At 42.0% G+C, this 219,630-nt stretch overlaps 2 protein-coding genes across 2 annotated transcripts; both read right to left on the minus strand.

Moving 5' to 3' along the window:
- Nucleotides 1-83,392: 83,392 nt before the first annotated feature.
- On the minus strand, nt 83,393-141,871 carry KLKB1 (kallikrein B1). The gene is made up of 16 exons (XM_075860158.1): nt 141,809-141,871; nt 141,636-141,694; nt 140,769-140,928; nt 140,066-140,172; nt 134,991-135,150; nt 134,633-134,742; nt 128,415-128,574; nt 121,342-121,451; nt 121,102-121,255; nt 120,845-120,957; nt 119,833-120,007; nt 99,458-99,633; nt 97,913-98,008; nt 90,801-90,940; nt 89,147-89,301; nt 83,393-83,930 (listed from the first exon to the last, which is right to left on the minus strand). The coding sequence occupies exons 1-16, from the start codon at nt 141,850-141,852 to the stop codon at nt 83,921-83,923; spliced, it is 1,929 nt and encodes a 642-aa protein (XP_075716273.1). The 5' UTR covers nt 141,853-141,871; the 3' UTR covers nt 83,393-83,920.
- Nucleotides 141,872-155,452: 13,581 nt separating this feature from the next.
- On the minus strand, nt 155,453-215,300 carry LOC142736273 (cytochrome P450 4V2-like). The gene is made up of 11 exons (XM_075849633.1): nt 215,212-215,300; nt 209,865-209,977; nt 204,856-204,941; nt 194,705-194,895; nt 192,021-192,090; nt 191,546-191,672; nt 180,837-181,028; nt 179,248-179,350; nt 162,344-162,478; nt 162,074-162,253; nt 155,453-155,631 (listed from the first exon to the last, which is right to left on the minus strand). Exons 2-11 carry the CDS (start codon nt 209,961-209,963, stop codon nt 155,456-155,458), a joined length of 1,359 nt encoding a protein of 452 aa, XP_075705748.1. The 5' UTR covers nt 209,964-209,977; nt 215,212-215,300; the 3' UTR covers nt 155,453-155,455.
- Between the last annotated feature and the right edge of the window lie 4,330 nt (nt 215,301-219,630).

The raw sequence follows: 219,630 nt of genomic DNA on the forward strand, positions 1-219,630 counted from the left end.
TAACAAGACCAATTAGCAAAGTTATTCTGTGAACAATTTACACTGCATTAAACCTACTGAAAAATAAATAGGAGCTTTGTCTGGTGGTCGTGTAATTGAGCTGGAAAGTACATATTATATAAGGTCAATTATATGCTCTATACTACACCGTGTTCCAAATTATTATGCACATTGGATTTAAGTGTCATAAACATTTAATTATTAGTTTTTCAATTAAACTCATGGATGGTATTGTGTCTTAGGGCTCTTTGGATCATTGTAATCAATCTCAGACACCTGTGATAATTAGTTTGCCAGGTGTGCCCAATCAAAGATAAACTATCTTAGAAGGACGTTCCACATTATTAAGCAGGCCACAGGTTTCAAGCCATATGGCAAAGAAAAAGGATCTCTCTGCTGCCGAAAATCGGCAATAGTGCAATACCTTGGACAAGGTATGAAAACATTGGAAATTTCAAGAAAACTTAAGCGTGATCATCGTACTGTGAAAAGATTTGTGGCTGATTCAGAGCACAGACGGGTTCGTTCAGGTAAAGGCATAATGAGGAAGGTTTCTGCCAGACAAATTAATAGGATTAGGAGAGCAGCTGCTAAAATGCCATTGTAAAGCGGCAAACAGGTATTTGAAGCCGCTGGTGCCTCTGGAGTCCCGCAAACCTCAAGGTGTAGGATCCTCCAGAGGTTTGCAAGTGTGCATAAAGCTATTATTCGGCCACCCCTAAACAATGCTCACAAGCAGAAACGGTTGTAGTGGGCTCAGAAATACATGAAGACTAATTTTCAAACCGTGTTGTTTACTGATGAGTGCTGTGCAACCCTGGATGGTCCAGATGGATGGAGTAGTGCATGGTTGGTGAATGGCCACCATGTCCCAACAAGGCTGCGACGTCAGCAAGGAGGTGGTGGAGTCCTGTTTTGGGCTGGAATCATGGGGAGAGAGCTGGTAGGCCCCTTTAGGGTCCCTGATGGTGTGAAAATGACCTCTGCAAAGTACGTAGAGTTTATGACTGACCACTTTCTTCCGTGGTACAAAAAGAAGAACCGTGCCTTCCGTAGCAAAATTATCTTCATGCATGACAATGCACCATCTCATGCTGCAAAGAATACCTCTGTGTCATTGGCTGCTATGGGCATAAAAGGAGAGAAACTCATGGTGTGGTCCCCATGTTCCCCTGACATCAACCCTATTGAGAACCTTTGGAGCAACCTCAAGCAAAATATCTTTGAGGGTGGGAGGCAGTTCACATCAAAACAGAAGCTCTGGAGGCTATTCTGACATCCTGCAAAGATATTCAAGCAGAAACTGTCCAAATACTCACAAATTCAATGGATGCAAGAATTGTGAAGGTGATATCAAATAAGGGTCCTATGTTAATATGTAACTTGGCCTGTTACATTTTTTTGGATTGAAAGAGCTTTTGATTTCTGTAAATATGACCTCCTGATGCTGAAAATTTAACAAATGACCATTTTAGGTCTCTTTACAACCTTTAAAATGTTTTGATCTCTGTTGTGTATAATAATTTGAAACAGTGCATTTTGAGTTTTTTACTTCTAAAAAAAAATCTGTTATAATTAGGAGATTTGTTCAATAAAATTTGCATTATACTCCAACGGTTGATGGCTTGAAGATTATACTGTTTGTCATTTGCATCGACTATTTAGGAAAATCAGCGAAAAATAACATTTGCATAATAATTTGGAACGCGGTGTAGATCTATGGAAAATTTGAAAAATAACGCTAAAAAGAGTCAATGTCCTTTTAAGAAACTTCTGACATGTCATAGTCTCAGGGCCCAGACCTCCAAAGAAGCTAGCCACCTAATAGGCAGCAGTGCTCAGCTGTGCACTGTGTCTTCCTCTGTGCCAATTGGCTTCACCAAAGTGTTATCCATGTACGGCCTCTAAACTTTCTATTAGCCTGTACAGCACTCTCCGAGAAGAGTTGAAGACTTAGGATCGGAACTGGAAGGGCACAGTGCTCAATATAGCACCTCTGCCTTTTGTTCTGTGGGGTTTCAGCAGCCAGCCCCCCATCAAAATTTCTGACATGCCTCTAGGTAAAATACAGTTACCCTTAATTTTTAAAACGATGAGCATTTATAATTACAGTCCTACTTTTTTCATAATACACTTTAAACAAAATTCTATCTGGAAATATTGCAAATACTAGTCATTTTTTTAAAATTGAAACTAGATTTATTATCAATTACCGATTATAAGCAAACATACTGTTTAATGTGACACAGCGAGAGACAGAACAACAGTACAATAAGCCAATGTTCACACAGGGTGGATACGCTGCGTAAAAGCACACATCCTATCTGCCCTGGTCGCCGCAGGAAATCACAGCCTAAAAACTGCACCAAATTGTGGTGCAGTTTTTCGGCCAGAATGTCTGCTGGGAAATCCTGCAATGAAAAAAAAATGTATATACAGTACTTACCATGGCTGCGCTTCCTTACAACGTCCTCAGGTTCTGAAGTCCTGGGATGACGTTTCATTCCTGTGATTGGCTGCAGCGGTCACATGGGGTGGAATGTCATCCCAGGAGGCTTACCTGGACAGAAGAAGCACAGAATTCTGGGTTGCAATTTTTTTCTGGCGGAATCGCAGCTTTTACGCCGCAAAAATCACAACATTTACTATTTGTTGCGGGTTTTTCCTCCCCTTAGAATTAAATGGGGAAAACCTGCAACAAAAAAGCAGTGATTACGCAAATACAACTGACATGCTGAGGATTCAAAAAAACGCACTGCAGTTCAGCATTTTTCCACTTATCATTTACGCAGCATGTGGATGAGATTTGTTTAAATCTCACCCACTCTGCCGCTACTGTATTATGCTGCAGATTTTCCGCAAGGAAATCCGTTGCGGAAGAACTGCAGTATTTACTCGACCTACATATCACTTACACTACATATTTTGTAGCACAAGAGACAAGAGCATAACATAAAGTACAAGAAATAAACCTACACTATACATTACACACTGCATTACACCAACATTCAATATAAAGCTTCACCAATCAATCAGAAAAGTAGAAGACCTGCAAAATGGGAATGGGTATGAGAAGGAATGGGTAGGGGGAATTCACAGGCTTGAAGGTTTACTGAAAGGGAAGGAGAGAAGTATTAATAGACTCATGCTAGATTAACAGAAATTACATGGCACTTGGTGGGTCCACAGCAAGTCTTCAGTTTTCACAGCCCCTCTTGAACATTATGGTGAAGTCTGAGTTGTATGCACTGGAAATTGTCAACGTGCACATGTCGGCTCTGTAGTGTCAGCAAGATGACAACATGGTGACATGGTGACACTAGAGTGCGGCACATTTACATCAATGCTTAAATCAGGGACTTTGCCATAATCACCAGGAGTCACGGTGGAACATTTTCATGTGTGTGTATCTAGATATTTATGTATGTATGTTGAACTTATGCTTTATAAACAATTGACTACAGATAAAAAGCATAATGCTGTATATTTATTTCCCTATTCTCCTGTTAGCTGCTTCATTATGAAAGAAAAACATTGACATTTACCTAGTTATTATGCCTTAAACTATGGGTGCAGAATGGTTGGTGGCTCTTTGCAATAAATGCCACCAGGAGCAGGCAAAAAAATCAGCCATTAGGAAATAACATCCTAAAAGAATTTTGCAATGAGACGCGTGTGTTTTACTGGAGTTATGCATTTAATATACAGTAGTAATGTGTACAGTATTTTAAGTGTTGTGCCTTAATATATTCTGTTCTTTTTCTGTAATTTACATGAAAAATGAAAGACATTATAGCGCATATCAGAACGTAACAGAAACATATCAAACGTTGTATAATTGCTACTCTGTGGCTGTGTTTAATATGTTACAATGTGTTTATTACTTCTTTTATCATTTTTAGAATTAAACACTCTATCATAAAAGACAGAGATTTTAGTATTTCACAGCCAACACTCAACACATAGTTCTAAAAATATGTATCTGTCAAAACGATTTAACTGAAGAATGACAGCAATAGTCACATGCCGCAGTACAGGCATTTGCAGATTCACCACTAATTTACAGTATACACATGCACTTGTTATATATTGCAATAACAATATAGGGGAATTTCAGTGTAGATGAAACAGCCCATCAGGGGCGTAACTAGGAAAGACAGGGCCTCATAGCAAACTTTTGAATGCAACCCCCTCTTTTGGGTGCCACTCACATCCCCCCTTGTAGATAGTCCCTCCTGTAGATAGTTCCCCCCTGTAGATTGTGCCATACATTCCCCTTTAGGTTGTGCCATACAGCCCCCTATAGATTATGTCATACAGCCCCCCTATAGATTGTGTCATACAACACCCCTGTAGATTGTGCCATACAGCACCCCCTGTAGACAGTGCCCCCACATCCCCTTTGTAGATAGTGCCATACAGCCCCCCTGCTGTAGAAAGCACCCATATTAGACAGTTCCCCCATCTCCCCTTTGTATATAGTGCCATACAGTGCCCCCACCTCCCACTTATAGATAGTGCCATACATCCACCCTTGTAAATAGTGCCCCCAACTCCCTGTTGCAGTTAGTGCCATACAGCTTCCCCTGTAGATAGTGCCATACAGCCCCCTCTGTAGATAGTGCCCCCACCTACCCCCTGTAGATAGGGCCCCCATGTTCCCCTTGTACATAGTGCCATACAGCCCCCAACTGCGTAGATAAAGCCCCCCATCTCCCCCTTGTAGATAGCACCCCCCAAACAAATATAACAAAATAATTATACTCACCTAGGCCCCATTCCTGCGTCTACCAGAGCTGCTCCACAGCATCCTCACCGCTGACTGGATCCTTGTGTACGCTGGCTTGTCCTCCTAGGCTTCCTGTCAGAGTGACTGTCACGTCACAATGACAGTTAAAACACATTACACTACGTAGGTAGTGTTCTGTGTTCTAGCAGCGATCAGAGCTGCAAGTCTAAATGTCCCCTAGTGGGACAAGTAAAAAAAAAAAAGATAATAAAAATGTTTTCAAAAAAGTGTAAAAATAAAAGTTATAAGTTACATAAACAAACACTGCTTTTTTTCCTATAATAAGTCTTTTATTATAGGAAAAAAATTAATACGTTAAAAAAAGTACACTTATTTGGTATCACCACGTTCGTAACAGCCCCAACTATAAAACTATAATATTATTTTTCCCACACGGTGAACGCCGCAAAAGATATAAGTAAAAAATCAAAGCCAAAATATACAATAAAAAGTGATCAACAAGTCACATGTACCCCAAAATGATACCAATACAAACTACAACCCATCCCGCAAAAAAAACAAGCCCTTACACAGCTTTTTTGACTGAAAAAGAAAAAAAAGTATGGCTTTTAGAATATGGTGACACAAAAAAGAAATTTTATAAATAAGTACTTTTATTGTGCAAACGCTGCAAAACATAGAAAAAGTAAATAGTTATTAGTGAAAAAAAAATTTTCTCTAAAGTAATGTAAAAAAATAAAAACCAAAATACACAAAATTGGTATCGCTGCGTCTGTAAAAGTCAGAACTATTACAATATACCATTATTTAACTCGCACGGTGAACGCCGTGAAAAATAAAGATTTTAAAACGGCAAAATCACAGTTTTTTTGGTCACCTTGGCTCTAACAAAAGATTTAATAAAAAGTGCTCAAAAAGTTGTATGTACCAAAAAAATGGTACCAATAAAAACGACAGCTCGTCCCGCAAAAAATAAGCCCCCACACCGCTCTTGACAGAAAAAAAAAAAAAGTTATGGCTCTTGGAAAGCAGGGAGGGAAAAACGAAAAAGCAAAAAATGGTTCAGTCCAGAAAGGGTTAATTACTTTCTAATGAAAAAACATTTATGATCACATATGGGGTATAGCCGTACTCGGGAGAAATTTGTAAGGGGTGGTTCTTCAATAATCAGTTATTATGGTAGGGGTACCCCCTGAGGAAGCTAGACTGGTGAAACGCGCGTCGGGGCGCTACCATTTCAGGCTGCAGTGTGGGGCCACCTCAATATTCATCCTTATGGGTAAGCCTACCATAATACCTCTTATATCTCAATCTGGCAGTTTTTGCCTGACTATGACACTCTTGTCTTGATCTATCCTTACTATTATGGTGTAATCTGCTATGCAATCCTTTGAATTTGGGCACTCTGGAACACACAGCTATATGCTGAACCTTGTGTTTCCCGTAACCATTGTACCTGTGTTGTTACTATTAGGCTGCAGATACGCCTCTATTTATATGACTTAGATGTTTGACTTTTGGTCAATGTTAGGCATACATAAATTGCCAGGGAATTGTTTGATGGGTAGGACATCCTAAAACTTTATTTGTTTGAAGTCACCACACTGTCTCTTTTTTCAGATCCCTTTGAATTTTATATATGTATTATTTTGTGTTGTATGTCCGAATAAAACTTGTAATTTTTTACTATATTTGTTAGCGTAATGACTTCTTTTTCTCTAAGTTTCCCATGATGCAATGAAGTTTGCTATGTTATTAGTATACAATGGAGGTGCTCAGACACTTGCCAGTGGCACCTAACTTGTGACTTAACCTGTTGAGTCCTTATATTTAAAAAATACTTGAAAAGAAACGTCTAAACTAAAACTTGTGGCCTAATGTTAAAAAAATGTACATCTAGTGAAACACAATTTATACCAAGGGAACATATCACTTGTTGATAAAATTAAAATGTAGTGTTTGACTCTTCAAGTTTGATGGGGAAGTGTTTGCTAGTTGTCAGTAGAAATGAGCAAATGTAAAGTTTTACCAATTTGTTCATTAGTTCGCTTTAGCCAATTTGTAGAATCCATTGGAGAAAAGATTTGCCAGGTCTGAGGCTGTTCGTACACATAGTTCTTCACAAGCCGCACGGCCAGAACCCACATTTCAAAACCGCAACAATAGACGCCACACTGTCGCTACGTGTACAGACAACTTTAAGGCCGGGGCTACACATATTGTATCACAACTGATTAATTTTAACTATTGAGCTGCAGTCCACTGGAATATTTTGAGTTGTATGCAATCTTGTAAACTGTAGTTATCACTTAAAGGGGTATTCCGGAACTAAAAAATTACATTTATTTAAATAAAACAATGAAAATGATATAACTTTACAATGTACTTACGTTTCATCAGATGGCTGTAGCGTCGTATATCCTCCTCCGTCACCGCCCCCTTAGTGAAGCAAAATCTGCACTTCCTGTGCAGACCCGTCCATTTAGTCTTCTGCCTTGCTTCCGGTTTCCGGCTTTCACACTGTACGGTTACGTCACAAATGACGTAACCGTACCACGTGCTTCTTTATCTCAGAGCATGCGTGGTTAACACACTCCACCGCGCATGCTCTGTGAAATTATAACCCCTTATAAATTACCGACGGAACACGAAGTTGCGGGAATAACGGCCGTTTCGGCCGTCTTCCCGACAGGTGCAGGAGCTGTGACAGCTGCTGTCTCGTACAGCAGCTGCCGCAGCTCCTACAGCGGGGACCGATCGCTGTGTCCCCGCTGTCTAACCCCTTAAAAGCCGCGTTCAATAGAGATCGCGGCTTTTTAGGGGTTAAGTTACCATCGCCGGCCTGCTACACGATAGCGGCCGGCGATGGTTACTATGGCAACCGGACACCAAACAATGGCGTCCGGCTATGCCATCGACGGAAGCCTAATGGGTCCTGACAAAGTCAGGACCCACTATGCTTGCTGTCAGTGAATAGCTGACAGTTCTAATACACTGCACTACGCATGTAGTGCAGAGTATTAGAATAGCGATCAGGGCCTCCTGCCCTCAAGTCCCCTAGTGGGACAAAGTAATAAAGTTAAAAAAAAAGATGTGTAAAAATAAGAAAATAAAAGTTAAAAAAAATCCCCTTTTTTTCCCTTATCAGTCCTTTTTTATTAATAAAAATATATAAATAAATAAAATAAAAAATAATTGGTATCGCCGCGTCCGTAACGGCCTGAACTACAAAATTATTTCGTTATTTATCCCGCACGGTGAACGCCGTAAAAGAAAATAATAATAAACCGTACCACAATCACAATTGTTTGGTCACTTCACCTCCCAAAAAATTTATTAAAAATAGATCAAAAAGTCGCATGTACCGAAAAATGGTCCTGATCGAAACTACAGTTCGTTACGCAAAAACTAAGTCCTCGCACGGCTTTATTGATGGAAAAATAATAAAGTTCTGGCTCTTAGAATAAGGTAACACAAAAAGTGAATGATTGTTTACAAAACGTATTTTATTGTGCAAACGCCATAAGACATAAAAGAACTATAAACATCTGGTGTCACCGTAAGGCCGAGTTTACACGAGCGTGTGCATTTTGTGCAAGCAAAAAGCGCGGCGTTTTGCGTGCGCAAAAGGCAATTAACAGCTCCGTGTGTCAGCCCTTTATGATGCGCGGCTGCCTGGTTTTCGCGCAGCCGCCATCATTATGACACTCCGTTTGGATGTTTGTAAACAGAAAAGCACGTAGTGCTTTTCTGTTTTCATTCATCCTTTACAGTGCTGTTGCTTGAATCACGCGCGTCCCACGGAATTGCTTCCGTGCGACATGCGTGGTTTTCACACACCCATTGACTTCAATGGGTGCGTGATGTGCGAACAGCGCACAAATATAGGACGTCGTGCGTTTCACGCAGCGGACATACGCTGCGTGAAAATCACGCCCACCTGGCTGCACGGCCCCATAGACTAACATAGGTCCCTGCGACGCGCGTTGCACGGACGTATAACACGCTCGTGTAAATGAGCTCTAATCGTATCGCCCCGCAGAATAAAGTGAATATGTCATTTATAGCGCACGGTGACGCTGTAACAAAAAAAATAATAGAATAAAAAAACAATAGTAGAATTGCTGTTTTTTTAGTCACCGCGCCACTTAAAAATAGAATAAAAACTGATCAAAAAGCCGCGTGCACCCCAAGAAAACTACAATGGATTCCTCAAGGGGTCTAGTTTCCAAAATGGGGGCACCTTTTGGGGGTTTCCACTGTTTTGGTACCAGAAGACCTCTTCAAACCGTTTAACCCCTTAATGACCGGGCCATTTTGCACGTTAATGACCAAGGATTATGTTTTGTTTTTTCACGGTCGCATTCCAAGAGTCGTAACTTTTTTTTTATTCCGTCGACATCGCCGTATAAGGGCTTGTTTTTTGCGGGTCGAGTTGTATTTTGTAATTGTACCATTTTTAGATGCTTATAATATATTGATTAACTTTTATTAACTTTATTTTAGGAGAGAATTGAAAATAAGCAGCTATTCCAGCATTGATTTTCACGTTATAAATTTACGCCGTTTACTATGCAGCGTAAATAACATGTTAACTTTATTCTATGGCTCGGCACGGTTACGGGGATACCAAATATGTAAAGGTTTTATCTGTTTTCCTACGTTTGCACAATAAAAACCCTTTTAGAAAAAAATTACTTGTTTTTGCATCGCCGCATTCCAAGAGCCGTAACGGTTTTATTTTTCCGTCTATGTGGCCGTATGTGGGCTTGATTTTTGCGGGACAATGTGTAGTTTTCATTAGTACTAATTTGGGGTACATAGGACTTAGATTAATTTTTATTTAATTTTTTATGGTGGGAATGGGAGAAAAGAGCGAATTTTGCCGTTGTTTTTTTGGACGCCGTTCATCCAGCGGTTTAATTAATGTGTTAATTTTATTGTTCAAGTGGTTACGATCGCGGGGATACCATATATGTGTATGTGTGATTTGTTTTGACAATTTTACTTTAAAAAAAACACTTTTTGGGCAAAAAAAGTAGTTTTATTTGATTTTCACTGTAATTTTTTTTTTTGTTTTTTCACCAACTTTATTTAACGGATTGACATTTTTTTTTTAGTCCCACCCGGGGACTTCACTATGCGATGTGCCGATCGCATATATAATGCTTTGGTATACTTCGTATACCAAAGCATTATTGCCTGTCAGTATAAAACAGAGGGAGCTCCCTCCCTCTGTCAAACACATTAGATGTATTGACAGCGGCATTTAATGGGTTAAACTGCCGGAATCGGAGCGCGCTTCGATTCCGGCAGTTGCAGCAGGAGCCAGGCTGTGTATAACAGCCGTGCTCCTTCCGCTGATCGTGTGGGTACACTGGCAGTACCCGCGCCATCACAGGACGGATATATCCCTCCTCCTGCAGCTGCAGAGGACTGATATATCCGCCCTTCGGCGTTAAGAGGTTAAAAACGCAGATATCCAGTGATTTCAGCTTGTGCTATCAGTAATAGAATGAGAGCACCAAAATGAAGACTGAGATTGCAGAAGTTAGTAGAGCTGGGTGTAGTAGGCGGAGCAAGTGCACTGCTGCATGCACATTGCATGCTGGGACTAGAGCAGTGCATGCAGGGAGGAGAAACACAGGAAGAGAAGAGGAATGAACTTACTGAGCAAAACAAACCTCTCAAGGTAAACAATAGGGAGTAGTGTTACTAAAACCATTTATTATCAGGAAAAAGATAGTCAGAATGCACTAATATATTAATAGAGCAACATTGCATTGATTTAAAAAAAAAAAAAAAGGATTGGAAAACCCCTTTAATAGTTAAAATCAATCAGTTGCAGTAAAAAAAAAAGTGTACACAGGGAGATGTGCTGCCGACTTGATAGAAATGTAAGAGTACGAGCAATCAAAGTAGTAATCGCTCATCCCCAAACATAGCTCCTAGTGAAAGGAGCAAACGAGCGCCGATCTATAAACTGTCACGTTGACCGATACTCGTTAACCCAGCCCACGTCGGGGCATGTAAAAGGAACCTTGGGGAATAATAGGCTAATTAAATTCCCACATTGTATTCTATGGACTGGTAAATCGGCGGATCAAGTTAAATTATTCTTTCCTCTCTAGCTGTAAGGGTAACTGCAAGTTTTACAAGTCAACTAGAGGCCAACAAAGAAACACAGTCAAAACCAAAGTCTCCACATTTTATATTAAGGCACCTGAGAAAGTGAAGCCAAGCAGTAGGAAATGTGACCTTTGTTCAGAATATAAAAGTGGATATCTGAATTAGGTAAAGGTCATCTGAAGAAAATGTGAAAGGCTGGAGCTTGAAGAAAGAAAACCATTCCATGTGCTTGGTCTACAGAATTAATAACATCCAGGAATTATTCTCCTATCTCTTTCTACGAAAAGTTCACTGTTGTGTGTGCTGAAAATCTAAAAGGAATGTTATAGTCATTCACCATAAATTGGCTACAGTCACAAAAGTAATTTGCCCAATTTAACCCATAACAACAGCTAGTTCCTTAGATTATGCCTGAAAGCAGAGGATGAAATGGTGACTCTCCATTACAATGTACCATGTTTGCTCCATAATTTCCAATGCAGACAATGTAGGTGACTATCAAACATCTCTATTGTAATAACTATTTTATCTTTATGCACTTATTTACTGAGAGTTGACCTACTCAGCAAAGATGAAAGACTTCACTTTTTTTCTTGGCCAATGTTATAAATCTAAAATTGGAATGGGGTGATGCAGCACTCCCTGTTCAGGTGACCCCTCCAACATGTCCCATGTGGATAAGACACAGGAATGTAAACATTTGAATGTGCAATACCATAACCCAGGCCTATAGAAGCGAAGTACTGTATGTGGCTAAATTATTGATGTAACCTCTAGTCTGGGGACTATAAATACATGTTCACAGTTGTATTGCCTTTACACAGTGGTTCCCAAATCTCTTCAGGTTAAATCAGCTAGAGACTCCGACCCCTCTGAGGAACCCAACCCATTGACCTTGTAGACGACATATCACCAGACTACAGTGGTTATCCATAATGTTGTCACAGCTGCAGGTCACAATTGGCCACTGTGGCCATGTAATGTCATACAATTATGGACAAAACACATTGTCATATAAAAGGGGGAATTAGACATTGACTATAGACAGAGAATGGCGGTACTGGAAAACATTGTGGCACATTTACTAATACCGTACACCAGTATGTAATTGCTGTGTAGCGTCCGACGTCTTTCCAAAGAGGAAAAAGGCACAGCTACTAAAGTACACCAGGCTATGCCTGGCACTGTTTACTAGCTTTTCTCTATAGGAATAATTGGTATAAAACTTTTATATATCAGTCGCATTTCAGTTAATTAGTATTCATTTAGTTACTGTCATGCATTTTTTTATAGGTACTGTATTGCCTTTTGATAACAACTCTGTGTTGTGATGGGTTGAGGCGTTATTAAAAGACATGAGCCGCCTCCTCTTGCTGGAAATTGTCCAGCGTGCTGGTGTATGCTTGTATGGAACAACCCCTGCTTGCGTTTAAATATTAAAGAATATTCTGCCGCTGCGGCCACACAGAGGATGTAGCTCTTTAGTGTTCTTATACTTACTGTAGGACCCTATTTTTGGAACCGCTATAACCCATCACTAAAGATGAGCGAACTTATCAAAAGTTTGGTTCGGCTAGTTCGCCGAATTTCACTAAAAAGTTTGATTCGGACCGAACTAGTTTGGACCGAACCTGTCATTTCCGTGCGCCGCGCATGGTACTGTCCAGGGTGCTGATAGAGTTAATGGGCTGCACTAACTCTTTCAGCAACCTTGACAGTACATGCACGGCGCGCGGAAAATAAAATTTTAATGTAATAATAAAAAAAAAATAATACGTTCATACTTACTTTCCTCCTGTCCGGCCTCCAGCGATGACGTTCCATCCATGTCGCCGCTGCAGCCAATCACAGGCTGTAGTGGCGGTCACACACGTCAGGATGACGTCAGAAGGCCGGCCTCCAGGGATGACGCTTCATCCCACGTGACCGCCTCTGCAGCCAATCACAGGCTGCAGCGCACTCTACACTACACTACATTACAAATATTCATGGGAACGTCTTAGGTGAGTTTATTTATGTATGTATGCTTGCATGTATGTATGTTTGTTGTCATGTATGTATGTTGTCATGTATGTATGTATGTGTATATGTGCATGTATGTATGTTTGCATGTATGTATGTTGGCATGTATGTATGTATGTATGTATGTTGTCATGTATGTATGTATGTATATATGTGCATGTATGTTTGCATGTATGTTGGCATGTATGTATATATTTGCATGTATATATTTGCATGTATGTATGTATGTTTGCATGTATGTATGTGTGTATGTATGTTTGCATGTATGTATGGATGTATGTATGTATGTATGTATGTTGGCATGTATGTATGTATGTATGTATGTATATATGTGCATGTATGTTTGCATGTATGTTGGCATGTATGTATATATGTGCATGTTTGTATGTATATTTGCATGTATATATTTGCATGTATATATTTGCATGTATGTTTGCATGTATGTATGTTTGTATGTATGTTTGCATGTATGTATGTATGTATGTATGTATGTATGTTGGCATGTATGTATGTATGTATGTATGTATATATGTGCATGTATGTTTGCATGTATGTTGGCATGTATGTATATATGTGCATGTTTGTATGTATATTTGCATGTATATATTTGCATTTATATATTTGCATGCATGTTTGCATGTATGTATGTTGTCATGTATGTATGTTGTCATGTATGTATGTGTATATGTGCATGTATGTTGTCATGTATGTATGTTGTCATGTATGTATGTTGGCATGTATGTTGTCATGTATGTATGTATGTTGTCATGTATGTATGTATATATGTGCATGTATGTTGGCATGTATGTATATATGTGCATGCATGTATGTATATTTGCATGTATATATTTGCATGTATGTATGTATGTTTGCATGTATGTATGTTTGTATGTATGTTTGCATGTATGTATGTATGTTTGCATGTATGTATGTTGGCATGTATGTATGTTGGCATGTATGTATGTATGTTGGCATGTATGTATGTATATATGTGCATGTATGTTTGCATGTATGTTGGCTTGTATGTATATATGTGCATGTTTGTATATTTGCATGTATATATTTGCATGTATGCATTTGCATGTATGTATGTATGTATGTATGTATGTATGTTTGTATGTATGTTTGCATATATGTATGTTGGCATGTATGTATGTTGGCATGTATGTATGTTGTCATGTATGTATGTATATATGTGCATGTATGTTTGCATGTATGTTGGCATGTATGTATATATGTGCATGTTTGTATGTATATTTGCATGTATATATTTGCATGTATGTATGTATGTTTGCATGTATTTATGTTTGTATGTATGTTTGCATGTATGTATGTTTGCATGTATGTATGTTGGCATGTATGTATGTTGGCATGTATGTATGTATATATGTGCATGTATGTATGTTTGCATGTTTTTATTTTTGCATGTATGTTTGCATGTATGTTTATATATATATATATATGTGCATGTATGTAATTATGTTTGCATGTATTTATGTTTGCATGTATATTTGTGCATGCTTGTATATATGTATGTATCTTTGCATGTTTGTATGTATGTATGTTTTCATGTGTGTGTGTATGCATGTATGTATGTATGTATGTATGATAGTTTGCATGTATGTATGTATATATGTGTGTATGTTTGCATGTATGTGTATTTCCATGTATATATGTGCATGCTTGTATATATGTATGTATGTTTGTTTGTATATATGTATGTATGTATGTTTGCATGTATGTTTGTTTGTTTGTATATATGTCTGTATGGCCATGTATGATACTGTCTGCTGGCGCCCTGTATCTAAGTCAACTTCGCGGCAGGCTTCTATACATGGTATAACTGTCAGTATCACACATTAAACTGAATCTAAGCCTACGACATGTTTTATTTCATTTTTTTTTTATTTATTTTTTTACAGGTTTGGTGTTTGGACTACGTCGGTTTCGAGGACTACTTAGATGACGGTTTTTTTTTCTACAATAAAATGGTTAATGAGGGTTGTGTTGGGGGTGCTTTATTTCAATAAAATATTTTATCTATATCTTTGTCTTTTTCTTTTCAAATTTTATTACTACCACTTTAGTAATGGCCGCTGTCTGAGTGACAAAATCCATTACTAAGGCGAGGCTTAGTGTTAGCCAGTGCAGAGGCTAACACTAACCACCATTATTACCCCGGTACCCACCACCACCAGGGGTGCCGGGAAGAGCCAGGTACGATCCAGCACCCGACCATCTGTCGTGATGGTCGGGCTCTGGGGCGGCCGCAGGCTGGTATTATGAGGCTGGGAAGGGCCAAAAACAGTGGACCTTCCCACCCTTGTAATGCTAGGCTGCTGCTGCTGTGTTGTATCTGGCTGGTTATAAAAGTGGGGGGGACCCCACGTCATTTTTTAAAATTGTTTATTTATTATTATTTATTTTTTTTAAAGACATGGGGTTCCACCCAATTTATCATAACCAGCCACATACAACACAGTGTTATTAGCCTGGGAATGGACAAAACCAGTGGCCCTTCCCACCCATGTAATGCCAGACTGCTGCGGCCTTGTATATGGCTGGTTATTAAAAATGTGGGGGACCCGTCTATTGTTAAATTTGTTCAATTTAAAAAAAAAACGACATGGGGGTCCCCCCCATTTTTATAACCAGCCCGATACAACACAGCAGCAGCAGCCTAGCATTACAAGGGTGGGAAGGTCCACTGTTTTTGGCCCTTCCCAGCCTCATAATACCAGCCTACGGCCGCCCCAGTTCCCGACCATCACAACAGATGGTCGGGTACTGGATCGTACCAAGCTCTTCCCGGCACCCCTGGTGGTGGTGGGTACCGGGGTAATAATGGGTGGTTAGTGCTAGCCTCTGCACCGGCTAACACTAAGTACCGCCTTAATAATGGACGCTGTCAATCAGCCAACTGCCATTATCTAGGCACTAATAAAGTTTAAAAAAAAAACAAAGACAATTCTTTTTTATTGAAATAAGAAATCCCCAACAAAACCCTCGTTAACCATTTTATTAAAATTTGAAAAAACGTAGATCTATGCAGTAGTCCAACGAATCAAAGATGTAGTCCAATCGGTACATCAAAATCTGCAACAACATAAAAAAACAGTTATCAATGTGAACAATACCAATACTTCTACTCACCTACACACATATATACACGCACACACAAACAAACAAACATACACAAACACACACATATATACACAAACACAACAAGATATACACACACACATAAACAGACAAACACACACACACACACACACACACACACACATATACACAAACTCACACATATACAAACAAAAACACACACATATCCAAACACACACATATACACGAACACACACATATACACAAACACACACACACATATACACAAACACATATACACAGTTATACACAAACACAACAAGATATACACAAACACACACACATATACACGAACTAACACATATACACAAACACATATACAAACAAAAACACACATACCCAAATGCACACATATACCCAAACACACACATATACACAAACACACACATATACACAAACACACACATATACACAAACACATATACACAAACACACCCATATATACACAAACACACACACATAAACACACACCCATATACACACATATACACAAACATACACATATACAAAAACACACACACAAACAAACATCTAAACACAAACATATACACAAATACACACATATATACACAAACATATACACAAACACATATACACAAACACACCCATATATACACAAATACACATAAACACACACACATATAAAAACAAAAACAGACAAAGACACATACCCAAACACACATATATACACAAACACACACATACACAAACACACACACTGTTTCTTTTAAATGCTGCTGGGAAACCCGCTCGATCCACTATATAAGGCTGCGTTACAGTGCAGCATTTAAAAGAAACAGGATCCTGACCTGTCCTGTGAACTCTACTCTTACCATTACGTGGTGACTTGCCAATCATGTGAAGGTGTTCTTGAGGACAGGAATGGAGGAGAGGTAACAGACTGAGCTACGTAATGGTAAGAGCAGAGTTCACAGCAGCACAGAATCTGCACGCTCCTCTCCTGAAATATTCTGTGCTGCTGTAAACTCTGCTCTTACCATTACGTAGCTCAGTCTGTTACCTCTCCTCCACTCCTGTCCTCAAGAACACCTTCACATGATTGGCAAGTCACCACCCCGCACAAGTTCCGCACGCTCATCTCCTGAAATACTCTGTGCTGCTGTGAACTCTGCTCTTACCATTACGTGGTGACTTGCCAATCATGTGAAGGTGTTATTGAGGACAGGAGTGGAGGAGAGGTAACAGACTGAGAGCTACGTAATGGTAAGAGCAGAGTTCACAGCAGCACTGAATCTGCACGCTCCTCTCCTGAAATACTCTGTGCTGCTGTGAACTCTGTTCTTACCATTACGTAGCTCAGTCTGTTACCTCTCCTCCACTCCTGTCCTCAATAACACCTTCACATGATTGGCAAGTCACCACCGCGCACAAGATCAGCACGCTCATCTCCTGAAATACTCTGTGCTGCTGTGAACTCTGCTCTTACCATTACGTGGTGACTTGCCAATCATGTGAAGGTGTTATTGAGGACAGGAGTGGAGGAGAGGTAACAGACTGAGAGCTACGTAATGGTAAGAGCAGAGTTCACAGCAGCACTGAATCTGCACGCTCATCTCCTGAAATACTGTGTGCTGCCTTAAACTCTGTGGACAGGTCAGGATCCTGTTTCTTTTAAATGCTGCACTGTAGCGCAGCTTTATATAGTGGATCGAGCGGGTTCCCTAGCAGAATTTAAAATAAACAGGATCCTGACCTGTCCACATAGTTTAAGGCAGCACAGAGTATTTCAGGAGATGAGCACGGCCGGCCACGGGCAGCCGGTCGTTTTTCCGAGCCGTGCTCCTATTATGCACACGACCGTAAAAACACCTGTTATTGCGGGTCGTAATTACGACCCGCAATAACGGGCTCATAGACTTCTGTTACCTACGGGTACCTTCCCGTTTTCTCACGGGAAGGTGCCCGTGCCGTTAAAAAAATAGAACATGTTCTATTTCTCTATTTTACGGGCCGTGCTGCTATACTTTATAATGACAACACGGCTCGCAAAAGCGGCCGGCTGCCCGTGGCTGGCCGTGCCCGGCCGTGCTCGTAATTACGAGTCGTAATTACGAGCACGGCCCGCAAAATAAAAAAATAGAACATATTCTATTTTTCTATTTTACGGGCCGTGCTGCTATACTTTATAATGACAGCACGGCTCGCAAAAGCGGGCGGCTGCCCGTGGCCGGCGGTGCCCGGCCGTGCTCGTAATTACAAATCGTAATTACGAGCACGGCCCGTAAAATAAAAAAATAGAACATGTTCTATCTTTTTAATGGCACGGGCACCTTCCCGTGAGAAAACCGGAAGGTACCCGTGGCTAACAGAAGTCTATGGGCCCGCTATTTCGGGTCGTAATTACGACCCGTAATAACGGGTGTTTTTACGGTCGTGTGCATGAGGCCCCGTAATGACGGGTGGCTACATGTGTGCACCCGTCATTACGGCAGCGTTGCTAGGCGACGTCAGTAAATAGTCACTGTCCAGGGTGCTGAAAGAGTTAACTGATCGGCAGTAACTCTTTCAGCACCCTGGACAGTGACTACCGATCACAATATAGAGTAACCTGTAAAAAAAAACACGTTCATACTTACCGAGAACTTTCTGCTTCCTCCAGTCCGGTCTCCTGGCCGTTGCCTTGGTGACACGTCCCTCTCGACATCCGGCCCGACATTCCTTGATGACGATGCAGCCCATGTGAGCGCTGCAGCCAATCACAGGCTGCAGAGACTTCTGCAGCCAATCACAGACTGCAGAGGCCTCTGCAGCCAATCACAGGCTGCCGCGTCAGAAAAGAAGGTCGGACTGGAGGAAGAAGAGGGACTCGTCACCAAGACAACGACCGGGTACGTATGAAATTATTTTTATTTTATTTTTAATCAGCAGCCTCTTTTCTCTATCAGTGATTGATAGAGACAAGTGGCTGCCGATCTTTATAATATTTTTGACCGGGTTCGGTCAAAACAGGTTCGGCCGAACCCGGTGAAGTTCGGATTCGCTGCGAACCGAACTTTTCCGGAAGTTCGGACCGAAACCGGGTTCGGTTGTCGCGGTTCGCTCATCTCTACCCATCACAACACAGAGGAGTTACCAAAAGATGGGCCATTCACTGAATATATGAATATTAATCAGCTTCCTTTGTGCGGCTGCAGGTGTCCAACATTACCACAAACCAGTCCATTGAAATCCAGGTAAGGAATCAACGCTCTAATGAATGTTGCTAATAATCTTTGTTTTTGGATTCGGCCCCACTTCTCGGGCATGCAGAGGGGTAATTTTAAGCACTTGGGCCCCAATGCAAAATCCAACTATCACATTTCATTTGTAATACAGGTGCCTTCTTATGTGGCAGAGGGGCCTTTGAGCTCCTCAGGCCCCAGGGCCTGGGTGCAACTGTTACCTTTGCACACCCTACAGCTATGGCTCTGCGGACATTGATTCAGGGACGCTTTAACCATAGGGCAAACTTTGCACCTGCATCGGGCCCTCTGGCAGCGGATACAGTTTCAACTATGTCCGCATCCTCAGGACATGGATAAAGTTGAAAACTATGGTGGAGCAGCAAGCCATTGGCCAATCTCTATAGTAGACCAGCTGTCTGGGCTAGGGGCAGGCGGCGCAATGACTTCACTGCATCGTGCAGCCTGCCTTGGACCTACAAGCATGTGGCCCACTCTACTGGGCTCCTAGCGGTCCGGTGGAGGCCAGAAGAGCACGGGCTGCTGAAATGGGGCACTTTTTCTGTGTGGGGCACTATTACCATCTGGGGCACTACAACTAAGTGCACTATTGTTTTCAGAGGCACTATTTATCTGGCACTATTATTTTTGGGTAACTATAGTTGACACCAATTTTTCTGTTGCTGGACTTTTTAATTTGTTCTGATATCTACGAAATACAGTATTTGGTGGCACTGTGCAATAAAGCAAGTGCCGTAAAGGGGGAAAATGGGGCAGCAACAGGTACAACACTGGGGTTAGCAGCACAATTGGTAGTTTGTGTAGAGGTTAGAGAATAGGTGGGGAGTGTGCTGGAAAAGCAAGGAGCTGAAGATGTCTGAGCTGCATACTATGCAAAGATGAGTCGCGGTTGGAAGAAGTCTTCATGGCGATTTGGGCCTGATAAAGAAGAAAATCAAAGAAGACATCAACTGTGGGTCAAAACGTTTCACATTAATGTGTCAAAAAATAGTCTCTAAAAAACTATACATTTAGGACCAGAATTATTTGGACAGTGACGCAATCTTCATGATTTGGGCTCTGCATGCCACCACATTGGATGTGAAATAAAACAACTGAGATGCAATTGAAGTGTAGACTTTCAGGTTTAATTCAAGAGGTTGAACAAATATATCCTGTGAAACGTTTAGGATTTGCAACCACACAGCCTTCTCATTTCAGGGGCTCAAAAGTAATTAGACAAATTAACATTACCATAAATAAAATGTTTTGTTTTTTTTAGTGCTTTGTAGGGAATCCTTTGCAGGCAATGACTGCCTGAATTCTGGAACTCATGGACATCACCAAACGCTGGGTTTCCTCCATTGTGCTGCTTTGCCCGGCCTTTACTGCAGCATCTTCAGTTGTTGCTTGTTTGTGGCTTTCTGCCTTAAGTTTTGTCTTAAGCAAGTAAAATGCAGCTCGATCGGGTTGAGATCTGGAGATTGACATCGCCATTGCAGAATATTCCACTTCTTTGTGTTAAAAAAACTCCTGGGTTGCTTTCGCAGTATGTTTTGGGTCATGGTCCATCTGTACTGTGAAGTGATGTACAATCAACCTTGCTGTATTTGGTTGATTCTGAGCAGAAACTATATCCCTGAACACTTCAGAATTCATCCGGCTGCTTCTGTCTTAAGTCACATCATCAATAAACACTAGTGACCCAGTGCCTTTGGCAGACATGCATGCCCATGCCATCACGCTGCCTCCACCATGTTTTACAGGGGATGTGGTGTGTTTTGAATCATGAGCCATTCCAAGCCTTCTCCATACTTTCTTTCTCCCATCATTCTGGTACAGGCTGATCTTAGTTTCATGCTGTTCCAGAACCGGGCTGGCTTCTTTACATGTTGTTTGGCAAAGTCTAATCTTGCCTTTCGATTTTTGAGGCTAATTAATGGTTTGCACCTTGTGGTGAACCCTCTGTATTTGCTCTCATGACGTCTTCTCTTTATGGTAGACTTAGATACTGATACCATGCACAGAAGAGAAAAATGAGTTTATAGCCAGATTATATATAAAAAGTAGAATTTATTTAACACATATGACAAACAAGGTTTAAAAATTGAACAAAAGGACAATGTGGGCTATAAGTCATGTATAGACCCAAAGGTGGAAGGCTACCCTCTTTAATGGTTAGTGAACCATATATATATATATATATATATATATATATATATATATATATATATATATATGTTCAGTAAGTAATAGAACAGAAAAAGGGAGGAAAACGATGGAATAAAGTGCTAGTGCATCAAAATACCATTAGAATTAAATAGCCTTACCCATCACAGCAAGAGAGAAAGGTAGTAGTCAATGCTCGTGCCTTCACATGAAACCAAACGCGCGTTTCACAAAAGGTGCTTCCTCAGGGGGGGATGTGTGTATATGTCCTGAAAATATTTTCCCTCATATAGTGTGTTACACTTAGAGTAGCGCAGTGTGATGAATAGTGGCGAATCCCCAATGATACGGCTGGAAACTAGGCCTTTCGATTTTTGAGGCTGATTAATGGATTGCACCTTGTGGTGAACCCTCTGGTATTTGCTCTCATGATGTCTTCTCTTTATGGTAGACTTAGATACTGATACACCTACTTCCAGGACAGCGTTCTTCACTTGGGTAGATGTTGTGATGGGGTTTTTCTTCACCATGGAAAGGATTCTGCGATCATCCACCACTGTTGTCTTCCGTGGACGTCCAGGCCTTATGGAGTTCACGAGATCACCAGAGCGCTCTTTTTTTCAAAAATGTACCAACCTGTTGATTTGGCCACTCCTAACATTTGTGCAATCTCTCTGATGGATTTCTTCATTTTTTTCAGCCTAACGATGGTCTTTTTCACTTGCATTGAGAGCTCTTTTGACCTCATGATGTGGGTTCACAGCAACAGCTTCCAAATGCAAATGCCACACCTGGAATCAAATCCAGACCTTTTACCTGCTTAATTGATGATGGATTAATACATATTAAAGAGCTGTAATTCCTAAACCCTTCCTCAAATTAGGATGTGAATACCCTCAAATTAAAGCTGAGAGTCTGCACTTTAAGCCCATATTGATTATATAACTGTATATTCAATGTTTTGGTAAACAGCTAAAATGCCAAAACTTGTGTTACTGTCCAAATAATTCTGGACCTAACTGCAATTGTTCATATGATGTTTAATTGACTATGAAGGAGACAATTAACAATGTTCGGAGGGGGTTGGGTGCCCTCATGAAACTTTTGCACTGGGTGCACCAATGTGTTGAAACAGCCCTGCATGGATTTTTAGAAAAGTACAAGTCAGTATTGCAGGAATCTGCTAGTGAATCAAAGACACTAAGCTAAATGTTGTCTGGACTCCAGGGTTTGAATTCTCCAAATAGTTGGTGAACTGAATTTTGAAAAAGTTTGCTCATCTCTATGCTTGTATTATGGAAGAAAATAAATCAACTCCCTACAAATCATTAAGCCTAAATACGGCAAAATTCAATAAGTAGATGTACTTTTTTACCTTTGATGTATTTTTTCCCTACATGTACTGTAGCATTCCCCAGATTTGTAAAAAGAGCAGTTAATCACACAAAGAAGATTCAGTGTCACTTTAATTTTAGTTAGGAAAATTGACCAAACATGTCCCATGTCTCAGTGAGATGATTATATATCATACAAATTATTACAGTAAGCATTCCCATAATTGAATCTAGAAAAGAGTACACTACAGATTAAAGAAATGCTGCAATTCAGAAGAAATTCAATTTGCCAGATAAAAGGTTGTAAAATGACTGCAGATCCACTGTAATACATGAAATAATCTTACATGTATGAGAGCAACAAAATGATTGTTATGGAATATCATCGGCAGTAATCAGTTGTTAAAAAATATAAAATTCCTGAATAAAGTTTAATTTTAAGTATTGATATCTGTGGAATGCTGCCACCTGCTGGTGAAACAGAATATTGCTCATTAATTTTTTGTTTTATATACACACTGTATTGTAGTTGTAGTGATAATTTCTGTAGGCTTTACAAATGTACTTAAAGGGGTTGTCCAATACTAAACAACTGATGACCTATCCACCAGATAGCTCATCAGTATTTTATCGGTGCTGGTCCGACACCTGGTCCCCGCACCGTTAAGCCGCTCCGGCTGCCTCAGGGTACCGGCTGTTATGACCCATTATGCGATGTATGGAGCCGGAAGCAGTTGGCTCCGTACATAGCATAGCAGCCGTGCTGCCGAACTGCAGCTCTGCTCCTATTCATTTGAATAGGAGCAGAGCTGCAGTACTGCAGTACACAGCTAAGCCGCCATTCAGTGTCCTGAGCGAACTGCTTCCGGCATGTACGTCCGATACTCGGAGGTTGCCAGAGTGGCTTAACGGTGTGGGGTCCGGGTGTGGGGACAAGTGGATAGGTCATCAGTTGTCCAGTAGTGGACAACACCTTTAAGCAACATAGATTTTATTTGTATAAAGCAAATAAGATAAATCCAGTAAATAATATGAATTGTGCAATTTTAATACATTATATGGACAAAAGAACTGGAACACAACTCTTAATCATCATTATATTCCGGTGTTTCATTCAGTCCTATTGCCATAGGTGTATAAAATCCAGTAACATCAGTGTCTGACCTCACAAATGCTCTTCTTGATTATTGGGCAAAAATTCCTAGACACTCTCCAAAATCTTGTAGAAAGCCTTCCCAGAGGAGTGGAAGCAGTTTTAGCTGAAAAAAGGGGGGGACCAACTCCATATTACCGCCTATGGATGTAAAATGGGATGTCATAAAACTACTGTAGGCGTAATGTGTAGATGTCTCAATACCTTTGACCATATAGGGTATAAAAGATGACTGATTCTAAAGAAGCCCATGCTTTACACATTATGTTCACACGCAGTGAGAAAAAACATCTGAAAATATGGAGCTTTTTTCAGGCGAAAACAGCTCCTGAAATTCAGACTTTTTTTTAACAACTCTCGTTTTTCGCGGCGTTTTTTACGGCCATTTTTGGAGCTGTTTTTCAATGGAGTCAATGAAAAACACCTACAAAAACGTCCCAAGAAGTGTCCTGCACTTCTTTTGACGAGCCGTAATTTTACGCGCCGTATTTTGACAGCGACGCGTAAAATAAAGGCTCGTGGGAACAGAACATGGTAAATCCCATTGAAAGCAATGGACAGATGTTTGTAGGCGTAATGGGCCGTCTTTTCTGGCGTAATTCGAGGCGTAAAACGCCCAAATTACGTCTGAAACCACTGCGTGTGAACATACCCTAATTCTTTTCTTTCCTTTTTCGTTCTCTTGTTGGTTATATGACCTATAATTTATATGTCCATAGTCATCTAAAACATGAGACCCCCACGTGAACCCCATATCGGTCACGTGGGATGATGATGTGCTGACCCCGTTGCACCTAGTAGTCACTTGAGTCTATCACGTGCCAACACAACGGAAGAGGGGTACGATCTTGGCCACATGAGCATGTGTCGGCACGTAATCAGTGCAACTATAACTACATAAACTCCGGCGTTCCATGACCTGCCTAAGTAGAGTCGTGTGTTAACGAACCTTCCCTTACCCCATCCTATCCCCCCACCCCCACCTTTAGGAAAGACACGTGACACCGAGGTTGGATGTGAAATGGCCACAGCAGCCGTTTATTAATTTTACAGTTTTATAAAAACAATTTAAATCCGAAACCTTCGGATAACTAGTTAGGAATCCACCCGAGAATTCCTTCTAATAATTCACATGACCCAACATGGGTCAGAAACGTAAATAACAATTTAACGTTAACATTAACCCGAGCAGAGGAAGTCCTTGAAGCCCTTTCAGATATTCCCTTTTTTTTAAGAACACACCGAGTTAGCCATCTGCAAACCACTAATTACCTCCAGCCGTAAACCAGCTCGGAAGCACCGTTCACCTCTGCAGATGGCTCCAACCACTAGAAGTCCACTTCAAGGGGATAACACCCGATGAAGCCCTCAAGTGATATACCGACCACTAGAAGTCCACTTCAAAGGGATAACACGCGATGAAGCCTTCAAGTGATATACCTTCCACCAGAAGACCACTTCAAAGGGATAACACCCGATGAAGTCTTCAACCATGTACCTTTTTTGGGGGACGCATACCCCCGATGCGACCCCCCCACCATTTTGCACTGACTGGCCTCAAGGACTCCCCCCGCCACAGCGAAACAGGCCTTGACCACCTTAAGCCTGTGAGTTCCTCCACACCACCACCGCCCTTTCTATGCCTTCTGCTATCGCCAAGCTCCAAAGATCAATGCCAACCTCGGTCAGATGAACCCCGTCACTCCTCCAGAAATTCCCCACTCCTGACTCCAAATCCCTGTGCCTCACGCAAATGCCCCCGTTTTTCGCCACAAAACGGGACACCGCCCGATTAACCTTAATGCGAGCCTTATTGACTCTCTCCACAGATCTAGCCAACCGCCAATGTTTTCTTGGGACTATGTCCATACTACACCAACCTGGGATAAGAAACCCACAAACACAACATATCGTGTTTGATATCCCGCACCAACTCACGAAAGGGGCGGACTCCTAAGTCATTCCCACCCACGTGCAACACTAAGACCTCCGGAACCCTATCAAGCCGGGCATATGTCTTGAATTCCGCCAACACCCTGCTCCAAGACATACCTCTAAATCCCAGCCAATGCACAACCGCATCCTGTCGCGGAATGCGCAACTGGCGACCGTCCGGGCGGACGTCTGCCCTCAAAGCCCCCCAGTGCACGTAAGAATGACCCAGCAACCACACCAAACACGGAGGCGAATCTGAAACGGAAAAAACAATTAGACACCACCATATAACATTTCTTAAGCGTTAACAACAAACCTCATAACATATGGGGGCGGACATAGGACTTAAATCTGTTGGACTCCCAACGACCAATACGCCGCACCCCCTCATCATCCAACCCCCAGCGACCCGCTTCTGTTGCTGCGCCAATCCTGAAGGAATGAGATGAATATGAGCCTACCGCGACACCAACCGCCGTCAAACATTTTTTAAATACAGCTCCAAACTGAAACCTGGACAAAAACGACCCGTCCACATGACGTAACAAAGGCAAATCTGGAGACCCCCCTTTTGGCTTAAAACCCTGCATGCACTCTACTGGGCACATAACCGACCCCGGGAGGGCGAACAAAACTATCAGCTTACCCTTCCCCAATTGATCAGTTTTCGACCGACGCAACCATACCTCCAGGCGATCTGCGAATAGGTTCACCTCCCCAGATCTCAGCCCCCCTGCCTGCTTGGTACTTGGCGACACCAACTCACCTATCCTAAATGCCCCAAAGAACGCTAACGAAAAAGCTAACCGAAACAAACCCATTTCGTCTGAAGAACGACAGACCGATGCTAATGAACCGCACAACGCGCTAAGCAAAGCAAACGACACAGGCCTTCTACTATCCGCCTCCACCCTACCTCGGCGCAACCCCTTCAAAGCCTGCAACAACAGAAATTCCTTCGATACATCCTGAAAACCTCGCAACTTAAAACCAAACGCCACCGCAGATATGAACCGGTTCACCTTCGCCACTGAAAACCCCACCTCCCAGGCGTCCCCTAACCAGTACAAAAGTGCCACCAACCTGTCTCTATCCGTATTGACGTCACCCAACTCTCTTACCCACTCCTCCCACTCCCTCCAACAAGCAGCATAAGCACTCCACGTCGTGCGCGCCAAAGACCTTTGTAACAGTTGTTCTACGGGACCGAGACCAGATCCCAAAGATGTTCCGGACAAGCCAAACCGAGACGTTCCGCTCCCGGTGCCAATTGCCGAAACCGGTCCCACTGCGAGCGAGAAAGAGCATCAGCGATACAATTCCGTACTCCCGGCACATGTACCGCCACCACCCACGCGTTCAACGACAAACACACCAACACTAAATGTCGCAACAATTGAACTACCGGAGGAGAGGACGCCGTGATGTTATTAATGGGCAGCACCACCCCCATGTTGTCGCAGTAAAAACAAACCTTCTTATCCCTGAGCCTGTCCCCCCAAATGGTAGCCGCCACCACGATGGGAAACAGCTCGAGCAGGGCCAGATTCCGCGTGAGTCCACTGGACACCCAACTAGCCGGCCATTGACCTGCGCACCACGGACCTCCCCCGTAAGCTCCAAAACCGCCCGCCCCAGCCGCATCCGTAAAAATATTCAAATCGCTCGTATCCTGCGCTGGGGCCATCCATAGCGAGCGACCATTGTACTGGCCCAAGAAGTCATCCCAAACCTGAAGATCAGCTCGGTGCTCCTCCTTGACCTGCACAAAATGATGCGGCGCACGCACTCCCGCCGTTGCCGCCGCCAACCTTCTACCAAACACCCTCCCCATCGGCATAATCCGGCAGGCGAAATTCAACTTCCCCAGCAGCGACTGAAGCTCCCGCAGCGTCATTTTCTTCAGTCTACAAGCCCGCCGTACCTCCAGCCTCAAAGCACCCAACTTATCCGCAGGGAGACGACACTCCATTGCCACCGAGTCTATTTCAATTCCCAAAAAAAAATCGTCGCTACCGGGCCCTCCGTTTTTTCTGGCGCCAAAGGGATCCCAAAATCCCTCGCCACCTTCTGCAGTGCATAAAGCAAATTACCGCAAACTGGCGAACCCCCCGGGCCAACGCACAAAAAATCATCCAAGTAATGGATCAACGAGTCGACCCCGGATACTCCCCTCGTTACCCACTCCACGAAGCTACTAAACGCCTCGAAGTATGCACAAGAAAGGGAACACCCCATCGGAAGGCACCGATCCACGTAAAAAGCCTCATTCCAAAAACAACCCAACAGCCGTTGGCTTTCTGGATGAACTGGCAACAACCTGAACGCCGCCTCGATGTCGGTTTTTGCTAGCAGCGCACCTGGACCCGCAGCCCGCACTAAACCCACCGCCTTATCGAATGAGGTATAGACTACGGAGCACAACTCGTGATCAATCCCGTCATTTACGGACGAACCCTTGGGATACGATAAGTGTTGAATCAAACGAAATTTTCCGGGCTCGCGCTTAGGAACAATACCCAACGGGGACACAACTAAATCTTTTACAGGCGACTCAACAAACGGCCCCGACATGCGACCCAACGAAACTTCTTTTAACAATTTTTCCGACACGACTTTGGCATGCAAGTAAGCCGATTTTAAATTCCTCTGCGTAACCGGAACCTCATAAGGAGGCGGAGGAATAACAAAACCAACACGAAACCCTTCGTAAAGCAACTTAGCCGCCGCCCTATCCGGATACTCATTTAGATAAGGGGCCATCTTTTCCACCCTCACCGGTGACACCCCCTTGACCAGCCGCGGAGGACTGGTTCCCTGACCTCTTTTTTCGCAGACATTTTGCCGCCCCGTGTGATGCACCATTACACTCGGAACACACGTGCTTGAACTTGCACGTGGCCCCGAACTTACACTGGCCTTCATTAAATTGCCAGCAAAAACCCGCCTTTCCCCCGCCGCCTTGTCCAACCTGACTAGACTGGCCTCCCTGGCCGGCGCTCCCGGGAAAGGACTGCCTAACCGGAGCCGTAACCCGTAACCAGAGAGCAATATCCTTCTGGTCCCACCGAATCGCCGGCCGAACCGCTTTCCGCTGACGGAATTGCTCATCGTATCGCAGCCACGCCTGACCCCCATACGCCCTATGAGCCTCCCCAATGGCATCAAAATAACAAAACAACGCCGAACAATTTTCCGGCGCCTTTTCCCCTATCACACTAGCCAATATGGCGAACGCCTGCGACCAATTAACGAACGTCTGCGGGATAAGCCTATACCGCCGCCGTTCCTCCTCGTCCTTTTTACTCTCGTCCCGCTTGCTCTTATCCAAATTAAATTTAGCGAGCGGCAAGAGAGAAAAATCTCAACATATTCGTCCTTCCAGATCCGCTCGCGCACCTCCTGCTTTAAATGCGCCCCCAACGGACCTTCGAAACAAACGTACACCTCCCCCCGCGCACGGTCATCAATACGCACCCGATCGCCATCCTTTTGTGCCTCGGTCTGTACCGACACCGCGACCGCCTCCCTAACCGCCAGCACGGGCCGCGCCTGTAACAATCCCACGTCCCTGGGGCCCTCCCACACTACCGCCGGGGACACTTCCGTGACTACCGGCGCCGCCGCCCTATCTAGGCGCCCGACCAGCTCCCTCAAGCAACCCACTAAATCTGCCAGACCCGCGCCATCGCGCCCGCCCGCGCCACTACCGGCCACCGATGCGACGCTAGCAGCCCCCCCGCCGACACCCGACATAAAAATCGCAGGATATGACAATGATGGAGTTACACACTCACCGGGCCGCACAGGCGCTGTGTTCCCGTCAGCCGGACCATCCTGACCTCGACGATACGCGTCCAGTTCACCTTCCTCCAGCTCATCTCTCGCAGACGACTGGCCATCCCACCGACATCTTTGGATCGGAGATGATGAAGCGCTGACCGATGGGCCGGCAACCTGCCGCCCGACCGATGGAACCCAGACTTCCGACCGGACCTGTTGCCTCAACGTCGCTGCAGATCTAGGCGTCCGTCTCGATGATCCTGAAGAAGCCTGCCCCCTGGCCGGAACATCACCAGGCGGGGCGGCCATACCTTGTCCTCCAAATCTTCCATCTGATGGGGGAGGGGTGACCGGGAGCCCGGCCTGCGACTCCCTGCTCACCGCCGGACCCCGTCGCGGCCTGGGATTCCTGCCAGGACGCAGGGCCTGGGAAGGGGCGGTCCCCCCAGCTGCCTGGCCTGCAGCGTCCGAGATCGGGCTCCCTCTGCGACGCCGTGTCCGCGGGACTGCCTCAGGACTGAGGCGCTCTGGAGGTCGAGACCGCCGGGAGGGACGGGTCGACCCGGCCTGCGTCGCCGTCACCCTCGGCAACGCTCTCTGCCTGCTCCGGACAGGAGCAGCTGTTGCCGACTCCCCCCCCCGCCGCCATGCTAGGAAGGGGGCCGGGGGAGGGGAGCCTGTCTCCTGCAACAGACCCCGAACGCCGGGCCTGGCGTGGCAACACGGCGTCCGGGATCCTCGCTAATGCAGCCACGGTCTCCTCCAGCCATCCGGGACCGTGGTGCACAGCAGCTGCACGCAGCTGCTCTAATAAAACTGCCTCCGACATACTTTACGAGCGCGGACAACGGGGAGCTTGTCTTCACTGTGCTACTCCTCCCGCTGCTTCCGGCTCAATGCCGAAAACAGCGGGAAGCGCAGCAACGGCCCCCCGACTCCTCCCTGACCCCCCCCCCCTCCGACTCCCTCCAACTCTCCCTCAACTTGTTAACCCTTTCCCTACCAGGGAGATCATGGAGGCTTCCCCTTAAGCCCTGCAGGCTCCGTCCAGCCCCTTCTGGAGGGCATGGTAAAAAGAGGGAACGGCACAAGAATGAAATTACAACTGTATTAGGAAGTGTATTATATTTAAACATTTGGTCCAGATGGGGGATCATTTTTGCTGCTCGGATAAGGCAACTGATAATCTGTCAATCTTCACATTTCGCTGTATTGCTGAATGGATTTACACACTTGTATTTAATGCATGCACATTAGGCCCCATTCACATTGCGTTGGTGCTATCCGCCAGGCGTATACGTTTTAAAACACTAAAAAAGTATTGAAACTTATAGCTCTGCGTACACATAGACTATAATGGGTCAAACGTAGACCAAAATAGAATCCGCTTGGTCTGTTTGTCATGGTTTACGTTGGGATACTGTTTTTTGAAAGCACTGAAAAGTGTAGTGTGCTATGCTGTTCTGTACTTCAAAAAAACCTATACGCGACGTAATGTTTTCTTTTAGCATTGATCTCAAAGGACGACGTATGCAAACGTAATGCTATATGTTTGTATCCGTTTACATACAGTACATCTATCCACTTTTTTTTCAGTGGTCACTTTAAAATAAAAAAAAAACATATACTTTTTTTTAGGTAAAAAACGGACAGAAACTTATACCGACGTATGAGTATATGCTAAACGTACACGCTATAAAAAAACACATATGTAAACAGAAAATAATACATGTTTGTATACGTTTTCAATGATCCACGTTTTTATAAAAAAACATATACGCCCGGCGGATAGCACAAACACGATGTGAATGGGGCCTTACCTGTATTATGTCGAACATTCATTTTCTATGGCTCAAAAATGGGCATGAGACATATTTGAGACGATTTCTATCATTGTCATAGTAGGCAGTTAGTAGGTAGCGTGCACGGCACGGAGTCTGTACGGAGGCCCACAGAGGCCCTGCTTTGAGCAGGCCTAGATTTGCGCTAAAATTTGCATCATTTTTGCACTATCCTTTTTGCATAATAAATGTATCTAGGGGAGAATAACTCCGTAATACGACATCTGAAAGAAGAATTTCCATAGGCCTCTGTATGGGATCGGAGGCATAGCGCAGGTGGGTAGGGGGGGGCAGGCGGGGCATGTGCCCCGGGTGCAACTTAGAGGGGGCGCCAGCGCCACCTCCTCCTGCACTATAATTGTACCTGTGTCTATAGGACACAGGTACAATTAGAAGCAATGAATGACCGGGCACGTTTCGTGCCCGACTATTCAGCGCTTTTGTACCAGTGAAGCGACTAGTACCTTTTGTACCAGTGAAGCTTCCGTCGATGAAAGGCGCTGATTGACAGGGAAAGTCATCCTGCCCAGCCAATCAGCGCCTTTCATAGACGCTTCGTTCATCCCCCAGGAGACCTGCGCAGAAGAGAGCAGGTCTCCATTGCTGCCGGCCGGCGTGGGAACGGGATTAAGGTGAGTTTGAATAGTTTTTGTTTTTTTTACTTGTAATAAAAAAGTGTGTGGCTGTATCTACAGGGGGGCTTTATCTACAAGGGGGACCTTATCTACGGAGGGGGGACTTTGTCTACACGGGGGTGGCCTTTATCTACAAGGGGGACTTTATCTAGGGGGGCTTTATCTACACGCGGGGGGCTTTATCTACGGGTGGGTGTCTATCTACAGGGGGGGCTATATACTGGGGTGGGCTATCTATGGAGCACCATATACAGGAGTGGGCTATATCTACAGGGGAGCTATATACAGGGGTGGGTGATCTATGGAGCACTATATACAGGGGTGGGCTATATCTACAGGGGCGCTATATAGTATATAGCCCCCCTGTAGATATAGCCCACCCCTGTATATAGTGCTCCATAGATCGCCCACCCCTGTATATAGTCCCCCTGTTGATATAGCCCAGCCCTGTATAAGGTGCTCCATAGATCGCCCACCCCTGTATATAGTCCCCCTGTTGATATAGCCCACCCCTGTATATAGATTCACCGCCTGAAAGAACGATTAAAAGAACACTTTATTAATTGATTGTATAAAACATGGCTCAAAAAGGCCAATTTATCCAGAAACAGGCCAAAGCAAGTAGTCAGCGAGGGAAAAGCGTCAAGGGGTGTTAGTAAATATTTTACACCCAGAAACAGCTATCCCTAATTGTATTATAGATATTCACTGAACCCTTGCCAAAAATGTCTCTAACTCATCCTACGCGTTTCAGTATCACCAAGCAGCGTGATATGTCATCAGGGATTTATAGAAACATTCATTAAAAAGCCGGATAGCACTGTTTTTGTGCTGATTGAGCCTCCTGGCGTGTGTACGACTCGGATGTAATGGCCATTACATCCGAGTCGTACACGCGCCAGGAGGCTCAATCAGCACAAAAACAGTGCTATCCGGCTTTTTAATAAATGTTTCTATAAATCCCTGATGACGTATCACGCTGCTTGGTGATACTGAAATGCGTAGGATTAGTTAGAGAAATTTTTGGCAAGGGTTCAGTGAATATCTATAATACAATTAAGGATAGCGGTCTCTGGGTGTAAAATATTTACTATCACCCCTTGACGCTTTTCCCTCTCTGACTACTTGCTTTGGCCTGTTTCTGGATAAATTGGCCTTTTTGAGCCATGTTTTATACAATCAATTAATAAAGTGTTCTTTTAATCGTTCTTTCAGGCGGTGAATCTATATATAATAGTTTAATTGAACGACATTCTTTATCAGTTATACAGTGAATAACTCACCCCTGTATATAGTATCCCACAAATAGCTCCCCCTATAGTGCTCCACAGAAAGCCCATCCCTGTATATAGCCCCCCTGTACATATAGTCCACCCCTGTATATAGTGCTCCACAGATAGCCCACCCCTGTATATAGTATATACAGGGGTGGGCTATCTGTGGAGCACTATATACAGGGGTGGACTATCTAGTGGAGCACTATATACAGGAGTGGACTATATGTATAGGGGGCTATATACAGGGGTGGGCTACCTGTGAAACACTATATACAGTGGTGGACTATATGTGGAGCACTATATACAGGGGTGGGCTATATCTACAGTATCTACAGGGGGCTATATACAGGGTTGGGCTATACGTGGAGCACTATATACAGGGCTGGGCTATATCTACAGGGGGCTATATACAGGGGTGGCCTATCTGTAGAGCACTATAGGGGGAGTTATTTGTGGGACACTATATACAGGGGTGGGATCTATGGGGGCACTATCTACAGGGGGCTCTATGGGGGCACTATCTACAGGGGGCTCTATGGCAGACACTATCTACAGGGGGCACAGTGTGTGTGTGTGTGTGTGTGTGTGTGTGTGTGTGTGTGTGTGTGTGTGTGGGACACGGTGTATGGTGCTATTATAATTAGAGGTGCAGTGTATGGCGCTATAATATTTAGGGGCGTAGTGTGTGGTATAATGATAACTTTATCTTTGTTTATAGGTGTAGAAATATTTGAAAAGTGAGAAGCTGAAGACATCTGAGCGGCAAACTGCAGAAATGGGCTGTGACCGGGAGAAGTCATCATAGAGGTCTGGACCGGATAGAGAAAAAGAACTAGAATCTGAGACGTCACCGGTGAGTCACTTAATGTAAATGTTTATTCTGCCTCTAATCAGTAATGTAGTCACTGTATGATCTGCAGCGAGATGATGTGTGGTATGATTATGATAGAATTTATTTTTTGTGAAACACCAACTCCCAGCATATCCTTACCATTGTTCGGACCATGCTGAGAGCTGTAGTTTTACGCCGTACAAACCTGTACAGCAGGGGTTGCACTAAATTGAGCTGTATTTTTGCTGGTGCTGTATATATGAACTGAGCTTGGTTCTGAGGCTGTATGTATGTACTGAGCTTGGTTCTGTTGTTGTGTATAGAACTATATTGCTTGTAAAATGTACAAATGTTTTTATGCTTGCGTTACATAAAAAGAAATGTGGAAAAGAAATGACACGTCATTGATTGGTAGAGAAAACAAACACGGCGAGGGGGAAGGAGATGTTGGGAAAGAGGTTGGGGGGGCGCCAAACTGAATCTTTTCCCCGGGTGCTGGAGAACCTAGCTACGCCTCTGCATAGCGAGATACAATAGGGCAACGGACATAATCACCTTTGCTTGTATATTTCTATGGTTTTAAACGGCCAGTATATGGCAGAAATCAAACATGCCCTTTAATTCATCATGCTTTATTATTGCAGGCGGTTTATAGCAATGTAATAGGGTGAGTAGGTAAAAAGCATGTCCAATCATACAAAACAGCCTCTCATTTTTTTTAATGTGAGATATAGATGGAGCAGAGTTGAATTTGTGCTTGCCTTCTTTTGTGTAGTATAATAACTAACTGAATGAAAACAGTGGTTTTTCCTGCACTCCTTTGGAAAACCACAGAAAACACATTGTAAAACAATAGCATATTCTGGCAAATGCCAAACTCAGCTCTACCACATCGACACAAGTATTAATCATTCTCGCAAATGTACAGAAGTAGATTATGTATTGTAAATCAATAATTCCTTTGCTCATCTTTAGGTTTCTATAATGGCTTACTTGCCTACACTTCCGGAATTTCTAGAAGATTGCGGAAAAAGGAGGAGACGTCCCCCACCTCCTCTCACTTTCCCCCCTTCATGCAGTCCTCTTAATTCCTGGGTTCTGCCACAGACAACGTCTTTACGTCCAGCGTTAGTAAATTGGATGTGGCAGCGCACTAGAGAGAATAGGATTACAAGCTGCAGAATCTGAGATGTGAGTATCTGCATAGTCTGGTCCAGGGTCTGTATTTAGGGGATCTGGTCTGGGGTCTGCATTTGTCTAGGGTGTCTAATCTGGGGTCTGTTTTTTTGTAAAGTGTTTGGTGTGTGGTCTGTATTTGTTTAGGGGGACTGGTTTAGGGTCAGTATTTGGGGGGTCTGGTCTCGGGTCTGCATTTGTTTAGGGTGTCTGGTGTGTGGTCTGTATTTTTTAGGGGGACTGGTTTGGGTTCTGTATTTGTTTACAGGGTCTGGTCAGGGGTTTCTACTTTTGTCGGTATGTTCTGGGGTATTTATTTAGGGGGTCTGGGGTCTCTATAATTTTAGGGCGCTCTGGTCTGGTGTCTGTATTACTTTAGGAGGTCTGGTGTCTCTATTTAGAGGGTCTGGTCTGGGGTCTGTATTATTAGGGTGTCTAATCTGGGGTCTGTATTTTTTAAAGTGTCTGGTGTGTGGTCTGTATTTGTTTAGGGGGACTGGTTTGGGGTCAGTATTTGGGGGGTCTGGTCTCGGGTCTGCATTTGTTTAGGGTGTCTGGTGTGTGGTCTGTATTTGTTTAGGGGGACTGGTTTGGGTTCTGTATTTGTTTACGAGGTCTGGTCAGGGGTTTCTACTTTTGTCGATATGTTCTGGGGTATTTATTTAGGGGTCTGGGTCTCTATAATTTTAGGGTGCTCTAGTCTGGTGTCTGTATTACTTTAGGAGGTCTGGTGTCTCTGTTTAGAGGGTCTGGTCTGGGGTCTGTATTAGTTTAGGGGTGGCTGGGGTCTGTATTTAGAGGGTCTGGGGGTCTGTATTTGTTTAGGGGGCTGGTCTGAGGTCTGTATTAGTTTAGGGGGCTGGGTTCTGTATTTAGAGGGTCTGGGGTTTGTATTTGTTTAGGGAGCCTAGTCTATTTCATAACAGTTTTGGAAGCTACATATTTGCTTTATTCCCATCTGAAATCCTACTCGTTAACAGACAAATTGATGTCAGGTTTACTTTACTATTATCGTTTTATAAGAATTGTTTACTTGCACTTTGTTAGTATTTGGTGGCATTGCCTTTTATTTGCTTTACTTGAATCAAATTCTTGGGTTAGCTTTTCACAAGATTCTCAAAAAACTTTACAGGAATTTTTGCCCATGCCTCTTGACAGAACTGATATAAGTCATTCAGGTTTGCTGCAGAACTGCAACTCTGCTCTTATTCACTTGAATATATATTGTGACTGGAGCCATCTGCTTCCTGGACGGACATTTGGTGACCAGAGGCAGCTGGAGCAGTTGATCGGTGCGGGGTCCAGGTGTCGGACCACCACCGATCAATTACTAATGAGTTATCCTGTGGAGAGGTCATCAGTATGAAAAACCGGTCTGTGCCTCAACAACCCCTTTAAGCCACTTTGTCACTGCTTTTGAGGAATCCTTAGGATCAGTTTTCTACTGGAAGACCCAGTTACGACCAAGTTCCAACTTTGCTGATGCCTTATTGTATTTCTAAATAATCCTCCTTCCTCATGATGTCATCTCTTTTCTGAAATGCACCTGTCCCTTGTCCTGCAAAACATCCCACAACATGAGGCTGCCATCTCTATGCTTCACAGTTGGGATAGTGTTTTTGGGATTAAAACTCTCCCACCTTTTCCTCCATACTGAATGCTGATCTTTATGACCAAACAATTTAATTATTGTTTCATCTGACCACAGAAAACTCAGTGACAAGATTTTTGTCCTGGTGATCACCACCTGCACAGTTCGGTCTGGCTTTTTTTATGCCAGTCTTGAAGTATGGGCTTCCTTTTTGCACAACAGTCTTTCAGTCCATGGAGACATGGTGGTTTTAGATCCTTTGGCACCTGAAGCCTCCAACTCCTTCCCCATTTAATTTGTTACGTTTTTGGGTTCAGTTGAACCAGGGAGTTAATTTGTGCCTCCTCCCTGAACAATGCAGTGTCTGTGTCGGGCCAATTTTTTATATTTCCATACAACTGTTTATTCAGATGGTGGTAGTACCTTCAGTTGTTTGGAATTTCATCCTGACCTCTTGAGCTGTTGTCAGAATGCTTGTTGACATTTGCAATAATCACTGTTCACAGAGGGGGGAGAAGGTGAGCAATGCGATCGTATATTTAATTGTAATCCTGCCTGTAATGATAATGAGATGACTGCTAAAATGTGATCTCTACTGAACAAAAAGTGTTAGCCTATTGTGAAAATGTTTAACATAAAAAAAGTAATATTATCTGTCATTATTTGACAATAGATCCCCTTTTAGCTAGCCATTGGAAAGCAGGGGACGAAACATTTCAGATTTATAGCAGCATATAGGCAGACAATAGCAGTAGAGGACTATAAAGGTATAGGACCTTAGGTTTCGTTTCACAAGTTTCTCAAATGTTCCTAATCAGAGGCTACAAACTTTTCCTTTGTTAGAATCAACTGATACTAGTTTTCAGGACAATATCACATCTGCTAAGGAGAAATTAAGAGATATTTAGGACCCCGTTCCCACGTAGTGTATATATTGCAGTTTCGGCGCAAATTCCACATGGAGAATCTGCAACAAAACACAGGAGATGGCCAGGATCAAACACATGCAGTTTTTGTCTGAGCTTTTTGAGTTAAACATAGGAGTGGACACAAAAAAAGGACATGCATCAGTCCTACCTTTAGGATTCACTTCTGGCTTTGGTTAAAAAAAAACTGAGCCAAAAACCTCATCAAAACTATGTCTGAGATTAGTGAATTCAAGTTCTAAAAGAACAGGCTCTCTAATTTCCCAAGATATATACATATTTTTTTACATTCAGGGATCTCCTGAAAACATGTTCCCTTGGGGCCCCGCACAACCAAAAGCTCTCGCTTTTGCTGTCTTTTGGGAAATCCCTTACAATGGTCCACAGAACACGGGTTGGGAAACAGTGACAATAACATCTAGATTTCAGACTTAGAGGTAAGCCTGGCTCTGTTGGATAACTGAGTCTCACAAAATCTTCCCCCAATCTTTTACTCCCATCTCTCAGCATCCTTAGGCAAGAGAAAGATTAGAAAATGTTGAAGACGAATGTAGGTTGAGAATGTGGGGACTGGGGGCTTTAATATGGATGCCACTACTATATAATCACTACTATATGACTGGAAGTATTACATAGACACTGCTATGGGGCTATCTATATGTGCGTTGGCACTATTATTTGGCTCTTTGTGCACTAGTATGTGGACAATGTTATATGAGGCAACACAGTTTAAGTTTTATTTTGCTATGTGGGTTTACTTTGTGGGCACTGAAGTGGCACAGTTGTTACTTGATGCTGCCTGGCAAAAATGTTTGGTAGTTAGAATTGCTGACAGGAGACTGCATTAGGCCAGTTTCTCATGGGTCGGATACGCTGAGTAAAAATCAACTGACCTGGAACCCGCAGTACATTCTGTCCGAAAAATTGCACCACATTGTGGTGAGGTTTTTCTAACTGAATTTTTGCTGTGGAAGAAAGAGCTCATACTTACCCCCTCTGTTTTCTCTGCGTATAGTCCGGCCTCCTACGATGACGTTGCAGGCTATGTGACGCTGCAGCCTGTGATTGGCTGCAGCAGTCACATGGGATGAAACGTCATCCCAGGAGGCCAGACTGCAGGACAAAGGAGAGAGTTCTGGGTAAGTATGATTTTTTTTTCCGGATTTTCCGCAAAAGTTGCAACACTTGGCTTTCTGTTGCCGGTTTTGTATCCCCATTGAATTCAATGGGGAATAGCCCCAACATAAAAGCAACAAAAACTCAGCATACATTGACATGCTGCGGAATTAAATTCCGCACCGCAGGGGAATTTATTAACGTTTACATTGCGGTTTTTTTCCGCAGCGGGTGCATGAGATTTTCTAAATCTCATCTACTTTTCTGCTACTGTAAATGCTGCGGAACTTCCGCACACATTTCCGTTGCGGAAATTCTGCAGCGTTTACGCTTTGTGGGAACCTGGCCTTAGGGTGCATATAGGAGACCTTTCTGGCCATGCAGTAAAAATCGCATTAAGGGTAAATTCATCGTAAATACTGCAGATTTTTCGCAAAAGATATTGTTTTGGAAAATCTGCAGCATAATACAGTAGCAGCAAAGTTGTGAACAAATCTCATTTGGACTTTTTGAAACGGGACCACAGCTTTTCTCTCGATTACCCTTTGCTTACTGATTTGGACTTTCTGCTCCCGGCTGGTTTTAACGTCTGCCATCCCTGATATCCACTAGCTTTGTGATTTGGACTTTCTGTTTACCCTCGGGCTGTCTTGTTTTCTGGTCTGGTATTGCCTGCATTGGACCTCTTATCCAACACCGAACTCTGTTAAAACAACCTGGCTTCTATGCTGCAAAGTCCAACCTACCTTGAAGTGGGCTCTTGCGAAAACCATAGAGTAACCTTGGATTCTGTTGATCAGAGTTGAGACGGATTTGGGGTTGCGGATTTATTTGCACGCTCATTCCTAACAGTCTCCAGTAGTCTTTGGGGAATCGCTCACCTAGTAATTATATAAACGTCCACCCTGGGAATTGCTCAACTGGTGTTTCCATAACAGTGGGCTTTCCCAATTGAATGTAATGGGAGGTAAAACCCACAACAAATTGCAGATGTTGCGCTTTTTGCAGTGAAAAAGCAGCGATTCTGCCACAAATAAATGCAACTCAGAAAAAAACAAAAAACCCTTATACTTACTCAGAATTCGGTGTTTTTTTCGTCCAGGTTGGCCTCCTGGGAAGATGTTTCATCCCATGTGACTGCTGCTGCAAATCACAGCCAAAAACAGAAAAGTGAAACCAGGAAGTGCTTGCATAGGAGAACCACAGACGGGCAAAATGGATGACACACGGAAACCACACTGACGCCACGGGCCATTTTTTCAGGGTGCAAATCAGACATGCTTGTGTGAATAAGGTCTCAGGGTGCACTCTCACTCTGCAGCTGCCATATGAAGACTAAGCCACGCCCATAACCGGTGGCCAATGGCAGCAAGATTTTGCCAGCAGTACCACAGTGATACCGGCAAAACCACGAAGCCATTGTTTACCGCGTGTGGGCGTGTTCTCATCTGTGTGCGGCCTATTCAACGTAAGAGAATAGGCTAGGCTAGGCTCACACATCGCGGTCAAAATGCATTTTTAAATGCAATCATGAAAAAACTGTGCCAACATTTTTGAAAACTTCCGTGCTAACTACAAAATTGCATCAAATCGCATTAAAAACATATGCGTTTTTGCTGTGCAGTATTGGCCAAGAGGCAAAAAACACAGCAAAACCACACTGTGTGAATACACCCTCAAGCTGAATTTACACTCCGTGGTCAAAATAAGTTTTTGCATGACCGCGCTAATACCGTGCCGTTATGTCATGGTCGCGGCACAAAAACACAGCCTGAGGATGTATTCACAGAGTGCGGCTTTGCCACACGACTGAAAACTGCACTGTTATAAAAATACATGTTTTTAACACGATTTGCCGTAGTTTTGTAGTTCGAATGGAAACCGTGGCAAATCATGATAAATATATATACAATTGATGTATTTTTCTTACTAGACATATACTCAGCTGTATGGCAAAAACGTATAGAACATGTAGGGTGATATGTCTGCCTATTGCCTTTCATAGAACAATGAATAATGTTGCAGCCTGCGCTATTCCACACAATTCAACAAAGATCTCAAACAATCTTTTTCTTGTGGAGAGAGGATAATTCCTGCAGTCATGGAACCATTGGAAACAGTGGCGTAGCTATAGGGGTCGCAGCCGGCGCTAACTGTAGAATAGATTTTTTAAACCTTTACTTGCTGTGACGCCGGCACTAGGCAGGGCCCTCACGTGACGTCACGATCACATGGTACACTCAGTGTACCATGTGACATCACGTGAGGGGCATTCCAGGCATTCAGGAAGAGAACGCAGCGTGGTGCGGACAGAGGAAGAGAGCCTGGATGCATGGCCGGCCTTAGCTATGTTCGACCAGTGCGGTCGCACAGGGCACCAGCCGCCACACTGCAAGAGGGGCGCCAGCGGGTGTGTGTATCCCCGTGCCGTTGCAACTACCAGCGAGGTATCTCCCTGCCAGTGGCGTAACTACCGCGGTAGCAGCAGTAGCGGCTGCTACGGGGCCCGGGGCTTGAGGGGGCCCGTGCCGCCAGCCGACACGCTCTCCCAAATGCCCGGTGGCGCCGCTAGCAACAGTTATGGCTGCTACAGGGGTAGCACCGCTACTGTGGGGCCCGCGCCACCGAGCCTTACACAGGCACTCTCATGCCTGTAGGTGTCGCTAGCACCGGAGGGGGCCCCGGTGCTAGCGGCAGCCAAATACATGTATTAGCACTGAATGGCCAGGCATGTGCCTGACCATCCAGTGCCTTACAATGACACTGATTGGCTAGCGGCGCGATGACATCATTGCGCCGCTTCCATGCTTGGAAGGTGCTGATTGGCGTGGCAAGTCATTCTGCCCCGCCAATCAGCGTCATTGAAGGACGCTCATTCAGCTCCTGCAGACATGCTCAGAAGAGAGCATGTCTGCATCGCCAGTGAACAGCGTGGGAACCGGAGAATGTGAGTATGTCAGCTTTATATATTTTTTTCCTCATAAAAATGTGAATGGCATTATCTATAGTGGGGGGGTCTATCTACAGGGGGGGGGGTCGTCTTTATGTGGGCTATTATATATAGGGGTGTCTATATGTGGGGCAGTAGCTACAGGGGTGTCTATATGTGGGGCAGTAGCTACAGGGGGGTCTATATGTGGGGGTGTGGGCCACTATATACAGGGGGGTCTATATGTGGGCCACTATATACAGGGGGGGTCTATATGTGGGGCACTAGCTACAGGGGAGGTCTGTATGTGGGGATGTGTGCCACTATCTACAGGGCGGTCTATATGTGGGACAGTATATGTGAGACACTATACAGGGGTGGGCTATATGTAGAGCACTATCTATAGGGGAGCTATTTTTTAGGGTACTTTCTATAGGGGTGGGCTATGTGTGGGACACTATATACAGGGGTGGGTTACCTGTGGGGCACTAGCAACAGGGTGGCTATATGTAGTGCACAGTCTACAGGGGTGGGCTATATGTGGGACAATATCTACAGAGGTGGGCTATACGTGGAGCACTAACTATAGGGGAAGCTATATGTAGGGCAGCACGGTGGCTCAGTGGTTAGCACTATTGCCTTGCAGCTCTGGAGTCCATGTGTGGGCACTATCTACAGGGGCTTCTATGTAGGTCACTATCTACAGGGGGCACTATCTACAGGGGGCACGGTGTGTGTGTGTGTGTGTGTGTGTGTGTGTGTGTGTGTGTGTGTGTGTGTGTGTGACAGTTATATTTAGAGGTGTTGAGAATTGTAACTTTGTTTACAGGTGCAGAAATGTTTTAAAAGTGAGAAGCTGAAGACATCTTAACGGAAAACTGCAGAAATAGGTCATGGCCGGGAGAAATCCATCATAGATGTCTGAACCGGAGGGAGAAGAAAAGAACTAGAATCTGAGACGTCACCGGTGAGTCACTTAATGTAAATGTTTATTCTGCCTCTAATCAGTATTATAGTCACTGTATGATCTGCAGCGAGATGATGGGTGGTATGATTTTTTTTTGTGAAACCGCATCTCCCAGCATATCCTTATCATTGTTTCGGCCATGCTGGGAGCTGTAGTTTTACGCTGTACAAACCTATGCGCAGTGGCGTAACTACCGCTATAGCAGCCGTAGCGACTTCTACGGGGCCTGCAGCATGAGGGGGCCCGTGCCACCCGCCGGCACGGCCCCTCCCATGGCCGCAGGCTCCGCTAGCAGCCGCTATGGCTGCTACAGCGCGACGCCACTGAAGGGGTTGTTCCTACAAAAGACATGCATCCCCTAACCACAGGATAGGGGATACATGTGGGATCGCTGGGACGCCCAGCGATGAGGAGAACGGGGGACCGAAAGTCCCCCCTAAGTTCTCCATGACAAACCTCGGACTTCCGTAGTCTGTCTGCAGCTCCATGGAAATGACTTGCGCACCGGTCGTGCTTGTGCGCATGCGTGACCAGCGCTCCTTTCATTTTTATTGAACTGCGCAGACGCCGGAAGTCCGAGGTTAGTCATGGAGAACTTCGGGGGACTTTCAGTCCCCCGTTCTCCTTATCGCTGCCAGCGATCACACATGTACCCCCTATCCTGTGGATAGGGGATGCATGTCTTTTGTAGGACAAACTATAGGCCGTTGTTTTTTTTTGGGGGGGGGGTCTGTATGGCGTAATCTACAGAGGGGGCTGTATGGCGTTATCTACAGAGGGGGCTGTATGGCGTTATCTACAGGGGGCTGTGTATGGTGCTATCTATAGGGGGGCGCTGTGTGGTGGAATCTATAGGGAGGCACTATCTACAAGGGGGGGGGGTTGTGTGATACCCAGCAGAGGGGGGGGGGCCCAGTCAAAAGTTTGCTATGGGCCCAGTCTTTCCTAGTTACGCCCCTGCTCCCTGCTCTGCTGTCTACTAGCACCACTGTAGCTCCCTGAAGGAGCGGAATCACTGTGTGGTCGGGGATTCCGCTCCTGGAGCGCTGCTTGATGTTTCTGTCCATATATGGACAGTGACATCAGGGAAAGCTCCTGAAGCAGAATCCCCGGTCACAGCATTGCAGACATGGACACAGACGACAGGAGCTTCTCCTGGAGTGGAATCGACGGTCATAGCATCTGCAACGCTGTGGACGGGGATTCCGCCTCAGGAGTTTTCCCTGATGTCACTGTCCATATATGGACAGAGGCATCAAGCAGCGCGGGGATTCCGCTCCTTCAGGGAGCTACAGTGGCGCTATCTTTACTGGAAGGGGAGTTTGCTATCTACAGGGAGGCTGTGGGCTGTGTGGCACTACCTACAAAGGACAACTGTGCAGGAGCACACAAAATACCCAGCTTTCCCGGGTATCAAAAAAAAGTGTGGAAATAAACTAAGATATAACTTTTATTGAATCTAGCTGAAAGGATTAATCCTTTACTCAGACTAAATAAAAGTTATATCTTAGTTTATTTCCACACATTTATTTGATAGCTGGGAAAGCTGGGTATTTTGTGTGCTCCTGCACAGTTGTCCTTTTTTTAATGTCTATTGCCCGCCAGCTATCAGGGTCATTTTGTAGTCCTTGCACTACCTACAAGGGGGCTGTGGGCTGTGTGGCACTACCAACCAGGGGGCTGTGGGCTGTGTGGCACTACCAACCAGGGGGCTTTGGGGCACTACCAACCAGGGTGCTGTGGGGCACTACCAGCCAGTGGGCTGTGTGGCACTACCAACCAGGGGGCTGTGGGGCACTACCAACCAGGGGGCTGTGGGGCACTACCAACCAGTGGGCTGTGTGGCACTCCCTACCAGGGGGCTGTGGGCTGTGTGGCACTCTCTACCAGGGATCTTTGCGACACTTCCTACCAGGGGGCTGTGCGGCACTCCCTACAGTGGGCTGTGCGGCACTCCCTACAGGGGGCTGTGCGGCACTCCTTACATGGGGCTATGTGGCACTCCCTACAGGGGGCTGTGTGGCCCTCCGTACAGGGGGCTGTGTGGTGCACTCTACAAGGGGGCTGTGTGGCGCTATCTACAAGGGGGCTGTGTGGCTATCTACAAGGGGGCTTTGTGGCGCTACCTACAAGGGGGCTGTCTGGCGCTACCCACAAGGGGGCTGTGTGGTGCTACCTACAAGGGGCTGTGTGGTGCTACCTACAAGGGGCTAGGTGGTGCTACCCACAAGGGGGCTGTGTGGCGCTACCCACAAGGGGCTGTGTGGCGCTACCTACAAGGGGGCTGTCTGGCGCAACCTACAAGGGGCTGTGTGGCGCTACCTACAAGGGGCTGTGTGGCGCTAAATACAGGGGGAATCTGTGAGTGGGGGGCTGATGGTCATTTTTTAGAGAATACCTGCGGCGCCCGTTTGGAGCGTTTTTTCCTGCGTCTTTTGCATTTGCTTCAACAGCTTAAGAAAAAACACAAAAAAAAGGTCACGCAACGCTGTCAGTTGCTGAAGGAATTTTGAGGCAGATTTTTTTTGCCTTACAAAAAACGTGTGTGAACATGCCCTACAAGTGGAGTGCTTGTTCTTAGCCGTTTTTTGTCTTTCTCAAAACAATTTTCGTAGGGGGCCCTGAGGAAATTTTGTTTTTCCAGTGCTGCCTCGAGTCCGAAAAGGTTGGGAAACTCTGTACTAGGCTACAGGGTCCCGTCATGGAGCAGCTCAGTTCGTCATGGGAACGGGGCCTAGGTGAGTACAATTTTTTTTTTGTTTGGGGGCACTGTTTACAAGGGGGAGGTGCGGGGACTGTATGGCACGATCTAAAAGGGGGAGGTGGGGGACTGTATGGCACTGTCTACAAGGGGGAGGTGGGGGATTGTATGGCTATGTCTATAAGTTGGAGGTGGGGGGCTGTATGGCACGATCTACAAAAAGGAGGTTGGGAATTATGGCACTGTCTACAGGGAGGCTCGATGGCAAAATCTACAGGGGGACACTATACTGTGTGGGGGCCACTAAGCGGACATTATACTGTGTAGGGGTACTACAGATGGCATAATACTGTGGGCACAATTAGAGGACAAAATACTGTGTCCTTGAAGGGGTTGTAATATATTATATTAGGAAATATTATTATTATTATTATTATTATTATACTGTATGGGGGCACTAAAGGTGCATTACAATTTTTTTATGGGGCTTTTTTTTTTAATGATGGGGTGGGGCGCCGAAAGATCATTTCGCACAGGGAGCCATCTATCCTAGGGCCGGCCCTGCCTGGATGCACTGGATGTTGGAGCCGATCATCCGACTCCTCAGAAAACAAGACCTGGTGAGGAGGCCCGTAGTGTAGTGTAATGTAATGTGATGTGATGTGTAGTGTAGTGTAATGTAATGTATTGAATCGTGCTGTCTGTGTTTGCGGTGGAGAGAGGACAGCACAATACAATATATTACAAACTGTGGGTCACGACTCCCTGGGGGCGTCGTGTGAAGACCTGCGGGGGGTCGTGAGCCACTAAACGAGTTTCCTGTTCCAACTATATCTTTGTCGTCAGGACACAGATGCAATTGAATTCAATGCTGGAGCAAGGAGCTGACGGCCCCTTGCTCCAGAATTCACTGTGCCGTGAGCCATGAACGCCGCAGCCAGGCGCGATGTAATGACGTCATCGCACCTGGCTGCACCGAGTCACTCATAGCACAGTGGATGAGAAAGATCTCCACCCGTCGGGCGAACAGGGCTAGTTAAGTAGTTTTCTATTCGGAACATATGGGGCATTATACTGGGTATGGGAGGGTGGCTTTCTGCTATGGGGAAGCATTATACAGGGGGCTGTCTGCTATGGGGGTGCATTATACTGTGGGGACAGCTATGGAGGTACATTATACTGTGGGGGTGCATTATACAGGGGGGCTGTCTGCTATAGGGGAGCATTATACAGGGGGGCTGTCTGCTATGGGGTGCATTATACTGTGGGGGGAGCTATGGAGGTGAATTATACTGTGGGGGGAGGAATATACAGGGGGCTGTCTGCTATGGGAGTGCATTATATTGTGGGGGCAGCTATGGGGGAGCATTATACTTTGTGGGTGTAGCTATGGCTGGCATTATACTGTGTGGGGGCAGCTATGGCTGGCATTACACTGTGTGGGGGCAGCTATAGCTCGCATTATACTCTGAGGGCAGCTATGGCTGGCATTATACTCTGTGGGGGCAGCTATGGCTGGCATTATACTGTGTGGAGGCAGCTATGGCTGGCATTATACTGTGTGGAGGCAGCTATGGCTGGCATTATACTGTGTGGGGGCAGCTATGGTTGGCATTATACTGTGTCGGGGTAGCTATGGCTGGCATTATACTGTGTGGGGGCAGCTATGGCTGGCATTACATTGTGTGGAGGCAGCTATGGCTGGCATTATACTGTGTGGAGGCAGCTATGGCTGGCATTATACTGTGTGGGGGCAGCTATAGATCGCATTATACTCTGAGGGCAGCTATGGCTGGCATTATACTCTGTGGGGGCAGCTATGGCTGGCATTATACTGTGTGGAGGCAGCTATGGCTGGCATTATACTGTGTGGAGGCAGCTATGGCTGGCATTATACTGTGTGGAGGCAGCTATGGCTGGCATTATACTCTGTGGGGGCAGCTATGGCTCGCATTATACTGTGTGGGGGCAGCTATGAGGGACATTATACTGTGTGGGGGCAGCTATGTGTGGCATTATACTCTGTGGGGGCAGCTATGTGGGACATTCTACTGTGTGGGGGCTTATAGGTCTGCCACAGTGTGTCCTCCCAGTACTCGGGCCTCTACATTTTTATCTTCAGATTTTTTTATTTTTCAATAAAAAAATATATTATTTACTACTATGAGATGTCATTCCTATTATGATTATTATTATTATTATTATTATAATCATTCCCCAAATAAGATTTTGGTCCTGCCGTTGGACAAGGCGACTGCATATAGGCGTGAGCAGGTTCTGCTTGGGGAGGGGTAGGGGGGCCCAAGTTGAATTCTTGCACCAGGGCCCATCAGCCTTTAGCTACGCCCCTGATTGCAAACACGTATATCAATGTTTGCAAATGTTTTTCTACCAAAAAAAAGAGATGACACACAAGTTCTAGTTATAATTTTGAATTTATTTCTAATACCTATTATATTTCTAATACAATTATCACTAGTTTTACTCTACAGCCCTATTTATAATATTACTTTATACTATTACTAGTTATAAGGTCCCTATCCCTAAAGATGTTGATCCAGAAGAAGGCAAAAACCCCTGAACATTTTCAGCCAATCTATGTCACAGGGGGAAAATTCCTTTTTGACCCCGGGAAAAGGCGATCAGTCAAACCTGGATCAAGCCTAATTATCTTATTAACAGTTATCTAACTAATATTACAGCACTAATTTAATTAGTGCTACATTTCTTATTAATTTTATTAATGATTAGACTATAACTATTCTACCTTTGCATCAATTAATAATATCACTATTAATAAGACTATTACTATTATAACACTGTTATTACCTTATTCTTTATTATGATGTTGTCCATATACCTATATCTTATAAAGAGTTATCTAATATTACAGTACTCATTTAATTACTACTACAATTACTATTAATTTAGTAACTAGTTTTTTTTATCCTTTAGTTACTGATAATATTAGACTGTAACTATTACTATTATGACACTATTATTACTATTATACTATATTATGATGATGTCCCTATGCCTATACTGTTGATCCAAAAGAAGGCGAAAAACCCAGGACACTTTCAGCCAATTTGTGTCACAGGGGGAAAATTCCTTCTTGACCACGAGAAAAGGCGATCAGTCCGAGGACCCTGGATCAAACACCCTACTTTTATTAACATCTATCTAATTATTATTATTATTATTATTATTATTATTATTATTATTATTATTAATAATATCATCATATTTCTATAACTACTGCTTGTATCACATTAATATTATATATTTTTTTTTACTAAACTATTATCCTTTTTATGACTAATATGACTATTACACTATTTCATTTATGCTATTGCAACTAATTATTCACTTTATACTATTTTCATACTTTTATACTATTTATATGAATACTATTTTAGCTGAGAGGTTTCAGAAGGATTGTCCATATGAGGTTCCTCTTTCCTCTCATATGCTGGTCCACGTATTGGCGGATGGTACTCTGCCTTATCCTGCTTCTTCTTGTGATGTTCTTCATTTTGATGGTCTTCACTCGCACTCTCCTTTTCTCTCTTCTTGTCTTACTGTTTTCTTCAGTGCTTTCCTTCTCTTCTTCCAGGTCATTGCACAGTTCTTTCATCATCATTGATCTGTCTTGCCGTTCTGTTTCCTCCATCGCTGGTCTAGGCTGTTCTTCATCTTTTAGTAAATATTGTGTCTGGGCTTCTGGGTTGGTCAGCATGAGGCGCTAATAAGACAATAGATTAAGTTATTTGTGTTCTCAGACATTCCCATAAACCCTTCTATATGGATGTAACTTCAACAAATCTTTCAAAAAGGTATAAAATTAGATAATATTCTTATTAACCTCCATCTTGTAGAGGGGTGAAGGCAGAAGCTTGATAAAGTAGGCCAGTCTTCTTAGCTTTTCCCCCGGGGTGATGTTCATATAAGCTGAAAAGAATACAACCAGATAATGGGACCAATCACAAAACCCAGTGTTAGAAATACACAAACAAATCATCAATAGACGTAGGAAATAGAAGCAATGCCGGGACTACAGACACATTTTTTTTACTTTAGTAAGCTTTATTTAATTTTTTTTGTCACACTTTTTAAACATTTTACTTTGGATTATTCTTTTTTTTATTATAATCACATCAGCTCCTCCGAAATTATGCTCACAGAAATTGTTAAAGAAAGTTTATTAGAAACGTGTACAACTTTTCATTATGCATGAAAGACCTTTATTTCCTGAATCCATAATAGCCCCTTAATATGGAACTGAGCTTGGGGTCACCTGTAACCAGTAAAGCAGTAGAGATCCGTCTGATAACATAGAATACAGAGAATGGTCAGTCATCACAATGTAAACAATTCCAGCTGGTCCAACGCTGGCTGAATGTCCAGTCCACATGGTCTCTGCTGCAGTCTTCACTCTGACCAAAAGTCCTCCTGAGTAGTATCCAAATCCTATAAAACAGTCAACACATGAGAAACCATAAAGTGAAAAGGTAACCTGTATGCTGCACACTTTACTGAGTACAATGTGCTACCCAAGATGCCATCTATAGAGTTATTCTTCTATATTGTTATCATAGCCCTTTACCAATGAGTCCACTGGTGTAAAGGGGAATTGTACACTCAGCAAATGTGTTGTTTCCCTTGTCACCTATTATATTAACAACTGCTGGGGATTCACTCCTCAGACCCACACTATTCTCCCAAACAATGGCGGTCTCTGACCGTGCTAAAAAACAACAGTGCTGAACATGAGAGCCTATTCCAAAATGTCTTTAGAGGGTTCTTCAGCTCCAAAGTGACCCCATGAATCAGCGCCTGGGCCCCAGTGCAAAATCTGTAACGTCTCCTCACCTGACATGTGCTATTTATAATACTGGTGTCTCCATACGAGGCCCTCAGAGGGAACATTGGGCGTCCTCCGGCCCCGGGTGTGACTGCCCCCTCCACACCCACTATAGCTACACCCCTGATTCTCACCAGTGATGGAGGTGAGGTGGAGAATGGCAGCACTACTGCAACTACACAAAACTTCTCACACAGCATCCATTCAAATACAAGATGTGACAAGTGGAGAAGTCATTGAGTAACAGCGGCAGCTGCACCCACAAACATTTTATCTTATCATATCAGGTTTTAGGTAAATAATGAATATTTTGGAGAATCTGTTCATTATGAAAAGTTTAGACCAAAAACAAAAACAAAAAAGAAAACAAATATTGGACATAAACCAGCACACTCCAGGTGTGATTTTTATATAAAGGTACAAATTTATTCATAAAAATTTAAGTCAAGTCGATTTGCCATATCGATACATAGTATAGTCGATAGACAGATATAGCCAACATAAAATTAGATCCCTAAAACATATTATCCGGAAAACTGATCACAAAAGGGTTAGGCGGGATTCACACGACAGGGTTTCCCGGCCGGGTGCCGGCCATTCATAAATCGGCCGGCACCCGGCTGCATTAGGAATAATAGACCCCTAATGGGGCTATTCACACGACCGATTTTTTGACGGCCGGAAAAACCGGCCATCAAAAAATGGGACATGCCCTATTTTCGGCCGAGTGCCCGGTCGCCCGGCTCCCATAGAAGTCTATGGGGCCGGGTAATACACGGCCATCACCGGAATGTGTCCTGAGTGTTGGCCGGGTCTACCGTCGCTTGCGCACTCTCTCTCCTCCTCCTCACAGTGCAGAGTGCATGTGAGGAGGAGGAGGAGGGTCTTTTTTTGCTCCCTGTAGGAGTCGGAATCCCCAATCCCCGGCCGGGGATTGGGGATTCCGCTACAGGAGAAGTGCGTGACTACACTGTCCATATATGGACACAGCGAAGTCACTCACTTCTGCAGCGGAATCCCCGACTCTATGGCCGGGGATGCCGCTACAGTTACATCTTATTGTTTCTCACTAATATATAGCGTTCACTCCAATTAGGTAAAGTTAATATTCATCTGGTCCCAATCGCATTTGGCGACGTAAGTGTTTATATCACAAAACACCTGTATATCCATATATATGTATAAACATAATCGGCACTTAGTCTTGTTTCACAATTTCATATACATTTTCATCACAGATACTTCTTTATGCAACTTAATTGGGTTTTATATGTTGCGTAAATTCAGAAACCACCTAATGAGTTACATATATTTTCTTTAGATTTATAGGATTTCCAACAATAAAACATTTTCGTAACCACAATTTGTTTCCATTTGGTAAGATATTTGTAAAATACAATCGTACACAAACAAAAATATAGGATATAATATCCCTCACAAAATACGACTATCATTTTTATATGTAAAAAAGGATACTCCAGAAAGAAAAAAACTAACCAAAAAACAAACAACAAAAAACAAAAAGCAAAAAACAACAAACAAGAAACAAACAATAAAAACTAAATAAAATAAAATAAAGAAAAATAAAAGGAATTAAGGAAAAATAAAATAAAAATTAAATAAAATTAAATAAAATTTATTAAGATAAAATAAGAACAAATGAAATTATAACAGTAAAATCAAACCATAAATGGATAAATAATAAAATAAAAATAAAATAAAACAAATATGACATACTGTCCGCCGACCAAGGCAGAATGCAAAATCCCCAATAACAATCTAAGGGGTACAAGGCAGGTTAGATTGGGTAAATCCAGGTCGACCCAAATAGCCCAGAGTGCGGCAGTGACCCCCACCATCCCCCCGAGGCGACAGGGAGTCAGCCAGGGTCAAGCTTAAGCAATCCCAGGCCAGGTCCCCATCAACCCCAAAGGAAGAGAGGGCATGAGCCAAAGCCCCACAACCAAACAGAAGGGAACGACCATGGGATCATCCCAAATACAACCCGCAAACATAAGTAAAAATAGGTATATAAGTTATCTGTCTTGCGAAATAGGTGTTATCACATAGAGGCTAACCAGTGATGTTTATTGTATGTAGGCTGGACCAGAGTGGAGGGGAGGGGGGGGGGAGTTTTCATAGGGGACTATATCACTCTAATGGTCTAATGAGTTGTGAAGTCAATTTTTAAAGGAAGGTTTAGACACCGGTATGCAGTCGTCAAACCTATAAAGCCCAAAAAAAGGACAACATTTAAAGGAACATATTGAATTTAATTTCATTATTGAGACCACCTGGGGCCAATGTGCCCAGTGTGTATATCCACATGGTCTCCTTTTGTAATAGTATCTTGTTCCTATCTGCTCCCCTCCTATCACCAAACAGTGAGTAGATCCCCATATATTTTAAGCCAGAAGGCGATTGCTGGTGATAGACTTTGAAATGCACCGCCAAGGGGTTCTTCATTTCACCTTTTCTTATATCAGACACGTGTTCACTTATACGTATCTGGAGTTCCCGGATGGTTTTCCCTATATACATCTTATTGCAGGGACAGATGATACAATATACCACCATACAGGATCGACAGTTTATGAAGGTTTGTACTGGAAATTCTTTTTCCCCTTTGGCATCTCTAATCCTATCAGTTTTAAGGGCATATTTGCAGTAAGAGCAACTCCCCCATTTAAACATGCCTTTTGGTCGGTCTTTGATCCAGGCCTGATGTTCCTTGGTTTTCCTACTAAACTCCAAACGAACCAGCATATCTCCAAGATTTGGGGCTCTTTTAGAAACCATACACGGTGATAGACCAACCAAGTTCTTAATTTTAGGGTTAAGCGTCAAGTGTGACCAATTTTTTAGCATAAGGTTGCGCAAGATCTCCCAATGTGAACCATACCTTGATATAAAACGTACCCTATCATCTTTTGAAGTGACTTTTTTCTGTTTCTTTTCCAGGATTTCATTTCTATTTAGTCAAAGGGAGCGATTATATCCCCGTTTTATTACCTTTCCAGAGTAGGCCCCCGATTGAAATCTCTCCGATAATTCTACAGCTTCAGTGTTAAACTTTTCCAATTTTGAGCAATTCTTTCTTATTCTAATAAATTCTCCCACCGGGATTCCCCTAATTTGAGATGGGGAATGATGACTATTTGCTGAAAGGATAGTGTTTCCCGCCGTGGGTTTACGATAAGTAGATGTTACAAGTCTGCCGTTCTCCTTATGCATGTTTAGATCCAGGAATTCTATGGATACCGCACTGTGAGTACATGTCAGTGAGATATTGAGAGAATTCTCATTTAATTCTTTCAGGAATGATTCCAATTCCAAGACCGACCCTGTCCAGCAGACCAAGATGTCATCCATATATCTGTGCCAACAGGCAACAAATTTCTTGAAAGATGGGTTTTGGTACACAATATGTTCCTCCCACCAGCCCAGGTGCAGGCAGGCCTAGGAGGGGGCACAAGATGACCCCATTACCATACCTTGCACCTGGCGGTAGTATTTACCATCAAAGGAGAAGCAATTATAGTTGAGTATAAACTCCAACATATCAATCACAAATTCATTCTGATGCGCCCAATCCAAACCCCGACCTTCCAATAATGAAGCCGAGGCTTTCAAGCCACATACATGTGGAATAGATGTAAATAAAGATTCCACATCTAAACCCACAAGTAGAAAGTCACAGTCAAGATGTAGTTTATCAATTTTACGTAGGAGATCCCCAGTGTGCAAGACAAAGGACGGCAATTCACGAACAAATGGTTTCAACTTTTCATCCACATACTTCCCAAGGTGGTCAGTGGGGCCATCAATCCCGGAGACTATTGGGCGTCCCGGGGGATGGTCCCTATTCTTGTGCACCTTGGGAAGCATGTCGATTGTGGACATGCGTGTTTCCTTCACCAACAAAAAATTATATTCATGCCGGTTTATCAGGCCTTCCTCCAGTGCAAAAATCAACTTCCTGTTTAACGCACAAGATATATTCTCCATTGGGTTGTCCTTTAAACAGACATAGCAATTAGAGTCTAATTGTCTTTTGACCTCGCTAACATAGTATTCCTCCCTGAGAAGGACAACATTACCACCCTTATCACTTGGTTTGATGACCACACTCTCAAGTTTTCGTAATTCCATGAGTGCCATTCTTTCTTCTTTATTCAAGTTGTCCATACCCTGGAAGGAAGACCAGTCAACGAGGTCCAAATCTCTATGCATGGCTTCCATGAATGTCTGTGTATATCTGTTTAAACTGACATTTGGCATTGTACTTCTTTTTTGGCGAAGTTTAGTAAATTCTGGGAAAGGTTCCCTCCTAGCAAGTTCCTCTTGTGGATTGATATCACTAAGTCCACCCTCCTTATATAAATCCTCTAAGTCAAGTAGGAACATATAGTCTCCCTGAGTCAAGGTCTTGGTCATGTCCAATTGAGTATCTGATGTCACATGTTCATTTGATTACTCCTTTTTTACCTCTCTGTCCTCATGCCACAGTCTCAAAAGGATCTCTCTCATAAATAGATGAAGATCCTTATATATCTCAAATCATTATGAAAAGTTAACCCCTTTAGGACACAGCCTGTTTTGGCCTTGTGGACACAGATGATTTTTTCAAATCTGACATATGTCACTTTATGTAATATTAACTCCGGAATGCTTTTGCCTATCCAAGCGATTCTGAGATTGTTTTCTCGTGACATATTGTACTTTATGTTAGTTAAAAAATGTGGTCGATAAATTCATTATTTATTTGTGAAAAACTTAAAATTTTAGCAAAAATTAGCATTTTTCTAAATTTAAATGTATTTGCTTGTAAAACAGATAGTAATACCACACAAAATAGTTACTAGTTAACATCCCCCATATGTCTACTTTATGTTTGCATAATTTTTTTCACGTTCTTTTATTTTTCTATGACGTTACAAGGCTTAGAACTTTAGCAGCAATTTCTCATATTTTCAAGAAAATTTCAATAGGCCATTTTTTCAGGGACCAGTTCAGTTCTGAAGTGGCTTTGAGGCCCTTCTATATTAGAAAGTCCCCATAAATCACACAATTTTGACAACTGAACCCCTCAAGATATTCAAAACCACATTCAGAAAGTATTTTAACCCTTTAGGCGTTTTACAGGAATTAAGGCAATGTAGAGGTGAAATTTACAAATTTAATTTTTTTTGCCGAAATTCATTTGTAATAAAAAAAAATCTGTAACACAGAAGGTTTTACCAGAGAAACGCAACTCAATATGTATTGCCCAGATTCTGCAGTTTTTAAAAATATCCAACATGTGGCCCTAGTTTCCTAATGGACTTAAACACAGGCCTCAGAAGCAAAGGAGCACCTAGTGGATTTTGGGGCCTCCTTTTTTTAGGAATATATTTTAGGCACCATGTCAGGTTTGAAGAGGTCTTGTGGTACCTAAACAGTTGAAACCCCCAAAAAGTGACACCATCTTGGAAACTACACCCCTCAAGGCATTTTTCTAGGGGTATAGTTAGCATTTTCACCACACAGTTTTTTTGCAGAATTTAGTAAAATTAGTTTGTGAAGATGAAAATCACCATTTTTTCTGTGGAAACATAGAATTTTTTCATTTTTGCATGGAATAAAGGAGAAAAAGCACACCAACATTTGTAAAGCAATTTCTCCCGATTACGGCAATAGTCCATATGTGGTAATAAACTGCTGTTTGGACCCACAGCAGGGCTCAGGAGGGAAGGAGTGCCTTTTGGATTTTGGAGCGCAGATTTTGCTGGATTGGTTTTCAGTGCCATGTCGGGTTTGCAACGCCCCGGATGGACCAAAACAGTGGAAACGACCCAAAAGTGACCCTATTTTGGAAACTACACCCCTCAAGGAATTTTTCTAGGGGTATAGTGAGCACTTTGACCACACAGGATCTTTTTTAGAGCTAAGGTGACCAAAAAGCAGAGATTTTGGCGCTTTAAATTCTTTATTTCTTACAGCATTCACCGTGTGGCATAAATTAAATTTTACTTTATTCTGCCGGTCGGTACGATTCGTTTTTTTAAAGTTTTGCAGCGTTTGCACAATAAAATTACGTTTCTATAAAATAATTTATTTTCTGAGATACCCTATTCTGAGCCGTAACTTTTTTTTTTTTTCGTCAAAAAAGCTGTGTAAGGGCTTGTTTTTTGCGGGACGGGTTGTAGTTTTTATTGGTACTATTTTGGGGTAAATGCGACTTTTTGATCACTTTTTATTCTATACCTTGGAAGGGGTGGTGACCAAAAAACGGCGATGCTGACATAGTTTTCCGCTTATTTTGTTTGCAGCGTTCACCATGCGAAAAAAAGAACATTACAGTTTCATCGATTGGGTCGTTACAAACACGGTGATACCAAATATGTGTACTTTTTTTTAACGTTTTCATTTTTTCCCTATAATAAATGACTTATTATAGGAAAACAAAAACTTTTATTTTTACACTTTTATAAAACTTTTTGTTACTTTCTACACTTAATTTTTTTGTTTATTAACTTTTTTTTTACTTTTTACACTTTTTTTTTACCTGCAGCTCTGATCGCTGCTAGAATACATTACACTACCTAGGTAGTGTAACGTATTCCAACTGTCAGTGTGACGTTACAGTCACTGCTGGTCTTCTTAGGCTTCCATACATGGCAGACCCGGAGGCCGTTGTCTGGCCCCCGGGTGCCATCACAAGCATCAGCAGCCCCCACAATTGCATGGGGGCTGCTGATGTGCTACAAATCCCCTAAATGTGGTGATCGCTATCGAGCACCACATTTATCGGGTTAATTGCCAATAATCAGCGACGATGAGCCGCTGATCGGCAACACTGGAGTGTCAGCTGTTGCGGACAGCTGATCTCCCAGTTCCCGATGCTCACCTTGTCGCGGACAGCATGCATCGGGAACGACACAGTGACTTTCTGTCACTCTGACAGGGAGCCTATCAGGACCAGCCGAAGGACCAGCCATTTTTTGGCTTCCGTTTGCCATGCTAACTATCAGCAAACCCCGCGATTTCGGACCGCTGGCCAGCAAGTTTGGAGTGTCAGCTGTCGGCGACATGTATGAATATGTGTGGGGAGATAAATCAGCCGTCATTTATATTATATTCCGGGATCTTACCTGAGAAATCGCAGTAGTTGCAGTCGTCTGTCTTCACTCTCAGCTGAGATATAACAGACTGACGACAACTGTCTTTTTTTTTTGTTTCAAATTCAAGTCCAGTAATCATATTGGCTGTTGATCAGTGCAGTTACCATGGTGACAGAAGCTGCATCATATTTAAAGGGACATGACCCTCTTATTGAATACATTTTACTTTATGTTTCTTATAATACTAGGACATGAACCTGTAGAGATAATGTGTGGAGCCATGCTTATATATCTCTTCATATTTCTACATAGAGTCATTTATGCAAGATACCTAACTAATGAGTTAGCAAATGTATGTATGACCCCTTCCCGACATTTGTCGTATGGATAGGTCATGGAAAGCTAGTGTTTCCTGCATTTTGCCATATTCATACGACAAATGGTGGACACCGGCTCAGAAGCTGAGTCGGTGCCACCATCCCAGGGTGTCGGCTGCGTGTTATAGCTGACACCCTGGGGTAATGGCGAGGACCGAAGTTTGCTCCTATCCCCGCCATTAACCCCTAAAATGCAGAGGTCAAAAGAAATCGCTGCATTTAAGGTGTTTGCAGCTCATCGGCAGCCCAGCAATGAAATTGAGCCGGCGTCATCAGCAGTGAAGGTCAGCTGTATGTTACAGCTGACATCCACCTGTAATGGCAGGAACCGGAGCTATCTCCAATTCCTGCCATTAACCCCTTATATGCAGCGATCAAAAGCAATCGCTGCATCTTAGAGGTTGGCAGCAGATCGGCAGCCCTGCATGCTATAGCAGAGCTGTCAACTGCTGCTATGGCAACAGGAGGCCATACAATGGCCTAATCGGCTTGCTGTCACTGAATGACTGACAGATCTAATACATTACACTACATAGGTAGTTGAACCTTCAAGTCCCCTAGTGGGGCTAAAGATAAGTGTAAAACAAAGTGTAAAAAAAGTGAAAAAAAAAGTTATAAAAAATATAATACAATTTTCAAGTCATAAAATGAAATGTTAAATACTTTTGTGTCAATCGGCCTTTTTCCCTTATCAAGTCCTTTATTATTGAAAAAAAACAACATAACCATACATATTTGGTATCACCGCGTCCGTAACGGCATGAACTATAAAAATATTATGTTATTTATTCCACACGGTGAAAATTTTGTGTTTTTTTTTTGTGACTTTGCCCTACATAAATTGGAATAAAAAGTGATCAAAAAGTTGCATGTACCCAAAAATGGTACCTCTAAAAACTATACCTCGTCTTGCAAAAAACAAGCCCTCATACAGCTCTGCGACTAAAAAATGTAAAAGTTATGATTCTTACAACATGGCGACAGAAAAAATACATTCTTTTTAAAAAAGTAATTTTATTGTGCGAAAAGTTGTAAAACATAAAAAAGTGCTATAAATATGGTATTGCCAGAATCGTACTAACCCGCAGAATAAAGTTAACATGTAATTTATAAAACATAGTGAACAGCGTAAAAAAAAACGTAAAAAAACTATGCCAGAATTACTGGTTTTTGGTCACTTTGCATCCCAAAAACAAGGATAAAAAGTGATCAAAAAGTTGCATGTACCCCAAAATGGTACCAATAATAACTACAGTGCGTCCCGCAAAAAACAGCCCTCATGCCACAACGTCTATGAAAAAATAAATTAGTTAAGGCTCCAATAAGTCAGGAAAGAAAAATCTGCAGTTGTGTAGGCCCAAGGGGAACATTTCTTCTGTTTCAAAAGGCGATTTATCAAGGCCAAAAAATTAGGGAACCAGGAAGGTTAGGACCCAAAAATATCTAACTAGGTATTTCAAACACTCAGTGAATTTAAAAATATCTGTTGGAAGCAAGGGTGCCTGTATTATACCAGGAAAACACTTTCCCAGCAAAATTCCCCAATTTGCAAAGGTGCGGAGTGTGGACCAAAAGGGGGATAAGAAAGGACTATTTATTAGTGCGACACTGGCCTGTGCATAAAGGATTGCTTCACAGCATAACACACATCTATGTATTATTTTACCCCATTATTATACCACCTGACTATGCCCCTGATGTACTCTGCCCAGCTTACATGTGCCCCCACATTATAAACTAAAATACCAGAAAAACTCCAAACAAAACTACTACCAAGCAATCCCCTCTCCAAAAGCCAAATGGTGCTCCCTCCCTTCAGAGCCCTACAGTGTGCCCAAACAGCAGTTTACTTCCACATATATGGCATCATCATACGCGGGAGAACCCTTTTAACAATTTTTGGGGTGTGTGTCTCCAGTTGCACAAGCTGGGCACGACATATTTGCCACTGAAATGTCATATCTAGGGAAAAATTGAAATTTTTATTTTGCACCATCCGCAGCGCAATCATTATGGAAAAGACCTGTGGGGTGAATATGCTCACTACACCCCTTAATAAATTCCTTGAGGGGTGTCGGTTCCAAAATGGGTTCACTTTTCAGGGGTTTCTTTTATTATTTCACATCAGAGCCCTGCAATTGTGAACCAATACTTTGTAAACCGCCAAATTGGGCCTCAACTTCATATGGTACTTTTTCACTCCTGAGCCCTGTTGAATGTCCAGGCAAAAGATTAGGGCCACATGTAGGGTGTTTCTAAAACCGGGAAACACAGCATCATTTTTAGAGAGCTGTCTTGTTATGGTGGTACAAGCTGGGCATTGTTATGGTGGTACAATATATGGACAGTGATGACAGGCAGAGCACTAGAGTGACGTCAAGGGCTCCTCCAGCAAAGGAATCCCTGGCCAACGCGTTGGCAGCGCTCTGGCAGGGTATTCCATTCCTAGGTTTAGCCCCAATGTAGCTATCTACAGGGTATGTGTGTGTGTGTGTGTGTGTGTGTGTGTGTGTGTGTGTGTGTGTGTGGCACTATCTACTGTGTCATTATCTACAGAGGGCACTGTGGCATTCTCTAGGGGGGTGTATGGCATTATCTACAGAGGGCACTGTGGCATTGTCTACAGAGGGCACTGTGGCATTATCTACAGGTCGGTGTGTGGGAGTATCTACAGAGCGCACTGTTGAAGTATCTACAGAGGGCACTGTGGCATTACCTACAGAGGGCACTGTGGCACTATCTACAGAGGGCAATGTGGCTCTATCTACAGAGGGCATTGTGGCAGTATCTACAGAGGGCAATGTGGCACTATCTCCAGAGGGCATTGTGGCATTATCTCCAGAGGGCACTGTGGCATTATCTATGGGGGTGGCAGTATCTACAGAGGGCACTGTGGCATTATCTACTGAGAGCACTGTGGCATTATCTATGGGTGGGTGTGTGGCAGTATCTACAGATGGCGCTGTGGCATTATCTACAGACGGCACTGTGGCATTATCTACAGAGGGCACTGTGGCACTATCTAAAAAGGGGCTGCCCAATCTTGACATTCTTGTGTCTCCGAAACGCTGCCAGCTGAGCAGCCAGACTGCATTTAGTGACATCTAGGCCCTGTTCACACAGAGTTTTTTTGCAGGCAGAAAATTCTGCCTAGAAAAATCAGCTCCGTTTTTTTTTAAGTGGTTTTTCACCACAGGCGTTTTTTTCTTGTTGCCTTTTTTGCCTCGTTTTTTACCTCTTTCTTCAACATGCCAAGGAAAAAAACGTGAGTGGTTTTTGCATGAAAAGCGTCAAAAAAAACTTGCCAAAAAACGCTGCGGCTGCTCGTGGCGTTTTTTTCCTTCTCCCATTGATTTTATATAGGGAATGTTGCTTCTTTTTCCCGCATGCTTTTTATTCAGCTCGCTGGAAAAAAACGTCCCCACCTCCCATTGAAATCAATGGGAGGCAATTTCTGCCATTTTATGGCACGGTTTCCGCGGCAAAAACCGCATCAGAAAACTCAGTGTGAACAGGGCCTTAAACTGAAAAACTGGATTGTTTTAATAAGCACGTAAAGTAAACTCACAAATTTCATGAAAATTTAAACCGAACGATATTATTATAGTAATGTAGTATTGTTATAGTAATGTAGTATTATTATCATATTTCAAATAACTAATTTATAAACAAATAATTTTTGTATTGTATCAAAATTGAAAGTAATGCAGCCCATCAACTTCAAAATTAAAAAAAAACAAAAACAGAGCCCCTAAATACAGACCCCAGTCCCCTTAAACTAATACAGACACTAGACCAGACCACCTACCTTCAGACCCCATACCACCTAAATACAGACCCCATACCCCTTAAACTAATACAGACCCCCAGACCCCCTAAATACAGACCCCTTAAACTAACAGACCCCAGACCAGACCCCCTAAATACAGACCCCCAGACCCCTTAAACTAATACAGACCCCAGACCAGACCCCCTAAATACAGACCCCAGACCACTTAAATACAGACCCCGTAAATACAGACCCCTTAAAGGGAATGTGCCGCTAGAATTTTATTTTTTTTCAGTTAAACAATTATTATTTACGTGATTACACATTGTTTTAATTTTTTAAATTTTTTTCACAACTCAGGAAATATTATAAATTAGATTCTAATTTATAACATTTCCATGTGCTGGCCACTAGAGGGAGCAGTTCCCAAAATTGCAACATGGTCGATGTGGTAAAACAACCTCATTGATTTATGCTGCAAATTTGGGGTGGACACACTCTCTCTAGTGTTCTCACACAATCCCCACTCCCTTCTTCTGGCTAGTGCCAGGAGAAGGAGGGGTTTGAATCTTCAAACCTCCTACACTGTGTGCCGCCATTTTCTGAGCGACTGCACAGTGTAGGAGGATTAAATACAGGGCTCAGCAGACAGTATCACACGAACATACACGAACATAATACACACATCACATACACTAACATAAATTACCTTCTCCTGCCGCCGCCACCTCTGCTCCTATTCCTTGCGCCTTCGCTTCCTTGAAAATAAGGCCGGAAGCCACGGCCGGAAGTCGTCATCTTACTGTCCGTCAGCGGCTTCCGGTCCACATGAAAATGGCGCCGGATTTCGCTCTGCGAACGAGCTTCATTTTGGTCTGTGTGGCATGCGCCGTTCCCACCCAGACGGCGTACGCTTCAGAGAATGAAACGGCTCCTGTTCGCATTCTCTATGGGGTTGTATATGCCGTATTGCAGCTCTGTATGTGTCGTTAATCGACACATGCGGAGATGAAAAAAAAATGGCAGCCCCCATAGAGAAGTAAAAGTAAGAACAAAGTAAAAAGTAGAACATGAGAACACAAATAAATAAAATTTATGTTAATATCATATTAAAAGCAATATGATAAAAAAAATAAAAATTCATGACACCTTCCCTTTAAAGAAATCCATCCCATTATACTTACCTAGCATCTCACCTCACAGTCTTCTCTCTTGCTGCTGTTCTAGGACCTGCAGGTCCTTAAGCAGTAACAAGAACTGCAGACATAAGGTCATGTGACCGTTATGTCTGCAGGTTCTTTTGCAGGACATACACAATGCCGTTTTGTTGCGGTTGTTGCAGCGATGCGCAGCAAAATTTTAGCAAAAATGCGACAAAACTGCATTGTACTTTGGGTGACCTTGGGCCCCCTTGAAGCCTCGGGCCCCGGGCGCCCGCCCAAAATGCCCAATGATGATCTGTCAATGTCTAGGGGTATACTGAGCAATTTGACCCCACAGGCTTTTTGCTAGATGTACTGGAATTACAGTAGGCCGTGAAAATCAAATCTACAATTTTTTTCTCATAAAGGGAAGTTTTCGCTCTAATGACCACTGGACTACTCTACCGGTAAAAGCATTTGCTGGCAATGGATAAACGGACACAGCCAATTAGTGGGTAGATGGTCAAAGGCAGGTAGCAGGTAACCGGACACTGGTAAACAGCAGGTAACTGGATACAGGCTGGTACCGGATTAATGGATGCAGGCTGGTACTAGATTACTGGATGCAGGCTGGTACCGGATTACTGGATGCAGGCTGGTACCGGATTACAGGATACAGGCTGGTTATGGACAATTGAATACAGGCTAAAAATTGGTAGCAATAGCAGACAGGATTAAGTGCACACAGGAACCTTTGCTGGATAACTCTAGGTTGTTCCAATATTGCTCAGGCAGAGTGTGTCTCAAGGACCGTATCCAGAGAGTTGTGGTCAATGATTCCTACTCTGAATGGTCCCCAGTTATAAGTGGTGTACCCCAGGGTTCAGTGCTGGGACCACTATTATTCAACTTATTTATTAATGATATAGAGGATGGGATTAATAGCACTATTTCTATTTTTGCAGATGACACCAAGCTATGCAATATAGTTCAGACTATGGAAGATGTTTGTGAATTGCAGGCAGATTTAAACAAACTAAGTGTTTGGGCGTCCACTTGGCAGATGAAGTTTAATGTAGATAAATGTAAAGTTATGCATCTGGGTACGAAAAACCTGCAAGCATCATATGTCCTAGGGGGAGCTATACTGGGGGAGTCAATTGTTGAGAAGGATCTGGGTGTACTTGTAAATCGTAAACTAAATTTCAGCATGCAGTGTCAATCAGCTGCTTCAAAGGCCAGCAAAATATTGTCGTGTATCAAAAGAGGCATGGACTCGCGGGACAGGGATGTAATATTACCACTTTACAAAGCATTAGTGAGGCCTCATCTAGAATATGCAGTCCAGTTCTGGGCTCCAGTTCATAGAAAGGATGCCCTGGAGTTGGAAAAAATACAAAGAAGAGCAACGAAGCTAATAAGGGGCATGGAGAATCTAAGTCATGAGGAAAGATTAAAAGAACTAAACCTATTTAGCCTTGAGAAAAGACGACTAAGGGGGGACATGATTAACTTATATAAATATATGAATGGCGCATACAAAAAATATGGTGAAATCCTGTTCCATGTAAAACCCCCTCAAAAAACAAGGGGGCACTCCCTCCGTCTGGAGAAAAAAAGGTTCAACCTGCAGAGGCGACAAGCCTTCTTTACTGTGAGAACTGTGAATCTATGGAATAGCCTACCGCAGGAGCTGGTCGCAGCAGGGACAGTAGATGGCTTTAAAAAAGGCTTAGATAATTTCCTAGAACAAAAAAATATTAACTGCTATGTGTAGAAATTTTTTACTTCCCCTTTCCCATCCCACTTCCCCTTTCCCATCCCTTGGTTGAACTTGATGGACATGTGTCTTTTTTCAACCGTACAAACTATGTAACTATGTAACTATGTAACTATGTAACTATGTGTCCAGTGAAGCAGACTAATATACCTGGCGATTGATAGGGATAGACTGGGGATTTTTTGGTGTGCGTGCTGGCCCTATAGGCAGACCCAGCAACACCAGCAGCATAATGTGCACGTGGACAGCAGTGTGGAGATTCAGGATTCGTATGGTGTGTACTAAATGTATGATGACCATTGTGCTGGATGGGAGCAGTAGTACGCCAATGAGCACAGAGCACCAGCATTACAGTGCCACCCCCCCCCTTACTCCCCCTCTTCTCTGGTCCAGAGTGGAGAAGGGCTAGAGCATTGACACTTCATGATCAGAGTCTTCCCAATAAACTTCCTCAGAGTCAAGGATGTCCTCAGAGTAGTCAGGACCAATATCTTCCCAATCCGCTTCCTCAGAGTGTGAAATGTCCTCAGACTCAACTTTGGATCCCCAGGAAGCAGGAAAGACTTGAGGAGTAGGTTTGCGCACCTCTCTGACATCTCTCTTCATAAGAGGAGTGCTACAGGTGAAGGGAGGAAGATCAGGAACAGGCAAAAAAAGACAGGGGACTAGCAGGCTTGGATCCAGTAGAATTATTTTTGGTATCAGGAACAAAGACTGACACAACATCAAGAACCTCCTTTGACAGGTTTCTGCTGGGCACTGGGTAAAAGTTCTCATCTGGAGGCATCTCCTTAACCAGCAGTGGCACCACAGCACCAAAATGAGAGGAAACCGTGAAACATTGGGGCTTTAGCAACAAATCAGCAGACTCGGCAGACTAAGGGGGTAGACTGGTCCATTTCTGTGGAACAGAAGACATAGATGCAGAATGAACTTTGTTGAGACATCTGAATAGACAGTGAAGTCACCACTGGAGAATTTGTCCTGAGAGCCAATCAATATATTCAGGAGTGCATACCAAGCCAGGGTAACCCCAAGAGCAGAGGATAGACAGAATCAGGTAGGACGTACAGGGAGATCTTATCCGAACGCGAAGTCCCTACTAGGAGTTCTAGGGGTGTCGTAAAAAATTTACCTAGTTCAGGGAGAAGTCATTCATTGATAAAGGCCCCTAGCATAGGTTTGTGCAAATGCATAGTAGGTATCTGGTGATGAGCAACTAGAGCCTGGTCTATGAGATTTCCATCAGAACTTGAGTCCAGGAAAACTTTTACAGGAACATGGGTTTTACCAGGCTAGCAGGCTAGCAGGAAGGGTTTGGAGGGGATCTTCTCCGTCCTAGAGTTAAGACCCCAACAATTCCCGACTACTGGGGACCCGTCTTAAAGATGCTCTGTCACCAGATTATAAGTGCCCTATCTCCTACATAATCTGATCGGTGCTGTAATGTAGATAACAGCAGTGGTTTTTATTTTGAAAAGCGATAATTTTTTTAGCAAGTTATGAGCAATTTTAGATTTATGCTAATTCATTTCTTAAAGACCAACTGGGCGTGTTTTTACTTTTGACCAAGTGGGTGTTGTAAAGAAGTGTATGAGGCTGACAAATCAGTGACCAATCAGCCTCATACATTTCTCATTGTTCCAGCCCAGCTTCTTTCACTGCACAATCACACTGTGCTGTGGATCATGAAACTTGATCAGCCGCAATTTCGGAGACTAAGTCAGAATCAACAGAGGATATGATTATACCTGGGGCAAAACACAAGCAGGATCTTCCTCCGAAGGAGGGCTGGCAATGAAGCTACGCAACAGTGCATCAGCTTTAATATTTTTAGACCCAGCCCTATAGGTGACCACAAAGTTGAATCTAGTAAAGAACAACGCCCATCGAGCTTGTCTCGTGTTTAGCCTCCGGGCAGATTCTAGGAAAACCACATTCTTGTGGTTGGTAAGGACAGTTACCTTGTGCCTAGCCCCCTCCAAGAAGTGGTGCCACTCTTCAAATGCCCATTTAATGGAAAAGAGTTTGCGGTTGCCCACATCATAGTTACTCTCTGTGGGCGAGAACTTCCTGGAGAAGTAGGCACAGGGGCGGAGATGGGTGAGGGACCTGGTACCCTGGGAAAAGACAGCACCCACTCCCACCTCGGAGGCGTCAACCTCCACGATGAATGGCTCCATTTGGTTAGGCTGAATCAGCACTGGGGCAGAGATAAAGCACTTCTTAAGGATCTCAAAAGCTGGACCGCCTCCGGAGGCCAGTGGAGGAGATCAGTACCTTTGCGAGTAAGATCCGTAAGAGGCTTAGCGATGACCGAGAAGTTAGCAATAAATCTCCTGTAATAATTAGCAAACCCCAGGAAGCACTGTAACGTCTTCAGGGAGGCAGGTTGGACCCATTCAGCCACAGCCTGAACCTTGGCAGGGTCCATGCGGAATTCATGACGAGTGAGGATTTGACCCAAAAATGGTATCTCCTGCACCCCAAACACACATTTTTCAGATTTAGCAAAGAGTTTGTTTTCCCAAAGGGCCTGGAACACCTTCCGGACATGCTCAATGTGGGAGGACCAGTCCTTGGAAAACACAAGTATGTCATCAAGGTACACTACAACAAATACCCCCAGATAGTCTCTTAAAATCTCATTTATGAAATTCTGGATGACCACGGGATTATTACAAAACCCAAAGGGCATGACAAGGTATTCGAAATGACCTTCGGGCATGTTAAACACAGTCTTCTACTCATCCCCTTCTCTGATTCGGATAAGGTTATAAGCCCCCCGAAGATCAAACTTAGAGAACCATTGGGCCCCCTGAACCTGATTGAAGAGATCAGGAAACAAAGGAAGGGGATACTGGTTCCATACAGTGACCTTATTCAAGTTTCGTTAATCGATGCACGGCCTAAGACCACCATCCTTCTTCCCTACGAAGAAGAAGCCAGCACCTACCGGAGAAGTAGAGGGGCGAATGTAACCCTTGGCCAGGCTTTCCTGGATATATTCTCTCATGGCCTCACGTTCGGGACAAGAGAGATTAAAAATCCTACCCTTAGGGAGCTTAGCTCCTGGTACCAAATCGATTGTGCAATCGTATTCTCTATGAGGAGGTAACACTTCGGAGGCCTTTTTAGAAAAAACATCAGCAAAGTCCTGAATAAACTCAGGTAGAGTGTTTACCTCCCCAGGGAGAGAAATAAAATTAACAGAAAAACAGGACGTCATGCATTCATTACCCCATTTGGTAAGATCCCCAGTATTCCAGTTAAACGTGGGATTATGCATCTGCAACCAGGGAAGGCCTAAAACCAAGTCAGACGATAATCCCTGCATCACCAGTACAGAGCACTGCTCCAAATGAATGGAGCCAACAATGAGTTCAACAACAGGGGTATGCTGCGTAAAATAACCATTAGCAAGTGGAGTGGAGTCGATACCCACTACCGGGACAGGTTTAGGCAAATCAATCAATGGCATAGCTAGAGACATAGCAAATTCCACAGACATAATATTAGCAGAAGACGCTGAATCCACGAAGTCACTGCCGGTGGCAGACCTACCCTCAAAAGAAACCTGAAAGGGAAGCAAGATCTTATTAGGTTTCATATTTACGGGAAATACCTGTGCGCCCAAGCGACCTCCCCGATGGTCACTTAGGCGCGGAAGTTTTCCGGCTGCTTATTCTTACGCCTTGGACAGTTGTTCACTTGATGCTTGTCATCCCCACAGTAGAAGCAGAGACCATTCTTCCTGCGGAGCTCTCTACTTTGTTGGGGAGACACGGAGGCCCCGAGTTCCATTGGTTCATCCGAGATTCCCGTGGAAGAACAAAGCAACGGAACCTCGGGAGCCATCATGGGGGAGCCAGAGCAGAAGGCGCAAAAACTTTCAAGTCGTTGTTCCCTGAGACGTCGGTCAAGACGTACCGCTAAAGCCATAACCTGATCTAGAGAGTCAGAAGAGGGATAGCTACCTAATAGGTCTTTCAGGGCATTCGACCGACCCAATCTAAACTGGCACCTCAAGGCAGGGTCATTCCACCGAGAAGCTACGCACCACTTCCTAAAGTCAGAACAGTACTCCTCAACGGGTCTCTTACCGTGACGTAAGGTCACCAGCTGACTCTCGGCAAAGGCAGTCTTGTCAGTCTCGTCATAGATGAGCCCGAGAGCAGAAAAAAAAGTCAACAGAGGAAAGTTCAGGGGCGTCAGGAGTCAAGGAGAAGACCCATTCTTGGGGGCCGTCCTGGAGTCGGGACATAATTATACCCACTCTCTGGCTCTCAGAGCCTGAGGAGTGGGGTCTTAATCGGAAATAGAGCCTACAACTCTCCCAAAAAGAGAAAAAAGTCTTCCGGTTCCCTGAGAACCGGTCAGGCAACTTGAGGTGGGGTTCAAGAGGTGAGGTGGAGGGCACTACCTGGTTAGCATCACGCTGGTTGCACCTCTGAGCCAGGGCTTGGACCTGTATTGAGAGACCCTGCATTTGCTGAGCCAGGGTCTCAAGGGGGTCCATAGTTGTGTTGGAACCAGGGTAGAAAAGGTATATGGGCCTGTGATTATGTAATGTCTGGGTAGGGAGACAGACAGGTGAGCCCTAATCTACCCGCCACTCAGTCCCTGCCTTGCACGGCCCGTCCTAGGCGACGGCGTACAGCTGGGCGACGGTCCCTATGCTCAATCAGTGCACGACAGACAAACAGACAAGGGTACACAGAAGCTAAGGAAAATGGAGCATTTTCCCACGGCAACACCGCGAGCAACAAGAGCAGTGAACGAGCCGAATCAAACCAGGAGTGTACGAGGTACCATATGCAGAGCAGGAGAGTAGTCAGTAAAGCCAGGGTCAATTTTAAGCAGAGGTCAATAGTACTAGCAGGAACAGCAGAGCCAGGAAACCTGACAGAATCACAGGCAAAGGAAGAGCAGGAAATGAAGGTATAAATAGACCGAGGGTGGGAGCTAGCTCCGTCTGGCCAGGCTGTGATAGGTTCTCCCACTCCTCAGCCTACCAGCCTGAGTGGTAGCAGATCGAGTCACTCTATCAGACCTAGGAGCAGATGCAGACTGATTAACCACGGGCGTCGACACAGAAGCTGTGTCTGGCAGATCCTTTAAAATGCTATCTTTAGAACGCTGCTATAATGCTTTGGCATACTTAATATACCAAAGTATTATTGCCTGTCAGTGTAAACCTGACAGGCAATCTGTTAGAACGTGCCAGACTAGGCATATGCTTGGGGCAGACCTGGGGCTTTAATCAGGCCCCCGGCTGCCATGACACCCCATCGGAGGCCCTCAATTGCATTCGCGGGCCGCCGATGGGTGAGAGAGGGAGCTCCCTCCTTCTGTAAACAAGTTAAATGCCACGGTTGCTATTGACTACAGCATTTAACAGATTATGTGGCCGCGATCAAAATAAACTTTGATCGCGGTCGTTGGAGCGGAAGCCCCGGCCCAAACCTGCATGGGACACCCATGCAGGGCTTAGACTGGGCCGCCGTGAAAAGGCGATGGCCTAGCCTAAGGCCCCTTAGTGACCACCGTGAAAAGGCGTATGGGTGGTCACTAAGCGGTTAGCAAAGGTGTGATCTATTCACACAATGCTCCCAGTCTAAGGAAGACAGGCATTGCCAGCCTGTGGGAGTCAGAAGTTCTGGTAAGAACACGTTTGTTGTAAGGTGCTGGGCCGAAGGCCTTTCACCCTGATAGCTAGGGAAGCTGTATGTTTAGTTAGAGGCTGGACGGCCTAGGGTTTATTATGAACTGTTATGTAAAACTACCTCTCATGTATGAAGACAATAAAGCTGGTTGTGGCCAGTTTTAAACCGAAGCCACTGTCTTGAAGTGGAAAAAGTGTGACAACCATCTTGACCCGGGAGATGGCGATCCTGTGAGCTAACTTACCCCCAGTTGTCACAAAATATATATGTATATATATATATATATATATATATATACATACATACACACACACACACACGCACGCACGCACACACACACACACACACATTTATGTGTGTGTATATGTGTATATATGTATATATGTATATATATATATATATATATATATATACACACAAATTTGTGTGTGTGTGTGTGTGTGTGTGTGTGTGTGTGTGTGTGTTATTGTTTAAATTATGTATATTTATTCCCCAGCCCAGAAATGATTAAAGGGTACCTCCAACAGAGCTGGACTGGGACTTAAAATCAGCCCTGGCATTTTTAAGCATACAGCACCACCGCAGGCCATACGCAGCCAACAGTTGGGCTGGAGAATGTGGGACCACCTTTCAGCTATACAAGACATGGGGAGATTTATTAAAACAGGTCTAAATGAAGGAGGAATTGTCCTAATAGCTCCAACCCCAACGAATCCAATGCTCTTCCACAAGAATAATGAACATGCTCATTATTCTAGTGGATTTTTCTTTGCGTAGCGGAAAAAAATTCAAGCAGTCTTCTTTCCACTGCATGTGAATGGGGTATAAAATAGCCCTCTTACTTGTAATGGATGCAGAATGTTAGTGTATTTGAAAGGGATTTAGGTGTGGAATCAGGGACTTAATCCCAATCAAATCTTGATTGCGTGATCATGGCCTAATACGGACGTATAAAGATTGCAAATTATACCATTATACAATGCTAAAATATCACCATACTGTAACTAAATAGTATGATTTATATTTTACATTCAGCCATATACACAAGCACTCACATGCTGGACACATAACGCACAGATGCAACCCACAAGCTGGACACATGCTGCATTTGTGCCACTCACACCTAAGACACATGCTCACGCACACCACTCACACCTAAGACTCATGCGCATGCACACCACTCACATCTAGGACACATGCGCACGTACACCACTCACATCTAGGACACATGCGCACGCACAATTCTTACACCTAGAACACATCCCCCACTCACACCTAGGATATATGCCGCACATGCACCACTCACACCTAGGATATATCCACCACTCTCCCAACTCACACCTAAGAAAAATGCTGCACGTTGTCTTACCCACACCAAGGACACATGTTGAACACGCACTACTCACACCCGGTACAGATGCCGCACACACCACTCACATACTAGACACATACCACTCACACACTCGACACATACCAGACACTAGACACATACCGCATGCACTACTTAGAATAGACACATACTGCACACACCACACAAATGCTAAACACATACCTCACATAACATTTACACAACAACACACACGCAAATGCAACTAATACATTAGAAGAGGACACAAAACTCACACAAATGCATACATGTGCTCAGGGGGCAGTGAAAAGAACAAGCCCATCACTGATGCTGGTTTGTACATGCAGACTGGGCAGGTACTGATTCTCCTTATCCTCTGCGGTGCCCGAGACATGCGCTAATGAGCAAGGCATTAGTGCAGAAAACAAGTCTAGAGCCGATTAGCTGTGGCTCAGCCAACAAGTTCTATACTTCATTTCTGCAGTGCTCCTTCCCATCATTGAAGAGTAGACCGCAATAAATCTCGGAAAGATGTGGGTTTAAACACCAGGAGGCAGTAGTTGGTGCTTGTGTTCACCACTGTCCGCAGGGCCGATTCTAGCTTTTCTTATGCCTGAGGCAAAAATTGAAATCGCACCCCCCCCCCAGATTTTGATTGACATCCCCCTGGCTGTTCAACATCACTAGCAGCCTCCTCCAACTCTTGCGAATGTGTCGTTACCTTGTACTGGCATGCGCAGTGCAGCCGGGCAGAGTACATCTTGCTGCACGGTGTGTGCTCAAGTAGTACAAGGCAATGGCACATCCGAGAAAGTTGGAGGAGACTGGTCGTGATGTATAACATAAAATTGGGTTTGGAGGCAGGACTCTGACTCTTCAGGATAGCGGCATCGCCCGATGACCCTTTAATGAGTAATTAGCATATAGCGTGCGCTGGTTTAAAAGGTGATTTAATAAATTTTTCTTCATCTGAAAACAACTTACAAGGGAAAATGTGGAAATACAATACCAGAACCAAGCTCAGTACATATATTCAGCACCAGAACGAAGCTCAGTACATATAAACCGCACCAGAATAAAGCTCAGTACATAAGTACAGCATCAGAACCAAGCTCAGTATATATATACAACATCAGAACCAAGCTCAGTACATATGTACAGCATCAGAGCCAAGCTCAGTACATATATACAGCACCAGAACCAAACTCAGTACACAAATACAGCACCAGCACAAATACAGCTCAATTTAGTCCAACCCCTGCCGTATAGGTTGGTACAGCGTAAAACTACAACTCCCTGCATGGACCGAACAATGGTAAGTATATGCTGGGAGTTGCTGTTTCACAAAAAATATATCATACCACCCATCATCTCGCTGCAGATCATACAGTGACTACAGTGCTGATGAGAGGCAGAATAAACATTTACATTAAGTGACTCACCGGTGGCTATCTCAGATTCTAGTTGTTATTTTTCTCTTTTCCTCTCAATCCGGTCCAGACCTTTATGACAACTTCTCCCGGCCACGGCCCATTTCTGCAGTTTGCCGCTCACTATTCAAACATTTCTGCACCTATAAACAAAGATAAAATTCTCATGGTGACACACACTGTAAATGTGACACACCCCCCCTAAATATAATAGTTCCATACACTGCACCTCTAATTATAACAGTACCATACACTGTGTCCCCGATTATAATAGCACCATACACTGTGTCCCACACACATACACACACACATACAGTGCTCCCTGTAGATAGTGCCCCATAGAGCCCCCCTGTAGATTGTGCCCCATATATAGCCCCCCTGTAGATGGTGCCCCACATATATCACCCCCTGTATATAGTGCCCACATACAGCCCCCCTGTAGATAGTGTCCCACATATAGCCTCCCCTGTATATAGTGCCCCACATATAGCCTCCCTGTATATAGTGCCCCACTGTAATGATGGGGGTAGGGAAACGGACAAGTGAGCCCTAATCTACCCGCCACTCTGTACCTGCCTACTTGCAACGACCCGCCCTAGGCGACGGGGTACAACTGGGCGGCGGTCCCTACGCTCAGTAAGTGCACGAGACAAACAGACAAGGGTATACAAAGCTAAGGGAAATGGGGCAGTTGCCCACGGCAACACCGTGAGCAACAAGAGTGGTGAATGAGCCGAGTCAAACCAGGAGTTAACGAGGTACCAAACACAGAGCAGGAGAGTAGTCAGAAAGCCAGGGTCAGTATGGAGCAGGATCAAATAGTCAGGAGCTGTAGCTGGGCCAGGAAACCACACGAGAAGAACCACAAGCAAAGGAGGAACAGGAAAGGCAGGTATAAATAGACAGAGGGCGGGAGCTAGCTCCGTCCGGCCAGGCTGTGATAGGCTCTCCCACTCTTAAGCCTGCCATCCTGAGTGGTGGAAGATGGAGTCAGTCTCAGAGGCATAGACTCAGATGCGGACTGATTACCTATGGGCGTATACACAGAAGTTGTGCCTGGCAGATCCTTTACACCCACATATATCCCCCGCTTACTGTCCCACATATAGCCTCCCCCATAGACTGTTCCCCACATATAGCCTTGTATATAGTGTCCCACATATAGCCCCCTTGTATATGGTGTTCCACATATAGCCCCCCTGCCCCGGTACATGGTATCTTACATATAGCCCCTGTTTAGTGACCCACATATAGCCTCCCCTATAGAATGTGTCCACATATAGTTCTCCCTGTATATAGTGCCCCACATACAGCCCCCGCTTAGTGCCCCACATATAGCCTCCCCTGTAGATAGTGTCCCACATATTGCCTCCCCTGTAGATAACTCCCCACATAAAGCCTCCCCTGTAGTTTGTGTCTCACATATAGCTCCCCCTGTATATAGTGCCCCACATATAGCCCCCCTTAGTGTCCCACATATATCCTCCCCTGTAGACTCTGCCCCACACATAGCCTCCTCTGTAGTGTCCCACATATAGCTCCCCCACTGTAGATAATGCCACTCACACTTTTTAGTGGAAAAAAAAAACCTTTACATACTCACCTTGATTCCGTTCCCATGCCGTCCTGTGTTAATGCAGGCCTGCTCTCTTCTGAGCAGGCCATCTGCGGCTGAACGACGGCGCTGATTGGTAGGGCAGAATGACTTGCTCCGTGAATTAGCGCCTTTCAAAAACTGATGCAGCGCGATGATGTCATCGCGCCGCTCGCGACGTTGAAAAGCGCTGATTGGCAGGGCAGGATGACTTGCCCCGCCAATCACTGCCTTTCAACAATGGAAGCGGTGCGAATCGTGTCACTACCATCGTTTAAAGGCGCTGATTTACAGGGCAAGTCACTCTGCCCTGCCAATAAGCATCATTGTAAGGCAGGTACAATTAGTGCAGGAGGGGGTGGCGGAGGCTGGTTTCAGTGGCGCTGCCGTCCACTCAGAGAGGAAGCAGGCCGTCGGCACTAATTGTATGGGCGGCCAGCAGGCGGCCCACTGTTCACCAGCCCATCTGGCATTTGGCAGTATTGTTTCAACCATATGATGGTCAAAGCCTCTCCAGCATATTCTAGATCTGCCTTCTGATTCTTACATTGTCAGGTTTAAACTTTAAGAGGGGGACGAGAAGACCAGCAACATTAAAGGTACCCTTTAACATATTTAGGCCTCATGTATTGATATTACAGCTTTGTCCATTCAAATGAATGGTAGGAGGCTGCAAAACCAAGCACAGCCACTACTAAAAATACGGCGTTATGCAGGACGAATCAATGTATAAAATGAAGAGGCAGCAGTGCTTGCCCGAGCATCGCTGCCCCTTCAAAAATCTGGAGGTCGGGGGTGCCGAGAGTCAGACCTCACTAATCTAATATTGATAGCCTATCCTGAGGATAGGCCATCAATTTTGAAAACATGGGTAACCGCTTTAAATATTTGTTACGATATTCCTAAACCTGTAAGGGTAAGGGTACACTTAGCGGCCTAGTTGTATTTTTTTTTTACACAATTGGGAAGGAAAGTGTGTCTTTGTGAAGAGTACCTATCCCCACATTCACCCTATCTATTTCATTTTAGAAGACGTTATCCCACAAAAAAATAAATAATTATTAAAAATGCTATTTTTTTTTTACATAAATCAAATATATATGGTGAATGTGGTACTCTTTAACTTTTACATGGAGCTGGTGAATATTCATGCTCAAGGCGGGCCCATTCAAAACGTTGTAATGAGGCCAGTATTTTTTAGTTATTCCTCTGGGATTACTGGATGCAGGCTGGCAGCGGATTACTGGATGCAGGCTGGCAGCCGATTACTGGATGCAGGCTGGTAGCGGATTACTGGATGGAGGCTGGTACCGGATTACTTGATGCAGACTGGTACCGGATTACTGGATGCAGGCTGATACCGGATTACTGGATGCAGGCTGGCAGCCGATTACTGGATGCAGGCTGGTAGCGGATTACTGGATGGAGGCTGGTACCGGATTACTTGATGCAGACTGGTACCGGATTACTGGATGCAGGCTGATACCGGATTACTGGATGCAGGCTGGTACCCGATTACTGGATGCAGGCTGGTACCGGATTACTCGTTGCAGGTTGGTACCAGATTACTGGATTCAGACTGCTACTGGATAGGAATAGCAGACAGGACACAGACTGGTAACGGACAACTGGATACAGGCTGATAACTGGTAGCAATAGCAGACGTGATCAGCTGCACACAGGATCCTTTGCTGGATATCTCTAGGTTGTTCCAATATTGGTCAGTCAGGGTGTGTCCAGGGAAGGAGACTAATATACCTGGTGATTAACATGGATAGGCTGGGGATAGATTTGGGTGTCCAGCTGGCCTTATAGGATGCAGGAAGTGAGAGTGCGCCAGCCCTATAGACAGACCCAACACCAGAAACAAAAGGAAGTGCATGTGAAAAGCAGTGTGGAGCTCCAGGAACCGTACAGCGTGTACTCAGTAGCGGAGCAAGGGGGCAGGGGCGGTGGCTCTGAGTTGGTGGGGCCCACTGAGATGGTGGCTCCCGCCGCTCCTCTGCTCTCACCATACCTGCATGGCCTTTCTGAATTATTTAAGCTAGCAGACGTGCCGCACACTAGGCACGTCTGCTACAGCGTGCTTCTGAGGCTGCCCGCCAGGATCAGAAAAAGCCTGCATATGAGGAGACGTTGAGCAAGCACTCCTCCCGAAAGGATTCAGTTATGATAGGGTTTACATACAGGAATAATGACAGGCTGGTATATACAGGTATGATGGGGGTTATATACAGTGATGATGGCTGGTATATATAGAGGAATGATAGCTGTTGTATACAGGAATGATGAGGATTATATACAGGGATAATGGGGATTATATACAGGGATGATGGAAATTATATAAAGGGATGATGGGGATTATATACATGGATGATGGGGATTATATAAATGGATGATGGGGGTTATATAAAGTGATGATGGCTGGTTTATACAGGAATGATGGCTGGGATGACCTGGGTTATATACACAGGGATAATATGGGTTATATACAGGGATGATAGCTGCAGCAGCTATCATCCATGTATATAACCCCCATCATCCCTGTTCACAACCCCCTATCATCCCTGTATATATCAGCCATCATTCTTGTATATACCAGCCATCTTCCCTGTATATACCAGACATCATCCCTGTATATACCAGACATCATCCCTATATAACCCCCATCATCCCTGTATATACCAGAAATCAGCCCCGTATGTAACCCCCATCATCCCGCAATATACTAGCCATCATCCCTGTATATAACCCCCATCATCCCTGTATATATCAGCCATCATCTGTTAGGAAACGTCTGTCTCTTTAAGATTTCCATGACTGCTAATCTAGCGTCCAGGCGGTTCTGGCTTTAGTTGTTGAGCCTATTCCAGTTCTCTGTCTTTCTTCCTATCAGATTGAAGGGTGAAGTATTTAAATCTGGGTTAGTTCTGTTTTCTTTGCTTGTGATTTTCCTGGCTTCCATGTGTTTGATCAAGCTAGTGCCACTCACAATGCCCTCTGTAGATAGTATCACTTACTATGCTTCCTGTAGATTGTGCCACTCACAATGCCCCCGGTGGATAGTTCCACTAACAATAATCCCCCTATCCTGTGGATAGGTCATCAGCATAAAAAGGCCCCAAATTTTGCCAACCCCTTTAAAGTCTTTAGCAAATTATTTTAAAAGTCTACATACAAATCGTTTTTGTCTGTGGTGTTTTGGTGGCGTTTTTGGGGTTTGTGGCGATGTTGAAAATGTAGTATGCTCTGAGTATGAAGTTTGTTTTGGCATCTTTCCTGTAGGCTTCTCTATATAACTTGAAAAACACCACCAAAAATGCTTTTTTACAAGCATTTAAAAAAAAAATAGTGTGTGTGTGAAGGGGAGCTTAGGATATATTCACATGCGGCAGATTTGTTGTAGGAATTTTTGTGACTTTTCCATACATGTGATTAAGGTTGCAAAATTTTCATTCACAGAAATTTCTCCAAATATATCTGTCGTGTGTTAACTTTTATGAGGCTTCATTCACACTGCTTTATTGCCATGTGAGAATCATATATTTTCCTTGAAAAACTGGATCAGATTCTGTGAGGGGATAAAAGTGAAGCTTTTCCACAAATAACCTGTTGAAAAGGTCTACATGTTTTCCACTAAAGAATTCAATAAAATGTGAATAAAGCCTTATGCCTATCTTAAAAAATAAACACAAAAAAACAATGGTTTAACATTTGTTGTCAATGTTGTCATGGAGGTTTCTCAAGAACATAATATCAGTGAATTGCTGTATTTTGTGGCACTGTTATTTGGGGAGGAGAAGTAGAAGACCGGTGTAGAAAAGGGGAACGGCGCTAGTGAAGGAGTTTAAAGTCTTGTTTGCAAATACAGTGTCTTTAAGGATAGTGGTGCAGCTAGGACCTTCACCACTAATACAACACAAATCCCAGCATTTTTGTTTGTTTGATATATTTTTTTGCTTTTAAAATTATGTTTTCCATACACTTGCATCTAGATGCTCAAAAAGCAGCACTAAAATTCCATGTGTCACCCCTGCCTAAATTAGCAGAGTACCCAAGGACAAATACAGCTCAGCTGCTGATATAGGGCGTATTCAGACTCGTTGGCTAGGGCAGCACCAGCTGTAAGTACAGCCCTGGGGGGGGGGTCAATTATACTGCATGGGGGCGCTGAGGGCTCTATGTCATTACACTGCATGTAGGGGTTCTATGGGATTATGCTGCATACCAGCTCAATCATGTATCTGGGATTGCACAAGTGTGTGCAGTCCCAGCCAGTGGCGGATTATCATTAGGGCGTTTCGGGCGGTCGCCCGGGGCCCAAGACTGCCAGGGGGCCCAAGGAGCCTATGACCGCCCGAACCCCCTCATGCCCAGTGGCGTCGCTAGCACCGGAGGGAGCCCCGGTGCCAGGACCGCACCTGTCAGGCGAGGGGAGCTTTGCTTCTACTTAGCAGCCGTGGTCTGTGCTGCTTTAGAAGCTCCCCCTCCAGCCCCCCTTCCCTGCTCTAAACATCTCTGCTGCTAGCTGTCGGGACATGGGGGAGGGGAGACTGTCGGCGGGCTCTGTGCTGTGAGCAGGAGAAGAGCTGCAGTGAAGACATAAAAGGTAAGTGCATGTATGTTTAATGTCCATATTCATGTATGTTTAATGTCCATATTCATGTATGTTTAATGTCCATATTCATGTATGTTTAATGTCCATATTCATGTGTTTACAAGGTGTACTTTGTGTATAATGTGCATACTCGTGTATAATGTGCCTACTTAGTGTATAATGTGCATACTCGTGTGTACTTTGTGTACTGTGCATACTTTGTGTATAATGTGCCTACTTTGTGTACTTTGTGCATAATGTGTGTACTTTGTGTACTGTGCGTACTTTGTGCATAATGTGCGTACTTTGTGCATAATGTGCGTACTTTGTGCATAATGTGGTACTTTGTGTACTGTGCATACTTTGTGCATAATGTGCGTACTTTGTGCATAATGTGCGTACTTTGTGCATAATGTGCGTACTTTGTGCATAATGTGCCTACTTTGTGCATAATGTGCGTACTTTGTGCATAATGTGGTACTTTGTGTACTGTGCATACTTTGTGCATAATGTGCGTACTTTGTGTACTTTGTGCATAATGTGCGTACTTTGTGCATAATGTGCCTACTTTGTGCATAATGTGCCTACTTTGTGTACTTTGTGCATAATGTGCGTACTTTGTGCATAATGTGCATACTTTGTGTACTTTGTGCATAATGTGCGTACTTTGTGCATAATGTCCTTACTTTGTGCATAATGTGCGTACTTTGTGCATAATATGGTACTTTGTGTACTGTGCGTACTTTGTGCATAATGTGCCTACTTTGTGTACTTTGTGCATAATGTGGTACTTTGGGTACTTTGTGCATAATGTGCGTACTTTGTGCATAATGTGCCTACTTTGTGTACTTTGTGCATAATGTGCGTACTTTGTGCATAATGTGCATAATGTGCGTACTTTGTGCATAATGTGCGTACTTTGTGCATAATGTGCGTACTTTGTGCATAATGTGCGTACTTTGTGCATAATGTGCGTACTTTGTGTACTTTGTGCATAATGTGTGTACTTTGTGCATAATTTGCGTACTTTGTGCATAATGTGGTACTTTGTGTACTGTGCGTACTTTGTGCATAATGTGCATAATGTGCGTACTTTGTGCATAATGTGCCTACTTTGTGTACTGTGTGTACTTTGTGCATAATGTGCGTACTTTGTGCATAATGTGCGTACTTTGTGCATAATGTGCGTACTGTGTGTACTTTGTGCATAATGTGCCTACTTTGTGTACTAGTGTTTAGGTAGTGTTAGCAATAGTTACGGCGCGGCAGGGTGGTGGTGGAGAAGGGGGGCCCAAGTTTGGGTAACAGCCCAGGGCCCATGGTCTTCTTAATCCGCCACTGGTCCCAGCATAATAAAACAACACAACCAGCCGCCGTCTGTTAACAATTTAAGGCCCAATTATTTCTGCCGTCTTTTATACAGTAGGCGGAGATGAACGGGTTGAGGTTGGGCCATTAATCATGGGCCACTGCTGTGTGCTTGCCCCCCAGGCTAAAATTTGCCAGCCAGCCCCTGGCAATGTCCATGTTGGCAGTTATTTTAATTATTTGGACTTTCTTTTCCCCTTTTGAAAAAAATGTTGATCTCTAAGGCCAGAGCTACATTGAGACTCTATGTAGTACTAGTGATTGATTTTAACTCTTGAGTGACAGCTGCAGTCCACAAGATTGCAAGCAACTCAATGTATTCTTTTGGACTGCATTGGTAGCTTAATAGTTAAAATCAATCAATATATCTGCAAATGTGTAGGTGTAGCCCTGGCTTTAAACCTTTTTAACCAAATATCAATCTACAGTTTGGTCTATCATAACTTGTTATGATCCAATTCTTTAACGGAACATATATATAAAATATCATGTTTCTTTTTATTACAGACACTTTCTTCACCTCTTCCCTAAGGTACAGCTAAGGCATTCTTATATTTCCCTTCACTTGCGCCAACACCTTAGAAATCCCCTGCAGCTATTCCTATGAAGAAAGGTTTTGTATTCCTTGCCACCCTCCATTGTTTTCTAGAGAATACTGTATTATTCTCTCATGGTTATACTAAAATACTTGTCAGCCCAGAAGTGTTTTCTTGATACTGCATGAGTTCATTGATCTTCAGATAATTATAACAAGCTAATGACAGCTCCAAAACTGTGAATAATCTCCAGTTATGACCCAGATTTCATCAGATCAGTATATTTTGCTTAATTAGTTGATTCATTAATATTATCGAATGAAGATTATCAGGTTACTATTGATGTTAACTAATTATCACTATAAAAAATTGTATGATTGTAAAATTGTACCAGGAATGAATGAAACACAGTTTACAGGTCTTTAATAAATGTAGATGGGATTTTCTACAAAACATCAGAATAACCACATCTGTGAGGTCCACCGTTCATTGTGTGCGATAGAAAGTCTCATCTGATCAAAAGACAATGCAGCATATTTTATGTTACAATCACATAATGGTAATGGTTATACCTTAAATCCATTCATCTGGGACATTACCGGTAAAATAGTATATTTAAAATAAAATTTACATCAAAGTTATAAGCAATACTGCATGAAGTTTCTAATATATAAAGGAAAATGGATGGACAATTGGATAAGGCTCTATTACTAAATATATGTCATAGATTATAAGTTGCTAAGTCACTAAGTTGTTTTTTGAAACAAGTCACAATAATATATAACTTAACCATTATTTTATTCCTTCTGTAGAATGAATTGTAAAACATTGCAAACATTAGATTGTGGTCTTTTTGTGGAATCTGTATGGTAAGAATTAACTTAAGAGAACACTGGTGATTTATCAGTAATTTATTAAATTGATAATTATCTCTTTTTATTAGTGCAAACTGATACACTTTTACAGAAATTTGCCCCATAGACATGGGCTAGTTTTTGAATATACAGTAACCCAGCCTAAAGACTCCTCCAACCAGTATACAGACCCTGCCTCCACCTAACATATCTAGAGCTGCTTACTCCTTACCTTGACCACTTCTATCTATTCTATACCCTCTATTTCCTTTTCCCCTATAAGTTCCTGTGTTCCATGTGTCTTGTAAACAATTGTTTCATTTGTCTGTACCATACTGACTGCTGTAATTGTCACAATGTGACACACCAATATTTTGCTAAAGCTCTAAGGAAGCTGTTGGCAGTATATAAATAATAAATAGGTTATATCGATAAAAATATATTGCAAAAAAGAGACTCCGGTGTGGATGAGCCCTTACTTAGCAATACTTCATATTTATATGCATTCATAAAGTATTTATTTTATGATTCTTATTGTATTTTTAAATTAAAATTTAATTTTTATCGACAGCATATATATATATATATATATATATATATATATATACATTTTTAGTGTTTAAGATGCTGTCAATAATGTTGTATACCAACTATAAATTTACTTTGATGGCCCTCTTGGTTTTCAGTTTATAGCTGGGTATATATTAATGGTTTGAACTGTTTTGGAGTCTCTACCATCCTGTGAAAGTACGGTATATAAAAACACAATTTTGTCATATTCAAACTAATTTTATTTCTAAATTGTTTTATTAACATTACATGTGCAAACTTTTCCACAGGAATTTTCCTGGCTATAAGGCATAACAGTGCATCAAAGCTACAATCCTGACAGTAATGTCGTATTCAAACGAGTGTGTGTCAAATCGGCTGTTTTTCACAGCCCATTTGCACCCATGCGGATCCCGTTTTCACGGATCCCTCATAGACTTGAGTTTATTGAGGGATCCGTGAAAACGGACAAAAATAGGACATGTCCTATCTTTTAATGGACCGTTCACACGGTACGTTAAAACAACAGCCGTGTGAACAGCCCCATAAAAATACATGCAATACAATACACGGGTGTTAACATTTTTTTATTTCAACGCTCGTCTGAATAAGGCATGAAAAATGTGTTATATTCCAATTTCTTGTTTCTTGTATTTCCTTGCTTTGTCTTTCATCTACATCGTTTATACCCAAATGGCTAATGATAAAGGGTGCCAACAAACTGAATTTAGTTATTAGCAGTCTTGTCACCTATTAAATGGCTGCATAATGTGATTTATTTAAATCAAAACTAATATTTTAGGAGTTAAACTTTAGAATATAGGGTTTTATTTGCTTTTCTGTTAAATATTATATCAATAGAGATTTACATTATTAATAAAAGCATACAACAAAAATGAATTTATTACATAGAGCATACCCTGCAACTGCCCTGTCCCCCCTTACATATTGGCCATTGGACCTCTCTCTATTTCCAACAGAAAACATTAACGGGGATTAGGAGTTAGGTGGCCTGAAGATCAGGTCATAGTGGTGAGTCCCTAGTATATGTGGGTATAAAGCCATGAACCAGCACCAGGAGAATATTTCAATTTTAACTTTATCAGAAAAATAGAACTTGTTGATATGTCACTAACAGACAGATTCATTACATGTAAGCTATTATTTTCCGACTGATACAAATTAACTAACAAACCAACCACAAATTTTGGACTGAATACGGAAATGGACTGCCATTGAAGCTTGTTTCCAGCATGTTATTGCCATTGTTGCGATGTGTAGAATGAGTAAAGGATTCAGAAGTGTAAAATTCCTGTCCTGGTAAAGTTTTTCTTTAAATAATACTGTAAAAGAAATAGCATTTTAGTTATACCACCATTATACAGCACTGCAGAAAATTTTAGTGCTTTAGATGTACAATTATTATTATCAGGTTTTTGACCATTTTTTTTATAATTAGTAGCATGAGTAAGAACCTGATATTTTTTGAGTCAGTACTAATCGGACGTGACTTTTAAAGGCGTATCCCCATCTTCCCATCTTGGACATTTATGGCATATCCACAGGCTATGCCATAAATGTCCGATAAATGCGGGTCACACCTTTGGGACCCACACCTTTCACTAGAACGGGGCCCCATTACCCTCATTCTACCTTCTCCCGCTGTCACAGGGCTCTGGCCAATGAGTTAGAAGGTGACAAGGAGTATGAAAACAGCCAAGCTTTCTTGAGCTACTCGGTTTCAGCAGTTTCCATAGAATTTCTAAAGATAGGTGTGGGTCCCCTCTGTCGGGTATTTATGGCATATCCTGTGGAGATGGGAATATGCCTTTAAGTTCATAGAAACAACAGATATAGTTGAGGTTATGTATGATAACTAGTACAGAAGAAGAGATGTTGTCCATGGGAAAAATTAAATAAGCTACACTTCTAAAATGGCAATTGGAATCTGAATAGTTTCTATTTTTTCACTCTAAAATTACCCCAACTGTACAGTATGTTGAAAAGATAAAAACAACCTTATGATAAGAAATAGACTTTCTATATATAACAAATACACTCCTAAACTTTGAAATTGCAACACCAAGAAGTGCAACCTGTAAGGTTATGTAAATTGAGTAAGGAGGGGGGTCACTAAAAACTGCTGTGAGAGGCATAAAAGCCAGCTTGGAAGCAAAGTTTTTTTTAGCCACATGAATTATAAAAAATCGGATCAAATGGTGTGGGATAATCGTGTGATGCCTCCTGTTCGTCGAAGTGCCAGTTATCGTCACTTGTTGCAAACTGAGAGGGAAAGAATCCTTGAACTGAGAGATCTTGGTTTATCACTTCAGAACGTTGCAGCGCGTGTAGGCAGAGATGTCAGTACTGTTCAAAGTTGCGTGTTGCAGAGGTTGGGAGAACAATAATGAATGGGAATTACAGCAAGAGGTGAGTGGAGGTGAACCTCTGCACAGACGGATCATCTGATTGGAAGAATAGCGCATAGTGATCCATTCTGTACTGCAAGTAAAATTGTACGTCACATCCCAAGCCTAGGGAGGCAACCTACTTTTAAGAATAGTTTTTGGGGACATTTTAGATGGATATGGCTCCATAAAGACAACCAAAGTCCTTCCATTAATAGCTATATCAAAGTGATCCAATAAACAGTGCCAGCACAATGCTCGGCCAAATTAGTGCCAGTACAGTGCCCTCCATAAATAGTGCCAGAAAACTGTCCCCATAAACAATAGTGCCAGCAAAATGACCTACAGTGAACTAAATAAGTATTTGATCCCTTGCTGATTTTGTAAGTTTGCCCACTGTCAAAGACAAGAACAGTCTAGAATTTTTAGGCTAGGTTAATTTTACCAGTGAGAGATAGATTATATATATAAAAAAAAGAAAATCACATTGTCAAAATTATATATATTTATTTGCATTGTGCACAGAGAAATAAGTATTTGATCCCCTACCAACCATTAAGAGTTCAGCCTCCTCCAGACCAGTTACACGCTCCAAATCAACTTGGTGCCTGCATTAAAGACAGCTGTCTTACATGGTCACCTGTATAAAAGACTCCTGTCCACAGACTCAATTAATCAGTCTGACTCTAACCTCTACAACATGGGCAAGACCAAAGAGCTTTCTAAGGATGTCAGGGACAAGATCATAGACCTGCACTAGGCTGGAATGGGCTACAAAACCATAAGTAAGATGCTGGGTGAGAAGGAGACAACTGTTGGTGCATAGTAAGAAAATGGAAGACATACAAAATGACTGTCAATCGACATCGATCTATGGGTCCATGCAAAATCTCACCTTGTGGGGTATCCTTGATCCTGAGGAAGGTGAGAGCTCAGCCAAAAACTACACGGGGGGAACTTGTTAATGATCTCAAGTCAGCTGGGACCACAGTCACCAAGAAAACCATTGGTAACACATTACGCCGTAATGGATTCAAATCCTGCAGTGCCCGCAAGGTCCCCCTGCTCAAGAAGGCACATGTACAGGCCCGTCTGAAGTTTGCAAATGAACATCTGGATGATTCTGAGAGTGATTGGGAGAAGGTGCTGTGGTCAGATGAGACTAAAATTGAGCTCTTTGGCATTAACTCAACTCGCCGTGTTTGGAGGAAGAGAAATGCTGCCTATGACCCAAAGAACACCGTCCCCACTGTCAAGCATGGAGGTGGAAACATTATGTTTTGGGGGTGTTTCTCTGCTAAGGGCACAGGACTACTTCACCGCATCAATGGGAGAATGGATGGAGCCATGTACCGTCAAATGCTGAGTGACAACCTCCTTCCCTCCACCAGGACATTAAAAATGGCTCGTGGCTGGGTCTTCCAGCACGACAATGACCCGAAACATACAGCCAAGGCAACAAAGGAGTGGCTCAAAAAAGAGCACATTAAGGTCATGGAGTGACCTAGCCAGTCTCCAGACCTTAATCCCATCGAAAACTTATGGAGGGAGCTGAAGATCCGAGTTGCCAAGCGACAGCCTCGAAATCTTAATGATTTACAGATGATCTGCAAAGAGGAGTGGGCCAAAATTCCATCTAACATGTGTGCAAACCTCATCATCAACTACAAAAAACGTCTGACTGCTGTGCTTGCCAACAAGGGTTTTGCCCCCAAGTATTAAGTCTTGTTTGCCAAAGGGATCAAATACTTATTTCTCTGTGCACAATGCAAATACATATATATAATTTTGACTATGTGATTTTCTTTTTTTTTTTCTATATATATATAATCTATCTCTCACTGGTAAAATTAACCTAGCCTAAAAATTCTAGACAGTTCATGTCTTTGACAGTGGGCAAACTTACAAAATCAGCAAGGGATCAAATACTTATTTCCTTCACTGTACATAAAAAGTGCAAGCAGAACCGCAATGGAGGTCATTACTGAATGCAATTCTAGCAAAGCAAAATAATAAAAAAAAGCCACAAATAAGAAAGACCTGAAAAAAAAATAAAGGAAGAAAGGACAATTCAAGAGTTCATATCTACTTGTGAATCTTTGACTATAATTGGAGCCTTGCCACATGGTAATTTTTTGATGATTAGTGCAATGGCTAAAGGTCCTTTTACATGTGCCAATTATCCGGCAACGAGCATTTATATGAACTCTCGTTCCCGATAATTGCCCTGTGTAAACAGGGCAATGATCAGCCGATGATCGAGCAAACACTGGTTTATCGGCTGATCGTATTGTTTATGCAACATGAAATATTATCGTTGTCGGCAGCACACATCCCTGTGTGAACAGGGAGGTGTGCAGCCGACATGATAGAAATCATGGGCGTAACTACCAGGGTAGCAAGCTTAGCAGCTGCTATGGGGCCCAACAACTAAGGGGAACCATCAACTATTATTCAGTTCTATGAGAGTTACCGAAACAGCTTAGCTCAGCTGTTTCCGTAATTCCTGACCATGTAATCAGTAAGTGGCCGGTAGGCAGCGTGAGCACAAAAAGCTAGAACGGGGTTTAGGGGGCCCTGTTCTAGAGATAGGTGCGGGTCGCAGACATGGGACCCGCATCTATCTGACATTTATGACATATCCTGTGGATATGTCATAAATTTCCCTCATGGGAAAACCCCTTTAATAAAAGTTCAAAAATCAATAAATGATATGTACCGCAAAATGGTGCAATTAAAAAATACAACTTGTCCCACAAAAAAGTCCTTATACAGCTATGTCGACAGAAAAATAAAAAAGTTATAGCTCTATGAATGCGACTATGGAAATACTTAAAAAATTGCTAGGTGATTAAGGTTTAGGCCGGGTTCCCATGTAGCGTATACGCTGCCGAATTTCCTCAACGGAATTCTGTACGGAAATTCTGCGGCATTTACAGTAGCAGCAAAGTGGAAGAGATTTAGAAAATCTCATGCCCATGCTGCGGAAAAAGAACCGCAGCGTAAACTTTAATAAATTGGTTCGGAATTTAATTCTGCAGCTTGTCAATTTATGCTGCGTTTTTGTTGATTTTCTGTTGCAGGTTTTCCCCATTGAATGCAATGGGGATGCAAAACCCACAACAGAAAGCCAAGTGTTGCGACTTTTGTAGTGATTACGCCACAAAAATCTCAAATCCGGGAAAAAAACAAATCATGCCTACCCAGAACGCCCTCCTTCTTCCTGCAGTCCGGCCTCCTGGAATGACGTTTCATCACAATCCAATCACAGGCTGCAGCAGTCACATGGCCTGCAATGTCATCGTAGGAGGCCGGACTACGCGCAGAGAAGATGGGGAGGGTAAGTATGAGCGCATTCTAACACAGCGGAAATTCCGTTAAAAAAACTGCGGACTCCTGGTCGGACACGCTGCGTGATATTTATGCAGCATTTTTAGACCCATGGGTACCCGGCCTTCGGTGTTAAGGGGTTAAGCCATGAGGGTTTTTGTATAAGTTAATACAGAAAGGGCTTCATGTATCAAAATACTTTCAAAGAAAATGGGTTGTTCATCAAGAGTTCAGCATTTATTTATCAAATGTAGTATGGAAAATGGGGTTTAACCTCTTATACTTTGTTATTAAGACAGGATTTGATACATGAGAAAAAAAAAGTGGTTAACATTGAACAGACTTTACTGTGAGGTGTCATTAAATTATATTATGCTGTATACACTTTACTAGATTAAAGGGTTACTAAACATTTGACAAAATTCTGACATGTCATAGTTACATGTCAGAAGTTTTGACTGGTAGCGGTCCGAGCACTGAGACCCCCACCAATCGCTAAAATGAAGTGGCAGAAGTGCCCATGTGAGCGCTCAGCTACTTAGTTTCTGTTCGGCTTTTTCCGGAAAGCCGATGTATCGGAGTACGGGCTCATAGACTTTCTATTGAGCCCGTACTCTGATACATTGATTTGCGGAAAAAGCCGAACAGACACGAAGCAGCTGAGCGCTCACGAGAGCACTTCTGCCACTTCGTTTTAGCGATTGGTGGGGTTCTCAGTGCTCGGACCCCCACCAATCAAAACTTCTGACATGTAACTATGGCATGTCAGAAGTTTGTCAAACATTTAGTTATTCTTTAAACGTCTCACATGTTTGTCTTACATGTCTGTGCGTTTTACAATCCAGTCTGTAAATTCTGTGACTTTAGTGTAAACTCCGGGCTTGTCAGGACGAGCGCAGCCATCACCCCAGCTTGTAATTCCAATTAAATACCATGTCTTGTCGACTACACAAGCAAGAGGACCACCAGAATCCCCCTTAAATGAAAATATAATAAAACATATATTAGTGTGTCAGTCTGTGAACAGTATTATTTGTAACATGTAACCAGCTTCAAATGACGACCATACATTATGAGTTGAATGTGTCGTACAATGGGTACAATATGGTATAAAAAATGAAGCCTGTATACCTGTCATGGGGCTGAACAACCAATTAACAAAAGCGCCAGATCCGTTGCATGACGGACACCAACTTTGCTTGACAGAACCAATTGACTTTAATGGGTTTTGTCGGGTTTCCGTCATGGTGTCGGTTATTTTGCCAGGCAAAATAGCGCTGCTAATTTATTAGGCAAAAACAACAGAATCTGTGACGGAGGCTGCTCAATGAGACCTCCGATGCAGATGTGTGCAAAGCCTTAGCCCGTGGCATATTCAGCGGACAAATCTCTGTGGTCAGTGGGGAACCTCGTAATCTTTGTAGATCCAGTAGAGGAAGGCAGGGAGCGGGCATGTAACATTCCCTGCTGTACAGTGACTGTAGTGCAAAATGATATTGCCTGGTGTCTGCTGCGTGTGGTATGAAAAAATATATATTTCCTGCGTCTAGTGGGAAAAGATGAGATTCATTTATATAAAATGTCATGGTGTAGGTTACATTCCCTAGTGTTCAAAGGAAAAGGTCGCCTCTGGTACACCCAGACATAATGCCTCTTGACTCCTGCAATCTTTGCCAATATCAATAACCCTACCTGAAACTCTCTCCCGAATCTTCTATATGTTAATAAAAAATTCCAAAGATAAAAAGCAAGCTTCAAGGTTGAGCAACAAGTCTACCAAGAGCTGAATACAGTCAAATCTTTTGGAACTACTTTCTTTTTATTTATAACTGTCCAATGTCATCTATCACCACCATACATTTTTGAATAATACAACCAGGTTTAATGATAATGATGATGATGATAATAATAATAATAATAAGGATTCCAATACAAGATGACAACAAGCCAGGTTAAAGGGGTTGTCCTGTTAAAAAATAAATAAACATTTTTTGTGTTTCCTATTAGGGCATACTGAGTTAATAGAGGAGGTCTTCTGTTCAGGATCCTCATCTGTTGGCCAGAGTGGTGAGTAGTTACAAAAAGCGTCTCTCACCCTAGAGGACCTGTCCTGTCCTGCATTACACAGACAACCCCTTGATTTGACTGGGCACTGTATAATACTTTATTTCCCCTGTGGTGGCGCTGCAGGGAAATTATACACTTACTCCCAGGTTTCCCCACAGATTACAGCTGATTGCTGGGGTTTCCAGCAGGAGAAAACTTTGTGATTGACTCATTATCAAGGGAATCTTCTAACAAGTAGGGATTGCCCAAAGTGGACAACCCCTTTAATGGTGAACCCTTGGAATTCACCTGTTTAATACCCTCAGTTTCTTACCACACATACTCAAGACAATACATGTGAGGACAGTGCCCTTATTATTATCAAATAAAACTGAATCTCTCAATGTTGTATTCATATAGTTCACTTACCTTGCATGAATCAATCTGGCCATGTTTATATCCGGCACATAAGACCTTATTGCTTATCATTTGTGTTGAATAACTTCGTTGACATTCTGTGCTATACTTTAGAGGTACCTCAGCCTTCTGGAGCACATTTGAAGTAGATCCTTGAATTACATGGAAACATATTATACTAAAATTTTTCATATTAGTTTGGTCCTGTTTATGGTCAAGAGGGTGTGAAGCTGATGAATTCAATAGTCTTTTCTGATTACATCTTAACAATTACTTGTTCTGTGCTCATCTTCTGTGGTAAGACAGACTATTGTTTCTTATTTTTAAGGACTGATTAACCCTTTCCCGCCACAGCAATTTTTTGGATTTTCACTTTTTTTTCCCCACCTTCCAAAAGCCATAACTCTTTTATTTTTCCATCAATATTTCCGTATGAGGGCTTGTCTTTTGCAAGAAGAGTTGTATATTTTCACAGAATCATATTTGTACCATATAATATAGTGGGAAACGAGAAAAATATATATGTGGGGTGGAATAGGAAAAAAACAGCGATTCCTCAACCTTTTGGGTGGTTTTGTTTTTACGGCGTTCACCGTACGGTAAAAACGGCATGTTAACATTATTCTGCGGGTCAATACGATTACAGTGATACTAAATTTATATAGTTTTCTTTATGTTTTACTACTTTTATAAGGAAAAAACTGATTGTTAAATATAAAATTTGAGTTTTGTCGCCACATTTGAGCCATAACGTTTTTATTTTTCTGTCGATTTAGCCGTTTGAGGGCTTATTTATTGTGGGGCGAGCTGTAGTTTATAAAGGTACTATTTTGGGGCATGTGAGACTTTTTGATCACTTTTTATTAAATTTTTTGTGGGAGAAGAAGGGACCAAAAAACAGCAATTCTGATGTTTTTAATTTTTTATTTTTTACGGCGTTCACCGTGCGGACTAAATAATTATATGTTGTAATAGTTCAGACTCTTACGGACGCAGCGATGCCAGTTATGTTAGCTTTTTAATTTTTTTACATTGTGCTTGAGGGAAAATGGGAAAAGGGGGGTTTTTTGAGGTTTGTTTTTTTTTTTTTTATTTGTTAACAAAACTTTTTTTTACTTGTCCCCCTAGGGGACTTTAACCAGCGATCGTTAGATCGCTTGCACGATATACTGCAATACTAATGTATTGCAGTATATTGCGATTCTGACTGTCTCCCATGAAGCACTGCCGGAGGCAGAGCTTCATAGGAGTAAAAAGATGGCGGACCTGGGGGACTTCGTCAGGCCCCCAGGCAGCCATGCCAACCAACAGCTCCCCCCGATCTCGCTGCGGGGGTGCCGTTGGGACATTACAGGGGACCACCCCCCTGTTTTTAGTAATTTAAATGGCGCAATCTCTATTGAAAGCGGCATTTAACGGGTTAAACAAGCGGGATCGCGCTCGAACGGGATCCCGCTCGTTACCCGGAAGTGTTTTACAGCCGACACACTCCGCTCCATATTCCCCCACCCGGCGTGCGCGTATATATACAGCGGATGTCGGGAAGGGGTTAATGACGGGACCCATTCTGCAGGGCTGGAGATGGCAAATGTGGTGCTAATGTTTAACCCCTTAGTGACTAAGCCTGTTTTGGCCTTAAGGACCAGACCATTTTTTTCAAATCTGACATGTATCACTTGAAGTGGCAATAACTTTGAAATGCTTTTCTTTTTCAAGTGATTCTAAAATTGTTTTCTCGTGACACATTGGACTTTCAGTTAGTGGTCAAATTTGGTAGACACATTCAGTGTTTATTTATGAAAAATACAAAAAGTTTGCAAAAAAATTGCAAAAATTAGCTTTTATTTTTATTTTAATGTATCTGCTTGTAAGACAGATAGTAATACCACACAAAATAGCTACTATTTCACATTTCCCATATGTCTACTTTATGTTTGCATTGTTTTTTGAACGTGCTTTTATTTTTCTAGGACATTACAAGGCTTAGAACTTTAGCAGCAATTTCTCGCATTTCCAAGAAAATTTTCAAAAGCCTTATTTTAGGGACCGGTTTAGTTCTGAACTGGTTTTGAGGGCCTTATATACTATAAACCCCCTATAAATAACCCCATTTTAAAAACTGAACCCCTCAAAGTATTCAAAACAGCATTTAGAAAGTTTCTTAACCCTTTAGGCGATTCACAAGAATTAAAGCAAATTAAAGGTGAAATTTACAAATGTCTTTTTTTTTTGCAGAAAATCAGTTTTGATCCATTCTTTTTCTGTAACACAGAAGGTTTTACCAGAGAAACGCAACTCAATATTTACTGCCCAAATTCTGCAGTTTTTAGAAAATATCCCACATGTGGCCCTAGCGTGCTACTGAACGGAAACACGGGCCTCAGAAGCAAAGGAGCACCTAGAGGATTTTGGGGCCTTATTTTTATTAGAATATATTTTAGGCACCATGTCAGGTTTGAAGAGGTCTTGTGGGGCCAAAACAAAGAAAACACCTAAAAAAAAGACATAATTTGGCAAACTATACCCCTCAAGCAATTTATCAAGGGGTATAGTGGGCATTTTGACCCCACGGGTATTTTGCTGAATTTAGTGTAATTATGCTCTGAAAATGAAAATCTAAGTTTTTTCTAATAAAATTTGGTTTTAGCTCAGATTTTTCCATTTTCATAATAGATAAAGGAGAACCCCAACATTTGTAAAGCAACCCATTCTGAGTACGGCAATACCCCATATATGGTAATAAACGGCTGTTTGGACCCACGGCAGGGCTCCGAAGGGAATGTGCGCCGTTTCGCTTTTGGAGCTCAAATTTTGCTTGATTGTTTTTCAGGTGCCATGTTTCCCCATCGTTTCATAATGGAAGTTTCTGTAACTTTTTCATATGCTTTGTCCATATGCAAAGCCCATGAGAGGCCAAAACAGTGGAAACCCCCAAAAGTGACCGCATTTGGGAAACTACACCACTCAAGGAATCTATCTAGAGGTATAATTAGCATTTAGACCCCACAGGTATTTTGCAGAATTTATTGGAATTAGGCCGTGAAAATGAAAATCTACATTTTGTTTCACTAAATTGTAGAATGTCTTCATTTTCACAACGGATACTGGAGAAAAAGCACCCCAACATTTGTAAAGCAATTTCTCCCGATTACAGAAACACCCCACATGTGGTCATAAACTGCTATTTGGACACCCAGCAAAGCTCTAAAGAGAAGGAGCGCTATTTGGCATGCAGATTTTGCTGTATTGGTTTGTGGCCACCATGTCGCATATGCAAAACTCCTGAGGTACCAGAGTACAGTGCAAGCCCCAAGAAGTGACCCCATTTTGGAAACTGCACCCCTCAAGGCATTTACAATTTTCCTGGACAAATGAGCATGCGCACCATGCGCATTTGAAGTCTATTTTGGTGATTTTCACAGCATTGGCCTACAATTGCAGGGCTCGGAAGTCAAATAGTAAAACAAACCCAAGTAGTGACCCCCATATTGGAAACTGCACCCCTTAGGGCATTTTAAGGGGTGTAGTAAGCATTTTGACCCCACAGACTATTCTACATTAGAAATTAGTGACCAGCGGATGGTAAAAAGCGAAAATTAAAATTTTCCACTGATGTTCCAATTTAGTGCACAATATGTTGTTGTGCCCAGTTTGTGCCACTGAAGACATAAACTGTTAAGCCTGTTCTCCCGGGTATGGCACTGACATATCAGTGGACGTAAACTGGTGTTTGGGCACACTGTAGGGTTCAGAACGGAGGGAGCGACATTTGGCTTTTGGAGCGTGGATTTTGCTTGGAAGTTGTTCTGTTAGGGGTTTTGCTGGTATTTCAGTTTATAATGTGAGGGCATATGTAAGCCGTGCGGGTTACATCATGGCATAATAAGAGGGTATAATAATGGGGTAAATAAATAATAATTCATAGATCTGTAGCCGGTCTTGCACTGATAAATGGTGCCCAATCTTATCCGCTTTTGGAACACTCTGTATATTTTTCGTCGCCATATTCTGAGAGCCATAACTTTTTTATTTTTGCATTGACGAGTGTATAAGCATTTGTTTTTTGCAGGACGGGATGTAATTGTTATTAGTACTATTTTGGGGTACGTGCGACTTTTTGATCACTTTTTATTCTATACTTTAGAAGGGATGGTGACTAAAAAGTAGCGATTCTAGCATTGTTTTTTATTTTAATTTTTTTGCGGTCTTCCCCGTGCGGGAAAAATAACATTATAGTTTTATAGTTTGGGTTGTTATGAACGCGGTAATACCAAATATGTATACTTTTTTAACATTTCAAATTTTTTTTTCTTATAATAAAAGACTTATTATAGGAAAAAAGACAGTTTTTAATTTTTTAACTTTTAAATATTTTTATTACTTTTTTTTGTCCCACTAGGGGACTTGAACACCTGCACCTCTCATCTTTATTCTTATACATTGCACTACCCACGTAATGCAAAGCATTAGAGCTATTAGGCTCCGCCTCCGGGCAGGGCCTAATAGGCTTTCGTTTGTGGCAGATCAGGAAGCCACTATTGGCCTCCGGTTCCCATAGTAACGATCAGTATCCGTGCGACCACATCGCAGCGATGCCATTCTCCTGGAAACAACTAAGATGCTGCGATCCCTTTTGATCACGGCATCTAAGGTGTTAATGGCAGGGAGTGGAGCTAGCTCCGTTCCCTGCCATTACAGCAGGATGTCAGCTGTTACATACAGCTGACATCCTTCGGCTGATGGCGCAGGCTCAGCTTCTGAGACCGCCGCCATCTTTCATCTGTGGCCGGAAGCCTTTTAAGCTCCCCCTCCTAGCGGGGCCTAATAGGCCACCGTACTTGGCAGACAGGGGGCCATTGTTAGGCCTTCTATTGCCAACAGCCGATCGGCTAGCATGGCTACCCAGCTCTTTTAGCCGGGTAAACAAGCTGCAATACTGTGATTGGTCAGTCACTACTGACTGACCAATACCAGCGATCACTGACGGCGCCGCGCAGCAATTGTTCCCCCGACGAGTCACAGTGACGGCTGTCTGTGACAGCCGATGTCACTGTTCTGTCACCATGTGTTTTGACATGGCGACAGAAAAGCACCATGACTTAACTGTACTTCATGGTGCCTTAATGCAGTGCAAACCATGACGTACAATTGTGTCATGGTGCGTTAAGGGGTTAAAAAAGGGTCATAGGCTGAGCCAGGAAACTATAGACATCCCATTGAAGATAAAATTTTGAAATATCATTATCGGTTTATGAGGGATCGCACTCATCAAACCAATTTGATCAGCTTTTATGAGGAGATAAGTATTAGACTGGACCTAAGTAAGGCTGTATATGCTGTAAAGAAAAAAAAAAAAAATACAAATAAAAAAAAAAAAAAATATATATATATATATATATATTTCTTTTAACGACAATACGGTATATACAAAATGAGAAAGCTAGGACTTGGGAGAAATGTGTTTAATTGGGTTCATAACTGATTTAAAGAGGCTCTGTCACCAGATTTTGCAACCCCTATATGCTATTGCAGCAGATAGGCGCTGCAATGTAGATTACAGTAACGTTTTTATTTTAAAAAAACGAGCATTTTTGGCCAAGTTATGACCATTTTTGTATTTATGCAAATGAGGCTTGCAAAAGTCCAAGTGGGCGTGTTTAAAAGTAAAAGTCCAAGTGGGCGTGTATTATGTGCGTACATCGGGGTGTTTTTACTTCTTTTACTAGCTGGGCGTTCTGACGAGAAGTATCATCCACTTCTCTTCAGAACGCCCAGCTTCTGGCAGATCACGCTGTGACATCACTTTCCCAGGTCCTGCATCGTGTCAGACGAGGGAGGACACATCGGCACCAGAGGCTACAGTTGATTCTGCAGCAGCATCGGCGTTTGCAGGTAAGTCGATGTAGCTACTTACCTGCAAACGCCGATGCTGCTGCAGAATCAACTGTAGCCTCTGGTGCCGATGTGTCCTCGCTCGTCTGACACGATGCAGGACCTGGGGAAGTGACGTTACAGCGTGATCTGCCATAAGCTGGGCGTTCTGAAGAGAAGTGGATGATACTTCTCGTCAGAACGCCCAGCTAGTAAAAGAAGTAAAAACGCCCCGATGTACGCACATAATACACGCCCACTTGGACTTTTACTTTTAAACACGCCCACTTGGACTTTTGCAAGCCTCATTTGCATAAATACAAAAATCATCATAACTTGGCCAAAAATGCTCGTTTTTTAAAAATAAAAACGTTACTGTAATCTACATTGCAGCGCCGATCTGCTGCAATAGCAGATAGGGGTTTCAAAATCTGGTGACAGAGCCTCTTTAAGGATCAAAAAGAGAGGGCACTCACTATTTGGTCACCATTACGTAGAGGGTTCCTCTTTTTAATATGTTAATAATTATGAGCTGCAGTACCAGCCACAGCCATACGCGTGAATACAGCACTGTGCTTAGATAAACAATGAAGGGGCTGCCTCGCTCCAGCAGCACTGTTCCCGAGTCTAAGCTGTGCACACTGTAAATGATAAAGTTAAAAATCCAAACTCTGCAGACAGGTAGAGCTGTGATAGGGTTCGTTGAGCCTCATTAGAATGCTGCTTTAACTCTTTATTTTCCAGAATGCACACCTTACAGGAAGCACTGTTCAGGCAGACCCCCACTGATCGAACAATGATGGTCTATCCTTAGCTTTTTAATGCAAACAGCAATCCTTGAACCACTAGGCCCCCTTGACTCCAGGGCCTCCCAATATGAATGTGATTCTTCCAACCCAACTAATTTTAGCGGGTTTCACTGATAAAGTCCATGTGGATAAGCTTTGAATTAACAAAATATGAATAACCCACAATCCCTAATATCAACATCAAATTGCAACAGATACCATATTACAAAGTGACAGCACCATAACTACTCTATTTGTTTAAAATCCTTTAAAGGGAACAGACTACAAATAGGCTCTGTGTGGACATAAGCAAATGTATGGACAATTGTAGATACTCACTAACTAACTGGGGAAGTGTTTTCATAAAACCCAAACAATGTGATAATGACAACCACTGATCATACAGTATGCAAGAGGGTATAATACTAAATTATAGAAATGTAACAGATTGCAACATTACATTACCAGATTCATTGGTGTATCCCCATCCTGTAATCCAACATGTGCTGGGTAGTACAAAAGAGTCTTGAAGTGGCGGTAGACAGACCGCTTGTTGATTATCTAGAATAAATCAATAGTGGATTATACAGTTAGGTCCAGAATTATTTGGATAGTGACACAAGTTTTGGCATTTTAGCTGTTTACCAAAACATATTGAATATACAGTTATATAATCAATATAGGCTTAAAGTGCAGACTCACATCCTAATTTGAGGAAGTGTTTAGGAATTACAGCTCTTTAATATGTAGCTCCCTCTTTTTCAAGGGACCAAAAGGTAATTGGACAATTATCTCAAAAGCTATTTAATGTGCTGCATGGGCTATGCCCTCATTAATCCATCATCAATTAAGCAGGTAAAAGGTCTGGAGTTGATTCCAGGTGTGGCATTTGCATTTGGAAGCTGTTGCTGTGAACCCACAACATGAAGTCAAAGGAGCTCTCAATGCAATTGAAATACACAATAGTTAGGCTGAAAAAAATGAAGAAATCCATCACAGAGATAGCACAAATGTTAGGAGTGGCCAATTTAACAGTTTGGTACATTCTTGAAAAAAAAAAAAAAGAGTGCACTGGTGATCTCGTGAACTCCAAAAGGCCTGGACGTCCACGGCAGACAACAGTCGTGGATGATCGCAGAATTCTTTCAATGGTAAAGAAAAACACCTTCACTAAGTGAAGAACACCCGCCTGGAAGTAGGTGTTTCAGTATCTAAGTCTACCATAAAGAGACGACTTCATGAGAAAATACAGAGGGTTCACCACAAGGTGCAAACCATTAATCAGCCTCAAAAATAGAAAAGCCAGATTAGACTTTGCCAAACAACATCTAAAGACGCCAGCCCAGTTCTGGAACAGCATGAAACTAAGATCAACCTGTACCTGAACGATGGGAGGAAGAAAGTATGGAGAAGGCTTAGAACAGCTCATGATCCAAAGCACATCACATCCCCTGTAAAACATGGTGGAGGCAGTGTGATGGCATGGGCATGCATGGCTGCCAAAGGCACTGGGTCACTAGTATTTATAGATGATGTGACTGAAGTCAGAAGCAGCCGGATGAATTCTGAAGTGTTCAGGGATATACTTTCTGCTCAGATTCAACCGAATGCAGCAAGGTTGATCGGACGTCGCTTCACAGTACAGATGGACAATGACCCAAAACATACTGCAAAAGCAACCCAGGAGTTTTTTAAGGTAAAGAAGTGGAATATTCTGCAATGGCCAAGTCAATTACCAGATCTCAACCCGATCGAGCATGCGTTTAACTTGCTTAAGACAAAACTTAAGGCAGAAAGACCCACAAACAAGCAACAACTGAAGACCACTGCAGTAAAGGCCTGGCAAAGCATCACAAAAAGAGGAAACCCAGCGTTTGGTGATGTCCATGGGTTCCAGACTTCAGGCAGTCATTGCCTGCAAAAGATTCTCTACAAAGTATTATTTATCAATGTGTTTTACATTTTGGTTCTGGTTGAATAAGTCTATCTTATATTATTTCATGTACTTACCATTGTATGCAATGGGTGTTTTTAGTTTTAGTAAAGCAATGTCATTGCCACCTTCTGCTAAAGTATAAGCAGGATGAACTATAATTTGTTCAACATCTAAACCTGGTGTAGTCGGAGTGATTTCTGACTGGTTCACAAATCCAGCAAAGATGCTCCAAAATCTAGGCAGAGGCCATCTAGACAAAATACAAAGGTTAGCTATTAAGTTTACTTTTTTAAAACATATGTCATAAGAAAAATGTGCAGAACTTCAGTATGATCACTTGATATAAAAGTGTCAACTTACCACTGATATAGGCCATGCAACAGGGATCAAGAAATATAATAGAAACAGACCAGTCTTTAATGCCTTCGCGTCCACTATATGTATATATATTCTAACTGCGGATGCCCCATGTAGCTAGGATAGACAGTGATGTGAAAAAGTATTTCTTCTATTTTTGCTAATATGTCTCATTTAAATAGTTCAGATTATCCAACTAATTTGAACACCTTCCCGTAGTAAACAACTTTCAGATTTTAATTTAGATTTTTCCTACCCACCTTCCAAAAGCCATAACTTTTTTAATTTTTCCGTCGACATGTTAACTTTATTCTGCGGGTCAATATGATTACGGCGATACCAAATATATATAGTTTTTTCTATATTTTACTGCTTTTACAGGTAAAAAACAAAGTGTAAAAAATTACATTTATTTTGTGTTGTCAAATTTACGAGAGCCATAACTTTTTTATTTTTCCGTCGATTAAGTGGTATGAGGGCTAAGGCTGGGTTCACACGACCTATTTTCAGACGTAAACGAGGCATATTATGCCTCGTTTTACGTCTGAAAATACGGCTACAATACGTCGGCAAACATCTGCCACCTGTCATTTACGCGTCGTCGTTTGACAGCTGTCAAACGACGACGCGTAAATTTACTGCCTCGGCAAAGAAGTGCAAGACACTTCTTTGCAACGTAATTTGAGCCGTTCTTCATTGAAGTCAATTAAGAGCAGCTCAAGATTACGGGCGTCAAAGACGCCTCGCATAATGCGAGGAGGAGCTTTTACGTCTGAAACGACGCAGCTGTTTTCTCCTGAAAACAGTGTCTTTTCAGACGTAAAAGACAGTTCTCGTGTGCACATACCCTTATTTTTTGCGGGATAAGCTGTAGTTTTTAATGATACAATTTTGGGGTACATGCAATGTTCTGATCACTTTTTATTCCATTTTTTGTGGGAGGAGGTGACCAAAAAATAGCGATTCTGACGTTTACAATTTTTTTTTACGGCGTACACCGTGCGGGTTAAATAATGATATATTGTAATAGTTCAGACTTTCACGGATGCGGCAATACCAATGTTGATTATTTCTTTATTTTTTTTACTATGTTCTAGGGGGAAAATGGGAAAAGGTTTTTTTTTTAACTTTTAATTTAAATATTTTTTTTACATAAAAAAAAAATCTTTATTTTACAAATTTTTACTTTTTTTATTAGTCCCCCAAGGAGACTTCAACCAGCAAACATTGGATCGCTTGCACAATATATTGCAATACTAATATATTGCAGTATATCACCTTTCTGACAGACTTCTATTAAGCCCTGCCAGAGGCAGAGCTTAATAGGAGCACAAAGATGGCGGACCTGGGGGCCTTCATTAGGCCCCCAGGCAGCCATAGCAACCATCGCCACCCTGTGATTGCATTGCGGGGGGCACGATGCTGCTAGAGGGGGTCGCCCCCCTCTTTCTAACGATTTAAATGCCGTGGTCGCTATTGACCGTGGCATTTAACGGGTCAAATGAGCGGGATCGCGCTCATTACTGTGAAGTGTCTGCTGTAACATACAGCCGACACCCACATCGTATGGAGCGGGTTTACTCCGTGAGCCCGTTCCATACTTCCCATACCCGGCTATGACATATGATAAGATAAAGACAATACGAGTAAACACAAAATGCAGCTTTTTAATGATCATTACATTTATTGAAGATAAAGATTTATTAAACACCAATATCACCCATGTAAAAAAGTAAAACCTAAGACCAGGTTCCCATGGACGGATACACTGCATAAAAGCCACGCAGCGTATCCGACCTGGAACCCGCAGTACATTCTGTCCGAGTCGACGCAGCCGTCTACCAGAAAATTTTCGAGCACTTCATGCTTCCCTCTGCTGACAAGCTTTATGGAGATGCTCATTTCATTTTCCTGCAGGACTTGGCACCTGCCCACATTGCCAAAAGTACCAATACCTGGTGTGCTTGATTGGCCAGCAAACTGGCCTGTCCTAAACCCCATAGAGAATCTATGGGGTATTGTCAAGAGGAAGATGGAGAGACACCAGACCCAACAATGCAGACGAGCTGAAGGCCGCTATCAAAGCAACCTGGGCTTCCATAACACCTCATCAGTGCCACAGGCTGATCACCTCCATGCCACGCCGCATTGATGCAGGAATTCATGCAAAAGGAGCCCCGACCAAGTATTAAGGGCATATACTGTACATGCTTTTCAGTAGACCAACATTTCAGTATTAAAAATCATTTTTGAAATTGGGCTTATATAATATTCTAATTTTCTGAGAGACTAAATTCTGGGTTTTCATTAACTGTTCGCCATAATCATCAAGATTAAAAGGAAAATGCTGGAAATAGATTACTCTGTGTGTAATGAATCTATGTAATAAATGAGTTTAACTTTTTTAATTGAATTACTGGAATAAATTAACTGTTTGATGATATTCTAATTCATTGAGAAGGACTAGTGCGTGTATGTATATATATATATATATATATATATATATATATATATATATATATGTGTGTGTGTAATATCCTGAAAAAGGGGGAGGCAGTCTCTGCAGGTGGAATATGAATTATCTCTCTGCATAATTCGGCATCCTGTTTGATAATTCACAATGTAATTTAATACAGAGAATATAAACAAATTGAACATCCATCACACATTCAAGTGTGACAAATATGCAAAAATTGAAGAAATTGGGAAGGGAGCAAATACTTTTTCACTGCACTGTATACTGTAGATGTACATCCACCAATTCAATAGCATATTGCACTGAAATGATCAGCTGCCACAAAAAGCGCTAAACACAGCACTGAAAGTAAGCATGTATACCAACTAAGGCTTGTTCTTGAGCATTGCTGCTAAAAGGTTTACATGTTGAAAGTTAAAGAGGCTCTGTCACCAGATTTTGCAACCCCTATCTGCTATTGCAGCAGATCGGCGCTGCAATGTAGATTACAGTAACGTTTTTATTTTTAAAAAACGAGCATTTTTGGCCAAGTTATGACCATTTTCGTATTTATGCAAATGAGGCTTGCAAAAGTACAACTGGGCGTGTTGAAAAGTAAAAGTACAACTGGGCGTGTATTATGTGCGTACATCGGGGCGTGTTTACTACTTTTACTAGCTCGGCATTGTGTATAGAAGTATCATCCACTTCTCTTCACAACGCCCAGCTTCTGGCAGTGCAGACACAGCCGTGTTCTCAAGAGATCACGCTGTGTCGTCACTCACAGGTCCTGCATCGTGTCAGACGAGCGAGGACACATCGGCACCAGAGGCTACAGATGATTCTGCAGCAGCATCGGCGTTTGCAGGTAAGTCGATGTAGCTACTTACCTACAAATGCTGATGCTGCTGCAGAATCAACTGTAGCCTCTGGTGCCGACACGATGCAGGACCTGTGAGTGACGTCACAGATCTGCACTGCCAGAAGCTGGGCGTTCTGAAGAGAAGTGGATGATACTTCTCATCAGAACGCCCAGCTAGTAAAAGTAGTAAACACGCCCCGATGTACGCACATAACACACGCCCAGTTGTACTTTTACTTTTCAACACGCCCAGTTGTACTTTTGCAAGCCTCATTTGCATAAATACAAAAATGGTCATAACTTGGCCAAAAATGCTCGTTTTTTAAAAATAAAAACGTTACTGTAATCTACACTGCAGCACCTATCTGCTGCAATAGCAGATAGGGGTTGCAAAATCTGGTGACAGAGCCTCTTTAAAGGGATTTTTTTCAGAAGAGACATTTGTGACAAGACAGACATTTCATGGGTTCCACGCAGGTTGGACAACCTTTGATCCCAAAAACAAGGGAACCCACAATCGGCTTCCGCTATTCCCTTACATTTCACTGTAGAACTGACCTTCACTTCTACATAAGATGGAACCTGCTCAAATATGAGGATCCTTAACAATTTGACTAATAGCATATCTGACTGATTGTTATAAAACTCCTGTAACCCCCACCTGCTCCAAGACATACAGTATATCCATACTTGAGCACTCATCCACCCGCAGAGGGCATCTGTAATTTATATCTGCCTTTCTCACTAATGACCTAGGTTAGAAAAAAAACTCTGATCCCAGATGTTTAACTCCTTAAAGGGGTTTTCCCATGAGGGACATTTATGACATATCCACAGGAAATAAAGGATTTTTGAAGCAGCACTAATCCCGAGTATGATGCGGTGCACGCTGTCAAGCCAGGCAAACCCACTCCGGCACGATGTAAATTCAAAAAAGTAGTAGGACAACAGCACACGTCTCAAATCATCAAAGTGGTTTTATTGTCGAGACATCTACAAACGACAGGCTTGTCGAGACATCCACAAACGACAGGCATATCCACAGGAAATGTCATAAATGTCAAATAGATGCAGGTCTAACCACTGGGACCCGCACCTATCTCTAGAACGGGGCCCCTAAACCCAGTTTTAGCTTTTTGTGCTCACGCTGACTCCAGGCAACTTCCTAATTACATAATCGGGACATGGTCGGGAGTTACAGAAACAGCGTAACTCGTTGAGCTACGCTGTTTCTGTAACTCCCATAGTAGTGAATGGCAGCTGCCAGGCATTTCCTCTGCAGAAGATGAATGGTCACCCTTGTAATATAATGACAGCTCGAGCCTATCAGAATGGGAGCCACTTGTTTAGAGAGCTCCTCTATGATATCCATATGCCCTATGATGTCCATATGCCCTATTAGGTCACATGGACTGATGACAAAACCTTTACAAAATCATACAATAACGTTGTTAGTTCATGTGCACAGTGAACAGAGTAGAAAAAATATGGTTCAAACTTTGCATTCTCTTAAAAATTAATTAACCATTTAGGACCATTTTTTGTTTTTTGTTTTTTCACTCCCTGTGTAAAGGATTTACCAGACACAGCTTCTGTGTCGACGCCCGTGATTAATCAGTCTGCATCTGCTCTTAGGTCTGATAGAGTGACTCGATCTGCTACCAATCAGGCTGGTAGGCTGAGGAGTGGGAGAACCTATCACAGCCTGGCCAGACGAAGCTAGCTCCCGCCCTCGGTCTATTTATACCTTCATTTCCTGCTTTTCCTTGCCTGTGATGCTGTCCTGTTTCCTGGCTCTGCTGTTCCTGCTTGTACTATTGACCTCTGCTTCAATTTGACCCTGGCTTTACTGACTACTCTGCGTTTGGTACCTTGTATACTCCTGGTTTGACTCGGCTCGTTCACTACTCTTGTTGCTCATGGTGTTGCCGTGGGCAACTGCCCCATTTCCCTTAGCTTCTGTGTACCCTTGTCTGTTTGTCTGTCGTGCACTTATTGAGCGTAGGGACTGTTGTACGCCGTCGCCTAGGACGGGCCATGCAAGTAGGCAGGGACTGAGTGGTGGGTAGATTAGGGCTCACCTCTCTGTCTCCCTACCCCGACATTACACCCTGCCTTCCAAGAGCCATATACTGTTTTGTTTTTTTTAATTTATCAATGGAGTGGTGTGAAGGTTTATTTTTTTTGCGAGGGGAGTTGTAGTTTCTATTGGCACTATTTAATCTCCATATAATGTACTTGAAAACTGAAAAAAATATATTTGTGGCATGGAATTGGACAAGAAGGAATTATACTTACAGTAGTCTTCTTTCCTAATGTCCAAGCAGCACAGAAACAAATGGGTTAATTCCCCACTACTGGTAGGAGAGGTGCCAAGAAACCAAAATGATTAATTAGACTACAAATAGGACATACACTCCACCTCTTCCCTTGTGTCTTAAAAAGAATACTGTATATATACAGATAAAGAAATGTATTGGGAGGGATACAACACTGTGCTGCTTGGACTATAGGAAAGAAGAATAGCGTAAGCATAATTCCTTCTTTCCTGGTCATCCAACGCAGCAGCACAGAAACAAATGGGATATAGCAAGATTACACGGGTGGGCAAGATGAAGACAGAACTGATCGACTGAAGGCTGCTTCCTCTGAAGCCCCAATGTCCAGTCTATAGTGCTTTATAAAGGTGTTTGCGTGAAACCATGAAGCCGCTGCACAGATACTTTCTTCTGGAAACCTTCCTCTCTTCGTCCATGAAGAAGCCATTGCTCTGGTTGAATGGGCACGAACTCGTTCCAAAGGAGATTCCCCTGTTAATTTGTAACATAAGTTAATGGTCTCCCTTAGCCATCTGGCTAACATAGCTTTAGAAGCCTTAAATCCTTTCTTCCTTGGAAGAAACATGATAAAAAAAAATCTCCACCTTCCTAAAGGACATAGTCCTTTGAATGTATAACTGTAGAGCTCCACCCACATCTAGAGTGTGCAGGTCTTGAACTAAGGCATCCGAGTCCTCTGTTGTAAAAGATGGGAAACATATCTCCTGGTTGATTTTCGTTAGTGACGACACTTTAAGGCGAAAGGCTGTTAGTGTTCTCATATCCACTCTCTCTGGAAGGAAAGATATGTAAAGTTCCTTATATGCTAAGGCTTGGAAGTCGCTTACCCTTCTAGCTGACGTCACAGCAACCAGAAATAAAACCTTGAAGGTTACAATTTTCATATCCAGCATCTGCAAAGGCTCGAAAGGGAACTTTGTAAGAGCCCTCAAAATCAGCGGGAGGTTCCAGTTAGGGTAAGGTTCTAGGACCCTTGGTCTGAGCCTCCTTGTAGCATACATGAATGTTTTCACCAAAGGTTATCTCACCCAAGACTTCCCTGACCAGGCTGATAGGGTGCAAATCTGTACTGCTAGGGTGCTGGGTTTAAGTCCCTTATCAAACCCGGCATAGAGAAATTACAAGATGTCTTTAACTGAGATCTCACTCCCTGCTTCCCCTTGCGCCACCAACCATCTTTTAAAGGTTCCAATCACCCTTCTGTAGATCTTTGAAGTTGCACGTCCTCTAGATTGCATCAAAGTTTCTATAACTGAAGAAGGTAGACCGAGCTCGGTTAGCATGGGCCTGTCAATTTCCAGGCTGTCAGTCTGAGGATCTTGACATTCTAACAAAACAGGCTGTCCTGTAACAGAATATCTGGGCAATGCGGCAATTCCAAGTAGTTTCCATTGGCCATCTGGAGTACCCTTGGAAGGCACACTCGTTTGGGCCAAAAGGGTAGGATCACTATTATTGTTGACTTGTCCTCCCGAATCTTTGACAATACTCTCATTATCATCGGAATTGGAGGAAAAATGTATGCCAACCTGAAAGTCCATCTGATTGAAAAGGGGTCGAGTGCGAGTGGCCTGTTGTGATGAAACCGGGAGGAGAACTCTGGACACTTTATGTTGGCACGGGTAGCCATCAAATCGATCACTCAATTTCCCATTCTCCAGACTATGTGGTTGAAGACCTCTGGGTTCAGTTCCAATTCTCCTAGAATGGCTTGATGACGACTGAGTCTGTCTGCCCAGACATTGTTCCACCTCTGATGTGTACTGCCACTAGATCTGGAAAACGGTCCTCTGTCCATCTCATAATTCGAGCTGTTTCTCTCATTAATAGTGAGGACCTGGTCCCCCCTTGTCTGTTCAGATAACTGACTGTTACCGTATTGTCCGACTGGACCGTTACAGCTCTGCCTTTTAGTAAGGACTGGAAATGTATTAGAGCATTTGAGACCGCCATCAACTCCATGAGATTGGATGATAACCCTGTTATTGGAGGGTTGAATGCCCCTGCATCCTCTGACCTAGTACGTGGGCTCCCCATCCAGCCCCAGAGGCATCCGTCATCAAAATCATCCACCTCTGTGACTTTATTGATTTTCTATTTATTGGCCTTAACTACCATTTCAGAGCTTCTCTGGTTCTGGCAGGGATAACTATGAACTCTTCCAAAGTCTTCATGGATCTGTTCCATTGGCATAGAAGGTTCTGTCCCTCATGTGCCCTCTGGCTCATGAGACCGCTTCTATGGCAGAGGCCATAAGACCTAGGTTTCTCAGAACTTTGCAGAAGGATACAACATTGCCTTAGATCTTCTATCTGGGTTACTAAGTTCTCAAGCCTCTCCTCTGAGAGAGCAATCCGCATCTCCCTGGAATTCAGGGGGAACCCTTAAAACAGGCACCTCTGTGCTGGGATTAAGTTTGACTTCTTTTGATTTATAAGCCAACCTGTAATGGTCACGGACCACAGCCTTCCCTTACCTGCAGACTGCAGACCTCCTCTCTGTGGCCAACGTCTACTTCCCCAGAGACGTCAGTGCATCTGGCCACTATGTCCTGCAATGGCCGCAATGGGGCCAGCGCGCATATTTAATTAATTAATTACTTTCCAGACCACCCTGGAGTATAAAAAGGGCCCTGTCCTTCCACTCCTTGCCTGAACTTTGTTGTAGTTTTCCCATGTTCGTATTGCAAATGGTCCCTTAGTTATTTTCCTGCTTGCAGTGTTCCCGTGCACTGCTACCTGCATCCTGTATCCCATGCCGTGTCTTGCTCCCGACCCTTTTTAGTATTGGAGCCGTGTTGTGCCGCCTGCTGTTATAGACCACTCCTGGATATCACCCGCCACGTCTGGCGCAACCTGCCAAGCCTGCTGGTATACACCACGTCTGGCGTCATCTGCTACTCCTGATACCATCCGCCACATCTGGCGCAAGCGCCCACATCTAGCACCATCTGTGCCAGAGCCCCTGCCACCATCTGGACTATCTCAGGTACCTTTGTGCTACAAACTTGTGTAGACTTTTGCATAGACTGTGACTTGGCTAGCTGCCTCTCCACTATGGCGGAGCGGCCTAGTGGGTCCACATACCCCCAGATCGTGACACAACCTAAGCTGACCAAATATATCATCACTACCTGCAGCTGATTCTGAAGCTGACTGATCGACCTGGCTATCAGTAACAAGTCCTCCAAATATGGCACAATCATGATTCCTCTCTCTCTCTCTCTTAGATTCATCATCATGGCTGCTACCACTTTCGTAAAAATCCAAGGGGCTGAAGACAGTCCAACAAAAGACAAGTAAACTGGTAGTGTTTCATTTCCCCCTCTACTAGAACGACCACTCTTAGAAACCCTATGCAAGATGTTTCTATGGGGATGTGTAGATATTCATCCATGAGGTCCAAAGCGACCATAAAGACTCCCTCTTCCAGCAGAGCCATGGCAGATCTTACAGTCTCCATATGAAACTACGTGTTTTTTTTACAAAAGTGTTCAAGTACCTAAGATCTAAAATGACCCTAAATCTTCCATGTAGTTTTGGATCCAGGAATAACGGAGAGTAGATACCTTTGCCTCTTGAGAGTTTAGGAATTTTTTCTAACACCCCCCTGTGGAGAAATATTCTGATAGAGTCTATGAGAACGTCCTTTGCTTGGGGATGTGGAGGTAAGGAAGTGACCTATCTTGGCAGTGAAAGGGACTGAAAATCTATCCTGTAGCATTTTGAGATGACCCGTACGATCCAGAGATCTAAGCTTTGATCCTGCCAGACCTTGGCAAACTGCTGAAGTCTTCCTCGAACTGGTGGCAATCTGGCATCAGAAATTGTAGGAGGAAGAGGAGGATGGATTAGATCTGCCTCTTCCACGAGATCTGTAAGAACTTCCCGATTGGAAAGCCAAGTCTCTTTCTTCAAAGCAAAATCTCTCCCTGAAATTTCTAACCCCAGCCGCCGAGATGGAACATCTGCGTGGAAATCCTCTTCCGGATCTTTGAAAGAAAGGGAGGGATTTTCCTTTCTTATCTGAGAGTTTCTCCATCAGCTCATCTAATTCTTCACCAAAAAGCCTTCCTGTTTTATACTACATAGCGCATAATGTATTCTTGGATTTCGCAGCAGCAGGAGCGAATGTATGGCCTTGCCACACCTCCAAAACAACGAGGCGCGGTTGGCGCGTCACAGAGCAAGCAGGAGAGAGACTGAGGCCCCACCCCCAAAGCCTCTGCTCAGAGTGGTGCCTCACTCTCCCGGCCGCAAACCCCTGAAAAAATAGGGCCGTAATGGAGAAGCGGAGGTACTACAATACCTAAAGAGTCCCCCAACTGAAAGACCCCTGACAAACTTAAATACAGGAATACTTAGAAAAAAGAAAACTAGGATCCCAAAAACAGCACAGGGATCCCAGCAGGAGCACCTATCCAGCAGCAGTAGGAAAAAAAAGACACAAAGGAAGAGGTGGATTGTATGTCCTATTTGTAGTGTAGTTAATAATTTTGGTTTCTTGGCACTTGTCCTACCAGTAGTTGGGAATTAACCCATTTGTTTCTGTGCTGCTGCGTTGGACGACCAGGAAAAACTGATTCATCCACTGTTTTCTGGGTTCCTTTTTTACAGGTTTTCACAATATGGTAAAAAAGACAATTTATCCTTAGTCTGCGACTCAATACGATTACGGTGATACCAAAATGATATAGGTTTTTTATGTTTTACTAATTTTGCAAAGAAAAAACTATTTGTGGTTAAACGGCCAGGATCAGATTGATCTCTGTTCCTGGCCGTTAGTGCGAAGTGACACCTGCAGCGTATGGAACGGGCTCAGTGTGTGAGCACACTTCATACTTCAATCCCAGCGCCAGGAAGTGCAGTTACGTCCAGGTGCATGATGTGGTTAATGTCAATTAAATGATAGTTTATATAGATTTCAAATTCACTGGATGCTTGAAAGACCCTTTCATTTATTATTCATTTGTGAGCAACTGTGACTGGCCCAAACGTATTGTCTTTGACTGCCTGTGTTTGAATTTGTACTAATTAAACATACCAGTCAGAAAGTGGGGAGGCAAAAAGATGGAAACATTCCTTGTGCCCAATGGCTGTGGTGTTAAAGGAACACTAAACCTAGAAATAAACAATAAAATAAATAATAAAAGTAAACAGGAGATAAACTGATCACACTGTTTGTCAGCCTGTAGGATCATTTGCATGTTCCTGAAACAAACCGTCTTGTAGAAATCCTGCAGAAAACACATTAGTTAATTTCCTGATGATCTTTTCCATTTCCAGGCGTTGAACAACTGGTGGGGCAGTGCATAGCCTAGAGGGTGAGGCATAACAATCTGTGTGTCCTACTGCAGACATAGCAGATGGGGAGGCTCTTACTGCTGTCAGTTGTCTTATTGCCAGACACAGGATTATCAGGAGAAGGGGTGGCTGATCTCTTGGACGTAGGTTTCTTTCTTTATTTTCAGTATTAATTGCAATATGAAATAAAGTAGGATCAAAGAAAAAGAGGTGGATTAAGGAGGAATTGCTAAGATTTTTCTTACTTTTTGTGCATTTTCTATATTTAGTGTTCTTTTACGGGGTTAAACCTAAGTGTGCAATTTTACTGTTTGAGATTATCCAAACTTTTGTTTATTCACTGTTAAATGCAACCATTACAAGCAAAGGCAAATTTAGCTGCACTGTGATTCTAAATGGCTAAAGTTTGTCTATAACTGAGTTTATTTGAAGTACTAACGTTGACCCTATAGAAAACCCTAAAGCGTTTGGTTTAAATAAAGTCAATTGAAGAAGAGAGAAAGATCAGTGCAAACCACATGAGATTAAATTATCTTCTGTAAATTTATTGAAAAGAATTGGTTCATGGGTCAAAAATGTCACGTAAAAATAAAGAATTAGGATGAACAGAGACTGTACATTTTAGATCCATATCTCCAGGTAGAAATCAAAGGTAACAAAAAAGAAAGAAAAAATACATATACCAAAGGACTATGCTCCTAGAAATAGACAGGAAAAAGTCTATTTGTCAATTTTTGTCCCTAAAATAATATATAGGTTTCTATAAAATAGTGCAAAATATGCTCGATGTCCTGTTAGGCACTGTCCAACCCATGATTGCTAGGTCTAGGTATATGTTATTTATAGTGAATGAAACTGGTTCAGATAGTGTTTGTGTCTGACAAAATTGGGAAGGTTTGTGAATTGAGTCAATTTAAAGTGACCTACCAGAAAATCATTGTGCAAAACTTTTTAATAATGTACCTGCAGAAATGTAATTGCTTTAATTGGGTTTTGTGACCGGGTTCGTGGAATAATCTGTCTCGGAGACAGCAGAGGCTGGCGTGAACCCACTTTGTCACCAATAAATTTGACGTAGGGCTAACCGAGGAGCGGAGTCTAAGGGAACCCCTGGTATTCACACTTTAACACCTATAGAGTGATCTGGACTTAGCTGTAGGGAAACCCCTGGTCGCTACACCCAGTCTAAGTGACCAATGTAACAGGTGAAGTGCAAGTAAGCATGGTCAGTGCATAAGGTTCATAACTGGTTGCAAGCAAGTGGTTAGGGCAGATGGCACAGGTTCGTCATGGGTCACTTAGCAATAGGTCAGGGCAAGAGGCAGGCAAGGATGGTCAAAGGTACGGGCTGAGGTCAAAACACAGGAATTCAAAAGATGAAACTATTAGAAGTACACTAGGAACACAGGTAACACTAGTAAGAACCAAATTACTCTGGCAAAGAGCATAGGAAGGTGAGTACCTTAAACACCCAGGAAAAGCTGGGTGAAACAATTCAGCACGCTGGCCCTTTAAGAGAGCAAGAGCCAGCGCACATGCCCACTAGGACTCAGGGCACTGGGAACGACGCCGATAGCATGGGAGACTGCCGGACACAGACCTCAGAGAAGTGGAGCGGCGCTGGGCAGGAGAAAGAGGTCAACGAGAGCAGCTAAGTGAAACACGGTGGCAGGGAGCGGCCATTACGGGTTTTCTAGGAATATAACATTATTGCCTAACCTTAAGATAGGCCATCAACGTTTGTTCGGGCCGTTAATGTTTGATGAGTTTGGCGAACGCCATGTCCCTTTCTATGTTTACTTATTTGCAGAGGCTCATCCATACAGGAAACTGTGCCTGGTACTGCAGCTCCCTCCCTTCAGTGTGCTGAATGTTATAGTCCAGGAGAACCCTTTGAAGTCACAGGCCCAAAGGTGGAGGCTGCACTACAGAGAGATTGTGAAGACATTATTTCCTGTAGTGTTTATTGTCAGGTGCAGGGTTGTCACTTTGTGTGCATTCAAATCACCGAATACAATATCTACTTTCCACCTGGCTTGAATAGTGGCAAATATGTGTGAACGTGTGTGGTGTTGGATATATTTAGGGATTTAATTCCACACAAGGTCTCCATGACAACACTGCGCTTCACAGAAGTCAGAAGGGGTCATGTTGTCATCAGAATCTCCCAGTAGTGCAGCTCAAGTTTTGGGCCTGTAACTTCAAATAATAATTTCTGAGCATAAAAGTAACATACTATATAAAGAGTTTTTCACTTTTTAATGTAGACTAAAGGGCCTTTTTTATTTTTCTTCTGTATGGTTTCCATTTAACTGTACGGACTATGAAAACAATTTCATTTTAGGTGAAAAATTATGTGCTGATCAGTCTCATAATAAGTCTCTTTATACATTCCTCCTAACTGTACCGAATCCAGTGGGACAGTCCTGGAATTCGGGAGCTGTCCCAGGAATCCTGCCTATGTTTGGCTGTGGCAGGTACTTGTTCCAAAACTGGAATCAACAACATCCTGCTGAATGCCACTGTCCCCGGTATTAGTCCTAAATCTAAGGGATCTCCCCAAACTGATTTGTGAGCACTAAGGGGCCAGACAACTGGTGTGCTAAAAGTGATCGTGTAACTTCTGGTTATGACAGGATGCTGTGAAGGATCATGGAAATTGTAGTTCTACACTTCTCTTCATTGGGAAATGAGAGGAAATCGGCAGCAAACAGTTGAGGAGGACAAAAGGGATCACAAGTTAGGAACACTTATGCAGCTCGCTATACACCTCATATGCTAATTTCTGTCAGCCAAGTAGGGAACCTGTTGTTAAAAACTTTAATACCTTCCCTATAACACTGAATACACCTTGCTGCCAGCGTTCTAATTCCTGGCTTTTTCTAAGGCAAGAGGCCAGGCAGCGCTGTGCTCGCACTCACCTACAAGACTTAGGTAAATAAATAATCGTCCTCTACCTCGGCTTGCTCAGCTCACGTACCTGTTGTCCTCCATTGATTCCTTTTGGAAACTACAACTCCCATAATGCCCCGAAAGCTGCACAACTTCTGGGCATGCTGGGAGTTGTAGTTTTCTTAAAATCTTGTGTACTTTTTGGGGGGTGGAGTTATAGGTGTGGCTTAACAGAAATTGCTGTGGTGATTTATGCCTCTTTCTATTCTTTAAAAGTTGGGAGGTACGTTTATAAGATTTGGAGCTCCAAATTTCCTGTTTTGTTTTCAACAAACATAGGGTTAAATAATAAAATATTACTTCCAGCAGCCACCACTTCTGGGAGTTTAGAAGCTTATGGATTTATTACTTACAGATTTATTATTGTATGAATCTGTATGCAGACGTTGATAGCTGAAGGTGCTCTTTTACGTATTTCACAAACTTCTCCTAGGTTTCTTCACAAACTAATATGTATTAAGCACGTCAATAAATCTAGACCTTCATAATAAAGACAAAAGGATGACTTATCCACAATTAGGTAAGTGTTCTCATTAAAGTGGTGGGTTAATGTCTATCAGGGAGAACACTAGGAAAAAGCCAGTATTCAGGGGTAAATGCATCCTTTTATATGTATATAGTGCACAGTAGCGAAGCACTTGTCAAATACTATTGTATGTATTAGGCTCTATACACATCTGCGCTAGGATTTTCTGTTATTCTGTTCCATCATAAGAACAGAATAACAATAAAAGCAGAAACATTTGGTCCATCACAATGACGCCCCAACAGAAGCCATTGACTTTATTGGCTTCTGTCGGGTTTCCATCATGGTGTCCGTCAATTTTCTGGACAAAAGAGCGCTGCATGCTGCGCTATTTTGTCCTGCAAAAATGACAGAATCTGACGGAGCCTCCAACACAGATGTGAACCCAGCCTTATACACCGTGTTCCAAATTATTATGCAAATTGGAGTTAAGTGTCATAAACATTTAATTAAACTCATGGATGGTATTGTGTTTTAGGGCTCTTTGGATCATTGTAATTAATCTCAGACAGCTGTGATAATTAGTTTGCCAGGTGTGCCCAATCAAAGGAAAACTACTTAAGAAGGAAGTTCCACATTATTAAGCAGGCCACAGGTTTTAAGCAATATGGGAACGAAAAAGGATCTCTTTGCTGCCGAAAAGCGTGAAATAGTGCAATACCTTGGACAAGGTATGAAAACATTGGATATTTCAAGAAAACTTAAGCGTGATCATCGTACTGTGGAAAGCTTTGTGGCTGATTCAGAGCACAGAAGGGTTAGTTCAGATAAAGGCAAAATGAGGAAGGTTTCTGCGAGACAAATTAATAGGATTAGGAGAGCAGCTGCTAAATGCCATTGCAAAGCAGCAAACAGGTATTTGAAGCCGCTGGTGCCTCTGGAGTCCCGCGAACCTCAAGGTGTAGGATCCTCCAGAGGTTTGCAAGTGTGCATAAAGCTATTATTTGCCACCCCCTAAACAATGCTCACAAGCAGAAACGATTGCAGTGGGCTCAGAAATACATGAAGACTAATTTTCAAACCGTGTTGTTTACTGATGAGTGCCGTGCAACCCTGGATGGTCCAGATGGATGGAATAGTGGATGGTTGGTGAATGGCCACCATGTCCCAACAAGGCTGCGACGTCAGCAAGGAGGTGGCGGAGTCATGTTTTGGGCTCGAATCATGGGGAGAGAGCTGGTAGGCCCCTTTAGGGTCCCTGACGGTGTGAAAATAACCTCTGCAAAGTACGTAGAGTTTATGACTGACCACTTTCTTCCGTGGTACATAAAGAAGAACCGTGCCTTCCGTAGCAAAATTATCTTCATACATGACAATGCACCATCTCATGCTGCAAAGAATACCTCTGTGTCATTGGCTGCTATGGGCATAAAAGGAGAGAAACTCATGGTGTGGCCCCCATGTTCCCCTTACCTCAACCCTATTGAGAACCTTTGGAGCATCCTCAAGCAAAATATCTATGAGGGTGGGAGGCAGTTCACATCAAAACAGAAGCTCTGGGAGGCTATTCTGACATCCTGCAAAGATATTCAAGCAGAAACTGTCCAAATACTCACAAATTCAATGGATGCAAGAATTGTGAAGGTGATATCAAAGAAGGGGTCCTATGTTAACATGTAACTTGGCCTGTTACGTTTTTTTGATTGAAAGAGCTTTTGATTTCTGTAAATATGACCTCCTGATGCTGCAAATTCAACAAATTACCATTTTAGTTCTCTTTACAACCTTTAAAATGTTTTGATCTCTGTTGTGCATAATAATTTGAAACAGTGCATTTTGAGTTTTTTACTTCTAAAAAAAAATCTGTTATTAGGAGATTTGTTCAATAAAATTTGCATTATACTCCAACGGTTGATGGCTTGAATATTATACTTACTGTCATTTGCATCGACTATTTAGGAAAATCAGCGAAAAATAACATTTGCATAATAATTTGGAATTATTGTGTCTGATGAACATTATAGTGTACTATTGGAAAGACACTAGTATTTTATAGCTTGAACTTAGTCATTTGAACTAAACTTCGGACTAAATATTCTGTGACACTCAAGTACCCAAAAAGATCAGACTTTGAGATTATCCTTATAGGGGTAGTCCCATCAGGACAATTCCTGTCCATACACCCTATTATGGTATCTGGATCTGATGGCATTTATCATAAGGGGGTCCCCCGACTCAGGGAAAATGTGTGGCTGGCCACAGCTTACCCTGACACTAAAAGCTGACCACCGGAGTTAAGAGAAGTTGCACCCGGCTTCTTTTTTAAAAGGGGTTTTCTTCATGAGACAACCCCTTTTAATATGGTAAAGGTGATTTAATTAGTGTTACTGCATTTGTAACTGCCACAGGTATTCCCTTTAATGAAGATCATTATCAAAATAGCCTTATGGGGTGGCAAAATGATCTTTGCAGCGCTGGAATCCTCCATCAGTCAGTTTGATATAGTAAGATTAAATTGCGAGCCCAATTGCTGACAAGCACTGATGTGAATATACAGTGAAGGAAATAAGTATTTGATGCCTTGCTGATTTTGTAAGTTTGCCCACTGTCAAAGTCATGAACAGTCTAGAATTTTTAGGCTTGGTTAATTTTACCAGTGAGAGATAGATTATATTTTTAAAAAAAAACAGAAAATCACATTGTCAAAATTATATATATTTATTTGCATTGTGCACAGAGAAATAAGTATTTGATCCCCTACCAACCATTAAGAGTTCAGCCTCCTCCAGACCAGTTACACACTCCAAATCAACTTGGTGCCTGCATTAAGGACAGCTGTCTTACATGGTCACCTGTATAAAAGACTCCTGTCCACAGACTCAATTAATCAGTCTGACTCTAACCTCTACAACATGGGCAAGACCAAAGAGCTTTCTAAGGATGTCAGGGACAAGATCATAGACCTGCACAAGGCTGGAATGGGCTACAAAACCATAAGTAAGACGCTGGGTGAGAAGGAGACAACTGTTGGTGCAATAGTAAGAAAATGGAAGACATACAAAATGACTGTCAATCGACATCGATCTGGGGCTCCATGCAAAATCTCACCTCGTGGGGTATCCTTGATCCTGAGGAAGGTGAGAGCTCAGCCGAAAACTACACGGGGGGAACTTGTTAATGATCTCAAGGCAGCTGGGACCACAGTCACAAAGAAAACCATTGGTAACACATTACGCCGTAATGGATTAAAATCCTGCAGTGCCTGTCTGAAGTTTGCAAATTAACATCTGGATGATTCTGAGAGTGATTGGGAGAAGGTGCTGTGGTCAGATGAGACTAAAATTGAGCTCTTTGGCATTAACTCAACTCGCCGTGTTTGGAGGAAGAGCAATGCTGCCTATGACCCAAACAACACCGTCCCCACTGTCAAGCATGGAGGTGGAAACATTATGTTTTGGGGGTGTTTCTCTGCTAAGGGCACAGGACTACTTCACCGCATCAATGGGAGAATGGATGGAGCCATGTACCGTCAAATCCTGAGTGACAACCTCCTTCCCTCCACCAGGACATTAAAAATGGCTTGTGGCTGGGTCTTCCAGCACGACAATGACACGAAACATACAGCCAAGGCAACAAAGGAGTGGCTCAAAAAGAAGCACATTAAGGTCATGGAGTGGCCTAGCCAGTTTCCAGACCTTAATCCCATCGAAAACTTATGGTGGGAGCTGAAGATCCGAGTTGCCAAGCGACAGCCTCGAAATCTTAATGATTTACAGATGATCTGCAAAGAGGAGTGGGCCAAAATTCCATCTAACATGTGTGCAAACCTCATCACCAACTACAAAAAATGTCTGACTGCTGTGCTTGCCAACAAGGGTTTTGCCACCAAGTATTAAGTCTTGTTTGCCAAAGGGATCAAATACTTATTTCTCTGTGCACAATGCAAATAAATATATATAATTGTGACAATGTGATTTTCTGTTTTTTTTTATATATAATCTATCTCTCACTGGTAAAATTAACCTAGCCTAAAAATTCTAGACTGTTCATGTCTTTGACAGTGGGCAAACTTACAAAATCAGCAAGGGATCAAATACTTATTTCCTTCACTGTATACAGTCTGTGTACATTCTGAGCAGAATATGTTAAAGCAGCTTACATAATCAGAATTACATTAGATGAATAAAATACATAAACTTCAGTCTTAAAGGGGTTTTCCAGCCAGTAAAAATTCATGGCTTATCCTCGGGATAGGCCATCAATAGCTGATAGGTCGGGGTCCAACTCCTGGGAGCCCCACCGATCAGCTGCTTTGAAGAGGGTGCAGCGCTCGTACGACCGCTGCTTCCCCTTCATTTCTATGTGCTCACTGTGAATCTTTGACACGCATTTAGCGGCGATTCACAAATATTGCGTAGGGGCGGAACTAAAGGATCATGGGCCCCGGTGCAAGAATTCAGCTTGGGCCCCCCTAACCCTCCCCAACACCACCAGACACCTGCAGGCGCCTATGCCCAGCTGCCTTGTTCAACAGCCCCCATGGATGCCCCAACAGTATAATGCCCCCCATAGCTGCCTCCACAGTATAATGCCCCCACACAGTATAATCCTTCCCATAGCTGCCCCCATACAGTATAATGCCCCCCCATATCAGCCCCCTACAGTATAATGCCCCCCATATGAGCTCCCCATACAGTATAATGCCCCCACCATATCAGCCCTCATACAGTATAATGCCCCACCATATCAGCCCCTATACCGTATAATGCCCCCATATCACCCCCCCATACAGTATAAAGCACCCACCATATCAGCCCCCCATACAATATAATGCCCCCACCATATCAGCCCCTCATACAGTATAATGCCCCAACCCCGCAGTATCGGCCCCCCCCATACAGTATAATACCCCCACCATGTCAGCCACAGTATAATGCCGCCCCTTCAAAACAGCAGATCGCCGGGTGTCCCGGGAGTCGGACCCCCACACATCAGCTATTGATGGCCTATCCTGAAAATAGACCATCAATTTTTACTGGCTGGAAAACCCCTTTAAGAGTGGGTGTGGGAAACACTGACATAGTTAAATACTATGTATAATAGCAGAATAACAGGGATAAATATACCATACAGTATGAAAATAGAGTTGACATTGTATCCTCTGAAGGACCAATAACAGTATCTCAGTTCCTGCCTATAAAATTAGAAAAGCTTCCAGTTGTAGTAATATCCCCAAACCACAACCTTGACAGCCCCCCCAACACTACATAAAAATAAAATATCATAATTTATAGTTTACCGCAAACTATAAACATAATTTTGTTTATAGGTCTAAAAATCTGCAATAATTAATTTTAAAATATTATCTTTATTTCCCTTACAAAGCTGCTTCCCTTCAGATTGAGTTCAATAAAACTTAGTCTGCCTACTACTGCCAAATGTATAGTTCCCATTACACTCAATAAAACTGTAATATTTATTGCTGCATAAACTATACGATCAGCCGATGAATGAGCGTTTTCTCGTTCATCGGCTAATTGTTGCCCTATTTACACAGCGCAATAATCGTGAAAGATGTGAAGGGTGATTTTTCTCTGTAACAAAAAGAAATGGTGCTCCAATCCCTATAAATGTTTATGAAATTAACACAAACAGAATTTTGAAAATAAAAATAAAGTGATGTTCATAGTTGGAGGTATACTTCAGGGTACTTACTGGAAAACACAGTGAGCAGCCGTGACTATCCATTGGTTGCTGATAATGGATCCACCACACACATGCCTATAGGAGGATAATTTAAGATGAAGGCTCACTTGCCATGGCCATTCGCCAAGAATGCTATTACTGCCACCGACAATTCTGCTTGCCTGATCAACAGGGTTACCACATCCTGAAAGAGAGTAGCAGAAAGTTCTGAGCCTTCGTTTTGTTTGCTTTTTTTGAGAATCACGTATGGTGCATGAATAACCCAATGTACAGTATGCCTGCGAGAAGAATGTCTTTCCCCTTCAATGTTTAAATATATTTTACATGAAACAGCAGAAAACGTCAGTCCAGACCTCAATCTATGTACATCAAGCCTTTATCAAGTACAACAAGTGCAGACCTGGTAATTAGATATACCGTAGGATGATTATTCGGCCAATAGAATTTTTTAAAGGGGTTTTTCCGGGATTCAAGTGAATTTTGGAAAATCTCTTTACTATACCCTTTGTAGAATATTTTTTTTTCTTTCAAATATACTTCCAGTCTTGTAAAATACAACTTCACCTATCACCACTCCTTTGTTCAGAATGCGGAGAAGTGACTTGATATTCATGGTGATATCACATCCCACGACCATGGCAGCCAATCCTGTCGATGACAGCTGCCAATCATGACATGGCCTTATGGACACAATTTCACAGTGCTGTGATTAGCTACCATGGTCACCTGACGTGAAGCACTATAGACTACACATCACTACCCAGCATTCTAATCAGGTGACTGGTTTTAAGGCGGTCTTAATCTAAAGTCGTAAATTAAGGCAAAAGAATATTTAGATGTAGACTGCAGCCCGGGTGAAGAAAAAATGGCCTACTCTAACTTACAGCAGATTTAATGCAGTAATATATGGCTGAAAACATAAATATTATATGTAAAACTGCACATAACATAAGGTGAGACTTCAGATCACATATAGAACTGTATAGCTTTCACACCATTTCATGGAATATACTCACTTTACCTCCAACTGTTCTAGTTTTACACGCTCTTAAGGAAAACCCTGAAATTCCTCCTTTCCCATGTTCGATAGAAGATGGCAAGCCATTAGATGACATCCTCAAGTGGCATTTACACCTTAAAGAAAAAAGTTACATTGATATGATGCTATCCATTCATACAGATGCTGTTATAAAATATTTCCATTACTATTAAATATTTAAAATTGTGGTACTATGGATACTGTAATAAAATAAACAGATGAAGCCTTTATAAGCTTACTTGTTTCGGTTACAATCAAGTGGTCTGTAGGTAAAGAACTGGCAACGGATGTTGTTTGTGCAAAGTTGCTGACAATCTTTCTCACCGTTAACTTCTCCCACTTGAAGCTCAGTGCCAAGAAAGATTATATCATTAAGGACAGGCAATGGGCATACTACGGAGAGGAAAAAATATAAGATTAATTCAAAATATCCACTATAGTCCTATAATTGTATGTCTTTTTTATTTATTTATTTTTACCTGAAAGGGTCGTTTTACAGGACAGGAGGCTAAATCCTGATACAACATTGTCTTTGTACAGTACAACATCTGGCTTTGACCACTTTGATGTCTTTAAATAACAGCGGTTTCTAAAGCAACATGAATAAATGCATTAATACAGGTTTTGCATTCATACATTATACAGCATATCCCATAGTGCAGACAAGTAATCTTTAAAGAACTGTCCACAGACCTTAGCTGTTACATTTATAATTTCTTTTTATGGGAAGACAAAAAGGTTGGTTTATTCTTTATTGTTATGGTGCCTTTAAATCAGCCTTATAAATGCAAAATCTCGATAATCCAAACATTTAATGAATAGAAAAAGCTATATATGATAACTAAATGCAGTGGAGCCGAAAGTGCCTGGAAAGTCCCATTGACATCATTCATGAAAAGCAAAGTTAAATGATAATATAGGTTTATCAAACAGTTCCATAACAGCTGTATAAGTCCTCATGCAGTGAGGTCCCCCTAGTAGTGACTCCAGGCAAACAAAATGTTAGCATGTGACTAAATGACCTGTGTAAAAGAGCTCTGAATTTTTTTTTACCTTTTTAGATCAAATAAAGGTACATTTTCCGGTCTTAAACTACCTCCACTGAACCTTGCTCCACCCCAATGCCCAAGGAATATGAGGTGTTAACCAGGGGCACCAATCATTCATATCTTAACAGGCAGTATGTATAATGTGGTAATGTGGGGAGAGGAATTTTGCCATCTCCATCATGAAGACCAACATGCTTGGAAAATTAAACATCCGACGTTTGCCCCTGACATGGCTCTACATGGTTAAAAGCAGAATAAACCTCATGTGTGAAAGATAAAGACGACAAGAAGTGGTGCAGTAACCAATATCAACCAAATAAAATTCCAGTTTTCATTTTTTTTCAGTACACATTATAATAATGAAAGAATAATCTGATTACTTGCTTTTTCATATATGAGGTCCACTGGTCCAGTGTTCAGTGATGCTCTCTTTACTCGAATAAAATAGCGGCACCCACAGAATTATATCAATAGGGGGTTCATAAGCAAGGACACACATGAGATCTGCAGGGCTGGCCTTAGGATAGATTGCGCCCCATGCAAAATGTTCTTTTGGCGCCCCACCCCATCATAAAAAGAATGCCCAATAAAAAAGTATAATGCCCCCCACAGTATAATGCCCTTTTTAGTGCCCCCACACAGTATAATGCCCTTTATAGTGTCCCCCACACAGTATAATGTCCCCTAAGTGCTGCACACAGTATATTGCCCACTATAGTGCCCCTACACAGTATAATATCCCCTTAGTGGCCCCCACACAGTATAATTCCCCTTAGTGCCCCCACCCACAGTATAATGTATAATTCACTATCCGTGTCCGGTGTCCTTCCCAAATCAGTGTCCAAGACGACTGCACTATCCGTGTCCAGTGTCCGAGAAAACTTCACTATCCGTGTCCGTTCCAAGTCCAGTGTCCGAGACAACTGCACTATTCGTGTCCAGTGTCCCTGCGAAGTCCAGTATCCGTGACAACTGCCCTTTCTGTGTCCGTCATCCTGCCAAGTTCAATGTCCGAGACGATTGCACTATCCGTGTCCAGTGTCCATGTCAAGTCAAGTCAAGTGTCCGAGACGACTTCTGTGTTCAAGTCCATTAATCTGGCACAATCCTGCTTGTGATAGTCCGGTACAAGCCAGTTTCTGATAGTCTGGCACAAGCATGCTTCCGTTAGTCCGTTTGCAAGCCAGCTTTCTGATAGTCCGGCACAAGCCTGCTTTCGATAGTCTGGCACAAGCCAGCTACCCAGGTACTCTCGTCATAGTGTCTGTCATTGACTTTCCGTTTGACCAACTGCTACTCCGCTACGGCAGAGCAGTCCAGTGGGTCCCCATACCCCACAGCTGTGACAAGATCACATTACATTCAGTACCGTTATAACAAAACCTCCGGAAAAGTGTCACAAAACCAACTATCAATGCCTCCCTCAACAGCTCCCCCTAGTGGTGGATGCAGGCAGCCAGCTTATTGTTTTTTAAATGTATGTTTATGCAGGTAGTTTGGAGCTCTGCAACAGAATAAAGATATAATGAAAAAAATAGATCCGGAGTACTAAAATATAACTTTTACTAGTATGAATAAAATAGGTATAAACAGATATATAAACAATAGGAGGAACGCATTTGCCAATACTGCATACATATACTTAATTGTTTCCCATCGTTTCAAATTGTTGTCAACAATATTTTTGTATTGACAGCAGATAAAGATCAGTCCGCCTTTATAAGGTTTCCCAATTTAGAATGGTTCTTTTGGTCACATATGGAGGAAAGGAATGTTGGGACACATGTCCTCCTACCCCGTTTCTGTCGGTAAATAGTCCTCCACATCAAAGTGTCCAGAAATAATGTTATGTCCTCTCCTGGATGGTGAAAGAGCGACAGGTGGGTCTCCCTACGCGTTTCTTGCTGACCAGGCAATTCCTCAGGGGAGATAGGTCAGTGAAGCATGGATGTCCAAGATTGGAACTTGCTGCTTGAAATATGGCTGTCGATTCATATGGAGAGGAATGCTCTATAATTCAGAGCATGTTGAATCAATGGAGCAGTAAATTTCAGTTTCTGCTCAGCTGTCGTTGCACGAGGGAAAAACTCATTAGTTTGAGCAGGTTTGCAGTGACAAAAGGGAGTCCATTAGTTAAAACACCCTTGCAGTGGCAAGTGATGTAACCTTCCTGGTAGGAGGCAAACACAGAACGCCTATCCCTGGCGTGTACCGTCAGTGTAATGAGGGATTCCCTGCCTTTTATACTTGACTACTTCCTATTAGCCCGCCCTACCCAAACACACCCCTCTGTGACGTACCAAGGGGGGGTGTGTGTGTAATGTGACAGATCAATCCTCTCAGCGACCGCAAGCCCGCCGGGCATGGTAAACATGCCACAGTTTTGCGAGCGGCCGTGCAGAGGACAATCTCCACAGCTGAGCTCCAGAGAACTCTCATGTGTCTGCATGCTGGGATGTTAGAACAACTCCCGTCTGCGATCGAGATGCAGACAGGAGATGTGAGTCAGGGAGAACTAGATGTCCGTCCCTGCTAATGACGTGACAGCCAACTATTGGCTGTGACGTACCTCAGACTAACTCTCATATATCAGGTCCGTGCTGCCTGTCAGGCGTCACGGATCTGTGTTTAGAGAGAATGTGCAGGGTTGAGTAGTATAGCTGGAGTGACGTGGGAGGGAGAGGGGGAAGTGTTTAGAGCAAAACAAATGCTGTGTGTATGGGACCATGGTGCCAAAGACGCAGCATAGCTACTAACCTAAATCAAGAGGCTTTGTTAGTTTAGGGTAATCCCTATATAAATAGTCATGTGACTGGCAATATGTTGGATATTTATAAGGCAAAATGAAGTCAAATATTTTAAAGCTAATTTAGAGGTTTAGAAAATTATTTATATTTTCTCAAAGATGCTATCAGGAAGTATTTGATGATTTAAGGATTAAGTGTGAACTGAGTTCAAATAAAACATCCAAAATCTAGTTGCTCATTTAAACCATTGGGTACCATTGTACATAGTTTAAAAATCCATTTGTATTCTCTTTGTAATAGACTTCTGTCCAAATCACCACCCCTTATGGATGGTCGTAGTTGTTCAATGACAATAAATTTTAGACAGTTTGGATCTCCTTTGTGTTTTAAATGTACGTGACGGGAAACTGGTTTATCTCTTTTATGGCGCACATCACCTATATGTTCTAAAATTCTCTTTTTAAATTCTCTTGTAGTTTTTCCAATATAGTCTCGAGGGCATGGGCAGGTGATTTTGTACACAACATTATTAGTGCTACAGTTCGAGAAGTTTTTTATCGGGTAGTGGATACCTGGGTGTGCACTGCTGAACATTTTCGCAGTTTGTATAAATGTGCATGCTCTACAGTGCCCACATCTAAAGGATCCATTAATTTTACGATCTAGCCAACATCCTTCTTTTTTGGTGGTTTCAAGGTGGCTGTGCATTAGTTGGTCCCCGATGCTTTTGCCCTTGCGATAGGTGACTTGTGCCTTAGATGTCACTATCCCCTTCAGATCCGTATCTAGCTGGAGAATTCTCCAATGTTTGTCTAGTATATTTCTAATCACATGGTTTGCCATGTCAAAGGTACCTATTAGTCGTATGGGTTGCTGTGTAGTTTCTTTCTTCTTGGGTATAAGTAATTCCTCTCTTTTCAAGGAGTGCGCATATTGGAATGATTCCCTTAAAATTCTGGATGGATAATCTCTCTCCATGAATCTTGCCTTTAGGTCTCTGGCCTTCACTTTGAAATCGAATGGATCAGAGCAATTTCTTCTGAGACGAAGATATTGGCCTTTGGGTATACCCTTTTTGAGGGGTAAAGGATGGTAACTTTCCCACCTCAAAAGGCTATTAGTGGCTGTCGGTTTTCTATAGATGGAGGTTTTAATTTTACCATCATTGTCTATGGAGATGTGTACATCCAAGAAGGGTAAAGAATTCTCATTAGATTCAAAAGTGAATCTCATTCCAATATGATTCTGATTTATGGACTGAACAAATTCCCTGAAGACATCAGGGGAGTCAGTCCACAAAACAAAAATATCGTCTATGAAACGCGCCCACATTGAAATTGGAAGGTTCTGTAAACAATGTTCATCAGTGAATATGATGGTTTCTTCCCACCAACCCAGGAACAGGTTGGCATATGTAGGTGCACATGAGTTGCCCATAGCCGTGCCCCTGAGTTGGTGGTACATTCGTCCATTAAATAAAAAATAGTTTTTTGTTAGAACAAACTCCAACAATTTCAATGTGAGCGCGTTGTGGTCCCTATGATGTATTCCTCTAGTGTCCAGAAAGTGATGTACAGCCCTGAGTCCCATTTCATGAGGAATGGATGAATACAGGGCTTCCACATCTATGCTACACAGCACAGTACCAGACTCAATGGGTAAGCCGTCAATTTTGGAGAGCAAGTCCATTGTGTCTCTCGTATAAGAGGGTAGTGTTTCTACAAATCCTCTTAAGACCTTGTCTATATAGACCCCCACATTCTGTGTCAACCCCGAGATACCAGAGACAATGGGACGTCCCTTGAGGGGGCTGGTACCCTTGTGTATCTTGGGTAGAGCATAGAATGTGGGGGTCCTAGGCTTTTCAATCATCATGAATTTGAATTCATGCTCACTGATGAGGTTGTTCTTCATTGCGTCATTTAAAATTTTAAAGAGCTCTTTTTTGAATTTGGGTGTAGGGTCTTCTGTTAGAATCTCGTAACTGGTAGGATCATTTAAAATGTTATCACACATTTCAATATATTTACTTTTGTCAAGAATAACTACGTTGCCCCCTTTGTCTGATGATTTGATTATTATATTCTCATCTTTAGCTAGAGCAACCAATGCATTGTTGTCATTCCTTGTTAAGTTAGTGAACTTTTTTTGTATATTAATCTTCATTAGGTCATTTATAACTAGATCTTGGAATACGTCAATAACCGACGTCTCCCCTATCGGGGGCATTTTTTGACTTTTGAGTTTACAATTTGTGAAGGGGCCTAATCCTCGTTGTTTTTCATTGGAGGCCAATAGATTTGCTAGATCTCTCGCGTGTGGCAATTCCTCCAGTGTGATTCCTAGATCCAGACATTCTTTTTTATCTTTTATAGTGTATAGCTTATGCCATTTTAATTTTCTGGTGAACAAATTGATGTCTTTCACCCAGTTGAAAATGTCAAATCCGGTTGTTGGTACGAAGGATAAGCCTCTAGTGAGAACGGAGGTTTCAATATCAGAAAGTTTCCTTTTGGATAAATTAATGACCGTAAGCTCTTTTTTGTTTATTTGCGGCTGTTTAATTTGTTGCGTAGCTGATAGGGTGTTCTTGTTTCTTCCCTGTCTAAAAAAGAAGAAATTTCTGTATTGAATCCAGGATTTTGATTGGCTCCTGCAAAGTTGGAGATACCGGAATATTGTGCAGAGTCCCATCGTTTTTGGGGGTTTCTTTCTCTTTGAGAGTATCTACCCCTTCCAAATCTGGTGGGATTTCTTCCTCTATTATTTCTGGACCAGTTCTGATAGTTTGATTCCTGGTCTGTGTGGTCCGTATCAGATGAAGATATATCAGTGTCAATTTTTGATCTTCCTTTTTTTACTTCGAATGTATATATTTTGTTATCTTTGAAGTCTTGTAGGTCTCGAACGAACTGATTGTGTTTTCTTTCTGTGAGATTAGATTGAAATTTCTCAAAGGTATTTTGCAGGATCAATTCCTTTGCAGTATATTCCTGTTCGGATTTAAATTTGAGGACAATTTCGATTTGTTCCTTTAGATTTTTCGTAGTAATGTCCAGAATACGTTTTTCTTCATCCAGAAGGATCTGTATAAGTTTCAGAGAGCTGTTGGTTGCTTCTGTTTCCCATTTATACATTAGTTCCGGAGTCTGGAGTCTTGCTGCAGGTGTAATTAAGATTCTCAGACCTCTCGGGACAATGTTACTCTTTAAATAATTTTCAAATGACTGGACTTCACACCAGGAGTTAGCTTGTTCTTTATAGCATTTTAATAATTCTGAAAATGCTGATTTCAGAGATGGTGTGGACTTCCTCTGAGAGAACTCTTTCTCTGAAAAAACATCCTTTGCCTGATGCAACCATGCCTCTGTATTAATAGCATTCGTGATGAAATTTGCCATATCCTTATATAAATTCAGAAAATATGTATATTTCGTGGTGTTATATATCCCCCACCTGGATAATGGTTAATTCACTTCTCCGTAGTAATAGAATAATGAAAAAAATAGATCCGGAGTACTAAAATATAACTTTTACTAGTATGATTAAAATAGGTATAAACAGATATATAACAGAATAAAGATATATTAAGAAATTAATTGGCACATAAAGTTAGACCTAAAAACTCCATAATGATAGGAAGTGGAGATTCACTTAAAGGTAAATTTTTCTGTCAATAAAATGGTTCAAATATCCAAAGCTTATGGTATTGTTTGTCTTGCATCATTGTTTGTTCTTCATTATAATGCCACTAACCTTTGATTTGGTTCCGACCAGTCCTTTGTTACATAGGTAAAAAATAAACAGTTTGGGTAGAATGTACAAATCTTCTGACACATATTCACATTAGGTGCAATAATACTTGTGAGATTTTCCCCAGAGAATTCCATTTCCTGAAAGATATCTCTTCGGCAATCTACAAAATAAATTGAGACAAACACACATGTAGCAAATACATTTACAAAGATAGTGACATTTCTGTCACATTAGCTATCTTCCTTGAGAAGACCATTTTTGACTGTAGTTTTGGATGGATGTATCAAAGAGGTTCCATTCGATCTATTTTACGGCATTTTTTTTTTCATTTGCAGTAGCATATAGACATGAATATATTTACATTATTTTTCTGCCAAATTCCCTTTTTACAAGCATCTCTGTGATGCATCTTTTAGTGGCCTGATCCCTGCAGAATCCCATTGAAAATCTGAGAAGATTCAATGCAATTAGCACTTATTTCTTAATATCTAGTTTTAATATCTAGTTTTAGAATGTGAATATATAATAATAAAATAATAATAATAATAATACTAAAAATAATATTAATAATAATGTTAATAATAATAATAATAGTAATAACCCCTTCAGTACTGAGCCTGTTTTGGCCTTCAGGACGAAGACGATTTTTCAACTCTGACATGTGTCACTTTATGTGGTAATAACTCTGGAATGCTTTTACCTATCCCAGTGATTCTTAGATTGTTTTCTCGTGACATATTGTACTTTATGTTAGTGAAAAAATTTGGTCGATAAATTCAATATTTATTTGTAAAAAACACCAAGATTTGGAGAAAATGTGCAAAAATTAGCATTTTTCTAAATTTAAATGTATCTACTTGTAAAACAGATAGTAATACCAAACAAAATAGTTACTAGTTAACATCCCCCATATGTCTACTTTATGTTTGCATCGTTTTTTGAACATTCTTTTATTTTCTAGGACGTTACAAGACTTAGAACTTTAGCAGCGATTTCTCATATTTTTAAAAAAATTTCAAAAGGCGATTTTTACATGGACCAGTTCAGTTCTGAAGTGGCTTTGGGGGCCGTATATATTAGAAAGTCCTCATAAATCACCCCATTTTGAAAACTGCACCCCTCAAAATATTCAAAACAGCATTCAAAAAGTGTTTTAAACCTTTAGGCGTTTCACAGGAATTAAAGCAAAGTAGAGGTGAAATTTACAAATTTCATTTTTTTTGGCCAAAATTCATTTGTAATAAAAAAAATTCTATACCACAGAAAGTTTTACCCGAGAAATGTTACTAATTATTTATTGCCCAGATTCTGCAGTTTTTAAGAAATATCCCACATGTGACCCTAGTGCGCTAATTTACTGAAATACAGGCCTCAGAAGCAAAGGAGAACCTGGTGAATTTTGGGGCCTCCTTTTTTTTACAATATATTTTAGGTACCATGTAAGGTTTGAAGTGGTCTTGTGGGGCCAAAACAATAAAGACCCCCAAAAGTGACCTCATTTTGGAAACTACACCCTTCAGGGAATTTATCTAGGGGTATAGTTAGCCTTTTGAACCCACAGTTTCTTTGCTAAATTTATTTGAATTAGTATGTGAAGATGAAAATCTTCTTTTTTTTCTGAAAAACGTAGAGTTTTTTAATTTTTTTCAAGGAATAAAAGAGAAAAAACACCCCAACATATGTAAAGCAATTTCTCCCGATTATAGCAATATCCCATATGTGGTAATAAACTGCTGTTTGGACCCACAGCAGGACTCGGAAGAGAAGGAGCATCATTTGGATTTTGACATTCTGATTTTGCTGGAACAGTTTTCAGTGCCGTGTCCCGTTTGCAATGCACTGGAGGGAACAAAATAATGGAAACTCCCGAAAAGTGACCCCATTTTGGAAACTACACTCATCAAGGAATTTTTCTATGGGGTAAAGTTAGAATTTTGACCCCACAGTTGTTTTGATGAATTCATTGGAATTATTCTGTAAAGGTAAAAATCTACTTTTTTTCTGAAAAAAGGTAGCCATTTTTAATTTTTACAAGGAATAAAAAAGAAAAAGCACACCAACATTTGTAAAACAATTTCTCCCGATTACGGAAATATGCCATATGTGGTAATAAACTGCTGTTTGGACTCACAACAGGGCAAAGAAGGGAAGGAGCGCTATTTGGCTTTTGGAGCTCAAATTTAGCTGAAATGGTTTTTGGGTGCCATGTCGCATTTGAAAGCCCCTGAGAGGCCAAAACAGTGGAAACCCCCCAAAAGTGACCCCCCCATTTTGGAAATTACACCACTTAAAGAATCTATCTAGGGTTATAGTGAGCATTTAGACCCCACAAGTCTTTTGCAGGATTTATTAGAATTAGACCATGAAAATGTATATCAACATTTCTTCCACTAAAATGTTGAATATTTTAAATTTCACAAAGGATAAAGGAGAAAAAAGCCACCCAACATTTGTAAAGCTATTTCTCCCGAGTACGGAAATACCCCACATGTGGCCATAAATGGTTTTTCATTATAAAAGTAATTAACCCTTTCCGGACTGAACCATTTTTTTCCTTTTTAGTTTTGCCCTCCCCGCTTTCCAAGAGCCATCATTTTTTTTTTTTCCATCACTAGAGTGGTGTGAGGGCTTATTTATTGAGGGACGAGCGGTCGTTTTTATTGGTACCATTTTTGGTACATACAACTTTTCGAGCACTTTTTGTTACATTTTTTGGTAGAGCCAAGGTGACCAAAAAAACAGCGATTTTGCCGTTTTAAATTCTTTATTTTTCACGTGAGACACTCCATACATCACCCCCTACACTATAACATGCTATGTCGTGGTGCGCAAAGGGGTTAATGTGCAGTGGATGGTGCAGAGTGAAAATTACAATTTTCCACTGATATGCCATTTTAGTGCACTACATGTTATGCCCAGTTTGTGCCACTGAAGACAAATACCTCATAAAATGGCGATGCCATATCAGTGAACGTAGACTGCTGTTTGGGCACGCTGTAGGGCTCAGAAGGGAGGGAGCGGCATTTGGCGCGCAGATTTAGCTTGTTAGTTCTGTTTGGCGTTTTACTGGTATTTCAGTTTATAATGTGGGGGCATATGTAATCTGCGCGGAGAACTTCAGGGCATAATAAGAGGGTATAATAATGGGGTAAATAAACAATAATCCGCAGATATGTGGCCGGTGTCGCACTGATAAATGGCACCCAATCTTATCTGCTTTTGGAACACTGCACATTTAGCATCGCTATATTCTTAGAGCCAGAACTTTTTTATTTTTTCTCCACCGGAGCTGTGTGAGACCTAATTCTTTGCGGGACAATCTGTAGTTTTCATTGGTACCATTTTGGCTTATCAGAAATTTTTTTGATTACTTTTTATTCCATTTTTTGGCAAGCAAGGTGACAAAAAACCATCAATTCTGACAATGTCTTTTATTCTTTTTTTTTATGGCGTTCACCCTGGGCTATAAATGCCAATTTTACTTTATTCTGTGGGTCGATACAATTACGGCGATACCATATGTATATAATTTTTTTATGTTTTGCAGCGTTTGTGCAATAAAATCACTTATTTATAAAATAAATGATTTTTTGTGTCACCATATTCTGAGAGCGATAACTTTTTTATTTTTCAGTCAAAAAAGCTGTGTAAGGGCTTGTTTTTTGCGGGACGGGATGCAGTTTGTATTGGTACCATTTTGGCGTACTTTTTAATCACTTTTTATTGTATATTTTGGGAGGGGTGGCGACAAAAAAAATTGTGATTCTGGCATTGTTTTTCATTTTTTTTTTTTTGCGGTGTTTATCGTGTGGGAAAAATAAGATCACAGTTTTATAGTTGGGGTTGTTACGAACGCGGTGATACCAAATATGTGTACTTTTTTTAACGGGTTAATTTTTTTCCTATAATAAAAGTCTTATTATAGGAAAAAAGCATTCTTTGTTTATGTCACTTATAACTTTTATTTTTACAGTTTTTAAAAACATTTTTATTTATTTTTTTAACTTCTTTTACTTGTCCTACTAGGGGACATTTAGACTTGCAGCTCTGATCGCTGCTAGAACACATTACACTACCTACGTAGTGTAATGTGTTCTAACTGTCATTGTGACGTGACAGTCACACTGACAGGAAGCCTCAGAGGACAAATGCATGTGGGGGGCTGCCGATCTGCTCTAAACCTCTTCAATGTGGTGATCGCAATCGACCACCGCATCGAAGGGGTTAATTGCCGATTTCTGATCGGCAACGGGAAGAGCAGGGCAGACACCCTGCACAGTTAACCGCCGCTGTGGTGTAGAGCTGCGCGGCGGTTAACTGTTAAAGCGCGGACGTAACTGCACGCCCATGTACGCCAAGGTGCAGGAAGGGGTTAATAATAATAATAATAATAACAAAATAATAAGATAAGGCTAAATTCCAATTTGCATTTAAAACTGTTACATTTTAACTAAAATTCCTGCAATGACTGCAATATTTGTATTATTTCTGATGCCTGTATTAAATAGAGGAGAATAATGAATTACAAGCTCTATCGAGAATATTTTCAACATCTCTCCTGTGATGAACATCTCCCTGTTTGTTACACGATAACAATGAGGAGAGTCTCTTATAAATCTACCTTTGTTTGAGGTCATGCCTGGAATGGTAATAATACAACCAAAATAAAGGCTGAATCCCAGTGCGTAATTGCTCCTTTCCTACCACACTCAATACCTACATAAGAGTGTTTCAAGAGGGAAGGTCTTTTCAAACTTTACGATTACTGCATTTTTCAAACCTTTGTATGTTTCTACAAAACAGTTCAACCAATTAAGGTTTATTTTGGTCTAAATATTTCTTTCAATAGTCCAGAAACCTTAATATGGTCTTTTCATTGCAGAATAAGGGTCCATGCACATGGTATTGCCACGTGTATGGGTGCAGTACAGCAGCACATGGAGTAACAAAGGTCAATAGCATTACTAGTGTGCCCCGGATGCCCGTTGCTCCTTATCCTGTGCAAGAGCTATTTTTAACTGTATTCATATCCTCAAAACGCAGATACAGTTAACTACACTTTCGTTCCGCCTTAGAGATGGTAAATCTCTTGCTGCAGGCAGTGCAGGTGATAAGCCAGAACAGGAATGTAGCCTTTATTGCTGGATGAGACATAGTGACTGTCTGAGGCACTATCCCACGAATATGCCATAAATATTTAAAGAGGCTCTGTCACCAGATTTTGCAACCCCTATCTCCTATTGCAGCAGATCGGCGCTGCAATGGAGATAAGAGTAACGTTTTTTTTTTTTTTTTTAAACGAGCATTTTTGGCCAAGTTATGACCATTTTTATATTTATGTAAATGAGGCTTTCTAAAGTACAACTGGGCGTGTTTAAAGTTAAAGTACAACTGGGCGTGTATTGTGCTTGTTACATCTGGGCGTTTTTACTTCTTTTACTAGCTGGGCGTTGTGTATAGAAGTATCATCCACTTCTCTTCACAACGCCCAGCTTCTGGCAATGCAAAGACACAGCATGTTCTCGAGAGATCACGCTGTGACGCCACTCACTTCCTGCCCCAGGTCCTGCATCGTGTCGGACCAGCGAGGACACATCGGCACCAGAGGCTACATTTGATTCTGCAGCAGCATCAGCGTTTGCAGGTAAGTAGCTACATCGATGCCGCTGACATCTATGCGTGCATGCTTCCGTGTTGTGCAGTAGAATATCTGCTGCTGAAGATATATCGCTGGCATCCTGGCCAGACTGACAGTCCCCTGATGATAAGTATAGAAACGCGTAGGGTCGGGTGAAGTGAGGGAATTTTGCGTAGGGGGCAGTGGCATTGTTGTGCATCTGTACATTGGGAGAATCTGGTGCGGTTAACGCAGGCTCCTGTGTGAACGAGGGTCCAAACCACTGCTTTACCAATGTTATACGCTGATTCCATATTTTGATATCTCTGTTTACATACCCAGTCATTAAGGGTTCGCAAACGAACTAGGACTGGGAGTATTCTGTTTAATACGTTTTTAAATACATGGTTGGGCTTTTCACAGTGGTGATTGTACCCCTGTTTTTAGATAGCTATGAAATAAAAATTATACATTTTACTCATTTATCACTTCAGTGAATTTTCAAATGTTCATATTTGTGGGAGCACAATATATATCGTTAAAATACAGTGAATTACTAAAGATAAGATTGCCCACATTATATGTTATATCAAGTATTCACCTAATGAAGACTTTCCACAGGACTTTAATGAGAATCCGCATATGACATTGGAAAGTGTCCTTATCTTTGTTGGCATTCCTTTGCCAGAGTATTTGAAGTAACACATGTTCCTGGAGAAATAATGGCATCAGGAATTATAACTAAAATTAGTAAAAAAATGTCAACACATTAATAATACGAACAATGCAAATGCAATTTATTATTACTCTATAAGGTAAACTAGTATCCACCAACCATGGAGGCAGACAGTTTTTTTGGGCTTACGGCAATATTCCTGATCCTATAACTAATTTATATAATAAAACCTAGAGATATTACTGTAACATGAAATGTCTGTAGCCTCAGCCATGTCACTCACCGGAGTTGAGCGTTGTGGAATTTCTCCGTAACATAGGTAAAGAATTGGCAATGTTCATTATTGGTGCAGCGTTCTCTGCATTCCTCCACACTGGTCACTCTGGAAATGTTATACGTTGTGCCAATCATCTCAAGTCCAGGAAAAATCGTATCCCTGCAGGCTATAGCAATTGAGACAACGATGTAGTTAGCAGATAAATAGCTATATTCCCGATTTTAATAGATGCATTAATAATTTGTATTGTGCATAGGTGCAAGTACAATAAAATTCACGTATACTAAATTCTTCCCAATTTAGAAGGCATAAAATTAGACTCAGCTCAGGCAGGATTGATGGCGACTGCCATTCTTGTCGCAAAAAGAGCCACGGGCGCCCCTCCCTGATGCAGAGGTTGATCTCTTAATAAGGCCTTGTAGGCTGTAACATGACTGGCTGATTCTTGCTGTTCGTGGCCGGCTCCTGCATGCACCCACCAGTACTCACACGAATGGACATCAGAGTAGGGGGACTGCTGCCTACAACCCACAGCTTGCTCTTCAGGGCCTCTACTACAGGCCCAACAATCATCACCGTCATCTCCAGCTGCTTTCTTCATAGTACATATCTCTCCTCAGCAGCTCTTAGTATGCAAGCCCAGATCACTCCAACTTCCACCCAACACTGAACAGTGCTTGGCGGACTCACCGCCATTTATTAGAATAAGCGCTACCGCCAGCGTAATGACATAACGTAAGTGTTCCACCTCCGTCATGCTGCAAAGAGCAGCTGCCGAAGCAAAATATGCTGTTTGTCCTGGCACCATTAATTTAAGTTGCAAGCTAGCCAATTGCCATGCCTCATGCAAGTAAGCCCCAACGTTGCATTGCACAACAAAAGCATAACATAACAAACATAAATATTCTCACTTCATACCCCCTAACTTTCTCAGCCCCAAGCATGTCTACATCACCTAAGCTCAGAATACATACACATGTATACAACATAAATATTATAGGCAGGATGGCCACCGACCAGTCTTCATTTGGATACTTCATCTGGGGGAAAACAGTAGACAACAGCAAACAATAACACATTGTTAAAGGCAGGGCCGGCTCCAGGTTTATGTGCGCCAAGGCCGGACTGGCCATCTGGCAGTTCTGGCAAATGCCAGATGGGCCGGTGAACAGTGGTCTGCCTGCTGGCCGATCAAACAATTAGCCACAGAATTCCTCCCAGGTAGTGCAACACAGCCCCCACCTCCCAGGTATTGCCACACAGCCCCCCCACCTAGGTAGTGCCACACAGCCCCCACCTCCCAGGTAGTGCCACACAGCTCCCTCCTCCCAGGTAGTGCCACACAGCCCACCTCCCTGGTAGTGCCACAGAGCCACCCTCTGTGATAGTACCACACAGCCTCCCTCCCTGTAGGTAGCACATTTGGGGTTTCCTCTAGGAGTGGAATCCCCAGCCAGAGCATTGCCGATGCTCTGGCTGGGGAGTTCGCTTCAGGAGGAACCCCTGACGTCATTGTCCATATATGGACAGAGTTGTCAGGGGCAACCCCAGAACCATAGTCCCGGGCAGAGCACTACTAGCACCCTGCCTGGGACTCCTGCTCTGCTCCTGACATCACTGTCCATATACGGCTAGTGATGTCAGAGGCAACCCCAGAGCCAAAGTCCCGGGCACAGCACTACTAGCCACTCCGCATGCGATATATGTACAGTGATGTCAGGGACTTCCCCAAAGACGGAGTCCCGGAGCAGAGCCGCTTGTAGCGCTCTGCCTGGGACTCCTTCTCTCCCTCTGACATCACTGTCCATATATGGACAGTGATGTTAGGGGCTTCCACAGAGACGGAGTCCTGGAGCAGAGCCGCTATCGCTCTGTCTGGGACTCCTTCTCTCCTCCTGACCTCACTGTCCATATATGGACAGTGATCCTGTGACGACGGCAGCGACAGCACCCGGCGACCAAGTGAGCCCCCCCAAGGGTAATTGCCCGGGTTCGCAAGGTGCTGACACTGGCCCTGACTGTCCATATATGGACAGTGACATTGGCAGCAGTTCTGGAGTCCCCGGGCAGAGCATCAGCTGATACTCGGCCCGGGGACTCCAGCACTGCTCCTGACGTCCCTGTCCATATATGGTCAGTGACTTCAGGGGCTTCCTATCGCTGGAGTTCCCAGGCAGAGCATCAGCTGATGCTCTGCCTAGGGACTCCAGCACTGCTCCCGATGTCACTGTCCATATATGGACAGTAACAGTGACTTTTGCACCAGTGCTGAAGTCCCCAGTCACAGCATCAGCTGATGCTCTACTCGAGAACTCCATTTATAGGAAACCCCTGAAGTCACCAACCAAATATGGACAGTGATGTCGGGAGCAGTGCTGGAGCCCCGAGCAATACGCTAGCTGATGCTGAGCTCAGGGACTCCAGCAATAGGCAATGTGACAGCCCCTTGCGGTCATGCACTTGATAACACGCCAACACGAATAGCACAAGAAGCAAACCCTCAGTCATGTGGGGCCGTGTCAGCACTTCATCCATATTAGAAGAGCTACAGGACTTCCAGGAACAATTCTCTGGGTTTGAACTGCACGATTTAGTACCGAATTTTAAATTAAAGTACATTAGTAAGTTACTTCTTTTCACATAAAAATATTACTGCAATGACTTTTTTGGTCCCCGGATAACCCCTTTCATTGCAAACAAATGGATTCCGTTCTCCAAACCTTTCTATAAATGACTGCTGGTTTGATCATGCTGGATTGGGATACTAATAATGTGATATAATACATGATCACTGGTTCACAAAGACAGGGATATTTAGTAGGTTTAGTAGTGGCATTGTTAAAGGGAAGCTGTCACCAGCATTTCACCTATTAAACCAGCAATACCCGGTGGTAGTGGGTGAAAAATCATTTCTATATAACCTATAATTGTCTTCTTAGTCGGCTCTGTAGCTTTAGTATTCCGTTTTTTAGTGTTCCCACACCGTATGCTAATGAGCATAAAAGAGTCAAGTCTTCGTTTGAAAAGAGTCATATCTTCATTCCTCAAGTCTTTCCGAGTTGACCCCGCCTCCTTACTTGTGATTGACAGCTCCTCGCCTTCCCCCAGCACACAAAATCCCACGCTTGTCCATTGATGTCCCCTTCTGGTGTGTGCGCACAAAGAGACACCGGATTACGATAAAAGGCGAGAAATGTTTGCAGACCATTATTTACAGTGGAAGGAGGAGTTTAGGAGAGGGGATAACGGCAATGAACTTCTAATAGCAGCGGCCAGTGAGGGATATGTAAAGTTCAATAGGTGAAATGCTGGTGACAGGTTCCCTTTAAGTAATGAATGATCAATTATTTACATAGGAATTAAAGTATCATATTAATCATTAACTCTGTTAAACATACAAGTTAATGGATGTATATGATCTAATCGATGGCTAAGCGAGTATACATATGAGGGATGCATCTACAACAATATTATACACAGCCATGCAGAGCTGTAATCTTTAGCCCAGTTTAGTGAAATATAGAATGTAAAGTACTATAAAATATTTTAATAGAACGCTTCTTTTTGCAAATTGTTCAATGATGTTTATATGCATTAAAGTGTAACTAAACATTTGACAAACTTCTGACATGTCATAGTGGCATGTCAGAAGTTTTGATTGTTGGGGGTCTGAGCACTGAGACCCCACCAATCGCTAAAACAAAGCTGTAGAAGCGCATGTGTGAGCGCTCAGCCACTTTGTGTCTGTTCTGCTTTTTCCGGAAATCAATCTATCTGAGTATGGGCTCAATAGAAAGTCTATGAGTCTGTACTCTGATACATCGCCTTTCCGGAAAAAGCCGAACAGAATTGAAGCGGCCGAGAGTTTACACGAGCGCTTCTGCGGCTTCGTTTTAGCGATTGGTGGGGTCTCAGTGCTCAGACCCCCAACAATCAAAACTTCTGACATGCCACTATGACATTGTCAGAAGTTTGTCAAATGTTTAGTTACAATTGAATGCATATAAACATCGTTGAAGAATTTTCAAAAAGAAGCGTTCTATTAAAATATTTTATAGTACTTTACATACTATATTTCACTAAACTGGGCTAAAGATTACAGCTCTGCATGGCTGTGTATAATCGTTAATCGTTAGCGATTGGTGGGGGTCTCAGTGCTCGGAACCCCAACAATCAAAACTTCTGACATGCCACTATGATATGTCAGAAGTTTGTCAAATGTTTAGTTACTCTTTAATAAAATGTGACATACAGTGCTTTCACTCCTAATACCTTGAGAAAAAATGGTGTAGTGACAATCTAGTTTTTCACATTCTTTTCTGCATGGTTAATCAAATATACAGGTCCACAATCATACATTTCTCTATGGAAGCCTCACCAGATGGGTGTTTCTAAGTGTGGTTTCACATGTGGCAGATTTTGTTGCAGAAATTTCTCTGACGGAAATCAGTTCTATTCATCTGGATGAAACATGGAGAAGCCATTCACCTGCTGCAGAAACAAACCCATTTAGATGAATAGAACTGATTCCCTGTCACAGAAATTTCTGCAACAAAATCTGCCACGCATTTGAACTTACCCTAAGGTTCCTTTTGAAGCATGTAACAGGTTGTCACAGAACACAGAAGAACTAACTGGGCAATAATGGAGGTTAAATGTCTGCAATTTATTCCACTTTCCAGTCAGTAGTTTCAGGCCTTATAAACCAACTACAGTTGTGTCCACCCTAACTTTTGCTTGAATTTGATTAAGGATTCCAAATTGTCATTAAACAAATTCAATAGAATATCGTGACATGCTAGCAAAACCCTTATCAGGTTGCAAATCACGACACAACCACTGGGTGGCCACACATAGGCACACATAGCATCTCGTGAAAGAGCATTGCAGAATCATGTTGTTGGGGTTTTTTATAAGCTGGTCATCTCGCTCCACATATCTCAGGATATGTAGCGATAAGAGGAAAGGTAAGAAAGGACACAACTGTAGGTGGCAGCTGATAGGTTCCCTTTAAGTTAGACTAATAAAGTGTTAAATGTTGCTAACAAGAAAGTTCCTAGTAGGAAATGATAAGTTCTCACCAGTTATTTTCTTTGTGCAATGTTTTAAGGAATGTCCTGAAATGCTTCCTGGCATCGACACTTTTTGTAATGTTAATGTTGCACTGTCCTTCAGCAAGCAGGCAAACCTGGGGAATGCACATGTCACAAATTATAGCAGATCTACAGGCTCCATGTTGTTCCACATTTGATAAAAACAAACAAAAGTCTATTGCTTATGCACCCGTGCCTCTCTTCTGTTTCCTCATTGTGCTATGGAGTGGGCAAATAGACTTTGGCCAACAGAGCATGCTGGGATTTGTAGTTTCACAACTGCTGGAAAGCCAAAGGTTGGGAATTTTCATACTGCCATTTAGCCCTTATGGTAGATTGAAATCATACCATCATCTATTAGCCTGACTACAAATAAACATCATGGCTGAATTTAAATATTCTGATCCTAACATTAGATTGATTCTGACAGATCCTAACATTAGATAGATTTTGACAGATCCTAACATTAGATAGATTCTAACATCCCCTCCCACCCACCCCACCCCGAAGAAACCACTTCTTCATTAATATGAGAAGGTAACAAATCTACTTTTATTGAATATAACAATATTACAATTCCTATCTTTATTGTGTATAAACTTACTAGATAATAACTTTTTTTGAGTTAAATGTAAGAAAAGGAAACATTCAAAATAAAAACAACTACAGTCTATCTAGCATGTTGTCTTACCTTTCCTGATCATTTGGCCAGCTTGCCGATAGGTAAGAAAACATCAAGCAGCGTGGGCTGAAGGTACAAACCATTTGACAATATTCAACATCTGGAGAAAATACAGTTCCAATGTTTCCTCCTTGAAGGAGCACATCCTGTTCTAGTCCAGGTATACAATCTAGAAAAAAAAGAATACATGAACATATTATTGTATATTTGTATAGGTTAGAATTAAAGAAATGGCAGCCACTGGTACAACGTTACCTATTAATGTTATAATCAAGTGTGTACATACCATAGCATACATAAACATGCTAACCATACAATAGAGGCAGCCCATGTGGCTGCTATAGGGCCCCTTGGACGAGAGGGCCCAGTCAAGCATGGGTGAATCTATTATATTGAAGGGGGTAGGAACCTGTGCGGGCGTCCCATCTGTACAGACCCCAGTGGTGTCTGGAGTATCTACCTACTCTGCCATGGGCTACTGTACTGAAATATTAGCAAATAAAAGTGTGTGATATTAACCCAAGGATCCTAAAAATCTTTGCTATGGTGCACTCTCACCAATATGTATGCTCACCAATCCTTGTGTATGTGTCTCATGCATAAAAATTGAAAGAAGTTTTCCAGGATTTTGAATTGATATCCTTAGAAAAAGTCATCAATGTGTGATCAGTGGGGTCCCAACGCTGGGACCCCCAACAATAAGCAGAATGAATGGGCAGTGCCATTTACTAGAGTGCTGTAGAACTTTCTCTGCAGTACAGTCACAGAAACACAACCATCCATCCCGCTGTGTCTGGTAATGATGAATTATATTGTTAGACATTAGTTAATATTCACTGTAATATCATTCATTACTTAACAGAAATGTTACTTTACCTCCACAAACCAAATCAAACAGCAGAAAAAGACTCGCCGCAGTGAAATAAAATGTCATCCTGTAGTAAGGAATAATAAATGCATTAACCCTTTACAAACAATCATCAATAGTTATATTATATTACTCATTAAAGACAATTACTTTAGTTCTTCATTCCAAGCAGTTCAAGTACCTGATTTGGGCAGATTCTTTGTTCCCAGGCTGTGACTGAGGCATCTCAATAGATTCCCAAGCTTTTCATTTTGAAAAAGGGACATGTTTACATTGCATTGCAAAATTGTGTGTTTTGGCAATGTTTAACTATCATGAAGTTCAATTCTTGGTTTTGCAATAGGACTCGTCACGAAAGAATAACTCTATATAGCATTTGAGAATTGTAAAAGAGGGTCTATTTTGTCCTGTTCCATGTATAGTGAAATAATCACAAACCTCAGCTGCCGATGAAAACAACTAAAATAAGAAACACCATACGATTTATATTAATGCCCCTTAAGTGTATTTTAAAAATGAAAAACATCTTATTCCTGTACTAATTTATCAAGGGTTAAATTGATAAGCCAACTTGGTAGCAGGTAGCAAAGTGTTCTTGTGGGGGCACAGGTACAGAAGCGTAGATGTCAGGTAGTTAACGTTTCTAGAGATTTCATAACACAATTAAAGAGAACCTGTCACCTGCCCAAAAAACTGCAGCTGATATCTCAGTTAGTTTACAGGTGCCTCACAGATTCTGCCGCTTTTTATTTTTTTCTTCTAGCCCCTACCATTGCTGAAGTATCAGTGGCGTAAGTTTTGGTGCCCGATATGCAAATAAGGCCTTTGACAGTCAAGTGGGTGGGTAACACCTGTCACTTGTTAAGGGGTAACCTCCCACTTGACAGTTAAATGCCTCATTTGCATATCGGACACCAGAACTAACGGCCCCGATATCTCAGGAACGGTGGGTCTAGAAGAAAAAGATAAAAAGTATCAGAATCTGTGAGGTGCCTGCAATCTAAGGCCTTGTTCACACAGCACTAAAAAAAAACGATGTGTAAATGTGTTAAACGCTAGCGTTTTTGTAAAGCGCTCTTTATAATACAAGCGTTTTTGGCGCATTTTATTAGCGAGTAATTAAGACTCCCATTGACTATAGGAATTGGGAGTGTTTTTGGCGCGTTTGCGGCACGTTTTACATGCCAGGAATTGACCTGACGCTTCTTTTCTTACACAACGCATTTTTTTAAACATGCACCTGTAAAGAAAACGTATCGTATGCACTACAATGCGCTGTCCCATTGATGTCAATGGGAAGCTTAAAGCATGCATTTTTGATGCGTTTTTCGACGCGTAAAACCGTCAAAACATGTCGAACACACACCGTGTGAACAAGGTCTAACTGAGATGTCAACTGCAGTTTTTTGGGCAGATGACAGGTCTTCTTTACGTGCATTTTTTTATTAAGCATTTTCTGATAGCCTTGTTTAAGAGGGTTGTCCCTATTAGGGAATATGAACATCATAAAGGGCAGTGCCGCTCCCTGGACCCTCCTTTATGAGACAGGATGAAGAGATGCTCTGTAAGAGCGCCTTCCATTCTGGCAGACTCCAGCTGTTCATGCATTACATGGGTGGCCAGTCATTTTAATAGCTGCCATGTAATATTACATTTCTGGCTGGCCAGACAAGGCTTTTCCCCACAAAATCCGCTGCCTGCCCAGACTGCCGAGAGCCGGATTTGTGGCAATCAGCTGATGTCGCGGCTGCAATCTGACAGGGTTATCTCTGATTGGTTTCAACAACAACTGCTATGTTTAGCTTAAAGGGGTTGTCTCATCAATGATCCAATATTTATAGAGTACATATTTTCAGACTCAGAGCTCCATTTCCCCTGCTTTCTTTCGCACAGTTATAAAATTAAAGAGGATCTGTCAGCTCTCCTGATATATCTCTTTTAGTAAATACAGTACTTGTATTTCCCATAAAATAACAATGTGGGAGCACCTTATCTTAGAACTTTGCATTGTGCCAGTCTGTTATTCCTCCTGGAAATTTATGAATAAATTGACAACTGTTGTTGTCATTGTCAGCACTGATTGGACAGTCTCACGGTGTGTAGGGACATGCCCCACTTACAACAGGTATGGTCACACCCATTTGTCAATTTACAGGAGAGGAACAACAAACTCAAGCAAAGATGCTCAATAATTTTTATTTGATAGAGAATAAAAGTATTTACTAAAACAGACTTATTTGGACAGCTGACAGGTACTCTTTAAATTAGAATATGCTGGCTACACGCAGTCGCTACTAGAGGGATTTCACTCCATAACAATTTGGACAGCTCACATTGAACTTAATGTATAAATCTATAGGAAGTGTGCTTCCCCGTGGGCAGAAATAATTGTATAATTCAATTCAATGTTGGGAGGCAGCACAGCAGCCCCTTATATGACTAGACCCCTGAGGGCTATACCATCTGTTTGGAGTAGAGATCAGGGTCCCAGCTGTTGGCCTCCAAAAAATGTAAGCTTCTGACATGATGTCAAAATGACAAATACCAATATTATTAAACCAGGAGAATCTCTTGAAAATATCACTGCTGAAACACAGTCTGATACACAATCTTAACAAAATATCCAAAGCTGTTGTAGATAAATCTGGTGAATCATCATAAAAAGAGCAAAGATTATTTGATACCTCAGGAGAAAATCTGTGATAATGTGCAGTTCACTTACATGAGGTGTCAAACTTTATTACTTCTTCTTTGCCCATTTTACACCAGGGTACTGATCATCTTCTATACTTTATAATGGTTGTCACTAATTACACTTGAAGTTTATTTATATGGTACTGAGCGTCTTGTTCCTAGAAATATCCTGGCCCAGTGACAACAAGAAAATACTTTATATGATTCTTTAGGGAACGACTTACAGTTTGGTGTTTTTGATATTCTCAAAAGGAACAGAAGTCCTAAATAAACCCCTTGGTGCATCACATACAGTGAAGGGAATAAGTATTTGATCCCTTGCTGATTTTGTAAGTTTGCCCACTGTCAAAGACATGAACAGTCTAGAATTTTTAGGCTAGGTTAATTTTACCAGTGAGAGATAGATTATATTTAAAAAAAAAACAGAAAATCACATTGTCAAAATTATATATATTCATTTGCATTGTGCACAGAGAAATAAGTATTTGATCCCCTACCAACCATTAAGAGTTCAGCCTCCTCCAGACCAGTTACACGCTCCAAATCAACTTGGTGCCTGCATTAAAGACAGCTGTCTTACATGGTCACCTGTATAAAAGACTCCTGTCCACAGACTCAATTAATCAGTCTGACTCTAACCTCTACAACATGGGCAAGACCAAAGAGCTTTCTAAGGATGTCAGGGACAAGATCATAGACCTGCACAAGGCTGGAATGGGCTACAAAACCATAAGTAAGACGCTGGTTGAGAAGGAGACAACTGTTGGTGCAATAGTAAGAAAATGGAAGACATACAAAATGACTGTCAATCGACATCGATCTGGGGCTCCATGCAAAATCTCACCTCGTGGGATATCCTTGATCCTGAGGAAGGTGAGAGCTCAGCCGAAAACTACACGTGGGGAAATTGTTAATGATCTCAAGGCAGCTGGGACCACAGTCACCAAGAAAACCATTGGTAACACATTACGCCGTAATGGATTAAAATCCTGCAGTGCCCGCAAGGTCCCCCTGCTCAAGAAGGCACATGTACAGGCCCGTCTGAAGTTTGCAAATGAACATCTGGATGATTCTGAGAGTGATTGGGAGAAGGTGCTGTGGTCAGATGAGACTAAAATTGAGCTCTTTGGCATTAACTCAACTCGCCATGTTTGGAGGAAGAGAAATGCTGCCTATGACCCAAAGAACACCGTCCCCACTGTCAAGCATGGAGGTGGAAACATTATGTTTTGGGGGTGTTTCTCTGCTAAGGGCACAGGACTACTTCACCGCATCAATGGGAGAATAGATGGAGCCATGTACCGTCAAATCCTGAGTGACAACCTCCTTCCCTCCACCAGGACATTAAAAATGGCTCGTGGCTGGATCTTCCAGCACGACAATGACCCGAAACATACAGCCAAGGCAACAAAGGAGTGGCTCAAAAAGAAGCACATTAAGGTCATGGAGTGGCCTAGCCAGTCTCCAGACCTTAATCCCATCGAAAACTTATGGCGGGAGCTGAAGATCCGAGTTGCCAAGCGACAGCCTCGAAATCTTAATGATTTACAGATGATCTGCAAAGAGGAGTGGGCCAAAATTCTATCTAACATGTGTGCAAATCTCATCATCAACTACAAAAAACGTCTGACTGCTGTGCTTGCCAACAAGGGTTTTGCCACCAAGTATTAAGTCTTGTTTGCCAAAGGGATCAAATTCTCTGTGCACAATGCAAATAAATATATATAATTGTGACAATGTGATTTTCTGTTTTTTTTTATATATAATCTATCTCTCACTGGTAAAATTAACCTAGCCTAAAAATTCTAGACTGTTCATGTCTTTGACAGTGGGCAAACTTACAAAATCAGCAAGGGATCAAATACTTTTTTTCCTTCACTGTACATGCAAGACATAGAAATGCAGCCATTCGCGTATTCCGCTGTGCATGTACGTGATTGTGATCGTGCGGCACAGCTTCAGCGCGAGAACCTGCCTGTGAATAACAGCTGGGCTCCCGCTGCAATGGATAGGATTGGAGAACCTCAATAGCGACCGCGGCATTTAAGTGGTTTACAGAGGGAAGGAGCTCCCTCTGTCAACAATCGGCGGCCCACAATCATCCACCACCGATGGGTTGCCATGGCAGCCGGGAGCCTAACAAAGGCCCACAGGCCTGCCCTGGTTATATGCTTATTAGGCGGGGCCAGAGGCATGGCCTAATAGATTGCCTGCCAGTTTTACACTGACAGGCAATAATGCTTTGGTATACTGAGTATACCAAAGCATTAAATCTGGATCAGATATGAATACATTGAAGTGGGACCAGTTGGAGTGTTTACAGGAGGAATAACAGGAATGGCACAATTCAGAGTTCTAAGTAAAGATGCTCCAGAATTGTAATTTTAAGGGGAATACATGTATTCATTAAAATAGACAGGAGAGCTGACAACCCGTCTTTAATCTGTAGCCTCCCAAACAAAAGAGATTACAAGAGCTTTAGACGGATACTGATTATGTGTGCATTGATTTTAGCATTATATTATATTATATTATTAGAAAGTAATTGGTTTCAATGCTCCCATATTTGGTGACATCATGACAGTATAAAAATAGATGGATAACAACATGGATATTACATCATACAAGTAGTTGTCTTTATTCCTAGGCTTCTATAGTGCAGATGTAATAATAGTGTTTGTCTCTGCCCTTTGGCTTTATTATTTTGGTTCTATTAATTTGATTTCATAATCATCCCTAAGCAAAGTTCAAATTCTCATTATTTGTCTTTATTCCTTGGCTGTGTTTTAATGATGATGTCACAATAGCGTTTGTCATTCTTCCTAGACATTATTGTATCATGATTATCTTTACTCTTAGGTTGTGTTCTACTTTTTTTTATGATGTCACAACACTGTTTTTCTTTATTTCTAGGCAGAGTTCAACTGTGATGAAGTTCTCTTTATTTCAAGGCTGTGTTCTATTTTGTTGATGTCACAATAATGTTTTTCAGTTTTCCTAGAGAGTTCTATTTCTGGGATAAAAAAAAATGGTGTTTCTCTATATAATCCTTAGCATAGTTCAATAATGCTGTTATTCCCTCCTAGGCAGAGCTCCATTTTGACTATGTCACAATAGTGGTTGTCCTTACTCCTATGCTGTGTTCCATTGGGATGATGTTACAAAAGTGTTTATCTTTACTCTAAGGCATAATGCACACGGCCGTGCCTGCAATCACGGCCCGCGATTATGAGCATAGGCGGCCGCGGACAGCCACTTGCGTTTTCGGCCCGTGCTCCCATACAAAGTATGGGAGCAAGGCCCGTAAAAAAAAAAGGAACGGACATGTTCCATAATTTGACACTTCTACGGCCCGGACACCTTCCCGCACATATACATGAAAGTCTCCGTGGTCAATAGAAGTGAATGGCTCCATAATTCCGGATTGTAATTACAATCCACAATTACGGATGAGTTTTACGGTCGTGTGCATGGGGCCTTAGGCAAAGTTTAATAGTGGTGGTATCTATGGTTCTATTTTGATGATGCCACAATACTGTTTGTCTTTTATGTTTTGCTCTTTTCCATTATGATGATGTCATAATAGTTTTATTTTGATGATGTGAGAAAACAGTTTTTTTTTAAAATCTGTTTAATTTGTTGGTTATAATCTAATATGATGATGTCACAATCATGTTTGTCTTAATTCCTAGATTAAGCTCCACTGTGATGGGTGTTTTCCTTTTTTTGGGGTGTACACAGGATCTTCTCAAGGAGGATATAAAAATTAATAACGTTTTGATAACTTTGGCTTTCTTACTAGTTTATTCAAAACAACCTCTACAGTTGGGCTTCATTTCTATAAATAATTAACGGAGCTTTCCCATTATGTCTGCAATGACTAAACTATATGGCCAAAAGTATGTGGACACCAGATCATCACATCTATATAAGCCTATTGAACATCCCATTCTAAACCCAAGGGCTCTAATATGGAGTGTTGCCCCCGTTTTTTGCTGCTTTAACAGTATTTTCTCTTTTGGGAAAGCTTTCCACAAAATTTTGGCGTGTGCCCAAGAAGCCAAAAGAGCAATGTGGGGTCAGGCACTGATGTTGGAAGAGAAGGTCTGGATCACAATAAGCATTCCTAATAATTTCATAAGTGTTCAATTGGTTAGAGGTCACGGCTCCGTGCAGGCAACACGATTTAATCCACACTAAACTGGACTAACCATGTCCTTATGGACCTTGCTTTGTGCACAGTCATGCTGGAACAGGAAAGGGCCTTCCCCAAACTATTGCCACAAAGTTGGAAGAATACAACTGTGTAAAATATATTTGTATGTTGTAGAATTTACCCCTTGGTGCCGCAGCTAGTTTTCGTTTTTCCAATTTCGTGTTTTTCATCTCAGCTTTTCAAGACCCATAAGTAACTTTTTTTTGTCTGGCAAAATAGCCACATTTTGTTTGCGCAACTAGTTGTATTTCTTTAATGGAACCCTTTAGGGCTTGTCCACACGTTGCAGAATTTCTACGTTTTTCCGTCTGGAATTGAGGATATAAAAATCGCAGCAGAATACAGTAGCAGCAAAGTGGAAGAGATTTAACAAATCTCATCCAGACGCTGCGTAAATACTGAGCGGAAAAAAAACTCCGAAATTGACCTGCGGTGTGGAAATTTATTCCGCAGCATGTCATTTGTATTTGCGTAAACGCTGCTTATTTGTTGCAGGAATTTCCCATTGAATTCACGGAAACTGAAATACGGAAGTGTATACGTGTACACACGGGAAGCACAATCACAATCACGGACACACGGATCCATGAAAAACGGCCGTAAAAACGGTGATGGAAGTGTGCATGAGGCCTTAGGCTATGGGGCTCCCGTAATTACAGGTGGCTACTTGTGTGCACCTGTAATTACGGGAGCGTTGCTAGGCGACGTCAGGGGATAGTCACTGTCCAGGGTGCTGAAAGAGTTAACTGATCAGCAGTAACTCTTTCAGCACCCGGGACAGTGACTAGCGCTGGAGTTAATAGTATTAAAAGTTAACTTACCTGCTTCTTCCTCCAGTCCGGACTCCCGGGATGACGTTTCATTCCATGTGACCGCTGCAGCCAATCACAGGCCAATCACAGGCTGCACCGGTCACATGGACTGCTTTTAAACCAATGAAAAATCGGGCTTCAAACAAACTTTCCAAAATATATATTAGATCACATAAGGCATAATATTGATCAAAATATTTCAAATACTTGTGGCTGGCATGAAGGCTGTCAACTGTCTCAGAGGGTGAACACTTCGATGCACATTTCGCACCCTTCGTCAGGAGTTCATGAGGAAATTCATGACTACCATAGACGTATCACTGTATAGGCTGTGGGCTTTACATGGGGATTTGGGATTGAGGTTGATTATACGCTCTCCCTGCATTATTGTAAGCCTCTTGCAGATTATACAATCGTAGTACTTACATAGTTTGTATGGTTAAAAAAAGACACATGTCCATCAAGTTCAACCAGGGGATGGGAAAGGGGAAGTAAAAAATTTCTACACATAGGAGCTAATATTTTTTTGTTCTAGGAAATTATCTAAGCCTTTTTTAAAGCCATCTACTGTCCCTGCTGTGACCAGCTCCTGTGGTAGTATATTCCATAAATTCACCGTTCTCACAGTAAAGAAGGCTTGTCGCCTCTGCAGGTTGAACCTTTCTTTTTCCAGACGGAGGGAGTGCCCCCTTGTTTTTTGAGGGGGTTTTACATGGAACAGGATTTCACCATATTTTTTTGTATGTGCCATTCATATATTTATATAAGTTAATCATGTACCCCTTAGTCGTCTTTTTTCAAGGATAAATAGGTTTCGTTCTTTTAATCTTTCCTCATAACTTAGATTCTCCATGCCCCTTATTAGCTTCGTTGCTCTTCTTTGTATTTTTTCTAACTCCAGGGTATCCTTTCTATGAACTGGAGCCCAGAACTGGACTGCATATTCTAGATGAGGCCTCACTAATGCTTTGTAAAGTTGTAATATTACATCCCTGTCCCGCAAGTCCATGCCTCTTTTAATACACGACTATATCTTGCTGGCCTTTGAAGCAGCTGTTTGACATTGCATGCTGTAATTTAGTTTATGATTTACAAGTACACCCAGATCCTTCTCAACAAGTGACTCCCCCAGTGTAGCTCCCCCTAGGACATATGATGCATGCAGGTTGTTCGTACCCAGGTGCATAACTTTTGCATTTATCTACATTAAACCTCATTGGCCAAGTGGACGCCAAAACACTCAGTTTGTTTAATTCCGCTTGCAATTCACAAACATCTTTCGTAGTCTGAACTATATTACATAGCTTGGTGTCATCTGCAAAAATAGAAATAGTGCTATTAATCCCATCCTCTATATCATTAATAAATAAGTTGAATAATAGTGGTCCCAGCACTGAACCCTGGGGTACACCACTTATAACCGGTGACCATTCAGAGTAGGAATCATTGACCACAACTCTCTGGATACGGTCCTTGAGCCAATTCTCAATCCAATTACAAACTATACTTTCTAAACCTATAGTCCTTAATTTACCCATAAGACGTCTATGGGGGACAGTGTCAAATGCCTTTGCAAAGTCCAAAAACACTATATCCACACCGGCCCCTCTGTCTAGGCTTCTGCTCACCTCTTCATAAAAACAAATCAGGTTGGTTTGACAGCTTCTGTCCTTAGTAAAACTGTGCTGGCTGTCACATATAATACTATTTATTGTCACATAATTAGTATATAGTCCCTCAATAGCCCCTCAAACATTTTCCCCACAATGGATGTTAAGCTTACTGGTCTATAATTACCCGGGGAAGACCTAGAGCCCTTTTTGAAAATAGGCACCACATTTGCCCTGCGCCAGTCTCTTGGCACTATACCAGTCACTAGAGAATCTCTGAATATTATGAAGAGGGGGACTGAAATAACAGAACTAAGCTCTTTAAGAACTCTAGGGTGTAACCCATCTGGTCCCGGGGCCTTGTGCACATTTATTTTATTTTATTTAGATTGTACCATATCTACATTCATCCAATTCAGTATATCAACTGATATATTAACAGCACTGGCACCGGTTACATCAGCTGCTCTTTCTTCTGTTGTATATACTGAGCTAAATAACCCATTTAGTAACTCTGCCTACTCTTGATCCCCTGTGACCAACTCTCCATTACCATTTATATACTTTTTGGGGATTTGTTTTTCTATCCTTGGCCACCTGCCTTTCATTTTGTACTTTTGCTAATTTTATAAAATTTTTACAGATTTTATTAAGCTCTTTATAATTTAAAAAGGCTACAGATGTACCCTCAGATTTCTATTTTTCAAATGCCCTTTTTTTGTCATGTATTGCCCTTTTTACAGAAGGTGTAAGCCATGTGGGGTTTAATTTTAGTCGTTTATACCTGTTACCTATAGCTGTAGGAATAAATTTTGCACTATAATTACCCAAAGTAGATTTGAAAATCTCCCATTTATCATTTGTACCATTATTTGACATTAGTTCTTCCCAGTCTATATCCTGAATTGCAGCCCTCATCCTGGGGAAATGGGCCTTCTTAAAATGAAGTGTTTTTTCCCTCCCAGCCTGTGTTTGTTTTTTACTGTATATATAAAATGTAACTATATTGTGATCACTGTTACCAAGGTTTTCACGAACATTGACATTCCCAACATGCTCTGCATTATTAGAAATGACCAGATCCAACAGATCTTCACTTCTAGTCGGGTCTTCCACAAACTGGCCCATAAAATTTTCCTGCAACAGGTTGAGGAAATGTCTCCCTTTTGCCGTTGAAGCCGAACCATGACGCCAATAGATATCCCGGTAATTAAAATCTCCCATTATCACTACAGTACCAGCCTGTGGAGTCCGCTCCATCTGTTTATATAGCTGACCTTCCATCACCTCAGTTATATTGGGGGGTCTATAAATTACACCAAAAGTAATTGTTTCAGTGTTTACCTCCCTTTCTAGTTCCACCCACAAGGTTTCAATCTCCTCACAATCTTCACCCACTATTGTCTCTTTCACACTCGCCTTCATATCACTTCTCACATACAGACATACACCACCGCCTTTCCTATTTGCCCTGTCTTTCCAAAAAAGTGTTAAACCCTGTAGATTTACAGCCCAGTCATGAGAAGAGTCTAGCCATGTTTCAGCAACACCAACTATATCTATATGTTCCTCCAGTACCAAGGCCTCCAGCTCCCCCATTTTGCTTGCGAGACTTCTGGCATTTGTGAACATACACTTTAACTTACCTTTCAGTTTTTCACTTTCAGTATCAGAAATGTGATTATTTGACATTATTTGGGCATTTTTATTTTCATTTTCATTGCTGTTTTGTAACAAAAGGAACTCCCTATCCTGTTGTCTAGTCCTCTCCCCACAGTCTGTTTCTCCCCGCACCAATATAGTCTGACCCCTCTCTAACCTGACTAACCCTTTATTTTCCACATTGACCTCCCTCCTAAGCCCAACTTGAATAACTCATGATATGTATGATTACAATTATTGATATTAAAGATGGAAAAATCAGTCATTAAATTTTAAGGGGTAATTAATTGTTTACGTATGTAAAATGCTAAGCAACTGCTCAGGTTCACATTTCACTTGGTCTTTTTGATATCTAACACAAGTGTTGCAAATGTGCAGTAACAAGGAACTTTAAATGGGAGAAAATATATATATTTTTTTACAGATCTGTAGATAACAGGTTTTATTACATTATTGATTGAATGCCATTAAATATGGTGATTTATTAAAATTGGATGTTGATTCACTATGAGAGTGATAGGGGGTTCTTCAAATATTTGTTGCTTTAAATGTGAGTTCTATCTCCAAACGTTAATTTTTTTTCTTTACATTTTAAGGAATAGGTTTTCCTTACTATCAGCTTTTTATGTGTAATGTTTATACTATTAATACTAGCATCATATGTAGCCAAAGCCAAATAAATCAGGGTATTGAATGTCTCTCTATTCTCTCTGTCATTTGTAGTGCTAGTTTAAGATGCACTAAAATAAAAGGTTAAAAATAATTTTTCACATCACTGATAAAGGTCATACTTCAATATCCAAGGCAGATTTAAATACCACATCTTGATCAACTGCTAATAAAGTAGCATGATGTTGGATGCAAACCACTCAATACCAAATGGTCAAAAAAGCAGCACAGATGCACTGTGCATGAGCCGCAAACACACACGCACCTACACATGTAACATTGTGACTGGTATCCCTAACTTGTAATACCAAGCAGCCATCTACTAATATGTTAGCATTTGTTTTGGAAGTGGTATTTAAACCTGATTTGCATAATGAAGCATGACCCCATTTAGCATTTTAAAAGGCCACTGAAGTAGATAAGGTTAGAAAGGTCATATATCAATACTGACATAGTTAATGACATGTTAATTAGTGCTATATGCTATAATTCACTATATGGCAGTTACAGAAATCACCAATGACATCACAATCTACACTGTAAATTTAAACATTCATTTCTTTGGTTTTTATGGTTTCATGACAGTTCTCCCCACTGAACTATACACCTCCAAAGCTCCACAAGAACTTCAGAATGCATTACACATATTTGATGTTTTGTACGTGAAATGTACACAGCCAGTGTAAATAAAGAACACCAAGAACAACAACATTTATAAAACCAAATATGAAAAAAATCTAGATATTTAACAGGTAAAGGACTGGGCTATTTTGATCCTTCAGGACCAGACACCGTTTAGTCCTTTTTAACACTCGTTAGTTAAACAGCTCTAACTTTTTTATTTGTTGGGCTAGCAACGTTATTTTTGCGTTGTTTTTTCCGTAGACAATGCAGGTTTCTTTTTTTTTATAATTTTTATACACATCCTTTTTGCTATTTTAGATTTTTTTAGGCTTAAAGTTTGAAAAGAATAGTAAAAAAATAAGCTTTTTTACTTTTTAGCTATTTGTTTCTGGTAATAACATAGTTTTAACCTAAAATAGACCTTTCATTTGAGATCATCATTGTCTACCGTAAATTTTAATATATTACATGTCTATTTTATGGTAATTGGCTCAGGGCTAGCGTTCCGACAATGATTGGCGGGGGAAAGTTTTTTTTGGGGTGGGTATTTTATGTGTATTATATAATTTTTTTTGCACTTTACTTTTATTTTTTTATTACTATGGTCTGTCCCTCAAAGGTCAGAGAAGACCAATGGGGGACTTTATTTTTTCTTTCTTTCTTTTTTACACCATGTTTTTCCACTGTAACTGGGGCTGCACAGCCCCAGTTACCGGGGAATTCAGCCCTCTTATAGTGACTATTGTCACAAATAGGGATGTGCTGGGTCTAGTAAGACCCAGCAGCAGCCTGCCACTAATGGCACCCGGCGATAACGTGACCAATAGAGGCAGCGGCTCTATTCATATACACAGTGCTCATTGAGCGCTGTGTGCAAGAGATCAGAGAAGATAGAAGTAGTGAAAGCTGCTTCTATCTTCTCCTCAAAGCCCCAGGCAGTAACTGACTGCCGGAGACCCGACATTCAGCTGCCCGATCGCTCGGGCAGCAAGCTAAAACCCGCGCCGTAAATAGTCTATGGCTCGGGTTTTAAGGACCCGGACGTAAATACACAGGCAGCTGTCGGGAACCGGTTAAAGGGAAAGCTGTCATTCGGGATAAGCTGTTCGCAACCTTTCCAGCTCCTGAAAATGGACACAGTTGTGGCCGGCCACACATGGCCACTACAGGGATAGGCAACCATGAAATATGCGGCTGTGCTGAGCCTGCCAAAATGGAAGCGGCTCTTTCTTAGTTGTTTTTCATTCTGGCTTTGGATTCTCATTTTATAATCTTTTCTGTGATGGTTGATAAAAACAGAATACATTGGAAGTGAAATATAATATAGGATCTGATATATGTGATATCAATAAAGTATGATTTCATAATTAATTTTTTCGGAATTTGGACTATGATCTGAAGGAAATATTGTGATTTTTAACCAGAACATCTTCAGAGACTGAACCAAAAGAAGCCAAAATCCAGTACATTTCCGATAAGCTTTAATAATGCCCCAAAATACAGCAACAAATTCACATAGTTTTCTTGAGTGAACTGGTTTCTCATTCACTTAAAAATTGTCTTCTGTCTTTAAGCTGAATCCATATACCTTCTTGAGGACGAAGGATGAGCTCTCCTACAAGCCCCAATTCCTCACGTTTTTGGTTCGCTTCAATCCAGAAATTACGTAATATAGTAGATAGAACAACTTTTTCTTCCATTAAAGCAAAACGTTGACCTAGACCGTTTATTAGAGGAATAAGCATATAAAAATAAATATATTAAAGCAATAAAATTTAAGTAATGTGTGCATGCTAGTCCTTAAATGTAAAGCTTTTGTCCTTTCTTAAAGGAGTTTTTCCAGATTAAACAATTATTACCTATCCACAATATAGGTGAGAACTGTCTGATCGCTGGGAGTCCCACCACTTGTGTTAACAAGAATGAGGGCCCTGTTCCTTCTCACTGCTCGACCACAGTGTGGAGGACATTGATGGAGCAGCAGATGTTTCTGCCATGCCCACAGACATTGAATGGAGCGGCGGGCGCATTCTTGACCACCCCTACATTCATGCTCTTCCTCACTGCGGTTGACCGGTAAGGAAGAACAGGGGTTTGGGATCCGCGTTCTCACAATTGGTGGGGGTCCCATCGGTGGGGCCTTCAGCCATTAGAGAATAATCACCTATTCTGTGAATAGATGATAATTTAAGATTCTGTGACAACCCCTTTCAGGGCCTTTTACACAGGGGAATAATCTCTCGGACTGTCGTTAGTTCGATCAAACGCTTCCAATTATAGTCCAGTGTAAACATGTGCAATGAGTGAACTATCAGCGATAATTCGCTCAATTATTGTCATTGCATCTTTTATGTTCATTCAAAAATTTCTGTGTGACGGCAGTACATTCATTCATGTAAAGAGGCAACTGCCTGATATTTGTAATGCAAACCGCATGAAATGAGGAAAAACAAACAATCGCAGTTAGGAAAAAAACACTTGATTATTGTAACAAAATGCATGTCTTGGGAACGTTAATGATTTGCTAATCTAGGCAATCGCAGTACGTATCTGTCCCCCCATCGGCACCCCAACAACGCGGGGGCCTAACAACCGGGGACCTAGCAACTGCCTATTAGAAGCCTAATGCCTAAAAGATTGCCTGTCAGTTTTACACTGACAGGCAATATTTCTTTGGTATAATAAGCATACCCAAGCATTATATCTGTGATCAGAAGATCGCAAATTGAAGTCCCCTAGTGGGATAAAAAAAATGGAAAGTAAATAACGTTTAAAAAAAAAAAAAAAAAAGATCACCGCAAAAATTAAAATAAAACTTTTTTCCATAAAAAGTAGTTCTATTTAGTAAAAGTGTAACACATTAATTATACCACCGGCATCCAAAAAAAAAAGCCTTTTTTTTCCATTCCCATCCCCCTCAAAAAATAAGATAAAAGCTAATAAATAAGTCCCATGTACCCCAAAATAGTAACAATGAAAACTACACCTTGTCCCACAAATATAACAAGCCCACATATGGCTACATCAACAAAAAATAAAAAAAACTTACGGCTCTTGGATTGCGGCGATGCAAAAACAAGTATTTTTTGTTTTAAAGGATTTTTATTGTGCAAATGTAAAAAAACATAAAACCTAAACATATTTGGTATCCCCTTAATCGAGCCATTCCATAGAATAAAGGTAACATGTTATTTACACTGCGTAGCGAACAACGTAAATTTATTACGTGAAAAACAATGCTTCAATATCTGTTTATTTTCAATTCCCTCCTAAAATAAAGTTAATAAAAGTTAATCAATATATCCAAAAATGGAGCAAAATATAACACGTCCCACAAAAAACAAGCCCTTATACGACTATGTCGACGAAATAATAAAAAAGTTATGGCTCTTGGAATGCAACATTGAAAAAAACAAAAAATAATCCTTGGTCATTAAGGCCAAAAAAGGCCTGGTTGTTAAGGGGTTTGTACGGGATTACAAAAACATGGCTGCTTATTTCTAAAAACAGCACCAGGCCAGTTAACAAGTTGTGTGTGGTACTGCAGCTCAGCCCCATTCACTCAATAGAGCTGATTTACAATACCAGAAACAACCTAGCGACAGCTGTAGTCAGTGGCGTAACTACCGCTGTAGCAGCCATAGCGGCTGCTACGGGGCCCGTGGCATGAGGGGGCACGTGTCGCCCGCCGGCACGGGCCCCCACCATGGCCGGAGGCTCCGCTAGCTGCCGCTATGGCTACTGCAGCGCAACGCCATTGAACACTATGGCAGAGCAGGGAGGTATCTCCCCGCTCTGCCATTAAAGAGGTTGCTCCTACAAAAGACATGTATCCCCTATCCACAGGATAGGGGATACATGTGGGATCGCTGGCAGCGATAGGGAGAACGGGGGACCGAAAGTCCCCTGAAGTTCTCCTTGAGAAACCTCGGACTTCCGGGGTCTGTGTCGGCAGCTCCGTAGAAATGACTGGAGCGCCGGTCGTGCTTGTGCGCATGCGTGACCAGCACTCCTTTCATTTTTATTGAGCTGCGCAGACTCCGGAAGTCAGAGGTTAGTCATGGAGAACTTCGGGGGACTTTCGGTCCCCCGTTCTCCTTATCGCTGGGCGTCCCAGCGATCACACATGTATCCCCTATTCTGTGGATAGGGGATACATGTCTTTTGTAGGACCCACTATAGGTCAGATTTTTTTGGGTGTTGAAGCTGTATGGCGTTACCTATAGGGGGGCTGTATAGCATTACCTACAGTGGGGCTGTATAGCGTTACCTACAGGGGGGCTGTATAGCGTTACCTACAGGGGGCTGTGTGGCGTTACCTACAGGGGGGCTGTGTGGCGTTACCTACAGGGGGGCTGTGTGGCGTTACCTACAGGGGGGCTGTATGGCGCTATCTACAGGGGGACTGTATAGCGTTACCTACAGGGGGGCTGTATGGCGTTACCTACAGGGGGGCTGTATGGCGTTACCTACAGGGGGGGCTCTATGGCGCTATCTACAGGGGGGCTGTATGGCGTTATCTACAGGGGGATGTATGGCGTTATCTACAGGGGGATGTATGGAGTTATCTACAGGGGGATGTATGGCATTATCTACAGGGGGCTGTATGGCGTTATCTACAGGGGGGCTGTATGGCGTTATCTACAGGGGGGCTGTATGGCATTATCTACAGGGGGGGCTGTAAAAAAGGCACTATCTACAAGGGGGGTTGTGTGACACCAAGGGGAGGGGGGGCCCCAGTCAAAAGTTTGCTATGGGGCCCAGTCTTTCCTAGTTACGTCCTTGGCTGTGGTGATGTTTCTGGAAGAAAGCAGCAATGTTTTTCTAATCCTGGACCACACCTTTAAGTGTAGAATGCACGTACAGATATACTTAATTTTATAAACAAAATAACCATTTAAATCAAACTCTCTTACTTTTACAGGACCTAATAATCATAATATCTGTGCGTCCAGTTTGTACTTGGTCACATACTGATACTTACAGTATTTACAAGACTGTTCACTTGCAATCTGAAAAATTCTCAGCAATTCCACCACAACCCACACAAACGGCAACATGGAATTACAAGTTTATAGTATTGCACACAACAGCTTCCATTAGTACTTGCCTTCTCTCACTGTCAGCCCCCACAATGTACGTAACATAATAATCACTATGTATTACAGTATATCTCTTAAATCTGGGTAGGTCTCCTTCCCAGGCATACATAACAGAGTACGACACAGTGGAAATGTTAACCGCTCTGAGCATATTTCTACGTTTTTTTATCTTCAGCTAAAAAATGGAAGATTCTGTATGGAGTTATAGAATGGTTTCTACATTGTGATAGCAAGTAGCAAGTGGCTGCTATTTCTATTACATATATTTTTCATGAGTATTTTCCTTTCCCTACACTGGAGTAAGCTGAAAGGTGCACATAATCATCCTGCAACTAAACACTGCCTAGGGTAAGAGGGTGACAAAGATAAAATTGATGCTGGAAATAATATATCATATAATCTAACTAAAATACAATATAAGATAGTCCTCCGATTTTATTGAACTTTGCTCAAGGACTACCAGTTTGGATTTCTTAAAGTGTGTCAATTACAAAATTATGTGAAGATCATTTGATTTTTTTAAGTGAAAATACAGAGTCCTATCAATCTAGATTTGTATCCCAGTTTTAGTACAGCCCATTCCAAAAGCAACAACCGTCTCACTGCAATTCCATAATTATAAACTAAAAAGTCAAGGCTTCAAAATCTCGTTTCAGAGGACCCTTTATCATTAAAAGAAAATGATTTTCTGACAGACGCCATCACAATAAACCCTTTGCTCATTTAATTGGAATAGTACATGGACCACAAATTGAGCTTGTATTGTGCTGATGACCCCAGTACTAGATTTACATGTAAAATAATTTATCACTCATGTCATTGGAAGTAATTTATTATATTTTGGAAGTAGGGATGAAGGAAAAGAGTTGTGGTTCCTATTAGAAATTGAAAACAATAAATTTTATTAATATATTTAATTTAAAATATTTCTAAAATGTTTCTATATATTTCTCAATGTAGGTCAATTATTCAACAGTGCAGAGGACCCCTTGTCCTGCACTTGAAGAACAGAATTTGTCTTTTATGCTACTATCATACAACAATAAAGTTGGACTTGGTTATTAGCTGAGGTAAGTATAAATCTAATCCCATAGGCATATTGTATGCACTGTGTGAATCAGTGTTAGCTGTCAATCATTAAACATTGTATCAGTTTTGTATGCACTGACATTTGCAATGTTTTCTATTTGTAAATAGACTTTGTATCAAATTCTATTGCTGTGCACTAGATGTATTACTATGGGCTTGCTATTTTGTAAATATTAGTTATGCATTGTATCTATTCCTTATGTGCTGTAAATTAACAGGTACTTTATCTATTTCTTTTGTGCTTTGCACTGATTGTTATAAACCTGCTATTTCATTGATATTGTCAGTTGTTTGAAGTTCTCTTATATTTGTTGCATTCATAGCATTCTCTATAGTGCTCACTCATACAAGTTACCGCACTGTTACTACTTCTGTCAGAGGAAGCCAGCGTGATATAACAAAATGTGGACTGCTGAAAAATTGTATAATAGACAATGATATAAATAAAAAAAATAAAATTAAATAAAAAATATATATAAAAAAATAAAAATAAAAATATTTAAATACCAGCTTTGACTGTTGCAAGTTATCCTAATAATATGATCCAACAGCTAATGCTGATATATGCAACAAATATAAGAGAACTTCAAACAACTGACAATATCAATGAAATAGCAGGTTTATAACAATCAGTGCAAAGCACAAAAGAAATAGATAAAGTACCTGTTAATTTACAGCACATAAGGAATAGATACAATGCATAACTAATATTTACAAAATAGCAAGCCCATAGTAATACATCTAGTGCACAGCAATAGAATTTGATACAAAGTCTATTTACAAATAGAAAACATTGCAAATGTCAGTGCATACAAAACTGATACAATGTTTAATGATTGAAATCTAACACTGATTCACACAGAGCATACAATATGCCTATGGGATTAGATTTATACTTACCTCAGCTAATAACCAAGTCCAACTTTATTGTTGTATGATAGTAGCATAAAAGACAAATTCTGTTCTTCAAGTGCAGGACAAGGGGTCCTCTGCACTGTTGAATAATTGACCTACATTGAGAAATATATAGAAACATTTTAGAAATATTTTAAATTAAATATATTAATAAAATTTATTATAGGAACCACAACTCTTTTCCTTTCTCCCTACTTCCAAAATATAATAAATTACATTATTTGGTGGTGTACACCTTGTGGTTCCCCATAACTCACTTTGTATATATAAATAAGTGAGGTGATCAGCAAAATCTCTATTTTGACTGTCATTGGAAGTAGTAGCAGCAGTGGAGTAGACGTCCATTCGTGTTTACCTTTCTTGTTTTCTGGTTCTTGTTCCCTCCAATGGGAACTGTTTTTGGATATCCAACGGTCTTCTGTCTCACACGATGACAAGAGCGAGAAAAGGATAATTTTTTTGTTGCTCACTGCAAAATCCTAAATCCTATGCTCAGGTCATTGGGGAACATAGCTCACTCCCATTTTTTCCCATTATCGGCATCTACTGGATCCTTCTTGTCTTTTGCTTCTGACCCATCAATTGGTTTCTTGTTGTTTTTTTTCTCTAGGTTTACTGAAAAAGTATTGTCTTTCTTAGTTCTCCTGCTGCATATTAACAAACTGGTTAGCTCAGCATCTGTAGGATGAGTATAGGCTACCGAGGAAGAGCCAACACTTTTGATTTCGTTTTTGCGTCCTAGTGGTAGCATATACCCCATGATCTTCTATGTCTTCCAATGAACTCGATAAAAAAAAGGATTATACGGTGAGTAACAAAAAGATAAAAAATTCCCTGCAGTTGCTGTTGCGTATTTCTCAAGTGATCGAGACTTACACGGTACCGTAATAATGTTATTTTACCTCTACAATCCTTGGATGGAGCATAATACTCACATTATGAAAGACACCCACAGAATGGGAAACGGGTTGACTACTCACATTGTTGACCTTTCTACTTTGTTAATATATACTTATCATACTTCATTATTAAAACTAACCTACTGTCACTTACCAATACAGTTTCGGAGTCCTGCAGAGAAAGGAACATATGCATATGGGTTGCGACCATTTGTAGCTTCAGGAAAAAACCTCTCTGGCCTAAATTCTTCTGGTTCTGGAAAGTATTCTGGATCTCGATGTAATGCAAAGGGAACAATTAACACATTCACTCCTTTAGGGACCTTGAAACCCCCTGAAACAAATAGACAATTGCTAAATTAAATGTGACTATCCATTTTGTTGTAGTTTAACAATGATGGACAATATGATATAAGACTCCTACTAATAGTGCAGTCTTCACAAATAGTGCGGGCGTAGAATGGAACAGAAGGAAAGAGTCGTAGGGCCTCCTTGATCACTGCTTCCATATATCGTAGTTTCTTAAGATCTTCCATTGTGACTGGCCGATCAGATTCACCTAATGGGATAAAACATATATTAACTAAGAAATTGGTTTGTAAACTTATAAGATAACATTTAAATATCTAGAATATAAGGGTTTGACTAGTCATTTTAGGTGAAACATTTATGTATATCTTATAGCGCCCTTTCTAAGCTATTTTGGTCTAATAAGAGCTGGATTTTCAAAATTGAATAACAAAGACAAAATGTAATACTGCAAAACAATGTGGATTCATACGGCTTTCCAGATATATGAGAAAGTAGTTGAACATCACTAATGTAATAGCTCTTATTAGCAAGATTACTTAAAGACATTATGCATGTCATGGAAAATGTCAATTTTAATTTAAAAAAAAATTCGCTATATCTAGGTATATGATGTTCACTTAGATGTTCACTAATATATTGGATATTCATAGGTTCAGGAGATTAGGGATATGATATGGGAATTTGCTCAACGCATACAAGTGATCCCAACGCCGAGAGAAAGAATTTAGATTGAAGTAACGAATTTGACTATTACTATTTCCTCCTACCTCCCCCTCTTTTTTCCATGATCTATGAGATAGCTATGACCTTTACATATTGTGCTCCCATATATTTTTAATTAAGAAACAATTGAACTGGAGTGGATATTTATTTCATATTAGCTATGATGCTGTACGACATATGATGAATACTTCCCTATAACTTTAGAATTGGCCTTGATGGTAAGAAGGAGTTTTGTTTTTTTGTTGTAAGATCTAGATGTCAGGGTAGAAATATATATTCCCACTCTTGAATAGTTACAAGCATCTTTGAACACACAGTTACAGATATGGAGTGCTGAGTTAAACAATAGCACGCCCCTCCTATTCGGATTCTATTCAGATTCTATTGGTGGAGTATGGTCATGTGACCCAGTTGCCTGGTTACAGTATCTCTCGGTGTAACATACTTTGGTTTGGATATATACATAATATGATCGGTTTGGTTGATGGAACATTAGATCGAGGGCTGAGTTGGGAATCGGAGGCTAATATATGGATCTTCCTGCTTGATAAGCTTTAGGATATTGCCAATAACATTACGGCAACATTAGGCATGGGAATCATTAAGGGACATGCGCGGTACTACTCGTGGAGGTGACCCTGTGAGCTGTGCTTCGATGAGCGATTCCCTTTCCTTTCTCCAGCTTTTATAAGTAGGATTGGGAATATGTAATTGTAAGTTTGTTGTGATACACATATCCTATGAAACACTGATACATTTTTTTTACGGAGGGTAGATTGATAACTTATGTAACAACCACTAAGTGATAAGACACCTGTGTAATTACTTGTGGGAGGTATTATCATTGCAATTGGTGCAATTGTACCATATGATTGTAAAGGATCTGCCAGGCACTACTTCTGTGGATACTCCCAGGATTAATCAATCGACACCTGAGGCCGGACCTCTTAGACTGACTCCGGCTCCCACCAATCAGGGTGGCAGGCTCAGGAGTGGGAGAGCCTATCGCGGCCTGGTCAGTCGGAGTTAGCTCCGCCCCCTGTCCATTTATACCTGCCGTTTTCTCTTCCTCATTGCTTGTGATTCTTCCTGGTTTCCTGGCCCTGCTACAGCCTTGCTCCAGCCTGCTACTGCCTTGCTTCAGCCTTGCTACAGCTTCCGCTTATCCTGCTTCGCTCTGACCCCGGCTTGCTTCCTGCTCCTTGCTCTGCGTTCGTATACTTCGTGACATCCTGATTCTTTCTGGCTCGTTGACCACTCTGGTTTCCTCACGGTGTTCCGTGGGCTACTGCCCCTTCCCTTGCTTGTTCCCTGTTTGTATTCCCTTGCACTTAGTCAGCGTAGGGACCGCCGCCCAGTTGTACCCCGTCGCCTAGGGCGGGTCGTTGCAAGTAAGCAGGGACAGGGCAGTGGGTAGATTAGGGCTCACTTATCCCCTTCCCCTTCTTCCGGCCATAACATAATCACAAGCCTATACCTAGTCTACCCTTTCTCCTACTCTATCATGGACCCCCTTGAGACCCTGACCCAGCAGATGCAGGGCCTCTCCCTACAGGTCCAGGCCCTGGCTCAGAGGGTCAACCAGCCTGACGCTGCCATAGTAGTACCCCTCGCCTCACCTCTAGAACCTGACCTCAAGTTACCTGACCGGTTCTCAGGGGACCGTAAGACTTTTCTCTCCTTTCGGGAGAGTTGCAGACTTTACTTCCGTCTAAAACCTCACTCCTCAGGTTCCGAGAACCAGCGGGTGGGAATCATTATATCCCGACTCCAGGAAGGGCCCCAAGAGTGGGCCTTCTCCTTGGCTCCTGACGCCCCTGAACTTTCCTCCGTTGATCGTTTTTTCTCTGCCCTCGGACTCATTTACGACGAGACTGACAGGACTGCCTTGGCCGAGAGTCAGCTGGTGACCTTACGTCAGGGTAGGAGACCTGTTGAGGAATACTGTTCTGACTTTAGAAAGTGGTGCGTAGCTTCTCGGTGGAATGACCCTGCCCTAAGGTGCCAGTTTAGGTTAGGCTTATCTAACGCCCTGAAGGATCTGCTTGTTAGCTACCCCTCTTCTGACTCCCTAGACCAGGTTATGGCCTTAGCAGTACGACTTGACCGACGTCTCAGGGAACGACAGCTTGAACGTTTCAGTGTTTTCCCCTCTGACTTCCCTTCGATTCCCCCCGAGGTCCCGTCTCCTCGCTCTTCCACGGAAGACTCGGAGGTACCTATGCAACTCGGGGCCTCCGTGTCCCCCCGACAACATAGAGAGTTCCGCAGGAAGAATGGTCTCTGCTTCTATTGTGGGGATGACAAGCATCAACTGAACACCTGTCCCAGGCGCAAGAATAAGCAGCCGGAAAACTTCCGCGCCTAAGTGATCATCGGGGTATTTCCCGTTAACATGAAACGCAATAACATTTTGCTTCCCTTTCAGGTCTCGTTTGGTGGTCGGTCTGCCACCGGCAGTGCCTTCGTGGATTCAGGGTCATCTGCTAATATCATGTCTGTGGAATTTGCTATGTCTCTAAAAATGCCTTTTATTGATTTGCCTAATCCTGTCCCGGTAGTGGGTATCGACTCCACTCCTCTTGCTAATGGTTATTTTACTCAGCATACTCCTGTTTTTGAACTCCTTGTTGGCTCCATGCATTTGGAGCAGTGCTCTGTACTGTTGATGCAGGGATTATCGTCCGATCTGGTATTAGGTCTTCCCTGGTTGCAGTTGCATAATGCCACGTTTGATTGGAATACTGGGGATCTCACCAAATGGGGTAGTGAATGCCTGACGTCATGTCTTTCGGTTAACTCTATTTCTCCCCGTGAGGAGGTAAACACGCTACCTGAGTTTGTTCAGGACTTCGCTGATGTTTTCTCTAAGGAGGCCTCCGAGGTGTTGCCTCCTCATAGAGATTACGATTGCGCTATCGATTTGGTACCAGGTGCTAAGCTTCCTAAGGGTAGGATATTTAATCTTTCATGTCCTGAACGTGAAGCCATGAGGGAATATATCCAAGAATGCCTGGCCAAGGGTTACATTCGCCCCTCTACTTCTCCTGTAGGTGCTGGCTTCTTCTTCGTGGGGAAGAAGGATGGTGGTCTTAGGCCGTGCATTGACTATCGTAACCTGAATAAGGTCACTGTAAGGAACCAGTATCCCCTTCCTTTGATTCCGGATCTTTTTAATCACGTTCAGGGGGCCCAATGGTTCTCTAAGTTTGATCTACGGGGGCGTATAACCTTATCCGCATCAAAGAGGGGGATGAGTGGAAGACTGCGTTCAACACGCCCGAAGGTCATTTCGAATACCTGGTCATGCCCTTTGGGTTGTGTAATGCCCCTGCTGTCTTCCAGAATTTTATTAATGAAATTCTGAGAGATTACCTGGGAATTTTTCTTGTAGTGTACCTTGATGACATACTGGTGTTTTCCAAGGACTGGTCCTCCCACGTGGAGCATGTCAGGAAGGTGCTCCAGGTCCTCCAGGAAAATAATCTGTTTGCGAAAACCGAAAAATGTGTGTTTGGGGTACAGGAGATACCATTTTTGGGTCAAATCCTCACTCCTCATGAATTCCGCATGGACCCTGCCAAGGTTCAGGCTGTGGCGGAATGGGTCCAACCTGCCTCCCTGAAGGCGCTACAGTGTTTTTTGGGGTTTGCTAACTATTACAGGAGATTTATTGCCAACTTCCCGGTCGTCGCTAAGCCTCTTACGGACCTTACTCGCAAGGGTGCTGATGTCCTCCACTGGCCTCCTAAGGCCGTCCAGGCTTTTGAGACCCTCAAGAAGTGCTTTATCTCGGCCCCAGTGCTGGTTCAGCCCAACCAAAGGGAGCCATTTATCGTGGAGGTTGACGCGTCCGAGGTGGGAGTGGGGGCTGTCTTGTCCCAGGGTACCAGGTCCCTCACCCATCTCCGCCCCTGTGCTTACTTCTCCAGGAAGTTTTCGCCCACGGAGAGTAACTATGATATTGGCAACAGCGAACTTTTAGCCATTAAATGGGCTTTTGAGGAGTGGTGTCACTTCCTGGAGGGGGCCAGACACCAGGTAACGGTCCTTACTGACCACAAGAATCTGTTTTTCCTAGAATCTGCCCGGAGGCTTAATCCGAGACAAGCTCGATGGGCGCTATTTTTTACCAGATTTAACTTTTTGGTTACCTATAGGGCTGGGTCCAAAAATATTAAGGCTGATGCACTGTCGCGTAGTTTCATGGCCAATCCTCCTTCGGAGAAGGATCCTGCTTGTATTTTACCCCCTGGTATAATCGTTTCTGCCACTGATTCTGATTTAGTCTCTGATATTGCGGCTGATCAAGGTTCAGCTCACCTCATTACCAGAAACTATTGGTGGCCTGGGTTGCCTAAAGACGTTAGGGCCTACGTCGCCGCTTGTGAGGTTTGTGCTAGGTCTAAGACCCCCAGGTCCCGACCTGCAGGCTTACTACGTTCTTTGCCCATTCCCCAGAGACCTTGGACCCATATCTCCATGGATTTTATCACCGATTTGCCTCCATCTCAAGGCAAGTCGGTGGTGTGGGTGGTAGTAGACCGCTTCAGCAAGATGTGCCACTTTGTGCCCCTTAAGAAACTACCTAACGCCATGACGTTAGCTTCTTTGTTTGTAAAACACATTCTGCGTCTCCATGGGGTCCCAGTCAATATCGTTTCTGACAGAGGGGTACAATTTGTTTCATTATTTTGGAGAGCCTTTTGTAAAAAGTTGGAGATTGATCTGTCCTTCTCCTCCGCCTTCCATCCCGAAACTAATGGCCAAACGGAGAGGACTAATCAATCCCTGGAACAATATTTAAGGTGTTTCATCTCTGACTGTCAATTTGATTGGGTCTCATTCATTCCCCTCGCCGAATTTTCCCTGAATAACCGGGTCAGTAACTCGTCAGGGGTCTCCCCGCTTTTCTGTAATTTCGGGTTTAATCCACGGTTCTCCTCCGTTTCTCCTGGTAGTTCCAATAATCCCGAGGTAGAGGTCGTTCATCGGGAACTGTGCACAGTCTGGGCCCAGGTTCAGAAGAACCTAGAGGCGTCCCAGAGCGTACAAAAAATTCAGGCTGATAGAAGACGTTCTGCTAACCCCCGGTTTGTCGTCGGGGATCTGGTGTGGTTGTCGTCTAGGAACTTGCGCCTTAAGGTCCCGTCCAAGAAGTTTGCTCCCCGATTTATTGGGCCTTATAAGGTCATTGAAGTCCTCAACCCTGTATCCTTCCGTCTGGAGCTGCCCCCATCCTTTCGCATACACGACGTCTTTCATGCCTCCCTCCTTAAACGCTGCTCCCCGTCCTGGTCCCCCTCGAGGAAACCTCCTGTTCCCATTCTCACCCCTGAGGGGGTGGAATTCGAGGTGGCCAAGATTGTGGACAGTAGGATGATCCAGGGCTCCCTCCAGTACCTGGTCCATTGGAGAGGATACGGGCCGGAGGAGAGGACTTGGGTACCTGCTCGAGATGTTCACGCTAGGGTATTGGTCAGGAGGTTCCACCTTCTCTTCCCCACTAAACCAGGTCCTCTTAGTAAGGGTCCGGTGGCCCCTCATAAAAGGGGGGGTACTGTAAAGGATCTGCCAGGCACTACTTCTGTGGATACTCCCAGGATTAATCAATCGACACCTGAGGCCGGACCTCTTAGACTGACTCCGGCTCCCACCAATCAGGGTGGCAGGCTCAGGAGTGGGAGAGCCTATCGCGGCCTGGTCAGTCGGAGTTAGCTCCGCCCCCTGTCCATTTATACCTGCCGTTTTCTCTTCCTCATTGCTTGTGATTCTTCCTGGTTTCCTGGCCCTGCTACAGCCTTGCTCCAGCCTGCTACTGCCTTGCTTCAGCCTTGCTACAGCTTCCGCTTATCCTGCTTCGCTCTGACCCCGGCTTGCTTCCTGCTCCTTGCTCTGCGTTCGTATACTTCGTGACATCCTGATTCTTTCTGGCTCGTTGACCACTCTGGTTTCCTCACGGTGTTCCGTGGGCTACTGCCCCTTCCCTTGCTTGTTCCCTGTTTGTATTCCCTTGCACTTAGTCAGCGTAGGGACCGCCGCCCAGTTGTACCCCGTCGCCTAGGGCGGGTTGTTGCAAGTAGGCAGGGACAGGGCGGTGGGTAGATTAGGGCTCACTTATCCCCTTCCCCTTCTTCCGGCCATAACAGTGATATTTTGTACTTAACTATTTAAGATGATGTTTTCAGACTTTGTATTAGGCTTGAGAAAGACCCTTTGTGTATTACGGGTCAAAACATTGCCATTCTTTATGTGATTCTTGACAAATAAAGAATATTTTTCTACACCGGGAAACGTGTGCTGCTATTCCACTATCTCTACTTTGAGGATTATGCATGTCATGTCACCAATATTTTTAGTTGTTTGTCCTTTTGCCTTTTTTTTTTGGTTTTATAATTACTCTCAGAATGTAAATGTCATACGCTTGATGTGAATGTCAGCTATTACAACTATATGCTACTTTATTAACTTTGTACCTAAATTACATAGCAATCAATGAAATGTTGACTTACAAGTTAGAATGCCAAAGCACTAAACACTGCAGTTTTCAGGGTGATTTTTTTTTAAACTCTTTGGCGCACTGTGATGTAAATGAATTTCATGGGTTGCCGTGCCTTAAGTCTCCACGAGGTACACTTACTTCAGGATGATCACAAGGGCACAGAAGCTGTGCCAGTGCTATCAACAGCGGGAGCTCTGCTATGATTGACAGCTGGGTTCCTGCTGTATAAGCTGGGATCAGAGAAACTTCTGATCCTGGCCGTTTTACCCCTTAGATGCCACTGTCAATAGCTACCACAGCATCTAAAGAGCTTGACAGAGGCAGGGTGAATAAGTACCCGGCGATGCGATTGAAGAGTGCTTATGGGTTACCATGACAGTCATAAGCCTTAGTCCCACTTCACAAAGTGTTTTTTGGCACTGATGTTAACTCGAAAACCGCGTCGAAATCAGCGACAAAAAACAGCCAAAACTACCTTCCATTTGATTTCAATGGGAGGTGAAGGTGCGTTTTTTTTTCCTGAGCGGCTTTTAAACTAAAAACCGACATGTCCTTTCTTGCTACGGTTCGACCTCTGACCTCCTATTGAAATCAATAGGTGGAAGAAAAAGCATTTCTCGCCCGCGGCTATTGAGCAAAAAAACTATAAATGATTCAAGAAAGTACAGGCAGGTCAAAATCTGCCTCAAAATTCCTGAAGTAGTTTTAAGGCACATTTTTTCGACCTGCAAAGAGGCATGACCTAATAGATTGCCTGTCATACACTGACACGCAGTAATGCTTTAGAATACTAAGCAGAATTGATCAAACAAAGTTTAATAAAAAACATAATAAAAAAACATTTAAAATTAATTACTAATATGCTACGGCCCTTGGAATGCGGTGACACAATGATGACTTTGATTTCCATAAAACTTGCTTAAAAAAAAGGATAAAAAAAAAATATATATAAATTTGGTATTGCAGAATTCCCACCGAGATGTAGAAGAGAGGTAATGCTTTATTTATAGTAAACAACCTATACATTTTGCTTAAAAAAGAAAAGCAAATTCCTCCAGTCCCCCCTTATAAAAAAAAAAGAATAAAAGTTACTCAATAACTTATATGCACTTCAAAATGGTGGCAAAAAAACTACAATTGAATAACTACCTATTACATTTTATGAACAACCATTTTTTGTTTTTGCGCAATAATCACAATGAAGACTTTGCTTTCATCTGTTTTTGTGAACACTTAATAAACTCTTATTGAATATAAAAACTACAATTCATCACACAAAAACCAAGCCATCGTATAGCTACTTCGACGGCGGTTTTTCCACAGCATTGAAGTGATAAGACAAAGTAGGATGACATTATTTCTTACCCATCTACTTTCATTTTTTCCCTAAGAAAGCTTGGCATTTGTATTTGTGTTACAAGTTTACAAACATTGTATAAATCGAATGATTACGAATATCTATTTAGAGTTCCACATAAACTGACGAAGATATTCATAATAAACGTATTCTCTATGTAATTTTTCACGTCTTAGAACTTGCTCCATAGATCATACATTGGTATATCTCTGCCCATCTATCATACTTAGCTACAATATGTCTTTCCTCGTATATCATACTTTGTTGTATATCTTTCCATAAATCATACTTTGCTGTATCCCTTGATGTTTAGGATAAAATGTCAGAAATATTTTATAAGGAAGAACTCAAAGAATCATTTATTTTTTACTCTATAGTTTTATTTCATGGAAAACACATTTTATTAAGCATATGTGAAACATTTTAATTCAAGGCTGAGAAAATTCAATTTAATCAACTATTTCTATTTGTAAAGAACAGGGAAATTGAGCAGTACAGTGAATGCATGTCCAAATCCCACCAGGGTGATGTGTTACAAAGAAATTCTTTGATGTTTTAGAAATTCAATATACATCATTCTTGCACTTCTGGGGATGACATTTTACATTGTATTCTTTTTTGTATTTACTTTTATTCGATTATGGAGTAACACAGAGAATAAAATGCATCTGCTTGCCTTATATATCGAGTCCTTTTTCTTCTCACCTTTATTTCATTTGATCATTAAAAAGAAAATACAGAATACAATATACAATCTGAATAGGCATGACCAACGCCTTCAGGAAGGATCCCGCATGAGTTTCCCAGCCTCTTTAGAATACTACAATATACCTACAGATGTAGCTGTCTTTATCTTGACTTTAACACATTAAATACACAGTGGCAAGATCCTTTAACTTAACTTTTTCAAGCTAAAGATGGCTACATCTGTAATTGCACCCTTTATTAGTGCGCTCATATAGAAACTATTTATCTTGTCTTCTCTCCTTCACCCAATATTCAGAGCAGCATGTCGTTTCGTGCTGTGGTTTCCGCCCCTGACCTCCCATTGAAATCAATGGGAGGCAGAAAAGCCCTTTCTGAGTGTTTTTGCTGCGTTTTTTGCCCAGTGCCCTTGCATTAGCTTCAATGGCCATGGGCGAAAACATATCCCACCAGTAAACTGACCTACTAGAACACATACTGGAAGACGACTAGAAATAGTCTGCTTTTGTTAACATTATTGGGTTATTAGCTTCTTGAGAGAAGAGAAGAAAAAAATAGAAAAAACAAATCAATATAATGGTTAACTCATACGGGGTCCTACTTCACAATAATGATGTACTATATCTTTTTATAAATACCCAAAAGACTTTCCATATATTATGCCCGACATCCCACCCCTACATACACACCATCAACTGGCTATGGGGAAAGAAAGAGAAAAAAAAAACCTGATCAAATTGTGCCGTTCCATTCGTTTCCCTCTCCAAATATTGTGACCATGCTTCCCAATACAATCTTAATTTAGCACCTCTTTTTATTAATAACCAATTCAGAGCTCATAGTACTTTTCACAGACTTTTTCCACTCTTTATGGAGAGTATATTCCTCTGGCTATAATAAGCCGAGATACAAAAAACAGTATACAAAGAATTGGTAATGTCACTGTATCCTTTTTTACTGTATGTCATTAAGATCCCCAATATTCAACATGCAAATTGGTCGTTGAAATCCACTTTGTATATAGCTTTCACTATGTTAATATATAATTTTAATATTTTCTCAACTTAGTGCAAAAACACTATTCCTGCTCTAAATCAGCATTCTCCTTTGAAGACTTCTTACATGTCTAAGTCCTTTTTCCCCATTTTGAAAAGTTCCATAGGGGTTAAAAACGGAGAGATATTTTGACAGACAATCATGACTGCTGTGCCTGATTTGATGTTATAAAGGGTCCGTATATATTCCTCAAAGCCGACAGTAATTTGAACACCAGTCAACAAAGAAGGGGAGTCCATTGCTTCTGACAAACACGGTCTATCTGCAGAGGGCTTCCATGACAGGTGTAATATAATCTATTCATCACTAAAAATTATATTACTTTCTGCAAACTAGCCGTAAGATATTTAGAACTAGAGTAAAAAATATTTCTCCAATATTGTTTGACTATTACCCCAATAGCCTTTTCCCATCTGACTTTTGTATGATAATAATTTTAACTTTCTACAGATAATAATATACAATAAATCTGTGACAACTTAGCCTTCATATTTACACATATATGGTAATAATTATTTGTGCTATATTAGATAATTAATTTACTAAAAATTGTCCTCTGTTCCAAAGGAATTCCTAGAACTTTTTATTTGTAGATATCTCAAGGGACATATCAAATCTGAAGTGACTTTACTGAAATCTTAACACTTTCTAAGCTATCTCCCATGTGATACCTTAGGGTCGGTTCACACCTGCGCTCGTCATTCCATTGTTCTGCTCCATCAGAGAAGCAGAACAAGGGAATAACCGGAAACACCAGTTCCATTGCACCATGGACACTATCGACAGCTTAATGGGTTCCGTCGGCTTTCCATCGGGATGTCCGTAGATTTACCGGAAACAATAATGCAGAATGCTACGCATTTGCTTCCGGTATTTTCGGCAAAACCTGCGATGGGTGCACCTAACAGGGCTTCCAACGTAGATGTGAACTAGGTCTAATTCAACCTTTATTCACCGAGTGTTACGGTCTGTGGGTATGTGGACCAACTAGGCCGTAGCGGGGAGGCAGCTAGCCAAACAACAGAGCACCCAAGAAATACAAAGTCCCGCACTAGGGTACCTGAATAGTCCAGACAGTGGCCGAGGCTTTAGCATGGATGGAGGCGGGTGCAGCAGGTTATGCCAGACGTGGCAGATGACAGCAGGTGCAGCAGGTTGCGCCTGAGGTGGCGGATAACACTGAATGTGGCAGATCACACTGGACGTGGCAGAAGACACTGGACGTGGTCGATAACAGCAGTTGCAGTGGGACACGACTCCAGCACTAACAGACTCGGGAACAAGAACACAGTACGGGATACAGGTAACGGCACGGTAACAACAGGAACAGGATAACACTAAGGGGCCATTTGCAAGACTGACATAGGAATACCAACAATGCTCAGGCAATAAGCAAAAGGGCAGGGCCCTTCTTATAGTCCAGGGGAATCATGGGCTAATTGATGATAATTCCCATGTGCACGCGCTGGGCCTTTAAGGCCAGGCAGGAGCATGCGCGCGCACCCTAAGAGACACAGTGGACCGGAGCGGAAGAGAGCGCTGGCATCTCCTGGGAAGGAGGTGCGAGCCAGCGCTCAGAGATCCATGGCGGCGGCCGCTGGGGGGGGTAAGTAATCCCGAAGGTCTACAGCCATTGACACTACAGTATCCCCCCTCTTACGTCCCCTCTTCTTGGGACCAGAGCGAGAAAGGAACTTACCAATGAGAGCAGGAGCACTGAGGCTCTCCACCGGCTCCCAGGACCTCTCCACAGGACCAAACCTTCTCCAGTTCACCAAATAGAAAGTCCTACCTCCTACCCTCTTGCAGTCCAGGATCTCCCTCACCTGAAACCCATCAGGTGAACCACTAGGAGCAACTGCGGGACTGGGAGTCTTACTTTAGTGGTTCAGGACCACTGGTTTCAAGAGGGACACATTAAAGGAGTTGGGGATTCTGAGGGTAGAAGGCAGCCGAAGTTAATAGGAGACAGGGTTTATCTGTTGTAATATCTCAAAAGGTCCGAGGAACCTGGGAGCAAACTTGTATGAAGGCACCTTTAAATTAATGTTCCGTGAGGACAGCCAGACTTTGGTACCTGTAAGATGCTGAGACGGCCCTCTTCTTTTTATATACGCTTTTCGCTTCATGCGATCGACTGCTAGCAAAATAGAGGTCTGTTGCCAGATTTGCAGAAAGCCCCCAAATGCAGAGTCAGCAGCGGGTACCTGAGATGTAGCCGACACAGGAAGAGGGACTCTAGGATGTTGGCTGTATACAATGTGGAATGGTGTGGAAGTTGTGGACTCACTTGTGTGGTTGTTATACGAGAACTCGGCCCATGGTAGAAGCTGTACCCAGTTATCATGCTGCAAGGAGATTAAGTGGCGGAGATAATTTTCCATGATCTGTTTAATCTTTTTGACTTGTCCATTGGACTGGGGGTGATAGGCTGAGGAAAAGTCCAATCTCAGATCCAGGAGTTTACAGAGGGCTCTCCAGAATTTTGAGGTAAACTGAACCCCCCGATCAGACACAATGTGAAGGGGCAAGCCGTGCAAGCAGAAGATGTGCTGAATGAAGAGACTTGCCAGTCGGGGAGCAGAAGGTAGGCTGGTCGGCGGGATAAAATGTGCCATCTTCGAGAACCGGCCACCACCACCCAGACAGTGTTGCATCCTGCAGAGGGAGGAAGGTCTGTGACAAAGTCCATCACAATGTGCTGCCAGGGGACATTGGGTACAGGCAGAGGTTGGAGCAGGCCAGCAGGAGTGAGCAACCTTGTTAGAAGCACAAACTGTGCAGGAAGAGACAAAGTCCACAACATCTTTGGGTAGCATGGTCCACCAGAAATGACAAGTAATCAGGTCTCAGGTCTCACTAACACCAGCATGCCCAGCCAGTTTAGAGGTGTGTCCATAGCGGAGAATTCCTCTCCTGTCTGCCAACCGAACAAAAGTCCTCCCCGGAGGTATGTCTCTAACCTGCAAAGGATTGGCAGTGACCATGCAGGACGGATCTATGATACTTTGAAGAGACTCCACCATGTCATCCATCTCAAATGATCTAGACAGGGAATTAACCCCTCACATTCTTGTCAGCGGGACGGTAGTGGACCACAAATTGGAAACGGGTGAAGAACAGCGATCACCTGGCTTGATGAGGGTTTAGTCGTTGAGCCAACTGGAGATAGGTGAGGTTCTTGTGGTCGGTGTAGATCAGGATGGGGTGAGCTGCGCCCTCTTGTGTCTCCACTCCTCCAGAGCCAATTTGATGGGCAGTAGCTCCCTATCCCCAATAGAGTAATGCTGGTAGAAATAGGCGAAACCCAAGAAACGCTGTATGGACCACAGGCCTTGAGGATGTGGCCATTCCAGAATAGACCCATCTTGAGACCATGATCCGAGATGATGTAGCCCAGGAAGGGCACTTCTCCAGCTTGGCATAAAAACGATTCTCAGTAGAACCTGACGGACATGCCTCTGATGAGTCGTCGGATCTGGGGAGTAAATCAAAATATCATCGACATAGACTACAACACAGACATAGAGGAGATCTCGGAAGATATCATTGACAAATTCATGGAAGACCGCGGGAGTGTTACACAGTCCGAAGGGCATCACCAGGTATTCGCAGTGCACGTCTCAGGTGTTGAACGCCGTCTTACACTCGTCCCCATGACGGATTCGGATCAAATTATAAGCCCCGTGCAAGTCTAATTTTGAAAAAAATCCTGGCTCCTTGTATACGGTCAAACAGTTTGGATATAATTGGCAACGGGTTATTGTTCATGACCGTGATCTGGTTGCGACCACGGTAGTCAATGCAGGGTCGAAGAGATCCGTCTTTCTTTTTAACTAAGAAGAACCCGGCCCCAGCCGGGGAGGAAGACTTTCATATGAAACCCCTCTCCAAATTCTCCTTGATATAGGCCGACATGGATAGATTCTCTGGCAAGGAGAGAAGATATACCCGTCCACGGGGAAGAGAAGCATTTGGAACCAGTACAATGGGGCAGTCATAAGTCCGATGTGGAGGCAGTGTCTCAGCCTCCCTTTTGCTGAAGACATCTGCAAACTGAGCTAAATGAGGTGGTAATCCTACCAATGACTGAGGTAGAGGAGGCTGGACAGGATGGATCTGCAACAGACAGCGACTGAGGCATTTGGAGCCCCATTGGAGAACCTCTCCGGAATTCCGATCCAGGACGTGGCGGATGACAACAGGTGCAGCAGGTTGCACCAGATGTGGCGGATAAGACTGGACGTGGCAGATGACATTGGACGTGGCAGAAGACACTGGATGTGGCAGATAACAGCAGGTGCAGTAGGACACGACTCCAGCACTAACAGGCTCAGGAACAAGAACACAGCACGGGATACAGGATACAGGTAACGGGGCACGGGTATCAGGAACAGGATAACACTAAGGGACCATTTGCAAGACTGACATGGAAATACTAAAAATGCTCATGCAATGAGCAGAGGGGCAGGGCCCTTCTTATAGTCCAGGGACACAGCGGACCAGAAAGGAAGTGAGTGCTAGCATCTCTTGGGAAAGATATGCGAGCCAGCGCTCACACATCCATGGCTGCGGCCGCCGGGGGGTAAGTAATCCCGACGGTCCGTGTCCATGGATGCGACACCCAGTATGTATAATCTCAGATTTTCTCTATTTTTTGATGGGTTAGAAAATATTGGAGCAAAGACGAACGAATCCTCTTCCCTCAGTAACTTCCTAACTTCCTTGCAGACTTTAATCATTAGTCCCATTATAAGTGCCTTCTTTGTTTTATCTGAAAGTAAAATTTCTAATAATTTAATAAATATTCTCTGGCATGTCCCTCTTTTCTTAAGGAGGTTGTTCACCTTCCATCTCAACATTTGTAACAATTGTGATGCAAGAAAATAATAAAAAACATGAGGTACAACCAATCTAACTTAAAACCCGTTTTCGATTCCAGATGAACTCATTCACAAGCCTTTCCATTTATAGAGTGTTAATTAAAACGTATAATACTTGGGGAAGCAACACCATTTCTATCGCTATTAACCCTATTAATTCTGCTTTTGACAGAGGTAATCTATTTCATGTGCCCATTTTACATCTCATTCTATCAATGACCAGGAAAATATAATGATCTTCATAACGTCTAGAGTTGGCCGTCAACTTTATGTCCAGGTACTTACAATAGCCCCCTTGTTCTACTTTGTGAGCCTCTATATTACTTATATTGAGTCTTACTATGTATACAACAGGGTTCTCAAACATGGGAATTAGTTTACCTCAACAAATTGCAAATGATACTGTTTAGGCAGTGGGCATAGCATAGAAGTACCTGTACCACCTTTGTCAATTCTACCAATGCTATAAAGTTGGGAGTCAAACTGGTGTGTCAGAAAGCTGCACTTAACTGTAAGTTAGCCGGAGTACCAGAATGTAGTGGTATGGCTAGAGGTCCACATTGAAGAAGCAATGAGTAAACTCATTAGCTTAGCTTTAAAAGAATCCACGGAGGATCCACCTAATATTGATAATATCTACATTCATAACTTAGATGCGATCAATATAAGGTGGATCCTGTGTGTCAGAGACACACAGGACACACTCTCAGCCGGCCCATCAGTTCAGTGGAACTGACGGAATTGGCTGAGAGAGAATGATAGAGCTTCTGTATATATGGGATAACATAGAAGCTGTATTGTAAAAAGCAAAAAAGTCAATTAGAAAAGTGATTAAAAGCACGAAACACATTGATTTAATAAAAATAAAATTCCATTCAAAGTACATAGTCTTTAAACTATACTAATCCATGAGGATTTAGCAAATAGGCAGATCATCCCCTCTTTAGCATTACCTTTTTAACTAGATGATTTGTTTTTTCCATATAGTATCTGAATAATACCACCATACAGTCATAGAACAATACTGCTATACTGGGACTGAATAATGCCGAACACGAACAACATAACTACAAAACAGAGTGCTGATTGGAAACACAAAATATGAAGCTGTATAATTGAAATGCTATGTGTAAAATGTTAAAACTATGATGAAGTGAAATATGTTGAAAAGCACAAATGCACAGCGTTTTTTTTTCCCTCTTTGACATGACTTTGATTGAAAATCTCACCAATTCTATTTTAAAGTAAAAGCAACTTCTGAACAAAATACAATTGAAGTACAATTAAGCTATCAAAATTATCTATCACTAATATCTATTTTTTAGGGTTTTTAACGATTTTGGATTCAAAATCACCTCTAATGGAACGCGTGGGATGTTATATGCAGTTTAAATATGCAAGTGGAACAAACTCTGGTAGCCTTAAGTAGGAAATCACCACACTGTCAGCATTAATCAGTGTCATCAGCCGCTCTAAATGAGCTCCCTTGGTACTTGCACAAATCTAAGCTTTCATGCTGCTGGATTTATATAGTTAAAATATTTCCATTCAGTAGAACATAAAAAGGCATTACTTGTAAGCAAGTAGCTACATGTTCGGATGTGTTATGTCAAGCAATGCTATATTGTAGGTTCTAATGTATCTCATATACGAAAAAAAAACTAACTTTTTACATTTCTACTTGGTTAGGCTGTATTTTATATCATGAATGATTATAAAGTATAAGAAGTGTGATCTTGAATGAAGACTAATAACAAGGAAAAGGAAAGACAAATATAATGAGAACATACCAAATACTTCATCTAACTCTTTATGGACTTGTAGCTGTGCCTCTGGATGAGATCCCAGCAAATATAAAGACCAATTCAAAGCAGCAGCCGTTGTGTCATGGCCCTGTTAAAAGCAAATAAATTCATGTCACCATTTTTTGAAGACCATTAATTGGAATAATAGGACTGCACTTAATAGCTGTAAATTCTTTATTTACAAAGAAAATAAGACCAGCTTCATAAAAATGAGCGCACTATAGACCACAATATGACCTCTTCTTTCCCAGTTGCTGCGGTCACTACTGAATGAGTCATCTAAGGGATCAAAGGGCCGTGATTGGAGTTCTTTGTTCTCGGACGTTGCTGCGGGAGGCTACATGTCAATTAGAACCAGTCATCACTATGGTGTTCATTTAGAGCACTGGTCCTTAACAGCAGGCTTTTAGTGTCATAAATATGGAGTACATGATGCCAAGGGGCTAAAGATGTGATACACACTATAAGGACAATGGTAAGCATGCTCCTAAAACTGTGCTAGTCATCCATTTTTCTATATCTCGGAAGACACAATAGTTAGAAGAGTGATCACTTCATATTGGGGAATGTTCACAAATTTGCTTTACCATAATTATACCACTCAATTCAACTTCTATTATTCCTCCTGGAAATGTATAAATAAATTGACAACTTAGTGTTACTATACCCCATATAAACAGGATGTATCCCTACTGTTGTGCCCGTGGTCGCTGACCGCCGGCACGTCCAACTTGCCAGCAGCCGCAACCGCAGGATATTTTCTTCCCTCCCCAGAGACGCTGGCACAGGCGGCTGCAGATCCCCTCTGTCTCCTTAAAGGGCCTGCGTGCGCACCTGTGCAAAGCTCCCCAGTCAATCCCTTTACACCCTGAACTTTAAAAGGGCTCTGCCCTTCCTCTCCTTGCCTGAGCATTGTTGTTGTCTTCCCATATTAATTAAGCAAATGGTCCCTTAGCTGTATTCTGTTCCCAGTGTTTCCGTATCCTGCTTCCTGTATCCTGTAACTGTGTTTTTTCGGAGCTGAAATCTAGTGTTGGAGTCGTGTTGTTGCATCTGCCACGTCCACTGTCATCTACCTCGCTAAGTGTCATCTACCTCGCTAAGTCTCATCTGCCACGTCCAGTGTCATCTGCCACGTCCAGCGTCATCTGCCACACCAAGCGTCATCTGTGCCGCAAATCATCTGTGCCAAAGCGACTGCTACATCTAGTGTCTGTCTGGACTCCCATACAGGTACTCTTGTGCTAGAACTTCATTGACTGTTGTTTGGCCAGCTGCCACTCCGCTACTGCAGAGTGGCTTGCTGAATCCACATACCCCAGAAACGTGACACCTACATAGTCTGGCACTGATTGGACAGTGTCAAAGAGTGTGGGGAATAGAAAAGGGGCATAATACCGCCCAGTTGTCAATTTATTCATACACTTCCAGGAGGAACAGCACAATGCAGAGTTCTAAGAAAAGGTGCTCCAGAATTGTTACTTAAAATACAAGTATTTACTAAAACAGACATATCAGGAGAGCTGCCACTTTAAGATGAGCATTTACTCTTATTAAATTGTCGCCAAGAATACCTCAAACATAAAAGTGTCAACTTCTTCTCGGATATCCTGGTAGCTTAACACATTCCCTGTGCCATCTGTTGTGTTCAGAAGCATATCTAAGAAGGCACTTCGCTTCTTTCTATTCATAGCGTCTAGTTCACTGGTTTGGTTTTGCCCCTCGAAATGTTGTGTCTTCAGCTCTTTGGCTCTTTCTTGAATGACCTTATTTTTTGGAAAAATATATTTGAGAAGCTTCTTTTAATGTTTAAATCATCATTTATTCTTTTACAGCATTATCTGTAAATTAATATGTCCTTTATTAGAACCGTTAACATTCTATCCATAAATTAGCATACAGTATATAGCAGAATATTAATGGAAGATATGATCGCTCTCAGTTTAATTTTGTAATCATCCTTTTTTGCTTTGATATTATTTCACTTCCACTCTAATTTTCATATATGAATTAATACTTAGAATATATTCAAAAATCTGTAGAGTTAAACAGAGCATAAATATGCATCTACAAATAAGAATTTTTAAATTGTGCAAAGAAAAGTTACTTAAAAGGGTTGTCCCATTAGAACAATGCCCTTTACTAAAGATGCTTTCTCAAGGATTAGCAGATTGCTGAAGGTGATAATCATCTGTTATCGCTTTTGGAATTTGTCTGTACCTAAACATTTTAACTGTAGGGAAATGTAGTATTATGTGGTGCCCATTAAAATCAATGGTTGACTATTCAATACTATCAATCACGCAGTAGGGGTGCAGAATCAGTGCCCTAATATTAATATGCCAGACCTGCTGGTAATTGCAGCTTTCGCTAGATTCTCATTTACATACGTGGCATGAAGTTTTCAAATGTAGATTATGCAGAAAATAGATAGATCTCCTTGTACACAGAAACACATTTCTAAACAGTTTAGGAAAAAAGGTTAAAATAAATGAGAAAATTATGTCACCACTAGAGGGAGTACACTGCATACTGCATTTATTATTGTGTTTTATAGAGACTGTATGATCCCTATGCAGTGAGCTCCCTCTAGTTACAGCTGCAGACAGACAGCATTTGATCATGTTTGTGTCATGGTTTGTGGGTATGTGGACCCACTAGGCCGCACCGCCGTAGCGGGGAGGCAGCTGGCCAAACAACAGGGAACCCCAGCAATACAAAGTCCCGCACAATGGTACCTGGATAGTTCAGACAGTGGCCGCAGCTCTGGCACAGATAGAGGTGGGAGCAGCAGGTAAAGCCAGACATGGCGGTTGACAGCAGGTGCCGCAGGTAAAGCCAGAGGTGGCGAATCACACTGGACCTGGCAGATGACACAGGACATGGCACAGAACGTGGCAAACAAAAGCAGGTGCAGTAGACACGACTCCAACTAGTAGGCACAGGAACAAGAACACAGCAAGGGATACAGGAACAGATAACAGGGCATGGGTAACAACTGAAACGGGAAACACTAAGGGACCATTTGCAAGACAGACTTGGGATATACTAACAATGCTCAGGCAAGGATCAGAAGGGCTGGGGCCTTCTTATAGTCCAGGAAATCATGTGAGTTGATGATGATGATTGTCTTCATGTGCGCGCGCTGGCCCTTTAAGAACGGGCACGAGCGTGCGCGCGCACCCTATGAGACACAGCTGACCGGAGCGGGAGTGAGCGCTGGCATCCCCTGGGAAGGAGATGGGGACCAGCGCCCACAGATCCATGGCTGTGGGCGTCGGGAGGTGAGTAGACCCGACGGCCCGCAGCCATGGACGCTACAGTTTGTGTGAAGGTTAGCAGGGGATTTGGAGTTTTGTATCAGTAAAACAGAGAATCAACCTCGTGAAGAATTCCAATACCATTTAAAAAAATCCTCTGTAAAAGATTGTGAACATGTAGAAAGATTGTGAACAAGTTGAAATTTGGCAAAGTGAGTATGATCAGGGTTAGAGAGGGAAGGAGGGAAATTCTGCAGTCTCTGATATGGGCATCAAAGAACTTTAAAAATCCTGTATTTTCCCAAAAGAACTTTGTAGTGTTTAAAAAAAAATACAGTAAGCGTCTCATATTAATTGACATTAATAAGATTTTTTTCTACCAAAGTTAGATATACAACCACATTAAAGTGTCCAGTTTTGTTTTACAAGTCAGTGTTTACATTAATGAAATCTAGTTGCTGCCCATCACTGTGGTCTTGAATTTGGGCAATTCACTGTAAAATATGGGCATCTTGATCATTAGGGTATGTTCACACGCTTAACAAAAAACGGCTGAAAATTACGGGGCTGTTTTTTAAGCAACTTGCGTTTTTTGCTGTATTTTTTACGGCCGTTTTTGGAGATGTTTTTTCATTGAGTCAATGAAAAATGGCTCCAAAAACGGCTCAAGAAGTGACATACACTTCTTTTTACGAGGTGTTTATTTACGCGGCCGTTTTTAAAAACGGCTGCGTAAGAAACGCCCCGTGGGAACGGAACGCCCCCCCGTTTTTCCATTGAAATCAATGGGCAGATGTTTGTAGGCGTTCAGCCCCCGCATTTTTATTCATTTTTTGGGGCGTTTACGGCCCTAAAAACGGCTGAAAATAGCCCATGTGAACATACCCTTACCATCACAATTTCCAGTTATGCAGCTAATTGATTGTATGTCACTCAGTAAGTGTTACTTCTGTCTACAAGTGCCCATACAAATTAGAAGACAGTCGGCCAAACCCACAGATTTCTGTGGAATCATCCGGCGAATGTGTCTGGGGTTTCCCAACTCTCCCCTAACTGCAGAAGACGGGGGAAAGAAGGATCAGGCATATTGATTTCAACATGCCTGATCTTTTGTTCCTGCGGGGTATAAGCCACTACCAGGGGAGTCTGGTAGCTGTTAATTTCACTCTTTACAATGACAACACATACACACTTGATCAAGTCGGGACGAATAGCTGTCGAAAAGTGTCTGAAGTGTCTTGGCAGCCTCAGTTCTGTGGCCTTGTTTTTAGATTTGAGCAGTGCAGTGACATTTGTATGCTCTTCTTCTCCATGTGTGAGTTTCCTTTGGGTACTTCTGTTACCTCTCACAGTCCAAAATCATACTAATAATTCAAATCCTTCACGACCCTTGTATGTAGACATGTGTATCTTAGTGTCTTAGGTATGGAATTACATTGTGAGCTGCCCTTGGGACAGGGGCTGATGTGGATGAATGCTTTCTTAAAGAATATTCTAGTGCGATTTAAAAGCACTCCACCGACAATCACTTGGTTTGAATGGGCCACTGCGATAAATTCAGCTGTTTCTGTCAGCCCCATAGACATTAAATTGAGCAGCAGTGCATAAGAGCAACCGTCGCTACATCCAAAATCTTTCTCACTGCGATTGTGCACTGAGGAGACACAGGGTGTTCGTAACCGACGTTCTAGAGATCGATGGGTTTCCCAGCAATCATAACTTTATCAGCTATCCTGTGGGTAGGTGATAAATGTTAATTATAGGAGAAAACCTTTAACTGTTCGTAAATAACTATGTGCTATTCTTCAATTTGAGCACTAACTACTAAATAAATTGTGGTATTAAACAAGAAAGGAAATTACAATAATGAGATAAATATAATTAGATGGAAGAAATACACAACAAAACATCAGTGTTAGGCCTCATACACACGGCCATAGCCATGTGCACGGTCCATGATTAAGGGCACGGACGGCCACGAACTGTCACCCATTATAAAGTATAGGAGCACGGTCCGCAAATGAAAAAAATAGGACTTGTCCTATGTTTTGTGGGTCATTTCTACGTTCCCAGACACTTACCCATAAATATACGGTGCCATAGAAATGAATGGATCAGTATTTTTATCCGCAATTACAGATCCGTAATTGCAGATAAAAATTACGGTGGTGTGAATGCGGCCTGACTAAGTTTCCATGTATAGTCTTCAATAACATTTAGGCTTTGCTATACATAATCTATTTGTGTATCATCTATAGTACAGTACCTAACCTAATGTAAATTACTCAACCTCATTCCACTTTCCACATCTTAACCCCTTCCCCCTGCTTGCATTCTGGGCCCTAGTGACCATGACATTTTTTACGTTTTTCCATCGTCACATTCGAAGAGCTATAACTTTTCTATTTTTGCGTCGACATAGCTGTATAAGGTCTTGATTTTTGCGGGACAAGTTGTACTTTTTAATAGCACCATTGTGGGGTACATATAATTTATTCATTAACTTTTATTAACTTTTTTTTGGGGGATAGAAGAAAACCTGAAATTTCGCCACTCTTTTTTTGTGTCCTAAATCTACGTCGTTTACCGTGTGGTATAAATAAAAAAATAACTTTATTCAGTGGGTTGTTACAATTGCAAAGATACCAAATTTGTATAGATTTTGTATGTTTTACTACTTTTACACAGTAAAAACACTTTTTTTCAAAATTATTTGCTTTTGTGTTTCCATATTTGAAGAGACATAACTATTTTATTGTTCCTCCGATACAGTTGTATGAGGGCTTTTATTTTTGCGGGACAACTTGTAGTTTTTATTGGTACCATTTTGGAGTAGATGCGACGTTTTGATCACTTTTTATCACATTTTTTTAAATTCAGGATTAACAGAAAACAGCAATTTTTCCATTGGTTTTTATTTTATTTTTTACGGCGTTCAACGTGCGGGTTAAATAATGTAACAGTTTTCTAGCCGGGGTCATTACGGTCGCGGCGATACCAAATATGGGTAACGTTTTTGCTTTATTGTGTTTTTTCTTTTAATAGTAAAGCATTTTGTAAGGGGGAAAAATTTTGTTTTTCCTTATTTATTTTTTTCATATTTTTTTTAATTGACTTTATTCAACTTTTTTTTACTTTTTTACTAGTCCCACTAGGGGACTTTAATATGCGACCCTCCGATCGCTTTTATAATACACTGCATTACTTTTGTATTGCAGTGTATTACTGCCTGTCCATTTAAAATGGACAGGCATCTGCTAGGACATGCCTCCGGCATGACCTAGCAGGCATTTACTACGGGCAGACCTGGGGGCATTTATTAGGCCCCCGGCTGCATCGGAGACACAGAAACTCGGTGATCTTTAAACAGGCATCATTTCAATTTAGTACATAATTAAAATTAACAATCTGTGCTTTTCTTTTGTATTTTGAAAAAGGAAGAAGTAACCCACACACATTTGCATATCTCGATAGATAGATAGATAGATAGATAGATAGATAGATAGATAGATAGATAGATAGATAGATAGATAGATAGATAGATAGATAGATAGATAGATCTAAATTGCGATGTTTCGGTTCACACAACCTGAGTCTTTCTCCAGCCTTCTTCTTTGGCTGCAGAAAGGCTCAGGTTGTGTGAGCCGAAACGTCACACTTTTGGGGTCAATAAAGCACCCTCTTTTTTCACTATAAGCCTTTGTGAGTGCTGCCTATTTATTTACTGCTTTTTGTCTAGAGGGACAGTGGTCAGTTCCCTAAGGCTTGCACCCCCTTTCATTTAAGCCTGGGCTGCTGGATTCTATTTTTGTGTATATATATATATATATATATATATATATATATATATATATATATATACAGTCAGTCATAAAGTCTTCAGAACCTTCACTTTTTTCACATTTTGCTATGTTGAGTCCTTGTGCTGCAATAGAATAAAAATTCACCTTTTTCCCCATCATTCAGCACTTAATTCCCCATAATGACAAAATGAAAACAGAATTTCAGAATTTTTTGCACATTTATTAAAAATAAAAAAAATCTAAATCTAACTGAAAATTCACAAGAGAACAGTGGACATGATTCTTAAATGGAAGAAGTTTGGAACACCCAGGACTCTTCCTAGAGCTTGCCACCCCACCAAACTAAGTAAATAAGGTGGAGAAGGGCCTTGGTAAGAGAGGTGACCAAGAACCCAATGGTCACTCTGGCTGAGCTCCAAAGATCCTGTATACAGATAGGAGAAACTTCCAGAAGGTCAAGCATTACTGTAGTACTCCACCAATCTGGGCTTTATGGCATAGTGGCCAGAAAGAAGCTTCTCATCAGTAAACAACACTCGAAAGCCTGCATGGAGTTTTCAAAAAAGCACCTAAAGGACTCTCAGACTGTGAGAAACAAGATTCTGTGCTCTGATGAAACCAAGATTTAACTTTTTAGCCTCAATGCTAAGCGTCATGTCTGGAGGAAACCATGCACTTCTCATTACCTGCCCATACCATCCCTACAGTGAATCATGGTGGTGGTCAGGGTCGAGGGAACAATAAATGAAGCAAAGTACAGAGATATTCTTAATGAAAATCTGATCCAAAGTGCTCTGGACCTCAGACTGGGCCGAAGGTTCACCTTCCAACAAGTTAATGACCCTAAGCACACAGCCAAGACAACACAGGAGTGTCTTAGGGACAACTCTGTGCATGTCCTTGAGTGGGCCAGCCAGAGCCCTGACTCGAACCCAATTGAACATCTCTATAGAGACCTGAGAATGGCTGTCCACCGATGGTCCCCATTCAAGCTGACAGAGCTTCGAAGGATCTGCACAGAAGAATGGCAGAAAATCCCCAAATCCAGGTGTGCAAACCTTGTGGCATCATACCCAAGAAGACTGGAGGCTGTTAATGCTGCCAAAGGTTCTTTAACTAAGTATTGAGTAAAGGGTCTAAATACTTATGTCAATGCAATATTTTCCTTTTTCCTTCTAAATAAATTAGCAAAGGTTACTAACATTCTGTTTTCACTTTGAGTGCAGAATGATGGGGGAAAACTAGATTTTTTTTTATTTTAGCACAAGGACTCAACATAACAAAATGTGAACAAATGTAAAGGGTCTGAAGGCTTTCCAAATGCATTGTATATATAATAGACATAATAAGTGTCAATTTAAATCATTTCATTAATTATAAACTACCAGTTTGGTCTATTTTAAAAATAAAAGTGCATTACATTTAAGCATTAAGAGAAATAAACACACTACCATTCTCTAGCGTCAATTGTCATTTATTGTATGTCTATGTTTATAATGTAGGTCAGAGCAGCACATTAAATTGCTGGTCTTTTATAACGGATATAAGTGTACTGTATATTGGTGAACAGAACTTAAACTTTATAATGATACAAGTCATTGAAAGACCTCTATGGTTTTTCTCTATTCTTTTTGGAAACTTCTCTTACAAATATAGAAATGTATTCATATACTTTGTATTTATTGTTTTCTATGGGTTAAACGTATGTCAAAGTGTTCCATTTTAAACTGTTTTCATCATGAATACTTTTTTTTCTTCGATGTAAAAGAAACATAGAATTTGACGGCAGAAAATAATCTACAGGTCAATCCAGTCTGCTTTTTTGGTGTGTATACTGTTATGCGTATACAGTGAAGGAAATAAGTATTTGATCCTTTGCTGATTTTGTAAGTTTGCCCACTGTCAAAGACATGAACAGTCTAGAATTTTTAGGCTAGGTTAATTTTACCAGTGAGAGATAGATTATATAAGAAAAAAACAGAAAATCACATTGTCAAAATTATATATATTTATTTGCATTGTGCACAGAGAAATAAATATTTGATGCCCTTGGCAAACAATACTTAATACTTGGTGGCAAAACCCTTGTTGGCAAGCACAGCAGTCAGACGTGTTTTGTAGTTGATGATGAGGTTTTCACACATGTTAGATGGAATTTTTGCAGATCATCTGTAAATCATTAAGATTTCGAGGCTGTCGCTTGGCAACTCAGATCTTCAGCTCTCTCCATAAGTTTTCGATGGGATTTAGGTCTGGAGACTGGCTAGGCCACTCCGTGACCTTAATGTGCTTCTTTTTGAGCCACTCCTTTGTTGCCTTGGCTGTATGTTTCGGGTCATTGTCGTGCTGGAAGACCCAGCCACGTGCCATTTTTAATGTCCTGGTGGAGGGAAGGAGGTTGTCACTCAGGATTTGATGGTACATGGCTCCATCCATTCTCCCATTGATGCGGTGAAGTAGTCCTGTGCCCTTAGCAGAGAAACACCCGTAAAAAACATAATGTTTCCACCTCCATGCTTGACAGTGGGGACGGTGTTCTTTGGGTCATAGGCAGCATTTCTCTTCCTCCAAACACGGCGAGTTGAGTTAATGTCAAAGAGCTCAATTTTAGTCTCATCTGACCACAGCACCTTCTCCCAATCACTTTCAGAATCATCCAGATGTTCATTTGCAAACTTCAGACGGGCCTGTACATGTGCCTTCTTGAGCAGGGGGACCTTGCGGGCACTGCAGGATTTTAATCCATTACGGCGTAATGTGTTACCAATGGTTTTCTTGGTGACTGTGGTCCCAGCTGCCTTGAGATCATTAACAAGTTCCCCCCGTGTAGTTTTCGGCTGAGCTCTCACCTTCCTCAGGATCAAGGATACCCCACGAGGTGAGATTTTGCATGGAGCCCCAGATCGATGTCGATTGACAGTCATTTTGTATGTCTTCCATTTTCTTACTATTGCACCAACAGTTGTCTCCTTCTCACCCAGCGTCTTACTTATGGTTTTGTAGCCCATTCCAGCCTTGTACAGGTCTATGATCTTGTCCCTGACATCCTTAGAAAGCTCTTTGGTCTTGCCCATGTTGTAGAGGTTAGAGTCAGACTGATTAATTGAGTCTGTGGACAGGAGTCTTTTATACAGGTGACCATGTAAGACAGCTGTCTTTAATGCAGGCACCAAGTTGATTTGGAGCGTGTAACTGGTCTGGAGGAGGCTGAACGCTTAATGGTTGGTAGGGGATCAAATACTTATTTCTCTGTGCACAATGCAAATAAATATATATAATTTTGACTATGTGATTTTCTTTTTTTTTTTTTTATATAATCTATCTCTCACTGGTAAAATTAACCTAGCCTAAAAATTCTAGACTGTTCATGTCTTTGACAGTGGGCAAACTTACAAAATCAGCAAGGGATCAAATACTTATTTCCTTCACTGTATGCTTCAATACTTTTTTGGAGGGGTTCATAGAAATACATAGAGTAGCTTGAAAATCTCTACATAATCGCTCCAGTCAAGTGATTTGCTAGCGATTTTTCTTATTCGCTACATGCTGGGATTTCAGAGTTATAAACTTGCCAGGAGCAATTTTGAAGCGATTTTCAAGCTACTCAATGCATTCCTATGGACAGCGATTTATCACAGCAATTTTCTTGTAGTGAGATAAATAGCCCTAGCCTAATGCATTCCATTGGTCACCGATTTATCCCTCCCTACAAAACAAATGTCTGCATCTAGCCCCAGCCTAAATACCGTAGCTTATACCATGCTTGTACACCCCAAAGACTCATGGCACTATGAAAGCACTACACATGAGTATTCACGAGAAGAGAGCAGTCAGTCCTAAAGGTTAGCTACTTGGTAGCTATAGCATTGCATAAACAAATCTTTATTTAATCAGGGAAAACCTACCTATCCAATACCTAATATGGGTTATTTGCCATCACTGAACTAGTATCGTTGCAGGATCCAGGTGCACCACTTAAAGGGGATGCCCGTAAGTTTTTTTATTGAAGGCTTATCCTTAATATAGGTCATCAATATCAGATCATTGGGGACTCGACTCTTGGCACCCCTACAATAAGCTAAATTGATCATCAGTGTTTACCAGGCACAGCGCCGTACACATCGGTAGCGGCTGTACCTGGGATTGCAGCTCAGTCCCATTCACTTGAATGGAACTGGATCTGAAATACCAGGTACAGTCGCTATGGATGTGTACAGCGCTGTGCCTGTAAACTGTGCGCAAAGGCCACAATCAGCTGATAGTGGGGGTACCATGAGTCAGACCACCACTGATCTGCTATAGATGACCTATCCTGAGGATAGGCCATAAGTAAAAAATGGCCGAACATCCGCTTTTTAAGTATGACCTCTAAAAACGTAAGCCTCGTGCACTACCTACATGCACTATGTTCTATTGCACGTTGTATTACAAAGCTTTTCTGCCATAGAAGCATTGCTTCTAGAAAAAATTATGGTCCCTTATGGATGTAACTAAGGTCATACAGTGCACACAGAGTGTTGTGCCCGCGGTCCTTGACCGCTGGCACATCCTACTTACCGGCAGCCGCGACTGTAGTACACTTTCTTCATGCCGGCATCTTCCTCCCAGAGACGCCGGCACATGTGGCTGCAGCTCCCCTTTGTGTCCTGAAGGTTGCGTGCGCGTGCTCACTCCCGACCTTAAGGGGCCAGTGCGCGCACCTGTCTTTAGTTCCCCAGCCAATCCCTTTATACCCGGGACTATAAAATGGGCTCTGCCCTTCCTCTCCTTGCCTGAGCATTGTTGTGTCTACTCATGTTCGTTTAGAAAATGGTCCCTTAGTTGTATCTTGTTCACAGTGTTCCCGTATACTGTTTCCTGTATCCATATACAGTTATTGTGTTTGTTCCTGAGCAAAGTCTAGTGTTGGAGTCGAGTTCATCCTCATCTGCCACGCCAAGTGTCATATGTGCCAAGGAGTCCGCTACGTCTTGTGTCTGTCAGAATTTCTATACAGGTACTATAATTCGAAAGACCTTCATTAACTGTAGTTTGGCAAGCTGCTACTCCACTAGTGGATCCACATACCCTCAGAGCCGTGACACAGAGTAAACAAGGGTCCGTAATATGGTACTGTAGGGACTCCGTGTGCCACCGTACAGGCTCTGTGTTCACGGCTTTGCTTTATGCATAAGATTTTGTATTGACTAGTTAATGAAGGGATAGTAGAAATAAACTTACACTGTCAGTAAATGAATGAAGAATGTTCAGGTTCCTATCATGCTCCTTTCCTTCTTTTAGCTTTGAGTACAGGAAGTCTGGCCATAGCCAAGGCATTTTCTGTCTACGGTGAATGATATCACTCATCCTATGATGTAACGATACATATCAGTTTCAAACGCAACATATACAAACATGACACTTTATTAATAAAATGTTATCATTGTGTGGTACCCATTTGGTAAAAAAAAAAAACACCCTACTGTTCAGAGTCTCCGTTTGGGGGTTCCATTATGATTTCCATCACTTTTTACAGAAAGAATAGCACAGCAAGCAGTGCTTTTCCTGCCATCAAATTTAAGAAAAACCTGATAGACCAAATAAATGTATCATACGATAGATCCATCACAGCATAGTCATGGAGGTCTAAAAGTATCAATTATTTATTATTTAAACACAATTTTTTTTAAATAACTATAATAAGTAGAAACCTTACTTATAAATTGCTTGTATATATTCGGAATCACTGTTACTCTGGGCATATATTTTTTTCCCCATAGCCGTTTCTGGAGAGCAAACAAAAAGGTAACAATACTCAATATTTTTTTTTAATATAGATAGATAGATAGATAGATAGATAGATAGATAGATAGATAGATAGATAGATAGATAGATAGATAGATAGATAGATATGTGCACATTCCACAGTTGCTCAATTGGATTGCCATCTGGTGAATTTGGAGGCCAAGTCAACACCTTGAACTTTTTGTCATGTTCCTCAAACCATTTCTGAACGATTTTTTCAGTGTGGCTGGGCATATTATCCTGATGAAAGAAGCCACTGCTATTAGGGAATACTGTCCCCATGAAGGGTGTAGTTGGTCTGCAACAATGTTTAGGTAGGTGGTCTGTGTCAAAGTAACATTCACATGAATGCCAGGACCCAAGGTTTCCCATCAGAACATTGCCCAGAGCCTCACACTACCTCTGCAGGCTTGCCTTCTTCCCACAGTGCATTTTGTTGCCATCTGTTCCCCAAGTAAGTGGTACACATTCTCCCAGCCACCCACATGATGTAAAAGAAAAAGGGATTCATTGTATGTATACTGATTGACAGCGATGAGCTCTTCACGTGTCAGCCGCAACAGTATAAATACTCGGCATTATCTGTATATAGATACTTCTGAACATCAAATAGAGCAGCATGTTCACTATATACATTGTATAGATGCGCAGACCAGGCAACCTCCTTCCATTGCTCTATGGTCCAGTTTTGATGCTCACATGCCCATTATAGGCGTTTTTGGCAGTGGAAAGGGGTTAGTATGGGCAAACTGAAACAAACACAGCAAACTGTGATTCACTGTGTGTCCTGACACCTTTCAATCATAGTCACTATTATGTGCTACAGCAGCTCTTCTGTGGGATCAGACCACACACACACATCAATGATCCTTGGGCATCCATTATTCTAAAGTGTAAATATATATATACAGTGAAGGAAATAAGTATTTGATCCCTTCCTGATCTTGTAAGTTTGCCCACTGTCAAAGACATGAACCTTCTAGAATTTTTAGGCTAGGTTAATTTTACCAGTGAGAGATAGATTATATATAAAAAAAAAAATAAAAAAAATAACATTGTCAAAATGATATATATTTATTTGCATTGTGCACAGAGAAATAAGTATTTGATCCCCTACCAACCATTAAGAGTTCAGCCTCCTCCAGACCAGTTACACGCTCCAAATCAACTTGGTGCCTGTATTAAAGACAGCTGTCTTACATGGTCACCTGTATAAAAGACTCCTGTCCACAGACTCAATTAATCAGTCTGACTGTAACCTCTACAACATGGGCAAGACCAAAGAGCTTTCTAAGGATGTCAGGGACAAGATCATAGACCTGCACAAGGCTGGAATGGGCTACAAAACCATAATTAAGACACTGTGTGAGAAAGAAACAACTGTTGGTGCAATAGTAAGAAAATGGAAGACATACAAAATGACTGTCAATCGACTTCGATCTGGGGCTCCATGCAAAATCTCACCTCGTGGGGTATCCTTGATCCTGAGGAAGGTGAAAGCTCAGCTGAAAACTACACGGGGGGAACTTGTTAATGATCTCAAGGCAGCTGGGACCACAGTCACCAAGAAAACCATTGGTAACACATTACGCCGTAATGGACTCAAATCCTGCAGTGCCCGCAAGGTCCCCCTGCTCAAGAAGGCACATGTACAGGCCCGTCTGAAGTTTGCAAATGAACATCTGGATGATTCTGAAAGTGATTGGGAGAAGGTGCTGTGGTCAGATGAGACTAAAATTGAGCTCTTTGGCATTAACTCTACTCGCCGTGTTTGGAGGAAGAGAAATGCTGCCTATGACCCAAAGAACACCGTCCCCACTGTCAAGCATGGAGGTGGAAACATTATGTTTTTTTACGGGTGTTTCTCTGCTAAGGGCACAGGACTACTTCACCGCATCAATGGGAGAATGGATGGAGCCATGTACTGTCAAATCCTGAGTGACAACCTCCTTCCCTCCACCAGGACATAAAAAATGGCTCGTGGATGGGTCTTTCAGCACGACAATGACCCGAAACATACAGCCAAGGCAACAAAGGAGTGGCTCAAAAAGAAGCACATTAAGGTCATGGAGTGGCCTAGCCAGTCTCCAGACCTAAATCCCATCGAAAACTTATGGAGGGAGCTGAAGATCCGAGTTGCCAAGCGACAGCCTCGAAATCTTAATGATTTACAGATGATCTGCAAAGAGGAGTGGGCCAAAATTCCATCTAACATGTGTGCAAACCTCATCATCAACTACAAAAAACGTCTGACTGCTGTGCTTGCCAACAAGGGTTTTGCCACCAAGTATTAAGTCTTGTTTGCCAAAGGGATCAAATACTTATTTCTCTGTGCACAATGCAAATAAATATATATAATTTTGACAATGTGATTTTCTTTTTTTTTTTTTTTATATATATAATCTATCTCTCACTAGTAAAATTAACCTAGCCTAAAAATTTTAGACTGTTCATGTCTTTGACAGTGGGCAAACTTACAAAATCAGCAAGGGATAAAATACTTATTTCCTTCACTGTATATATATATATATATATATATATATATATATATATAAAATGTATTTATTTTTGCATAATATACACTTTCAGACCTACCAGATATTATGTCCAGAGCACAAAGAGTTATATCCATAAAGCAATTGAAAGTTTCTTTGTCTACTTTTTCCTTGAATTTCTCCACCAATACTCTTGATTGCTCATTCATGACTTCCAAGAATTCAGAAAGAATAGCAAAATGAAAAGTTGGAGTTATCATTTTCCTCCGGGAATGCCATTTTTTACCAGTACTAGGAAAATTTAAAGAAGTTATATATATTTTTTTATATAATAGACACAATGTTATTATTTTACTTTATATAGTGATATATTATATATTCCTGCTATATTGCAGCAAAAAAAAAATATAATAATCATAGTCTGAAAATAGTGCAAATTATTAAAGGGGTTAACCAAAAATTGCAAAAATTGCATTGCATTCATATTTTTATGTAAAATAAAGTCACTAATATACTTTCATTTAATATTCCGTACTAAATCGTGCAGTTCAAACCCGGTGAATTGTTCCCGGAAGTCCTGTATCTTTTCTAATATTGATGATGCGCCGACACGGCCTCACGTGACTGAGGGGTTGCTTCCTGTGCTGTTCGTGTCGGCGTCTTATTAATGGCATGACTGCAAGGGGCTGTTGCATTGCCTATTGCTGGAGTTCCCTGAGCAGAGCATCAGCTAGTGCTTTGCTCGGGACTCCAGCACTCCTAACGACCCTGTCGATATATGGACAGTGATATCAGGGACTCCTCCAGGAGCAGAAACCCCGGCCAGAGCGTTACCGACCGAGTTGCCCCTGACGACACATTTAATGTACTATATAATGTAATGGGAAACTGAAAATAAAAATATTTGTGGGGTGAAATAGGAAAAAAACAGGGATTGCGCCATGTTTTAAGGGAGTTCGTTTTTACAGTATTCATTGTGCTGTAAAAAATGTTCACGCTATTCTATGGATTAATATGATTACGTCTATACTAAATTTATGTTTTTTTATGATTTACTACTTTTATAAATAAAAAACAGTTTGTTAAAAAATAAATTGTTTTGTGTCCCCACATTCTGAGAGACATCACTTTTTTATTTTTCTGTGCGAGGGATTCTTTTTTGCGGGGCGAGCTGTAGTTTTTATTGGTACCATATTGGGGTACATGCAACGTTTTGATCACTTTTTTATTTAATTTTTTGGGGAACTAAGTTGACAGTTTAATTTTTTGTTTTTTTACGGCATTTACCGAGAAGGTTAAATAACATTATATTGCAATAATTACAACTTTTACGTACTACGGACGCGGCTATACTAGCTATGTTAACTTTTTTTTTTTTTCACATGCCTTTAGGGAAAAAATATTAAAAGGGGGGTTTTTCGATCATTAATTTTTATTTTTTTTTTGGTACACTACTGAAAACTTTATTTAATTATATTTTAGATTTTTCATTAGTCCCCTTAGGTGATTTGAATTAACGATCGTTAGATCGCTGGTTCAATACATTGCAGTATTAATGTATTGCAGTGCATTGTCTTTTTTACAGGCTTCTGTAAGATCTTTTTTCTTTTGGTTAATTTTAATTTGGATTTTGAATTTTAGCATTTTAATTATCTTTGACTGATGTTGGTGTGATGTTGATCCATACAGCTTTGATTTACATTTGACTGGCGTTGCATTTTTGTATCTATGTATACAAATTTTTTAAAAAACTAATTCTTACTTTCCTCACCCTTATTTTTGCGATTCACAATTTGTTTTGGATGCTTTTTGTTTTTTTATTTAATCACTCTTAATGTATGGTTTATTTATTTATTTATTCCATTACACATATTTATTATAGATATGAAATGTATCATGTATTTTCACTGATTATTTATTTATTTATTATTTTGTACACATATATTTATTATAAATATTACATTTATAATGTATATTCACTGATTATATATTTATTAATTTTACACATATACATTTTTTTTTTAATTTATATAAATTTTCATTTTCATGTTTATCTTTTGTACATTATATGTGTTCCACATTATTCGTGATATTTTTGGAAAATTGTATAGGCATGCCAGTTTTATTATCCATTATATAGATAAGGGGCTATCTATTTTCTCTACCAGTATGGGCGATGATGTTCTCCATATCCATGGTGCGCATGCTTACGATGGCGTTGTGACGCCCTATGCCGAATCGTGGCCAACGTGATGACGCGGACCGCACATGACATGTGGACTCCGGATGCTGGACGCGGTGCACGACATCGCCATGTCATTAGGTCTCCATTCACCAATTAAATAGTAAGACTATGTACTTTCTTATCATTATACATACAGCTGGCTGCAATATTTATTTCCTCTGCATACGATAATTTCTGGGTTTTCATTGGCCATATAATTAAACCCTCCCAAGTGTGCCACTATATGTAACCTCTACTTCCTCCTCCACCTCAGTACCCCTTGAGATAGCTGATGGAGAAACGCACGTCGGGGTCCTGAGGTGGTGGTTTATCCAGTGGTCTTTCTTCCCTTTTTGTGGATACGTATCCCATTATGGGCCAGTATTTGTATGTTTAATACTAGGGGCTTATTGAGGCTCCCTTTTTGGTATAGTTGTCATATGTATGGTGTATGTATATATGCTCCAGCCACTGAAAGGGAGCTAGTTTTTTTAAGATCTTTGATGTCTTGATTGGCAGCGGTGACATTAAGAACCTCAGATTTCGTATAATTTACTTTGAAGTTGGATATCCAACCAAATGACTGAAAAATCTGCAATATGTGTGGAAAAGCTTGTTGTGGGTTGGTGATTATTAACAGTAGGTCGGCCGCTGTTTTGTGATGAGTGTTACCTAATCGTATACCTTGAATATTGTCCGTTTGGACTATTGTCTGGATAAGTATTTAAGTATCTCTATTGCTAAAATAAACAAGGTAGGTGACAAGGGGCAGCCCTGCTGTGTATCATTTGGTATATGGAAGGAGGGGGATAGTGTGCCGTTTAAGCTCAACCTGGCTGAAGGGGACGTATAAAGGGAAAAATTTGAAAAAATGGCGTAGAATGGCCTGCATAAACGACCACTTGACTCTATCAAATGCCTTTTCGGCGTCTGTCCCTATTAAAATTAGAGGGGTCTTTGTTGAAAACGCATGATGAATTAAATTTCCCACATTTTCACGTACATGTACGTCATAGGAAAGGGTCACCTTCCCGCATTTGGACGTGCATGTATGTGATGGTGATCGCGTGGGGACAGCAGCTGTTCCGGCACAATCACCACGGAAGCCCGGCTGTGACTGACAGCCGGGCTCCCGCTGCAACGGCTGAGATTGAAGAAACCTTTAATCTCAGACGTTTAAGCCCTGAAATGCTGCGGTCAATAGCATTTAAATGTTTTGACAGAAGGAGGGGGCTCCCTCTGTCACTCATCGGCGGCCCGCAAATGCGATTACAGGCCGCCAACAGGTTGCCATGGTAGACATTGTAACTTGCTGTGTATCGAATATAATATAGACTGGTTCATATTTTCTCAAATTTATTGTATTGGGTGTGCGCTACTTAATTATGTGCCTCTTTCCTTCTGTTCACAGTTATATTTTTTTCACATTCTTGCGTCAACCGAAGTTAAATATACTTAAATATAGTGGTGCCCGTACATAACAGTTTTTTGCTTTGAAATATTTGCCTGGTAGAGTCCTTGCTGATGATTATACAGCAGTACTGAGTATTGTCGCTGAGTATCCAGAAATGTGGTAACATAGAAATCTTACCAACATATCTCTGTCCACCTCCCCCTGCTCCCCCTCCATAGACATACATGCAGCCATGGCCGGCCTTTGCTACGTGCAACACGTGCGGCCACACAGGGCACCGGCTGCCATGCCGTAAGGGGGGTGCCAGCGGGTGAATTTCTCCCGCTCTGCGGCTACTGCTTGGGGCGCCAGCGGGTCAGGTGTCACGCGCTTCCCCACGCCGTGACTCCCGCTCCCCCTCTCCCCCTTCTCGTCTTACGTCCTGAGTGATGATCAGGCGTGATGACATCACTCAGGACGCAAGACAGGGAGGAGAATATCTTACCATGCGGTCCTGCTCTGGCTATTTCCCCAGGGTTCTGTTCCAGCAGCATCAGCGGACGCAGTGCACTAAGAAGCCCAGCAGGTCAGTCAGACTGTGGGCTTTGGTTGTATGGGGTCACTGATGGGGGTCTAAAAATGGCAAATGGGCAGAGGATTCAGTGCCACCTTGGTGCCCATTTGCCACTTTTTGCCCCTTTAGTGTCCTTTTCATTGCCCCTTCGATGCCCATTTATTGTTCCTCTGTGACAGAGGGTGCTAAAAGGGCAGTAAATGGCAAATATGCATCAAGGAGGCACTGAACATAAGGACGCTAAAGTGGAAAATGGGCACCAAGGTGGCACTGAATGACACTGTTAATAAATGGCAGATGGGCACATTGTTCAGTTGCTCCATAGTGCACATTTACCATTTGTTGCCTTTTTAGACCCTGTACACATTACATTAAAGAGGTTAAAAAGAAATTCTGTTGAAGCAGTAGAGGAGAAGTTAGGGTGAGTTCACACAGAGTATTTTGACAAGTTTTTTGGCGCGAAAACCGCGCCGCAAAACTCGTTAGAAACAGGCCGAGAATGGCTCCTATTTATTTCAATGGAAGCCGGAGGCGGTTTTCTCCCGTGAGAAAGTAGGGACAGGCCCTATCTTCGGGCGTTTACGCCTCTGATCTCCCATTGACATCAATGGGAGGCAGAGAAAGCGTATTTAGCTGAGTTTTATGCCCGCGGCGCTCAATGGCCGTGGGCGAAAACTCATCAGCGAAAATCGGCGTGCAGGCAGAGGCAAATCTGCCTCAAAATTCCAAACAGAATTTTGAGGCAGATTTTCCGCCTGTAAAAAACTCTGTGTGAACCCAGCCTTAAAATAAAAAATAACATACTTAACTCTCTCTTCCCAGACGTTCCTGCGCTGGGGGCTCCCGTCACCTCTGTTCACTGTATACAGAGCAGCTGCAGCGGTGATGTACTGTCGACGTGATCTCACCACTGCAGCCGCTCTGTATACAAACCGAGAACAGAGGTGACAGGAGCCCCCAATGCAGGAACGTCTGGGAAGAGAGAGGTAAGTATGGGCTGCTTTCTTATTTTAACCCTTTCAGGACTGAGACATTTTTTGCTTTTTCATTTACGTTTTTCACTACCTGACTTCCTAGAGACATAATTTTTTTTATTTTTCCGTCAATAGGGCATGAGTTATAGTTTCTATTGGCACCATTTAAAGTACCATATAACGTACTGGGAAACTGAAAAACATTATTTGTGGGCTGAAATTAGAAAAAAACTGTGATTCCTCCATAGTTTTTTGGGTTTCGATTTTACGGCTTTCATTGTGCGGTAAAAACGACAACTCAACTTATTCTGCAGCTCAATACGATTACGGTTATACCAAATTTCTATAGGTTTTTTTAATATATTTTACTACTTTTAGGGTATGTTCACACGTCTTTTTACGTGTGAAAAGACAGACTGTTTGCAGCTGCCTCGTTTCACACGTAAGGCTGGGTTCACACGACCTATTTTCAGACGTAAACGAGGCGTATTATGCCTCGTTTTACGTCTGAAAATAGGGCTACAATACGTCGGCAAACATCTGCCCATTCATTTGAATGGGTTTGCCGACGTATTGTGCAGACGACCTGTCATTTACGCGTCGTCGTTTGACAGCTGTCAAACGACGACGCGTAAATGGACTGCCTCGGCAAAGAAGTGCAGGACACTTCTTTTCCACGTAATTTGAGCTGTTCTTCATTGAACTCAATGAAGCACAGCTCAAGATTTACGAGCGTCACAGACGCCTTGTAAATTACGAGGAGGAGCATTTACGGCTGAAACGACGCAGCTGTTTTCTTCTGAAAACAGGCTGTCATTTCAGCCGTAAAAGCCACTGCTCGTGTGCACATACCCTAAATGCTCCTCCTCGTAATTTACGAGCCGTCTGTGACGCTCGTAAATCTTGAGCTGTGCTTCATTGAGTTCAATGAAGAACAGCTCAAATTACGCGGCAAAGAAGTGCCCTGCACTTCTTTGCCGAGGTAGTCCATTTACGCGTCGTCGTTTGACAGCTGTCAAACGACGACGCGTAAATGAGAGGTTGTCTGCACAGTACGTCGGCAAACCCATTCAAATGAATGGGCAGATGTTTGCCAACGTATTGTAGCACTATTTTCAGGCGTAAAACGAGGCATAATACGCCTCGTTTACGCCTGAAAATAGGTCGTGTGAACCCAGCCTTACAAAGAAAACTATTTGTTAAAAAAAAATAAAAAATGTTGTTTCACCGCATTCTGAGAGACATAACTTTTTTATATTTTTGTCTAAACGGTGTGAGGGCTTATTTTTTGCGGGACGAGCTGTAGCTTTTATTGGTACAATATTTTGGTACATGCAACTTTTTGATAATTTATGATTTTTTTTTTAGAGCTAATGTGAACAAAAAAAGCGATTTTGGCGATTTACTTTATTTTTTTACGGCCTTCACAGTGAGTTAAATAAGAAGTAATAAAAAGTACCAACATTGCCCACGTGGACAGCATTTTTAATATTTTTTCCTATTATACAAAAGATAGCCTTTGATTAAACGGAGTAAGGGCTAGTTCACACTGCGTAAATACTGCTCATTTTCTGCAACGGAATTTGTTGCAGAAAATCCGCAGCAAATACAGTATCAGCAAAGGGGATGAGATAAAACAAATCTCCACCACACGCTGCGTAAATACTGAGCGGAAAAAACGGACCTGCGGTGCAGAGTTTTAGGCTATGTTCACACGGAGTATTTTGGGGGAGGAATATCTGCCTCAAAATTCAGTTTGGAACTTTGAGGCAGATTTTCCTCTCCCTGCACGCCGATTTTCGCGGCGATTTTCGCGCCGTTTTTCGCCCGCGGCCATTGAGTGCCGCGGGCTTAAAACAGAACGAAATACGCTTTCTCTGCCTCCCATTGAAGTCAATGGGAGGTCAGAGGCGGAAGCGCCCGAAGATAGGGCATGTCGCTTCTTTTTCCCGCGAGGCAGTTTTACTGCTCGCGGGAAAAAGACGCCGACGCCTCCCATTGAAATCAATGGGAGGCGTTCTCGGGCCGTTTTTGCCCGGCAAAATACTCTGTGTGAACATCCCCTTATTCTGCAGCATGTCAATTGTATTTGCGTAAACGTGCCTTATTTGTTGCGGGTAAATTCCGCAACAAATAGCAGTTGTTGCGGGTTTGCAGTGATCCTGCCGCAAAAAACGCCACTCAGAAAACAAACAATATATTATACTTACCTAGGAATCCGTCTTTTATCCTACTGGGATGACGCTTCAGCCAATCACAGGCTGTAGCGGCGGTCACATGGATGAAACGTCATCCCAGGAGGTCGGCCTGCAAGCAGGCTGGCGAAAGTGTTGCAGGTTTTTCGCAGCAGACATTCCAGGCGAGAAACTGCCCCACAGTTTGGTGCAGTTTTTCGCCCCAAATTCCCTGCGGGTGGGACTGCGCTATTTTATGCAGTGGCGTCCAGTAAAAAAAATGATACATGTTTTTTGTGTCCATTTAATGTATGCGCCAGGAGCTTTTCTGCCGCATATGATAAATGAACAGTCAGGACGTAATGTAAAAACAGCCTTACCAAAACATAGGCCTTGTTCACACTAAAATCGGCTGCGGAAAAATACGGCCACAAAAAAGAAGTGCAAGTCACATCTTCAGCCGTTTTTGGGTCAGTTTTTCATAGACTCCATAGAAAAACAGCTCGAAAAACGCGACTTTGAATAAAAAACGGCTGAAAATCAAGAGCTGTTTTCCCTTGAAAACAGCTCTGTATTTTGAGACGTTTTTTATTTTGTGAGTGCAAATACCCTTAAAAACACTAGTGTTTTTGTAAAGTTCTATTTAAACTACAGGTCGCTTTTGACACATATTCATCGCGTTTTTTGCCGCTCAATAAGAACTCCCATTGACTACAGAAATTAGGTGCGATTATTGGCGCATTTTCAGCCCGTTTTACATGCCAAAAATTGACCTGACACTACTTTTTTACGTTACACATTTTTAAACAAAACGTGTCGTATGCACTAACGGCGCGCTATACCATTGATGTCAATGGGACTCTTAAACCAAGCATTTTTGACGCATTTTTCGACGTGACAAATACACAAACAAAAGAACCAAATGCCGTCAATACATAACAATGATAAATGGAGTGGGGGGCACCAAAGGGCAATTCCGAACACAGGGCACCCTGTAGTCTAAGGCCGGCCCTGCATGCAGCGTGTGTTGCTCACACCCACTCTCTCTCCTCTTGCTTCCCCCTCCCTATTCCACAGACTTGTATAGTAGGCAGTGAAGTGGCACATCCCCACCTTCTGCAGCCGTCCATTCTGCTCTGTAACAAGGGACGGCTTTTGCTTGACAACGGGAAGTGGACAGCAGATTAAATAGGAAGGGTAGACACCTAGTGGCAGTAATTTCACACAGCATTGCATGGATGAAACAACAACATTTTAACATTAGTTACAAAGTTGTTCTATAAAGGGTATACAATTAGATTTGCATAAGTTATTTGAAAAGCTAGTGTCCATTTAAGTGATGGTCTGGAATAAAAACGAACAGAGACAGGGCAGCACATCCAAAAAGAAAGGGAACTTTATTCACTAATGCCACATTTCTTCTCAACAGAGCCTTTCTCATGAACTGAAACGTTGCATGGGTGAATAAAGTTCCCTTTCTTTTTGGATGTGCTGCCTTGTCTCGTTTGGATTTATAGCAGGGGACTTTGGATCAACTCCTGTTGAGGCCTTGCACCCATTTATTTTCATATATCTTGTACTGTGATATTTTTGATTTTGTGTTTTTGGAATAAAAACTGACCCTGTTAACTTTCTTGAACCTGTTAAGGATCTGCCAGGCACAGCTTCTGTATCCACGCCCATAGGTAATCAGTCTGCACCTGCTTCTATGTCTGTGAGACTGACTCCATCTTCTACCACTCAGGATGGCAGGCTTAGGAGTGGGAGAGCCTATCACAGCCTGGCCAGACGGAGCTAGCTCCCGCCCACTGTCTATTTATACCTGCCTTTCCTGTTCCTCCTTGCTTGTGATTCTTCTCTGTTGGTTTCCTGGCCCTGCTGCAGCTTCTTGTACTACTTGTCCCTGCTTCGTATTGACCCTGGCTTACTGACTACTCTTCTGCTCTGCGTTTGGTACCTCCTACACTCCTGGTTTGACTCGGCTTGTTCACTGCTCTGCGTTTGGCACCTCGTACTCTCCTGGTTTGACTCGGCTCGTTTACTACTCTTGTTGCTCACGGTGTTGCCGTGGGCAACTGCCCCTTTTCCCTTGCTCCTGTGTACCCTTGTTTGTTTGTCTGTCGTGCACTTACTGAGTGTAGGGACCGTTGCCCAGTTGTACCCCGTCGCCTAGGGCGGGTCGTTGCAAGTAGGCAGGGACTGAGTGGCGGGTAGATTAGGGCTCACTTGTCTTTTCCCTATCCCTGTCATTACAGAACCATTATAGTTTATTAATAAAACTGAAATAACTGTCCAACCTTGAACATATGAACATTGACCTCTTTAAGCCTTGTTTGCTTTAATGGTATGGAAATAGATAGTGGTGTGTGATAGTGGTGTGTGATTATCTCATTGCACTTCGGTAGTTATAAAGATTTTTTTAACATGCAATGGTGGATTTATTTTCTAATGTTTGTACTCCTGTAAAATGTGCATTTAAATGGTGTAGATAAAATATCGGAAAGAGGTCTAGTTTGGGCCTGTTCACATCACTGTTGCCCTTCCGCTGAGGGGTTCCGTCGAAGGTTTCCGTCGGGTTAACCCGTCAGCGGAAAGGCAAACGAAACCTCAGCTTCCATTTCCCTCACCATTGAACTCAATAGTAACGGAAACCTAGCTAACGGTTTCCATCTGTCACCGTTATGACAGGGTTCCGTTGTTTTGGACGGAATCAATAGCGCAGTCGACTAAATTGACATGCTGCGGTTTAAATAATTTGCTCTGCAGGTCAATTTCTGCACAGAAATTTTCCATAGCGTGTGGATGAGATTTGTACAGGTTCTTCCAAGATCCTCTCTATTGATGGCCTATTTATTTTCATCTGATCTGACCCCTTATGTAGGATTTATATTGATTGTAAGAATTTCAAGTACCTTGTAAGTAATCCTGTGCCAAGCCAGGGATGAAGAAACTTGTATGGATATGCCTTGTCCATATGCTTTGATGTGCTCAATATAGGCTGTAAAAAGTTAATACAAATATTATAACAGTGATAGATATACCAAATCCATGTAATTACACAGCCAATGTCTACATATGACATAATAACAATATAGCTTTAGGAGTCCAAATATATAGACATAATACAAAGTGAAATGCTATTCTACAAAACACCAGAATGAACATTCACTTCCAGGGGTTCACCAATAAAACAAAACAAGAGCTGAACATTTTAATCAAGGAGATGTGATATTTTAACACGCAACGGTCACAGAATCTCATAAGTTTGACTTCTCTACAGAGGAAAGGAAGTGTTCTCTCATCATTTGGTCTTTATTCATAATTCATAATTGCAACCTCACGTGGCATTGACAATGCTATTTTCCTAGTATGAAATGTTACAACTCAATATCAAGAATGCAATAATCAAATTAAATTTTCATATTTTGTAGCAGGTATATTTACAATAGGGCCGATTTATCTATGTATTTACACCAGTTTTCTTGCGCAAAGAAATGTAAAAATATGCTGCTCTGGCTGAACACTATATTAAGGCCTAATTCACACGAGCGTATTTCACGTCCGTGTTACGCGCGTGAAAATAACGCATGTCACACGGACTTATGCAAGTCAATAGGGCCATTCAGACATTCAGTGTTTTTCACGCAGCGTGTGTCCGCTGCGTGAAACTTACTGCATGTCCTATACGTGCATTTTATGCGCATCATGAAGTCAATGGGTGCGTGAAAATCACGGACAGCACACGGACGCACATCCGTGTGCTGTGTGTGATTCACGCAACAGTTGCTAAACAAATGATTTTGAAAAAGAAAACCACCTTCTTCAGTTTATTTTGCTGACGTGAAACGCGTGACATACTGATGACATACGCGCGTAAACAACGCTGACACGCACCATACACTGATGTCACACGGAACTGCAATGCAGGAAAAACGCTGTTTTTTTTTTACGCGTGCAAAACGGACACGTTCGTGTGAATAAGGCCTAAGGCTGACATGAATGTGTAGAAAAACAAATTTATGGAAGATTTCTGACACATTTATAACTAAAAAAGTGTCTCTGAAAACAATGGCAATGCCAAACAATGCCAATGAATCTGTTGCCATACTTTTTTAAGATACCAACAGATTCATTGATAAATCTTCCCCAATATACCTATGCAGTCATATTCACCATAAAGTATATATAATGTATTACATTGATCACTGCTATCAAAAAAATATTCCCTAAGTGCTGATTCCCCATAACCCAATAAGTCCAACTTTTATGGGTTTTATGGATTACTGCGGCCAGAGAAAAAAACCCTTATAAGAAGCAAAATGATTATATTTTTTTAGGCTGGATTCACACATGCAGTTTTTGTGGCAGTTTATTTTAAGCCAAAACCAGGAGTGAATCCAAAGAGAAGGAAATCCTTCGTTCACATTTGCGCTAGAGCTCTCCATCGGAACGGTGCCCTGACAGACACAAACGAAAACCATAGTTTTCTATTTCCATCACTATTGATTTCAATGGTGACGGATCTGGTGCTAATGGTTTCCGTTTGTCTCCATTGTGCAAGAGTTCCGTAGTTTTGATGGAATCAATAGTGTAGTCGACTACGGTATTGATTCCATCAAAACGACGGAACCCTTGCACAACAGAGACAAACGGAAACCATTGGCAACGGATCCGTCACCATTGAAATCAATGGTGATGGAAACGGAAACCTATGGTTTCTGTTTGTGTCTGTCAGGGCTCCGTTCCAACGTAAAGCTCAGACGTAACATTGGAACGGAGCCCTAGCGCTAATGTGAACGAAGCCAAAATTTCACGCATGATTCCAGCCTAACAATATAATTTTTATTACATTTCCATCTATTTAAACAGAGACATGTCATTCAGTAATTGGTTGCTGCGGCCACTTGGAGCTGGACAACACATTATTGCCCTGTTAAGTCAACAGGAAGTGACCTCACTGAAACCCCAAGAGGGAACCACATCATATCTAAATAGAAAGTATATTTGTTATTTTATTTTTTTAAATTTCAGCTACTTAATAAAATAAAGTCATTTTTAGGGATCGAAAAATTCTAAATATTGGTTATTTCTACATTTATCATAGACTGAGGGGAGAGCCCCATAATTTATTTTCTGAGCAAAGCCATATCAAGGATAAATCCAGGGGCGTAACTATGAAAGCCTGGGGTCCATAGCAAACTTTTGACTGGACCCCTCCTCCCCTCCCCTGGGTGCCACACACAACCCTTTTGTAGATTGCGACATACTGCCCCCATGTAAATAGTGCGATACAGCCCCCCTGTAGATTCTGCCATACAGCCCCCCTGTAGATAGTGCCGTACAGCCCCCCTGTAGATAGTGCTGTATAACCCCCATATAGCTAGTGGCATACAGTCCCCCAATAAATTATGCCATACAGTCCCCCATAGATTATGCCATACAGCCCACCCCCCCATAGATTATGCCATACATACAGCCCCCTCCATAGATTATGCCATATAGCCCATCCCCCGTAGATTATGCCATACAGCCCCCTGTAGATTATGCCATACTGTCCCCTGTAGATAGTGCCATATAGCATCCCCCTGTAGATAGTGCCATATAGCATCCCCCTGTAGATAGTGCAATACAGCCCCGCTGTAGATAGTGTCATACAGCTCCCCCTGTAGATTTTGCCATACAGCCCCCCTTGTAAACAGTGCTATACAGCCCCCCTTTAGATAGTGTCACACCCCCCCTTGTAGATAGTGCCACACAGCCCCCCTGTAGATAGTGCCCCTTCCCCGCTTGTAGACAGTGCCACACAGCCCCCCTTGTAGATCATGCCACCACCTCTCCTTTGTAGATAGTACCCCCCACTTCCCCCTTGTAGATAGGGCCATACAGCCCCCCACCTCCCCCTTGTAAACATTGACACCCACTTCCCTCTTGTAGACAGTGCCACCCACCTCCCCCTTGTAGACAGTGCCATACAGCCCCCACCTCCCCCTTGTAGACAGTGCCATACAACTCCCCACCATCCCCCAAACAAATAAAACAAAAAAATTATGCTCATCCACAACGCTGATGGGATCCTTGCATAGGCCGGCATGATCCAGTGACATCATCATGGAAGCCTGCACAGGTATCCAGATAGGCTGCAGGCCGAACGGTCAATAGCCTAGTAAATGGCAGAGCAGGGAGCTACCTCCCTGTTCTGCCATAGTGTTCAACAGTATCTGTTCCTAAGGACGCAGATACTATTGAATGTGGCATCTTTAACTCTGTAGCAGCCACAGCGGCTGCAAGTGGCACCACCGGGCCCAGTTTTGCCCTGTGCTCCGTAGCAGCCGATATGGCTGCTACGGCAGTAGTTACGCCACTGGGTAAATCAGCATGTTGGTCCACATTTCTGTTATTTCATTAATGTTCATTAGTCAGATGTAATTTGTCTGTCAACCAGCAGCTGTGGTTTATACAATAATAAGCCTCTATATATTGTACTATGGGGCTTTGTGAAAATATATGGCGAGTTTTCTGCTCTGTTCTCATCACATTTGGGGCTTCCGCTTCATGTGCACATTTGAAAAGCGCAGCTGAATGTATGCCCCAGATATAGGCATATGCATTCCTATACATATGTCTGTCTATACAGTTGTGCATGTGTGCCATCGACTTGCATTGTAAAATCGTTTACTGCGCAATATATGTTTTTTTTCAGGTTCCCCTTGTATTTTAAAAACGTAGTCAATAGTTACCTTTCAATACAGTTAAAACAAAAAGCGTAACAATGTATGACAGCCAAAGGTATATCAAAAGGAAACTATTTTAGCATATATTTGGCTATAAACAGTCGATGGGCAAGTCAACGCTTAAGTCAGAAAGTGCTCCTGACAAATGCACTGAACAGACAACATCACAAATGTCATATAAACAGAGATTTCTGTTGAGGCAAACATGAGAATACTGCCTGTAACTTGCTGTGTGAATGTACCCTAAAGCCCGATTCTATGCACTCTTTAAAGAGGCTCTGTCACCAGATTATAAGTGCTTAAAACAGTGGTTTTTATTTTGAAAAACGATAATTTTAGCGCAAGTTATGAACAATTTTAGATTTATGCAAATTAGTTTCTTAATGCCTAACTGGGCGTTTTTTTACTTTTGACCAAGTGGGCGTTGTAAAGAGAAGTGTATGATGCTGACCAATCAGCATCATACACTTCTCTCCATTCATGGCCATCTATACTCACAGCACAACGTGATAACGCAAGATCATGCTGTGCTGTCACTTACTCCCACAGTAACTTTACCGAAGTGTTTTAAGAGGGAATAGACATCACCTCCAGCAAGGATACGATGTCTATTCCCACTCCCGACACTTTGGTAAAGTCGCTGTGTTGTGAGTAAGTCTCACAGTAACTTTACTGAAGTGTCGGGAGTGGAAATAGACCTCGAATCCTTGCTGGAAGCGATGTCTATTCACTCTCAAGACACTTCGGTAAAGTTACTGTAGGAGTAAGTGACAGCACAGCGTGATCTTGCGAGATCCCGCTGTGCTGTGAGTACAGATGGACTGTATGGACATGAATGAAGAGAAGTGTATGACACTGATTGGTCAGCTTCATACACTTCTCTGTACATCGCCCACTTGGTCAAAAGTTAAAAAAAACGCCCATTAAGGAACGAATTAGCATGAATATAAAATTGTTCATAACTTGCTCAAAAATTATCGCTTTTCAAAATGAAAACCACTGTTATCTACATTACAGCACCGATCACATTAGGTAGGAGATAGGGCACTTATAATCTGGTGACAGAGCCTCTTTAAGTAATTGATTTAGCTGGTCCTCTTTGTCATTATAGCATTAAGCATTATATATAGATACTGTTATTTTTACTACCCAGCCACAATAATTTTTCAGGAATCTCAAAAGTTGCTCACCTCTACAGTCTCTGCATGGTATAATATCAGGAAAGGTACTGGTCCAACCCATATTTTCATCAGTGGCAGATGTCTGAAAGCCTCTGTATGCTGAACCATTTCAAGGAAAAAATCTAAAAAAAAAAATATGGTAAACATAAATATTGTCCCATAACAAGGGAAAAAAGATGTATTTCATGTCAAAGAGATTTCCGGTAAGATTTCTGATGTAAATGACCATCAGATCCTCGGGAAGAACTTTTCAAACCATCAAAAGTTTGTCAATGTTTTGAATAATCGTTCAATTTTTAGGGACTTTTAGAGGCCAATAGAAGGTAAAAACATTTAATGGAGTTGAAGCCCTCTGACTGCTTCTGTCCTATGGTGAACCTGTGGCTTTTTCTGTCTTTAATGGCTGACAGCTTATGGCATCACAGTTACCTTCATTGTTTGTGCTGCATAGATTGAATGTTTTTTTGGTGTTTTTTACATGCAGTTCACTACTATGTAACATTTGTCATCTGTGATAAAAAGAAAACATAAAATCACATGTAGCCAGAAAATAAAATAACTAATCTGTGAGTACCTGCCTTTTGGACATATGCCTCTTGCTAAAAGAACAGATTCTCGCGGTTCCTAGATTTTTAAGTTTGTCGCTATTAGGGACAAAGGCATTTTTTTTCACAGTTTAAGGGAACACTCCAGGAAAATCGAATACACATTGTCAGGACCAGACACAGACACTGAGGGCCCCTGTGCAAGAAGAGTATATGGGCCCCTTGCTCTCTAATTTCTCATAATAAATCATCCCCTTATGTCTAAATCCATGTCTATCTAATTGTTTACCATAAAGTTCATTAGTTTAGGCATTTACATTAAATCTAATAGACAGAGAAAGGCTGCTTTCAGGTGACAGTGGGCCCCCTTACCTACTGGGCCCCTGTGCAGCTGCACAGGTTGTACAAATCGTATGCTAATGCAGGGCCCGAAGGGGCGGGAGGAATTCAAAAATACCAAACAGACTACGTCCTGGCTTATCCTATTCTATATAATGTGATTTTTGTGTTTATAGAAAGTGATAAGATGATTTTATATTGTAGTGATTTTTTGGGGATTTTTTTTAAAATAACATTAATAAAAGTATTAAAGCAATCGATTAACATCAACAGTTCTGTTTCAGACAAAATATTACTGTTATGTTTGTTATTATTATTACAGTAAGTAGAAAATAAGAAGAAAATACCTCCACCATTTGGCTTGAAGTGCAGGGCATTCCCAATTAATGGGTAAGTAGGGCTGAATCCAGGGATTGGCTTCATTATTTTCCATTTTCGGATGTACTCCGTAAGGAAAGGGGTCACAGAAATGGCCAGCAAGGTCAACAAGACAACTGCTGCAGCCTGCCAAGTAAGGAGATGCACATCTTCACTGAAAGCCATAACGCGACATTCAGTAATATCACCGTTAGACAATTTCTTCAATATATTTATCCAAAACAACTGGACGTGTGTTCTTGTCACTTGAGACTAGTATCACGCAGCTATGAATGATCCCCACATGCTTCATGTGTTGTTTTTATGGTACTGTGTCGAGTATCCTGGGAAGATATTTGTGAAACATTAACAATGCGTGTTTTATCTACTCTGGACAGTGCACTCTAGTGATATCACGGCATGTCAAGGCTGCTTTTTTAACTATAACCCTACTATTACACACATTGTACAATATGTCTTAAAGGTGGTTTCCGGTTTCATGTAAATAGAGCTTAAAGGGATTGTCCTCTTTTTATTTTTTCTATTAATTTACTTATAGAATAGGAAATCATACAGATTTCTAATATACATGTATTTAAAATTCTGCCCACAAACCTTTCTTATGGCAGTGAATTTGTCTCTGTCTAAAAATAAAAAATGGTATAGCCGACAGATTTGTCCATCAAAAGCACCAATAGGATAACAGAATGGAGTCATGTGACCCATATCATGTGACCCCAGGCATTCCGGTAACATTGTCCAGGTGTATAACAGGTGAATAGCTCTTACATTCTTCTCCGACTCCTCTGTGTGTTGTGTGCTTTTTTTTAAATTGTACTTTATTAACAACATGACAACATGAGAGGCAGTTCTTTTATACATCATCTAGAGGCAGTGAATCAATTGTTTATCATTATTCCACCATTAGTTCTATTCACATAGCCAGTGTTTCGCAACACAGTGTGGGACCGGGGGGGGGGGGGGGGGTCGCATGACTGATGCCATTTCTAGTCATATTCAGTTAGACTGTGGATGCATTACACAGGACTAATCTGTGGGCTATACCATTCCACTGTGACAGGGGCCTCATGCGCTATAATATATGTAAGTGAGAGGAATTTATAGTACATCTATATTAGCAAACTATATGATTTCCTATTCTATAAATAAGTAAAAAAAATGTACAAAAACCATACCTCCCAACCGTTCCAGATTCAGCAGGATACTCCCGGATTCCGGGCGGTGTCCCGCTGTCTCGTGTGGCCAGGGGTTTATCCCGCTGTCAAACTAATTCTGAAGCAGGAAACCATCAGCTCTCTGCTTCAGAATTAGTTCATAGCGGAGGAGCAGAGGGAGCTCCTCCGCTCGCCGAGGACTCCCCGGGCACAGCGCTACTTTAAGCTCTGTGCTCGGGGAAGCCCTTGACGGTACTGTCCATATATGGAGAGTGACGTCAGTGGCTACTCCTGGAGCAGAATCCCCAGCCAGAGTCGCCAACAGGGATTCCGCTCAAGGAATTGCCACGGACGTCACTGTCCATATATGGACAGTACCGTCAAGGGCTTCCCCGAGCACAGCTCTTGAAAGCGATGTGCCGGTGGAGTCCTCGGCGAGCGGAGAAGCAAGCTCCCTCTGCTCCTCTGCTATGAACTAATTCTGAAGCAGGAAGCTGATGGTTCCCTGCTTCAGAATTAGTGGCTACTCCTTGAGTGGAATCCCGGTTGCAGATGCTCTGGCTGGGGATTCCGCTCCTCGAGGGAGTCCCAATGGTGCTATCTACAGGGGGTGGCGCTATCTTCAAGGGAGGTGTGGCTCTATCTACATGGACACTGTGGCACTATATAGGGGCACTTTCTACAGGGGACACTGTGGCGCTATGTACATGGGCACTATCTACATGGGCACCGTGTCACTATCTACAAGGGCACTGGCACAAAAGGCATCCTGTCATAACGATCACAATACTATCCCCGTCGGCGGTGCATAGAGCCTCCCCTTGTGCCCCCCATGGCACCCCCCCCTCATGATCCCCCCCTCGCGACCCTCCCCCCCCTGTAACTTCTCCCTCTCTTGGCAGGCTGTCAGGGAGGGAGAATAAAAATATCTATCTATCTATCTACCTAATATCTATATATCTGTCTATCTCACATTTATCTATCCATTTATCTCATATCTATCTATCTATCTTCTATCTATCTATCTAATCTTTCTTATATCTATCTATCTATCTATCTATCTTATATCTATCTGTCTTATATATATCTATCCATCTATCTAATCCATCTTATATCTATCTATATTCTATCTATCTATCTATCTATCTATCTGTGCATCTATCTTATATCTATCCATATAGCACACAAGAAAATGGCGACAGCACACTTCGAACACTAATGCCACCTAAGCCGCTAAATATAAATAAATATGTATTACTGCTTAATCTACTTACAATAGGGAGGTTCTTAGCGCACATTTTCATCAAATTGTGTGAGCCCACCTGCCATGACAAGGCAACCTCTATGAGGTGGGAACCTACGCTGCACATACACCCAGAACCGGGACTAAACCTACATATTCTTGGGGATGGTAGGAACCAGCATTAAACTAATTACACAGAGCAGAATGGGAGGAGTGCAAGATCAAAAAATGGAGGCAGTTATTAACCCCACATATATGGATCACATAAACAACACAAAAGTTTGAACAGCACATTCGAACAAAAGGAAACAAAGCGTGTATACAGGTGCAAGAACGCATGTGACTGCAAATTTATACAACACACAAGAAAATGGCGACAGCACACTGCGAACAATATCTATCTATCTATTTTATATCGATCTATCTTATATCTATCTATCCATCTATCTGTGTATCCATTTATCTATCTATATTATATCTATCTATCTATCTATCTATCTATTTAGCAGAAAAAGAATGGCGACAGCACACTGCGACACTAATGCCACCTAAACCACTAAATATAAATAAATATGCACTAAAGCTAAATCTACTTATAATAGGGAGGTTCTTAGTGCACATTTTGATCAAAAAGTGTTTGCCCACCTGCCACGACAAGGCGACCTCTGTAAGGTGGGAACCTACGCTGCACATACACCCAGAACTGGGACTAAGCCTACATATATACCTGGGGATGGTAGGATCCAACATTGAACTATCTAATCTACCTTATATCTATGTATCTATCTATCTATCTATCTATCTATCTATCTATCTATCTATCTATCTATCTATTATCTATCATCTATCTATCTGTGTATCCATTTATCTATCTATATTTTATCTATTAGATAGATAGAGAGATAGATAGATAGATAGATAGATAGATAGATAGATAGATAGATAGATAGATAGATAGATAGATAGATAGATAGATAGATAGATAGATAGATAGATAGAATAGATATGTTCCTTCATATACATAAAGAAACTATCCGACATCTACCACCAAGAAAGCAAGTCAGTCCTAGACAGTGCCATGTAAGGAAAAATCAACTTTTAACCCCTTCAGGACCAAGTTCATTTTGGCCTTCAGGACCAGACCCATTTTTTCAAATCTGACATATTTCACTTTATGTGGTAATAACTCCGGAATGCTTTTACCTATCAAAGCGATTCTGAGACTGTTTTCTCGTGACACATTGGACTTTATGATAGTGGAAAAATGTGGTCGATAAATTCAATATTTACCAGTGACAAAAACACCAAAATTTTGTGAAAAATTGCAAAAATTAGCATTTTTCTAAATGGAAATGTATCTGCTTGTAAGACAGGCAGTTATACCACACAAAATTGTTGCTAATTAACATCCCCCATATGTCTACTTTAGATTGGCATCGTTTTTTGAATATCCTTTTATTTTTCTATGACGTCACAAGGCTTAGAACTTTAACAGCTTTTTCTCACATTTTCAAGAAAATTTCAAAAGGCTATTTTTACAGGGGCCAGTTCAGTTGTGAAGCGGCTTTTATGGCCTTATATATTAGAAACCCCCAAAAAGTCACCCCATTTTAAAAACTTCACCCCTCAAAGTATTCAAAACAGCATTTAGAAAGTTTCTTAACCCTTTAAACGTTTCACAGGAATTGCGCACTCACCGCATCTGAGTGGTTTTTGGAGAGAGGGAGCTCCCTCTCATCCCACTGACACCCGGCGATAAGATCGCCGAGTGTCTGTGTCTCCGATGGCAGCCGGGGGCCTAATAAAGGTCTGCCTGTAGCGAATGCCTGCTAGATCATGCCGCAGGCATGACCTAGCAGATGCCTGTCCGTGTTAAACGGACAGGCAGTAATACACTGCAATACAAAAGTATTGCAGTGCATTATAATAGCGATCGGAGAATCGCATATTAAAGTCCCCTAGTGGGACTAGTAAAAAAGTAGAGAAAAAGTTTAATAAAGTTAATTAAAAAAAATTTGAAAAAAAAATGAAAAACCCACTTTTTCCCCTTACAAACTGCTTTAGTATTAAAAAAAAACAAAATAAAGTGAAAAAATTACACATATTTGGTATCACCGCGTCCGTAACGACCCTGACTATAAAGCTATTACATTACTTAAACCGCATGGTGAACGCCGTAAAAAATTAAATAAAAAACGACGGAAAAATTGCTGTTTTCTATGAATCCTGACTTTAAAAAAATGTGATTAAAAAGTGATCAAAAAGTCGTATCTACTCCAAAATGGTACCAATAAAAACTACAAGTCTTCCCGCAAAAAAAAAGCCCTCATTCAACTGTATCGGCGAAAAAAAACCCCGTTACGGCTCTTCAAATATGGAGACACAAAAACAAATAATTTTGAAAAAAAAGCGTTTTTACTGTGTAAAAGTAGTAAAACATGCAAACTCTATACAAATTTGGTATCGTAACAACCCACTGAATAAAGTTATTGTGCTATTTATACAACACGGTAAACGGCGTAGATTTAGGACGCAAAAAAGAGTGGCGAAATTTCAGATTTTTTTCTATTCCCCCCCAAAAAAAGTTAATAAAAGTTAATCAATAAATAATATGTACCTCAAAATGGTGCTATTAAAAAATACAACTTGTCCCACAAAAAACAAGACCTTATACAGCTATGTAGATGCAAAAATAAAAAAGTTATAGCTCTTGGAATGTGACAATGGAAAAACGTAAAAAATAGCTTGGTCATTAAGGTCTAAAATAGGCTGGTCATTAAGGGGTTAAATAGAACCGTATGTCATAAATCGTTCTTGTTTTAGGATGAGTGGATTTTGGTCCTTTCTGCATCAAAGAAAAATTGATGCAGTTTAGACATGGATAGCAGCCTGTGTTACGTTTTGTTAAAGAGGCTCTGTCACCACATTATAAGTGGCCTATCTTGTACATAATGTGATTAACGCTGTAATGTAGATTGACGGAGTTATGACCTATTTTAGCTTTATGCTAATGACTTTCTTAATGGACAACTGGGCGTGTTTTACTTTTTGACCAAGTGGGCGTTGTGGAGAGAAGTGTATGACACTGACCAATCAGCGTCATACACTTCTCCCCATTGATTTACACAGCACATAGCGATATAGCTATATCGCTATGTGCAGCCACATAAACACACTATAACGTTACTCAAGTGTCCTGACAGTGAATATACATTACCTCCAGCCAGGACGTGATGTCTATTCAGAATCCTGACACTTCTGTAGCGTCTGTGTGATATTTACAGCAAGGCAAGTGTAATCTCGCGAGATTATGATGTAACCTGTCATTTAAAATGATATTACGCTTGACTTGCTCTAAATATCACACAGACGCAACAGAAGTATCAGGATTCTGAATAGACATCACGTCCTGGCTGGAGGTGATGTATATTCACTGTCAGGACACTTGAGTAGCGTTATTGTAATGTCAGGATAGGGAGACAAACAGGTGAGCCCTAATCTACCCGCCACTCAGTCCCTGCGTACTTGCACAGCCCGTCCTAGGCGACGGCGTACAACTGGGCGACGGTCCCTACACTCAATATGTGCGCGACAGACAAACAAGACAAGGGAACACAAAAGCAAGGGATGTGGGGCAGTAGCCCACGGTGACTCCGTGAGCAACAGAGTAGTGGACGAGCCGAGTCAAACCTGGAGTGTGCGAGGTACAAATGCAGAGCAGGAGAATAGTCAGTCAAGCCAGGGTCAATATGAAGCAGAGGTCAATGGTAACAGCAGGAACAGCAGAGCCAGGAAACAATAGAGAGTCACAGGCAAAGGACAAGCAGCAAATGAAGGTATAAGTAGACCAAGGTCGGGAGCTAGAACCGTCTGGCCAGGCTGCGATAGGCTCTCCCACTCCTCAGCCTACCATCCTGAGTGGTAGCAGATCGAGTCACTCTAGCAGAACTAGGAACAGATGCAGGCTGATTAACCACAGGCGTCGACACAGAAGCTGTGTCAGGGAAATCTTTCACAGTTATAGTGTGTTTATGTGGCTGCACATAGCGATATATAGCTATATCACTATGTGCTGTGTAAATGAATGGGGAGAAGTGTATGACGCTGATTGGTCTCCACAACGCCCACTTGGTCAAAAAGTAAAACACGCCCAGTTGTCCATTAAGAAAGTCATTAGCATAAAGCTAAAATAGGTCATAACTCCGTCAAAAATGATCCTTTTTCTAAATAAAAAACACTGCTGTAATCTAAATTACAGCACCGATCACATTATGTACAAGATAGGGCACTTATAATGTGGTGACAGAGCCTCTTTAAATACGTTTGTCTATTAGCTCTGCCTGTTGCAATATCCGATTTCACCAATCTGTCCTTTAGATTTGGTAATCTCCGATTTGAGAACAGGGGAGCGTTCTTCATTTCAGGAATGTGTGGTAAGCATTTCGTTAGCATAGGCCAGTGGCTACGTATGATTTCATAGATGTCCTGACTACTATATGTGGAAACTAGAGGTATGCAAGCTAGTTTTTTAGTCCTATCTTTAGTGGCTAGTAGTGTTCCTCTATTGACCCTCTCAACTGCCTGTCTTTGATGTTTAAGAGTAGATGGAGGATAACCCCTCTGTATAAATTGATTTTCCATGTCCTGGAGTGTATTGTCAATTTTATTATCTAAACTCGTAATTCTTTTAGTCTGTACAAATTGGCTAATAGGGAGACTCCTAACCATAGGTCTCGGATGATTGCTATTGAATGTCAATAGGTTTTTTTTGTCCGTAGGTTTCACATACAATTCTGTAGAAAAAATACCATCCTGATTGTTATTCAGTACATCAAGGAATTGTATTGAATTATCTGAGCTCACCAGAGTACATTCAACTGTTGGATCAATGAATGAAAAGAGACAAAATCATTCTCGCTGCCTATACAAATGAGAAAAACATTGTCTATGTATCTCCACCACCTCAGCACTTGGCCCGCATATACATATTCGCATGTTTGGCCCCATTGCTGTACCCTGGTTTGTACATAAAAGTCATCACGGAAAAGGAAATAGTTGTCAGTCAATATGATTTCCAACAAATCCAAGAAAAATTGACGTCTCCCTGTTTTGTAATTTGACACCTCAAGATAGTTAGCTGTGACCTGTAGGCCTCAGTTATGTTCGATAGACGTATACAGGCTAATAACGTCAAAAGACACTAATGTTATATGTTAGGCTGAACCTACTTCAACCAAGCTCAGTTTATTTAAAAAGTCAGATGTGTCCTTGGTGTTGGAAAAAGCACCAATTGAAAAATCTCTACATATTCTGTCCAAAAAAATGGCAATGTGACAAAAAAACGATTCAGTACCAGAGACTATCGGTCGTCTGGGAGGATTTATTAAGGATTTGTGTATCTTCGGTACAGTATATAAAACTGGTGTTCTTGGGTTTTCCACATTTAGATATTTATATGTGCTTTCATCAATTATTCCATCTTGTAGTGCCTTTTCTACAACATTTTTGACACGTCTAGCAATTTTAAGCTTAGGATCAGAGGTCAATCTATCTATCTGGTGCTGATAGCATGCCACTGCCTTCTGAAACAGACGTCATCAACGTGATGTCACTGATTGTTTTGCAAATATCTAATAGTAGCACCAAGAATTGGCATATTGTTCTGCGTCAAGCATTTATACACCACTGTTATAGACAGATATCAGACGTCACTCATTATTTTGCATATATCTAACTGCTAATAAAAGTTGCTACAAAATTTATCGTATTATTCTGCATGAAGCAGTTATACAGCGTGTTACACATTAGGCTGTGTCTAGGTAAGGCCCCATGCACACAGCCGTGCCCATAATCACGGCCCGCGATTGCAGGCACGGCCGGCCGCCCACATTTTCGGGCCGTGCTCCCATACAAAATTTTCTGAACATTTCTACGGCCCGGACACAATAGAAGCAATGTTTTCACGCTCGTGTACTTGGGGCCTAAGAATTTTTGTTCCAATAAATAGAGTAAAAAGACATTTCTTCTCCACTTTCCAGGATGATCAGACACACTGTCACTGTCACTGACACATATAGTCGTGGAAGTGGTGGATTATATATACAAATTTGGAGCAG

The sequence above is a fragment of the Rhinoderma darwinii genome, chromosome 1, assembly GCF_050947455.1.
Source record: "Rhinoderma darwinii isolate aRhiDar2 chromosome 1, aRhiDar2.hap1, whole genome shotgun sequence".
NCBI lineage: Eukaryota > Metazoa > Chordata > Amphibia > Anura > Rhinodermatidae > Rhinoderma > Rhinoderma darwinii.

Excerpts from the sequence above, each read along its gene's own strand:
- KLKB1 (XM_075860158.1), bottom strand. The coding sequence starts at position 141,852 with ATGCCTCAGTCACAGCCTGGGAACAAAGAATCTGCCCAAATCAG. Across the intron at positions 135,151-140,065 it reads TTGCACAAAGAAAATAACTG|CCTGCAGGGATACGATTTTT; the intron begins GTGAGAACTTAT and ends CAATTGCTATAG. Across the intron at positions 134,743-134,990 it reads TTCCACAACGCTCAACTCCG|GAACATGTGTTACTTCAAAT; the intron begins GTGAGTGACATG and ends TTATTTCTCCAG.
- LOC142736273 (XM_075849633.1), bottom strand. The coding sequence starts at position 209,963 with ATGGTTCAGCATACAGAGGCTTTCAGACATCTGCCACTGATGAAAATA. Across the intron at positions 194,896-204,855 it reads GGCACAGGATTACTTACAAG|TACTGGTAAAAAATGGCATT; the intron begins GTACTTGAAATT and ends AAATTTTCCTAG. Across the intron at positions 179,351-180,836 it reads TTGACACTTTTATGTTTGAG|GGCCATGACACAACGGCTGC; the intron begins GTATTCTTGGCG and ends TGCTTTTAACAG.